The sequence below is a fragment of the Acipenser ruthenus genome, chromosome 3 (genome assembly GCF_902713425.1).
Source record: "Acipenser ruthenus chromosome 3, fAciRut3.2 maternal haplotype, whole genome shotgun sequence".
NCBI classification, from domain to species: domain Eukaryota; kingdom Metazoa; phylum Chordata; class Actinopteri; order Acipenseriformes; family Acipenseridae; genus Acipenser; species Acipenser ruthenus.
Window position 1 is genome coordinate 89,869,884 of NC_081191.1, and position 288,358 is coordinate 90,158,241.

Sequence of the window (288,358 nt, forward strand, 5' to 3'; positions counted from 1 at the left end):
ATCAATTTACCCATCACTACCCTCTATACAAAATTCTACAAGTGAATGGAGCAACTTGAATGGGACATTCTGATAGTTATAGCGAGTGGGGAAATCTCTAGTCCTGGTGCCCAAAGTTCACCAGGTGGTGTAGCAGCAACGACTACAAGTGTGACACTTAACATCAATAGATATATGACATACAGACACATATTGTTTTAAGTAATATTAGGAACTGGTTTATTTAACAATAGTATCTGCTGTTAGAGGCAATGTACCATTTTGAAGGTTGAATGCAGGATGTACACAGATAAAAGTAATGTAATGGTATGGCACTGTTATGCTAAATTGATGTTAGTGAAAACTAGACCATATCTATCAAAGAGCGTAGACAACAGTAGGTTCTGGCATGGCTATGAACACCTTTTATTAAAAGTTGTTTTAGGGTTAGGGTTAGTATCAAAATACTGTCATAAAGGAGAGCAATGGAAAACTAGTGTTGGTGGTGGTGCAAGCACAGCTGAATAGCTGGAAGTAACGCAGCTCTGGGACTGTCCTGGCTTCTAGAACTACTTCATGCTTAACATGCACAATTTATGCTGGTGCACTGTTTTCCTTCAGGGGTGATTTTATTGACTGCTCTAAGAGTAATAATTAAGAGGTGAATATGTAATCAGTGTCTACATGCGTCTGTGCTGTAATTGCAGTTAAACTAAACCTGTAGTCTTCACTATAATAATATACCCACTGCAATTTTAGGGATTTATTTGTTATTTATTTATAATTTTTGTACACATGTAAAAACTGAATTTCTGAGTATTAAAACAAGTAAGAGCAATCGATTCTCTGCAAAACCCTTAATAATTCACATTATTTCCACATACAGTACAATCTTATTATATGTAAGCTTGTAGAAAACAGTATGTTGCCTCACTATACTGTAGGAAAGGAAGATCGTGTCTAACTAACCTGCTTGATTTTCTTGAGGATGCAACATCGACGATGGATAATTGTAAAACATACGACTTGGTTTATTTAGATTTCCAGAAAGCTTTTGACAAAATCCCACATAAAAGATTTGAATCTATTCAGTCTTGAACAAAGAAGACTACACGGTGATCTGATTCAAGCTTTCAAAATCCTAAAAGGTATAGACAATGTCGACCCAGGGGATTTTTTTGACCTGAAAAAAGAAACAAGGACCAGGGGTCACAAATGGAGATTAGATAAAGGGGCATTCAGAACAGAAAATAGGAGGCACTTTTTTACACAGAGAATTGTGAGGGTATGGAACCAACTCCCCAGTAATGTTGTTGAAGCTGACACCCTGGGATCCTTCAAGAAGCTGCTGGATGAGATTCTGGGATCAAAAAGCTACTAACAACCAAATGAGCAAGATGGGGTGAATGGCCTCCTCTCGCTTGTAAACTTTCTTATGTTCTTATGTTCTTAAATACAACTTCCTAGCTGTATTCTATTATTGCATTGGATACACTGTTTTAGGTCATTGTTAGTTACCAGGCGTGTGTATGATGTAACCATCACCTACTGTACGTGATCCTACATGTATTGGAGCCTCATGTTGTCTCAAGTTTCTCCCCAGTATCCGTGTTTTGTCTGAAGGCATCATATCTTAAATACTATACATACGGGCAGCTTTGTGGCGTACTGGTTAGGGCTCTGGACTCTTGACCAGAGGGTTGTGGGTTCAATCCCAGGTGGGGGACACAGCTGCTGTAACCTTAAGCAAGGTACTTTATCTAGATAACTCCAGAAAAAAAACCCACCTCTATAAATGGGTAATTGTATGTAAAAAAATAATGTAATTGTATGTAAAAATAATGTGATATCTTGTAAAAATTGTAAGTTGCCCTGGATAAGGGTATCTGATAATAAATAAATTATATATATATATATATATATATATATATATATATATATATATATATATATATATATATATATATATTATGGTACTTGAAGCATTTACACAAAACAGTATAAACATAAGTGACTGACATTTAGTGCATTTTTATCTGTTATTTATCTGTTAAATCCTGCATTCACTTTCATGTTCTGTTTTAAATATATAGATAGAAATACTGTTTGTGTATTGCACTCTGATTGGCTGAGCTAGAGAGATATAACCCCAAGTATATGCCCTAAGAATGTTTGTAACCACATCACAAAAACAAATAAATCAATATCACTCAACCAGTTTTACTTAAAAAAAAAAAAAAAGTATTTTATAGTAAATGTCAACCTTTTTAAGAGCATTGAAGAATGAAGAATGGGCAAGTCAAAATGTCCCTGAAAATAATATGAGCACCTCAGAGATGCTATAAAAGTAGTAGAGAGAGGAGTACTGAAGGATAAACTGAAAAACCTACTACTACTAGCAGGGTGGTCAAACTTATTTTTATATTTAAACAGAAGAAAATCAAAATGGATATTATTAACCAGGTCTAACCTAACTTTTTTAAAACCATTAAAAAAGACTCAATGTGTAAAAATCTGCTCATTATTTAAAACCAGAAGTCCATCTTGCATTTACTGTGCACCCTGAACTAACTCTGAGTTTCAATAGTTAAATAAAAAAAAAAAATCAATTAAAAAAAAAAGGTGAATGTGTTCTGCATTGTTTTGCTGATATGGTTTTACAATATGTGCCTCTAAAAACACCATCTCTCACTGTAAACCGTCTGTTGAAAGTGGAAGGCACTGATTGAGCAGCTGCCTCAGTGCACTAAGTCCGATTCATCCACAATGTTTTAGAATTCTTTTTACATCCTAGCCTTGTATTTAATGTATTATGCATTATTTTTCACTGTATTTAATGCATTATGCTTTGTGATGATGGGCCACTATGAAAGGCGCTATATAAAATAAAGATTGATTGATTGATTGATTGATCATCACACCTGTGGGCTGTGATTGATTAAAAATAAGATTGATTACTTTTGTCTACCTGAGTGAGATATTAAAAACCATGCGATAAAATAAATCTTTCAAAATGAAGTAGGGGACTTACTGGAAGCTATACCCAATATTTCACAATATCTCAGAATGAAGACTTGAAACTTGCAACATTTGCTCATCTGTGTTTATCGTATCATCTTAGTCGTAAGTAAATTGATTTCTCTTTTTATTCAAGGTATTTCTTTCAAGTTGTATCAGAAAATGAATGTTGAAATGTGTTTGTCTGAAAAACTGTCTGGCCTAGTGATTTAACTACAGTGTAGTTATTAGTTATTTTTTAATCGATCAAAGCCCACAGGTGTGATTAACCAATTAATCATGAAATATATAGTACTTCGAGCAGCTGCAGGACAACAAAAAAGCCAAGTTGCAACAAGACATATTTGACTGACATTTAGTGCAGTCTATATACAGACGTGCTCAAATTTGTTGGTACCCCCTCCACAAAAAACGAAGAATGCACAATTTTCTCTGAAATAACTTGAAACTGACAAAAGTAATTGGCATCCACCATTGTTTATTCCATATTTAATAGAAATCAGACTTTGCTTTTGATTTTTTATTCAACATAATATTGTAAATAATAAAACAAATGAAAATGGCATGGACAAAAATGATGGGACCCTTAACCTAATATTTTGTTGCACAACCTTTAGAGGCAATCACTGCAATCAAATGTTTTCTGTAGCTCTCAATGAGACTTCTGCACCTGTTAACAGGTAGTTTGACCCACTCTTCCTGAGCAAACTGCTCCAGCTGTCTCAGGTTTGATGGGTGCCTTCTCCAGACTGCAAGTTTCAGCTCTTTCCATAGATGTTCGATAGGATTCAGATCAGGACTCATAGAAGGCCACTTCAGAATAGTCCAATGTTTTGTTCTTATCCATTCTTGGGTGCTTTTAGCTGTGTGTTTTGGGTCATTATCCTGTTGGAGGACCCATGACCTGCGACTGAGACAGAGCTTTCTGACACTGGGCAGTACGTTTCACTCCAGAATGCCTTGATAGTCTTGAGATTTAATTGTGCCCTGCACAGATTCAAGGCACCCTGTGCCAGGTGCAGCAAAGCAGCCCCAAAACATAACCGAGCCTCCTCCATGTTTCACTGTAGGTATGGTGTAATTTTCTTTGAAAGCTTCATTTTTTCGTCTGTGAACATAGAGCTGATGTGACTTGCCAAAAAGCTCCAGTTTTGACTCATCTGTCCAAAGGACATTCTCCCAGAAGGATTGTTGCTTGTCAATATGCATTTTAGCAAATTCCAGTCTGGCTTTTTTATGTTTTTCTTTCAAAAGTGGAGTCCTCCTGGGTCTTCTTCCATGGAGCCCACTTTCGCTCAAAAAGCGACGGATGGTGCAATCAGAAACTGACGTACCTTCACCTCGGAGTTCAGCTTGTATCTCTTTGGCAGTTATCCTTGGTTCTTTTTCTACCATTCGCACTATCCTTCTGTTCAATCTGGGGTCGATTTTCCTTTTGCGGCCGCGCCCAGGGAGGTTGGCTACAGTTCCATGGACCTTAAACTTCTTAATAATATTTGCAACTGTTGTCACAGGAACATCAAGCTGCTTGGAGATGGTCTTGTAGCCTTTACCTTTACCATGCTTGTCTATTATTTTCTTTCTGATCTCCTCAGACAACTCTCTCCTTTGCTTTCTCTGGTCCATGTTCAGTGTGGTGCACACAATGATACCAAACAGCACAGTGACTACTTTTCTCCATTTAAATAGGCTGAATGACTGATTACAAGAGTGGAGACATGTGTGATACTAATTAAAGAAACCAATTGGTTTGAAATATCACTATAATCCAATTATTTATTATCTTGTCTAAGGGGTATGTGACAGAAATACAATGAGTTCTGGTGATAAATCTTCCTCCCGACCTGTGAGGGCGCTAAAGAACGGGAGGAGAAGTATCTGGAAGGGCTGGCCTGACAGTTCGTTTCCGGGACCGGGAAGTGGGTCAGCCTGGAAGGACCGTATTGATTTGACAGGTAAACGAGGGGCAGCTGCAAGTAATAAGGCAGCTGCAACCGTTTACCTAGATATCATGCGGGATTACATATAGGGGCCAGGGTAACGCTGTTCTTTTCCTTCGTTTGGGTTAAGCCAAGGACCGAGAAGGACGGTATAGAGTGAAGTGCTGTATTACTCTGTAAAGAGTTGAGTGTGTGTGTGTTTTTGTTTGTTTATTGCTGTAAAATAACTGTCTGTGTTTTTGAAACCACCAGACAGCTAAAGCACATCCGGAGCTGTCGCCTTGGGCCAGCACAAGCCGGATCACCACCTCACAACTGTCACCGAATAAAAAGTGTATTCATTCACCACCAGCACGACTGCACGCACCCGAGACGGGTGAACGTGTTTTTGTTTTCTTTATTCAGGACTGTAACCTGTGTTTTTCATCCCCGCGCTCTACACATCGTTGTGTATTGCCGGGGCTTATTATTTACGGTCGCTAGACCAGGATTTAAAATAAATAAAAACATTTGTCACTGGATTACCGTTGTCTGCCTGTCACTCCTGCACCGCATCACCGCTACACCTGTTCCCCTTACTAACCACTTTGCCACAGGGTACCAACAAATGTGTCCAGGCCATTTTAGAATATCTTTGTAGAATAAGCAATAATTCATCTCTTTTCACAGCTTCTTTGCTTTATTCTATGACATACCAAAGGCATGCAAGTATACATGATAAAATAGCTTTTAATTTCATCACTTTTCAGAAGGAATAAAGCATTATTTCAATGAGCTGTAAGGGTACCAACAAATTTGAGCATGTCTGTATGTTAAATATTGCATTCACTTTCATTTTCTCAGGGGATCTTTAACATCATGTATTCAAAGAAACTACAAAATGCTATTGCAAAAGTCTACCGGAAGCCATAATAGTAGTTTAGTATTTCATGTTAGAATTTGAAATGTCAAAGTCTGGCCATAGCTTTACGTGAAACAGTCCTGAATCTGATGTTTGTTACATCAATTTCTGTGGCTATTGGCAGGTCGGTTTCAGTGGTAAAATGAATGTCTTTACTAAATTTATCAAATGCCTGCCTGTAGAAGGGCTTGACACTAATCAGCACTGTAATTACATAATTACAGTTAAGCCCAGGGGTGTTCAAGTGAAAAAGCGAGCTCCCTACCCTGCTTTAATGTAGTGCTGCTGCCTGCTTCAGGCCCTCATTCCTGTGGTCTCTCTGTTTCACAATTCTCTCACTGGCACACGCTCAAAAATATGTTCAGTCAGGAACACAGCATTGATATAGCCGCCAACATTGTGTCAAAATCAGAGTGCAGTCTACTGCATTCTTCATACTTGAACCCTGAAACACCTATCTCAAATCCCTAACCGATATGCTTTTGTAAGCCAGAGTGTGGACAATTAAGTAAACAATAATACATTTCATCAGTGTATAAATCATGTTTTTATATTGCCTGTGGGAAGGTTTATGGTTGCTGTAGGTAATCTGCCAAGCGGGTGTCTCATCCAAAACCAGAAATAGGTGAGATGTGTGCTCATACAGTTACCTGGATTACATATATTTACGTTATTGTTTATTTTCTTATTGCTAACTTCTTAGGAAAAGGAGACACAATATGCATCATGTGCACATTCTTCACAGGTTTTAAACATGCTCTGCCATCATACAAATATACATCCAAAATAAAACATTACGTAGGATCCTTAAGATTAACTTTTCAGAATTTAAAATCTTTAATACAAATTACAGCAGCATCGTCAATAATTCAAATACCGGTATTTGAGTTGTCACATTGACCAGGATAAAAAGTTTATTTGGCTATTGCATCCCATATCTTTTTAATCTGCTAGCAGCAGGAACTGCGAAACCTATAAAGTACCTGTGTTGCTCACAAACTTAGTTGTCTAGTCTATGCAGTCTAATGGTAGACACACACATGCATGCATGGCATATCCATTGACTGTTTATTGACATGGAACTAAACTTAATTGCATATGAATTAAATACTTCTGTATGACACCCAAAATAAAGTGTTACCAATATTTATAATGAATTATTTGTAATTATGTAGCCTAGGTTGAGTCTAAACTGACTTCTGTTGGCTGTATGACTAAATTACAGATGAGCAGTTTTTATTCAAACACTCCACAGGCCTTGCCAATAAGTGATGGCAGAGAGATATCCCATTCATTACCACTGGGTCATTCTTTTCCTTATTGTGTTGTCCCAGGGATGGGGATGGATTGGGACCAAGTCATCTCGACTGTCTAACATAGCACTCCTCACAGTTTATTGTGGATGTTGCATTTGTTTTAATGGAACGCCCACTTTAGTAGTATATGCAATTTAATTTGTCTTTGTTTTGTGATTCCCCTACACATTATCCTGATGTGTGGTAAGCTCTTGCAACAAGGGGTATGTTTTCACAGGATGAATTTATATCCTACTCTATAAGGGTGTATACTGTAGCTACTCAGAACTAGTTTTACAAGTATCAACTGGTCACGATGGCTCAAGAGATCGGAATGCTGATAAGAGAACTGGCTCAGGACAATGACAACAACAACAACAACGTCTGTAATAGCATAATAATAGCTGGATTCTCAGTCATATTCTGACCAGCCTCCAGAGAATAAAACATACAGCTGTCTGAAAATCAACAGACATAAACTACTTAAATAACCTTTTTGTATGTTTTGTTATCACAATAACATGAAGGTTAATAAGCAGGATAATTGCATCATTATGGAATTTCAAATGGACCCAAAGCACAGCTATGGTACAAACAATAAAAATGCCTACAGAAGCCAATTCAGATAGGCAAGCTGGCAGTATTCACTGATGCCAATAAGCAAGTTTCATCTCTGTTCAAGTTCCAATTTAACCCCTTGTAATATTATAGATTTTCAGTTTCCGTGCTTAATATAGATAAGCAAGGTTTATTGGTGTGAATGAAGTTAAAAAAATAAATAAATAAATAAGATCTTGTGAGATTCACAGTTTATGTGCGTGTATTATACCAAGCAGTCAGGTTGTATTAGAGATTGTTTTTTATTCATGGACAATTCCCCTTGCCCAGATAATCACCAATAACAAAGAGCAGATACATAGAAAAACATATATATGTTTTGTTTGTTCCTTTCACAATTTGTTTATTGTTGTTTAGTTTTTAAAATGAAAAGCTTGTCTAGATGCATATTTATTTGAGGTTCAGTAGAGGACCAGACAATGTTTCAATAGGCAATTCTCATACAGGTAACTGCCCTAGTAAAAAGCACGGCATTCTTGACATAAACACATTCTTGACTGCTGCTCTTGTGGAATATCTGAATAAGGTATGTTGACATATGTACAGTATTGATGTCATAGACAGGACTGCCATGCCGATGCTTTGTTAATAAGTCCAAAGGAGTTGTTTTTCTCTTTCACTTTGGTAAGAGAGTTTTCATTCTGTTTCTGCAACTTTAGTAATGCTATGAAACTACAAAGAGACACATTTTAATGTTAAAATAACTGCCCTTACCTGTTTCTAAAATGTTTCTTGTTTTTTTTTTTTCAATAGTTTTTATACATTTTGTTCCCTAAATTATGTGATTCAGGTCCCTTTTTGTATGATAGAAAGAGATACACAACTTCCCAAGGACTTGAGGATAAGGAAATATCACTTCCTATGCAAGTCATTTCTTGACAAAAACAAAGTAAATGTTAGTAGCCAAAGAAGAATGTCAAGTTATCTGTGAGTTGAGATGCTGCCAGGTCTGTGCCCTTGGATGATAGCTGATGATTTTCTGTGAATGATGGCAAAAGCAACTGTGGACTGTATAACAATTGAAACACCAATAATGTATTTGTCATTTATAAGACTTGCTTTGGCATCTGGGCCATTGGTGATTCAGTATGAAAATGCTGAAAATGTTCAATTACCTTGTGACAGGGATGGCTTTGTGGTGACTTTAGGCCAGAGAGACACACAGACAAGTACTGCCGGTGTACAGGCGCTGCAGCGCCATTTTATTTTCAAATACAAAAATAAAATAAAAGGTTTTAACAAAAAACACTGCTCACATAGCAAATTAAAAAAGATAAACAAAAACAAGTCACGAAAACAAAATAATACGATCAGGCTGGGCAGTAGCCTTCACTGATCCTACTTATTTTTATCTTTGATTTTTTTACCCTCCTGTCTCGCACTTGCTTGCTCCTCTGAACACCCACACCTAGACCACCGAAAGCTGCAGGCTTTTATGCAGGTGACCATCTCCCGATTAGCAACAATTAAACAATTAATTAACTCGGGAGATGGTCACCTTCTGCATGAGGTTTTTTTAATGTGGATTGGGCTTCCCATCCACGCTATAAAACAATAACAAAACATATGGCTACGCCGTCATATATATTTTTAAATAAATACAAAAACTAAACTAAACAGATACAAAATAATACACACTAAACACAGGGGCGGAGGGGTACCCCGGTGCTTCTGCTGCCCTGCTACATACCCCTTTCCATGATTTTCACAGTTTATGAGGTTCTACAATCTTCACAGACCCTTGATTGATTTTTTTAAACAATAGGATAATAATTCCAAATCCATATTTTCATTTTTTGGTGTCGGGTGATTGATTTGGAATAAAGATTAAACATAGATTGACGGATAACATTCAAGGTCCTTTACTGACAATTAGAGACCTGCGATCGATCAATCAGGTTGAAGGAACTCTGTTCAATTATTTAATCTGTTATAGCTGGTGAAGAAAGGAATGCAATTTCTTTTATGTACATGGTGCTTACAAAATAATTCCAGTAAATCTTAACTAATATGTATTGCCATCATGTTGTAGATCTCAGGTTTTTCTGTATGAAATGCACATATTATGGTAAAGGTGAGTTTGATTTTTTTAATAGTAATTTATTTGATTTAGATGATTTTACATGTTATGGAAGTTGATGGATATGTAGTTTCCTGGTTCCTTATCACCCTTTAAATATTACATTTGCAATAAGCCAGTCAGTCAGGATATCTCCTCTCTTAATTGATTCATGAACATTTTTTACCAGTGGCTTGGCGATGAACTCCCTTGTTTCTTGGGTAAATGCCATAGGGACAAGGGGAGTTTTGAGAGCCCCCAGTCCTCTTAGTACTTCGGTTTGACTTGTACTAAATGCGTCTAGGATTGTTTGAGGACTTACTGTGTCAGTAAAGAAAGGCTTGTACCTACAGTTAAACATGGAGGTGGTTTGATCATGATTTGGGGTGTTTTAGCATTTCAGGGACATTCATGTGATTGAAGATTGAATGAATGCAGCCATGTATCAAAACATTCTACAAAGTACAATGATACCATCTGCTAGTAGGCTGATTGGCAACTTCTAGTACGACAACAACCCAAACATACGTCTAAGTGAATAAAACGAAGATAAAAGTTCTGGAATGGCCTTCACACTCACCAGATCTCTATCCCATAGAAATGCCTTGAACTGATCTGAAAAAAGCTGTAGCCAAGCATTGTGTGTCCAATCTGTCTGAGCTGAAGAAAATATGCAAGACAGAATGGGCCCAGGTTTCTCGTACTGGTTAAGAATGATCATAAACTTCTGAAAGCAAAAAGAGGACATACTAAATACTAAATTAGTGGTGCCAATACTTTTGTCATCAACAAATACTTTAAATTAAATAAGTTTGTTTGTTTTTTTGATAAAGATAATTGGTTAAATTACTTAACATTTGTTAAATGTTTTGTTAGATCAAAAAGTGGTTAAAGCTGACTAAGTTCATAATCTGTTACCTTCAATTGTGGTATAATAAGCATAGGGTGCCAATACTTTGGTCTGCGACTGTAGCTGTTCTGCGTAAGCAGAGGATTGTTGACCTCATCTTTTTGACAAGATATGGAAAAACTACAAAGTAATAAAGACAAATACTTTTAAGGAATTCTTAGAATTCACAAGACTGGGAAAGAAGGAAAGCAGTTCAATAATTAACAAGAAAAAACACTGACACCTGTTTTTGTTTTTTTTCTCTATCATGTCTATTTGGTGATGTACTAGTTGTGAATGAAACAGGTCAATATGGCAAACCTGGCTGAACGTTAATTAAAGGTAAAGATGAAAATCATGCTTCACGTTCTGGCACCCTGCAAGCCTAATTTGGGTTTACAGGGTCACAATTTAAACCTGATTGATCTTGGTTTGCTCGTGTTAGACACAAATGTAACAACAGCTGACCGAAACATGGTATTAGAAGTATTTTCTTTTACCAAGGCCCACTGATATAAAGCACTCTCCCAGAACAAACTAAATAAGAATTTTGGTTCCTTTTCAGTTTTGCAGATTTTCTGCTCACTCAGGGGACACCAGAGTTGATTGAAAGGGCATGAAAAACTACTTCTGAGGAGTGAAGTATCATCTTAGGAAACTCAATGGGGAAAATTAATCAATCAATATTTTGAGATTCAAATCCAATACAAAATGACCTTAAATTGCCTTGTCTGTTTTCCTACGTACTAGTAAGAATTTCATGTTGTTTTTGTTCCAAATCCATTCAGTCTGCATTTGGATGTATCGGCCTATCCTTCCTGCTGCATTAAGCTCTAGCAATGCATGAGTAAATGATAAATTAAGTCGGGGGGGGGGGGGGGGGGGGTCTGATATTGGAAGACAATGTGCCAGTTAAAACTGAGCCCCATTATTTACTTGTTAAAATAAATGGGGGGAAAAAACATTAAACAGCATGTCAGTGACATTCATCACCTGCAGCAGCATTAAATGCAACGTTAGCACCAAAAGACGATCACCATGACCTACATTCACTGTATACAAAAATGTTATGTTTGACATTCAGACAGATGCCCCCATATTGAATGAGCGTTTCTCTAGATACATGTAAAACTAACACAATTGCCAGACACCCCCATCATTTATTTATGTTAGGTGCTAAATTATATTTACCCCCCCATACACAATTCTTTGTCAGTCTTACTTCACAGGACACAAGATTAAATTGGCTTAGAGCTACAGATTGTCACTATTTTAGAGGTGAGGTCACAGCCCTGCTTCTTTTCCCCAAGTCCAGCAGTCTCTTTCTTCCTCCTTCCTTCTGCCCTTTCAGGAGTTGGTGGTTCCTATAACGTGGCCTTGGTTGACCTCTGTCAGTTGTCAGAAGTCTCACTTTAGAAGGAGGGTGAATGCTTACTCATGCTGTTGCCCCACTTATTAAACTGATACTATATCCTAGTTTTATTTAGCACCACTGTCTGTGGCATGTAAAGGGAGAATGTGGGTAGTGGCAATGCAATTATCCTCTTTTGGGAATGATTATACCTGCTGAGGAATATAGTGGAGATAGGCACACATACATGCTGTATTTCATATAGCTAGAAAGCCACTTTGAATGCATCATAATCTTGGTATATTAAGACTGTCTGTCTTTAGCACAGCCAACAATACCCTAAAACGAGACAGCCAGTGAGCTCCCGATAAAAAAACCTACCAAAAGATGGGACCAACCCTCCATTCAATAAATGCTATAGTGGCTCCTTATACACCCGGTGGAATTTGAAACGCACCCCCCCCCAAATGGACCTCCAAAGAACAGAGATATGTCCCTCCACCTCACAGAATATTTCCCCCAAAATACACACACATTTTAACAATGATATTGAAGCTGATTTGCACCTTGAAATGACAAGGGTCAGAGCGGAAAAGCAGAGAAAAAGCCTCCTTCTTGGGAGGAATTCTCTGGGAACCCAGGTCTCTGTTCCTCCCAGTACTGCACTGATAAGACTTCAGAAATGTTACATCATACATAAAAGGTTCATAGCTGAAGAAAACCAGTGCGCCAAACATTTGATGACATGTGAAGGAATGTTATGGTTGCCAGCTGCGAAAGCTGTGTCCATAAAAGATGGCTTGCAGGACTGAGAAGCAGGGAAATTGTCCTTCTTTCAAAAACAGAGGTGGATGAAGTTTGGATGAACAGACAAATAAGAATAGGGACACAAATTAAAACCTGTTTGACCAAATACATCACACATCTCTTTCACCAAAAAATCACTTTCACTGAATTTTAAATGGATGCAATATATTTTCTGATTATCATTGACTTCTGCCAATGCAAGGATGCTACTGAAAATGGAAATGATCATCATCAGTCCTGTTGTCCAACCCTGGAAAGCGTGTAGGTTGAACAAGGAAATGTTTGGTAATAGAAAGCCAAGCAAGGCTGCAGAGTAGGCACATAATTGAAAGTGGAGACAATGCATTTATTTATTGTAATATTGACTGTGGACTGGTTATGACAAGACCATTCGTCCCCCCAGATATGGCATCGATGGGATATAATTCGAAAAGGGAAACTGATTTGTCAACTTTATGGGCCAGGAATCTGTAAAAAAACAGCACCCCAGGAAATAGGCCTAAAGCCAGAAGAGCAGCATCTGTGAACAGTTGACTCCAGCACATATTTGGATTTTGCAATATCAAAAATAATGTCCTGGAACATATTCAGTTGCACATGAAACATCTACCTAACTCAGAAAACTACTCCCCCGTCAGCCAAAGTTAAGGATCAACCCCCCTCATTAATGCCACATTTTGGTCGTTCCTTGACTGACCTCATTTGTGAAAATTCACTGTACTTTAAAGTCATTTTCAGACCATACTGGCCCTGTTCTTATGTTGGGGGTGGACATTCCTCTTGATCCATTGCTGTGCTGCTGTGCTATGGTACTAAATTCCAGAATGAGATTCTGCCAAGGTAAATCATTTTAGATTTCTCTAGTTTGTTACGGACAGTTTTGTGGATATGTTTGCATAAGAAGTAATCACTGCATATCTGGGGTGGAGATCTGATAGGGTGGGTATGGGGGTTACCACAGGGTAGCTAAATTGCTTCTAAAAGCATTTTAACTAACAGTTCAGAAAGTCAAGTGAAAGGGAGAAATTAGTTGAAGGCCAGCCTGTACATTCAGATTGAAAAGTGGTGTCATTCTGTTGAGAAAATGTTGACTTAGCAACAGTATACTGATGTATCTACAAGGTCCATGTCTGATATAAACACGCACAGTGATTATTCAGTGTATGTCAATCTTTCTGTTATTTCTCTTTTTAAAAAGTTGAACTTTTTAAACTGTGCTCTCGTGTTCTTTTGCTGTTATATAATGTAACATGTCAAGGCTGTACCCCCTGTAGTGTTTACAGGCATGCATATGGACAGCGTGGCTGCATCTAGTTCTCAATGGGGCACTAGGCTGTCAGGCTCAGATGGTGTAGGAATATGTCAACTGGCAAGGGAGTGCATTACACAGTAATAGCAAAAATGATCAGAACTTTCAGTAATGTTATTTGACAGCTTCTTCCCAAACGTTGCTTCCCGAAGGAGGCAGGACAAGAAAAACTGTTTCAGGTAAGGTACAATTGTTAGTAATGAAAACTGAATGACAGTACAAAACTGCACAAATCTCTTTAACACAGCACTGCCAGAAGGGGCATCTATCTGTGCCCTTTTCTGATCTGCATGTGCTTGCCGAAGCTCCAAAGTTAACTGCAAGATGAAGCCCCTCCTGTTGCAGTTTTTCCCGGTACATTCCTTGTACAAAACATACGCATTGATGGCTGCCAGGTCCAAAATATTATAAAATACAGCTACAGGCCACCAATGAGATCCGTCTTTGACTGAATACTGTCGTGCCATCTGGTCCAGCACATCCACACCGAACTTTGTGGCATTGTAGTATTGAACTGTCTCAGGCTTTTTTTGCCATCGGTTCCAATCGCCACCGTTTTGTGCATAGAGCTGAGAATAATCTCTGTTTTTTTCTTCTGCACTTGTAAATGCTGATGGTGGCACAGTCACTGTGCCTGAACAGTGTAGTCAAGTGTAAGGGTGCTTGCAAGCCTGGAGCTGAAGGGGTAGTTCGCAACTCACCTTATTTACAGTTCCTACCAGGGTGAGGTTTTTTTCTTCAATTCTCTGGCCAAATGCAGTGATGTAAAAAAATGTTCCTGTTACAATTCTGCTGGCAGTACTGTAGACTGTCCTCACTGTCGCTTTCAGAGTGGCTCATTTCTAGAACCTACGAATGGTCGCTGTCATCTCTGTGTCACTGATGACCCCTGCATCAGAGTCATCTTCATCCATAGTGTGTAGCATTTGTAGAACATGCTCTCTGGTCATTCTCAGTCTCCTGTTCCCAAACGAGATAATTGGTGTCAATTGGGAACAGCCACATACTATAAAAAGAGAGCTTCCAGCTCCATTAGATGAGAGATCACCAGGGAACTGTTTTAAGAGAAGTGCTGTTGAAACAAAGAAAGGTGTTGTGTAAAGTATTTGTAAAAGTGTTTGTCACTGGCCGTCCAGTCTGATAGGGACTGTTTCAAGTGCAGTTAGGCTCTACGTTTGAGCTAAGCTTTTGTGTTGTGTTGTATTTTGTTTTGTTTTTGAACGAAAGTGCTTCATTGTGCAATTCTTGTGTCTGGGTCTATGTTCTAAAGGGCAAACAAGCCGAATATGGAGAGGCTACATTACAATATAGTTAGGAAAAGTCATGAACGGGCATGCGCATTACATTCCGGAATGCAGTAATTTAAATTTTAAAACCCAAAACGGTCTAATTGACCAGCTTGGCACTTTTAGTGTTAAGGAAATCTTAATTTATTTAGCCCAACGACCTTGTATTAAAAGTTGTCACCATCTTTAAAAATGTACAATTTCATTTTTCCATTGCTTTTATAGGAAGGTCAACAGTTCTCAACTTTTGAAAAGATGTACAGACGTGCTCAAATTTGTTGGTACCCCTCCACAAAAAACAAAGAATGCACAATTTTCTCTGAAATAACTTGAAACTGACAAAAGTAATTGGCATCCACCATTGTTTATTCCATATTTAATAGAAATCAGACTTTGCTTTTGATTTTTTATTCAACATAATATTGTAAATAAGAAAACAAATAAGCAATAATTCATCTCTTTTCACAGCTTCTTTGCTTTATTCTATGACATACCAAAGGCATGCAAGTATACATGATAAAATAGCTTTTAATTTCATCACTTTTCAGGAGGAATGAAGCATTATTTCAATGAGCTGTAAGGGTACCAACAAATTTGAGCACGTCTGTATATCAAAAATTGCTCCATAAACCCATTATGCAAGGATGGGATTCAGAACTGCAGGTGTCATTGAACAATGGCCTTGAATTGTGATAAAGGGTTTTTATTAACAAATCAACAAAAAATATATATGATACAGTAAAATATAGACTTAACATTTCTGACTTTGGGAGCATTGTGTGGCGTCTTGACATCACTCAACTAACACAGAGCGATAGGCCCGGCGGCAGTTTGACCTCCAGGCAAGTCAAACTCAAAAGCATAGCAGGGACTTTATTGAGGTTTATATTTCCAGAATTGATTATTACTGGTAGATTATTATTATTATTATTATTATTATTATTATTATTATTATTATTATTATTATTATTTTTTTATTATTATTTAGCAGACACCTTTATCCAAGGCAACTTACAGAGACTAGGGTGTGTGAACTATGCATCAGCTGCAGAGTCACTTACAATTACGTCTCACCCGAAAGACAGAGCACAAGGAGGTTAAGTGACTTGCTCAGGGTCACACAATGAGTCATTGGCTGAGGTGGGATTTGAACCAGGGGCCTCCTGGTTACTGAACCGGGGACCTCTTGTGTCCTTGTTAAACAGTAGTTTGTTGAGGAGTTACCAGGCTGTCCGGGAGCTCTGTTAACATTTGTTGACGGGTTAAAGACCTTGGGAGTACAGCTTGAATTAATGCTTCACTGACATTTTTTGTTTCTGAAAACTACAGGTTCCATTGTGTTAAACGTTTTAGTGGAGTGCTCAGTGTTGACGTATTGCTTGTGAAAGGTGATGTGTTGGCAGGCCCATAGATGGAAGCCCTAAGTTTCTACCCAGCCCAGATTGAGCTTTGTCTGTTGGTACAAAGCTAGGGAGTTCCCAGTTGCTCCACAAATATGCCTCAACCCTGTCAGCTCACCTTAGGGAGTGAAAAGGATTAATATTCAGTGCTTTGTTAATCTTCCAGGCTTAGGAGGGCTGCACAGGACTGTTTTGGCAGCCATACATAACTGCGTCGGCATTCTTTTTTTTAATACAGCCTTGAAGTTGTGGAATGTTCTTTGTGCTCTTTCCCATGTTATTGTTTCTCACAAGGTTTAATGCTGTGCTTCAATGCCACAGATGGCACAGCCTTGTGGCTAAAGGTGGTTGTCTAATTGTAATTAATTTGGAAAGATTATCATGTCAACATGTGTTGTACATCTCCTCCCTCTCCTCCCTTCAAACTGTTCTGAGAGATTTGTAATATAAGTTTTTATTAAACGCTGTTGTTATTGATCTCACATTTAAAACCAATAATGTCCAACTTCAACATAGTCATATGTGCCATGCAATAGAAATTGATTGTTTTTGCTGTTGTTTACTAAAGGCCTTTTCACACCAAGCGCGTCATGTCAAAGTGTTAGCGTCCAGCGTAACTTTCTTTTTTTAGAATACTGTACATGTTAAGCCGAGGAGATGCTACATGTTGCCAGAAAACTGTAGAAAGTGAGATTTTTCTTTTTGTAGAAAAAGAAACTTTGTCGCAAACAACTTTACCAAGGAGAGTTGATTTTATCTAAGCAACATTACATCATAGTCAACCAATAGTCATGTGACTGGCTATCTCATCTGTGAAATGCTGAGAAAAAATGGTGTCCAAGCCAGTGTGGGATGTTGTCAGGGAAAGTCTCATGATTGATTATTGCGGATTGTATGATATATATTTAAGGATGTAAAGGTTATAGTTAACTAGTACATACTTTGCTGGTCTCCATTAACAATAAAATGAAATATAAAGCAATTTATGTTTTAGCTGTAAATGCACAGCAGTTCAAATAATTGAAAATAAACCTGATGAGGCAATAGTCAATGTCCCATATGCATAAAACACCCTGGGATGCTTTATGAGATTCTGGGATCAATACAATACTAACAACCAAAAGAGTAAGATGGGACAAATGGCCTCCTCTCGTATGTAAACTTTCTTATATTCTTAAAACCTACCATCTCCTTTATAGTGCCAGTAATAGTGTTTAACATGATACTATTTTATCGGTTGATGCATAAACGACATTTACCGTCAAAAAACATTGCTCATCACTAGAGACCAATTTTCTCATTAACATATTATTTGTCTGATTCATGAATCTATACTGTGCTGTTAATTGATCCTTACCAGCATCATAATTAACACGTGCGTCTGACCAGGTGGAGAATGAGATGCATCTTAACTGTATCATTTCCAAGCATAATTTCTGTGTTTAGGAACATGTATTTAAGCCTATAGCAATAATAATAATAATAATAATAATAATAATAATAATAATAATAATAATAATAATAATAATAATAATAATAAAACTATTTGTTTAGTAATCCAATAATTAGGTAATTAAAGTATTTTGTTATTTGTAACACATACATTGTCACCTCGTCTGAACAGGATATGCCACTTACTTGTTGAAGACCTTAAAAAACAGGTTTGTAGCCTATTCATTGTCTAAGTTGAGAAAATGGTTCAAATTCCACCTCAGCCACTGACTCATTGTGTGACCCTGAGTAAGTCACTTAACCTCCTTGTGCTGTGTCTTTCGGGTGAGACGTAGTTGTAAGTGACTCTGCAGATGATGCATAGTTCACACACCCTAGTCTTTGTAAGTCGCCTTGGATAAAGGCGTCTGCTAAATAAACAAATAATAATAATAATGAAGAGCAGAACTGCTATTACAAACAAGGCTGTTCCGGATATAATGAAAGTTACAAACTCACTGCATGATTTGGATTTGATGTTTGCGATAAAAAAAACAACTATTTTTCGTTCCTATATTGATCACTGTACGTGTGCAGATAGCTAGTACTACACTTTACATAATTTTCATAGGATTCCATCTACCGACAGAGGCAGCTCAAGACATTTTAAAGTAAATTACATTTTATAAGTTCCCCAACACGTACGTGTGTTTACTATTTACAGCTATGACCAAAAATGTTGCATCACCCTATAGAATGAACTATAAATACATATTCATGTCAAACAGGATTAGTTCAAGAAGTTGTATTTTAGTAACTAAAAAATGATTTCCATTACATGAGAGTAGGTGTTAAAACTTCATGCTGATACTGGACTCAGCTCTCGCCAAGATAAGCACCAACTAAGACATGGCTTATTTTATTGTAAACTAATGTGATCCATCTGCGTTTCCTTCCATCTGAATATGTAGATATCCTTCTGCCTGGTGTAGATGGCTAATGCTGGTGGCAATCTCAGGTGGAAAATAAGCCGTTGTCCAACATCTGGCAGCATTTTCCAGTCTGTAGCAGCTTCCATTTGTCCTAGACGAGTTTTGGTTTTAATACCTTTTCTTGGAGGTTGTTCCTCGTTGACTACCAGCTTCCGTTGAGCTGGGGCTGCTTTGTGCCATGTAGGAGGAGCTGAACTGAGACCAAGGCCTCCTCTTCCATGCTGTACTCGCCCCATGATATCACTGATACGGAGGGCAGCCTTTGCATCTTACACAGCTTCCTTTGCTGCCCACTTTCTTCCAATTTTCAACACAGGTGCTGCCTCCCTCACACATTCGTCATGTGACTCTACCAATGTCATTTCCAATCGAACCTTGGCGCACTTAAACTTCTTGGTTAGAGCTGAGACTGGCAGCTGCAGTATCCCTTTACCTTGCAGTCCCACTCTGCTGAGGCAGCATGGAACTCCTAACCATTTCCTGATGTATTAACTGATTAATGCTTCCAGCTTCTCTGCTGTTGTCAAGGAAACCTCATACACAGTGAGTGGCCACAGAGGTCTTGGCAGTAGACCAAACTGAAAGCACCAGAGTTTAAGTTTGCCCGGTAAAGCGCTACTGTCTATGCTCTTCAACCCTTGCACTGCTTGTTATCTCACTTCTCCCATCCGAACTGTCCTTTAGGTCCCCATCATACCATCTCCCAAGGCTTTGTATAGAAAATATATATTTACCTGATTAAATAAACTTTTAGTCATGCAGATCGGTACTGCTGATTCAATCTAGCCAAATCCCGCTAAGAAACTGTTAGGTTCCTTTCCCATAGCCAATGGTGGTCTATGACCATAATTTAAATTAACCACCGTTTAAAAAAAAAAAGTGTGTTAATACACAACAGCACCACACAGCCACACAGAGGACATTAAAAAAAAAAATTGGCAGCTTTATTTTTTCAGAATAAAAGTATGCCAAACTATGTACTTGCCCCCTCCCTGTCAGAAAAGTGCAGGGGCCATGGCCCCCTTGGCCCCCCTGGTGGCAGCAGCCCTGGTTTAGAGGATAGCCACGGGATCAACTCATCTTCCTCACCAAAGCCCTATCTGGATCAGGAGACTGTGAGTGTTTAGTTGTCTTGGTGGTTGAAGAGAAAGAAACACACCATATATTAAAGAGAAAATAAACCGACCTCCTCAGTGTTGAATTGACATTTTCTTTCATTATTATTTCCCTCTCCACGCTACACTGATATGTGTCCTCACCTAGTCAAACATTGACCTGATCTGCAAACTCAACAGCATTCAGTTTAAAGTTGTGGCATCCTGATCAAGTTGTATCTGCAGAAATAAACTTCAATATACCATAAAAGAATTTGCTTTTTGAAAACCGCAGCTGTTTTTAGCAATTTAAAATAAAAAAATAAATACTGGGGCGTTAATTTGAAGTAATACGGTATATATTTTTTAGCAGACAAGGAAGACTTATCGCATGCTAAGCCAATCGTAGATGGTCAAGTATATGAGCTTGCCACACGCACTGAATGTATGCCTGCCACAGGGCTCCCCTGGGTCCTAAACCCTGCTAGGTACAGACAGGGATTGCAGTAACCACAGACCTTACATGCCTTTTGCAGAAATTTAAGATTTGCTGACATGAAGGTGTTTAACAGTAGAGTTTTCAGCAAAATATTTGAGAAAATCTGTCCCGGGAGTTGTCCATGAAAGTCCCGGCAAATGGGAGAGTCCCGGCAAATAATGGGAGAGTTGACAGGTCTGTAAAAAAGTTCAGTACTTAGTGCTTAGTGCTGAAAGATATACAAATTTAATTCTGTACTTTAAGGAAACGTTGTGCTCAGTGATAGCGCTTCAGATTGATTGATGCCTTTGGTGTGAAAGCAATTTGATGGCGTCAAAATACCTCAGACGCTGACACTGTGACGCGATGGTGCTTGGTGTGAAAAGACCTTACAGACAAGTGAATGTGTCATATGATAGTCACCCGGCAGCTAGGGAACTGACCAATGAGGAACAGGTTGAGCGGCTTCAGTAAACAATGGCGAAAGAAAAGATAATTCTTGCAGTATCAAAATACCCAGAGCCGTACAATAAAGGACACAAACATTATAAAGACATGGCAATGAGGGAGAACATCTGGCAGTCCATTTCCAGGGAACTGGATATAGCTGGTGTATGATTTGTTTACCTTTACTGAAATAAGTATTCTGAAAATCTATTATGTATTCTACATTTTTATCAGCTGTATAACAGGACTATCATCTGATACGTGTGATTTTTTCCAGCTGATGATATAGTCAGAGGACAGTTGCCTATCACATCATGCACGCCTGTCACCACTGGTGTGAAAGGTAGTGTCGCAGCGAAAGTACCTTTTTATCACAGGACAAATCGCATCGTGTCCGGTATGTGGAGACCTTAACACTGGACAATTTCTTTGACATTTTTGTCTGTTGAGTCTTGAGTGCTTGTTCAAACCACTCTTCATTAACGATCTGGTTTACCAATGAACATAAGATCATAAGTTAAAGAACATCCTACTCATTGAGTAGCATACAGATGTGGTACCAAAAAACCCAACGTAAAAAAACACTTGTTACAACAACAGACATGTTTCTCTGTTAGTCATCATCTTTTAAATCTTAATAACACAAATTTCAAATTATCAATTTTGATACTTGGCTTCATATAATGTATTATTTCCCTATCGCACCCAATATAAATGAAATTAAGGTGAATTTAGTGGGAAATCGTTCTTACATTTAACATTTTTTTCTTCTGAATAATACTGTACAATTGTAGACATCCTTTGCCCTGTGGAAGGGCGTAAATATGCGATTCCTTATTCTTTCTGTGGCCTTTTTATAGAATTTCATAGAAAAATATGGGATGCTGTCAACAGGTACACACATTTATTTGGTAGCCTAATGAATGGGGACATTCTAAGCTCTCTGTGTGGAAACAAAACTACCAGCATGGATTGTAGGCAAAGACTTGATTCATCGGCAATATCGTGCGGGACCACAGCTTGGCAACAGACCTTTTTTTTTTTTTTTGCCAAGAGGATGCCCTACTGACCTCTAAATCATATATTACACAATAATGAGAGTCACTGCACATTACTCAGATCCACTATTCCATTATTGCACAATAAATAAACTGCAAAAAAAGCAAAAATGCTGACTTCTTGCATGGAATCCTTGCAACTCAATCCACACACTGGACAAATCCGATGTGAAAACCAACCAAAAATCAGCACAAGATTTGTGTAAATCTTAAGTAATAACTATGGTTTTAACTATGGTAATTACTCATGGTTGCCATGGACACTCAAGGCCTACTCAGTAAGGTTTAGTGCACTGCAGTGGTAATTCAATCCAACAGTAATACATATATATACAGTGTATATATATATATATATATATATATATAGTTTTAATACTGGAATCAGGTTGAAGAAAGCATTGCAGTGTGATAATAAAATAGATTTTACCTTGATGTGTTCGTCTGTAATATTTGAACTCCCATGTTAATTTCCCTTATTTTCGTAACACACACCGCAACAATACCATCTACAAATTTGAATGAAAATCAAGAATGCAAATGCTGTGGTCGACATTTTGTTAATACCAGAAATGCCAGAACCTATTATCAAATGGACTATGGGTATACTGATGCTACATTTATGTTACATGGCTAGATGTGCCTGATCTGTTTTTCATTATAAAGCATTCCACATTCCAGATGTACCATTCTGGAGGGGCTGCCCGTATGTGCATGACATATTATGAGCTATGAAGTAGACAGATGCTTTTCTTATGCATGTTTACGCTCGTCTTCCGGCACAGTGGAAGGTAATAACATGGTACACACTGTAAATAGAGTACACTCATTTGTTAATGTGTGTCTGTGTGCTGTGTGTGTCTGCGTTCCCCTGTCCTGTCCAGCAGCCACTAGGATTGAACCTGCATCAGATTATCACTTAGTGTGAATCAACGTACAATTTATTACTGCCTCTGCTCAAGTGTAACAAAACAGTATGTTCACAAATAGAGCACAAATAGAGCACCAGAGATTATAAAATACATGGTTTATCAATAGTTTTTATGAATGTAGCGACTAGTTGAACTATTCGACTATTTTTATTTCAACAGTTTGACCTTGTCAAATTAGTAGTCTTTCTGCCTCTACATTAAACCTGTCTCGGACATAAGAGCGCCTGGTCAAAGGATGTTCCTGCACTTAATATTTACCAGTGTCCTCTTTCACAGGATAAGGGACTGCTGTTGTTATCTCCATATAGATGTTCTGAAATAATGAAAAACTGAAACTACTATCAACTAACGGAAGCCAGAAAATATGAATCCACGTGACAAAATTGGAGGATGGAATAACTGGACTAGACAGCTCAAAGGCATATTAAAACTGAAGCAGTCCGGTTGCAGGAAGGGCAATTAATGATACAAAAGAAAAATAGGCAGACACAGAAAGAGAAACAACAATATGGATTCATAAGAATTAATAAAGAGCCTGTACCTGTCACTATTTATGCTTGTTCATCTGTCTTCTGCATTTTATATTTTCTCTGTCATTTGACCCTGTTCCAGCTGGTTCCCCAATGCCCTGTTTTTGTCTAAAAATATAAATGATTTATTATAGGGTTTTAGGATGGCAAGTATCTGTGTATAAGGGTATATATGCATGAGTTGAGGTGAACTGTACGTGCTACAAGTGGCTATACTCAAATGCATACAACTACTCATAATACCAATGTTTTATTGTATATGTATATATTCATTGTAAAACTCAATTAAAATAAACTTAACACAATTAGACAAACAATTTAACAGTCTGGACAAACACTTGCCACTGATAACAATAAAAAGTGTCTCACCCTCCAAATAAAGTTTTGTCATGAACATTTTCCTGTGTGTTTGCACATGATCAGTAATACCATGTATGTCTGCCACAAGACACAATGACACTTTGACAATGTCTGTACATTCTACTAATCAGATGCCTTACATGTTGTTGTGTAAGATGGGCCCATTCTTGGATAACGGCATCCTGGAATATACTGGGTTGCTGTGAACATGCTGATATTGCCCTCTAACATGTCCCAAGCATGCTTAATAGGGTTCAGGTCAGAAGATCCATCCTCTTGATTGCTTCCTGTTCAAGATAAGCAGTGATGTTCCTTGCTTGATGTTGGGTGCGCATTGACATCAACCAAAATGAATTTTGGCATGAGTGCACCAGAATAAGATCTCATTATTTGATGAAGGATGTCATCTCAGTACCTAACAGCAAGCTGTGAGGATGCCGTTCTGAATGACATGAAGGTCCTTCCTTCCCTGTATGCTGATCCCAGCTCACACCATGACAGATCCCCCTCCATATATATTGTGTTCTACAACATACAACGGCAATAAATGTTCACCACGTTGTCTTCAGACTCTAACCCATCTCAAATGTTCCTGGGTGTGTTGGGGTGTCACTGGACCTTATCCGTTTGCAAACAGTTATATAAAAATTCTAACTCCTGTTACATCTTGAAGGTAATTTCTCAATTGGGTGGTATTTCAGAAGGTCTCAGACATGACTCCATTTGAATATGATGCTCTTCTCTTGCCAGTGGCAATGGTTTGGTATGATGCCACATGCAAACTTTGGGACAAATTCAGTGACGTTGTGTTGTATCATTTTGTCCTCATTTCTTAACCAACGTCTGCTTTTCTCTCTGAACCATTATATGTAATAGTATTGTAATGACCCTGGGTCTCCTGTAATCATATTCTGGAAAGTTCTGTGACCCAGAGTCAAAGGTTCAACCACAGCAGGTGTTCAGGGACATCAGAGACGAGAGAATTGCCACTAATCAGGAGCTCAGCTTGGAGAGGTTGTCACAAATCAGGGGTAAATTGTTACAACAATGTTGCAAGGTATCAAAAGCGGGAAACCAGGGGCCAAGAGTGGGAAGCCGTGCATGCTTAGGATTGGTGGCTGGTGCACCGGGGGCATGGCCTGGACGGGGGATAAGTAACAGAGTGAGAGCAGTGGCAAGGAGCTCTGGAGACTAAAAGAGAGCTGCAGAACTGAGAGAGAGAATTGGAAAGAACAGCCAAGGAGAGCCAGAGAAAAGCAAGACTAAGGAACAAAGAAGGAAATAAGACTGTACTTAGTTGGGCATAGCACAGCCAAAACAGTGTGTTGGACTGAGTACTTTCTTATATTTTATTATTTTGTTACAGTCTGAGTAGCACTACACTGCTCAGCCACTGTAGCTGTACCACTGGCTGGGAAAACAACACGCTTCATGTCAAGTGTAGAATCCCGGCTTAATAAACCGCTGCATTCGAGAACCTGAAATACCTGTGTGAGCCTGCCTTCTTTTCCCGCAAACGCTACAGTAGTATACTTAAAAAATGTGGTCAAAACTTTTTTGGGAGGGTATTGCACTTTGTATTGCATCATAGTTTAATAATTACTTTATAAACCTTTTTGTAATGCATCATTTTCTGCAGGTAAAACTATATATTTACTAGGGGTGTGCGTGTGCAGATTCTCATATTTTCCGAGGACTATTCCCTTTAAGAGATATTTTCATTGTCAGTTTACGGCATCGATACGGCAGTACGGCAGTGTGATAGGGGGTTGTGCGGGTGAGTCCCTGCAGGATCATGCATGCGCCAGATAGCCAGCACAGATCTCCCCTGTCACAGGCAGTAAAAAATGTCAGCGCAACGGGTGAAACCAAAATTTGCTTCCAATTGATTTTTAAATCTCTTGTTGCAGAAGTGTATTACCATTGATTGATACTGCAATGCAGAAATGCAATGAGACAAGGAGACACCATGTAATGCACATAAGGTTGTTCCTAAGTGAGATAATTGGCATAAGAAGGGTGCAATTACACATTTTTAGCAGTTCATGTTACATGATAATACAGTCAATGCAATATGGAAACGTAACCATATGAACATGACAAGGTACAGTAGTCTCCAGCTAAAAGAAAACCCCTCTCGGGAAGCAAGCAAGGTGTTCTCTTAGCCGAAGTGTTCTTTAAGATGGAGTTGACCACCAGACACAATATGAATAAATAAATAAATAAATAAACATGTATTACTTGTCATGACACACGTGCATCAACATATGAAATGAATAGAATAAGAGAAAAGCAATAGGCAAGTGTATGTTAATAAACTATAATAATAAACTAACTGTCAGACTAAATTGACATAGCACCCCTACACACATATAAAAATGCAGCAGCAGCTCTAGATTAATTATGAATACCTGGTACAGGAGCAATATTCAAGACATGCACAAAATCATTTAGCAGAATGGTGAAGCAACTCACCAGAATGGGAAACACCAAATTGATTGGCGGCTTGTGTCTGTTCAGGTTTTTTCAGGAGCTTGAACACTTTCCAACTTTTTGTAGCAAGAGAAACAGCGGCATGTTTCATCGTTTGTTTACATGCCATTTTGTAGTGATGAGGTGCACTCGAGGAAATCAGAATACAAAACAAGGCAATGATATGACGGAATAAACCAATCAGTGTGCCTCAAGACACTCTCGCAATGACAAGTCACATTTGAAAATATTGAATAATCCATTTGCATTTAAGTTTGATGATGATGAGTTATCAGGTTACAAAACAGTACTCTATCAGTTGTGAACTAATCACCAGCAGTGTCAAAAAGGTGTTATTTTAAACAAAGTTCCTGTTCCTTTAGCCGTAGCATTTACAAAGGGAAAAATCAGTTTCACCACAAGGGTGTTCTCTTAGGTGAAGTGTTCTTTTAGGAGGTGTTCCTATACACGGAGACAACTGTATAAGCATTATTCCACAACTTAATAAGCAATGATTTTTATACTGTTAGAGCAGATAAACGCAACATACATATTTAAATACTTAAATAAAGCGCCTGTTTATGATGCACAATTGTAGGTGTTTATGGCATAAACCCTTGGCGTAAAACATATCTCCAAGGGCCAACTGTTGCGTCTAATACATGGGCTGAAAGAAATTATAGCAATTCCTTGTGTATTACCAAAATAAGTTGTGAAAGAATTTTGAAAATGTGTTTCAGATGTACTGTACAAGGAAGATCCAGTGATGCTGTATGTGTACTTAAAACGTGAACTTGTTGACATATGGTAGCACTTAGGGCCTCATTCATTATTTATTTATTTTTATTTTTTTTAAGTTTTCCGTTGTTGTGGCTTTTACACATGTGTACTGTTTAATGTGTTGTTTGTGTACTATCATTATTCGTTTTTTTAACATATGTTTATATGGGGGGGGGGGGGGGCGGTAAATGCACTGGATTAATTAGATTAAAAAAATGTGAATCAAACAATGATGTCCTCTGGTTTGTCAACAAATGTTAGGATACCAAGTAGATAAACCAACCCTTGGTGTTCACTGTGGAGGAGTAAAATATGACCCTATAGGCTTGGGGTAAAGGTTAGGGATAAAGTTTGGCAATTTTAATGATCAACTATGAACCTAAAGCCGATTATATTTCTACTAGAGAGGATAACATAATTCACTACATGTTCACTGCAGCTTGCAGTCATTAGTCACTTACATCCAGCAGTTTGATCTGTGTCCTTATGCTGACGCAGGCTCTTGAGATTTATATCTTAGTGTATAGTGTCCCAAACAGCACAGCTCCCCCGCATGCTGATTGATATATTCCTTCACAAGGGAACTGACCAGGTTTATGAGTAGGTCAAGGGTTACAGAACCTGATACCTCTTTTCCACTGCACAACCAATCCGCACCAGGTCCGTGCCGAGCCATACCAGCGTGGCTTAGTTTTTCCACTGCAGAGCCTGAGCCATGCAACTGACATCATACTCAATGAACATGTCGAGTCACCTGTAGATGATGCAGTATTAAGAAGCGCTGTATTTGAGTTGTGAATGGTGGATCCAGAGGTTATGGTTGTGTTAAATAACCACCTTTATTGTAATACAAAATCTTACAGAAAATTTCCAAAAACATTGAACCCCAACAATGGTTGAAAAAAATAAGTAGAGTAAAAATAGTTAGAGCACAGTCTCATCCTTCTGAGCATCCCAGTGCCACCTCCTAAAAAAAACCCAATACAATAATAAATCTATGCGACATGTTCATCCCAGTGAACAAAACATTTTAGGCAGAGAGGCATCGTTTACTCCCCCCCACCTCGGACAAGATTGGATGTGAGGTGGTGGTGGTTGGGGAGGAGGTGGTAATTCAAAGGACAGCAGGACTGAGTTTGCAAAGTTGGTTTATATACCTTATAGGTTGATGGGAATTTGCCGGTAATTGGCTTGTAGATTGACCAATGAATATACAAGGCACTTGTATTAATGATACTATAGATTTCTTGCCTGAAAACCTTGCAAGCTTTATAGTCTTTGTTTTTGTTCTTCATATATTAGTGGCTGTCCAAAATTATCAACATTTTCTGAAAGTAAATCAACATTTTCTGAAAGTAAATCAACATTTGCTGGAATTAAATCAGTCAAAATGGACTATTTTCACATTCACTATGGTCTGTAATTACATTTTGAAAACAGGGCCTGCTTCTGGTGTCGGTATTTTTGGATGTGACAGTGGAAAAGGGACATCAGTTTCATTTCGAGGCATGAATAGTTTAGTACCTGACATCAAGCACTTAAAGAGATACAACTGCTTTAGAGAATGACAAGATTATTATCTCACAGGTGTTACAGAGAGTTTGTAAGTAAGCGTTTGTTGTGACCTAATGTACATCCCTCTATAAGTATCATTTTTTTTTATGTTGCTGGAACATTGAGCAATCCATCTCTAAAATTTCTAAATGCACTTTCTGATGGCATGCTGACGTAATTGTAATACATTATAGTCTTTGCATGATAACTACAGACAGCTTTGATTAGCATTGTACATTTTTCCTATATTTGACCATACAAGGGATTTCTATTTCCCTCTGCTTTTAATAACACTCACCAGGGCTCGGGTTAAACCTTGAGGGTTGGCAGCCGTCTGTAAAGAAGTGTTCACAAGCCTGGCTCATGGGATACCGTATCTTATTTTAAGGACCTTGAGCCCCTCCCCTGCATCAGCAAAACACAAGAATGGCTTAAAAGCTTGCGAATGGTGGATCCAGAGGTTATGGTTGAGTTTTTCTACTACAGTTTAAACACACCATGGTAGGAGGGACCATTTTCAGTCGCATTTGTTTTTGTTCCTATTTTAAGTGATTTAGCACTTTCTCAAATTGCATCTTTACTGCATCACCAGGGTGTATGTATAGACTGATTGTTTCTAGTTGTTATGCCAATTAACACTTATTTTGAGAGTTTTGTTAATCAGTTTGCACATTTTAAGCTTTAATTAAGCTTAACAATGGCCTTTGACTGAACACTTACTTAAGACACTGTCATATATGAAAAAAACACATTATGTACAGAAATTGGAGATTGAAGTATCATCCAGAGATTGAATAAGAAATAACTTTACTTTTTTAAGGAGGATAAAACATTGACATGTGTCATGGAGAGGATTAAGAGTTAGGAATCTTTTGGCGAGCTCAAAAGAATCTCCTAGCCCGGTAAATATGGCCAGATAGAAAACTTATTCTTACAAAATATTGAAACAACTGATCCCAAGACCCCTCAGAATAACTGCAAATAAGGCAAATGTTACAAAATAAATAAATACATAAATAAAAGTGATATTTCAAGCTACTTACTCTAAGAAAATATGCACATTTTTTATACAACCTTACAAAGATATATAATGAGATAAATAATGAGAAGAAAGCTTATAGATTAGGCCTTTATTGTCAAAGTGTCATAAGTATTGAATCTGCAGTTTACACAATTTTAAGGCCCATTTAATTTTTGAACCTTAAATGCCTTTTAGAAAAGGTTGAATCAGTTCAACCCTTGTCTGATTTAAACTAACATTTATCTTGAGAGGCTTCTGCAAGGAATCAGGCCAGCTGCAGATTAACGCAGACACTCCACGGGCAATCAAGCTGGAAGGGAGCCCTCAGTCAACACAGCAGCATAAGCTGTCAAAGTCCATATGTATGTTCAGAAGGCTGCCCTGTACTATAAATAACTTAAAACAAAACAAAACGAAAAACGCTTCACACGGCTCAAGCCCTGCTTTAAAAAAGTTAACTCTTTCAGCGGACTGAGTGATTATTTCATACAAACAATGAGTTAAAAATCTGTAGTTCAACAGTGATAATGGCATTGCTGTAGTGTATTTCTCAGTAATAATGGAACCCCCTCATTCAAATACTCGGGAGTCGGTGTACTATTATTACCTCATAACATGTCACAACAATGCCATTATCCCTTAAGTACTCCCCGAACAATTATAGTCCCTTTCATTTTAAAGTTATTTTATATTGTGTTTTTTTGCTTGTTTGTTTTTTGCCGATACTATAGTATACTACAGTGGGAAAAAAAATAAATTCTAGATGTTGTCATCCCATTTTGAAATGCCCCCACTCAAGCCAGAGAATGCTTCAGTGGAAGTTCTGAATTTTCCATTTTATAATACAAGAAACAGTTAAGGTGGGAAACTAAAATGGGGATTAATTCAGCACAGCCAGCAGTAAAAGCACCAGTGAAGCTGAGTATGAAAACAATGATAAGCACCTACTTTCATGAGCAGTATGGGAAAAAGCAAAACCAGACAAAGACATCCCACACTGTTCAGTCAGACTTATATCATATGTAAGGCTAGACAGTGTGGAGTAGTGGTTAGGGCTCTGGACTCTTGACTGGAGGGTCATGGGTTCAATCCCCACTGGGGGACACTGCTGTTGTACCCTTGAGCAAGGTACTTTACCTAGATTGCTTTAGTAAAAACCCAACTGTATAAATGGGTAATTGTATGTAAAAATAATGTGATATCTGTATAATGTGAAATAATGTATAATGTGATATCTTGTAACAATTGTAAGTCGCCCTGGATAAGGGCGTCTGCTAAGAAATAAATAATAATAATAATAATAATAGACAAAGCTCAGCCGATGCTGTTCTGGCAGTGTTTCATTTCGGGTCGGATAGCTTTACAAAGACCTTGAGTTTGGGCTGGCATTTAAAGTGTATTAGTCAATGACTTCACTCCCTTATTAAATAAAATGCTAGTCTTAAACAAGGTTAAAGGTGCAGTTAATTTGTACAAGCAATTGCAGCCATAGTTGCAAGTACACCCAAAGTCCCAGTTTTTTTAAAGCAAGATGGACTGGGATTGCCAAAATTAAAAAAAATGTCAGCACCCTCCCTTGTATTCTTTTGATTATCGTTTGGTTCTTAATTTTTTAATGATAATACAGCATATGCAAATATTGTCAAATACAGTACAACACTACAACTTCTGCATCCTGGTACCTTTGATGTAGGAAGCAGCAGCAACCTTTACTGTATAGTGCTGTCTTTCATTTATCTGCATACTTCAACTGAAGTAAAGAATACAAGCAAAACAACAAAACATCTTCAATAGAAGAAACGTGGGTCCAGTGATAGCATTCCTAGTGCTAATAAAGGTTAATACCATAATTTTAAAACCTTGCTTTGCACTTGGTTAAGTCACTTACTTGCAACTGAAATCAGCACAGACCGTTTCAAGTTAGACTGCCGTACCATGTGATACTGAAGTAAAACCACATTTCTGGAAATATAAATACCAGTCTGGTCTATGCTTAACTTTACCTATGGTGTGAATGAAAACATGAAAGATACAGAGAGTAAGTACAATGTATTAAAATCTAAGATTCTTCTGCTTCCAACAGGTAAAACAAGGCGAAGAAAACAAAGTGAGTCTGTGAAATAGCATACTAATGCAACAAATAACAATGAGAATTCTTAACACACATTAGTGTACATCCTTAAGCTTTAATAGAGAAGCAAAAATACTGTAAATAAATTAGATAGAAAACATGGCAAGCATATCTTTTTTGATTTGTACAACAAAGCAATGCAACATAAATGTATCTGCATTTCAATATATACAGAATAAAAATAAAGTTGTTATTTCTTTATCTTATTAGACCAAACACTCTAGCTTCAGTATAATTTCTTTTTCTTGCAAAAAAAAATAAAATGTACAGGATTTGATCACAAATGTCCCGCCAGGTTCAGAATTTCTTTCATGCCAGACTACAACGATGACAATATTTCATACCCAGCCACATAATCTGTTAATTGTGTTTATAATTAGCACAATGGTACAGTGTTTATTGTAAGAGGACAGAAAATGATTACAAACAAGTACATTTTACTTAAAAATATGTTTGAAAGTAAGGATTCATGTAGGATGCTTCCTTAAACAAAATTGCTGAAATGTTGATTTTATTCTATAAAAAACTTTTTGTTTTTAAATGTTTTTTTTTTGCACAGAAACATTCAAACAATTACACTCACTTTGTGTCTGTAGTGCTTTTTTTATAAGTTGCATTTCAACAGTGTACCACTAATACTTCTGTAGAAATAAAAAAAAAGCACTTGGTGTTGATGTGTAAAAGTAAGGTGACCATATGGCTCCATGTTCAGTGGGACAGTTTGGGATAGTTCAGGCTTTTCAACTCACAACCCAATGCATTCTGGTAAGCATAGTCCTGCTTCTCTTAAAGGTAAGAATGGTACCTGAGACAGGTAAAACGTACCAGAATGCATTGGGTTGACAGGTAAAACGTACCAGAATGCATTGGGTTGACAGGTAAAACGTACCAGAATGCATTGGGTTGTGAGTTTAAAAGCCTGAATTATCCCAAACAGTCCCGCTGAACACTGAGCCATATGGTCACCTTATGTAAAAGGGACTCAAAGCTAATACTACTTAGAGCTGGCAAGGAAAACCATTAACCCTTAAATCCCAACCCTTGACTGAGCAAGACGTTTTGTGAATAATTATCCAAATAACCACCACACACAGGACATTGGAAACACTCACACTAAATCTTTGGTGTCTTTGTTTTTAAAACAAACCTCTTGTGTGTGCTGTAAAAGTTAATTTAGCTCACATTTAAGTGCAGCTCCCCTCTTCTCTAATACCTGTTAAATAACGATTAGGCAGATCAAATGTCGGTATAGTGCAAATCGTAAACGTTCAGAACGTTTATAAAAATACAAACAACAACAACAAAAATATATATCATAAAAATAATTATATAGAGAAGTGTTTGGCTCCAGCAGCTGGTCAAACATGTTTCTTTCAAGTATCTCTCAACAAAGCATAAACATGAAAACATTTACATCGAAAAAAAGTCTTCCTCTTTTTGAAAAGGTAAACAGTTCAAAAAACGTCGACAGGTTGCATAGTTTTGAAAATGTAGGCACCTTATCAAAACATTTTATTGCAGTGCAGTGCGGACCATAAATGCTGCAACATAAATATTTTCTTCTCTCTCTATCTCTCTCTCTCTTTCTCTCTCTCTCCCTCTTGTTTGTAACAAAAATATATTATTTTTTTTTATTATTTTATTTTATTTATTTTTTTTTACTTTTTTTTAACTGAAAGTGCCACAGGCTGGTCCAAGTGACTGGTAACCAGCACACTATGAATTTAACTCCATGCTGTGTCTGTCAAGGTTTGTGGGTCTGTTGGAGGAAAGGGAGGAATGTCTTTCCCCCAGCTACCATGTCCTTTACATGTTCAGGGCAGTCTGCTTGTCTTTAAGAGCAGCCACATTCCTCTACTATCATGTTCTGCATGTCCTTTTTAATAATGTTCTGCCCGTCGTCGTAGTACAACATGGACATGGCCCGTAGTTTAGTGGGCACGCAGCAGGACTTGATGTTGTTAAAGGGGCTGATACCCCGCATCCTGTAATGGTTGATGACAGTCGAGTGAAAGGAGAGAGAGGTGCCAGAGGACCCCGCTATGTGGCTTGGGCAGTCCCCTTCACAATAGTTGGCGTGGTAGCTCGTGGGGGCTATAATCCAGTCGTTCCAGCCGATGTCCTTGAAGCTGACTTGAAACTGTTTCTTGCAGCAGGTGCTGATCTTTCCATCGCATTCCAGGCCCCTTTTTCGCCGCCGGTGGGGCTGCTCATCAGACTGTCGTATCACCAGCATGAGGAAGGGCCGGTGGGACTGCTCCCGCTCATCCTTTTCTACGAGGATAGGGGTGGCGCCGGCCTCCTGACACTGCTCACAGGCTATCCGCAGATCCAGGGAGTTGTGTCCCTTTTCCAGCAGTGCCTGGACACTGCTGGAGACTGGCAGGGTGTGCCAGCCACTCCTCCGCGTGTCCACAGCTTTCTCTGAGACGACCAGCTCTTCTTCCCCTTTTGCCGTGCCTTGCTTTTTCTGGTACAGCCGTATGGTCACTTTGGCGCGGCTTCTGTTGGTCTTGGAGAGCTTGAGAAAGAGCCAGACGTTGGCCTGCTCTATGAGTGAAAGGTCGCTGCCCTCCTTGGAGATCTGAAAGTGCACCAAGCCTGACGAGGCACCTGGAATAGAGATAAGAGTAAGAGAATGAGCTACACTTCAGCATTTTAGAAATCCAACTGTTAACATATTAGCAGTTCAGGCCATAAGTGAAGGGACATAGTGCTGCCAACAATAAAGCATTAAAAGTGCTGCAAAAGTCCTAGCTGTGAGGGCACGATGGCTTTTAGGAAAGTATGTTTTTTATATCTCCAGTTGTGATTAGTACAGAAAGATTTACTAAATGGATGCTTTCACTATAGACCAGTTCAGTTTTTACAGCTATGTTGGTGGAAAAAGTATGTCAGTCATGTGTTACTATTGCTAAACATTAGAAACGATCCAAAGCTGATTAACAAGTCTTGATTCCACTTTTCAAACTGACTGACTTAGCCAAAGCAGTATATTAATAAAATAAGTAATTTCATGTGTTTTAATTGGTAACTAACATTTATTATACAAAATGTGTTTTTTAAAAAAGCACATCCTTCCCCTTTTTCTGCCAGGAAGAATGTTTCAACTCTACTGGCAATTGTTGTCCACAGTCACCATGGTGGTTTTAATCTAACCAAGTATGCTTTTAACCTCTGGCCAACCAGCATGACCCAAGATACTCATTAAGGCAGAATTAAGCCAGTTCCCAGCAGAGATCAAACCCACAACATCCCAATTCTAATACACCTTTTCCACAATCCATTGTCCTGTTGTATCAAATGAAACACTTTACAATTGGGGGAAAGAAAAAATTATATACATAAATATGTAAATAAACATATATATGTAAATAAACATATATATATATATATATATATATATATATATATATATATATATATATATATACACACACACACACACACATACATACATATATAATAATAATAATAATAATAATAATAATAATAATAATAATAATAATAATAATAATAATAATAATAATAATAATACAAATTTCTAGGGAGTTGTTGGTCCCAAACGTGAACAAAGGTCTTTAATAAGAATGATAGCAGTAGACCAAGTAGTTAACGTATTTGCACTGGCCTGGGGCAAACTTACCGTCGACCTCTCCATAAGTGATATATCTAAGAGATAGTGTAACCATACACAGTTATAGGCTATTCCAGGTTCTATCCAGCCCCAGCCCCGTAAGCAAGAGCCGTCTTGTTTGTAAATTAAGCGCAGCTTGAGAATCATCTCCAAGCAGGAGCAGACCAGGACACAGAAGCACCTCTACATTGTGAAGTTTAGAGAGAGCTGTCACTACAAAATTCCAAAAACTTTGGATAAGTGGACATTCCCAAGACATGTGGAGGTAAGTGTCGACTGCCCCTAGAGTGCACCCGTGGCACAGATTATCAGTAGAGATTTTCATTTGAAATCGACGATATGTGGTGGCATAAAATCTACGTACAAATTTAAAATGAATCAACTGGTGTGTTAAGTTTTTAGAAGATGTGAAGATATTTTCCCAAATTCTATCCCAGACACCCAGCTTGTCGAGTTCCCTGTCCCAAACAGGAGTTACAGCGAGAGAACTGATATTGTGAGTTACAAAGTTACTATAAAGGGAGGATACAAGGCCTCTTGTGGCAGGTGTTGAGCTAAGTAATTGACCTAAAGAATGAGTGGACAATGCCACAATTCATGGGAGTCCATAGGCACGAAGGGCTGAGCGAAGCCTAAGATATATAAAAAAAAAGAGGACCCAGGGAGTGAGTCTCCTTAAGATCTTGGAACATGCATGAAACACTTTTTTCATAGTTTTGTGGTACGCTGAACAATTTGGCACACTTGAAAAAGCAGTTGAGACATTTGCCTTCATGGAATAAGTGATCCGCAAAAGAGGAGGTTTAGCCAACTTGATACCTCCAATTTGTCTAAAAAAATAAATATGATTTGCCATATTTTGTAAATTGGAATTTTGCATAGTATGGTTGAGTTAGATGCCCTGATTAGTTGCTTTTTTAACTCAGACAGTGCAAAGGGTATCCCAGGTATTATGCACAGTTCTTTTTTTTAGTAACTGATATTGACTTCCTGTTGATTTGCTTGATATTTGTGGTACCGATATAGTGGTTTGTCTGACAGGTCTTATGATTGTGTATAAGTGGGAGTCCAGGTGTAATTCTAACATCACCCTGTTTTCATTAAATGTATTTTCCTGTTTGTATTTAAAAATAAGATTCTCCAACCATTTATTAGTACAACTTTTCTAGTGCATTGACATTGCAATCCCCTCTTCCAATATCCTCGGAGTCAGTGCTTTATAATTACTCCCTTTCAAAACACAAGTGTTCCACTGAGTAGCTCCTACAGAGAACGTAACAGATTAATTCCTGACAGACTGTGGGACCAATGCCACGCATATGCCAAAGGGCATGGCACTTGTCACATAACACCCTGAGTCAGGCACTTGTATTTTACTGCAAAGACCCAAAACTAATGCAAAGACCATAATCTTGCCTTCTCACGTCACTCAAGCCAACAGCATAAGGAGTTGAGGAATGGGTTGGGAAAGGAAAGGCCGTGGGTGTTGGGGAGACAGAAACAAGCAGTGTAAAAGCCAGAGCATTGTTATTAAACAGTGTAACCAATTCAAAGAAAGGATTGGAATTTTTTTTTTTTTTAGCTCCTCTTAATATGTTTTAATACTTTGATCCCACTAGAAAGCTGATTCAATGCAAGGAATGCTGCTCAGTGTAGGACAAGCTTGGTTGAAATAATTAATTAGCTTAGATACTGTACTAATGTAGCCATATTCAAAAGCACCTATACCCTGATTTGAAGCCTTGCTATACCAGTTAAAGTAGTGGAGGAATCAAAATCAGTACATAATAGGAGGCAGAAACTGGGAACGCTTTCAGTTAATTCACCTCTGAAGGGCTGGGTAAGAATCTGGCTTACATCGCTGGTGAAATTAGTTTTGTCATCTCAAGTTGATCCTGAGTTTACAGCCACATCACAAAGCCATGCAAAGCTGCAAAGTTAAAACATACTTTAGATGTTGTGCTTGAGAGGCACAGGACTGAATGGCAGGTATCACAGTCATGACTGAAAAGTGCTTACAGGCCTCCGAGGGGAAGATCTCCTGGCACCTGCCTGACTGTGCCATTACACCAATAACTCAGAGAACAGAAATGTTAGGAGTGTGTTACCAGTGTGTTGTTTTAAATGTCCCCAGGCCCTTGTAGAGAAGGCATGTGAAACTGTAGACTCACAGAATCTATGATTTCAGAATTACACGTCTCTCTCACTATAATTTTCCTCAGATTAGTATCTGAAGACTCAGTGGAACTGCTTTCAATAAAGTTTTTTTTTTTGTTTTGTTTTTACATTTCAAGTTAAACCTTTTAATCTTTTAATCAGAGGGAAGTTGTGGGCATCTAAGTTCAGACTGATTATCAGAATGTTACAAAAGTTGTTTTTGGCTCTTCTCACTTGTAGAACATCAGGGTATGTCATAACAATGTTACCAAGAGATTCAGCAGTGTATTTATAATTGTATATACTATGCCAGCATGGCACTGTACACTGTACAACTCAGTAACACTATATCCAACAACATTTATACAAAGATACCATTTTTCATAAATATCACTTCAGGTACCTCAGCTCTAGACATTGTCATGTAGATGAAGCTCGTTATATCTGTATAATCTGTTTATTTATAAAGGGGGCATTAAAACCCTCTTTATCGATTTCCAGGGATGCCCAGGAAGGCAACAGGTGGTATGTTTAAACAAGTACGGAGCCCTAATACAGATGAGCTCTCTCAGAGGAGTCGAGACAAGCAGCATGAAATGCGATTTCTGACCACGTTCAAAGTATGTCCGTCTGTATGTATGTATGTCACCTATGGTATTGTATGATATAAAGCATATTTTAATATTTGTTGCTTACATTTTTTTATATATAAAGGGAAGTTTATTCCAGACAGATTTGATACTGGTGGGAAATGTTTAAGGACATTGCTCCAGTTGGGATATATAGGGGGTTTGGTTTCCACAGTCTATGTTATAAGATATATGTGTATAACTTTCATAAGAGCTTGTATAAAGGACACAAATTATGGCATAAACAGTTGTCTCAGGCTGTAGGTATACACATTGGACAGAGACGCTCAGAAATTAGTCTGTGTAAATCTTTGAAGAGCGTTGTGTTTAATTACTTCTTTATAAATACATCTAAATACATAACAGAGTAATTGGTTGAGTCTCCCCACCATTATGTGCACTACATATTCATTGTGGAACCCATTCAAAGAGTCCCATATTGCACTTCATAATGGTGGGGAGGCTTAAACAATTACAGATGGGTGTATATTTCTCTGAATGAAGTAATTAAACACAGCATTGTCTGACAAATTACACGGACCACTTTGGTGTGCCATTTTCAGTTGTGCACAGTGATTCAGAAACCTCCAGGATGGAATGACAGAATCATGTTTTAATTTAACTCACCTTTACAGTTGCTAACATACAGTAAGCTACATGCCTTTAGGTTTTACAGCAATGGGTTTTGGTTCACAATCAATTGTTTGCAGCCAAGTGTCAGCTATTTCTGTTTTTATCAAGCCTCAACTGCTCTGTTGTGACTGCATTTTTAAGAGTCTCTCTCTCTCTCTCTCTCTCTCTCTCTCTCTCTCTCTCTCTCTCTCTCTCTCTCTCTCTCTCTGTATGTTGCCCTCTAGCGATACTCGTTGGTAATGTTAAGGAAAAGTTTCAGTAAGGCCTTTGAAAACGCTTTTTTAAGTCTATCTGCCGACTTTCCATGGTTCTTTCGCATCTCAAAACGAAGATACACTGAACTTGTTCACACAATGGGCCAGAATAGTCAGATACAGAACCAAACATCTATACACGAGGGACAATAATGTTCTTCTATTTCCTTTTTTTAATACTACCTACTCCGTGGATTTAAATCTGTACTGAACACTGGCTCATTAGGGTGTCATTTAGGAGCTCGTGTAAATCTGACCCCGCTGTGAATGACAGATCTGGTGTAAAATAAGGACTGTGAAAAAACAGTGTACGGAGATACCTAGACGCTGCACTGCACACATTTTTAATGCATCTTAAAAAAGAAAAAGAAAAAATGCACTACGCCTTCCTCATGTATGGCCTCTTGGCTGTAGCCCACATAGCTACACGTCAAAGTTTAAACTGTATGGGATGAAAGACAAGGTTAAAGAGGACTCGCCAATCTGGAACACTGCTCCCTGGTTAATTCTAGTCATTACGCGATCTTTTTTTTTTTTTTTTTTTTTTGTTAATGTCAGTTGTTAAAACGGAAACAGCAGCAAAACTGTCAAGAATGGGCTACCCCACAATGTTACGGGTGTGCAGCTTCTGCAGTTAAGTCCCTGGTCTGATTTTGCAGCAATTTAAATCAGTACTCGTGGAGAGAAAACTTTGGATATAATTGGCATGACCAAGAATTTAGGGAAAGATCAGGGTTTTCATAGATTTAGCTACTGTACGTCTACTATCTAGGATCACTATTGAGGAGTGAAAGGGGTTTTACTGGTCAAATACTGAACAACAGCGTTCCATTTTTGCTGGAATCTTTTCATAAAAGTCGGCAGATTGTTTGTTTCGTCAAAAGACCACAAGTAAGTACCAATGTGTGTTAGCACGAAACATAAAAATCATGGGATTAAATGTAGCCGGGTTGGTTCCCTGCTCCAAACGTAATTGTATCTGTTGGTGCTATGTGTGGATATGCGCAGGACAGATCGCAAATGAATTGCTGACTTGTGTTACCAAAATAGAACGTGTTTCATCGACGGTAACACGATTTAACATGTCAAGACCTGCATTTGTTAATCAATAATTGGCAAAACCCCACTGGCTGCAGAAAAGGGCATGCTATTGTAAACTCTGCTTAGCCAAGCGATTACCGTAAAACACACTTCAGTATAGAAACTGATGGTCTGTGTACAACTGCATAGCACGTACTTCCGACTATTGTAGCCTATGGCTACAGGTGACAGCCAAGTACAGTACCACAAAAGCAAAGATCTAATAACATGGACGCATGTTTGAAGTAGGGACAGTACAATACAATCTGTTCATGCACTATAGTCAAGCCTTTTAGTGCACAGTTTTGTACAACAAATCACAATGGTAAAATGAGCAGACTAGGCTGTCTTGTCAAAAGTAAAATATATTAATATTAGCCTTTCCTTATACAGTGCCAAGCGCCACTGTAGCACAGGTATTTATTTACAGTCGGTCTGTACTACCACTGGTGCACTAGTAGGCTTTACTTTTTAACTGAATCATAGTTTTGTTCCACAGTGCACTTCAACAAGGTTCAGTATAGATAAAGAAAAGCTCCTTACCTCTCCAGCAGCTTATAGCTTTTGTCTAGGAAAACTTACTTCAGAAGAAAACTTTTCAGTACAGCCTATTAGAGTGCACTGCAGCAAACAGAATCTTATTCCCTATAGAGTTGTAATGAGGACTATGCTGTCGATAACCACTGCACATGTACCTTGACACAGCATGAGGCATAGTTTTTAAGTGCAGCTCTTTGTGTTAAAAAAAAACAAAAAACTAATTACCTACATTGTGGCTTATGCACTTATGAATGTAATTAATATTCACAGTGTTTTATTCACCTATTGAGATACAAAGCTAGAGTCCTAACTTTTGTAGTCATAGCCTGTGCACAGTAAAATGTGCTTCACTCCTAAAATTAAAGTATAGCTTTATTTTATTATTATTTTATTTTTGTATTCAGTAGGTTACAGACATGCCTTTCTGAACAGTACATTGTTATTTGAATGGCACAATCAGTGTGCAGAAGCAGAAGGTACAGCACTGACTTCTGAACTTTGTTGACAGCCTGTGCACTGTAAAATTCACAACTCTGGGAGGCAGTCTATGCTTGTAGCACAGCACACAATAAGGGGCTGAGTGTCCGGTTTTCCCTAGAGGTAGGGAGCACCCAGCTGCCTGCGAGCCTAGCAGTCAGTTACCAGTACAATTCACAACATAGCAGCGGACTTAAGTTATTAGCAAAGTTTTCAGCACAGATTGAACAGAATGCCCTGATGGCTTTTAAGCTGACATAGGTAATAAGATACCTTGCAGCCTAGTTTTCTTATAAACTTGAAGACTTCAGGTCTTACCTTTTAAGTTCTGTGCACTATTACTAGACTTACTTTCAAGCCCCCTCCTCCATTAACACACACAAAGAAGTTGTAAGTGTTTACAAACCTGTCAAACTGGCAGAATCTGCTCAATTGAAAAATACCCCCCCCCCCCCCCCCCCTCTCCCCGATCTCACACCCCTCCACTCCAAACATGGGCTACTAACCTGCCTCAGCAAAAGTGATGATTTCAGACATTTGCTCAGCCAACTCATTCATCTCTGTCCGGCTGTGGCTGTCATCCTCAATCTCAACATTGCCATCCTCCCCAACTCTGCCCACATGCAGCTTTTTGATGGCATTCAGAAGGGCTGCCCTGGGCACGGGTTGGGTGATGTTGGGTCTCTGTTTCAAATGCAGCATGGTCAAGATGTGCTGCTTGACTGCCTCCACCATGTCTGCCTGCTGGGAAGTGGCCGGCATATCCTTTTGCATTCTGGAGAGGGCACAAGAGGGGCAGTCGGTGAGAGATGTGTGCCCATCCAGGGAGTCAGGGGTCGGTGAGCTCCTTGCCAGCATTCCAAAGAAGAGCACCAGAATTCCACTCAGCAGAGGCAAGGACATCCTGGATGGGTAGAGTTGGTCTTAAAATGTAGTTTTCCCTTTTTGTTGGTATTAAAATAAACTAAGCAAACCACAAAGAATAATCCCTTTTTAAAATTAAAAAAAAATACTTTCTGCTATCTTCTATCTGTTAGCAAAAAAGTTTGAGTGAGTTTGTCAGCTGGAGAGGTCCGTGAGAGTGTAGAAGTGCTGAAGGGATGTGCAGAGTGCTGGAGAGGTCTCAGTGGCTAACAGTAAGAGCTGAATGGAGGGAGCAGAGAGGGAGGTTTTGTGATTAAGTGGGCAGGGCTTTCTCATTTTATCTCTCTCTCTGCCCACTCCCTCCCTCCCTCTCTCTCTGTCTCTTTACTCCTTTTTCTTCTTTTACCCCCATCCGCCTCTGTTTTCACTCTTTCTTTTTTTCCTATTCCTGTTTCCTATTATATTTTGTCCATCTGTCAATTATTTTCCATTACTTTATAGCACCTGGCTTTCTGTATTTATCTCTGCAGTGTCTTCATTTCTGTTTTCTTTCCATATGTAACATGCCAAAGTTTCAAGTAATTGGACATTTTTTCTTTAGGTGCCTCAACCACATCAGTTAATAAAACTGATTCGGTTTTTGTTGTAAAGTATAATTTATTTGTCAAATTAAACTGGTCAATAAAATGGAGCTGAAGCTAAAGCTGTTCACAACAGAGGGGAAAAAAACTTAATAGCACATATTTGATATTCTGTCATATATGTAGACACCCCATAGATTTTATTCATGAGTCATTTAATGACCAGTCTAGAAGAGTTTTATGAACATCAAATGTCTTATTCATCTACACAAAAAAGTCTTTGTATATAGACTTGTATATAGCTTTATTTTTCCTCATTTTATTTTTTAATTATTCTTATTGTCTCTATAACTTCTCCCCTCCTTCATCTTGTTCTCTTTCTTCTGTCACCACAGCTACTTTTATATTTTTCACCCCTTACCTTTGTTTCACTCCTCCACCCCTGCCTTATTCCCTTCTTTCATTTTTCTCTCATTCCCCACTCTCCCTCTGTCTCTATAGTAAAACACCCCTTTGGAAAGGTAATTCATTCCAGTCCTCTATAACCATCGCATATTAAATATATTTCTTGAATGATGCTGGCATTGTGTTGTGTGTGCGCATGATTATATCTCTGACATTCTCTAGTGTTTTGGGGAAAAGGATATTATTTTCAAAAAATATATATATATTTTCTGCCAACTCTCTCGGCATCACAGCTGGTGTTTCAGATTAGAACAGACAGGTGGCTTCACAGTACAAGACTTGGCCCATTCAGGATGGAAAAGTTGCGAATTCGCATCCCAACCCAGTGCATCAGCCTGGGATCCATTCAGTGCAGGTGCAGTCAGTATGGCGGAGGCTGGATTTAAAGTGGTCACCCTTGGGTACCAGACTTACAGTACTTGCTAACCACTTCTCAATTGCGGAGGTGTTCCACAACGCCTACATACTAATCCACCACCTGCGTCACTTGGGTTTGCTCAGCAGCTGTGGCCATGAGGCCTCCAGGGACACTTCTTTTATATAGTCTACATAGTAGCTGGGATGTACTTTCTGTTGAAAGTGTAAGCAAGGGGTACTTTTGAACCACTTTAAAAGATAACAAATTGACTGGTATTAAATCAGTGGATGGTTCCATACCAATCAATGAGCATACAATCCCAAATGTTTGGGTGATGAGGTGGAAAAAAAGGACTGTATAGAACTATTTCTATTGACCATACAAGCCATATTCACCTTCATTTTAAAACACAGAAGGAGCATTTTGTATTGTACACACTTTTCTTGAAAATGATATCCGTAACTAAAATTTAAATTCATATTCCTGATGTCAGGGTATTCGTATGCTATATAGTCAGTTTTCTGTTGCTTGAGTTAAATTTTACTACATTTGCTTCAACACTGTGAAAAGTAGGTTTGCTCCTTTGGAATTTATCAGAACTGAAAAACCTTAAAAACAAGTTTAGAGCTGGGGGAGGGGGCTGTCTTTATCATATTATTACTTGTAAATCATCATGGTTACTTTACCTGACAGTAGCAAAAGATGTAATTGTCAAAGCCTGTATCAGCTATTGCGTGCTTCTGCCACTAAGGGGCACAATAGGGTTAAGGTAGATCTGGAATTCTCAGGAAGCTAGATGGGATCTCTGCATGGTCTTGCTCTAACCTATCTAGCAGAGTTTGTTCAAAGATACACGCCAGACTGAAGCCAGCTTTCTGCTGAGGCTGATGTCCTTGTGGTCCCTCCTAGTCGTACTAATACATTTGGAGCTGGGGCGTTTAGTCATACAGCCCCTTTGTTTTGGAATTCTCTCCCCAGGGATATCAGTGGCATCTCCTCCATTTCCATGTTCAAATCGAAGACTCAGACCTTGCTATTTGATAAGGCTTGTGTTCTATGATGATGTAAAGCTCCCCAAGAAAAGCAAATGTATAGGGGGCGCTATATACATTTAAGTTTGATTAATTGATTGATTGATCAGAAACAGCTCGAAGTGAGGCTGTATTCAGCAACTGATCACCCAATCCCACCCTGAAGGGGAATATTACATATTCTTTGTATCAGAGGATTTCATTTGTTAAAATATAAAAGCTGTTACCAGGAGCATTAATACAACTAACTGGAAAATCCAATAAAACTGAATAGAATGGTTTGTAGCAACACTAATGATTGCATCCTACTGAATTTTCTATTTAATTTTTTTTTTTTGGTAAGAGGTGTTACTGAGATCTACTCTGATTCAGGTCAGCTTGATTTTTTCAGCACTATTCTGTTGGTATTCTTTACATATTTCCCCAAATATACCCTCCTGTACACAAAACATTGAATCTTACAGAAAATGTGTATAGGGTCATTCCCTAAGACATTTATTACATTGATAACGCACTGATGGAAAATCCAAGATTGTTATGGTAATGAGTCCAACATAATACACAGAGGTTTAATCACCATGATTCTTGGGCTTGCTGTCAATACTGATGACTTATCCAAAGTAACAAAAGTTACATTACCATATATAGCTAGAACTGAACAAATGTTAACACATTTAAATAGAAACTCTATTATTAGTCTCCCTTCCCTGTTTATATTTTTAGCAAGGCAATTTAATAGAAGGGTCTTTTTTGTAATTGTCACAAGTGCTTTTAAAGAGTGCTTAGGAAGCAGCACGACTAAAATGTATTTTACACGCTACGTATGACTGTGTGAGGATGAAGTCTGCGTATTAGACCCAATTGTAAAACACATACATTGAGGATAAACTATAGCATACCAGGTCAAGTAGTTTTAAAACATGAAAGAAATGGACAAAATGGTTGCCTTTTTTACCACAGAATTGAATTGTGAATTAAAACACATACTTTACTTCAGCAGTGTGGAGTAGTGGTTAGGGCTTTGGACTCTTGACTGGAGGGTTGTGGGTTCAATCCCAGGTGGAGGACACTGCTGCTGTACCCTTGAGCAAGGTACTTTACCTAGATTTCTCCAGTAAAAAACACAACTGTATAAATGGGTAATTGTATGTAAAAATAATGTGATATCTTGTAACAATTGTAAGTTGCCCTGGATAAGGGCGTCTGCGAAGAAGTAAATAATAATAATAATAATAATGGACACTGATTGTGGAACTGTTCTTATTACAGCACTACTATAAGCACAATATGAAAGCATTTAGGTCCTGAAGCAACGTCACACTCCAGACGAGACAGATGACCAACCCGTATATAAGGTTTGGGTGACTCATCATATTAAATTATGGAATAAAACATTGATAGGAATGGGAAAGAGGGTGGGGTGACTCATGTCTGTTTAGTATGTTTTCTTTTTATGCTGTCTTTTATCTGTCTGTCTGTCTGTTTGACCCACCCATTTACCTTGTCTGTTTGTCCTTCCTCTCTGTCACTGATTCACTTCCCCTCCCATATAAGTTTACCATATTACACATGCATAGTAGTTTGCCATTTTTTCATACTTTTCCAATGCTTTTACTATAGATTTATTATGGCGCAGTATGCTTTACCTTACTTGGCCATGCAAGCCTATGCTTTGCTAGGCTTCTCTATAATTTAACTATGTTTTACTGCATTGTACTAGGCTTTTACTAATTTAAACTGCAGTCCATTTTTACTATCAGCTCCTGTTTGTGTTAAAATTCTGAATTACTTTTTATGTTACTGACACACAGACTTATGTAAAAGTTGAAAAAACTTCCTGAGTTAGGGTTGTCACCTGTCCATGTTTGACCAGGCCAGTCCGTTAATTGGCATCTATGTCCTGGTGGCAGGAATTAAGAAGCACGGACGCCCTAATGTCCGGTTCTAAGTGAAATGCATAAGAAACACCAACCTTTTTTTAATATTTTCTTTTACATGTATTGGTTGCTAAAAGGATTTCCACTATCTTATTAGAAATGTACTTCTTAGTACTGATCTGTACATTCTACTTTGTACCCAGCATTTGTACTGAGCTAATGTGTGATTCAGAACTTGCGGGATTTTAGGTGTTAGGATCCTTCAGTTCACCTTAAATGTCACCTCCTTGCCAAATTTGACCCCATTGTAGTCGTAAACACTGGGACAGCCTTGGAGGTTGGAACAACATAAGAAGGTAATGTTTTGTAAATGGTTAGAAAAGGAAGGAGCCTGGAAGGGGGGGTCCATATCTTTGCACAACCACTATACCGTTTCCATACACAATACCCTTTTGCTAGTAGTGGTTAGCTGGTTTTCACTTTTCCAATAGTTAATGCACATCGCTCATTGTTATCTTCATAATAGGTCACTAGTCCAAACCCTCGGCTTAGTAAAGATGATTTGCTTACATTCTGTCTACTGTAATAGACAGTGTATTTAGCTCTACATGTGGGTACACATATTAGGAACCAAGCAACAAGCCCTGGATGTTTATAAAGGAAATGAAGAAGAAGTGAATACTTTTACTGTATGTTGCTTGCCTTCGCACAGACTGCTTCAGGGTTAGTAACTGATTAGGTATTGAAACTACCTCTAGGGGTAAGATTAGTTCAGTTGAGAGTTAGGTGAAATCACTCCCCAATATGCCTCTGGTGAGAAGGTGACCAGTAAACTAGAGTAAAAACTGTATAACTGACTCCTGTAACCCCCCCCCAGGTACGTTTGAAGCTACCTCTGCTATCTATTTCAATCCTGTTTAGCACTCCAATAATGCTGCTGCGCTGTTTTAGAGCAGTGTTGGAATGTGAAATATAGAGGGATCTGAATTCTCAGAATTGTTTCACTTTATCCTTCTTCTGTCCTATCCAGCTGCTGTAGAGAAAGTAAAAGTGAGCAGAATGACCACTATCAGAATGACTCCAATACTGGCAGAATCACCATTGGAAAATTAATTGCCGATTTATTCATTTACTTCCCTTTATGCTAAAACTACTTTTACAAGGACCTTTGTTTTAAAAAGGACAACCTTCAGTTCGATGACTTTCAGCACCCAAGTTTTGTTGTTAAACACAATATTCCCTTGAACTTATGTTACAGGGCTGTTTATTGTAATAGAGCAATTGCAAATAGAGTTTATTGCAAATAGAGTCTTTGGAATAGAATGCCTATCAGTGGATTCCATGGAGAAGAGCCCATGAGGAGTGATTATTTTATTAAGCATATTGAAAACAAATAAATATACTGTACTTGTTTAAATTAGATTTATATTTTCCTTTACACCATAGCTGTCTCGGGTCAACATATAAATGGGATGCTGCACTAGACTCAACACCCTGACATAAAGGAAGATTTATTGTACAGGAAATAAAGTCAGAATCTCTATTAAAATGAACCAAAGTAACTACTTATATTTAAAATGTAGTTGCAAGTATACAGTATGTAAGCACTTACAAAGATCTATGCAATGCACTTACAACTGAGACAGGAAACCTGGTCAAAACTGGCCAAACCCCACAACAATATCCAGCTCATTTCTGACATTAATGGTTCGAAAAAACTAATATTAAAACAATCACTAATCTTAGTTTATGTGATAACATCAGATGTGTGTATGAAATGTGCCCATTAAAATCAAAAGTAAAATGCAAAGTTAATAAATACAATCAACACTTAAATCAAACATCAAGGCACTTACGTCTTATTGTGATCAGATTGGGATTTGCAGTCTTTTGAGATGTTGCAAGAAATGGAGTGTCATTGATGGTACATTTGATGGTACATTTTTGCAGGAGTTTGCGTCACATAACACCCCTGAGTAAGTACACTGTAACTCGCGTGAATATACAGTATATAACACATTTCAGGTGTGATTTGACATTGCTGTTTCTGAAATTGAAGAAACAGCGCAGACAAAAAACTGTTTCTGAAATCCTGTCTGAAATTTATTTTTTTATACAGTACAGTGTTTTCTCTTATATCAACATTTTTGTTGTGCCCTTGACAATACCAAAATCTAAAAAGCTATTCAGAAAATTGAGATTTATTTCTAAAATGAACCTAGAAAATGACATCATTTGCACACCAAACAGGTGATGATCACAGGACTCAAACTGAATCAGATGACATTTTAGTGTAGATCACTGCCTGAAATGTGGAAGATTTCCAGTTTCTTGCGTGAGAGATGCCACCCTCTTTACTTTTAGATGAGTCATTACTAGAGCGATTTCCCTTTATAGCTTAAAAAAGAAATCACTGCCAGGCTTCTAATTAGAAGTGGAGTTGCCTTTTGCAAAGCTCTATTTCAAGGAAGAGGCACACACAAGATCAAAAATGACACTTAGCTGGAAGCAACTTCAACAACCTACTATAACATTACATTGCAGCATGCTGTCTTCATTTACTTCAGTTTTACATCAGTGGATGTATGTAACTGTGGCCTTTCTCCATCTACAATGCAATTCCACAAGTTTGTGTCTCAAAAGGTTTGGTATAAATTCTGTAAGTTTCTGAATCACCACTGAAATCTCTTTTGTGGTCTACAGCCATTTGTATGTTTAATGTTTTTTTTTTCTTTTCCTGGGAGGGATTAGGAAAAAGCTGGAGCTTGAGGTTCAATTTTTCTTTATTTTGGGCCTCATGGAAATCTTTTCTATTTCTCAACAGTGCAAAGACAGTACAAACAGTGAGCGCCTCCATTTTACAAGCCTGCCTGGGAAGGATCTTCTTATTCTTGTCAATTGTATTAACTTGTGTGGAGACTGTCAAAGGTTTGAGTACTGTGGTGTCCTGAAGAGAAATGGCCAAACTGCGGGCTAGGTGAACAAAACAACATAAGGACAGTTAGCTGATTGAACCCAGAATCCCATCTAGATGGCATGAAGCAGCAGCTTCAAAGTAAAACAGTGCTTCATTGCATCTCAGATGCTCTAACTCTCCCTTTCTCTATATTGTCTGGAGTCTCTCAACATCAGTCCTTGATCCCAAGCACAGGTCATTACATCAAAATATCATTACATTAAGTGTATGCATGCACTGGCTCCTGCATTAGATTTTCATTGATCAGGCTTGACTTCATGGGATTTGAACTCACAAAAGCCAACATGACCACTCTTTGTCTCTCTGTCTCAGTCACTGTTTTTCTCATGATTCAAGTGTTTTCATATATATATATATATATATATATATATATATATATATATATATATATATATATATATATATATACAGACGTGCTCAAATTTGTTGGTACCCCTCCACAAAAAATGAAGAATGCACAATTTTCTCTGAAATAACTTGAAACTGACAAAAGTAATTGGCATCCACCATTGTTTATTCCATATTTAATAGAAATCAGACTTTGCTTTTGATTTTTTATCCAACATAATATTGTAAATAAGAAAACAAATGAAAATGGCATGGACAAAAATGATGGGACCGCTAACCTAATATTTTGTTGCACAACCTTTAGAGGCAATCACTGCAATCAAACGTTTTCTGTAGCTCTCAATGAGACTTCTGCACCTGTTAACAGGTAGTTTGGCCCACTCTTCCTGAGCAAACTGCTCCAGCTGTCTCAGGTTTGATGGGTGCCTTCTCCAGACTGCAAGTTTCAGCTCTTTCCATAGATGTTCGATAGGATTCAGATCAGGACTCATAGAAGGCCACTTCAGAATAGTCCAATGTTTTGTTCTTATCCATTCTTGGGTGCTTTTAGCTGTGTGTTTTGGGTCATTATCCTGTTGGAGGACCCATGACCTGCGACTGAGACAGAGCTTTCTGACACTGGGCAGTACGTTTCGCTCCAGAATGCCTTGATAGTCTTGAGATTTCATTGTGCCCTGCACAGATTCAAGGCACCCTGTGCCAGGCGCAGCAAAGCAGCCCCAAAACATAACCGAGCCTCCTCCATGTTTCACTGTAGGTATGGTGTTCTTTTCTTTGAAAGCTTCATTTTTTCGTCTGTGAACATAGAGCTGATGTGACTTGCCAAAAAGCTCCAGTTTTGACTCATCTGTCCAAAGGACATTCTCCCAGAAGGATTGTGGCTTGTCAATATGCATTTTAGCAAATTCCAGTCTGGCTTTTTTATGTTTTTCTTTCAAAAGTTGAGTCCTCCTGGGTCTTCTTCCATGGAGCCCACTTGCGATCAGAAACTGATGTACCTTCACCTTGGAGTTCAGCTTGTATCTCTTTGGCAGTTATCCTTGGTACTTTTTCTACCATTCGCACTATCCTTCTGTTCAATCTGGGGTCGATTTTCCTCTTGCGGCCGCGCCCAGAGGTTGGCTACAGTTCCATGGACCTTAAACTTCTTAATAATATTTGCAACTGTTGTCACAGGAACATCAAGCTGCTTGGAGATGGTCTTGTAGCCTTTACCTTTACCATGCTTGTCTATTATTTTCTTTCTGATCTCCTCAGACAACTCTCTCCTTTGCTTTCTCTAGTCCATGTTCAGTGTGGTGCACACAATGATACCAAACAGCACAGTGACTACTTTTCTCCATTTAAATAGGCTGAATGGCTGATTACAAGATTGGAGATATGTGCGATACTAATTAAAGAAACCAATTAGTTTGAAATATCACTATAATCCAATTATTTAGTATCTTTTCTAAGGGGTACCAACAAATGTGTCCAGGCCATTTTAGAATATCTTTGTAGAATAAGCAATAATTCATCTCTTTTCACAGCTTCTTTGCTTTATTCTATGACATACCAAAGGCATGCAAATATACATGATAAAATAGCTTTTAATTTCATCACTTTTCAGGAGGAATGAAGCATTATTTCAATGAGCTGTAAGGGTACCAACAAATTTGAGCACGTCTGTATATATATATATATATATATATATATATATATATATATATATATATATATATATATACAGTGCCTTGCAAAAGTATTCAGACCCCTGACCAGTTCTCTCATATTACTGAATTACAAATGGTACATTGAAATTTCATTCTGTTTGATATTTTATTTTAAAACACTGAAACTCAAAATCAATTATTGCAAGGTGACATTGGTTTTATGTTGGGAAATATTTTTAAGAAAAATAAAAAACTGAAATATCTTGCTTGCATAAGTATTCAACCCCCACACATTAATATTTGGTAGAGCCACCTTTTGCTGCAATAACAGCTTTAAGTCTTTTGGAGTAAGCATGTACCAGCTTTGCACACAGTGTCGGAGTGATTTTGGCCCATTCTTCTTGGCAGATTTGCCCCAGGTTGTTCAGGTTGGTTGGCGGACGCTTGTGGACCGCAATTTTCAAATAGTGCCACAGATTCTCAATGGGATTGAGATCAGGACTTTGACTGGGCCACTGTAGGACATTCACCTTTTTGTTCTTGAGGCTCTCCAATGTTGCTTTGGCCTTGTGCTTGGGATCATTGTCCTGCTGAAAGGTGAATTTCCTCCCAAGCTTCAGTTTTTTAGCGGACTGAAGCAGGTTCTCTTGCAGTATTTCCCTGTATTTTGCTCCATCCATTCTTCCTTCAATTTTAACAAGATGCCCAGTCCCTGCTGATGAGAAGCATCCCCACAGCATGATGCTTCCACCACCATACTTCACTGTAGGGATGGTGTGTCTTGAGGCGTGGGCAGTGTTAGGTTTGCGCCACACATAGCGCTTTGAGTTTTGGCCAAAAAGCTCTATCTTGGTCTCATCTGACCACAAAACCTTTTCCCACATCGCAGCTGGGTCACTCTCATGCTTTCTGGCAAACTCCAGACATGCTTTCAGATGGTACTTTTTGAGTAACGGCTTCTTTCTTGCCACCCTCCCATACAGGCCAGTGTTATGCAGAGCTCTTGATATGGTTGACTGGTGCACCATTACTCCACTCCCAGCCTCTGAACTCTGTAGCTCCTTCAAAGTGATTGTTGGCCTCTCTGTGGCTTCTCTCACAAGTCTCCTTCTTGTTTGAGCGCTGAGTTTTGAGGGATGGCCTTTTCTTGGCAGTGCCTGGGTGGTGTGATGTAGCTTCCACTTCCTGATTATTGATCCAACTGTGCTCACTGGGAAATCCAAACACTTGGATATTATTTTGTACCCTTTCCCTAATCTATGCATTTGTATTACTTTATCTCTAACTTCTGTAGAATGCTCTTTGGTCTTCATTTTCCTTCAGATTCACCGCCTGACCAATGATCCTGCAACAGTGGGGTTTTTATCCAGAAAATGTGACAGCAACTTTAATGGTTCACAGGTGGACAACAGATCAAAGCAGGCTGCTTAGCTTCAGTGACTTCACTAATGTGGTGGTCAGATGTAAAAATGACAAACTTTGGGATGCATAGCCACATCTCATAGCACTTGATCAATGTGCCTCATTAAACTCCAACATTTATGTTTTTAAAACAGTATTCAACCACCAGACACGAATCAAGCTATAGTCCCTCAGTGATATTTTGTAGGACGCTAATGATATTCTGTTACCCCCTTGAGAACCCATACTTTTAACTAATATAGAGCAGTGCTGATCTGATAACAAATTGTGGTGGAACAGTAATATTTAACACAGTGCAAACAAAAGAACACACAAAGAGATTGGTAGCTGTGCAGTGACATTTCAATGACTCTTTTCAGGATCAAGAGAACTCCTCAGGAAATGAGCAGTTTGAAGCACGTTTTTTTTCTAACAGCTCTTCTCTCCGAACAGATAACTCTTTTGGGGTCTCTCCAATGAATAAAATGACAGGATATCGTATTAATTCAAGATGTCCTCCTTGAAATGAATGCTGGTGTGTTTCCTTCCAACCCAGTTGGACCTGGAAAAGACAGTGTTAAGCCAAACTTGATCTTGGATTTAAGCCAGTGACACATTTTTCTTCTCAGTCCTGACAGCCAATATATACAGACTACTGGCACATTCGATCACAGCTTCCCAGTGGTGTGGAAGGTAGATGGTGTCAGTGGGTAATCTGGCAAGGTGAAGGGAAGTTGTCCTGGGCAGGAGTCCTCTCGTAAGGAACACTGACAGTAAATTTATGGAAAATGGCATACTTGATACAGTATAGGGATTTACTGTAAGTTTTGCAGATAAAACATATAAAGGGTTGGTTAATTACTCAGACAACTGGAACTGGAACGTGCTCTAAAGGGTTGAACTCCTTTCTCCGATAAAATCAAATTGTCAATCAAATAATCCCTGAAGCTTCAGAATGGGAAATCCATGATTTAGCCCTGTTAAAAAAATGACATTTCAGTCTTTGCTGAGTGATTCAGTAGTTATGTCGATGATACTCAGAGACATGCTTGCCATTTTCTTCATCAGGAACATGTTAAACTCATCATAAAACCATATATACTTTGTGGTCATTCTATTTTCAATATAACTAAGCCTTTCTTAAAGATGCACCATTAATTAATGGCACTGACAAACAGTTATTGTGATGTCTGAAATGTACCTTTAGAACTGTAAGACTGAGTAGGAATAAAAACAGAGACTTTATTGTATACTGTATAATAGTTTAATTGCCATTATTTTGTTGTGGGGGCAGAACCACACAAACCAAAAAATCTGTCAAGCTGTTGACAGATGGCCGCTGGGACTGACGGACTGCTTTAACATTGCTGGGTGCTTTCATCTGCCTGTACGTTGTCTGAGTAGCAGCCAATATAAATAGACCCAGAAGTATGTAATTTGCACTCCATAAAGAAAAATATAAAAGGAAGCATTTCATATACTTCTTGCTCTGAAAAAATGCATATGTATCGGAAACAGTGTGGCTTGACAGTTTTTCCTTTGAACTAACCCCATATGGAAATATAACCTATTTAGAAATGCAAAGAGGGAAGACAGACTTCTAGCTTCACAGTTCCCATACAGAATTGCAGTTATTCTGGAAATACTCAATTCTGCTTCTTGATGGTTATTTTAGTCGAAAATTGGTAAGGGAATCCTCTTCTCCTGTGACCAGCCCTTTATTAAAGTGATCATGAACCAGCAATCTCAGTAATTAGGCCAAATCTCTAAATTGATTGAGTACAAGAGTTATCCAACCATTAAGAGCTGTCATCAGAGTCTGTAGGTCACTATTGGATTGTACTTGGAAGAAAGCATGTCATGGCCAGAGCAGATTTAGCATGGCTGATGTCATTGTAACATAGTAGTTATTAAAGAACAGTACTGGTATGGGTACGAGAAACATGTATGTTCACCTTAAAAATAAACCCAAACCAATTGAGACTCTGAACGTGCATTATATCCTATTAGAAACTTTAGAACTACAGTACTAATGAAAAATAATAATCACTTAACAGATAATACAGTATCTCCATGCCATGAAATTGGTACATGTGCGTTACACTGAACAGTAATTGACAGCAGGCAAATGGCAGACCCAAATTTTGTGATGATGCTTTTATTTTAATTCACATAGGTTTGAGCATTGAAAGGTCTTGAGCTTGCCAGTAGTGTGATATTGATGACGTTTCCAATGGACCATTATCTGTAAACAGTATGAGTCTAGCACCCAGCTCCCATTATATGATACCAGTTATTAGTAAATGTAACTGTAAAATGTATGTTTTTAAAATAGAGGCATGTCAGTATTTACATTTAGAATGAAACCAAAGTATGTTTTTAGTCCACTGTTAAAGGCAAATAGGTGACACATTTGTTCACTGGTTACAAATGTAATAAAATGTATTGGAATATATTGGAATAAACAGTGTTACATATTCTGTTGATCTGTACAGGATTTAGGAACATATTTATTTAGCTCAATTACCCCTGCACATACAGTACTTTAAAATATGTCTGTAAAATATAACTACAGCTATATATTAAACACTGGTGATATCTGTAAGTCATAAGACCCTGACACAACTGTATTTTCTAGATGTGGAATTCAGTAAAGGTTTACGATTATTTTTCTCAGCATACTACAAGCATATTTTAAATACTTAGTATGAAGTACCTGTCTCCACTCTACTAGGAACATCATGAAAAGAAAGCCAGCACTGATGTTAAAGTAAGAAATTGCATTTCCGTTGAACCTAAAGGCCCCAATGTTAACAACAAAATGTTTGTTTCGCCCTTTAGGATCAATGGCCTGCAGCCATACCATTTTTTGTATTCTAATCAAATCAGACGCTAACCGGGGTTCTTAGATCTCCAAGGGTTAACAGGTGTTGCAGAAAGTCAATTGGTGACTTTGTATGGAACACTGGTATTAGTGGATACCATGCTGTTGGAAACTGAACACACTAAGGGTGGTCATAAGCGACTAATAAGTGAAGATGTCGGCTGAAAAGGGTTGTGAAAGACGGCATTCAGCATACACATTAAAACAAAAACTGAATGCAGAGATAGACCATTCAAGCTGTGTCAACCAAAATTCAAACGTGTATTGTATGTTTTATGACTAAGGATGGACAGCATAATAAACTCCTGTTAAGCAATATTCTTTTGTATGATGGGATAGAAATAAGACTCATATTGCATAGCAGTTTGATCCATTCCTGGTTTTACTAGGAGTTAAATAAGACACACTCGAGCTTGTTACTTATACACTGCGGCTAATCAAGCTTGTATTAAAACATGACATAGATTAAACTGTTATGCAATAGGAGTCTTATTTCCATACATGGTGGGCTGTATGTACTAATATTACTTACGTCTTTGTAAATACTGTGAATTCGTAGCCTATGTCTTTCGTAGAATTTTTGCATGCAATGTACTAAACAGCACTAAACAACTACCGTAATATCACCGCAAGTTTATGAACAGCATAAATTACTGCTCATTATACAGTAGAGATCAGAATATGCATCTCATTATAAATAGATTCGCAACGCCAAAAGTCAAGATTTAGAACTTCCATCTGGCAAAGATAAATGGGTGGTATAGTGAACAGAAAGAAGTAGTTGGCAAATAGAATAGGATCGAGCTACGGCTTCTGCAGCTGATGCATCAATGGCACTGGCCAAATAGAAAAGGAAAACAAATTTCCACAAAGACGAAATTCACCTGTTAGTGAAATGGAAAAGAAAAATCAGGAAACATTAAAAAACATTAAGAAAAAAAAAACATGGAAAGAAATAACTAACAAATTAAATTCATTGGGACCAGTGCCAGCGCTAGGATTTACTGGGCCCTGGTGCAAGACTGTGAAGTAGACCCCCGCACCCCAAGAAAACCTTTTGAAAATAAATACATCGGCAGCAAAATCTGAATCTTCAACAAAACATATTCTAACAAGGCAGTAATCAATCAAGCAACAGTATATCCAAACATTTTAATAAATCAATTATGTAGCAAGATGAATCAATTTGATTAATAACTCGATTTAGTTAATATTGAAACATATTAATATCTTCAAATTAGTCACAAATGTATTAATCATAGGCATCTATTGGATTTTTAAATTAATTTTATCAAGTACAAAAGTTAGTATGAAAACACATATACTCCAAGCTCGTTACAACTCATAAGCGAAAACATAATTTTATGAACACGCTTAACAAATTAATATCCCAAAAGCATGTTAATTTAAGAATAATGCAGAAAACTTTTGTTTGCGTCTATGTATATTTGGGTTGTGTAAAGGAAAAAAGTACAGTACATATAGTAGGCTACACAAGTAAATACTTTTTGGCTTATTTCAGCTGTCTATGCGCTACATTGATCGTGGACGGCAGCCCACACATACTCGTTGACGAGGGGGAGGGGGGCGGCGTTAGGGGTTTGCGGGATCTCTTCAGGTGGGGGGATGTATATGACTGACGTGTATTTCGTGCACATCTCGTTGACGACTACTAAAGCCATCATTTAATTTTTTATTTTATTTTTTAATTCACTGACAACGGCCCAAAATCCATCGACCAGTCCACTTCAGATCGTCCAGATGGCCAGTCCGGGCCTGGCTGTTAAGAGTACATTTTTTTGTTTTATTTTCACTTGTTCTCCGTCTTCCTGCTCTGGCTCTGGAACCATCTTTTTACGATCGCCTCAATTTCCTCATCCGTTATTCTAGACGTCAGGCTGTTCCTCCTAACAGCACCTATGGTAATGCAAAAATAGAATAAATATAAAAAATATATATAAAGTAACAAAATTCACCTCAGGGCAGTGTTGGGGAAGCTAATTTGAAAGAGTAAATAGTTACGCCCCCCCCCCCCCCCCCCCCAATAATGACTTGCTAAACTGGAAAATATTTAACTACATTTAAAGCTACTTGCTTGCTACTTGCAAAGCTACTTTTACGTTCTTATAAAAGTATTAAACAACAGAGGATATCAACTGTTAATCACAGTATTTTCTCAATAGTCTGTTGTGCAGTATTTAATAACATTTAGTAGGGAAACTCTTGTTGATGCCATATAAAAATAACAATTCAAAATGGGAAACAAATTATTTAGCTTTGAAAAGAAAAATGTCCTTGCCAGTGCTGGAGAGGAAGTTCACAGACTAACAGTCACCTTCTTGAGCATTGGCAATGATTGCTTTTAAAATGGATTTCTAACTGGATTAAAAAAAACTGTACTTAATTATTTTGTTTATACCCGTAGCTGTATAAGACTGAATGCATTATCATGGGAGCTCTTGTTACCTTACTAAAAAAAAATTAAAAACACTTAGCAAAAACGACATCCTTTAATGTTTTTCAAAGCTCTCTTTCCATTTACACCAGTCCAGTTCATTTGTTGAGCCAGGGTGTTGTTGATGGTCTTGCTGAGCAATCTCCAGACAGTTTCCTTCACATTTGTTCCCCCAATCATCCCAAGATAAGAAATCTATAAAATTAGGTGTGACAAGAGAGAACCGTAATAGTTAATAGTTAGGCAAACTGTGAGCCTTTAGACTTCACTGTAGTCTGTGTGAGACGTAAGTGAAACAAAACAGTTAAGTGTTTTTATTGTGATAACTTTTACTACTGACATTCTAAAGGTAGTTATACATAGATGCACTTTCATTCAATCAAAAAAAAAAAAAAAAAACTAAAAACGAAACTTCAAAACTACTATGCAGTGACACTTACTTTTGTGTGATAGACGATCTTGTCTGATACAAAAGACAATCTGAGGGGCAAAATACAGATTTTCTGTCAATCATGAATCATGATCGATACAAAATATTGGTCGTATATAGAAGACAAAGGGCACAGAGGCTTATCGTACTTTAAACAGAAAACCTTAAACCTTACACGGAGCGAGAGAGAAAAAAAGAAAGAAACGCATAAGGACACACAACATTGATCCAAAATCATTTTTTTCCATTATTTTTTAATTATTATTATTTCTTAACCATTCAATCACAAAAACAACGAAACTAAATAACCGAAATCGACAGTGAGACTTTTGTGACGGAAGACAATAAGACAATCTGAGGGGCAAAATATAGATATTTTCTGTCAGTCTGATCAACATCCTATAAAGGGTGCACATCTATTTTAGCAAAGTTACCAGGTTTTATAAGAATCAAAACCTGTGTAAACCCGCACTACTGCTTTAACTGAATTATTATTCCGTTATATGTTAAAATTACAACATGCGGTGCATACAATATTTTCTCTTATCTCCCTACACAAATACATAATAATATTACAGTTCACAGTATAGGTTAAAAATAAAATTCAAAGAGACTTCATTCGATCCTCGATAAGCGACAAGTGACAAGTTACCAAGTTATTAGACGGTTAAAGCAAGAGATTTTTCTCGTGGGTGAGGCGCGAAGCGCTAGTAAGTGAGGTCAAATAACAATAACATATATCTCGTGAATGTTTTGAGTAATTTTACTTTATTTTATTTATTCATATTCATATATATATATATATATATGAATATATATTGCGTTTATGGCTTTTATGCTCTATGATACTGCATTTTGCATATAACGGATTTCATGCAATTTTGGTGCATTTCCTTCCTTCTTAAAAGGCAATAGAGTGAGATCATACATAGAAAAGCGACATGCTTTCTGCCCATATACATTTTCCCACCCTGAAAAGCAAGTTTGATTGGTTTAACTAAATATAACTTGTGCTTACTATAGCCAACCAAATGAACGCATAGAACAGGCATGTGGTGTTTTGTTTTCCCTTTTTTTTTCCCTAGTTGGGTAATCATCCGCAGCAAATGTATTTGTTGGTTATGTGAGCAAAGTTTTTTGTTGATAAACAATTGGAATTTAAGTAAGAAGTTGAAAAGTGTCACTGCAAAATGCAAAATGAAAATATAGTGTTTCTACAGTTATTAAGTAATTTATTTCCAAAAGGTTTCAATTATTTGATCTTGAGTCAGTTCGGTCAGGATCTGGTCGGATACACTGGGCTGATTCTGGCGAGCGGCATCGGGCCAGAATCCCTGAGCCAGCACAGAGACAGAATTACTGCATCTTATTCTGAAAATAAAAAAAAAGTATTCTCAATTCAAATACCTTTTAATATGCGTACTAGAATAAAAAAAAACAATATCACAAAATATTCTCTTCTCCAGATAGTGCTGAGAGTATGTGTGCTGATTACACGACAGTACCGACAATGACGCAGTGCTGGCCCGATTACTGATCGCCAACACCGATGAAGAGCCGACAGCGCCGATGAAATGCCAAGTCTGGCCCGATGCTGCTGGCTATCTGGGAAGTCTCAGAACAATTTGGTGTTTTCCGTTCTGATAAGTTGCTTCACCATTCAGTTAAATAATTTTGTGCATGTCTTGAATGTTGCTCCTGCACACGTATTCATAGTTGCTGCTGCATTTTTTATCGTGTGTAGGGGTGCTGTGTTAATTTAGTTTGACAGGTATTTTATTAACGTCTGATTCACGTTTTTTTTACAACTTTTTGTAGTAAGAGAAACAGCAGTGTTTGTTTACATGCCATTTTGTAGTGATGCGGTGCACTCATGGAAATCAGAATACAAAACAACGTAATGATATGACGACGGTTCTGGAAAAATTTAATAAACCAATCAGTGTGCGTCAAGACACTCTCGCGGTGACAAGTCACATTTGAAAAGATTGAATAAACCGTTTGAATTTGAGTTTGATGATGCGTTATCAAGATACAAAAGTACTGTATCCATTGTGAACGAATCGCTAGTAATGTCAAATAGGTGTTCTTTTAAAGGGTACATAAGGACCTTTTTATTTTATTGTTTTACATGTTCCCATGTGTTGCTACAACTGTTTAAGTAAGGTGTGTGTATTGTTTTAATTATTATTATTATTATTATTATTTTACATCTTGACCACTTTTTTCACTTTTAAATTACAGTGCTCTCTGGCTGTTTCTATTATAGCTCCAAGATGGCCTCATGTATTCTCAGAACTACATTTCCCATCATCCTCTTGCTCACTGGTAAATCCGTCTCAGTTACATATGTGAGCAGGAGGAAGATGGGAAATGTAGTTCGAGTGGTCCATGCAGGTCCATGTGAAGCCATCTTGGAGGCAGTGGAATGCAGTGGTCAAAATGTACAAAAACAAAAAATTGTAAGCAATACACACACCTTACCTAGACAGTTGTAGCAACACATGGGAACATATAACACAATAAAATAAAAGGTCATTATATACCCTTTAAGCAAAGTTCCTGTTCCTTTAGGTGGAGCATTTACAAAGGGAAAAATCAGTTTCACCAAGGGTGTTCTCTTAGGCAAAATGTTCTCTTAGGAGGTGTTCCTATACACAGAGACTACTGTATTTGTAATTGTACCTTTGTATGTTCAAATGATGCAGGTCAGAGTATGTTATAAATACACACATATTTATTAGCACCAATCCCTGTTATTAAGTTGTTTTTTTAACTGATTTATGAGTAGGTTAGGTATAAGATAATGAATACATGCTAAGCTTTTAAGAACCTGCCAGCCCTGTTTAAGTAGTACTTCAACATGTACATCAGGTTATACAGTACATGTTACTTTATACATAATTATCACAGTTGTAAATAGTGAGAGAAGCACAGCCAATGTACAAAAAGGCTTTGGCCTTTTAATACTGCTATACTCTGTATATAGTATTGTAACACGGGGCAGCAGTGTGGAGTAGTGGTTAGGGCTCTGGACTCTTGACCGGAGGGTTGTGGGTTCAATCCCCAGTGGGGGACACTGCTGTTGTACCCTTGAGCAAGGTACTTTACCTAGATTGCTCCAGTAAAAACCCAACTGTATAAATGGGTAATTGTATGTAAAAAAAATGTGATATCTGTATAATGTGAAATAATGTATAATGTGATATCTTGTAACAATTGTAAGTCGCCCTGGATAAGGGCGTCTGCTAAGAAATAAATAAATAAATAACATGAGTGTTTTAGATGTGTGGTATCCTCTGAGGAGAGATTGGAGAGACACAGAGGTTGGCATGGACACGGTACTCAGGTGTGCATATTTATTTACAAACAAAAACAACCACGTGCCAATAGCAGTGATGGCAAACCAAAACACGGGGTAAAACACAGCTAATAAAACAAAAGCTGGCCAAAACACCTGCTGAGCGCTGCTCCCACTATAAGGGAGGTCCTGCTTCAGGAACCTTCTCCCTGACACACAATCAGTTAGATTGGGGTGGGATTAAAATCCCCTAAACTAATCCCTATTCTTAAATACCAAGGATCCTGGTATATACACTGGGATCTTCAGTTGTGCTCACGGTCCTGGTTAGACACACTGTGGTCCTTTTTAAAGTATGTCGCCAGGGTTAATTGATAATCAGCTGCTCAATAACACCTGGCCACTCTTTATTTAAAAGGATGCTAACCCTATAGAATTAACTAATGTTGCTTCATAATGTCGAATGAAACCTGCTGAATAATGTACGTTAACAAATTGAATTACACACCGCTTCGTAGTTTTCCATATACTTAAGTGTAGCTACCAGTAACTTAAATGCAGTAGGCTGTGCATGTTATGAGAAGCTCATCTTTTAATGGTGAACCATGTTTAATCTGAATGAATCTCCAGGCATGAAATTAATCCAAAAATCTTTAGATATGTGTTAAATACTGAGGTCTAAAACTATTGCATCCATTGGCTCTTTCCTATTCTTCAAAATTAAATATATTGCTTAAATTGTCAGATTTTTTTTAAAAGTTCTGGTTAATAGCAAATTTACTTTTGCATAGTAGCTTCGAGCATAACTGATCCCAAAGGAGCAAACAATTTGAGCCAAGCCACAAAGCCTGATTTTTACCTTTCTGCAGAGATTGAGAAGAGGTCCAGAAGTTTATCGAGGTCAAAGGCTTATCAAGGGATTCTTGTTCTTTTGCTGATTAGATTGTGGAAGCTTAAATATCAAGAAAAGGTTGATTGTTGAGGTTTCAGTTTAAGAGGTAGTGGAGTATAATTGCAATGCATGGTCTTTGAAAGTCTGGTTCATTGACCTGGGGGTCATACACTACTTCCTCTCTGTCAATCCCAATAGCACTGATAGAGGCCAAAAACCCACTGCTTTAGTTTAGTACAAGAAGCTTGCTACCACATTATCGGTGGTAATATAACTTTTGCCATGTGGTAGGAAGGAATTCTGATCTAGCCAAGGCCAATGGCCCTTGAGGATGGACATATGTTTTGCCCTTTGTCAAGTAAACAGAAACATAAGTTTTCATAGTTCTGTTTAAATGTAAAAGTAGTAAAGACAGCTAACATAAAAATGTAACATCCTTAGAAGAAACAAATATGGACTCTTAATGCTCTCCAATACACTTTATGATGTAAAACTATGTGCGATAATGTGATTTTAGTTTTTGACAAATGTTTTGACCAGAAGTCTTTTATTTTTTTATTTAAATCTAGAAAAAAAATAATATTGCACGATGCCACACAAACAGTTTAGTCAGTAGTTTTGTCACTAGAAGTATTATTTTATTTATATGATTTTGTTTGAACCAAAATATTATTTATTGTCTTTTGTTTTTACAGATGTATTTTGTGGTCTATGAAATTGATTTAAACAGTGGCAAATCTAAATGCTGCAATGAGAGAACTGACATTTTAGAGCCTTTCTTTGAATGAAAATCAAACCTCTAACTGCATTTCTGACTGTAAAAATATGTAAAATGCCAGAGAGGTCCTGTTTAAAGGATGGTGGTTTACATCCGTCAATGTTAAAAACAATTGAATAGACCCCTTTGTCTTTCATTGAACTGCATTCCTTTCCTCCATATTTGGAACCATATGCCAGAAGTAGAGTACAGTGGCTCTACCAAGACTAGCTGGTCTGAAAACTTACAAATATTTCCATTGATCAAAAGTTAAATACCATGTAGCATTTCCAGAACTTTATTTTTATCTGCAGTGTAATTAAATCCCACATTCTTGAAGACCTGAAGGCTCTGCATTCTCCATTTACATTTTTCTATTATTTAAAATATTGTATTACCATTTTAATCCCTTATAAAACTATAAAGGCCTTATACCTTATGTAACTAAACTATAAAAGGGTTTTAAATTCAGCCGCTGGCAATCACTAAAGTATTAACACTTGATCCATGTTCTGTGAAATAAGCTTTAATTTGGAATTATTCTCTCATACACTCAGGCTATTATATAATGAACTGTAACTGAACAAAATACAAGTAACATAAAGTACAATGACTGAATCTTAAAGTGGTACAGAACACCCTACAAAGTTTACAAAAAACACATTACGTTATCTTTGCTGTAATGTGGAGGAAGGAAACGAGCAAGGTGACATCAGAATGATTTTATATACAAAAGAAAGGTCAGACACATAATCACAGGTACAGAAGAAGCTAGTTAGTTTGATCATGACAGATTCTATATTAAATCATACAGTCAGATTGTTACTGATTGGTAAACAAAGGCAACTGAGGGAGAACACGTTTTAATGCACTTTATGAGTACCTAAACACAAAAACCAGTATCTGCACATCCCTGAAATCAACATTCCTTGCCATCAATTGCTCACTCTACAAATTTACAGTAACTGCATCATTTGTGCTAATAAACTCTAGCTTAACTTCTAAAAGATGTGAGCACCATTTTAGCTGTTGGTGTTATTGCCACCATCCCTTCCAAAACAGACATCCACCACACTATTATTTTATTCCAACAGTTTTCTAACAAACATACAGGGCACAGTCCTGAAGTGATTGCGAGTACGGCAAAGCATAGGATTGAATGAAGCATGTTGTGAGAATCAATGTTCCTTAGCTAACTAAGGGCTAGAACTTTGTACTGTATTGTAATTATTTTGTTGGCCAACATTTCAACAGGGAAATCTGTAATTGTATGCCTTCAGCATTTAAATCCTTTTGATCCCAGGATAGCATGGAACATTTGGTGGAAGATTCTCTAAGAAGCACAGGCTATACAGCTTGACACTTATAAACCATATGGAGCTTAAAGTGATTACTGGTAAAGTAATGTACCTATGAGCAACTATTATTTTCAAATTAGAGCCAAGAGATATTTACACCAGCTCAGCTAGTGATTACTAGTGACCCAGGGGCCAAGTCTCTGGCTGCTTTGCATTTAATTACAGTATGTAAGATGTAATACCTCTTTTCCACTGTACAACCGAGCTATGCCAGGGATGTATCGAGCCCTCATGGTGCGGCTCAGAGGAGCCTGGGTTGTTTTTCCACTGCAGAGCCAAGTCGTGCTACTGACGTCACACGCAACGAAAGACAGTTGTTATTAATTATTGTTATTAATTAACTCAGTTTGCCAAAAGATGCGCAAACAAATGTGGTTAAAAATTTAATAGACCAACAGTACAGCTGTATCTTGTATCCTATATTTTGTAAATATATTTAGGAATGTCTTTATAATCCACAAATGTTACTGATAGTATCGACTTTCTAAAGTTCAATTAGTTCTGTTGAAGGGGAAAAAAGGTTTTAAAAATATGATTTGCCAAAGATAGTTGTTGTTTTTTTTTTCTAGTTGTTTTTTGTTTGGGTGCTTAAAAAAATATATATATCTGTGCGAGCGCAACGAGAGCCGTAGTTGTATGTATGGTGCAGCTGTACAGTATTTGTTTGACTATATTTTTGTAAATAAGTTTAGAATTGTTTTGTTTTCATTTTTTTCTTTATATTAATATAATAAAGGTCAAGGATGAAAAATTTTGAATTTTGTGTTTTTGAGTGTGTGAGTTAAGTGTACCCTAGCCGCGGTTTATGTCCATTTGCTTCAAATCGTCACAAATTCGGGCATAAACTTCCGCATTTCTTTTTTTTAAATGTTTGAATCACAAATTGTCTTTTTTTACTCCATTTTCTCACCAATTTGAAATGCCCAATTTATTTATTTATTTATTTATTTTTAAGCCTGGCTCACCGCTGCAACCACTGTACTGACTCGAGAGAGACAAAGATTTCCTTCGAAATGTGTGCTGTCAGTTGTCCACTTCTTTTCACTCTGCAGGCCCGACATGCAGCTACCTTCAGAGCTACAGCGTCAGAGAACAAAGCAGCTCTAGGCTGCTTTCAGGCAGGCCCACAGGCGCCCACCAGTCTACAGGGGTCGCTGGTGTGCGGTGAGCCGAGGACACCCTGGCCGACCTAAGCCCTCCCCACCCCGGACGGTGCTCGGCCAATTGTGCGCCACCCCCTGGGAACCCCTGTCCACGGCCGGTAGTGGAATAGCCTGGATGTGAACCAACTATAGGGTGCATCCTGCACTCCACGCGGAGTGCCTTTACTGGGTGTGCCACTCGGGAGCCCTAAACTTTCTCATTTCTGACGCATGACTCCAGATCTTCCTGAACACTTATATCTATCTACAGAGAAACTAGAGCCTGCACTTCCTCAGCATCCCAAGGTTGTACTTTTCTCTCATCACACTTGCTGCCCGCCATGTTTGTTGTTTTTCTGTTTGGAGCATACTGACTAATGCAATAATGACGAATATCATTAACCCCGCCCCTGGCTCGGCTTGGCTCGCAGCCGGATTCAGATGTCTTGTGAGGCCGGAGTTTCACGGTTTGGTTCTCGCTCGGCTCGACAAATAGCCTGTGGAGAACCACCCGTACCCGTACCGTACCGAGCCCTCACGGGTTGGATGTGCCAGTGGAGAAGGGGTATAAGATGTCACAGTACAAAAGTACCAATAATGTCATTTTTATAAGCCTGTGCCCAAATATACAACGGGTTGGATTGCAATATCTATTAACCAATGACCCAATAAATACCACATAAATAGCCCTGTTGCTCATTAATATCTTCTTGCATTAATTAAAAGAAATGTAACAGCTTATGTTAAACACATAACACACACACACACACACATAAAACATTGAAGTAAGACTTGAATGATGTAATTTCTAAATACTCATTATTTACTTGTTTGTTCTAAATTCGCCTGTTCACGCCCAGCCTGCACACTGTTACACATAATGCACACCTCCTGGAAACTGCCCCAACAAAACACACTGTAGTCTGTATTATATCAATGTTCCTGAAATTCTCCTAAAATATGTACTGTCAAAAAAGTGGATGTGATACTGTTGAGAATTACGGCTGACCTGCTCTAACACACATTAAGATATATTAAATTCATATTAAACCCTAACCCTTACATTAGTTAATCAAAAATAAGTCCAGCTTTTAAAGTGGCACAAATATGAGTGTACATGTATTACGAATTGGTGTGTACATCATAAAATGTCTAATACATGAATTCATAATGAAAAACGTTTCTTACATTTGAATTACTGAAGTTTATGGTATGTAAAGTGTTAGCAGCTGTGCTTTTAGACTTTTAATTTAATATTAAATGTATGATGATTTTTGTGTTTTCATTTTGTGTCTAGAGGATATGCATAGCAGGCTTGGAGTTAAAGGTAGGCTGCTGCCATTTAACAATATCAGTGGAAAACATTGATTAAGCATTTCAATGACATTAACAAAGATACACAAATATGATAAAGAAAAGGTTATTTCAAATTTGAATGACTATCGTGTTGAACCTTAGCCGCCTGCATGAAATGTCTTTTGGCTTTGATATCCAAATTCTGACTCTTTCTGGTGGGGCATTGTTTTATGACTTGAAAATCTGTAGTAGTTTTTGAGCATTTTGGCCCTGTAAAAATGTTAAGAGCGCGTACTGTTCTTGTACACTTCCTTTTTGGATGTAATGTTTGAGCACAATCATTTGTGAGCACTCATTGGTGTGAATTGCTGTTTCGAGCAAAACCCCTTCTAGTTTGAGAATTGATTTACCAAAATACCAGGCCTTGCCCAGCTAATTCTCAAAATGGCTCCAATTCCCAAATTCCTTTAAAAAAAAATGGCAGGACATCCCTGGTAACAAGATGTTGCACCTCAGTGTTACACCAATCTCTTCTAATAATGAATATAATGTATACAGTGGAATCACTTCGTTATGATGCCAGAGGGGCTGACTAAAAGGGCTGTGAACAGAACGGTCTTTAAGGTGAGCTGGTCTTAATATCGGCTGATCAAAACAAGGGAGTCTAGGGTTATAAATCAATCAAGTATGTTACATTACCTGAACCTGGAATGTTTTTAGACAGTTGCCTCACAAATGGAACATGCAGATGGAACAGGCACAGTAAATGTGTAAATAGGAAGTGATGTTATGCAGTATTGTAGGCAAATCATTATTGTGAAAACTCCATCATTCCTACCAACAGAGGTGAGTGGTGTTTGTAGCCATGGACTTCTTTTCAAACCCCAGGCCAGAGTGGGGTAGAAGAAAGACATGCTGACTCTGTTCCACATGACAATCCTCCCATGGCAAGCTGTCAGACATGAATGAAGGCTCTCTGGAGATTCCACAGACTGACACAAGCTCCAGGGAGCTGTATGGAAAGTATTTATGCAGACTATAAGTTTACATTAGACGCATTGATTATGCACTGGAGATCTGATAGGAAAGAGAAAAATTGATTCATAATACTATGATATTATTCTAACATCATGGAAGGCTCAACAGAGACCCTCTGTTAACCCAGGCTAACACAGAGTCTAAGAGTGGAACTGCTGTACAATAAATATACACACAGTATATAATCATTTTTTTTTATAATTCAAAGCAGAGTACTTTTTAATGTAAATATATATATATATATATATATATATATATATATATATATATATACACACACACACACACACACACACACACACACACACACACACACTCAGGCATCCTCTCATCGAATCATTCCACCGCTAGGTCCCTAACAGGACTTTATACTTTAAACTGTGATGACAACCAGAAAAATATGTTAATTTGTTAATTAGGCTCAATATACAATATATTATTGATTTAAAAAAAAGGATTCACCTTTACCAAAGAGGTTCAGTCATTCACAGTTTACCAAGTCAATCACTGCAGAATTTCTTCCCAGGAAAAAAAAGTGCACTGATTAGCTGCTATTTCAACCAATGGAATTGTCTTGTTAGTCGTGTCACACTAACATGATTCTTACATTTATAAGCCATTTTTAAGCACAATAACACAAACGGTATACAGTTTTACTGAAACATCCCACTTATCAGGTGTTTCATTGCACTGGGCTTCACACTGAACCTAAGGTTAGGGGTTTCACTGAATCCCATCTGCCTTTTAACATATGCTGTGCAGTGTAACGAATAAAGATTACCCTGTGATCTCTAAAGACACCTCCACATATACTAGTTGTTCTAGAGTAAGTTCTTAAAGGATCCTCAGCATAGTTTTCATCTTTGGCTTTGATCTTGCTCTGCAGTGGCTCCTGCCCTTAAATTCGGTCTCCTACATACAGTTGGAGGAATGGTTGCCTGTGTAACGCTATTCAATAAATGTATAGATCCAAAGACTCACTAGCTGACACTTTAATTATAATCTTCCAACGTTACATTTGAACCGTTTTCTTATTTGGTCATCAAATTATGCAAGTTAAATCCATGTTTGCTGTAACATGAAAATAAATATTATTCATGTTGCCTTGAATATGATAATTGCTTGTTTCACAGTCTAAAAATATGTATTTCAAAATATTTCACGATTAAATATAATATTTATTAAAGCAGAAAAAAATAGCATTGTCACATTCAAAATGTATCATTTTCTCTAGAGTTATTATACAACAAATGTTCCTAAATATTGAAATGCTTACCTGAAAAACAGTAAATGCTAAATTGCAAAAGCTCTTGTTCACAGCCTGCTTCTGAATGACTGATTCCAATGAGGTCAGATACACAAACAGTAACTGACTCTTTTTTTCTAATCCAATACCTTAAATCCACGGCACATGCCACATTGTGGCTATAAAAACGGGATGTTGTTGGAGACAACCATTTAACTTTCATGTTGTTATGACCAGTTGGTCTCCAGCAGCCTCTTGATCTGTGGGCCAGTTTAAGTCTGCCTCAGACTAATCATTTCAACACGGAAGCACGTTGCCTTCTCTCTTGCAGGATTACCACAAATCAACACCAACAACATTGCTGGGCAACCGATTCCACACATCCGTCTCTCTCTCTCTCTCTATGTGTGTGTAGCCAAACAGTCCAGTAAAAACAGCTGACCATTGTATAATAACTAAACAAAAAAGAGGTGTTTAACTAAAACAGTGAAACTGTTGAGCTCAGAGCAAACAAAAAGTAATGCTCTGAAATACAATTCCTTGTTAAGAGATACAGTGTTTGGATTGTTTATCTTCTTTTTAATAACTTAAAGTTTGATGTTTTAATTATCAAATGAAAAAAACGTATTGAATAGGTACTGGCCGATTTTGTATTACATATTATTTTTTCCCACTTGTTTTTTCAGAATTGGATATTCTTTACCTGATAGGGATCATGGATGTAATTTGTGGGATACAAATTAAATGTAATAGCTTGTCATCACCGACCCTATAGTTAATTCATGAAACAACCAATAATCAAAATTAATCTGAAAAAAAAACTATGAAGGTTCTCTTGAAGAAATTCTTATCCCCACTTCTTTTGTACTGGGTCTATAATATAGTCTATATTTACAGTTGTAAATCATAAATTACAGGCCATGCTACAGTTAGTAAGGGGGGTGAAGAGTGTCTAATCCAGTCAACCTGCTTAGAGTTAACAAATAGGCCCATAGGTAATTCTGGTCAGTAATCCAACCCCCACAACTACCACTTCACACATACAGACACACAAACACACCACTACTGAGAGCTCAGGATTATCTTTGAAACAAGGTGTGCGTGATAATGGCTGCGTTCATCCTCTCCAAAAAAAGAGATGTTTAAACTGAAGCCTGTCCTCTTGTGTACTGATATAGAACTTATCTAACTGGAGGATTAAATAAAGCATCTCATCTCTACAAAACAGGAAAACAAAACCTAAAGCATTACCATGCTACAGAATTATATTGTTAAATTAATTACGGTATCATAGCTTTTTGCACAGACACTTGATTTTACAGCAGTATTTCTGCTGTTCTGCTGTTCCACTTAGTTGAAATGTACTGAAATACATAACACTGTCCTTGAGAAATATATATATATATATATATATATATATATATATATATATATATATATATATATAAAATATATTCATTCATGTGATATTAGTTTAGAGGCCACTAGCATCTGGTAATGTAATTTTAGTTATTGCTTCCTCTTCTACGGCTGATTGTATCATAATTTTGCATGCCCCAAAACATGCAAAGTTTTATGACGTTTTTCCAAATACAATCATGGAACTATACAGTAGTAATTCACAGGGAAATACCAACAAGAACAAAACAGTCTGCTTGAAATACCAATATTTGGTTTGGTGGAGTTATTTAAAACCAGTATGACTCACCATATTTATAAACGTCACTGTTGAAACAGGATATGAGATAACGCGAACTGATACAAATTTACCATGTTCACCTTTTCTGGGTTGCTTATTTTGTTAGACAATTATTCCAACATCACCTACTCTAATGTCACGCAGAGCTTGGGCTTTGTGGAACTGTTACAGCTTCTAAATGGTTCTCTGGGACTCATTTCTTTTCTTCAGCCAGGGGGCATTGGAAAGGTGAATCCTCACAGAATATCCAGATCTTTAAGTAACTAGTCCCTAGGCACAGATTGTCAGACATGAGGACTATGGTAGTTAAACAATAGCTGAGATCTCAACTGGGGATTGTGCCCATTGTTTCATACTAGGAAACTTTCTTTTGAAGGGGATTTTTGTTTGGTGGTGTTGTTGTCATCCTCACGTTTTGGGGAGCTTTGAAGACTATATTAAACTCTGTGGTCCTCACCAAAGGCTTTAGGCAATGGGCATTATATTTAAATTATACTTCAGCTGAGCCTCGTTGAGTCTTTAAGTGGTCTTCAGTTTTTACATGTTGCTGCTCTTGAGAACCAAAGTAAACAGTCACACAAATCACTGGCTACACCCTGTGTTTCACATTGTATTTTGAAGTGCTGTGTACACCAAGTTAAAGAAGGACTTCATATTATGCACAGTATTTGATTTTAATTTAATTTCGATCTTCCAAGTGTAATCAACATCATTTTTGTGGATTTTGTGCTGGTTACAGCTGGACCACAGCGATGCGTACTGTCCAGGACTAATTGTAGTTATCGTGTCAAACTCAGTTTCCTTTACCCATTTTTCATAATTGTGGTATTATTGCTGATTTTGTCAGGGATGCATAAATTGAATGTGCTTTATAATAAATAATGCAGATCTATTTGATCACTACCAGAGTCAACCTGTAAGCAATTTGTGGAAGGAATTGAATGGGTAGTAAAAGATGTCTGGTTTACTGTGTAAATGTCCAGAGATTTACACTCCAGTAGTACAACTGTAAATTGTAGTCCTACATGACAGAAAGCTCGGAGTGAACCTGGTTTATAGCAAATGTGCTTTTGCTTTTATTAGCCCCAGATGGATGAAACAAATAATCACTTCCTTAAAAAACGTCCTTGGTGGATAGTTGAAAGAAATACTTACTGGAAGGAGGAACCAAGCCAAGTTTTTTTTTTTTCATTTTTAATATCAGTTACCCATTTTTTTAAAATAATTAACATTTAATTAGTTGTGTTACTTTTTGTATTATACACTGTGCCATTGTTTTGTTGTAATGTAACGGATGAATATATTTGCTGTCACTTGGTATCCTCACAAAAGCAAGATGCTGCATCCTGATTAACAACATCTAAAAAAGACAGCAGTACTAAACAGACACCTAAATGTTTCTGTTTTTTAAAGTGTATCCTAGACACCAAAGACACAGTTTAAGGGTATTATTAACTATTGAATATCCCCTTTACTACTGACACAATACTGAAATGTGTATTGGCGTTTGAGTCAAGGACACCAGTGCCATTCCTAATTTAAATGAAATAAAAAATGCATTTTCATTTAGATAATTAACAACAGTTTGAAGGCACTATTTTGTAGACTTTCAGTGGGTCTTGGTGCTGCAAGAATCAGGAACCAATTAAATCTCCCAAACTAAATGTGATCCTTCCCCGGCATGTTTAGGAATGTGCCCCTTGTGTGCTTTGTAAGTAGAAGGTGATCTTTAGGAAGTGCCATTAAGATGAAGTTTCAAATCTGGTCTCTTCTACGGAAATGTGGGGATGGACTCTCTAATCAAGAGATACAGGAATTCATTCACATTTTTAATTACGTCCTCAGCACTTTAAATATGGGCAGCCTGTGAAAGGAGAGCCGGAGAGAGTCAAAGCAATCAATTTCCTCCTGATGATGTGACTGTAATGCTTTGAAGCTACTTCTGAAATGTAGAGCTTCTGAGATGTAACAGACTGGTCAGACCCAGTATACATAGGTAAAAGAATATCAAAGAATAGTAAAGAATAGCTAAAGAATGGTGAAGGCATGGCTAAAGCGCCAGTAATTAGGGCCAACCATACAGAAGCATGCATGGTAAACCAGACATTGCAACCATGGTAAAGCTCAGAACATGCATAGTATAAGCGTGGGTAAACCTGAGAATTTACAGTGCAAATTTACAGTTCAAATTTACCATGGTAACTTTTCTAATGGTAGCACAGAGGCTGTTTTCCCCTGACTTTATCCCATTAAAAAAGCAAGTCAACAAAGGATTATGAGTGGATGCCCAGGTGCTGAGAATCTGAGGTGCAGTCACAGTCATCCCCCACCTTCACCTCAGGTTTGCTTTATTTCATTTGACCGAGTAAATTGGGCACGTGCTGATTTTTTTTAGTGTTGCTGCCAACTGTGGCCTAGTGTATAACACAGGTGCCTTTTGTTTAAAAGACCCTGATCCACAGCCGGGTTATAAATGAGTACTCAGGGGGGCCTGCGGGCCCTCGGGGGAGGCAGATCTACAAGGTTATTAAAAAAGAACAAATTTTGGGAACAGCGTTGTTCATTCCTCTGAGACAGGAGATAGGCATGACCAATAGCATACAGCAGTGTGCAAATACCAATCACAAATTATAAATAAGAGTGCCTGTTTCAGTATAAATAAACAATTAATATAATCATTACTCACACGTGTATACACACAGTTCAAGACAATGAAATGTACCTTTCTAAAGTGTCTTTCATGAGTTGAGCATTCTTAACATCCAGTCTGTCTGCCTTTCACTTCCAATTGTCCAGCGATACCAGTATATGGTACAATTTTGATAAGCAAGAACTGCCTGCCCCTAAATGACTGATTCCAATGAGGTCAGATACACAAACAGTAACTGACTCTTTTTGGAGACAACCATTTCCCTTACTGGTATAAAAACTCCGTAGCCACTCAGAAGACTGTTATCATACACCTGATTGGCCATTTAGTTATAATTTAAATATAATTTTAAGTGTAGATGTTAAAAAAAGATAAAAGACAAACATGTTAAAAATCATATATAAAAACTAAATAAAAATGTACCTCTCTGACATTTCATCTGTGACCTTCAGCAGGGAAATTGTTCAATCAATCTACCACCAGAAGGCACAATGTGTTAGCTTCATATTAGGGGCCCTGTTTGAGGAGGTGTAGAGGAATGTCAGCCTTTTTTTTTTTTTCTTAATATGAAATATGTTTTGAAGCCTGTATTATGTTTCTGTATTTGTTTTTTACACTCATCTTCAGACAAAAGCTGGTGGCCAGTAAAATACAAGCGAGGAAGAGCAGAAAGATAACATGAATACTAGGTCTAAAGTTACATTGTAAATTCTGATGGAAATGTTTCTCATAAACCAATACATGACCCACCAAACACAGAGCAGCATCTTCAACGTGAAGTAAACACTGACATCTACTGGCAAAGCAGTGAATTACATTGTGTGCACACTATTGCTGCCCCTTCTGCCTCATACTTGTGTACATTATAAAAGCAGTGCGTGGTCTAACCTATTCTGGGTTCACAAGTACCCAGTTGGAACTACTGCAACAAAAAGCCAGGAAGCAGACTGAAACAATGACTTCAGGCAACCAAAACAGAAAAGAAGGCATCAAGAAACTATGCACAACAATCCTAAATAAATGATGCTAGTGGTACTTGTCAGTGAATGTAAATATTAAAGCTGAATGTTAATAAAATAAATACACTAGATACTAAAGGACAGCAATAATACAGTATATGGGTCATGTGTATAAAGCAATTGTATACCAATGTATGAATATGCCTCTTGCGTCATTGACAATTTCAAAGGCAAGCAAACTCACCTCACTGTTAATGATGTGAATGTAGTCTCAAATTACACATGTGATTTGGTCTAAGCCCAAAAGCTGCCCTTGTGAAAAATGAATGGAAGTCACAAGGAGGAATTAGGTCATAGTTACATAGTTAAAACAACACATGTAAAACAGTACAACAGTGTCTATACTGTATGTAATAGTTTCAGCAATGACTGAGGTGATACATATATCACAAACAATAATCCATCCCATTTTAGACATTGTCTGGAGGGCTGTTGTTCATTTATTACAGTTGCACTTAGTGCCTATGTTTCAAAAGTTGTGCTCACTTTTCAGAGGTTATGAAAAGCTTTTCCACCTGAAGATCACCACTGTATTTCTCAGGGAGTATGGATGAATTAGTGACCCTCCCCCTCCTCTGCTCAGTAAGGGCCTTTGTTTCTCTGGCTGGTCTTAACCTTGACTACAGTACACTCTATTGCACTGTCATGCACCTTTACGTCATCGCTGTGAGAGAGATGCAGGCCATCTGTTTACTGTTACTGTTGTTTCTATTGATTTGTCACAGGAAAACCTGGAATGGCTCAAACTGTACAGTATTGTTCAATATTGATAAAGCTGTGCTTTAATGGTATTTACTGTTAAACTGTTTCTCAGATTGCTAACCATTTATCACACTCATTTTATCTATCCTTACAATCAGGATTTCCTTCAACATACATAAGAGTACAATAAATATTTAGAAAACAATTTAGTAGTGTCAGCCAATCAGCTTCCTGCTATAGCACGCCTCTATCAGACAGTAGAAGCTGGCTGTTATGCCGGTGCATAACCTGTGTTTCAAATCAATTTGTGGATGTTTTTGTTTTGTTTTTTTCACTTTGCAGGTTTTGAAGCCTGTGTCCACTGTCAACTCAACTGTTTCATATGTAGGGCAGTATTGCTTCTGGTCTAAAAGCTGTCTGTGTTTGCAATGTGGATTTAAATGGCAACATTCTATGTTGACTGCCCCATTAAAAGAAACAAAATCAATTCTAGTCACGAATAAAGGTTTCTTAACAGTGTCATCCCTCAAACACAACCTATTTTCCTTATTTTCTCTAAATATTGAGCATCAGACTTTGTTCAGCAATCAATTTTGACTGAATTTTTAGTTAGACAAACGTTTTGATTGTATTGAAACCCCATAGTCTTGCACTGTTGTAACCAGATTTTTAAGAATTGTATTTTTTTTCACAGGGGAATAGCTTTGGAAGTGACCTCAAACCCAGTGCATTCTGGGATTTGTAGTAAAGTCCAAGGAAACCATCTTAAACTACAAACTACTGAATCGGCATTACAGGTTTTTTTTATTATTATTATTATTATATTTTTTCATTGTCCTGGGAAAGGGGCAAACTAGTTGCAGTTCAGGCTATCAGAAATTACAAATACTTCACAGATTAATAATATTAAACCAAGACCCCCCTTAAAGAAACCAGACAGAAGCACAGTATAGATCACCTGCTATCATTCATTGCTTGTAGCATGTAACACACTATCTGCAAAAGAACACAATCTCAGATGCTAATAGGAATAATTAACAAAATCATAAAATTGAACTTTGTGACACATCAAACTTAACTGGTCCTTTATACAGAATGCTAGGTGAGAAGAGGAGAAGGCCCAGGTGAAATGTCAATGTTGGGTGCAGAGTGTGCTGCTCTGTATTTCTCAAAGGGACTTCCTTAAAAGTGATGTGCAAGACCTGCAAATTCATTCTTAATGGATGTTTTCTGTGCAGAAGGAGGGCCTGCATGTCAGTCTAGTTTCACCCCGACACTGCCTATTTAAAGCCTCTTTCGAGGGCTCCAACGAGTTTGACAGTTTTAATAATTCACAGCCTAAGTCTGAGGACCTCAGAGAGCTTTCAAACTGCCAGAATGAGTGCCTGGGCAGACAGGTTATGTGATGCATGAATTATCAGGAAGTGGTTTGAGACTGCCCGAACCCTTATCACTTGTAAAGTTTTACTTTCATTCAGTTGCATGTTATAAACTACACAGGCCTGTGGTAAATTAAAAGAAGGAGGATCGATGCATTTACTGTACTGTGTTAAAGTAACAATACAATTCCATAGCCTTCCACTGGCTGCAGATTGATGCTCATGTGCTCTGCTAAAACCATGTAGTTACATTATTATTTCCTATTTGCACATGTTACTAGGAAACATCAGCTACAGAAACACTATTGAATGTTTAGGACTGATGTCGTGGTTGGCACGTCCCCAACGAAAATATTATATTTAACTTGAAAAAAAAAAAAACATGACTGGCAACTGGAGCATCTGGAAGTGTTCCAATGATTTATACATTTGAAGTAAAAATGAGTCTGTAAATGTAGCATTCCGTAACTATTCCTTTTCAGCTGGTGTAATGAAATCTCCATATTTTAAATCTTGTCAAACAGAACCTTCATTGTTAAGGACCCTCGGAATCTATAGGCTTTAGCACTCGCTTCCCCTTTATCAAGAGAGTAATACATAAAGTCTCAGTATATATGACTGAGTGACTGAAAAAAAAAAGTTAATTTAACTTGATTACAAGGTTGACTGCTATCGCACTGTATTACTGTAAAATTAACAAACTGGGCTATACTGACTCATGAAGAATATTTTAGCTGTTAAGCAAAAAAAAATCTAATTCCTACCATATGAATTTACAATTATATTACAAAGTCCAATCACAAATCTGTATCTCACCAGTTATTTAAAGCGTAAGCATTTACATTTTATTTCACATCCCTCTTACTACTTTCTGGTGTGTGCCATCATTCAGAGTGTGTTCAGGGTTCTGTTGACCTTGTATTGAGTGGTTTTGCTAAATCTGCCTTTATCTGGCTTTGAGCTTGTCTAGAGAATTGTGCTGGGAGTGGACAGTCTTCCAAAAATCAATTTGCAACTTTTAAAAGTCCACCTGCTCTACACCCACACCCACACCCACACAATATATATATATATATATATATATATATATATATATATATATATATATATATATTGTGTATAACTGCTATGAAGACAGAATAACTAAAACAGAGGTCAGAGAACCATTGGCAAACTCAGATCACGACATGGTCTCTTTTGAAGGGCTTTTTAAACCCCCAAAAGTAATGACTAAAGCTAAGGTTTACACTTTTAAAAAGGCAAACTATGAAGGAATGAAACAGAGACTAACAGAAGCAGATTGGAGTAAAACAGAGAAAACATCCACAGAAAAGTATGGCTATTTTTAAAAAATGTAGTACTAGAGGTGCAAAACAATTACATCCCAAAAGTAGACTAATCAAAATCTGAAACAAAATGGACAAACTGGTTTAATAAATCAATAAAAAAATATTCAGTGAAAAAAGGCACTTTACAGAGCATTTAAAAGGGACCAAGAACAAAGTACACAGAAAGAGTACTTGGAACTGCAAACGCAAGTCAAAAAGGAAGTTAGAAAGAGAGATAGAAATGAACATTGCCAAGGGGTCTAAAACCAATTCATAAAATTTTTTTCCAATATTATAACAACAAAAGAACATTCAAAGAGGAAGTAAAATGTTTAAGCAATACAAATGGCAACATCATAGATGAAGAGAAAAAAATAGCAAATATATTCAATGATTACTTTTCACAAGTTTTTACAAAGGAGGATACGGACAACATGCCCCACATGTCGACCTGTTCCTGTCCAGTTTTAAATAACTTTAGCATAACAGAGGCAGACGTGTTAAAGGGACTAGGAGCTCTTAAAATAAACAAATCCCCTGGACCGGCTGAGATCCTCCCAATAGTACTGAAAGAAATGAAAGAAGTTATTTGCAAACCCCTAACCAAGATCATGCAACAGTCTCTTGACACAGGGGTTCAACAGACTGGAGAATTGCAAACGTCATACCGATCCACAAAAAGGAAGACAAAACCGAACCAGGTAACTACAGGCCAATAAATTCTATTATATGTAAACTTATGGCTTAGAATAATGTAAAACTACAAGCTGTTACATCTGTGACCCTGAAGACAAGTTATTATAAAACTGCTATCTAAAGAAGATTTAAATAGGTTGTTGTGTAAGTTAAATTAAAGTGTGGCACTGAAATAGTAGCTTTGACAATGCTGACCCTCCTGCGCTATGTAACATTGGGATTTGGTAATACAGTACATTTATTTTGGTAAAGCCAGTTACCAACAGGAAAATGTATTTGATAATATCCATTAATGACTTTTTTAAAGCTTTCAAGCTCCAACCTATTAATAAATTGCACATTTTTAAATTATTTTGAAAGCCCGTGTTTTAAAGGAATGATGACCAGGGATTTCAAATGAATGACCTTACCTTAGTCCTGTTGTGCTGAAGATTTGGTTTTTACCTGAATTGTGGATATGCAGAAGTCAGACTATGCTATATAATCACACTTCTACTAACACCCAGTACATTGGATTATTTGAGAGTTCTGTTCAGGCTTTAGACTAAAACATGTGCAGTGAGTTGATCACTTTTTTTCTTCTTCTTGTTTAATTGATCTGTTTATATATAATACCACAACCATGCAATTGAAATTGATATTTAGATGCAGGAGGAAAAAAACTAAGTATTCATTCTGGATTAATTCTTCATTAGAGTTATGCAGTACCATTTATAGTTATGCAACTTACTGGATACAGATGTATATTAATCAGATGGTAAGGATTGTAGAATAGTTTCAAACATGGAGCGTAAAATGTGCATAACAATAAGAAAGTTACCAAGAGAATAGTTCACATGCTCTGTATTAGTGCATGCGTTTTTCCTGTGTGGATTGAAGTTTGGTCTTCTGGGAAATCAATATAAAGGAACCATAGCAAATCCTTAATGGGTTATTGTAAAATCTGTGGTAAACCATGGTAAAGTAGAAAAATGCAAAGTTACATTGCAAATTTATCAACACTTTTAGGTATAAAACAAGACCGTTCCTAACCTTTTTTCTGAACTGCTGATTCATGCTTTGTAATCATCTGAAATAGAAAGTACTGTAATGCTCTTCTTGGTGTCTGGTATCTCATATGATGGTATGGATCCACAAAATGTTTCTGACAAAATCAAATATTAATACACACTGCCAAGTCGAAAATATTGGGACAGCAGCCTTGCAACAGAATGACTGGGGATTGTATTACCCCTTTTAACTCAACCAGACCCCTTACTTACTAAATGTCATGGTATCCCTGCATAGATAATTGCTGTGGTTGACTAACTGGGTAGGATATTTGTTCTTAATAATCCCCAAAGTTTGTGCAGTGCTGACTTCCAGGACTGGCACAGCATTCAGTGTGATTCGTATCTTGGCACTCACCACTGAAGATACTATATTTTGAGGTAAAGAAGGACAAACATCCCACCCAGTTATTCTGCACCCATAGCAAAAGGAGAAGATCCAGAGTGCCTCTGCACTGGTGGGGCATCTTGCTTAATAAAAGCTGTTGTTTATTATTGAAGAAGGGGTGATTGTCTACTCAGGGATTCCAAGGTGTTTAGTAAACAAGGGGTCTGAGTGGGGTACATGGGCAAACAACTTCCCACCCTTAGGCACCCTGTGTACACGCTCAGCAAGTCACAATGCAGTATCTTTCTGTATTGTGACTGGAAGTCATTTCATAAGGTTTGCAGGTGTCACGTCAAGTACAATGTGAAAGCTAAAAGTACAGTATAATGCTGCAATTTGACATCTCAATTCGATGTCAGGTAGGTCTCTCAGGGAAGAAATCATTTCCACTCAGTGTCAAAGCAAAACAAAAAAATCTGTTGTGCTTCAGTGGTATATAAAAATAGATTCAAGCCAAGTACACACATATTTTGGCTAATGGCTCATATCTCGTTAAACTTGTCACTGCAGAAGCCCAACATTTAAAATCTTGCTACTAATAGGAGACCACTAATGTTGTCTACAAGCTCTGTTTTATTTATTTATTTTTTAACAGTATTCCTAATGCTGCCATCAAACAGGCATACAGACTCTAAAGACAATTGCATTTTTGAATTGTTTTATTTTGTGTGTGTTCATTAATATAGGTCACATCAAAGTATAGGCATTATGCTAATAAAATGTAACATTCTATAATTAAAAATGAAATGTTGTTAAAATCCAGAGCTGCAATTGATTAATGTTACCAGAGGCTTTGCCATTAATAGCCACCAGATGGCGACAGTATCCTGTGGAAACTATTGAGTTTATACTTGTGACACTGTGACATATAAGTAACTTGAGGTTTAAATAAAGGAAACACAAAACTATTTTATCTTCAGAAAACAACAAACACACTTGTTAACACATAAGTAACTGGGTTTTAAATTAAGGACTTGCAAGTGTACTAAAAGGAATTGGACAAACATATAGAAACACTATAGTACACTGTATCAAGCTGGAGAATGTTAAGTGCTGCAAGGCTTAATTATTAGTTTATTACAGCTCTCCACCACTAGAGGGTAGTGTTTGCGCAAATGATAAAAGGTTAGGTTACAGATGTAACCGTGGTTCCCTGAAAGAGAAGATGACCAACAACAATACTTTTGGGACATGCCTGCCACAGGTCAGGTATTTACTGAGCATTTTATGTCAGAGCTGCCGATAGGCTCCTCTGGGGAGTGATGTCCTTGGTACCGCCTACCGAGGAAACAAATAGTCACTCCACGGAGCTCACTTCCTCTTTTGCATCGAACCCGCGAAATTGACCGATGCGACCTTCCAGGTTGGTGGTTGTCATCTCTTGCAGGGAACCAGGGTTACATCTGTAACCTGACATTCCCTTTCAATTCGAAAATGACCACCAACAATACTTTTGGGAAAAGAATACCAAAGCCATCGCAAAGGAGAGTGAGCTTAGACAGCAGACAAGGGATGACTCGAACCCACAAAACCACAGTTAGCGGTGCGAGTGTGCAACCTCAAAGACCCTTGTGCCTAATGAAGGCTTAGAGGGATCTACCATGTTAAGTCGGTAGAACCTGATGAAAGTATGTGGTGTAGCCCAGTTAGCAGCAGTACATACAGACGTACTCAAATTTGTTGGTGCCCCTCCACAAAAAACGAAGAATGCACAATTTTCTCTGAAATAACTTGAAACTGACAAAAGTAATTGGCATCCACCATTGTTTATTCCATATTTAATAGAAATCAGACTTTGCTTTTGATTTTTTATTCAACATAATATTGTAAATAAGAAAACAAATGAAAATGGCATGGACAAAAATGATGGGACCGCTAACCTAATATTTTGTTGCACAACCTTTAGAGGCAATCACTGCAATCAAACGTTTTCTGTAGCTCTCAATGAGACTTCTGCACCTGTTAACAGGTAGTTTGGCCCACTCTTCCTGAGCAAACTGCTCCAGCTGTCTCAGGTTTGATGGGTGCCTTCTCCAGACTGCAAGTTTCAGCTCTTTCCATAGATGTTCGATAAGATTCAGATCAGGACTCATAGAAAGCAACTTCAGAATAGTCCAATGTTTTGTTCTTATCCATTCTTGGGTGCTTTTAGCTGTGTGTTTTGGGTCATTATCCTGTTGGAGGACCCATGACCTGCGACTGAGACAGAGCTTTCTGACACTGGGCAGTACGTTTCGCTCCAGAATGCCTTGATAGTCTTGAGATTTCATTGTGCCCTGCACAGATTCAAGGCACCCTGTGCAAGGTGCAGCAAAGCAGCCCCAAAACATAACCGAGCCTCCTCCATGTTTCACTGTAGGTATGGTGTTCTTTTCTTTGAAAGCTTCATTTTTTCGTCTGTGAACATAGAGCTGATGTGACTTGCCAAAAAGCTCCAGTTTTGACTCATCTGTCCAAAGGACATTCTCCCAGAAGGATTGTTGCTTGTCAATATGCATTTTAGTAAATTCCAGTCTGGCTTTTTTATGTTTTTCTTTCAAAAGTGGAGTCCTCCTGGGTCTTCTTCCATGGAGCCCACTTTCGCTCAAAAAGCGACGGATGGTGCGATCAGAAACTGACGTACCTTCACCTTGGAGTTCAGCTTGTATCTCTTTGGCAGTTATCCTTGGTTCTTTTTCTACCATTCGCACTATCCTTCTGTTCACTCTGGGGTCGATTTTCCTCTTGCGGCCGCGCCCAGGGAGGTTGGCTACAGTTCCATGGACCTTAAACTTCTTAATAATATTTGCAACTGTTGTCACAGGAACATCAGGCTGCTTGGAGATGGTCTTGTACCTTTACCATGCTTGTCTATTATTTTCTTTCTGATCTCCTCAGACAACTATCTCCTTTGTTTTCAATGGGCCATGTTCAGTGTGGTGCACACAATGATACCAAACAGCACAGTGACTACTTTTCTCCATTTAAATAGGCTGAATGACTGATTACAAGATTGGAGACATGTGTGATACTAATTAAAGAAACTAATTAGTTTGAAATATCACTATAATCCAATTATTTATTATCTTTTCTAAGGGGTACCAACAAATGTGTCCAGGCCATTTTAGAATATCTTTGTAGAATAAGCAATAATTCATCTCTTTTCACAGCTTCTTTGCTTTATTCTATGACATACCAAAGGCATGCAAGTATACATGATAAAATAGCTTTTAATTTCATCACTTTTCAAGAGGAATGAAGCATTATTTCAATGAGCTGTAAGGGTACCAACAAATTTGAGCACGTCTGTATGTCAGTCAATGAGGCTCCTCTAAAGAGAGCCCATGACATAGCCATTCCACTGGTAGCGGCCATCCACACTGGTGGGGTTAGGCCAGCATTAGTATATGTAATCAAAACTGTGTCCACAATCCAGTGAGACAGTCATTGCTTTGAGAGGGTGTGACGGATGCGAGTGGTGTAATGAATAAATAAACAGTCCCGAAACAGTATTTCTCCCAAATGACTGTGTTTATTAAAATAAACCTCCCCTTTACCAGCGATGGTATCGGGGGAAACACAGCTGGCTGACAGGCCAAACAAAAACACAAAAAACAAACAGAAAGTGTCCACAATGAAATCCCGAGTGTCCTGTGCACGAAAGTGCTCTGTAATCCACACGGGGTGTGCTGATGTTAGTGAAGGGAAGGTAGTGCTCTGTGGTCTGGAACTGGCTCCGTGACTGCAGTCCCTTGCTCCTACTCCGCCTCTGAAAACACAAAACAAACAACATGTAATCCAAAAACACAGAGCTCCAGCTGGTGGCTCAGTTTCTCAGCGCAAGAGTAGGTATTGATGTAACTGCTTCCCCTTTGTACCTACCAAACTCCTCCCTGCAATCAACGTGTCGCCATGGTTTCTCCAATGGAGGGCTGCCCCGCGGCTGATCGCAATGGATTCGTCCTGAGTACTTGCAACTACGCGCCCCTCCTAATCTGGTTACCTTCTGGTTTCCATCTACCATCAAGGTGGCACATCTAGGAGGCAGCGTACCCTCACCTTTACACAGCGCCCTTTCTGGTTGGGAGGGAGATTTACAGCATTGATTCTTTCTCTCTCTATCACAGAGGGCCTGACCCATGGTCCGTACACCATGAGAGACGAATAGCTGGTCAGACTGACTCAGCGCTCTCGCCCTGTCAACATAACTTCTAAATGCCCAAACCGAGCAGAGGTAGTTTAATCTCCGATCCTCCTCTGAAGAAAAAGGAGGGGGAATGGAAAGTCTGTAGTTCCACTGACTGGTTTAAGTGGAAAGCCGTAACCACCTTAGCGAGGAAAGCAGGATTCGTACGTAACGATAACTTGTTTCCTTTGTCACAAACGCGCATACAGGAACTGTGTATTGACAGAGCCTGCAGCTCACTGACCTGTTTAGCGGAGGTGATAGTCACACAACCCATGGTAGATATGTGAAAAGTCGGATTTGCGAACATGTATAGAAAAAGCATTTACACATCCAAAAATAGGTTCATGAACAAAAACAACACGCAAACTGCTTTAAACATGGGGACATTTTTTTTAAAAGTAAATGAGATTAATTAGGCTACAATACACAGTGTTGCTATGTGGTTTGCTATAAGCCATCTCCACGCTAAGCTTTTTAAAAAAAAAAAAAAAATACAAAACAAATGGTAAATGTACAGTAACCTGCATCTGATGGCTTATTTCTTAACTCCACAAGTCCCTTAATATCTCTGTCACGGTACTTTGTGCTCTTTCTTGATATTGCCAACAGCCAATAAGCAGCTTGTTTTGAATATTGCTTCAGCTGTTTTAAACAAAAGGCTGGTAAGCATTGCGTTTATGAAGCTTGCTTTGTTTAATTCAAATGCATTTCAAAGCTACAAAGCGTGTACTCCATCATATAAACACACTGCACAAAAAAAAGCTTTCTCGACTGGTGTATTGAAACGTCACTGCTACACACAGCTGACTGCCACATGCACACAGCCCACCTCTCTTAAAGGGGAACGCACCAAAAGGCTGATTGCTATAACGCTTTCTTTCTGTTTCCATCGCGGAAGCTGCATTTGATGCCAATGCCATTACTCTCGTAGCCTACTTTTAATATTTATTTATTTATTTAGCGAGGCGGTTAATTGATTAAGTTGGTTATGTGATGGTCGGATATGCGACATTCCGTTGTATGTGTATAAAAAGGCCAGTAGCAAAATAATTTTATTGGAAATAATATTAAAGACAGAATAACACACATGTAAGATGTTTGCAAGTTGGATGGCTGGATATATGGTTACATTTCATATGTATTAGTTACTGTTTTAAGTTATATGCCAATATGTTTAAACTTAAGTTATAAAAGAATATGAACAGTATCCTAATTATTCTTGATAAGTAGGAAGTTTGGGTTAAATACAACTGTTATATATAAATAATATATAGTTTATAATGAAGTAAATAAAGTATATAATGAAAATGAATAACCACTATATTATTCAGAATGTTGAACAAATCTGTTCTATTCGCATTAGGTATCTGAATATGTCATTATGGTTATGTGCGTAACTATTTCAGTGCTTATGTTGAACATATTAATTCTGTTAGTTAATTGAGATATGACGTGAATGCACAGTGTACAGCTCAATTAAAAATAACTTTTTTTGTATTTCAGAAAACAAATGAAAGCAGTTCTGAGAAGAAAACCCATTTTGAAAATGATTTTTTTTAACATAGTTGTCACAAATTGAACCACTAAAGTATAAGTGAATAGTTAATGCAAGATACAATATACGATACTAAGGCACCATGGCTTGACCTGGCCAAGGAGAATCATAAGGGAGGATCAATCAGAAGGCACTAAAAACACCAGTGGCATAGTTGTACTATTGTTCACTGAAAATAGAATCTGAATATTTATGAAGTGTTAAGGATAATGTGATTAGCATATTCTTTACATTGAGGGTACCCAATGTAAAGCCTTTTATTTTTTTGTGTCAGATGTTAATATTACCTGTGGGCAGCAGTGTGGAGTAGTGGTTAGGGCTTTGGACTTTTGATCGGAGGGTCGTGGGTTCAATCCCTGGTAGGGGACACTGCTGCTGTACCCTTGAGCAAGGTACTTTACCTAGATTGCTCCAGTAATAACCCAACTGTATAAATGGGTAATTGTATGTAAAAATAATGTGATATATGTGAAATAATGTATAATGTGATATGTTGTAACAATTGTAAGTCGCCCTGGATAAGGGCGTCTGCTAAGAAATAAATAATAATAATAATAATAATTACCTGTTATCTTAGAACATACAAACTGAAACAGTCATAAAAATAGAAAAGAAGTTCAGATGATGGTAAAACATTTTAAGGCATGACTGGGTTACTACTGCATCACATTAAAGAACTTTAAAAGGTTGTCATTGCAGGCTACTTCTTCCCCCGCACAAGATTAGGATTTGTGTGATTCACATGCAGGGCAGTGGATCTGCCAGTATTGGAAAATATTACTGTGCCTTGGCCTTAAGATAGGAATACATTAACATCACTGCACATATTGTTGGTAACTCTGATCAAACACTTTGGCAATCAGTACACTTGCAATTATAAAAAAAATATATATCCTAAAGCAACATTTGAATTTGATGGTGACTAAAGCCGTTTAAGAGGCCAGAATCCTGCATGTGGAGTTGATAAACAAAACAACATTGTAAATCAGCTTCAAGACAGACGTGTACTAATGGTTTAAAATGAACCATTGCAGAGAGCGAGAAAGAAAACGAAATGCAGTGGAAAGGAAACGAAAGTGTTAAGAAAAAAAATGTTATGGTGGTGAAAAAAGGGTGATTAGGTCGTAAAATTGACCTTTCCAGATTAGAGAAGGCCGTTCGTGTTACTTGTATCAACATTTTTACAACTATGTAGTATAATGTTGTCAGCTTTTAGAGAAGTTAATTTTTCACAAATGTTTAAAGCACTTCCACACCCCACAGTGTTCATTTGTAGTTATAGTTTTGTAAAGCTCGCATTTAGCTCATTCTGGTACACTTTTACTTCCTGTTTGAGGCTCACTCCTGTTGTCAACCAGAGAAGGCAAGATCCATGGAAATCGAAATTGAACACAGGAAGTCATTTGTACCAGGAATAAGGAAGTGTATTTTCTTTATTTATTTCTAACTGAAGCATTCATATGCCAAACCATACACAGTACATTACGTAATATGCAACCTATCTCTAACACATTGTCGTAGTCAAAAAGGAGCTTAAAACCAGATTCCTAGGTTTAACATAATCTCTGGTCAAATTGCATATAAGATTTTTCATTTTAACATATGAGTGTTGCAGTTTATGTCATTATTTGCATTTCTAATCATGACTGCATTTGCAATACCAGTAAACGGTGTCTAGGGTGATATTAGTCAACTTGACGAGCATGTTCTGTTGGGGACTGTGCTTAACAGAAAAAGGACTGAGCCAATTCAACAATCGCCAACTGCAAAAATAAAAACAGGGATCAAATATAGTTCTTTTTTTATTAAAATTGTACAAACATTTCCCTCAGTTATAAAAGAGCTAAGCAGTTCTGACAGCAAATGCACATTGTTCTATGCACACAATGCTACAGAGCCTTCTGTCTGAACCAAGGCTTGGACCTTTGAATCCCTGCTGTAAAATTCATCAAATGTTGGCCAGTGAATCTTGTTTTTATGTAAGTTCTAAATCTAGATAACATATAATGTATTTACAGATACAAAAATGATTACTTGCAATTACGGTTTTACAAAAAGCTCTAAAAAAAGAAAAGAAAAATAATTCAAAGTTGTGTATTTTACAAGTCTGCAAGATGCACCACAATGCCTCCCAAAAACTGATGAGTTTTCAAACAATAAAAAATGGGTTTTCAAACAATGAAATGCTACAGGTTACAAGAAATGTCAAACAGTATTAATACTTAACAATGGAATTCGGCAGTGTTCCTGTTAAGCTCTTTGTAACATGAACACAAATAAGGCACATACCTTAAACACTTAGGGCTCAGTAAATCCTGTTTATATTATATGAATAACGGTTGAAATTTCATTGAAAGCTCCTTTAAGCTTGAAATGTGTAACTCAACTTGCACATATGTAACCACATTTAAATAGGAAACCCTTGATAAACATGCTTTATGAACACAGCCCTTTATTTTTCTTCAGGGGACAACAAATACTGGTGCATCTTTGACATACATAGCTGTACCTAGGCTTTACACTTTACACTACTGAAAAAAGAAAACACAAAATAAAAAGCAGTACCTTCTTTTTACAGAGACAAATATTGAAACAAAAAGGGTTGTTTTTTTTTAAAGAAAACTTCACTGCCAAAATTGTACATTAGTACTTTTCATACAGTACCCCCACAAAACTGGACACATGGTCTACACAACATATTTAATGAACAAATCAAGTTTTTAGCTCCCACGTAAAGTGATATAAAGGAGGTATTCTCTAATCCGAGGTTGGATGGTTCACACTAACCCTGGTTAATGAACCCTGATGTACAGTATGCCTCACATCAAGACTGAATCATACTTGTGAGAACATATAACTCCTCATTCTAGGAGACTTTTAGTCTTCCTAACAAGAAAATAAAACCCTCAGTTCACTAAAACAGTTATACACCACAGCATTTTCTCTTGTCCAATCACAATGCACTCAATAGAATTCTAGGGACTCAAATACTCTCTGTATAACTTCAAGAGAAAGCACGCTGGCATGTTCCAAATGTTCATGTACTGTAAAACTAACAAAAAAGCAAAAAAGTATGAAAACAATATATGCATATTCTGAATATGCAATATACAAACAAAAAAGTTATATACACACAGTGTAAACACACATAGAAAAATGCAGATATGCATCATGTGGGCTACTAAATATCCATCCACAATTGAGACATAACCATTACCAGTTCCTAATCAGGACGGTGGATGTAAGCGTATGCAGAAGAACACGTACTGCGGCAATTAAGACATACAGACGTGCTCAAATTTGTTGGTACCCCTCCACAAAAAACGAAGAATGCACAATTTTCTCTGAAATAACTTGAAACTGACAAAAGTAATTGGCATCCACCATTGTTTATTCCATATTTAATAGAAATCAGACTTTGCTTTTGATTTTTTATTCAACATAATATTGTAAATAAGAAAACAAATGAAAATGGCATGGACAAAAATGATGGGACCGCTAACCTAATATTTTGTTGCACAACCTTTAGAGGCAATCACTGCAATCAAACGTTTTCTGTAGCTCTCAATGCGACTTCTGCACCTGATAACAGGTAGTTTGGCCCACTCTTCCTGAGCAAACTGCTCCAGCTGTCTCAGGTTTGATGGGTGCCTTCTCCAGACTGCAAGTTTCAGCTCTTTCCATAGATGTTCGATAAGATTCAGATCAGGACTCATAGAAGGCCACTTCAGAATAGTCCAATGTTTTGTTCTTATCCATTCTTGGGTGCTTTTAGCTGTGTGTTTTGGGTCATTATCCTGTTGGAGGACCCATGACCTGCGACTGAGACAGAGCTTTCTGACACTGGGCAGTACGTTTCGCTCCAGAATGCCTTGATAGTCTTGAGATTTCATTGTGCCCTGCACAGATTCAAGGCACCCTGTGCCAGGCGCAGCAAAGCAGCCCCAAAACATAACCGAGCCTCCTCTATGTTTCACTGTAGGTATGGTGTTCTTTTCTTTGAAAGCTTCATTTTTTCGTCTGTGAACATAGAGCTGATGTGACTTGCCAAAAAGCTCCAGTTTTGACTCCAGTTTTCCAAAGGACATTCTCCCAGAAGGATTGTTGCTTGTCAATATGCATTTTAGCAAATTCCAGTCTGGCTTTTTTATGTTTTTCTTTCAAAAGTGGAGTCCTCCTGGGTCTTCTTCCATGGAGCCCACTTTCGCTCTAAAAGCGACGGATGGTGCGATCAGAAACTGACGTACCTTCACCTTGGAGTTCAGCTTGTATCTCTTTGGCAGTTATCCTTGGTTCTTTTTCTACCATTCGCACTATCCTTCTGTTCAATCTGGGGTCGATTTTCCTCTTGCGGCCACGCCCAGGGAGGTTGGCTACAGTTCCATGGACCTTAAACTTCTTAATAATATTTGCAACTGTTGTCACAGGAACATCAAGCTGCTTGGAGATGGTCTTGTAGCCTTTACCTTTACCATGCTTGTCTATTATTTTCTTTCTGATCTCCTCAGACAACTCTCTCCTTTGCTTTCTCTGGTCCATGTTCAGTGTGGTGCACACAATGATACCAAACAGCACAGTGACTACTTTTCTCCATTTAAATAGGCTGAATGACTGATTACAAGATTGGAGACATGTGTGATACTAATTAAAGAAACTAATTAGTTTGAAATATCACTATAATCCAGTTATTTATTATCTTTTCTAAGGGGTACCAACAAATGTGTCCAGGCCATTTTAGAATATCTTTGTAGAATAAGCAATAATTCATCTCTTTTCACAGCTTCTTAGCTTTATTCTATGACATACCAAAGGCATGCAAGTATACATGATAAAATAGCTTTTAATTTCATCACTTTTCAGGAGGAATGAAGCATTATTTCAATGAGCTGTAAGGGTACCAACAAATTTGAGCATGTCTGTAAGCTTTTGAAGAATGAAGTATACACGTCAGCAAACAAGAATGAAAAAACACACCCTTTGGGTCCAGTTGTATGTGATTTTTAAACCCGTTTTAACCTGTAGTGCCGACAACTTCTATGCAGATGTCCACTTAATTGCTCTTCAGTCACAACATCACCAGATGGATCACCTTACTAACCAATGAAGACAGTGTTTACATTTGACCTTACAACATGCAGTATATCTACATTTTACAGCAAAAACGGTGACAATACACAGAATACTGTTTCAATTACATCAATGGAAGACAATATCTTCCTAATATAATAATGAAAAATACAAAATATAAGGGCTTAAAAAAAAAGTCTTCATTCCAGAAAAGGAATATACTTTAAAAGCATCCCTTTCCAAGGATGAGATGGCTACAGCACGTCTTACTTTGATTTTGTTTTGTTAAACTTTGTCTATTAAAAGTCCCTTTTCCTGTAGTTCAATATATCAGTCATGAATGTCTATTGCATGATGGCAAGAAATTTGCTTTCTTCTGCAAGGGAGGTCAGCAAAGAACTCATGTCCCCAACAGCCATATTGGTGAGGCCGCCAGGCACGCTGTGGAATGGCATTGAAGCTCGAGGAGTGGTGAGGCGGGAAGAGTTCCTGGAGAGGTTCTGAAAGATACTTGGACTCAAGACCCCGGAAATTAAGCTAGCATGGTCCCCATCATCCAGGATGGCATCAAAATCCAACTGAACATTGTCCAGGCTATTGCTGTTGTTTTCCTCTGTGCTGGTGACCTGGTTGGCCCCTGGAGACAGAAGCTCGGAGGGGTCGTTATTGTTGGTGGTAGCACCCAGCATACAATTGTTCTCCTGGTCAGAGAATGAGGCAGGCTTTACGGCTGCCGGTTTGAAGCCCATGTTTTGGTCAAACACCTGTCCTGGGTAATTCTGCATCCCAGAGCAGGAGGTCTGTTGTAGCTGGTCCTGCATTTCCAACTTCACACTAGTAACCTGAAATGTTGGGTTCCCATTCCTCATTTGACCCTGCTGTGCCATGTTGTTCCTCTGCTGCTGCCTATTGGAATTATACATAACACTGTTTTGCTGAGTAACAGGCGCTAACTGAGAATAGCCCTGCAGCACTTGGCCTTGGGCAGACTGAGAGTGAGAGGGGTATTGTCCCATAGCAATTGGGTTCCCTCTGTTCAATCCTTGAAAGGGTAAACCCTCATTCATTTGCTGGACCATTGGCTGGGTCTGCATGTAATTACGCTGGATAGAATGTGCCCGCTGCTGTAGTTCACCAGTCATGTTGGCAACTTGGCATCCTGCTGCCACAGAGGCCTGCATGATGTTGTGTTGGTTGTCATTTATCATCTGTATGCCATTGCTTCTGATCTCCTGGCTCTGTGCATCCCCGTTGTAAGAATTATCAATCCTCCCAAAATTATGTCTGTATTGCTGTTGCCCTTTGTTCATCTGTACGCCAAAAGCACTGCCAGCATTGTTTGTATTACCCAAAGCATCCTGGACATTATATGTGTCCATCTCAATGTTTTGCTGGTAGTCATTTTGTTGGTTGGCATAGATCTCTTGGTTGTCCCTAGGTATGTTCTGCTGCTGCTGTTGTTGTTGTTGCTGTACCACCATGTTGTTAAACAGCCCAAAGGTCCGGTTGGGCTGGCTGGCTGGTGGTCGCTGTCCATACTTCTGCTTGGGAGGCGACTTGTCAGTACTCCCTGAGCTGACCTCATTCCACTGGATAGGCATGTCGTCCTTGTTTGTTTCATGCTCAGGGCTATGGTACTGCTGGCCTACTGCTGGTGCCTGCAACTGATCATACCTATCAGGTATGCCTGCTGTGATGTTCTGGGGGCCTTCACTTCTTGGTATGGCGTTCAGGTTGTCGTAGAGTGCCTGGTTCTGGGAGTTAAGGTACTGCACCACATCATCGGGCAGGATGTCCTCATCGCTAAGGAGACCCTCTGCTTCCATTGCCATTGCTTCCATGGCAATATTCTCGCTGATGCTGGGGGGGCAAGGTGAATACATGGAGCGACGCAGGTTGCCATCAGAGCGGTTGTAGTTCTGGAGACTCAAGTTTCTCCTTTCTGTGAACGGAGGCATGGGGAGAGGGTTCACATTGTTGAGGCTGTTGAACCGCTGGACTCTGGGAAGGTTAAATGGGTCAGATACTGTCCTTACAGGATCACTGGCTCTCCGTATACTGTTCCCTAGTGCTTCATGAGGCAAAAGACCCCTCCTACCATATCCATTAGCCGTGCCATCACTGCATCTCCGCGGCACGTTCACAGGAGGCAAAGGAGAAAGCCCGGTTTCCTTGCAGTCGCCCATCATCGCCATTCTGGTTTTTAGGCTCATGTGTTCCATGTTTGGCAGTGGTGTTGGTGGCGGTCCCCCAGTAGCAGCAGCATATTTGGCCTTGAGCCTGTAATGCTGGGCAGGTGTGAGGTTCAGCAAGCCTCCGCCATTCCCACCGCCACTCTGGCTGGCTTCGCTGGAGCGTCTAGAAGCATCTGTGGAGATGGGGTCGTACGCTGAGTCTGTCACGCTGATGTTGTGGTGCCGCCCCTCGGCCTGCGAGGCCTGGCTGGACCTGCGGCTGGAGAAGCAGGGAGAGATTCCTGAAGAGCGCCGGCTGCTCAGGTAGGCTGAGCTTACGGTGCTGGTCGTGCTGTCCCGTCGGTCGTTCAACAGGTTCAATACTGTGATGTCAGTGATGGAGAGCTCATTCCTATTGGGAAGGATGGTCATGGATCCACCGCCAGTATTGTAGGAGCCGGTCCGTGAGCCTGCAATTAGACAGATATCGACAAAGCTGTCAGAAAACAGTCAGATTAAAGAAAAATGTAATAGAAGGGAGAAGCTGGTAATAACTATCCATTAACCTTATTTTGAAACTTATGCAAAATGTTCTGAGAGGGATAAAACAATAGTATAAAACTTGAAAGAAGGGGCAACTAAATTATTGTTTTATACATTTAACATTTTATTTTGCTTTTTATATTTGCCTTGTGCCTATTTCTTAGGGCCCATTGTATATTATCCAAGTTGAGATGTCTCATATGGAACCATTATGTATCCAATATATAAACAATATATCCAATATATGTATCCAATATATAAACATATTAATTAAATATTATATTTCTGTGACCTGGTTATTATCACAATGCCGTAAACGGTATTGAATACTGGATTTTAGTTCTGGAAGTTTTGGTTATTTTAAAAGTTTAAACATTATCAATCAATCAATCAATCAATCTTTATTTTATATAGCGCCTTGTGGACCACCATCACAAAGCGCTTTACAAGATGCAGTAACAACAAGAAAATCCATAACGCTTTAGATACAGAGAAATGCATAATACATGCTATACAATTAAAAAAAAAAAAAAAATGCATAATACATTAAATACAGTGGAAAGTGCATAATACATGATAGTAGCATAATACATGAGATAGCAAACTGGATACTGTATTTGGTCAACAGACGATGACAAAATTATTAACTGGAGACAAGAATGTCAGTATCTTTCAGTAGTATGAATGTTGGTACAGAAGGCATAGGTCTAATTATATGTTGACATAAAAGTACAGTATATAATGTTACATGTTATCTTTAATATAATGCATGCTTAGAACCAGGCTGTATATATGAATCACAGTATTCAAGGAGATACTGTTTAGTCATGTCAACTAACCCAATAGATCAAACTGAAACTAGTTGCTTACTGATGACAATACAGGGCTTTTCATACTAAGTTTGCTGACTTTTGTTTTCAAGGCTACAGTACAAGAATAAAATTGAGTATTTACCCAGTAGAAGTGAATGTAGTTACAAACAGTATTTAACAATGCACATACATGTACGTGATAAAGGAAAACGTCAAGTAGTACAGACTAAATACAGTTATAAGCTGTCTTGATCCACACAGTTGGTTAATAAAGAGTTTGGAAATGATCAGAGGTGGATGAGGTTGATTAAAGATGTGAATCATGATCACATGGAAAGTTGGGGGAAACTAAAATAAGGGTGATGCGGCTCAGAGAAGATTGTGAGTCTATTCATGTTGTTGGTGCTGCTACCTAACAATGGGGGAATGTGAGGCAGTGAATGTGAGATTCCCTGACTGGTGTCATACATAAAAAGTGAAACAGTGCATAACACACACAGACAGGATTCTGTGCATTAAGGTTTATTGATCCTTTGTGTGACATGCTCTGAAATATTATTTTTCCTCCATGCTCAAACATAAAACATTTTTTTGTGTTTCATGTATCTATACATACAGTATTCAATAAACATTTAGGTTATGACCTTTATACAATTTCAGGTGTCAAATAAACACATTTAATTTAGCAATCTTTTCTACATTACCGTACTTTAGCCATTCAAGCTAAGCTACATTTTGATGGTTGAATATTTTAATAACAGGAAGTTTTGTAAGTTAATAGCACAATGTTAAGTAACTATTTACACAGTGGGTTTTTTGAAGTTCTAATACAAGCCTGGGTTTAATGGAGAGATCAGAAACTTGATTTTTCTTGCAAAAGTTCCCATCCAAGCAGTGCCTGCTGTTTCTCGCTAGCTTGTGTGATGCTGAGGTATTTTCTACAAACAGGATCTTACCATTTCCTAAAACGGGAGGCAGGGATGGGCCTTTTGGAGGTGGAACGGGGCTCAGCCTTGGTAGGGCTCCATTGACTTGTTTCAGCCTCTCCATTTTGACCTGCTCCATCCATCTCATCCCTGCCACATTCCTCCGGGCCTGCAGGCCGAGTGCTGCGGTTGCTGTGGACACTGTAGAATCCATGATGGGGGCCTCCTCAATGGCACTGAGGTCTCCCATGCTGCCTCCACCATTCAGAGCAAGCTGGATTCCACTGCTGGAATTGTTGCTGCTGGGGGGCTGTTCACTGCTGCATGAAGACTGACCGTCAGGGCTTGGCTGAGACGCCTGAAAAGAAACCATACATTCTTAGTGCTGACCAGAAGCGAACTATTCAATATCTCCTTCAAGTTTGTTTAGCAGAAATGGAAAGCTTTCTTTAGGAAATGGTTCATAGTGAAGGTCTAAATTAAATCACTTTCTCTCGTGTGTGTTTCCTTTGAAACCAACAGTAGGTCCTGGCAGAGGAAGTACTCCAGAGGGGAAGTAATTGTGGAAAAACAGGTTGCTGCTATGTATTTATAGAGCAATCGCATTTGAACTGGTAAAACGTAGACAGGCTATGCTTGTGTGAAGCATTTTAGGATGAATAAAAAGTATTTTTATTTTTACAAGACCGATGTCAACAAAGCTTTCCTGTATCCATAAGGCCTGAATAAATTCTCTCTGGAGGAATAAGTCACTAACTCCAAACAAATTATTAGTACAAATTAGCCATAGGTGCTGTGAAAGAAGTAGTTTTGGAAGACGACTTTATTTATGGCTTACAGTAATAGATTGTCCATAACTTAAGCACCATAAAACCTGAGTAAAACCAAAGGAACTTTTTAGTATGGTAGACAAACAAAAAATTCTTGTGTAGAAATGTTGGTCTGCCAGCCTACGGAGTTCCTTAGTTTTACTGTCACAGACACATGATTTGAGCCAGAATGAAGTTAAATAAGGTTGAATATGGAGCTTGGACAGTGTGATGTATATGGTATACAGTGTGACTGACTGCTGTGTAACCAAGCAACCTGTTCATATGACCAACAAGGTGTGTGATGGGCATCTGAGTTATCATGTTAGACAAATGAAATCATGGGAAAGATGCAGGAAATTAAAAATCTCCTCACCTTATTACCCACTGTCCTTAGGAAGTTAGAACAAGATATGCAAGAGCATTGGACAGAAGAGACATTCAGTTAATAGAGGAAAAAGGCCAAGAAAAAATAACCAGCAAACTCATATTTGTTGTAAAGTGCAGTGGGCCATTTTAAAGTGTATTAGGCCACTCACAACCCTGCAGGAACATGCATCTAATAATATAATATACTTATACTGTATTCACACAACGTTTGATCTTATTTAAGCTGATATTCACAAAACATAATGGTTTTAAAGAAAAACTTGTTCAGTCTACATGTGTTCCTGTCTAGTGTTTACATAAACCTGTGGTTTTAACTAATTAACGGTGGATCCATGCACCATGTATACGCATCTTCAGAGAGTTTTAGGGCATTTATGGTTAAGTTTGTTACGCTATCAGATCTTACAAATAATTTATTCAATCAAAAACATCTCAATGAGTGTTATAAACAGCAACCTTACAGTGTTAACAATATTGCAATTATATTAGTCAAATACTGCTGTCAAACACAAATGACGACTTTAATTTTATCAGCTGTGAAAAACTAAGGACTCACATGTGGAATCTCAGAAATGTATTTACTGACTGTTGACTGCAACTAAAATATGGAATCTAATCTGAGCTATTTGGGGAATATAAAAGTACAAATAGACTGGTTTACACACCATAGGTTTCTCTGTCTTTATTGCCTTAACCTGCAGACATTCGTCCTGCTTTGAGGTAGTGTGGTTGTAATCCCTTTGGTCTCTGAAGCCCCCTTGAGGGTGCTGTCCTGGGGATCTGGACTGGGAGTTGCTGCCAGGGTCTCTGGGAGGAGGTCGTGGATGGATGTCTCCACGCTGCTTCTTTGTCACGTGAGCCTCAGGGCCGTGGACTGTCTTGACGTGCTTTCGGAGGGAACTTGGGTCAGTGTAACGCTTTGTGCAGCCGGGGATCTTACAAATGTAAGGTTTCTGTCAAGGAAAATCAGAGTGGTGTAAGATGAAAGACTCCCTACAACAGTTTAGCTAGCAGACATTGCAATACCAGGAGCAAGCACTGACAGACATTGACTGGCATTGGACCTCTTTGAGGAGCACTGGAACACAAGAGTACTTTTTTTTTATTAAACCCATCCAAATCGAATGATCTCACTAAGATTGAAGTCTCTCAGAAAAGTCGCCATTGTCTTGCTAACTGTGGCCTGCTATTGACATTAATGGGAACTGCAGAAAACCTATCATGCCAAAGAAAAGTATTTGCAACTGACTTAAATAAGTACATGAATACATACCGCAGATAGCGAGATTGGATAAAAAATCTCATGACATTTGACTAGGCCAGTAATAAATCTGTCCATATTAGTACTGTAACAAAACACAGCCCATGAGAAAAAATAAACCTATGATCCTGCTGAGCTGGGAAAGCTGTTCTCAAAGCCTGGGCTGTCCACGTTTAGAAATATCAGCCAAGGAAATGTAACCCAAAGGAATCAATAGAAGTCTCTTTCCCTTTTTAAACTTTGTTCTTAATTTATTGGCACTCAATTGGGAAAACATACAAAGTTAAAACTGAGTTTGGTACAATGGGGAAGTGGCAGACAGCCCACTACAATCACTGCAGAAACATGGCAGTACCATATCTCCTAGTAAACGCTGCTTACATTACAAGGTAAACCATTAAACATTAACCTTGATAAACATGATCTGCATTATCATGTGGTGCTCCTTCTTTATAACATTAAACAATAATGCAGGAAGAAGAACATTTTAGTCTTTTTAGTCAGGATAAAATATGCATTTTGGTTCCATCTAGGCTTTTAACTACAATATCTTTCAGTTTGTTACAGTAGGGTGTTAATATTTTCTTAACATAAAAATAACAAACAAACGCATAACTCTCACATAAGAACATAAGAACATAAGAACATCTTGCTCGTTTGGTTGTTAGTAGCTTATTGATCCCAGAATCTCATCAAGCAGCTTCTTGAAGGATCCCAGGGTGTCAGCTTCAACAACATTACTGGGGAGTTGGTTCCAGACCCTCACAATTCTCTGTGTAAAAAAGTGCCTCCTATTTTCTGTTCTGAATGCCCCTTTATCTTATCTCCATTTGTGACCCCTGGTCCTTGCTTCTTTTTTCAGGTTGTAAAAGTCCCCTGGGTCGACATTGTCAATATCTTTTAGAATTTTGAATGCTTGAATCAGATCACCACGTAGTCTTTTTTGTTCAATAGATTCAGTGGTAGTGGTTAGGGCTCTGGACTCTTGACCGGAGGGTTGTGGGTTCAATCCCCAGTGGGGGACACTGCTGTTGTACCCTTGAGCAAGGTACTTTACCTAGATTGCTCCAGTAAAAACCCAACTGTATAAATGGGTAATTGTATGTAAAAATAATGTGATATCTGTATAATGTGAAATAATGTATAATGTGATATCTTGTAACAATTGTAAGTCGCCCTGGATAAGGGCGTCTGCTAAGAAATAAATAATAATAATAATAATAATTCAATTCTTTTAGCCTGTCTGCATACGACATGCCTTTTAAACCCGGGATAATTCTGGTTGCTCTTCTTTGCACTCTTTCTAGAGCAGCAATATCCTTTTTGTAACAAGGTTACCAGAACTGAACACAATATTCTAGATGGGGTCTTACTAATGCATTGTAAAGTTTTAACATTACTTCCCTTAATTTAAATTCAGCACTTTTCACAATATATCCGAGTATCTTGTTGGCCTTTTTTATAGCTTCCCCACATTGTCTAGATGAAGACATTTCTGAGTCAACATAAACTCCTAGGTCTTTTTCATAGATTCCTTCTTCAATTTCAGTATCTCCCATATGATATTTATAATGCAAATTTTTATTGCCTGCATGCAGTACCTTACACTTTTCTATATTAAATTTGATTTGCCATGTGTCTGCCCAGTTCTGAATGCTGTCTAGATCATTTTGAATGATCTTTGCTGCTGCAACAGTGTTTGCCACTCCTCCTATTTTTGTGTCAATGTACAAATAATGCCTTATTTTTAAGTAACATTATTATAATAATTTGAAAATAATAATAATAATACTAACACTAATACTACAACTACTACGACTACTACTATTACTAATAATAATAATAAAATGTACAATCTTGTTAAAACAACCTCTCTATTAGAAAACTATATAAAATGTAAGCAATTTGTTTTGAAAACCATTGGATGCTTAATATAACTTGTACATTTATTTCCAGTTGACAAAACACATATTTGCGAGTTGTCTAGTAGTTGCGGAGAATGGGGTAATAACCAATGAGAAAGCAGCAGCATTCTTGAAATGCCTGGTCATGCGGTGCGTGTGGTGCTACCTCGTTTGAGTGGGTTCTGTTCTGGTGCTTGGCTCGGTCCGAAGCGTTGGAGAAGGCCTTGTTGCAGCTTTCATGTTCGCAGACGTATGGTTTCTCTCCAGTGTGAGACCGCAAGTGGGTTTTCAAGTTTTCAAGTCTGGAGTAGGCCTTAATACAACCTTCAAACTGCAAGAAAACACATGTGTTGTTTGAAACGGGTATTGTTTTTATTGTAGCAAAAGGTACTTCATTTCCCTGAACAAATAAATCAATGTATTTTTATGTAATGTACAGTATAACTAAATTCACCACAAAGATTTCAAAATATTTTTTTTTAGTTTGAAGGATTAAGTCGTGACTGTGCTTCTTTGTATCCAGGCTTTTTATATAGCTAAACTGAAGAAATGAAATTTGAAAGGTGCGGTAATTATCAAAGAACTAGGAGGAACTATTTTCAATGAGATGCCTGGGCACAAGCCTATTAAGAGGTAATTGGCTATGTGCATATCTTGACTACTTTAAAATGATGCACTTGCATTTGTGGTATTTTCTTGTGTTTCATGTGACTAGAATTTTTTATTCTTAAACATTCAGTGACTAAGATACTGAACAACCAAGCATTGTTTGGTGTCTCAAACCATCTATCTGAGGTTTCCTATAAAATGAAATACTTCTACTAAAAGTACATTTATCACACACTACAGACCTGCTTCATACAGGTTGTTCAAAAGGTAAGCTTTAATTAAACAGTAATTTTGTTCACCATGGCCAGTTATGCAAGATACCATGAATGATTTTATGAATGATTTTTAAAATCCATTTAAAAAATCATTCATTCAGTTTAAACATACTGTAATAAAATATGAACAAACAAGGTTATGAAACACTGCATGCAGTAAAAAGGAAACAAAAAAAGCTACAAAAATCAATATTGCAACTGATGGGCTTTCATCAACAAATACTTGTGAAGGAAGATTTTTTTTTTGCTGTCTCCACAGGTACTTTTTGAAGGACTATCAGTTTTAAAAATTGATTTTTTTTACACCTTGTATTGTTCTTTAGCGGCTCTCTTTTGTTATGTATTGGGTGAGTGCTCTTCACTCACTATACTGTTGTGCTCGATACATACACTCTTGTGTGGTGACAACTGCTTGACATTTTAAATAGAACGGCTGTGATTGTCTGTGTACTGATATGTTGCAATCAAGTCCATTTGTACGTGACTTGTAGGAATTGCATCAGCCTGGTGTCCCTAAGGACACCCTCGCAAATAAAGTGTCTTAGCCTGGTATGTGAGACTTTTAATTAAATAAAGATGAAACGGTGATTTGCAAGCCTACCGTGCACTTGTGTGGTTTCTCCCCTGTGTGTCTCCTCATGTGAACCACCAGCATGTACTGAGCCTTAAAAGGCTTTTGCTCCCTAGAGCAATCCAGCCAGCGACAGACAAACTCTTTCTTCTCCCCATGGATGTGGTCATTGTTAATATGCTGGAAACAAAAAAAAAACACACACACCATTTTGTAAGTATAACTTACCTTTTTTTTCCTAATTGTTTTTTTAAAAGGCAGGCCACTGTCAGACGCCACAACTTATTTCCAAAGGGTTCTTGCTTATACTAAGATTTATGTCTCTATTGGGACAGAGGCACAAGGAGGTTAAGCGACTTCCCCATTACATGTATAATAAGGCACTGTTTCAACTTTGATAGAAGGCTAAGATGCTCTGTATATTTATGGCTCCAGCATTAACTTTTAAAAGGGGCCTTGTCATGTATTACATCTGTAGTCAATAACTTTAAATTATTATTTCCCACATTAAATGGCCCTAGGGTATAACATGTATTAATAATACTTAGATATCAAAGGGCTATCAAGTACATTTTAATTAAGATCCACTATAATGAACATATACAGTCAGCACTCACACATCCAACCTTATAAAATTTTGACTTTAGTGACGGTTAAACGAGTGTGACGCATATCTGATTATTTCATTTTGGCCCGTTCCACCCCTTTTTTTCAGGGAACACAAAAAAGATACAATGTCAGAAATACATAGCTGAAAGGACTGTGTTTTAAAATAAGTAGGCTTCCATTTAGATGTACTGTAGTTGGTTTACAGTACTATATTTTCATCAAAATGTTACCCATGCACAGAACTGCGTAAAAGATAAAAGGCAATGCAATTTAGCAAAAGATTAAAAAAACAACAACACCAGTTTCCAGAATTAAAACAGCATTCAAAGTCACTATTCTAAATTGTAGAATAGAGCTCGATAAGGCCCTAATGTCGCATTTCACTTGCAAATGAAAATGCAAAAAAGCAACTAAAAATCACAGATCTAAAACTGTTTCATGATTAACTTTTACATAACCGCAGCTTGTCTTGCTCGCTATGTTTTTGCTGCATTTTCATCATGTGAAATTGGAGGAAGCGCTTTGTAACTGCACAATAAAGACAGACTGATGTAAACATGTAATCAAATCTACCAGTATAAACATCAGTGTTTTCTCCTCGCTTGTTTTTGAACCCTCCACACCTTTACTGAGAAAAGCTTTTGAACACTTTTTACATTTCCCATATCCATCTTCGAGAGGTGGAACAATAAGAAACAATGCCAAGCAGGCAAATGTTTCAGCTAATGCCTTAATCAGTGCAGTGAGTCCAACTGTGTGAAGAGTTAAGGTCTGATTACACTGGGCGCGGTAGTGGAAAGCGGTAAACCATGCGGCAAAAAAAATAGAATCTATTGTTTTGAATGGGTGCAATTACACTGAGTGCGGAACGGAAAAGCGGCACGGCGGACAACTGCGAGGGATAAAAACCAGAGCGATTTTTTGAAAATATACCGCGCGGCAAATCTCCATCTAGACCAATCAACTGAAGTGCTGTTGTATGATGTTATCTGCACTATGTACAGTGAGAGACGGCGAACAAAAGACTGATTTGGAGGTGCAAAAATGCCCTCAACTGTGTGATATGTCTCGTCCAGATTATAAGGAAACGCTAAAGCAAGCAAGAGACCTGGGACACCATAGCGGCCAAACTAGACATGTCAAGTAAAAATATTTGCATTTGAAGAGCAACAGAAAACATACACTATATAGCACACTGTATGCCATAGACCTCCAAGCAAAACACTTCAAAGTTGAAAAGAAAGAGGTCTCAATAATGACGGGTTCTTGTAGCATTTCAAGGAGGTTTTTCATACAGGTTTACAGTGTAATCAGACCTTTAGAGGGAGTTTCCCCCTCCCCCAGGAAGCCAGTAGTTAATTGGCTCCCAGTGCTTTTTGAATATGTACATGCCTGGAAGTGGGGTTACAATTCAGTGGGAAGGGTTTATGGTGGTTATTTAATCTGAGGTCAGTACAAGACCTACAAAGGGTTTGTAAACATATAGCTAAATTGTCTGTGTGAAGACAGACTTTCAAACTTATTCTGTTTTCACAACAGGTTCTGGTTATTTACAGAGGGGAAATCAAAGAGAATAGACAGTATATTTTTCAAGTACTGGGTAGATGCACCATAGTCTCAATGTTAACATTCTATAGGATTTCAAAGAAAACTTGTCCCATTACATTTTGTATTCACCCCTGCAAGAGGACTGGTGACAGATATACAACTACAGCAGTTTCTATTGGGAGATTTAAAAGGACAATGTTGTTTAGGCAAAGCATTTCAAATGCCACAGCTTATAAAGGCAGTGTACAGCTCTTCTAAATCAGCGACTAAAGACTTTGAGGGGCCATTTGTTGTAAAAGTTTTACAGAGTCCAACCACTGACTGATATGGGTTAAACACTGACTGGTATGAAAACAAAAATACACAGAGACAGAGAATCCTCTGGGGATAAGTCAACATCTGGCCCTTTTACAAAGAAAATACTGTACTTCTCTCAGAAGTGCCTTCTGAGGCAATTTAAACACAGAGAGACAGACATAATATCCTGAAGAGGGGGAAACCTGCATTACTGCATTCCTGACTGAGGAGAAAGGGATCTGCCCCAAGGACACAAGGGAAAAAGTGAAAAACTCATCTAGGACTCAACTTCTCTGCAATCATTTATAACACAAACCAATTCTGTCAGTCTCTTTCATTTTGCATTCAATGTGTAGCACAGGAAGTTGTCATTCATAACTAATTCAATGCTGTCATAAATACTGGCTCTTGAGGGACTGTCACAAAGACGGCCGGAGAGGGTGGCGTCAGACCAGAAGCAGGAAATAAACAGACAGAGAGGGGTGGTTTGGTGAAGCTGAGCGAATGCTTTCGCTCAGCATTTAATAAACAGCACTGAAAATAAAAGGTTGGAACAGACAAAACACAAGACATGGCACTTGCGCCAAAATAAATAGATAAACAAAACGTACTAAACACTTAAACAGACAGACGAACAAACACGGTGAGTGAAAACTCTAACTATTCACTTTTATATATTCACAATTACCTCTGTCTCCAATCCCGTTCTCCACTCACCGAACACCCAACCCCGAGTGAAAGAAAATGTGTCTATATATACTGTTGTGCTGGGATTCAATTACTAATTAATTATTCACTTGAATCCCAGCACGTGAATTAATTCTGTGCAACCCCGTGCTTACATATTACATTTAACCAGCACGTGAAGTGATTTGTGCCCTCCTCGTGCCTAAATACAAATCTACACTTTTTAAATCACACGTGAAACACAGACCCGTTTATATCCCGTGTACCAATCTATACACCAACATTAACACACGCACGCAACATACAACACATAATATACACACAGGGGCGGGCACACTGCCACAGGAACACACAATGTTTACTTGTGAAAATGAAATAAAAGGGCATAAAGGAAGAGGTGGAATGGAAACTGGCTCATGCTACAGCTGAAGAACATTCGGGGCTCTCAATCAGTAGTACCCGAAACCTCTAGTCAGTTTGAAACCATCAGAGTTCTAACTAAGAGGGTATGATTATTAAATTGAAACTATCATTTAAAATGTAGTGTTTTATTACATGCAACACCAGCACTGGCTACTACAGGTTTGAAACACAATAGGGAATGATATAGAACACTATGTTTTCTAAATAAAATACTAGACAACATTATCAAAAGTGAACTAAAACAAAGCACCCTAGTAGTATAATCTACAGGTATGCCATATCAGATCAAACAGTTTGTAAATATGACGTAATACTATGGAAATGTTGCTATATGTTGAATACAATACAGCAGTGCTAAGGTTAATTTCTAGAAATCTCACAGCACCCGTCTAGCTTGATACGGCCTTTATGCCCTGCTTCCATGTGCTTGTCCAAAAGTGAACGAACTGTAACCAAAATAAACCGTTCTTTAAAAAATCCACTTTCAAAATGTAAGAAAGCACAACTGGACTTTCTAAGACTCAGACTTTTATCAAAACGTTTGTTTTGTCTGTATAGACAATGGATCAAGACTCTCAACACCAACACAGCAAAACAGCTTCAATCTTTACGTATTAACATTACTAAACAGACATGACGCTCATTCTAAACTACCATACTCTCTAGCTGTCAAAGCGAACATGCTAAAAGTTTGAGGCTATAACAACCGTTTGTAACCATATGCGACAGCCAACCTCTATTGTTGCCCTTCTCTTTTCCTATAGGAGCTGCCCGATCTTGGGTCGAAAGTTCTTTGCAATACAAAAGCGTTTTATTTGGGAATCCCCTCATATCCTACCATGCCCTAGCATGTTCAAATTCCTCACAGACTGTGTGTATACAAGGGATAAACCTAACGACTGGGGGTGTCAACTGATATAAATGACTGTGGAAGAAAGCTTGATGCATGGTTTAAGCTCTGAAAGTGGAATGTCCACTATTGTTTGTGATTATGGATCACGTCATGATCTAATAGCAATTTTTATATAATCAATAATTTCCATGCTGAGCAGACAGGTCTTTTCCCTAAGAATCGACAAACAGGTACTGATAGTGCAGGGGATGGTTATTAATCTTCACCTTGCCAGCTTATGTGCCAACAACTGTAAAAGCACCACCAAGATGGATTTAGCAGCTACATTACATGATGGCTGGAAAAGGCTTATTGTTACACACACACAATCACGTGTTACCACGATTATCAGGACTTCCCATAGGGAGACATAAAAAATAAAAGCACACATGTTTACTTTTTCCTTCTTTTTTGAAAGTTAATTTGAAAGGAGCCCTGGATATGCATTGTAGTTTAAGTATTAAGCAATTTCACAAATCTGTGGGACCCAAGCTACCACTTAGCTTTATCAATTACAGGCTAATAAATCATATGTCTTTTGAGATGGCCAAAGTGCTTTGTACAACCCCCCCCCCCCCCACCACCCAACAAAAAATGGCATCTGTAATTCAGCAAAGCCTTTGCATCTTGAAATAAGATACAGACAGATAACAGACATAATCCTTCTACTGATCAAAAAAGAATCTGCATTTTACCAATTAAAGCACCCCTGCCAAAAGCAAAAAATGGGGCAGCTCTCAGACTCTGCTGAAGTTTATCTCAGCAGAACACAAGGGAGGAATACAGCTAGAGCTTTGTCTCATTTAAATCTGACTACGTTATCTCCCTCCAAGAACGGCAGCATCTTAGCTGCAATGGGGGTGATGCGCTGATATGGCATGAAGACCTATTATCAGCAGTACCTATGGCCTCTGCAGTGTTTGAACCAATACTGTGCATCAATAACACCCTTTTTTTTTAAATGTTTTAACTTGAAACCAAACCCCTTTTTAAGTGGTTCTGCGACTCCTTTTATGAAAAAAAGAACTTAAGAAAAAAAGCCAAGAATCCAAAATAAAAAAGCAGGCATGGAAAACCACATTAGCTCGGCTCACTGACTGTACACAGATGATAAGCAAGTTAAATCAGGCTGATATGATTGTTATCTTATCGCCTGCACCAAAGCGTTTATGAAGATGATAAAAATCACATCACGGTCAGAGAAACCTGTATTTTGAACAGAAGCACAGCAGATTTGAGAGGGAGGGGGGCATTATTAAATGATAGCTTGAGCAACATATAAGTATTTAATTTTTACGCTTTAATATAAATATGTAAGATATTTTTTATTTTTTTTTGCTTGGCATTCAAATTAAATAAATAAAACCTATACAAATGAAAAGGCCACCATTAAGAATGCTAAGATAAATAAACATTACAATAATATCTCCAGCAGAGCTTTAATTAATCTTTCAGATTCACTTTTCCACATTCTTTTGGGCCCGAAGAAAACCACAAACAGCATGCTTAAAATGTTTTTTTTTTCCTGCCAGAAGCAGTCTTTTATATGGTATTTTAGAAAAGCAGGCAATGAATTTAAAGCAGGACCTCAAGTTGAGCCACCGTGGACTTTTTTCTTTTTTTTTTTAATTCTTTAAAAAAAAAAAAATTAAGACGAGTACAAAGGGACCCATTGTTTAAACTCCTGATATATGGAGATTTCCAACATCAAATACCTTTGCAGTAAACCACTCTTGCTCCAAATATATTATTTATCCCATTTTTGGGGACCATAAAGATAAAGCCGTCTTCAAATCAGCTGTGTCAAATTAAGAGAAAGGGGCTCCAGAGGCAAAAAACTTTAGAAGCATTGTTATCAGCTTCAGCTGTAAAAGAGATTGTGGAACTTCTTTTAAAACTGTGCTCTGCTATCAACTGTACTTGTTGTAAGAAATAAAAAAAAAACCTATCTGGCATAGCAACAGACCTAATTCTCCTCTCAATGTATAAGCCTTGGCTAATGTAAAACACATGGAGGCTCTGTGCACTGAAGTTCAAACTACAGTGGAATTCCGACTGAGCAGCGGCTCAATGAGTGAACCAGAACAAGGGCAGAAGTTGTCAAGATTTTAAACCTTTCAGCAGCAAAGCCCTTCAAATGCAGTCAGCAACCTATTCCATGGCAAGGATATCAATTATAGATAGGGGTTACTTTAGCTAGCAGCTGGTACTGTCAGACACTAGATAGACAACCATGAAGAGCAGTGAATCTTTCTATTAAACATAAGGAAAAAAGAAGGGGGGAGCAAGGATATGCAGCATTATAAGGATGGACTGGATGAAAGCTGTATATATTACTATCTGTAATGTAATTGCAATTTAATTCAGTTTTGATTGTTTCTTTTTATTTCATTAAACTTTATTTATTTTAAAGCATTTCAAATATAAAATGGCAGAACAGAAGGCTGCTGGCAAATAATTACAAATATCAATGCTAGTTGCCAAAAAGCATGTCCACTTAAATGAACAGCTGTCTACAGCTGCATAACAGTAAATAGCAGGGCTGCACAGGAGTTACCATTGAATGTCTGATTTCAAACTTGTCAAAATTCCTCATTAACGTTTCCTCATTAACGTTTCCTATGATCAAGAGCAGAGAATGGGTTAATTGCTTTTATTATCTGCACTTTATGTCCACTGCTCTTAGCTCTGGTGAGTCCTGGTTATTTTCCCAGAAACAAAGTAAAGTCTCTCTAATAAAGCTTTGAGCTAGGAGTCGCAACTCCCTGGGTGCAGGGGTTTCGCTGTCGCTCGTCACTCTCGTAATTTGCAAATGTTTTTTGAAAGTGACGACAAAAAAAAAGTGGAATCGTCACTAGTGACGATCGTTTCTGTTTGTACTATTTAAAAAAATCAATTTTTTTAGTCACACACAACGTCTCGTTCTTTAAAAGAAGGGATCGCTAAACCATAGAGTCACTGCTGCTGATCAGATCAGCGCCTCGGCCTCATCGATTCATTGACTCTGCAACGTTCTCATCCCGTGGTAAGCGACGTAAATGCAGTCAGCCATTCAGCGCCTTAGTTTCATGTTGCGTGTCAGTTACCATGGTAACCCAGACCGCTTTATGAGGCTGTACTCGGTGCTGCTGTAGCTTTCAGCCTCGCATTATTCTTTGCAACCTGACAGCTTCTGCCGCTGCGCTTTCACGATTAGAGAGTTCTGCTCAAACCTTTGCACCCGCAGTGTTAGCGCCATTGCGCCAATGTCCCACTGAAATTCTCTTAACGCGCTCGTGTGTCCCCCTTCAATGACCAGAAGCAATCAATACCAATACGCAGTAAATGAATGTATGTTGTATTACCATGACATGTCTGACGACAGGCTAATCTTTTTTACTTGTTTGTTTACACTTGCGTTTTCATAATTAAACTCCCGTGCTTTTATTCTCCAGTCCAGTATAATGCGCTCACACCCGCCCTGGTTACACAGGCAGCTTCACAGTAAAGCCTGGACAACAACATCAGGCTTGTTAACAACATGGCCCGGCGCAAATACAACCTCGTATCCCTGTTACACCCGACCATTACTTCTGGAAGAATAAGTAATAAGCTTCGGCAGTGACTGTTGAAATATAGGTTATTATAGTTGTGATTAAAAATACTGTCTGCAGAAGGTTTGTGAAACGGAAACGCATCATTACCTAAAAAAAGAAAAAAAGTAGCCTACGGTAACGTTATAAAATATGTGAAATGTGTCTTTTCTATGACCAAAAATGCTAAAATTCAGGGCCAAATTTATTCCGTATGAGTTAAGCACCAACTGTCTATTGACCATTTCGCCAGTAGGGGTATGTGGTTTTATACGGCACTGTATATATATGCCTACAATACATCTTGCATTGAGTAAACACCACTGGAATCGGAATAAAGGAAATTCTTATGTAATACAGTTCACGTGCAGCATGGTTTTGGTAAGTATAATTTTCTAAACTATATAATTATGTGCAGTATTAAAATAAGTTAAAAACATACCAAATCCACAAAACCAACGAAATACATAGTGTATATTTGACATTTTATTTGTAGTGTTCTGTGTAACACGGGCCATCGTTTGACCTGAAGCAGATATACGCGTTTATCATATTATCAACAACACCAACGTGTAAAAATAACGCAACAATTGTTTTGAAACTGTCCAAAATATTTACTTGGTGGCTAAGAATGAAAAATGTCAAGATAAAAATGTCATTTTGTATATGGAAATTGTCAAAATAAAAGGGGAAGCTGGAAGAATTTACCAGTCAGGACAACTGCATTTAAATACTACTACTATTAAACTGTATCTGTTGGTAATGTGGTTTCTTCTAGCAGTTTTCAAACTGGGGTACTCGAGAAAAATTCTGAAATGGCAGACAACGCATTTTGTTTAGTACCACTTGCCAATCTATTGCAAACTTTTGTCACGTAATCAGAGTTTAATCGCTAACACCGGACTGAAGCGCTGTGACAGCGTTCAGTGCACACATGGCTAATTTACATATTAAATATGTACATTTTAAATAAGCCCTGTTGTTTAAATGTAATATAAACAGTTGGGCGGTTACTGCAGTTTGTCTGGGATACAAAAAAAGACATTTTAAAAAACTAACCCTAGTCTTTAACTCATTTTATTTCCTGTGTGCGTTCATGCCTGCAAGTCGATATTTTATTATTTTCAATGACCCGATTAAAGTTTATTGTAACTTAAGTACTACATTTCAAAATACAGAATGTATGGCCAATCAGAAACCAAAGTATTGTCATGCGGTCTAGTTTGACAAGCCGTTATGTCTGGTGAGAGTAGTTTTAGCTTTCAATCCAGTGAAAAAATGTGGATTGTTTGCTCAATACTAGTACATTACTAGCAAATGGCGATCAAGGCGAAATACCATCAAAGATTAAAAACGCCAAAAATGTCTTGCGACTGAAGCTCTCTCCAACTTCCCTGCCATTATCAGTGATTTGTGTGGTAACAAGCAGGGACATCTATGACATTGATACGGTAAGCGTTTTATTGTTGTTTTTTTAATTAGCATCAGTACTGTACGTTTTAGTCACCAATAATTAAAAAATGCCAGTAATATGTTTTCGTATTGAGGCCAGCTGTAGAGATGCGTAGATAGTGAACTTTACCTTCTTTTCTATAACTTTATCATCAATATAAATACATGATTGCTGTAAACTTGTGCGCGCGAATTAAAAAACAAAACTGTTAGCCAATACTGTAAAATGTCGCAGAAGAAAATCCACTCGTTTTTTCAGCGTGGCCACAGCAGAGTGAAACAGAACAAACAGAACAACAAGTTGTAGAAAATGAAGACTTGGATTCGGAACACCAGAAAAAAGAACAAATAAAGCTCACACGTGTCAGATAACAAAAAAGAAAACAAGCAGCAAAGTTTCAGCCTTATTGGAAAACTCTGTTTCCATGGGTTGTATATAATATTCTAACACTGTTTTTTTCTTCTTTTTATTGTAAAAAGACATACATGGTATAAGCAATTCATAATGCATTCTGTGTCTGTATGTAGCTTTTCAGGGCAAATAAATCTGGTTCTTGAATTTTAATGTTCTAAAACTTTACAGCTCGACATTACCAATTTATTTAAACTGTAGAGCATTATTAAAACGGTTTAAATTAAATAATTGTTTTGGTCAATACAGTGATTTAAGGTATAAAATAAAAACAGGATTCATAACACCCTTGAAGACTTGAGCTGTGCGCCAGTAGTGACTACTGAATATCTGGAGTGACTAATGTTTTTAGAAAGGATTAGTCACTAGTGACTACAAAAATCTAGAACCCAGGGGAAACCCTGCCTGGGTGTCAGAGTGCCTACCCTCTCGTGAAAAAAGGTCACATAGTTTTCTGAATGTCGATAACTTACATGGACTAACTGTTCCTGTGTGTCAAACTCTCGGGAACAGCCTTCCCAATGACAGTTTGTCTCGTATACCACCTCAGGCTCTTGCTTGCTTTCATCCTTGTCTCCCTCTTCCTTTACCAAGGTCATTCCTTCAGGCTGTTCCTAACAGAAGAAATGGAGTGGGGTGGAAAAAAGGAAAAGGGATTTATTTAGACAGTTAGCATTAAAAAGGTGGCCTAAAAGTTGAAAGTACTCTCCTGGTTCCCAATACAGTGCTTCTATCCCTTAATGTTTAAATATAGCTCTCACACCAGAATCAAACTCTTAACACTGAAGTTTGACCTCAGAATGAAACATTACCTCTGGCAATGCAATGTAAAACAGAGTGGTTGTTTGGAATCGTGTTTACATTTCTGTACAACTGCAGCTGACCTCCTTAATTGCCTACAGTGACGGGATGTCTAGATGGTGTATACGACAGTATAAGACTATTGCGAAATGTCAATTAGATTTAATAGGTGTTTCAGACCCCCCTTTCTAAAATGGGGTGCATGAATTGCAGAAAAGGAAATGTAAAGCAAATCCTTATTCTACATTAAACCTGATATATGTTCTGTTGTATGCTATGTATGTTAAGAATCCCCGTCTGTAGGTTGTTTCATTACTGAAGGTATATTTCACTGTCAACTTAAAATGTTTAAGGGGCCAAAAGCGTATGACATTTAGTGAGGAAATCTGACCTCCTTACAGCTGTACATAATAACATATTTTCACATTTCTCAGGCACAGTGGTACGATTTGTGTTTGAAGTGACCGATTCCATTTTATTCCATTGTTGAATGAGGAACAGGTCTGGTGCAGAACAGCATTACAAACGTAAATATTTCCCCTGGTACACAGCCACAGTGTGCGTGATCGCTAAGGCTGCTAAATCAAATCCCTCCTGCCTGTCCTTTTCAAAGTAAGATGTTCACAGCCTTTCCAAAACATGTTTTACATTATGCTGCCACACTGCTTCACTTTAAAGGTCCTAAAAGCATGACTTGGAGGTATTTACTGAGTGGAAAGATTCATTCACAAGAATGTGGCTGCAGATTCCTTAACAATCTATAAACACACACACTTACACATTATACAAGCTATATGAAAACTGCCACACTGCCTGCTGGTTTTCTACTGTTATTAAATCACCATATTTATCTTTTTCAGTGCAAAGCAAAGCCAAAACAAAGGAGGGCAAAATAGTTTGCATTACATTGTGTAATTGGTCCCATAGCTCTGTGTTTGATGCAATGTGTGTACCTCAGGTCTTTGGGAGTACATATCAATAAATATTCTATAGATTTAGTGTGTCGGCTCTGGGCGAAAAAAGGGGGAGACAGGGGCTGATTAATTGAATTCTGGATGCCATACCTGCATGCTTCCTGCACCTGGGCTGGAAAGATCTTCATCTGGTTTGATCTTGGAGCGCTTGTTATGCATTGGGTCTCCCGTACTGCTCACTGCTGACTCACTGGTGGGCTTGTTCTGCTCAAAGAAAGACTTTGTTAGGCAATTCAGGGTGGGTGGAAAGGATAAGGCTTTCCTTTTCAGTTTAACAAGATTGTGTTGTTCTGTAACCAAGCAGGTTTTAGATACTCTAAGGCGCTGTGTTTATAAGGTAAAGTGGCAAAATATTTAAAATAAAAACAGAACTATCTGGGGGTGGCCATTGTACTGTAAACGAGAGTAAAAAAAGAAGATTGAAAAGTAGCACAGGAATAAGAAAGACTGGTATAACAGAATCCAGATGAGGATTAGGATTAGTACTAACACCATTTTCTTGCAACATTTTTTCTGTACACATATTTAAAGTATTTTTAAAACAATGAGTAGTTTGTGTCTGTTGTACTGCTAACTGAACCATAAGGAGCTGAAACGGAATTGCTTGGAAATGTCTTGGAATGAATCTTAATGGGTTTTAAAGAAAGATGTTCTATTGTTTACAATGTTAAAAGCTGGCTATTAACTCTGAAACCTTAAGGCCTCCATTGGAAATGAATGGACACGGCCAATGAAGTGACTGATGCCAAAACTGTCACCACAAATAAAAAGCTTTGAAATAAAAAGCATTTATTAGGTTCCAAATATGTAATTTAAAACATGTCATGGACACTAAGCAATATGTGTTTAACATCCTGTGCTGTGAACCAGATTAATACTTCTGGAGGTTACTCGATTCCTGTTTCCCATTGACTCCCGTGATTAATTGCATCACATAACTGTGCCATACTGTGTTAACAAGCTGTTTGGAAGATGTTGTTACTTCTCACCTGTGTGGACTCGGAAGGCCCTGTGCTGACTTGTGCTGAGCTCAGGACATTTGGGATACCGGGGATGGGCCTTTGGGTGGCAAAAGTCGGAGCAGGATGGATGAGGGGAGGGCTGTGTCCGAAGGCAGAGCCTATGCTTGGCTGACGACTCATTAACTGCTGATGCATCTGCTGGAGGGCCACTGGGGTAGGAGGGTAGGCAAAGCTCAGAGCAGGGCTAGAACAGGAGTGAACAATAACTAAGATCAGGACGGCTTCCTTCTCATTAGCAGAACGACATTCTCACGGATTAGTTTTTTTTCTGCTGATCTTTTTATTAGTTTATACACAGCAATGTGTGAGAGACAACATTTGTTTATATGGAAGAGACTTTGGATAAATATTATACCAACAGTACAGCTAATCCCTTTTACAATGGTTAAACGTTAAGTAAATATTCTAAACTTTTTTAACATCCCTTGTGGTGTCATATTTCTTTTTAAAATTTAAAACCGAAGGTTTTACCCCTTTAAGAAAATGATCATTCAAACGCATGCTTGATTTCTACAGTTCATAAGGAACTAAGACACAGAGAAAAGTTACAATAATGATAAACAGGTTTAAAGGTTATCAGTTTACAAATAAAAATCAAATTTAAATAATTCAACACTATCAAAATTAGCTTGAAAATAGGCATATCTATTTTAGATGTGAAAACACACAACTACCGATACAACAGTTGAAAACATCAAAAAAGGCAGCATTCACAGTTCATCAAAAACAAAAGTTGAATATGGCCGTACAAGTGAGTTTTACAAGTAGTTCTATATATTTCTTCCAGTGTATGAAGCAATTTATTTAAACCTGACGCAGGCTAAGTTGTTCCATATGTCTCCAGATCTTATTACCAGAGGATAGAAAATCAATTGGTTAAATGTGTTTTGGGCTCTATGCTTGTCATATCACTCATTTGTTTGTAAAGATTGCAAACTCAGTCCATCCAGGGTGTCACCTATAGAATTTCCATCAGGACTGTTTAGTTAAAGTAAATTGATGGATTAACCCCCATCTCTCCCCTCCCCTCTGCAACTGCCTCGATCAGTGATCAATGAGTTTTAATAGATGACATATTCCAAAGGGAAGACAAGTCTCCTGCCTCCAATTAAATTACATTAAATGTCTATTAAAGCACATTATATATGCTAATACCTGTCATCACTCCATTACTCCACTGTGTATTCCTCGACTATTGTGAGAGTAGAAGAGAAGTGCAGCTTGCAGTCAATCGGCACTGCCAAGCTACAGTAATGGAGCCAAGTTTTTTTGTTTTTTTTTTGTATTTAACTAGAGTACTCTTAACTGAACTTACACATTGGTCTCTTTGTACAGCAGTCTGAGGTACTGATGAATAATTAGGTGACATAATCCATTCAAATCACTGCTTAATTCTGAATGTGTTTTTAATAAAACCAATAGTTTTAAGATGACTCTATTTGCTTATAACATTTAGGATATAATATATCCATTTAGGATATAACATAAGACCTTGTCTAGAATATTGTGTTCAGTTCTGGTCACCTTGCTATATAAAGGATATTGCTGCCTTTTTTTTTTATTTAGTAGTCGGCAATTGATTTTTACCCAATTTTTCTCCCAATATGAAATAGCCAATTGTATTATTTTAGGCTCAGCTCACCGCTACCACCCCCACGCTGACTCGGGAGCGGCGAAGACAAACACACGCTGTCCTCCGAAACGTGTGCCATCAGCCGACTGCTTTTTCTCACTCTGCAGGCCCACCATGCAGCCACCTCAGAGCTACAGCGTTGGAGGACCATGCGGCTCACTGGCAAGCCCGTAGGTGCCAATCCAGTCTACAGGGGTCGCTGGTGCAGGGTGAGCCGAGGACACTCTGGCCGACATAAGCCCTCCCCACCCAGGGTCGCTCGGCCAATTGTGCACTGCCCCTTGGGAGCTCTCGTCTACGGTCTGCAATGGAATAGCCTGGACTCGAACCGACGACCTCCAGGCTAAAGGGCACATCCTGCACTCCATGCGGAGCGCCTTTACCGGATGAGCTAAACATTTTTTTAAAAAATGAAACAAAAGGAAAAAAAGAACACAATTGTATATACATTTTAATAACTGACTTTTTATGTCCCTGTTTTTATATTTTCCAAATAAAGCTTATCTGCAGACTTTGACCTTAAATAGTTCCCTTTTTAATACCCTACATTGTATTTGTTTTTGGCATCTGCATTAACTAAGCATACAATATTCTGTTTATATTTTTCCCCATTTTCTTTTTCTTTCAGAAACAAATCTTGCCAAATGCTACGCTGTTTAAAAGTTGAATTCATGTTGCATGTCTCAGCTAATAACATACAGGCAAGCCTGATTTTAAGAATCAACATACAAACATGAAGCTAATTTATGTGTGTGCTTTGCATCACATATAACTGTTTTCACTGGGTTTGTGAACTATTTGATCAGTGCTTGGTATTATATTTTGATAATGAACTAAGTTGACAGAAATTGCTTTGCAGTCTACATGCTGAATTAAAGACAGATTTTTCTTTTAAGCAGACAGACTGCTAATGTAAACGCTAAAAGAAGCATGCAAAGCAGTCCGTTAATACAGCCTGCTAGTTTGCTGCCTGCACTCCTCTCAGTCGCCATGAATTATTACGCAGCAGTCCAGTTTAGGTAGCTGCTGCCGATGATTGATAGGACATTAATCAGAAGATGCATATCAGACTCGAAAATGTGTTCACACGCTTTCCCCTAATAGCAGATTTCATGTTCACTGAGCTCTATGCCAGTTTGTTCAATTTATTCTTCAACGTACAGGTCATTCATCACAAAACACAATGAGCCAATACTTCCTTTTTTTCTCTTTCTTCTTATTCCTCTTCCATTGCACTTCTACTCTGTTGAATTACATTCTAGACACATATGCGCAGCTATCTGCCTCGTGTATTACTATGTAAGGTTTACATGCTTATCCTGGTGTGCAATAAAGGTAATGCGTTTCAAGCCATGATGCTAAAAGCTGCACTTAAATATAGAAGTCTTAAATCCTCTTGATTTTCAAAGCCATGGCTTATCAAATGCATTCTTTACAGTTCAGATCATTAAAATGGGATCCTTTATGAACCAATGTTATGAAAACCAGCATCTTGTACAGTCATGTGTGTTTTTTGGGTTTTTTTTTTAATCAAACAGTGGCAGTATTTAGATTCACCACCTATCCAATCGAAAAGACCAGTATGTGTATCAAATTGTTTTAGTGCTTTTCCCCCCTTTTCTTTAATTAATTCAAACCAGGATTTAAAAATACACAAACACGGCATCAATAATTATAAGGGTCTAACTCATTTTAAAATGCCAGCTCAATCAAAAACGTCTATTGTGGGTTTAGTCTTTCTCTGACTATGTTTGGAATCTTTGGTTACCACTGTGGGTCTTACCACAAAACCAGCTGTGATCTAAAATACATAGAAAAGCCTTGCAGACAGATTTGCTTTCCTTAAACATTTTAAATGGAAACTAAACCAATACAGTGTTTGTCTTAACATTTAAACTAAATTTCCCCCATCCTGTGGGACAGCTCATAGATTCAAGCTGTTTCTTGTTCTGTTTGGTGCTCGACAAGGCAGACATTACTTTAAACACCAGACTTTCATTTGCATGAATATGTTAGAGTGTATTCATGCACACAAAATTACGCAAAGTAACCTAACCATAACCTATACTGGATTCTGAAGTGACATTTATCAGGGTTGACACAAAAATGGCAGAAAACTAAACCTTTCACTCAGTCTGTGTGACTGCTGCATATGGAACAACTCAGTTTTTATTAAAAATCTATCTTTTTTGGAGATATACAATTTCAGCTGAGTCAACATAATGTGGCTGACATTAGAATACTTTTAATTACACTCACTTATTCACTTAAAACTTAAAAAAAACATGTTGATTTTACAAAGAACCAAAGTATGAGACTTCAAAGAATATCTTTGAATGACTTGAGGGATTAAACTTAAAGGTATTTAACATATTGTGAGAAACACGGTGTAATTCAACAGGATTGCATATACAGGACTGTATATGAATTAAAAAGTAAAAACTAACACTATTGTACTAATGTCTTACACAGGAACTTTTTAATATTCATTTTTATTACAAATATATTATTTAAAGCATAGTATATCTATGCAGAGGTACTGCTTGGGGGAAAAAAACAGCAACACAGGAAGGAAGTTGCCTGTCCAAACATTTTTTTTTTTTTTAATTACAGTGAACTCATAGGTGACCCCTGCAAAATATACCTAAAAAACTAAAACATGGCATCTAACTGTACTACACCGGTAATGATTTTTCACAGTCTAATATTCTGGAGTTGAACATTTTATTAAACAACGCAAGCCATACATTTATTGTGAAGAGCATGAAAAGATGTCACATTATAGTGTTGCTTTTCATAACCAGTATATGGGATGTCAATTCACTGTAATGGCTGCCTGCATCCCAGATCACTGTAAAAGCTTGCTAAGAAGGAGGAAAGTGTTAACAAGAAATGATTGCAGCACTGCACTCTCACCTCACTGCACCTGCAGATAAGTGGCCATATGAGCCACTTGTTGAGGAGCTGCTTCTGGAATTATTCAGGATGGTAACCAGGGAGTTTGGAGATGTCCTTATCATGGTCTGTAGGTCAAAGCTGTGGTCGGAGAGAGGGGAAATAGGCAGGGCTCTCTTGCGGCTGGGGCGAGCTGACAGCCTGGGACTAGGAAACCTGGAACCTATTAAACCACAAAGGTACAGTATTACACAAAAGCACTGTGTTCTTCATTGAAGTTACAGTGGCTCATGTTTACAATAAAGCAAATTTGTAGAAATATCTTTAAATGACAGTGAAATAACCACTAAGAGGCCCAAAATAAATTGTATTCTGTACATGGCCTATCTGTCAAAATATGAATTTGAACCTTGTCCCACATCTCTTTTCACTCAGTGTGTCTTTTAATTGCTGATTTTGTTTTCTCTTCAAGCTGATGTAGTGCCCTCTGTTTTATTTCTTTTGCAAAAATAAATACTGAGACTATATGCTTGAAATGTTCAGAACTTGACATGAGGGTGCATTATTAAGCTGCAGAGCTACCGGAAAGGGAATCAACTCGGGCTCAGTTTTCTTGCCAGAGAAACAATCCCTCTTGGAGTTAGTACAATTTTTTTCCTTTGTTCTTTACTCTCTGCCTCATTCATTCATCACAGCGAGCAAAAAACTAGTCAATCGTTGGCCAATTTTACACTGTTTTCCAGGCTGTATGGAGTGCCCATAGGAATGATTTCAGTGCAGCTTCTATTGTTCAGTAAGTACTCAGAAACACAATGGAAGCCCATGAGGGTAGTTTTCGTGATGTTTATTTCAGCATTCTAGAGGTGGGCTGATGATACTGCTAAATATAACCAGTCCAGCACTGAGATATAAGATAGTGGATTAGCTCAGTGCTTAAGAGTGCCAGATTCCAAAGTATAAAATGGACCTACCAATTTCTATTAGCAGATCAAAATCAAGAAAGTCTAAGAAGGTTGGGAGATGTCTACAGCTACTGCCAATCATTTTGCATCACCTAGAATTTTAGGATTGAGACTTAAAAAATAAAATAAAAAACTATATGAACATAATTTAGATATTTTATTTAACATCACGTTATCAAAGAAACTACAAAATGATATCGCAAAAGTCTACCGGAAGCCATAATAGTGATACAGTATTTCATGTTAGATTTAGAATTTTTTTCAGTTTTTCATAAGTATATGGAAAACTACTAAGCAGTATGTAATTCAATATATTAACGTAACATTATTCAGCAGGTTTCATTCGACATCATGAACCAAAATGAGATTATTATATAGGGTGATGCAAAACTTTTGGCTGTAACTACAGGTATAAAAAAGGACAAAAAAAGTTTTTTTGAACTCCAGGAGCATACAGCCACACGGCAACAACTAACTATACACTGTCATATTGCAGGCACATGGAATCTGCATGCAGGTGTTAGAGCTCATTAGTGCATATTGTTGCAACATCTACACTATAAACAGCAGGTATAGGTCAGGTGTCATTCTGTGGCAACCTATGACAATATTTTGTACGTCTTCTCCAAAGGACAAAGGGTAAGAGAGTGACTCTATGACAAGTGCCTTACTTTCCATATGTGATCTACTGGCTACAATTGTGGGAAATTAGGAAGAAAAATGTATCTTCCCGTGGCTTACCTCAGGGGAGCTGTGTTTATTAATGTGCGTGCAAAATGATAAATGGCTAAACAAAAAGAAAAAGGCTTCTATGTATTACCCCTCTCATTTCTAGGTGATTTATGAATGTGAAGGCTGCTTAGACATTCACATCATTAATTCACTATGAGCGGAGAGACAGTGTTAGTACAGACCAGCGCTACCAATAAGACGAAACCTCAATCACAGAAATGAACAAAATGAAAATAAACACAGGGAAAGCAGCCTCCTGAGCACAAAGTCAGACCCGTTTTCTGTAGCTGGAGGTTAGTGCACCTTTACTGCATTATCACCTTTCTAATGCAAAAGTAGTACATAAAAATTAGAAGCGTGCACACTTTTAACATATGTATCACTGAGACATTTCATCATTTTCCACAATGGTTTCTATTTAAATGTGATATTTTTATCAAATAAAACTTAAGAGAAATAATAATTTACATTTACTTAAAATGTATGTTCTAAGTTTAAAAAATGTAAAGAAATAAATAGAAAAAACTGTGCCAGATGTATCTGAAATGATGATATGGCAAGTGACATTGGTAGATTTCAACAGCATTTTAAAACCATGGCAAAAAAATGCAAAGAAATTCTTTAGTATTGTGTAGTTATTTTGGTGTACAGCTATTAATAATGGATTCAAACAAGTATATTATTCACTGTTTGTAAGATTACAGGATTCTTAGCTATCCAAGGGAGTAACATCATTAAACTAGACAATCCTGTAAGTGTATATTATTGGCATCAAATTAGATTCTTTTTTTTTTTTTTTAAAGGAAATCAATAGACTTCACTTGGTAATTGATTTGCAAAAAAAAAAAATCCAACAGTATGAATGCTTAAAACTATTGTCAGGGGCATAATTATCTAATTTACATTAATTAGGGAGGCTAGACTGAAATGCGTGTTCTTATGAATGCATTGCTCTATAAATTATAGCTCAAGGAAGCTATCAGAATGCATCAAAACAACAACTCTTTATACTGGTAATCTTGAAATGTTTCCTGTTTGAATTTGTTGTACTCTTTTTAAGTACAGATGTGTGCCAGCCTTTAAAAAAAAGGCTCTTTTAATAAATTATAATTTTCAAAGTCCTTTCATGAACACACATTCTTAAAACATGCTATGACTTATTACCAGCCATGATCAGAGACGTTTTATATTTTAAAAAAAGCCAACATCTCCATTTCAATTTTCACTAATTGTTTTGTTTCAGTCTATTAATCTAAAACTCTGACACAGAAGAAAGGATTTCTACACTGATGAATGATGGGACATCCCAATTCCCACTTAATAGCAATTAATTTTCTGATACCCATGCAAGTTTAGATAGTTTTAATTAGTTTGTACAGTAAAAGGGTAACTTCACCCCCTATTTATATAAAAGCAGCTACTGCCTGACTAAATACATTCTCATCAAATACAGGGAGGTGAGGCGGCTTGACCTTCCCAGGATTCACTGTGCGTTTAATTTTCTATTTACACTTTAAAATAACTCATTAGCATATTACTGCTACACATTTTCCTACCTAACATATTAACATAAGTACCTCATTTAAAAGCTGCTGGTGCATGAATTTTTAACTGGAGCTAAATAGTGTTGTTAATTGTGCAGTCTGGTGCAGGGAATGTTTTAGTAGGCAGAACAAAACCAAGTACATCAAATTATAATCATGCTAAAAACACACACAATTTTCTTTTTAAAATGCTGTATTGTAAGTGAAGTTGCCATTAGCTTAATATCTCTACAGAGGTTTAAAAAAAAACAAAAAAAAAACATACTATGATTTATATTTCACTTTTATTTGCTCCCCAAAATGGTTGTAAAAAGGAAACAGTACTTTGTCCATAAAACTGAATCTACTATTAGTAATTCTTAAAAATGGGTTAACATATCACACTTTAAGTACTGTTTGAGATGTGTGTAAATGATTTATATACTGTACATGTTTTCCATATATAAAAAGCAACTATAAACAAACAACTATCAAGGTTTGAAATATATTACAGATTCATATTAAAAGACATTATCCTTTTATGTCAAAATATAAATCATTTGCAACATAATAGTATTGAAAGGGGTTTTTTTTATTGTGTAAGATTTTATTAAATCAAGATTCCAGTTTTTTTTATTTCCCATAATGCACAACACCCTATTTGCCAGTGAAAAGGCAAAGGCTCATTTTTAAAGCAATTAAAAATATATAATGCTTGCAAAAAATGTATTTACATCTTGCATGTTGCTTGTTTGATATTATGTACATCTTGCTTTATTCCTTTAAAAAAGTATTTGATTTTGAATGGCTTCAAAAACAGGGATAAATGATTGAAAATAAGGGCCTTTTCTTCGCATTTTAATATTGCAATAGGGCCCGTTTACATTACAAAACTCCTTACATTTTGTAACATTTATCGTGAACAAAAAACACCAGTACTGTTACAACATTTTCTCAAGAGTTTTCTAACATTGTAAATTGTATTTATCATTCACATAAACATGTGCATTCCAGAATAAGATGTTTGTTAATTTTTACTCGGATTTAATAAATAAGGAGTAGGGTGAGTGGTGTTAAAGTCTGTAACTGGCCTGGGCAAAGGATTTGATTAGTGCTGTAAAAAGCTTGTTTAACTCACATTCCATGGCTTGCAGGTACTCCATATGGAGAGCAGTGGCCCCCACCCCTGCTGTGGTTGCTACTGAAGGAATGATGTCAGCATATGGACTCCTGTGACCTGCCAGCAGGGCCATTTGATGGTAATATTCAGCTGGGCTAATGCCTGCATGTGGTACTAAAATAAATAAAGAAACAAAAATAAGTAAACAAATAACTTCAACATTTGTGCTTTATATCTTTCCTTTGGAACTCCACACCTGGGCCTGATCTTCAGAAATAAGATTATCCATATATGGAGCACCTCTTGTTACATTTTCTTACCCACCGTCAATAGCATTTTTGCATTGTTCTTAAAGCCACTCTGGATGCTGCAAATGAATCCCATGGTGTTATCATTTTAAACAGCAATGCTGCAAAACCCATCTCATACTTGGTTCTGCTTATATCCTTAGAAAGCTACTTAAAAGAAATAAATCCAAAATCCAAAGCCTTACAGATCTACATACATTTTTCGTAAGCAACATCTACACACATTTGTTTTTTTTCTTAGTCATAGACTATAAAGCACTTGAACTGCTTCAGTGTTTTCCTATAACCTAAAAAGAAAGATTTGGCAATATATCTGTTATGCAAATGCTGTCACCAGCGGTGTAAAATTCACACAGTTTTATATGCAAATGGCAAATCAATTTAGCCCATAAAATGTCATGGACAATTCGCATAAAAGTGTGAAAAGCTTTTTCTAAAGACTAGTCTATATATGCAAAATGTGCATCCATGATTCATTTTGCATATGTAAGAAATTATATCTAAATGAATTTGATTTGGGTATGATGTCTTTCTGCTGCTCTACTGCGCTTTGGATTTAACTTAAGCAAGTCCTACTGTAGAAATTTCTCATATTTAGGCCGAGATCAAATACAAATTATAACTATGCTGTAGAGATCACAGCATTATTGAAACAATAGCACCATTACACTCATTGTAATTGAGTTTAGTGACTGCTAATACAAACACAGACATGTAGGTGTCCAATAGTATTTTGATTCTACTCCATATGCACACAAGGGTGTTTATCCGAGTTTGTTTATTTAAATACGAGGTGTCTGATTGATAACTTCCTGTGAGAAAAATTACTTTGCCTGAAAACTGAAGTGGTAGTTGAAGAAAGAATAGGTTAACATTGACTGTTGTTCTTTTTCATTGAACTTGTACAATCCAATTTTTTCTGATGCTTTGCAGCTGTTGTAACCTCTAACACTAACATTACCAAACCAGTACTTTGCTCCAGACATTTAGTGTGTCCCATTCCGGCTTTATTTACATACGATGTCTGACTCAGTCTGCCAGAATATTAGAGTTTGCTGTTGTACCGCAGGACCATCTCAGGCTTAGACACTGTTTATAAAAATCTGTTGCAAAGGGCACAGGCAGCTCAGTGCTAAAGTAATACGCTGCAGTGGTGTGAGAAGTCTAACTTGGCCTCCCCCATGTCATCCAACTCACCTCTTACAAATGCTAAACCCCTAGGGATATTTTACACCTTTAACCAACTTGCAGTAATCTCTTTGAATATAATTCAGTAAGCATAATGAATTACACTGTTTCATGACAGATACAGGAAGTGTGAATGTGTTGTGTTACAAGAGTATTTATTTAATATGGTTACAAAAGATATGAGTGATCAGTGTACATTTCCTGTGGTATGCCTGTTAGAACATTCTGTTTATTATACATTGGCATGTCTTGGCTGATTCTCTTTCTCTCTTCTGAAGACATTACACACAAACATTCAGTTTATTATATATCTACTGTACTCCTGCTGACTGATGAAAGGAAAACCCAAAGACTAACTTGTCTCAACACACACCAGCAGATATTGTGCAGTCCACAGTAGTTGCTGGAAAAGCATGGGACAAGTTCTATCAAATCAAAGTGGAGTCTTGGCTATTGAAAGAGCCTGCCATTTATCTTTGCAAATGGCTTTAGTTTACTTAGTGATGAAGCTTTATATAAAAAAAAATATATCTTCAAGTCAACAACCACCACCATCCATCATCCAGGGAATGAAACATGCTTACAGACATCTAAGGTAGTGCTAAATGTAAACTTAAAGAATGAATGAAGAGTTCAAAGTAAGGGGAAACATGGGAAGCAGTAATTTGGCTATGCACCATTTTGTATGAGTTTCTTAATGCATAAGCAGACAACAAAATGTCCCCTCTAACATCCGCTTCCTGGGAAGATCCAACAACACTGTTACCCAGAACCCTTTGTTCTGCAGCAAACAACCTTTAACACTAGAACGGCCACAGAAGTCATTTTTTGACGGTTTGAGGTTTTCAAATTTAAATTACTCTGCGTGTCTGAAAGTTATGCTGTTGTCCGATTATGACTTTTCCTAAATACATGTAATAAATACCCTGACGGCGTTTGAAAGGCAGGATCACGAAAATAAAGAAGTTATAATCCCGCCAACCTAGAACCGCCAAAGCAGTATTTTTTTTTTTTATATGTTGTTTTTTCTACTGGACCTGGCAGCCATCAATTCCTTTGTTTTGTACCGGGGAAAATATCAGGAGAGATTTCATCTTGAAGCTAGCCACAGCACAAGGCAATACTACTAAGTAATAAGAAATACTTAGCTCAGATGCTTTCACTCTTAGTGAAAAAGGAAAAAGAGAATTTGCAAATGGCTGCAATGTGCTTTTGTCAGGGCAACTCACATTGCGTCATGCACTCTCGCGAGAGTTTGTTGGCATAATGCTTTTCAGTTCTTGGGTTCTTAAAGGGGAATAACCCATTAGTGATGGTTAATATTTCGTACTTGAAAGAGAACTGCAAAGAAGCAGGCTGCTACAGCTCAACCTGGATTCAGTGCTGCACCGAGTGACACACGCAAGAGAAAACATGTTACTTTCGTTTTAAATTTAAAAAGAATTTTGTTTTTATAGTTTTTCTATGTAAATGTACCTATTTACACCTGTTTACACACTAGCTTCTTTTGAAATATTTATTTTATTATAGTTTTTCATTTTTTGAAGTAGTGCTTTATATGTGGTAAGTTATAAAATAATCCCTTTTATGTTTAATTGTTCATTTAAATGATGTGTTTCGGCTGTGCAGATGTTTGATATGATGTGCTTCAAGTTTACCCACTCTACCCATCATTGCTGCGAGATTCTCACCAAGAAACACAGCACAGTGGATTGTGTTCAGTTTGTAACTGTTTTTTGATACTGCTACTGTGATACACTGAGGTTAATCTGACAAAAGTGGTGGCTTTAACCCAGGTTGCAGCTATTTGCAATGTTTGTTTATATCGCTTTTCACTCACACTGCAAGTCAATCAATGCCTGTCCTTGAACTACCGTAGATACCGTAGATACTTGATGATTTATTTACCGATTTTTCTATCGTTGCATAGAGGCGTTTAATCTTTGTCCTAAGAAAGTGAAAGTGTGTGTGTGTGTGTGGGGGGGGGGGGGCAGAATAAACAGAAGACAAAATGGACCCAGTGCACATGAGCAAAAGTGTTTTTTACAAACCAAACAATTGTGTGTGTTGATTCAGCTCTTAACACAGATTTTCTGTAAAGGCTGGATAAAAGTGCATGGACCTCACTGAAAGTGACTGCAAAAAGACACTTCAAAACAATAGTTTCAGCAGTAAGCGGGCATGGGCGAAAGGGAATACAAAGAATGAAGAAGTGCACTGAAGCAGAGTGCATTAGGTCATAGCTTTCTTCTGGTCACAGTGGTATCTTTCCAGACACACTTAAAATACTTCCTGAGTGTTCTGACATGAGTGTCTGGGTTAACTAATAACAACAGAGGCGCTGTGCTATATAAGGAGACGCTGCAGTTTTGCTGAAGATGCACAACGGGATTCTTAGTGTTCAGCGAGTGCTTATTGATGAAACCCCAAGCTCAAATGATTTAGTGGTTAGCATTGGTGACCAGATTGATCAGGTGGCGGTGATCTAAAAAGGAACATTGTGTGAGAAGTACCTGTCCTGCCTTTCTCCCTGCACAAAAGAAGGAAAAGAGCCAACTTTGGGTGTTTAGTCACTCAGACTTCCGTCTCTCTTGTTAAAAAGTAGAAATGGATGTTTACAGAAGTACAGAACACAAACTTGCCACCAGCTTGGTGTGGTTTAGGAAGGAATAACAAGCACGTTATTGCTTCTCCAGGCCCATTATCTAAGTTGCCTAGTAATACTGGTACTAACATTGGTACATTCCTAAAGTAATAATGTCTACCTAATTAATTCAAACACTTTAAACAACCCACAAGCCTTGTGAATTGGGCCTCCTTTAGAATGGTTTTGCCCCAGCTCGATACTCAGTTGAATAGTGGATGCCGGTTTCAACTCTGATTATAATCAAAGTTAATAATTATCATTTGGGAGCTATGGCAAAAAAACGACAACATAAGTCAGGTAATATAGATTCCGCCATTTGAAAAACACACAGGTTGACTGTATATACTGTATATATCCTCACTAATGAATTGATGGATCTAGTCTATACAATTGAATATATTCACATTTTTGTTTAGTTACAAAAACATACCTCTTTAAAAAAATGCAGTGTTGTTTAATAAGATTTATAGTAACTATTATAATTTGCAATCTGTGGGATAATTTTCTTAACCCTTGCAGTATGCTGAGCTGACTACAATATCAGTACTCTAGGGTCGGCAGCTTGCCTGTCTGATACAGCTCCTACAGAGAAAAAAAAACGTCCTTAGGGACCACAGTTAAAGCTAAGCCTCTTTTTTCTTCATGTGAAAAGACAGGTGTTGCCAGCAATGTAATCCATTTGAGATTCAGAGCGGAAACTGTGGTTGAGAACCTAAACCACTTGCTTCTGTTTTGGAACTAAATGACTAAACCAACAAAACATCTACCAGAGAAAGATCTTTAAAGATCTATATGACTATAATTCCATCACAGACCAGAAAATGATCTGCTGCAGAACTGTACATATATATCTTTTTAATTATTGTAGTAATGGGTCTGATTGAATTTAACCAATTGCCACCAACTTATGTGACTTATTTATTTATTTTTTGTTAAATGTAATTAAATGTATATTATTTATTTATGTAGTTTTTCCTATCTAAAAATGATGGCAATGACTATACAGCTTGAAAACCTATCCTTAAGACTGTTAAACTAAATTATAGGAAAATAAAGTTCTCAGAGTAGTAGATGGGAGGAAAATTGTACTGTGAAAGCCTGTTGATCAGGTTAAACTCACCATCGGTGGGGCTGAGTCCCCTGGCAGCTGAGATCATGGACAGGGAGGGGCTGCTGTGCAGGGACCTTATGTAATCCATGTAGGGGTTAATGTAGGGGTGAGGAGGGTTGTAGGGAGACTCGGCTGCTGCTGAAGGGTTCCTGTGAGGGGAAATCCTGATCAGGGAGATGTCGGAGAATGCGGGACTGCTTGCGATACCAGGAGGCCTGGAACAAATAGAACACAGCACAGCATGTCACATTTGTGTTTCACGCACAATGCATTGTCATTTGCTTCAGGTACGTTTGTGGTAATCAGAGAATATATCGTACAAGAAGTCTATATAAGTTATAATGGCAAATATGTTAGAAAACTGTCGTGGAATCATTTGATCTGTGTGTGTGAGATATTGCAAGTGGTAGGTAATTAATCCATAACTTTGAATATTTATTTTATTTGCAATAAGATTAGCCATACATTACAACAAGAAGTCTTCATTAAAGTCTGAATGACAGAGTGGAATGCTACTGTATATGTTATTGTTGGTGTGTAACAATAATGCCCCTCTTTAAGTCTTTCCTGCTCAAATTCAATAATATATGCAACTATTATGATACAGATATAAAATACTGGTAGTTGTTGCTCAGGCAACAGCAGTTGGCTATAACAGAGTTAAGGCTGCAACCTGAAGATAAACAGGTCTATCCTGACAAGCCTCTGTCATCGGCCCCTTATGATATGCCGTGAATACCTGCACTCAAAGCAGGCGTGCTGCAGAGGTCTCAGGAAAGTGCTGTGCATGGCTTCACAAGTTATTATGCAGTGCAGATCAGAAAGTGGGGGAAATATATATATATATATATATATATATATATATATATATATATATATATATATATATATATATATATATATATATATATATTGTATTATTTATTTTTAATAAACAGTTAGAAAGAAGAATTCCTCCAACAGCCTTGGCTTGTTTTCAAAATGCCAGATGATCACTTGCAAAGCCAGTGAGTCACAAAACACCCCATAACTGCATGAAAACCAATCAGCCAAAGCACTACTAGTAACTATCTCCTACCATGTAGATGAGCAATACTGGTGTGACAGTGATTGGATCCGTTATGTTCTAGCTGTAGCACAAGATGACCCCAACTAAATGCCTTTTGTCCTTTGTTTTTCCAATTAATTTAGCATGTAACAAAGGCACCAGGAGCAGCTGTGAAAGCAGTGGAGAGAGCATGCCAGTGCTGCTGGTAGGATGAGGGGGGTTTGATGCCTTGATCATCTGGCTTTCTGTTTGGAGTTAGTTAAAATAATAGACTAATCTGATGGGAGAGAAATTTCTGCCCAGTTATCAGCTTCCAGCAAATAGTTCTAGCTGTATCTGACTTAAGACTCACATCAAAGTTATTCACCGGAGTGTATGGGGGTCATGAAACGCTGGATAACAACTTTCTATTTTTGTTTTCTTATCTATAACTTTACCCAGTCATTTTTGTTTTTTTTAACAACCTATTTGTCTCCTCTGAGCATAAGGAAAGTATTTTCTGTTACAACACATGGCAATTCTGGTTTAGCACCAAGGCTATCCAGGGCTGTTTATAGCTCCTTTAAGAAAACTGTTGTTTATTTGAAAAATTTAGTGGGTTGTTAGTGGGTTTTGCTAAAGTACAATGTCCTTCCTACGAGATTTAGAGCCAACACTACAACAGTTTAGTTTGTTTGTACCTAATCAAAATACAAAAAAGTAAAATATTTTAAAATCATTCGCCTGGATGTTAATGTATTCAAATCCTAAGCATTTACAATTTGTTTCGACTTTAATTAAACCTGTAAATAAAATGATTTGCCCTTAAACATACATTAACAGAAACTGCAATTCTATTCATGGTGACCACAATTTAAAGTGCAGTAACACTCCATTATCAACAAAAAATGCATATTAGTAGGTATTTTGTTAAAACAAAGTTCTCATCACTCTCAGTAAGATGAGAAGCTGTGTAATGAAGGAGACGTTGCACCATTTTTTTAATTACTTAGCAGCCAATTAATTTCAAACTCAATGGGGGAATTTTCATTTCAAACATTTAAAAAGTTTGCAAGACAAAGATACATACTTCTTTCTGTTAGTTAACTATAGTTTTAGAGAAGACTGGGATTTTGACCAAATGAAGCCAGTGAAAAGGAGACAGCGGCCCTTTTAGAAGTGTTCCTATTCGTTTGGATCAAAGGGAACTAAACCAGTAAAATGAAGATAGGCTTGCAGCGCGCTCATTCTGTGTTCATTTATTGGTTGCTGTAAGCTGCTGCTATTTGGCTCACAACATTTGGATTCTATTAGCCACAGATCATGAATAGGGCTTGTAGAATGGGATCTTTATAGATGTATTTTTACTGGTTACAGACCAGTTTTTTATTAAAGCTTCAAGCAGACCCTTCACCATAAATATCTGGAGGGTGATGTCACTGGTTGCTAAACTAAAGAGACTTGCCCTCAAGACACACAGTTATCAGTCTAAATAGAGACTACATTCAGTTCAGTAATGAGCGCATTGCTTAACTTCAAGGTCAATCAACCAGAGACACAACCCTTAAAATAAGGGTTAAATGACTGAAATGCAAGACATTGGCATTTGACAGCTCCGAGGACCATGTGTGTTTCATTAAGTCTTATTTCAATATTGGTTTACAAGGCTCTGGAGTGTTAGAGCTTAAAACTGCTAACAATGTGCTTCCAGATGATGTATGGCTTATTTTAATTTCTTGTTAAAACATGCTAAAGTGCTGGTTTAGAAATGCATTGACTGTATTTAGAAATCAGGGGCACTTAATGCATGGCCTGAAACTATAAGCAAAATTGTACAAAAAAAAGTCACAGATACAGTAGTCGAATTGTGCAAAGGAGGAATGCTGACAAACCTCACGTTCAAATCCTTTGATTACAGTGCCACTGCTGCTGCGCCAGTATCTTTTAAATAACTCAATGCAAAAAGTTCTGTTCAGCTTCTGTCGTGCAGCTGCTATAATCTTGTTTAAAGAAGCAAAGAAGTAGCAGTGTCATCAATAAACTCCCCTGTTGCACGTATCTGTTGTAATGGCAAAGTTTAAAAAAAGTGCAATTTCTTTTTTGGCTTAAGCCATGCTGCATACCATGACATTATAAAATGTAATCTTTTAACCCTTCGTCAGCAACAGGGGGTGCAAATCCACCCCAGCGAGTTGCAAACTGCTGCAAACCAGCTTTTAATGAAAAGACAGTATCTGTGTTTTATAGTGAGTCTGGGTAATGCATCTTCATACTGAGGCTTGCATTACTGAAAATTCTTTGTTGTTGACAAGTTCTTTGTTTCGTTATTTATTTTTATTTTTTAGTTACTTGATAAGTTACCATATGCAATAAAAAAATATTTTTTGTAGTTTTCTTTTTCTGTATACAATGGTGAACAAGTGGCACTTACTGCTAAATATGCAGAGTATGAAGTGTTTATAACAAAATGATTTATGAAAAATCACTCCAGAACTTCAAAACTGTTCAGCTTTTTTCTTTAATTTATAAGTTAAAGTTTGCTGCTGACGAGTGCAGAATGTCACTTACATATGTGCTACAAAATAAAGTTTGTATTTTCAATATTAGTCATAATCTTTCTCACTTCATGAAACATTAATATTGCTGGACTAACACTGAAAGGAATGAGTATTTTTACTAGTATCTATGTTGGTGCTTTTAAAGTAAAAAGCTGTTTCTCTTTTTATTTTCCTCAGTGATTGCTACTGTCCATACAAGCAGTCTAATCAATCCAAGTCCTTAGATAACTTTTTTATCTCTTTTTTTTTTCAATTTCTATGATGATGTCATTTATTTATTTGTTGCAGCCTACTTAATGCAAACCAAATAAAATACAAAAAGAAACTTTTTTTTAACCTTTTCTATTCTGCTTTGGTTATTTCAAGTATTTTCAGGAGTATGGTTGAACAGTTGTTAAGTAGAATACTATATCTAGCATTGTGACCTCTTCTGCCAAAACGGTAATAGATATTCTAGGCAACCTTGGCTCTTCCAGTCCATTTCATTGCAGGATTTTGTTCCAATCAGTTCCTCGATTATTGAATTGACTCTGCTGAAGATCAATTAAATAATTGAGTACCTGGTTGGAACTGAACTAAAAAAAGAGACGCCTGCCTTCCCCTGTACTGGGTGTGTGTGTTGTTCAATACACTCATAAATTAACACCTATCCCCTCCACAAATAGTGTCACTGAGTTTTATATATTTTATACAAGACTGCATTAATAGCTACTGGTGTAGTTGAGTATATTTCCATGAAAAAGTCTATTGTTACTCAGTTTAAAATTTGGTGTTGAGAGGAAATTTATCACCTGAAGCAAGAAAAAGCCGAACTAAATACAGTAAAAAAAAAATATCTGTGTGACAGAAGAGGTCTTTGCTTAGCTTAAAGTGATCCTCGACTGCAGAATGCATTAAGTGAATGAATTAATGAACTGCCTCAGTAGCTATCACAGGTCTTTTTGAAATGATGGGTAAGAGGTTAGATCCCTGGACAGGGGGTTAAACTCAGAGCAGACACAGAGCTCAAAGAACCAACACTAAAAGCTGTTGACAAGACTGGGGAAAAAATGCTTTGGGAGAACAGTCTTTAAGCTCTTTCTTGAGATAATGGACCTGGCCGACTAGCACAGTGAGACTCAGCATGCCGTCACAGCCATTACTAAGCCCTTATGCCACCAAGTGGCACAAGGAGGAAAAAACTAAAAACAAATGAAAGTATAATTTGACATAAAAAAGGAATACTGCATCTCTAAGTTTTCCTGCTATTCTCTTTGTCATGAAAATAAAATAAAAATGCTAGCCGCCACCTGAGGCAGCAACAAGATATAGCCTACTTTACTATTGCTATTTCATCCATCTTGTTAGTCTAATAAAATGTCACAGTTCATACAGTACCTTGATATTTCATCATAAATCAGCATTGCAACAAAGCCTCTGTATAATACGTCAAGTGTCTAACCATAGAGACTAAGGCTGTACCATGAAAAGAAACAGTCTTTATATTTTATGTTAGACCATTAAAAATACATGCTATAGAACAGTATGAAGTTTGTATTGAATATTAAATGATGCTCCATTACATGGTTATAGCTCTTCGCACACAACTAAAATGGGCAGTTTTTTTAATGACCCAATTTTTAAAATAGCTATCTGCGTCTTAGCTTAAAATATTGCACAGAATAATACAGAATATACTTTTCTTATTTCAAAGTCTGTAAACTAATTTCTGTAATAATTAAAACAGCTAGGAGTAGCAATGTTTTCTTTTTATCTTACTTATCGAAGTCTGCACACATAAAACATGCTTATTTTCATATTTACTTTTCACTTAAATGTTTAATCTTCTGTTACGCGAACACGGCACATTTCAAACTAAACATACAAGTAAAATTCCCCCAGTTTCCCTTGAACTGAAGAAGCGGAGAAAGCACTTCAAACTGCTTGTCCTGGCCAAAGAATAAAATCCTTCTGAATTGCTTTTCCTCCAGATTTTCACATGCTTCTTCAGTTCACAGGAATTTCCCCTGTTCACTCTCTGTATTAGACAATGAAGTCGGTTTCCTTCACATCTTTTGCTTTTGTAAAGCAACTGTCAGGAACTGTGCTAAGTGCCCTGGAACATGTTTAAAACATTCCAGCAATGGTCAGGAGCTCTGCTAAGTGCCCTGGAACATGTTTAAAACATTTCATTGGGTTGCCATGTATTTCTAGACCAAGGTAAGCAGTGAGGAAGGCAGGCCTCAGAAAGCACAGTGTTTTGAAGCAGCTATGTAACATACCCGCACATACAATGCCTTACATATTATATAACTGGCAGAAGTTTGCAGTAGTTTAGCTGTTTAGAAAGAATGGCAATATCCCAGAGACTACTGCAGGTTAGCAATATTTTTCACAGCAAAAAAGCCTGTCAAGTTGAACAAGTTTATGCTGCCGGTATCAGGCTAATGTATACCGAGTAGGGTCTCAACGTAACAAACTGCTTGCTGTGCAGGGTGGAAGGGTTATTACCCCACTTTGCTCATTACTTCACATGCTGCTGGCCCTCCCTCACACTTGCCAACTGCAAGCTTTTGAAGTTCTGGACTCACATGTCACTGTGTTAATGTGTGGACACTGCACTTCCAGGACGAGCTGCAGGTCTCTTATACACCCACACTTCAGTGGTCCTCTCCTCACACTTCATGCTGCTTAGCCATCTAATCAAATAAACGTTTGTTTAACACTTGTCCGCATTTCTCGAGTGTGTCGTGAGAATAAGAGGTATTCTCTCCACGTGTCACAGGTCCTTATCGCATTGACTAATGTGCTGTGCGACCATTACGAAGCCCGGCTCAGAAATGACTCCTGGGATGAATGATTGTGTCAGCTTGTGTGCTGATTGGTTTTAGATGATGACTGATTAGAAGAGAGTGAGGGTTCATAACTACGTAGGCAAACAAGTGCACCACGACTTCATGCTGACTTCTGTACTGTCCGTATTCTGCATGAAGAGACTGCAGTATTTGGTTGCTACCCATCCAGTATCACATGTCTTAATAACAATTCACCTACTGAACTTCACAGGCTTCTACTGCTGGTTGCCCCTGTTTCTTCTCCAGCAGATTCTCTGAGAGTAGCAAAGTGTTTTCCTATGACAATTTTTGAGTCTGCCCTAGCCAGAGAATAAACTTTGAAATCTACATACATGAACAACAAATGGGCTGTTTATTTGCTTCATACCTATTTACTTTTCAGTTTTACTACAGTGTCAAACCATTTCTACATACGTTTAACATAAGTAACAGATTCTGGAAATATTTGGAGATGGCTGTTTGTCCGTTCATCCACCCGCCTGATCATGGTTATAAAGGAAACCTTAATTTATAATAATGATTATTTGCACGTCCCATAACTGTTAGAATCTGCAGTTCTCAGTGGAAAACACCTCAAGCCTGACAGTTCACAGGAAAAACAGTGTTTGAAGGATTTGCGTCAGTGGTATTGGTACACAATAGGATGATCAATCGTGCCTGTGTATTTAGGATTTATTAGATACTGTGCGCACCCATTCATAGCAAGGTTTAGCTAGGCTACTACCTTCAGCACTGCAGAATACTCGCTGAGCTGTACTCACATGCCTTACCAAAGACTATTTTTTTTGTCATTTGTGTTTGTAATAAGGGAATCTTGAGGGTTGCATTATTAATGTTTTGCAGTTAAAGTGAAATATGTCTGAAGCACACACTCTTAACTGCTAAATGGTGAGGGGTTCATTTTGCACCAGTAAAATGTTTTTCCAGCTATCCAAAGCCATAAGCCAAGAGTACATATTCCTTAAGTAAAATAAACAGGACTAGTACATCTTCAAAGCAAGAAGAGGGATATTACTTGTAATCCATTTTAATATACTGCAGGATGTTTGAAATTCCTGGACCCCAAAACAGGTTTGTAAAATCGAGGAGCTTGGGCTTCTATCAGTATTGAAAAGGTAAAGACAGGGCAGACTCTTTAAGGTCACTTTTAGTAGAAAAAAACACTCATCTTAAAAAAGACTTCTTTGCTATGCTAACCACTACTATAGTCACAACCATATGGTTTTTGTTTTTCCTGGACACAGGTTAAATGCTAAAAGCATTTTTTTTTTTTACAGAAAAATAAGATGTGTCTGAAGATACTGCTGCTGTCAGTTGCAGATAAGATCCACTCCCCCAGACAAACAAAACCCTACTAACTTATCTTGATTGCCCATCCCATTTATCATAGGGCAACACAGGATTTTTCAATCTTGTAATGCTTTGCAATACATAATGTTGTCAGTGTTTAGAATTATAAACCCCATTTTATCTATAGATTCCAATGCTGGTTCAATATAATATTACATATTGAAATACTATATATATATATATATATATATATATATATATATATATATATACACACACACACACACACACACAAGCGCATGGGAAGTACTGATATGTTTAGAGTAGAACTGAAAACAAAACACAGCAATTATGTTTTGTTTCCTTGAAAATTTTATGATAAAATATTAATATCTCTTTTTACAGTATAACAATTGTAGGTACCAGTTTACAACTAAATGTACTTTTTCTAATACCAATAGTGCTGGTGTGTAGTAAGAGGCTTTCATATGGTAATAATTATATAGTTCAATTTTAATTTTAATTAAAAAACAACATTGAATTGCACACACCTTGCAAAGGTTAAAACCAGAGACTAGGGCACAACTTCAAATGCAGTGTTTTTCCTCCATCATCGTTTGCATTGGGATGCGAAGACAAGGTTAATGTGACTCCTGAGAGTAATGTTCTAAAAGTACATCTCGTTTAGTATTTAGGGACCTCTGTAATTATATGCATTTTGCCGCAAACATTAAATCTTTCTTCTAGTTATACTTCGTACTTTTGTATATTTCAGTACATTTTTAATATGCACTGTACTTTCAAAATCGTATTGCTTTATCCAGCTCCTTAAAAAAAAGTGTGAAAAAGACTGCGTTTTAAAGAATACCAGTTTTGTATTAAGAATGAGAAAAACATATATTTTCGTTCTCCATAAATCCTGAAATTGCTTGGATAAGATACTTTTCTTCACACATTACTAAGAGCAGGCTCCAACTTTTTAGTGAAAATCGAAGAGGCTTTGTGTCAAATACACCTAAATCCTGCCTCTCCATATCACAAACCCTGCTAGAAAATTACTGTGTAGATGATAAGGCACTGAGATAGAGAAGAAAAAGTGACTCTACTCAATTTATACTGCAAAATTGGTATGACTGAATATTTTTCATTCAGGTGACTGATAATATCAGTAAAGCTGCATTGCAGATAAATAAAGGGAAGCTTCTGTCAAGAATAAACACCATTAATCATGAGGTCTCGCCTTGTGAGTAGCTGTCCTCTGCATTCGCAAGAGGGGAAAAAAAAACTCCTGACTCCTGACAAGTGACCTGTGCTCTTTTACTTCTTCAGCAAATGGAGGGTTCTCCAGATGCAAAATGAAAACAGCAACCATGTCTTGTTCCCAAGCAACTCTCTAATGAGTACTTTGGCTTGTTTATTAAAGATTTAAAAAATGTATTTTAGCGTGTAGGGTGGCATACATGGTATAACTCATGATGTTTAAGCGAATGATCTGAAAAATAATGCTATCTTCAAATTAGCCAAACAGTTTCTTTTGAACAACTATCACTTCCTACTGATACCCCAGGGAGCACCAGGGTAAAACAGTTTACTTTTGTTTTTCCTGAGACATCTTTAAAGGCTGAACACACTCCACTGATCTTCGACCTACTGTTGTGTGTGTTTATGCTTGCGATTTTTTTTTTTTTTTTTTTGTGCCTGTAGGGCATCCTGGAAATTAAATAAACAGGTCTTTCTGAGGGAATCCTTTATATTTATTGTATTAATTTATAATGGTTCAAACACATAGTTCTCTGTCCGCCTTTGTACATGAGGCCCTTCTGTGGTTTTTTTTTACTTAAGAAGAGAAGCAGATATGTTCCACATGGTTTTACAGCATTAATTAGTTACCTTGCTTCAGTTCCAGCTCCATACAAGTCTCCTTTATGAGCTAGACCTGACTCGTTCTAGTGTTAAAACTAACTAGTTTCATGGCCTTTTTGTTTTAGACCAGTGTGTTTCCATTTTGAGAGGTGGGTTCATCTATGTCAAGCTTTTGAACAACATTTTTTTTTTTTTAATTCGCTCAATCTACAGGATCATTTTTTTTTTCCTCTAAATAATAGTAGACCAATTAATTCAAAATGTTAGGCCCAATTTAAAAACAAAATCAACAATATGAATTAAGACAGTTGGTTCCTTTTGGCAGTATCAAATTGCATTGTTTATCTTTAAATGTTGAGACAGAAACATTTGTATTAGCTGCAGGTTTATGAAGCTGCTGGTGATAATCAAAATGCATATAAAAAATGAACAAGGTATGTATGAATATCAGTATGTGAAACTCCACAGTGGTAAAAAAAAAGGGAAGATGTACTTTCAAAGCACAGACATAAAAACATTTACATTTGGGTAGCTTATCAACTGAGCTCCCTTATTAAGGCATTACACCACCGCCATGCAGTACATGCCAGTTTCAAGAGCAACACATTTTCTTTTTAATGCTTCTTCATTAAGTTAGAATGAAGCAGTGCCCTATGCGCTAATGGGGTTAACAATGTAGTTGGCTCCCTCGTGTTAAAGGCAGTTGGTGAGTGGACTGCCCCTGCCTGGGCTACCTGCGACTTTGAGTTAAGGACTAATCATGCAGGCAGGAGCAAATCGGCTGGATGAATTAGGAGGCTTGTGGCCCTGAGGAATGGAATTCATGCAGAAAAGCAATTGTCAGAGCGAGGCCAGGGAGCCGCGTGGGAAGAAAGCTAAATAAACAGCTTAACAAAGAAAACAAAAGCCCTCAAATACGGGCACTTCTAATGCTTGAATACACTGGATGAATATAACCCAAAAAGAAAACCTCATCAAAGGAGACCTTTAACAAGCATACATGTGTGTGTGTGTGCGTGCGTGCGTGCGTGCGTGCGTGTGTGTGTGTGTGTGCGTGCGTGTGTGTTTACCGCTTATAGGAGCTGATAAAATTTGTGAATATTTCCTTTGAGTCTGTCGAGTGTTCAAGCATCCAAAGCTTTCCATCTGGAAAGAGGTGTCAAGATTAAACTGTCTTCATGCTAAATGTGCACTACATCAAATGCTTAGTTTAGGCTCTGACAAGTGTTTATGTAAATAATATTGGAGCTTATACCCCCCAAAACTCACACTTAAAGACTTTGAATAATGCTTTTATTTAATTTTTAATTGAGCCTGCATAAAGCAGCAGTGGCTTTGGTCGTTTTTTGCCAAGAAAACTATTTCTTGGCATAGCAACTGGGATTGGTGCACTGGTACTTATTTTCTTTACATTAAATAAAATGTGATATGATTCTAAGCAATTTAAATCTGTATAAATGCAAACTTGCTGCGCATGCAATCAGCACAGGTCTGCTTTAGTTAAGGTCGTTGTTGTAGGCATGTTGCATTCAGCATTAAGTATGAATGCCTGCACGACTCATTCAATAAAGTTCATTTTAATACTTAAAGGTCAAATCTAATAGTAGCAGCTGTGTAAACACAACTTGGGGAATTGAATCAACACATGGTTTTACAGGATGAATTTTGCTTTGGAAATCCAGATCTCAGGAATTCTGCTGAAGGTATATATATATGATGAATACAGTTTTTATTCTTTAATACAAAGACAAAGGTTTATTAAATTAGGATAAAGCAATACAACAGATTTGACCTTCTTTTACGCCCTTCTCCCTTACTACTAAACGAGTCGAAAAGATGCTTCTTTATTCTGGCTTACTGCCTGGAAAGGCTCTCACGTTACCACAAATGAACGTGCCCTTCCATGTCTGCTCTGAGATGTTGAATGACGTTAGAACTTTTTTTTTTTTTTTAATTCCTCGTTTTAGGATTAGATCCTTTTTTAGGCACAATAAGATTTCATTGAGAAAAAAAAAGATCCTAATCTTTGTGAATTCATAGAAAAAAATAACATTTAGTTTTGTTTACAGCTATAAAAACTGTTCAGTATTGCTTAGTACATTTTTATATATATATGTAAAAAATGTTTAGTATATTATATATATATATATATATATATATATATATATATATATATATATATATATATATATATATTTATATATATATATATATATATAATTTAGTACAATATAAATGCTTATCTAATTTACAAAGGTGAATGTTGATGGCAAGATTCCTTCTTTAAAAATAACCGATGATGACTGAAGAATTAGACATAAACTAATGTGGGAAATGATCATTAACTTTCTCTTAGATTCTTCTGTTTGTTTCGGTTGTTACTTGGACACCGTTAATAAATGCTACAACACACTGGTGCTTTGAGGAAAGCAAAAGTTTCAAATTAAATCAGACTTCCAGTCACTGAGCCTCAGACAATGGACTGGACCGAAAGACATCTCTTCAAAGCATTTTTTTTTTTTTTTTAAGAAATAAAATGGAATATGGAGCAACAATGCTGTGTCTCAGCCATAAGGGAAGATTTCAGGTAACTAACTAACATCCCTTTTTTATTAAAACACAGCACTGGCACTGTACGCATTGAAGATTGGAGACTTTTCCAGGCCCAGAGTAAGTGCATTGTATTTGGAGGGCACAGTCCAGTACCTCACAAGACCACTGCAACAGGTTTGACAGCAGCCTCTATAGAGTTGGCTTGTATCTGGTTCACTGAACGTGAATACCTCCAGTCAATATCTGCTCACTCAACTAGTACTGCTGACTACAGCACAAAGAACAGAGGAATTTCAGCCAAGGAGCAACGGCACAGCCCTTCAAACACACAATACATTTAGAGGCCGTCTTTTTTGCCACTGATGACAGAGCTAGATATTTCAATCAGTACTTGTACCATTTTCCTTGCAAGTTTTCCAAACCGATCATTACCTTAAAAGGGATTTGTTTTGTTTTTTGTTTGTTTTGTTTCGTTAAATTTTTTGGCAATTAATCTTCAGTAATGCCATGTTTTTCTAAACATAGTTAACATGTCTCTCTTGATGATATGGAGGATTAATTATTATTATTATTATTATTATTATTATTAGTAGTAGTAGTAGTAGCAGTGGTAGTAGTCGTAGTTGTAGTAGTGTAGTAGTAGTAGTAGTATTACAGCAAGACCTGTGTACATCTAAGTATGTGATTTACTTTTTTTTTTTAAAGATTGCAAAACCATAAACCAGTGCTAAAACAACGAAACAACAATACTTTTTTTTTTCCTGTTATGTAAAACGCCACACTAAAATATATATTCATAGGTTACAGATTATTATTGGGCTGTAATTGCAGTTCTTCTAATGCCTAATAGGGCATGCTTGGAAAAACAAAGGACAGTTCATTTGTGATTTCCTCCCCTCATTCAGAAGCAAATTAAGTGTCAAACAGCTAATACAGGACATATTTCATTTTATGAGCTTTTAATTTAATTCTGCCTCATATCGTTGATACCCTAATGTATGATGCTTTATCTAAAGAGGAGGGTAATAAATAAACATGTTTCAATTAGATTTTTAAATAATAGGATATGACTTCATGTTATGCTATATGGTACTTATATATATATATATATATATATATCAATATTACTTGAGCGCACAATCACAAGTTTCTCTGAACATAAATGCCCACTTCTGCTTTAATGTGTACCAGAGACTGTAGCACAGATTTATTACATAGCTCCAGGCAAATCAGAACCGTAATTACAACTCAGTAATGAGGAACTCAGGAAAGTATTGCAATATTATTAGATGTGTACTTTGGCACATATTTAAGAGTGTTAATAACGATTAATTCTGTTCACTAAGGAGAACGTGTCTTAAAACAATTTCATTTTTTTCCCCTCTCAGTACATATGTAATCATACTGGCATTAACAAATTGTTGCAAATATGCAGACTGCCATCTAAATATCCAGCTCAGTATTATTATCTGTGATTTTCTCCTTTTTATTGTCTGGATGTGACAAGTGATTATAAGACATGATTATAAGACATGATTAAACACCTTGTCTTTCAACAAGGGATTCATATTGCCCCACGTAACATAAAATACTGCTTAGGAGCGTAGAAAAAAAAGGAATTACAAAATACAAATGATCTATCCCCTTCCTCTATCTTTTGGCAATTTTACAAACCACATTGAGAAGTCATTAAAACATAAAGCTTCTGTGCCCTCTTTTTTGTTTTAATATATAAGTATGCTCACTTTTCTAAATATTTGTGGGGCTGCCTTTGCAAATATGTGTATATGTACCCAGTGGCAAATAAAACATGTGTAATATACACAAAATTCAGTACCAGCAGTTTACAGATGTATTGGTATATGCAAGTATTTATATCTCCTGTGTTACTTCTGAAGCAGTTCAATGCCCCTCACAGCAGACTGGAATTCTTAAGCACCTAATTGACTTGAAGAGGTTGTGTCCCAGGGGTCACATTTATTTAGATCATGTATTTATTGGCTTATAATTTCATTTGATTTTTATGCTTTAATTGAAATCTTTTGATTCCTTTCTGATGTGCATCTTCAATTTATTCCATATGAACTACTGTACGCACAAAAGGTGACGTGTCTCGGAATCTAATTGCAAAGTATGATAAAGTTATGTCAGTATAAGCTCATATGATAATTACATATAAATAAGGTGAAATATACCGACATGTCAAAAGTAAATTAAAACTAACTGTTAAAATGCTAGTATATACTGTCTTTTGTTGCTTTATAAAATATTTGGTATCGATTTAATCTTCTTCAAATGAAAACTGTATTTGTTATTGGAATTCCTTATGGAAGACAGTCTATTTTCCGCATGAAATGTAAAACTGCTGGAATATTTAGCAAAACGTGCTTCTAAACCAGAATCTTATGTGGAAATAGGCACAAATAAGTGAAAAGCACTTATTTGAGAAAATATAACAGCAGTTACAAAGCTTGCAATGTTTACATTCAGTAGTAGACACATCGTGAAATAAAATATTCACGTAACTTTAATAAATGGTTAACCAATTAAAAAACTTTCAACACCTACACTCGAATCAGATGCACAGTGGATGTTTGTTTAATGTTTCTATACCCCATGTTCCCAAGCATGTTTCCTCTTTTATCTCCTTGTAAGCTAAATGCTAAATTATATTTGCCATTTTGTTACGGTGACATTGCCATCAATCACCCGTTGCTTCTAAATGCAGAGGAGGGGGACTGGGAAATGTAGCATAAAAAATTCATTACTGTTAGTAACAGTCGCTAAGAAAAGATATGACACCGCACAATGAAATATAATGATGAAGAATATCAAACATAGTATCACCCGTTGCTTCTTTCCCTGAGTTTTTCTCTCCACAGCTCAGACAGCCGGACAGTGTAATACAGCTAGAATACTTTTTTCTCTCCTTTTCTCAGCCTGTTATTAGTAGCCCATTTCTGGAGGAGCTACTCAAAGCACACCCCAGAAACTCATCAATGCAGAAGCACACATTGGTGCTGTAGCAGAGACATCAAGCAGCTGAGGCTTTTTAGAAAAGTGATTTTAGGTGCAGAAGGCACTTTTTAATCATGCAGGCTTCCCTTCACATCCACACACTATTCCCTTCTGTGCAGACCAGGCCTGTGCTATAAAGGGACTACAGCGTCTGCCCTTGAGCTCTCTTCCGGCCACAGTTGTGATCATTTTAAATATCTGAATTGCTATCATTGACTGATATTACACCTACTCTGCTTTACTTATTAAGCACTGCCTAATGAAAGCACTGCCTTTGCTCTAAATGTCTTCACCCCCACCCCCTCCCTCCACCCCACCCCACATCTGAGTGAATATCAAAGGGCTTTTGAGTTTTTAAAAAAAAGGATAAAATACAGCCTCTTGCCAAATAAAAACACTGGTTGCAAAATAATACTTACACATGCAGCGGGGGAACAGGGGACGGCTCATACACGTAACGGCCCTCGTGATGCCTGGCGTCGATCGGAACAGGAGGGTGGAAGGCTGGGAAAAGATGTGGTGGGGCTGGAAACGAGGAGAAGAAAAAAGTAAGATTCACACAGATCCTTCTTTCTGCATGTCAATCCAAACTAAACAGGTTTTCTGAAAAAAAAAATAAGCCTATTTCTACTATGGCTATGACAATTGACAATTTTAAATGCCCACGGGCCTACCAATGCTCAGAGTGTTTAGCATGCCTGTCATCACTCCATATTTCCTGGTGCCACAAGCACCAAACTCATTTTTAAAAGGCCTCAGTGGAGGAATAAATCTAAAATACACACTGTTGGTACAATTTAAATATAGCTGAGAAATTTCAGTTGGTTAAGAACTGAAGGCCATTGTTCACCATTTCAATTGAAGAATCTCATAAAAGTGAATGTTGGCTTACTGTAATTTATTTATTGTTTTCCAAATTTATATAGACAAACGTACAGGAAGAAACTGAATTCCAGATGTCAAGCTATGCTGATAAGGCAGTAACAGATTCAGAATTACTTTGTCTAAATCTGGACGCCTAATTTCTTTAATTACTCTGACAGTAACACCCAATTCACTGAGCAGTTCAAAGTGACATTCAAAATCAATTGGACTAAAAGCTCTCAAGGCAGTGCGTTACTTTTGCTGCTCTGATTTTAAGCCAAACTTTAAAGATGATGCTCAAATTTGAGGCAGAGTAATACCAGTTTCTACAAAAGTAATTATTAACAATGAAAAAGATTAAAAAAAAACCCTACTTACAGAATGATTATGTTAAATGTGGATAAGCTAAGGAACATTTTGTTTAGAAGAAGGCCACAAATGAATAACAAACAGCTTATATATACACAATACTCTTAACCCTGTTTGAACTAAGGAGTGGTGCATCTAATTACAATATTATTTATCTACATGTAAATAGTTTTTAGTAGGACGTTACACTTTTAGAATCATAATCCACTCTTACTAAACAGTTTGTATTCTAGTTAGAGCATTATGATTTTTTAGATATAAATATGTTTCTCACATGACCAAGGCTCAGTACCAAACTAATGGAACTCATAATAAGAAAGTACTGATGATCACAAAAAGTTCACAGTCCAATATGCTTAAAAGCAGCATTAAAAAAAAAAACGATCTGTACTGTAGATAAATTATTTTCAGATTTTATTATATCTGATACTGTGTTCCATGCTGACATTAGAGGGACAGACATTATCACTCACATCATCTCTAAGTACTTACAGATTTTTAAACGTGATATATTTATTAAATATTTATTTACATGGTTATTGTCGACAAGTATAGGATCATATTAACCACTGCAGCCAAAGGGCCGACTGGGAAAACTTTTATGGTTGCACTGTTATTGTTATGCAAATATTATCTCCCTGGACGATTATTTTTCATTCACATTTTATAGGGATTTGAATTACTGGTTTGCGGGTGGGTCACATTTTCAAATAAAAGGACCACTTAAAAATAGCTTGAGGCTCCAATGAAGATCAATTTTAAATGCAACGCCCACCTTGTGGTTATATTTCTGCTGTCAATAACTTAAGAAGCTGTATAGAGTATAAAGATATAAAATGACAATCTAATATACCGGCACATCACATTTAGAGCCTGGGTCTAAGTCTGTCACAGTCTTACCTCAGAATGGTTTGATTGGGTGTTTGAGTATATGCCTAAATATCCACATAACTTTTCAAAAGGCAAGAAACCCTTTATGCTTCGGAAAATGTAAAACATAACTAGCATAATATTATTATGAAAAGTCTTGAGTGAAAACTTAAATTAGGGTTACCATGTGGCTCCAGATTAACCGGACGCTGTGAGACAGAACAGGATTTCAAACTTGCACCTAAATTGAAATAAATGAAGGTGTAAATGAACCATCCTTAGCTACAATTAAGAATGGTGCTTAAATACCCGCATGCGCGTCAAATAATTGTATTATACTAAGAATGAATTGCAGCCAGTCGCTATTTTTTTCTGTTTGTTAAAATTCAATCACCCATATTATTCTACAAATACAATCAAAGCATCATCATCTCGTTGCTCTATCGATAGATTAGCTATTCGTTCATTAAGATCTGATCAGAAGCAGCTGATCAGTGTGAATTGTTTGCTGCGCCCAAGCAATTCCACCACAGCAGGATTAATCTCAGCAAAGGTGGAGCTCATTTATACGTGAATTACTTTCAGTTTAGGGGGAGTTTTGAAATCCCGGTCTGTCTCAAAGCGTCCGGTTTATCTGGAGCCATATGGTAACCCTACTTAAATGCCTGCTGTAAAGCATTATCTGTAACAACTGTAGAAATACAAGATATGTATTTAACTTTTTTATGTAAATTCCACTGGTTTAATCTGTACTTATAGGTGCAGTTTATAATGAACTTAAAAGAGATTTGAGAATGCTTAATAATGCATTTCTTACATCATGCAGAGCAGAGTGCATTTAAGTGTTTCTCAATTGTTGCAAGCTGTAGGGCATGCGTGCAGTAGTTTTCCAAGCAGTGCAATGGACTTCATCACTAGCAAATAAGACTGCAAGGGACAAGTTTGCACATACCTGCATTTCCCCACTCTCAGCATAACTACACATCTCACAGTTTATTATTTACACATGAACAATACATCTGCTGGACATCATAACTCAAGAATCTGTGTAATAAGTTACCAGTGTAATGCCGTCTCTCGCTGTAACCTCTGACAAAATGCTGCATGATGACTTTTCCAAAGTCAGACTAAAACTGCTGAAGCAGAACAATGTGCCACTAAACCTGGCTACCTACTATTTATCATACAATTTCCTGACTGATGGTTCCACAAACCAGCTGCTAAGTGCTGTGTACTCTACTGTCAGCAAACTAACATGCTAAATGGGAGACAGGGAGAGTAATGTGCACCAGCAATGGAATCAATTGGACTGAAAGAATTAACATTATATATAGAAAAAAAAAACTCTGGTTCATACACTTTATACTGGACTGTATAGCACATTAGCACCTTTTTTCTGGCCTCTAAATTATTTTTAAGAGAAGCTTCTCACTGCTGTAACTTTATGTTTAACAATATCTCACATACAAAGCCCTTCTGGCTTATTCAACTGTAAAATCTGCCTGCCACTACCTAACATACTTCTAAGATTACCATAAAGAGTGCTCAGTTTGTTTTATCCATTTTATAACACACAATATCAACTGTCTACTTGTAATGCAAGCTCATTCACGTAGAGCCACATCACACAGATGTGTTTTTACTAGGGGTTTTAATCTTGACATGTTCTATTGATCGATTACTCATCATATGACTCACATATGATCGATTAATCACCCCTGTTTGCTAGTGATATGAAATTGTATTGAAAGACAATTACAAGTAATACAAATTATTAATATAATGATATTTACTTCAAATGTTTCATAATTCCAGATTTCCGTGTTCCATAATTCCATGTTTAATATACATATAGTTACATGTAATTTGACAGTTAGAAAATATTTGCGACTAAGATGGTACGATGAAAATGTCCTTTAGAATCCTATAGTGGTACTATAGGACTCTGTATAAAACTGAAAAGGTTTAAAAGGAATCCAATATGATTCCTTTAAAAAAGTATCCTCCTGTAGTACTCAAAGGGGTCTTTCTGTGCAATAATAATAGGACTCTGGAAAAGGACTGAAAAGGTAAGACAGGACTCAGATAATATTAATATTAATTTATGTTTCTGTAGTACTCAGTTCTATAGGACTGTATCAAACTGAACATTTCAAAAATAAACTATAAACCCATTTCTTTAATTACTATAAATACTGCAAAGCAGCCCCCTAGTACAAGAAAAAGGAACATTTTGTTCAATATTTTCCAGAGTTCTGCCAAGTACAACGATGTATAATAACATTACATTTAAGTAGAACTGTTGTTGTTTGAATTTATTCTCTTTTGAAATAGCTATCCTACAACTGATTTGTTTTAAATGTATTAGTTTTACTTTATTAAATAAATAATAGTACATGAATACTATTAGCAAATGCTGTGAAAGGAAAGCACTGATAACCAAACGTTGGAAGCTGCAGTCTTTTTTTCTTCATTCTGAGATATTGTGAAATATTGGGTAGGCCTATATCTTCCAGTTGCCCTTTTGCCAAGGTCTTTAGAAGTACCAAAGATATTCTGTATTACCAAGATACTCAACTCTGCTGATTCTCAGTGGGGACTTCCGTCATGCTGCGCACAAAGATATGGGATATAAAGAGAGCTGGTGGGAAGTTTTTCTATTGAGAGTCAATGGAGCGGTGTCAGATTGAGCTGCTTTGAGCTGATTTTTAGCGATGTTTAAAAATATTTTTTCAAAAGTCTATTTTACTGCTGCCCAGAGTGTCTTGACAAAAAACATAGCCCGTAATATCAGAGTTGGCAAATTCGCAGAAAGCAGAGATTAGAGCAGAGGTTACTGCAAATGCAATTCTAAAATGTGGATTTATTGGTATTAGAAGTCCATTTTTATTTATTTTTAGTTTTTTTACCATTTATTCTAATTTCACTTTGATTGTGTACTACTGTAACTTCTCTGTAAATATAAAAAACAATAAATTAATAAAACAAAGACCCTTATTAATTGATTACCCTTTTGCAATTGTATTTAATTAAACTGTATTGGAGACGTTTTTTATATAATCCAATAAAAGAATTGTGATCTCCGGAAACAAGTTTATTTTTATTATCAATTACGTTATGTTATCATTCACCAGTCTTTTCTTCTTTAAAATGGGAAAATCAGCCCAATTTGAGCCCTCTCCAGAGACAATCAATAGAAAAAAAGCCCTGGAGCTCTCTTTATATCCCATGATCCCTTGCACAGAAGTAAAGGTGGAGTTGAGTATTTTGGTAATATAAAATATCTTTGGAAGTACCCTCTGCCATTTTTCAAGATTTATTTTTCGAGCGCCATATTTTTATACCGCACTCAGGTAGACAAGATTAATCAATCAGCTATTTTTTAATCGATCTAAGCCCACAGGCGTGATTCATTGATTAATCATTAATTCATTAAAGCCCTTATTCAATTTGAGATTGCCACAGAAATGTCCACCATCCTTCCAACCAGTACTGGGACAGTACTGAGACACTGCCGACCATTGCTGGCTGTATAGTAGTGTATGAGTGATATTTTTTCTTATTTAAGCAGCAGCTCTGATGATTATATATGAGATATTTACAAAAGTACAGCAAAGTAATATTCTTTTGTCTAAAACCTTGCCAAAAGAATACAGTCTATTTTCAAATAGCTTATTTAACATTTGTACCACTTTTTACCATTTATTAATTAAACTTAAAACATCCCCACTGCCTCTCAAGCAATCCTGATTCAGTGTTCGACCCAATCTAACATTATCACATTGCTTACTGTCAATGAACCTGGATCAAATTTAATAAAAACATATGTCTACACTCAAAAGTCATATAATTAAATGTCATTACACTTTGTTTAAGAAACCTGATGAACCTGAGAGGAAATGTGGTGTAGCTTTACACTATATTTGCCTTTAAACATTAGATAAACAACATTTAGGCAGAAGGGGAATGCAGTCATTAAAAAATAAAAATAATAATAAACAAAAAACCTGAGGAGCACTTTTACTACCTTAACAGCAAATTCTGCTCTTGTAATAAAGATCTGCTACAGGGTTCTGGTCTGAGAAATGCTATCTACAGTATTTGTTTAAATTTCAAGGAAACTGCTCACCAGCCAAGGGTGGCTCAGTGGAGGCATAAACCTAAACTGATGATAGCTATTTGAGTGTCTGATGGGCTAGTATAGCCCGCATTGCTATAGATATTATGGGGATCCAACTTTAGCTGTATGGTTCCTCAGATTATACAACTCAAGTGAAGGCTAAATGAATAGCACTACAAACCCTTTATACATAAATAGAAAGCACAGGGGCCAGAACTTGGGACTGGAAAACTGAAATGCATCTGGACAGCAGTAATTGTCATTCAATTACCAAGAAATTATCTGAATGACATCCGCTGCTCTCAGTTTTATTATTTACATAGTTTCCTGACTGCTCTTCCCTGAGGTAAGCAGTGGCCAGGCTGTGTCCAGAGAAGCCGATAAGAACAGCTTATTTGAACAGCTCTGAAGTTTACTTTAGCTTCTTGTTTAAATACCCTCTGCTGCCTATTTTAAACAAACAGCTCACTTCATTAGAAAGGCAAACAGTTTAGCAGCAGCATACTACCACTTGAGGAGAATTAAACAAAGCTGAAAGAAAAAGGCTGCATTCGCTGTAAAGCATGGCAGTGATGTGGAACAGCACTTCTAAATACTTTTTTTTTTTCCCCTTAAATGCTTCACACATCCGGAATGTAAATATAGAACTGGCCCCCTTGGAAATCTACAAACCTCAGAGCAAAGGGCTCTGCACACACAATCAAGGCATTAAACACTGAGAAATATATCATGTAAATATATACACATGTACTGTACACTACAGTGAAATAGTACAGTGTAAGAGGGAAAATGATTGTCTTGAGTGACACCCATGATCCTATGTTCATACAATGAAACAAAAAATATATATTTAAAGTGGGCAGTTACAAAATGAGATGCAGGCAACAAATTCCTATGAACCACCAGATTCTGGTCTATTATCACGCTGGTTTTGGCAGTGGGCACATTAAGACTTTCAAAAGGCATTTGATTTTTCTTTCTTCTTTTTGACTTGACTGCTATCTTTAAGTTCAAAAGCGTAGTGTCTGGAGCTTGAGGATTTACTCTATCCACCTTCCATTTTTATCACCCAGTTTATAAAATAAAAAATTACGGATTTCTAATTGAAATAAAATAGATGCTGACAAAACATTGGCGCAGTTTTGTGGGCTACGGCAGAGGAGGATAAAACTATCTGATGAAAAGTAATAAGTGGACGGCGGGAGACAGGGGAGGTACTGGAGAATTTAAGCACTGCATAGTAAAGTATCCACTCTTGACAGCACCTCCACCCCATTCCAATCTTGACATACAATAACTGTGGGTTACATGGGCTTCAAAGCACAACTGGGGAGAAAAAACAGTCTAGTCAGTTGTGGTTTTTAACTTCATGAGGGAAGAATTGTCAAGGCTCAAGGCACAAATTTACAAGCCCATGCCTGATTTACCCAAGAGAGGGTTGCTGGAGGAGGAAGGTGAGGGTGTGGTAAGTCACTGACATGTATTCAGTTATATATAAAGTTTGTATTTTTCCTTTTGGGTGGACAGTATGCTCTTAGTTGGATGATCTGCACAAATTACTGATGATTCATTCGGCAATAATCTGAAATGCCATTTTGGTTGCCCTGTAATGACATATGTTTCTCTCTTTTTTTTGTCCATCCCCTCTACAGAAACTGCAGACTAACTTCTACACATTTAAATCCCTGAACACACTTCACACTTGGATAGGCAATGTTTTAAGGCTGTCGTTAAGAGTTAGTCTCAAAGTTCTTTACTCCAAATCTTCCTCATTTACAATGTCTTTTCAGAAAGAAAAAAAAACAACAAAGTTAGCAAACTAGAAATAAACAACTCTAACATTTAATGTAGGGGCTTGTGAACAGTGTCCAATTACTTCTTACTCATTTTAGAATTGTGCTGCAGCTTTTTTTCCTTTGAGAACAGAAATTGCGCTTATGGCGATTTGTAGCTTTCAGATCTAGCCCAAATGTCTAAAAGCGAACTGACTTTTACCACAAGCCTTTGCCATTCATTTTCCTGTTTATATATATATATATATATATATATATATATATATATATGGGTCAATTATGGATGATTATAAAGAACCCTAATGAAAGGTAATTAAAGATAAACTGAGACCAGGCTCATTAGTTTTAATTAAACAAACACTAAGTTTAACAAAATGTGGTTTAAAAGGAGTTATCCTGCGTGGTAATAAAAACAAAAGGATAATTTCATCACTTTTATTGGAAACTGTAATGATTTATAAGAGGAAAGGAAGTTAAATGCAGGAAACTCTGTGGTACTGCTGTCAGTCGTTTTGAATATAACACGCCTTTCACAAAAGCCTGGGAGAGTCAGAATTAGAAGGGGCCTGTACAAATCATCACTCACAATAAAGATATATTAAGAACCTGATCCATATTCAATTATTGTATGCAAATTGATCAAAAAAAATTATGTGAAATGTGCATTTAGTATGTACCAGATCTTAAAGAACATTTAAAACCCTGATCATTTCCTTAAACGGTGTACAAAAATAAATAAATAAATAAATAAACAAATAAATAAATAAATAAATAAATAAATAAATAAATAAACCAGAAAAGCCTGTTTACTGGGTTTCATTGTTTCTAAAGCTGCTATATCTTTATTATGAGATGCACAAAGCCTTTCAAATCCTATAGATACAGAGTGATCTGTTTTCAATTAGCCACTGTAAATGATTAATTAAGTTTTTGAACCACTGGCTTGGCTTTCATATAATGCCAAGGAACCTATAACACTGAATGCTAGTAAGTTAAAGATCTCCCCATGTTCCAATAAAATACTTTTAAAGAAAACTGCCATCAAGATATTGACCTGGTAGGTATTTTCTCATCTATGTGACGGATGACAGAGCTGGGGAAAAGAAATAGTACATTTGAACTGCAATGCCTTAACATTGGCTTTTACAACCATCAGCACGATTCTTGTTCACTCCTTCACACTGTATACAACACAGAAACGGGATGGCAATGTCTTAGAGGGGGAAAGGTCGAGTATAAAGCCATTTATTTTATCCACTTGGTTACTTTTCCACATTTTATTGTGTTACAACATGGAATCAAAATGGATTTAATTAGGAGTTTTTGCCACTGATCAACACAAAAAAGTCCATAATGTCAAAGTGAAAAATAAAATTAATTTTAAATTAATTACAAATATAAAACAGAAAATAATTGATTGCATTAGTATTCACCCCCTTTGCTAAGACACACCTAAATAAGCTCTGGTGCAACCAATTGTCTTTAGAAGTCACATAATTAGTTGAATGGAGTCCACCTGTGTGCAATTAAGGCGTTTCACATGATTTCAGGTTAAATACACCTGTCTCTGGGAGGTCCCACAGTTGGTTAGTACATTTCCTAACAAAAACTACATCATGAAAACATTCAAAGCAAATCCGGAATAAGGTTCTTCAAAAGCACCAATCAGGGGTAGGATATAAGAACATTTCCAAGGTATTGAATATCCCCCCGGAGCACAGTAAAGTCCATTATTAAGAAATGGAGAGAATATAGCACAACTGTGAATCTGTCTAGAATAGGCCATCCTCAAAAACTGAGTATCCGGGCGAGAAGGGCACTAGTCAGGGAGGCCACCAAGAGGCCTATGGCAACTCTAAAGGAGTTACAGTCTTCCACGGCTGAGCTACGGAACACTGCATACGGCAACAACAGCCCCGGTGCTTCACAAAACTGGCCTTTATGGGAGAGTGGCAAAAAGAAAGCCATTGTTGAAAAAAACTCACATCAAATCTCGGCTAGAGTTTGCCAGAAGGCATGTGGGAGACTCTGAGACCAAGTGGAAGAAGATTCTATGGTCTGATGAGCTTTTTGGCCTCAACGCTAAGCGCTATGTTTGGCGCAAGCCTAACACCGCACATCATCCTGAGAACACCGTCCCTACCGTGAAGCATGGTGGTGGCAGCATCATGCTATGGGGATGCTTCTCTGCGTCAGGGCCTGGAAAGCTGGTGAAGATAGAGGACAAAATGGATGCAGCAAAATACAGAGAAATCCTGGAGGAAAACCTGCTGAAGTCTGCAAGAGACCTGGGACTTGGGAGAAGATTCATCTTCCAGCAGGACAATGACCCCAAACATACAGCCAAAGCCACAATGGAGTGGCTTAAAAACAAAAAGGTCAATCTCCTGGAGTGGCCCAGTCAAAGCCCGGACCTCAATCCAATTGAGAATATGTGGAAAGAGTTGAAAATTGCTGTTCACCAAAGGTCCCCATCCAACTTGACGGAGCTTGAGCAATTTTGCAAAGAAGAATGGGCAAAAATTGCAGTGTCCAGATGTGCAAAGCTGGTAGAGACTTATCCAAATAGACTCATGGCTGTAATTGCTGCCAAAGGTGCCTCTACCAAATATTGACTCAAGTGGGTGAATACTTATGCAATCAATTATTTTCTGTTTTGTATTTGTAATTAATTTAGAACAATTTGTAGATTTTATTTTTCACTTTGACATTATGGACTTTTTTGTGTTGATCAGTGGCAAAAACTCCTAATTAAATCCATTTTGATTCCATGTTGTAACACAATAAAATGTGGAAAAGTCCAAGGGGAGTGAATACTTTTGAGAGCCACTGTATGCTAATATAACCAAACATGCAAATACAGCCTGACAAGCTCCTCTTGGATAGGAGTTCAGTACCTACAGTGAGCCATGTCATAAAGCAGGATAGGCAGGTTGAGAAAAGCTGTGTAATGCATCATTAATGGAACTCATTACCAGAAAAAACTTTTCAGATTTACTCAAGGCCTGCTTTCGCTGTTTGGTTGGAACAAATGATGCTACTATGTTACGGCTGCCAAATTTCATTACAGCTCTTTTCTTAAAGCATATGATCTCACAGTTTAAACATCTTCATTTGCAGTGGTGTTTAGATTCAAGTGATGAATGGCAATCTGGTGTATATTTAAGTGTAATTTTGAAAGAAATTCAAGTTTGGTCTTCCTGTGTAGCATGCCGCTACAGAACCCTAGCTGTTTCTCATACATATTGAACGTCTCCTGTTATTCATATTTAGAATCTGTGCCATCTAGTGCACAAGAATATTAAGTATATATATTAATCCTCTATTTATAATTATTTATGTAGCTTTAATGGTACAGTTGACCACCTGAATGACTTGAATAAAAAAAAATATATGGATAGAAAATATATGTTAAAACATCAATGCTTGAATCCCGCTAATAGGGATTGTTTCATATTGGTTGGATTAAGAAACTGATTTTAAAATTCTTTACGTTTATCTTTATGTTTTAAAAACAGCATTCATTACATAGTGGGGCATTTAGGTTTGTGCTCATGTGCCCTTGGATTTATTGCAATCCCAAATTGTTTGTTAAGAATGTCATAATTATCTTTAAATTACATTATCTGTAGACATTCTAGTAGTCTCAGTAAGCTAAGGTGATTAGGGTAAGACAATTTCAGGAAATTAAATTTTCCAAACTGAACTTTCTTTTCAAGTTTCTTTTTCATGTTTTATAACTTCAAGTTAAAGAGAAGCGTGCACACTGAGGAAAAACTACAGGATACCTTGCCCCCTGACTTTAACGTCCAACACTGTCATTCATCACTGTGCTACACACTGTCTGGCTCTGAATTTCCTTTACTTGTAAATCAATACAATCCTCTTTCCTGTCCCTTGTCTGAAATTTAGAGTACGGTTTATAGCTCAGAAAATGGCTGAGGAAGTCCATGCCACCGAAAAGTCGCAGGAGACAAGGGGTACAGGTAATGCCTGCTTGAAATGGGAAAATAATTCACTCCCAGGTAAAAATGTGACTCAAACACATGTAACAGTTTTCCTGGAATTGCAACAATTGATTAACAAGTAAATAAAGACATATATATTTTAGCCTTTGTGCCAGGCAGATCAGTGCTTGAAAAATCTACATGGCTTAAAGTTGTACGTGATTTGAAAACACATCATTTTCCAATGAATTAGGCAGTGATGTTGAAAAGGGGGGGGGGGGGGGTAAGTTATTTCTTCTGGCAGTCCAGTCATCCTGATTACAAATATAAGCTCAGCATCTGCAAGAAATTTATAAAGTGGACTCGCTTTTAACAAATTTCTACCAAGCAATTTGCACACAGTTAGCTCTTTGTTTAATCGAAAAATATGCACGGCCCCTGATTGTATGTTCCTGCCCCCCCCCCCCCCCAATGGCTGGGAGTGAAGGTTATTTCATTTGGTCTTTGGGGATCAGCAATCTATCTAATACATTTTCTGAATTATTTCAGATTGAGCTGAGCTGAACATGAGAACAAAGCTCTGCTTCCAGAACAGAGAGGCTGACAACTCCCAACTGGGAAGATTTACTCAGAGATTTAATAGCAGAAACACTGGAGAAAATTGCAAGCCTTTCTTGTTTGTAAAATTAAACATATATTGCTACATATAAACTTGAAATAATTGTGTGATGGTTAAGCTGCTCCTGAATAACATAGTAATACAACTATAGCAATGTTAAAAAAAAAAGTCAAGCTTTAAAAAAACAATCCTGGGGCACCGTGTATTTACACTTCACAAAGATGCTGATTTGTTTTTTAACACCATTTGTGCCCCCAGGCCAATTTAATCGGCACATTTCCTGCTTGTCAAGTGCTCAGGCCATAATTCATCAACCAATTTCTCTAACTGGCTCTGAGAAACCCAAATTGAAACCAGTGGACAAACCTTCCAGGGGTGACCTATTCCTTCACCTAAAATGCTCCAACACACCTATTCTCATAAGTATAATACAGGGCACTTTTTACTCAGTTGTTACTTGCATGATATAAAGTGAAAACAGTTATCACTTGTACTGGTAGGTTTTTTTTTCCCTCATATATCAATGATAAAAATAGGACTCCATTCCACAGCACTTTAGCCATTCGATTTTTCTAAGAGCCTAATAAGTCATACCCTAGTTAAATTACACAAAATGTAGAGGTCAAAGGCTCTGGTGTGTGCCTAATTAGCTTACAGAAGCATAGAAAGACTGAATTTGTATGCAGTGTCTAATTTTTAACTGCAAGGTTTGTTTAGTAGCTGGAGTAATCATAATGTAAACCAGATTATTTTAAATATTATTGATGCATATGTTGAGGTTTCCAGGTTCAAAATTCAGTTGTTTCCCAAAATGACCTAATGGTATCACACTGCCTGTCTTAGAATTATTATTCATACTGTATGAGAACTTCCATGCTGAGATGCAGCAGGGGTAGTGCATGAGTCTTTCCATACCAGTGGCCTTTCTCTCTGACTGTGTTAGACAGCCCATAGATATACTGAGACCTGATGATATACTTCCCTTAGATTTCAACCTGTGAAGCGTTATAGTCTGCTAGGAGTTAAGATACTTGAGAGTAAAATCAATTGTACATTTTTCCCACGTAGCTGAAACAAACCTAGTGATGCAGGTGTGAATCATACTGCCGCTTTATGCTGGCTAAACATATTTAGCAAGTCATTTACAAGCAAAATAAATAGGTTGTTTCAGATCCAATACATATCACCTTCTACAGTTGCACTACAAACTCGCTGAAGCTTTAAGTGCTTTCTTGATAATTATCTTCCCATCTCTCCTCATTGTGTTCTATATGCTGAAGCTGGTTATCTTTTCAACCCCCCGGACGTCCAAATTGCATTTGCAAGCACTGTAACCTAATAGAGGAAAGGTGCCCTTTGTTGTTATACCAAAAAAAAAACTCATTAGCCTACAATTCTAGTCTTTTGGGCTATTCTTTTTATCCAAACATTGACAGATCCAAGAGTCGCTGGCATATGAATTGTCAAAAGGGAATTTCCTGCAAGGTGCACTTGATACATTTTCTTTAGAAACTGCTTCAAATAAATTACCATTCAAAAAATCTAATTCATCTTTATCTATGTGTGTGTGTTCCACAGAGGAAAATTAAGATTGAAGAAATGTTGGCAATACACATAACATAAGATTAACTGTTGTTATTCTGTTTCATCCATGCACTGTAAGATCACTTAAATTGACTCCAATTGCTTCCAATAACAAATACAAACAGAAGCAAAGGTAACTCCATAAATACCAAAAATGCTACCATCAGCACACATTTTCACAGAGACATCGACTGGAAAAAAATAATAATAATAAATAAAAAAGTCTTGTGTTATAGTTCACCCAGGTGGTACCAAGGTCCCTGGCTGGGCAAACAGACAAAACCATCCCATGTAAACCTTAAAGAGGATTAATCCTTAAGGACCACTGTAATGAGACCTTAAAAGGCTCAACAGCAGCAGTCTGTGATTGAGGAAGCGGCAGTCTGCTCCCAGAAGTCTCCTCTAGCTGAGCTACATCAAAGCGAGCTGGGAGCAGATAGCAGGATTCTGCAGGAATCCCTTATCTCAGTGCTAGCGGATGCTTCTCTGATTGTCTTGAACTGCCACCTGTCCCAGGCATCTTTGAAGGCAATGCTAAGCCTGTGATGGATCTGACCTCCTTGAGCTCAGACTCTTTTATGTCTTTCTTCATTTTCTGGTCTGTTACATTTTCCCTCTCTTGTGCCGCACGCTCAGGGAGCTGTGATACAGCAAGATGCTTTACACTCACAATGGAAGACAACCCATACTCCAAAGAACATTTAATTATGAACATTCTTCAGCTGCTTCTTGTGTTCTAATAAATCCAGGAGTGGTGGATGGCAGGGGTGCTAATCCTGTAGTAATCCGGGGGAATTCGGATCACACCAGAAGCAGCAAATCAAATTTAACAAAAGCTTGCATGAAATAAGCAAATCTATTCAAAAGAATGCCTCATAATTGAATAGACCAAATAATAATACTAAAAAATAGCAATTTTGTAAACCCCTTCTATCCACTGCCTCTTTATTTTTAATTAGACGCCACACATTTTTAGCAACGAAAGGCTGTAGTATACCTTAAATATGAATCTTTAATGATGTGAAAGTAAAATGTTTTAAATTTAAATAAAACAATCACTCACACACCTACAAACCATCTTATTTCGATAGCCCATCCTTTAATAAGGAATATGAATTTGCCTGATGCTTTCATACATGGTGATTGAAAAGTAAAGTCTAATTTTGCATCTGTGAGTAAAATATTTTCTGGTTTTAAAAAAAGGGAGAAGATGGAAAAAAGTCTTTCCAACAGCCTGCAGCATGCCCCTGGCATTTAGAATTAATGCAGCTTTCTTTTCTTTTTTTTAGACAAACTTAAGGTAGCCCTAATTATCTAAAACAATTCCACCAAGATCAACTTTTATTGGTGAAAATGTTTTTGAAGTGCAGATGTATCATTAAAAAATATAGCTTGCCACTGCTGTTTAAATTTGAGTTAAATGTGGCTGTGAGACAGAGGCTAAGTTAAAGTAACGCTGACATGAAATTAGGTGGAGGGACTCACCTTACATGTTGTTTTTCAATTTTAAATACATTTTAAAGGCTCTCCCAAATACATAACAGCTGTCATGAATCCCTTTCATACATTTTCAATAAACATGAGAAAATGCTTCTGGATGAAAAAAGTAATTGACAAAAACAATCGTACCACCAGGGTTACATTTGGTTGTATTTTATCGTTTGGTAGAATAAGTCCTTTGATGAAAAGCACAAGTCTTTGAAGTACTGGTCTGGTACAGGGTGTCAAAAACATAGTACTTTACACCTTTCAAAAGTTGTTAAATCACACAACTTTGACTCTTCAACGACAAGAAGAGAAGCACAAATTGCTCTGCACGATTCATGCTTTTGGCTTTTATTAGGCCAGTTCCTGGCACCGAGATACTCAAGCTTGTTTTCTGAGTGGGCCTAATTAAATTCCTTTTACCCTAAACACCAACCCTCGCAGCTCTGCAAGGGAACACGTCTCCCAGCAAATCATTTATTTCACCCAGCTGTTAAGAATCTGTTAGAGTTGGAAAACCACAACTGAAGGCATTTGGTAGGATAAACAGAAAGCACACGTTTTCCAAAATTCTGGTTCTAGGATTAAACACGCTTCAATCTGCCCTCCTTCAAGAACAGAAATCCTACAATGATCTAACCTTTTACAAACAAAAAGCGGGACAATCTATCATAATGTCTTGATTTTGCAACATAGATGCCTGTCATATAAAACAATACATTTGTATTTCAATATTACGCTGACTGAAGAAGGGCTGTGTTTATCTTTTGATGATTTGATTTTCTATAAAAGTTTATGGATACACACTGATCCGCAGGGCTTATTTTGGAAAGGGAATTTCACAACAGTCAAATATTTGCAAGTGATAATTACCACGTTAGGTTATGAGATGAAGAGCCAGGAGCTGAACATAAGCTGAAAAAGTTAAAAACCCAACTGTATAAATGGGTAATTGTATGTAAAAATAATGTGATATCTGTATAATGTGAAATAATGTATAATGTGATATCTTGTAACAATTGTAAGTCGCCCTGGATAAGGGCGTCTGTTAATAAATAAATAATAATAATAACTCACAGGGGGACTAGTATGCCTTTTTGCATGATTAGGTCTCCCCTCTTTGTTGCCCTGCTATTGTTGTATTCACCAACTGGTCTGCAACAGTTAAACAGCAATTGGTGGTGGTTTCTAATGATAATGAGATGAAAACTTCAAGTATATGTCATTGGGGGCCATTATACCAAAGCCCACTAATGCCCAATAATGACAGTTGAGACCACCTGACTCATGTTGCCTGTGATCGGAGTTGTACTTGTGCACTACAGAAATATAGAAAGAATACAATTTTGGGAGAAAAGTGGTAGTTAATTGATGTAATAAGCTGTTTATAAAACACTGGACTTTCCATTAATTTATACAAATTATTAATTTGTGCTTTGTGTGCGCTAATGATGTGATTAACTAAAAAAAAGAAAAAAAACATACCAGGGGCACTAAAACGGTAAAGGCATGGGATTTTTCATAGTTGTTAAAAAAGAGTCTTTTGCCTGCTGTATTTAACTCCACTTATTACAGTAGGTTTACAGCTTGCAAACTGTTTTTTTAAAGCACTTGTCTAAGCTAACAATGTTTGATAGTTGCTGAAGTTTTGAAAACATGTTCCTCTACAATTACCTCTAACCGAAGCAAGAGCCAAACAAATTATTTCACCATTGATAGTAGTTTAAACACAGCTGCCTTTGTCTATATAAATGATATACAAACAATAGTTTTAAAAGATCCAACTCTTACATGCCCAAATGTTAGTCAGCTGAAGGAAACCGGCAGAGCAATGAAATATTTCATTCAGCAAGTTTAGTGATGAAGAAAAGACCCGCAGATTATAATGGCTAATCAAAATAGCCGACTGGTAACAACATGCACCCAGCTACCTCCAGACCCTAATTTCTTCCTACACCTCCACCTGACCTCTCCGCTCCGCCTGCACTAGAAGACTGGCTGTACCTCCGCTACGCTCCCCTGCCTCCAGAGCCCGCTCCTTCTCCACCCTCGCCCCACAGTGGTGGAAAGACCTTCCTACGGATGTCAGGACTGCCCAGTCCCTGACCACCTTCCGGCGCCTCCTTAAGACAACACCTGTAGAACTCAACTCTCCCTCTGGACCATATAGGTTAATGCACTTTAACTTGCACTTATCTGCTCCCTATTTTACTGTATTTAATCCTGTCTGTAGTATGTTGTATTTTCACCTGCACTCATAGCTAACCCTGATGTAGCTATCAACACTGTTATCTCTTATGCTCTTGAACTGCCCCGATATCAAATCGTACTGTGTTTTGTATTTGCTCTTATTAGGACTGAAGTCACTGTATTTTGTATCTTGCTCTTAATTGTACTGTAATTCTTGATTTGTATGTTTTGTAAACAACTGTAAGTCACCCTGGGTAAGGGCGTCTGCTAATAAATAAATAATAATAATAATAATAATAATAATAATAATAATAATAATAATAATAACAACATGTAGTATAAGCACCAAACAGGCTACTTGAAAAGACATAAATATCTGATTTGAAATCCAAGATCCAAATCTAGACACTACAGTAACAGGTGATTCATAGTATTGGTATTTTTGCTTGCAAATTATTATATATTTTTTTATATTTTCTTTTGTAGATCTGTGTTCATCAGGGCTTTTAGTTTTTATACCATCAAATCAAAATAAAAAAAATAACGTAGATGCTTTATTTCTTGTACTATCAGAGCACAGTTACCAACATTCCCCTGCGAATACAAAATAAACCATTGTATCTGACGTTCGTTCACTGTTTATGCCATTTTTTTATGGGAGGGAGTTTTATCTTGGCTAAAATGTAAAATAAGAAAATCTATTTATACCATACTAACATGTAACACTTGACACAATGTTAATAAAATACTAAGTAGTGTAGTTTTTGTTCACCAAAAATTTGCCTTCACACTTCCAAGCTTTTTCGCAAATTAATTTGGTTACATTTTAAACAATGCCAGGGGTAAAAAATGTAAAATAAAATGTACATGTTTTTTTTAATTCAAGGGGTATATAAACACACACACACACACACACACACACATATATACAATAAAATAAAACAGTATTGTAAGGGCTAGCATGCTGTCTCTAAAGAAGTGCTACATCACAAAGACGACAGCCAGGTGCTAATGGCTCCAGGTGTTGGCATATTAGCTACAGTAAACACTGACAGCAGAGAATAAAGAATTGCCCCAGTCACAGCTCTAATAGTGTTCTTTGCAAGCGCTGCAGTATGGCAGGGTTCACACCTGTGACAGATTTAGGAGGTGAAGCAAAGGGTTGCGAGGTCAAAGTGGCATTTGCTAGTGTAAAGGTCACGCTCATTGTGCCGCAGGTTTTCAGTATCTGGCACCACTGCTGCATCAAGGCAGTGTGGGGATTTAAAAGTGCTGTCAATGCAAGTTTTGTTTTACAAAGCAATTAAATTCAGTGTCTCTTCTCTTCACATAGTTCTAATGTACTCAATGTATTTAATACACATATTATATAAAAAGGGGGTTTGTATTGTCAGAATTTGGATCCACATAGATTTTTTGAGCAAACAGTGCCCAAGAAAAATGGTGTCTGACTGTGGGTTTAATTGGCAATTTAATTTAATTGTCTTTGGAGAGTTCTACATTTCTTTTTAAATGAGTAAACATTATTGAGCCGTGACTTATAAAACACTGAGATAAAACAAAACTAAACTATTGTTTTAAACACTTTCTGCAATTCATTTGGATATAACTTTTCTGTTTAAAAAAAAAATTATAGCTCATTTTGTCTTTTTTGATTTTTCCAAATGTAATGTTTCTTCAGCTATTACACTAACTGCACTACCTCTAGCAGATCCAATCACTTTTTTGGCGCTGCTGGGAGAGGAGAGGGAATTAGCCACTGCCTGAACTAATAACCAATATCTAGTCCTAATAAGCAGCTGGCAGCATGTGGGTCAGTGAAGGATCTTCATTCATTTACCAGGTTTGCCCATAAAAGGCAACTGCTGACCCCATTACTAAGGAGAGAAAGCCTCTGTCATAATTCAGCCTGAAACGATGGAGCACCAGGGTCCAAACGTGTAACTTTTTGATGCAAAAAAAACCCCATATGTGCACAAGCGTGTGCAGCTACAAGCCTGAATCTTACCTGTGCTGCTTATTGTTTCCCTGCCAAATCACATTTGCTGATTAGCAAAAGATTAAAAATAAAACTCTAACTCATGTCTGAGGTTAGAGATTTTCTTGCGCCAATTACGACTTTGAAGACAAAAATCATTGCACGCTTCCACTGCATTCACTTCACGATAGACATTGCCATGGCCAAAAGGCCAAGAGTTGAAAATTCAGAGCCGAGAGGTTCTGTACTGAATTCCATTTCACCCACTGACTTGCTATATGACCCTTGGGCAAGTCACTTCACCTCATTGTGCCTCTGTACCACTGAGCTGTAAAACTGGATACCCTACAGTAAATTAGATGTGGCAGCTTGGTTGGGTTATATTGGGAAGATAATTGACAATAATGCTCTGGTTCCAAGATTGCTTCTTAAGGTTGGCGTAACAATTTCATTTAGTAACTACTCGATAAAGGGACCCTGAATCAAGGCCACTAGAACAAATGTTCAACCCCTGCAAAAAAAAAAAAAAATGAAAGGATTTTTGTTGTTGTTACTATCTAGTGCTGGTCTTCATTTATTTGCAAGATTAAAAACTCCATCAGCAAGATAATTAAGGTAAAACTAAACAAGTACTCATTTTATACAAAGGCAAGAAACAATAGCTTCCTTTCCTTTCCTGTTTCTCTTTCACCAGTCATACTGCTTCTAGGGAGAAAAAAAATAATTGTAGAGCACTTTGATGTGAACCCTGATGGGGGAACATTCCCATTTGCTGCCAGACAGCTAATGAAGGACTTAAATGAGCTGGGTTTTTTTTTGTTCATACTAACTTTGCCGAAAAACTGTTCACTAATCAGCTGTCTTCAGAAATCATTCATCTGGCTAATGACCCTTTACCTTCAAATTGTAAACATTCTGTATAACCTACAACCCCCCTGGGTTCCAGCCCTCCATATTTACAGTAGGCCTCTCCTCCACGGACAGTAATTCAAAACTCATTGTTCTGTTTGGTGTGAGAACTGCCGGCAGCCAGATTTTCCCAGCTTGTGCAATTGAAGAAATATTATACTTTTGTATATTAGTCGAATTACAGGACCAACAGATGTTTTTCTTAAATCAAATTAAGGTCAGGAGAGTGGAAATAGTGGGATATTTTTGCAAATAAATTAGTAAATCCTGCAATTAATTAAGCATATCATTAGCAAGATTTGCAGGTATCACCATCCAATTATACTGTTCTTTCTTTCTTTCTTTCTTTCTTTCTTTCTTTCTTTCTTTCTTTCTTTCTTTCTTTCTTTCATCTCTCCAGGTAAGTCATATGAGGAGAAGCATATCAGTTACAGGATTCAATAAAAGTATAAAGATAATTCAGTCAGCCATCAAATTCAAAAATCAAGTTAAAGACAAGTGACAAGTGGTTAAAGGAAGTCCATTATCACTCTCTTTAAAAACTGAAAAAAACAAACCGTGTGTCTTGTTCCAAGAGGAAGGTAGTTCCAAGAACTTGAAGCCAAAAACGCAACAAACATTCAGCCATAATTAGATCTAACTTCAGGATTGTGTAGAGGGCTTAAGCATACACCCCGTTTTATATCACTGCCGAGAAAAAATAAACTTGATAACTTGAGGCCTGTCAACTCCTTTTTCAATACCTTATTTTTGCCAATTCGGCCAATTCATCTTCTTTTTTTGATGCAATGTTGAGCATTCCAGAGGCATCTCTATTATGCAACTACATTATGCTGTGATTCAAAGTAAGCCTGGGGAAGCTACAGTATTCATGTTTTTATACATTTGCTTGTTTGGATGTAATTTTTTCTGTGGAATCTTGTGAGGCCTGCTAAACTTCAAGTAGCTAAGTCTGTAACCCTTAGTCTGAGCTGCATGTCACTTCTTGTGTCACTAGGCTATAACATATATTTAAAACATTTGTATATTAGGGCTGGAACAAATATTGAAATATTGTTTGTAATGTATTCAGAGACAAAAATGAGCTTGTTCATATTTGGTGCATTAGGTACTGCAGAAATGTACGGAAAAGTTTAAGGTAATTTGATGTAGTACTGGGTTAAATGAGATCAACTACTTACGGTAATGGTGATCCATATAACCATTTCTTGGGTCCATTGCGAATAGCGTCCCGCGGTAAGGGACCGAGTGTTCGGCCAGGTGGGAATGGGATCCATGGATCTCCTTTTTCACCAGAGAGGCTCTCTCCTCAGCGGATGTTGAGGGCTCCTCACTGATTTTTCCAAGACCTTGTCCTCCTGAGTGCGGCTGCATTGAGATTGCGTTTCTTCTTTCTCTCTGATAAGGCTGTCCAGGACTTTCATCCTCTGAAAGACAGTAAGTAAAATCATTTTAAATCTCCAAGAACACAGCCTAAAAATCAGGCTTCTATTCCACTACAAAAACAAATGTAAAATACCTTATATTACTGCAGTCACAGAACTCATTAAGGCTGTTACAATAGGTTAGGGCACAACATGTAATCACTGTGTGTAATTGTAATGTTAATGTGTGATCAGTGAATTGTAATGTCTTTATATGCTCTGGACCCTCATCAACTGTTTTGATGAAGTGTATCCATATTCATTAGTGTTCCACTTTGGTCAATAATTCCTTGTGTAATCTTAGCATGCAACACACTTCCTACACAGATGGTGATTCTTAGAAAATATCAATCACATTTTTTTTCTTTTTTTGTCCATGACTAAATATTTTACACTATATTTTGTCATTTTGAGTTTGAGATGGCAATAACAGTCTTTTAGAGCAAACTGATATCAGTAGGTCTCTGTTAGAAGAAGGGAGTCCAAGTCCAAATGAAAAACCTGATGGTCTTTGAACCTTTTCAAGCAAACGAGTAGAAAGCAAAACACTTTTAAGGGCTGTCCACATTGCAGGGGTTTGAAACTATTCATGCAATTATTCTGAGTTCTCCAGAGCATTAACCACGGCACAACACAGGGGCAAGCAAGCTGTCCCGTCTTGTTCTGTTCAATAAGTTTTTAGTAAATGCAGGCAAGGTCTGAAACCAGGCCAAATTACTGACAGAAAGGCGCTGCCTGCCATGGCAACAAGTGTGACTCCATAGCAAATATGTAAGCAAACAACTCAGTCATCAGCAGCATCTGCCAGTGAACTCAAACAGACAAACAGAAGACAACTGTTATTGCACTGGATTTGGGCAAAAGCCAGCTACAGGGTCAGGAGACATAGTCAATTCACAAAAAAAAACTTCAGACAGGATTCAGCACTGCTATTGTTTTACAGCACTTCAGTGGGTAGGCATGAAAGGCATGCTTTCTTACCCTAAAACATGTTTTTAAACTGACTGATTTAGGGAATCTGAGGTGAATTCCCAACTGCACTGTTCATTCCTACTTAATATGCATATTCATAACTGCAATATTTAAAAAATGTGTAATGCACCACCAACACAGGCTTTAGAAAATGAGTGCCCCATCTAAGTTTTTACTTGACATGATTTTTTGGTTCAAGAACACAGCCTTGTATAATTCTCAACCCACGTAACCCTTGATTAACATGTGAACAATCAGCACTACCACAACATGAAACACCCTAACAATTCTTTGATATTGAATGTGCAAAAGAAAATAAAAATACTTTATTTTTTTTTTAAAAGCTTTTTCATCCAGGTGCATACATTATTTCCAGAGCAGACCATGCTTTTAAAATGAAACGCATGTTAAAGACAGTATATCTTATGCCCAAACTTCATTATCTATGCAGAGCTCTTCTAATCTGCTAACAGAAGATAATCCTTGGTGCTAAACCCAAACCACTGTTTTGCTCATAAAAAAGAGACTCTAGATTCTTCAGTAATACTTACAGCTAACTCCAATAGACCCACCGACTCAGCCCCTGAAAGTTGTGCTTGAGTTTTACCAAGCCATGTGGTCTCTCATGTGAGCAAGCAGTGTGTTTCTTTCTTAGGACCCTGGCCCCTCTGCCTTACCCTTCCTCTTCTCCTCCCTCTCTTGCTCTCTCTCTCCCTCTCCCTCACCCATTCAAATATTCACAAGTGGCTGGAACCCTGCTAAGTTTGCCGAGCTCATTCATATTCTTCCCCACGTTCCTTTCAGCGAACTTACTCTGTATTCAGGCAGCTCATTCTAGCTGAGGGGGTCAAGCGGCTAATCATTAAATCAAACTCATGTCACACCATCACAATCAGCCTTTACAGAGAGGAGGGTTTATTATTTCAGTTTATGCAAAATAAATGGTTTTACAAATACTCCCCAAGCAGGGTCAACAGCAGCTTGAATTGCAAAGCAAACTTATCTGGACTATCGACTAAACCAAGAGTGCTCTTTTATTGACTTTAGCAAGTGCTCATCCTAAGGCACTGCCACAGGTAGGATTTCTAGGGGGGCTAATCTAGCTGTTCTTCTCTGAATTAGTGACTGTAGAGATGCTGCACAAAGCTCTTTTCAGTGTGGTTTGTAGCTCTTCAAAACTCCAGTCCCCGGATCATTCCTACTGGGCAAACTCACACCACTGTCTAACAGCAGGAGGGGCGGTGGGAGGGGGCTAAATTGAATAGTTGGGTTTATGAAATCATTTCAGAACAAAGTGTCATTGATAAGTCAATAATAAATCTATATATACACAACTGTCTATTTTTTTAAATACACGGTTGACAGTAACTAATTTGCCCTCACTCCCAACCCCCAACCCCAACAAGCCTCTGTTTTCCATGGCTGCGCTGGACAGGCTCAGTTCATAGGTCTATTCACCCTCACACAAAGACTCTAGCTAAGACCCCTATGGACCAACTGAAACATGCTCAAAAACTGGGCTCTCTATAGTGATTGAATTTCTTAACATCTTTTCAAAAAGCAGTAAATGCCTTGAGGCTAAAGGAAGAAGCAGGCTAATGGTGAATTGGGAGTACTGAACACATTTCAGAGCCCTTTCCTCCTTGCTTTTGAGGTTGAAAGCAAGCTCTTGCCTTTCAAGTTTCAAAGTCCTTTTTTTCCTCCTGCAGTGTCACAGAAGGATTTGAAAAGAAGGTAATTGTGCTCTCAGTCTCCCTGATCAGAGCTTACGTCCTAGTTCTGGTATTTCAGAATCTTTCTTGCAGTATAATAGTGCTCCATGCTTTAACCAGTGCACTCTTCCAATTGCTCATTAGATGAGTCGTAAATGAGGATCATGTCAGGGGCACAGATGTAAAGCAAGATTTCGGTAAAATCAGTTTACCTAGCAAACAATTCTTCAGGAAGAAAAAACACTATAGAAAATGTAAAAGAGATACTGCAAAACTACTGTACCTCAAGGGCATAAAATGAAATGTATGTAGTACCTTTATTGCTGCTCCACGTGCACTTAAGCATCCAACTTATTCAGACATATAACACAAACAAAACCTTTGATACATGAAAAACAGTCTCCTAAACTCAATAATCTTCAATCACAGAGACCCGTGTTTTAAATTTAATGGAAAGGTGTCTCTAAAATCCTATTTCAGAGTCACAATGCACTGACAAAATGGGTCCCAGATATGGTGTATTATATTAGATGTTTTAATTGGGGTACAGTAATCCTGGATGACCGACACCAAATTGCTTAAATGGAAATTTTGATTTATGAAACTGTTTAAACTTGTTGCTAAATAACTGATGTATTAAAACATTGTGAATGAGGCATTATGTATCACATGAGCAAAATGGCTCTTCTTTCCATGAGTAAATCTCATTCACATGTGTTCAATCACTTGGTAAAAACTGCTCACACAAAAAACATGAAACAAATTCTACATGGAAGCCATCGCAGAGCAAAGTATATTATGGTTTATAATGGGTTGCAGAAAACACTGGACATACATTTTCAGCATGTACTGTATGCAATATAAGAACTATGAACAAAATTCATTTTTAAAGCCTGATATAGGTCACTGAAGCACGTTTTGTTCATACTGCAACAACTTTTTACTTTTTTTATGTATTTTTGAAGGGGTGAAAAGTGATAAGCAACAACAGGGGTGTAGTTAGGTTGGAATGGGCCCCAGTGCAGAATTTTAAAATGGGCCCCCCTCCCCTCCCACATTCACCTAAAAGTTGTTTTGTTATTCCAAAACTAGATGTCTCCTCAACGGTCAGTAGTAGATTTTTTATTTGACATCCTCATAAAATTCTGCATTTTTTATAGCTAACTTAGAAAGAGTTATTATTATAATTGTGTATTTCTTTTTGGGCGCTCACAGCTTACATATATAAAATAAAAATCATTCCACATCAAAAAACATTATCATTGGAAACAGCTACTTAATGCCTTATTGTGGATATACTGGGTTTTAATTTCTCATTAACGGTTGAGAAACTACAAGGGCTGTAACACAAAGTGGTCATATGCACGCCCATATATAGTCATTTTAATACAGCACTATAGGGTTAAAACCAGAGTTACTAGTGGTAGGGTACTTGGCGGTGTGCTAGCTAGTGTAAAGGTGCTGGACAGTCCTTTAACTCGTTTGTCATTATTCGTTAGGCCTGCTGTTTTATTTTATTTTGAGTATCTTGAACAGAAATATTTAAAAATGTTCACATATTATTTGTCCCTTTTGAAGTGCTCGTGGGCCCCAAAGGCTAGTGGGCCCTGGAGCAGCTGCACCACCTGCATTTGTGATAGCTACACCCCTGCGCAACAATATTTTACTGTAAACTCTTCCACTTTTTCATGTATATAAATAATCCTTATCTTGAAATATGTATGTATGAAGCTTTCATTGTTTGCCCTTTCTGCTATATACATCTTAGTTATTATTGAACTTGTACTGAGTTGTAATTCAGCAAACATGACCTGCCTATGAAAGACAAGCTTAAGCACACACAGGTTTTATAAACATACAAGAAACAGACACAGTAGAGCTTGTTTGCTCAGACCCACTTGAGAAGTGCGAGGGTCAACCTTGACAATCTTTTAATAACGTGTGAGAACTGCACTTCTCACCAAACGTTTAAGCATCTGTTTAGTCATGTATTAAAGAGATTAAAACATGCTTGTGAAAAAGTAACATGTTGATCAGGACACAGGGTGCATATACTGTATAGTAGGAGTCAAAAAAGGCATTTTATCATTTTCAGCCTGTTAGGCATCTTGTTAAACATTCTGCTGTACTGTTTGTTCAAACACACATTTCAGAGAAACTATTATTTCAAAAGCATTTACAAGTCAAACTCTAGACAACTAGCAGCATTTGCTCATTTGAAATTGAAATATAATGGGGGTTATTTTCAAAGGAGATCCGCTGAAGGATCGCATTATTTAGACTTTTTTTTCTGCACCCGTTTTACACAGAGAATTGTGAGGGTCTGGAACCAACTCCCCGATAATGTTGTTGAAGCTGACACCCTGGGATCCTTCAAGAAGCTGCTTGATGAGATTCTGGGATCAATAAGCTACTAACAACCAAACGAGCAAGATGGGCTGAATTGGCCTCCTCTTGTTTGTAAACTTTCTTATGTTCTTATGTTTTATATTCTTATATGCTTTTAAATAAAATGACCAAACCATCCACCTAATATAAACATGGTATTTGAGTAGAATTGTACACAGTTGTTTTTCATTTAAGTAGTTTATAATTGAGTGTTTAAAGTGGATGAATACAATACATACAATGCATTCCTTAAAGTAAGTTAGCTTTCATTTCTCTTCAGGGACCGTCTTCAGTTTAATAATAGAGGTTTCAGTATTTCGATGCATATGCTCTTCTTGCAGTACCATTTGGTTTCAGCACTGTTCCTTTTTTTAGTGCATATTTATGATTTTGGAATGTTTTGATATTATGCTTGTTGCAATATTGACTTAATTAAACATTACTTAGCCCACTTTAGTACTTCTAAAATAAATAAATAAATAAATCGGATGGTTGATTGTTTTATTTAAAAGCATATGTCTGCAATGCGTTTATTTATTTATTTATTTATTTATTTATTACTTTTTACATTTTTATTTCCAAAGTATAGTTTGAGACATTTGGGGCTACCCTGGAAAATAATTCAAACTAGTCTCACTTTGACACGAAGGGGTGATCAGATCTTGTTCTGGTATTTGTTCTTATTCAGGTCGGCTTTGGGCAAAGCAAATTGTCTGCATAAAAAATAAGATTTCGGCTTTCTGAAAATGTCAATGAACAGTCCTCAAGGGCGATGGGTTGACCCGATCCTGATGTGGTCGTATTTCAGCTTGGGATCATAACATAAAAATGAAGTACACAGAAGGTTTACATGATTTATTTCAGGATGTATTAGACTAGAGCTCGTCTTCATCTGTGTAGAGAGAAAAAACTACGCGTCCTGAAATAAATGAGAAATGATTCATTTAAACCTTTTGTGTACATCCAAAAAAAAGTATTCATTAATTTCATTTTTGTACACTGCAGTTATATCTCCTTTCAAACCTATAACTCCCAGAATTTGTTCAGATCATGTTTGTTTGTTTTATGTTGTCCTAATTAAACAAGTGATTGGTAAGGCTGAATGATAATAAGATTTTGCCCTCGTGTTTGCATTTGCGATTTTCGAATGTGTTTACATAGCATTTGCTGACATAATTAATCCCAAATTATTGTTTTGGCGGATAAAACTGTTTAAATGCTCATTACTTATTCATTTAGAACAGCAGGAAATTCTGCATGGAATGTGATCCGCCGCCGGATAAAACGGAAGATCACGTTAGAAAATAGAACGGATTAACAGGTGGAAAAATTCTGCCGATTTTGCCATTTCCACCAAAAATGAAACCCCTTTTGAAAATCGGCTCAATGTGTTTATGCCAACATGAACTGTCATAGTTGAGTCATTTTTCCTCCCAAACCGTTTTAAATAACAGCATCCAATATGTAAGTTTAAACATAAAAAATAGCATAGAGGGTTAAACAAAATAAGTAATGCCACCACCCCCTACACACATACAGCACACACAATTCAAATGTGAATACTGTAAAGCAGGAGAGTTTTAAGAAGCTTCTATTAGGCTGTTAGTCACCACTTACTTTGAGCAGGCTAATTAGACACTTCAAAGAAACTACAATACACTCCCAGGAGGGTAAAAAATTATTTTCAACCCATTTAATAGCACATTTACGCCTATCTGTGGGTAGCAGGCTAATTTAACTTTTGACATTTGATATCTGAAAATGAGAGGGATCAGCGATTTAACTGGAACAGGATTAAGAACCTCCCCAAAAAACAAGGCTTTCAAGCTGGCGAAATTCATTAATTCGCCTCATGCTAAGCAGTTTATCAATGACTAAAAATGTTACTGCCTACAATGGATAATATATTCAAAATGTTCAGTCAAAAAACTCACTAATTAGGAGCTTCTTATGTCAAATGAAACATTTCAATTGTTTTTTTGTTTTTTGTTTTTTGTTTTTTCTTTGCTCAGTTTTATTTCTTCTTTTTGAGCATTTTCACTGTTTTGGACACACGTCAACTGTGCTTGTAAACACTCTGTATAGGATATTTTAATTTATATTTCCTCTTTGTTTTTAGTCACCAATCAAATTGCAAGGGTGTTCACAGAATTTAAGGTGAGTGTTCCATACAATTGTAATTACTTTTTAATCTATCAATTATACAATTGAAAGCGTTTGAAGTTTTTAAGAGCTGAGAAAAAGGAATGATTTTTTAAAAAGCAGCCAAATACATGACATACATATACCCATATAGCATAGATTGTACTTTTTTTAAAGTATGACATTATTTATATTTATAATGTATTATTTGTATAAATCTTGTAGTATAAAGCCCACTAAAGTAGTGTTGTTTTAATCTACAGACTACATCCTTTGAGAAGAACTTAATTGTTGATCTGTTACAAAAACAACAAATCCCCTTTAACACTCAGGGCCTCATGCACTAAACAGCGGTAACCTGTTTACCACGCAGTAAGCCCGTTACTGCGTGCTTTGTACACCTGCTATATTCACTAACCAGCAGCAAATGACTTTGCACACGAAATGAATCGCGTGGAAAAAGATACAGCGAGCGAGTCATTTACATACAATTAATAATGGTAATCAGTGGAAATGTATTTGAATTCCCTCCCCTAATACAGCGGGGGAGGGACTTGATATAAAAACCATATTTACTTAAAGGTGCTAACTTTCCTAAGTGTCTCAACGTGTGTTAAGTTTACCACTTATTGAAACCAGGCGGTGTCTGTCTAAATCACAATATAAATAGAGCAGACCACAAGTAGTGCTGTGTGGGAAATATGATAAACACATATATCTGGCATTGTATTCCATTTTTTTCCAGGATAAACATTTGCCTGTGTTCCACAGAACACTACAAATAAAATATCAAATATAGGCTACATAGGATGTATTTCGTTGGTTTTGCGGATTAAGGGCAATATTTTAACATACGGTGTTGTAATACTGTACATAATTATATGATTCTGAAAATTAAACTTACCAAAAGATGACTGCACGTGAACTGTATTACATAATCATTTCCTTTATTCCGATTCCAAAAGTGTTGCTCAATGCAAGATGCAATGTAGGAATAGACAGTGCTGTATAAAATCCCATGATTTACACTGAATTATTTCGGCCCTGAAAACAATAGCATTTTGTCATGGAAAGGACAACAGTGAGTACTGCACACATTGTGACTAGCCTGTGCAGCACGTCGAAATCGCTGGATAAGCAGCTGGAAGGTTAAAGTTTCTTTAAAGAAAAAAAAAGAAATAAACCACACACTTGCAATCCCTTTAAAAGAAACACATTTATATTGAGCCAACGTTTCGATACCAGAGTACCTTCAAAATAAACCAGAGGGGGTTAAGGGTGAACAAACACATATTTATTTTCAGTTAATTATTTTCTGTTTCTCTGCTTTGACCGTCTCAAAGCAAGACATTCCCGGTGTTAGGCAGAATTCTGTGTCCCCGCATGATTCCATGCCTGTGCAGATGCAGTTTTTCAAAGCTGGACGTGGATGCGCAATATTCCTGTGCCTGAGTCCCATTGTGTTCTCAAGGAATGACAATGAGTTCTGCAGCAGTTTGCAACAAATATTGAAAACAAGACCAAACTAATTCTGTCGCAAAATCAAACAGCACATTTAACACCACTGATTTTCTACAGTACACTCAGCCTCCTGTGTTGCTCAATACACAAAACCCTTGATTAAAAGTAACCTTATAAATCTGTATTTTTCTTTTAAAACACATTTTAATTTTATTACATGTAAATAGTGTTCAGAAACATCAAGCGTTCACGTATAGCGATCTTGATCTACGCAGGCGTCAAATCTAAGGGGATGCAGAATTCTATGGGGATACAGAAATCTGCGTAACACGGCCGCCTCCCCTCATCCTACAGAGACCCATTGAAGATGTAGCTGGTGCCGGCTGCTGCCTCCTTGGTCGCTGTCATTCTGACAAAGTGAAAGCCGGACTACCTGTCCTTTGGAGTGCCCATATACTAAAGTAAAGGGTGTGTAACGCGTGCAGCATTTCGCATGCTATGATGATTGGCAAATTAATCATTTAGCTCGCCTTATTCGTGCATATTACTGTATTAGTGAATAGAGCGGGCATGCCTTCATTGTTGCACGCAGTATGGGTTTCTCTTATCACGCAGTATTTCAGGTAATTTACCACCGTTTAGTGCATGAGGCCCTCAGTGTAGACTGACAAGGTTATTATCAGTTCTCCTTCTTGATCTTTCCTTGCCACCTACCTATTCCACTGGATCACTTGAAATGGTATTAAACTATTTGAACAACATATAATTCAATCATAAACTGAGCAATGCATATTGCTTTTGGGCATTGTAATTATTATGTCAATTCACTACACATGACAACTGTGTGTGTTGTAGGTAGTACAAGATCTAGCATGCTAGCCTTATTATATATAATTATAGCTTGTGAAGGTAAAGAGAAAAGCAAGACTCTTCTGTAGATTTCTATCAAGAAATTGCTTGTGCTTAGAAAGCCATAAACCCCCTACTGGAAGATGAACCCTGGCCTAACAGGTCACTCCCTATTCAACTGAGAAAAATCTCAAGAATTCCCTCTGGTCACTTACAAAACTCTTAATCATAAGAACATAAGAATAAGAACATAAGAAAGTTTACAAACGAGAGGAGGCCATTCAGCCCATCTTGCTCATTTGGTTGTTAGTAGCTTATTGATCCCAGAATCTCATCCAGCAGCTTCTTGAAGGATCCCAGGGTTTCAGCTTCAACAACATTACTGGGGAGCTGGTTCCAGACCCTCACAATTCTCTGTGTAAAAAAGTGCCTCCTATTTTCTGTTCTGAATGCCCCTTTATCTAATCTCCATTTGTGACCCCTGGTCCTTGTTTCTTTTTTCAGGTCAAAGAAGTCCCCTGGGTCGACATTGTCTTATACCTTTTAGGATTTTGAATGTTTGAATCAGATTTACTACCCAGAGACCTGCACCTTGCTAACCAGCTCGTATCATCCATTACAAAATAGTGTGATAAGGTGTCCCACAAATTCTTCAAATAATAACTGGAAGATATGACTTTCATCAACCAGTTAAAAGTATATCAACATTGGTATCTGCAGTTCCATTTTTGTGATTTTTTTTTTTTTCTAACTCTTTTTTGCTTTTTCTTCCACTTTGGTAATTCATTCATATTCACTCACAACTCCGTGCCTGCTACTGTTTGTTTTATGCCCTGTACTGTAGTAGGTCACTACACTTTTTCTAAGAGGTTTTAATGTGAATGAAGTGTCACACATTTGAAACTACATGAGGCTAATTTCTTTCACTTTACAGGAGTTAAAACACAAACTATTTACACATGGGAGGAATGTGATATATGTACAGTGCATTGTTTCCTTATGAATATGTATTAGGAGTTATACACACATTTTGTTAAATGGGAATCATTCAGTAAAGTCAAGCTGCCTTGTGCCACTCGCTAGAATCCAGCGCTGGATAAAATAAGTATATATGCAACAGAGAGTATTCACACTCAGGATTTGTTCACCATAATATTTTTAAACTTGTATTTGTGCAACATCAAGATTAAAAAGTGAATGAATTAAATCAACGTTTCAGTGCCGTGCAACTTCGTCAGGATTTACATGTGAATCATGTAAATCCTGCATATCATGTTACCATATCAAATCTGGCTGCACACATATCTTAGAAAAAACTAAACTTCAGCATGCATTACCAGCAATAATTAACATGTCCAATTAATTAAGATCCAAATCTAGTTATCAGATCTTTCATCATCCTGGTCTATCTTTCACAGCCTGGTTTAAGATATTTACAGGCAGCAGTGTGGAATAGTGGTTAGGGCTCTGGACTCTTGACCAGAGGGTCATGGGTTCAATCCCACTGTATAAATGGGTAATTGTATGTAAAAAAAAATAATGTGATATCTTGTAACAATTGTAAGTCGCCCTGGATAAGGGCGTCTGCTAAGAAATAAATAATAATAATATTTATAAGAGAGATCCTGGTAACTGTGCTAAAGTCATACAACAACAGTAACTATAGCCTGTGCATGCATCTTTACATTTCAAGAAACTTTGGTTTCTAATACTAAATAAAACTCCTGCATAAACTAAAATATGATTATGTAAAATTAGGTGAAGGCTACGGTGAGATTTGAGCTTTTAAATATTGGTGGTGCGTGAGATAACTTAATGAATAAGCTAATGTAGGTGTTCAAGCAGGGAGGATTTCAGAGAATTACAGGGTGTATTAAAGATAGCATTGTGAGTAACTCCCACTGCCAAGAAACCCACCTTTCATAGTATCTGTAGATGCACATGCACACTGTAATTTACAGATGTTACCATGTAAGCCATAAAGAAAAACATAACCTCAGGCAACAATTTCGTCTTGTAAAATGATGGTAAAAAAATAAATAAGAAAGAAATGTCAACACTCTTCAAAATTAAAGCCACACGTATAACATGTCTATTTGTGTTGTAACTTGAAATGCAATTTAGAAAAGAATGTATATGCTAGTAAATACAACTGACATGTGCCTCATATGCACTCAAAAGCTGTTGCAAAAATACAAAGGCCTAGTTTTGTGAAGAGTCTGTTGAAATTAATATTAATATCTACTGTGGTCCAGGTGTAAAAGGTGTGTTTTACCAGAAGCAAACTAAAGAGCAAAAAGGATGATGAGTTGTGTAAGCACTAAAAAAAACTGGACTGTATATGTGAAACCAAGCAGGTTTATACAAGCCAAGACTTAAGAGCAACTGTCTTTAAGAGGAAATGCTGCTGCAAAATAATTGGCTTAATTGTAGCAGGTCACGTCCATCACTTCCTGTCTCATTGACTAGATAAGAGGAATTCATGTTAACAAGATCAAGAAAAATGAATGGATGCAGAATCCGCTGTTATGGAAACTACTAGTGTTCAGGGAGACAGCTCTCCCACCTGCCAGCAGCAGCCAAATGGTAATAAAAAATGGGAACATCTATTTTGTGTATAATTTGTAAACTTAAATTTAAAATGGTCACCCGGAATGTACATTTATTTAGAACACTTCACATATAAAATGCTGATTTACAATTATCTGGCGTGTGGGTATAACTCGAACGGCACTGATTTAAAAATAAAAAATAAATAATTAAATCCCACTAGTCATTTACCCTAATTCCGGGGGATATTTTGCCACAGCTTATTATATACAACTCTTTTAATGTGCATTTTGCAATCTGTTTATGGTTAAAAAGAAAAAATACCTTTTTTTGGATGAAATGTAGGCTATGTAGATTTTGTTAGAATTTACTTTTGTATGTATTTTAGTATGTACGATTGCAGGCTATAAATAAATACGTTTGAAGTTCCATTTGTGTTTGTAGTTGTTCGCTATTATACATGTATACCATGTATGTAACACTTCATTATATATTTATTTATTTATCTCTGTATATATTTATTTATCTCTGTATCGTCGGTGTCATATATACTCCTTTGTTAAATAAACCCCTCCTTTTCCAAGTGCAAATTAACCCCTGATGAATTATAACAATTAACACAGACTTCCTTTTAAATTCCCATGCAAACAAAATAAACAGTCGCAAGAAGCACTGCTCGTTAAGATATTAACATTATTTCGTAAATCAACATAATTTCAGAAATCACATTTGCACAATTATTTCATAACGAAATGTACATAAAGACTGCTTGAAAATGCCAAAATCAATGCCACATACCAATTTGTTGATTAACACTGGAGTTATCATTTACGACCTTTTGAAAATCCTGCCCAATGTGTCTTGGAACAAACCTTAAGGGAGTACGTGGTCATGGCAAATATATTAAATGATTACTTTTCACAAGTTTTTACAAAGGAGGATACGGACAACATGCCCCATATGTGGTCTTGTTCCTATCCAGTTTTAAATAACTTTAGCATAAAAGAGGCAGAAGTGTTAAAGGGACTAGGGCCGGATGAGATCCTCCCAATAGTACCCAAAAAATGAAAGACGTTTTTTACAAACCGCTAACCAAGATCATGCAACAGTCTCTTGACACGGGTTGTACCGACAGACTGGAGAATTACAAACGTAATACCAATCCACAAAAAGGGAGATAAAACCGAACCAGGTAACTACAGACCAATAAGCCTGACTTGTATTATATGTAAACTTATGGAATACTATAATAAGATACAAAATGGAAAAGTAGTTGGTAACAGTATCCTGGGAGACGGCCAGCTGGTTTTAGGAAAGGGAGATCACGTCTAACTAACCTGCTTGATTTTTTTGAGGATGCAACATCGACAATGGATAATTGCAGAGCACATGACATGGTTTATTTAGATTTCCAGAAAGCTTCTGACAAAGTCCTGCATAAAAGATTAATTCTCAAACTGAATGCAGTAGGGATTCAAGGAAATGCATGCATATGGATTAGGGAGTGGTTAACATGTAGAAAACAGAAAGTACTGATTAGAGGAGAAACCTCAAAATGGAGCGAGGTAACGAGAGGAGTACCACAGGGATCAGTATTAGGTCCTCTGTTTTTCCTAATCTACATTAATGACTTAGATTCTGGTAAAGTAAGCAAACTTGTTACATTTGCAGGTGACAGAAAAACAAGGACCAGGGGTCACAAGTGGAGATTAGATAAAGGGGCATCCAGAACAGGGGATCAATAAGCTACTGACAACCAAATGAGCAAGATGGGCCGAATGGCCTCCTCTCATTTGTAAACTTTCTTATGTTCTTATGGCAGCCACTCTAATTACAACTTAAGTACTGTGGTGACAAACCACCTGGTATTATATGCCACAGGACGGAGGGTTGACACCTAGTATTTTCTGAGGTAGTTATTTTAAATATTAAACATTACAAGGCACTGGATAAAAAGGTAAGTATCACATTTAACAATATAGTGCAAATTGAATTGGTGCTTCAAAGCCATAGTTTAAAGATGGTTAGAAACAGTTTCGCATTTTCGAGGGCTTAGAACCAGAGGGGCATAAGTGACATTTTCACAATTTCACAGGAGAGCAAAAAGAAGATTTTGATTGTTTGTGTTCAACTGCCAATTATCAGTACATGCACAGGCTCAATATAATTTTGAAGTAAATTAAAGAGTTTAAAATATTTTTTAATTTGAAACTTCAAGAAGTAAGAATAGCACTAGAAATCTTGCTTAAAAGTTAGATTTTCCATAATAACACACTGAAATGAATACCCATTGTAGATAAGTGTAGTTTTCTTCACTAGTTCTATCGCAGACTTGTTTTTCTTCAGTTTAATAACAATTAATAAATCAATATGTATCTTTAAAATATAAATGTTCACATATACAGTCATATTTTACAAATTATACTTAAAAAATACTACTTTAAAATATAATTTACAAGATTTTCTACAGTTGACATGGTCTGGTTCTTATTCTGTAGTGAATGCACAAATATCCACAAAAGTTAGATATTGTTTTACACAAACCTTTATTTTACAGTTTTTTTCAGCCATTTTGACTCATCTGCTGTCACTCAGCCATCCCATAATGCAACTCTCAGTGCTAGTTACACCCTCCTGGCACGAAGTTTACCTAGATTTTGCAGTTGTGTCTTTATTACTTTCTCACTTTATTCAATGCAGTTTGTGATTTCATTTAGGTCCTTTTGGCACTAGATAGATCTCATCAAGAGCTTTAATTTGATATATAATATGCCATTTTGACACAAATGTCATTTCCACCCCTCTGGTTCTGAGCCCTCGTTTTGTTATTTTAACTGGGAAATTGCAGAAATACAGTAAATGTTTTTTACCTTGCCAAGCAGTTGGTACAGGAAAAGATGCTACTAATGCGGCAGCTGCTAGTCTTTAAAAATTAAGAACACAGGTGAAGGAAACTTAGTTGTCTAAATACAGAAACTCTTTATCAAAGTCATGCATTTACCAAAACACATCACAAATGAGGCCAACAAGGGCAGACGCTTCATTCAGGCCAGGAATGGGATTTATTTGTGTGGTACTGGACAGGAGTGCAGCATCTACTGTTTCAGCTGCTTGGTTGTATGTGCTGCAGCCTACCCTCTTGTCTACAGAACCAATTTATACAAAAACAATTAAACAGAAAAGAAGGACAAGTTTGGTGTTTGTTTACCATCATGCAACAACAGACTTTAGCCAACTGCTGTTTATCTCTGGTGCAGGTCAACTGGTGAATAAACCAACACCAACATAACAAAGCATGGCCCACAGTTATGCAAAGAAGATAAAGGACCTCTGTTAGCGGAGTTAGAATTTACTGATCTTTGCTTGATAGACAGCCTTAAAAGTATTATTATTTATTTCTTAGCAGACGCCCTTAACTCTGCATAAACCTGAAACAACTATGTTTATTGGCATTATTCCAGTCCTTACTGCTGAGGAAAATGGAAAACCCAATGTACCATACTTGTGTAAACTATCACACACAGATGTGTTGCTGTAATGGCACCCTTCACATGTGTATTGCATCTCCATGTTGACCCCCCACCCCCACCCCCAAACCATTACATGCTTTTCCAAAAGGTTTTAAATGAGTACTGTAGATAAGATCATTTTATTTTAAATGTTCAAAAAATGTTAATATACATCAATCTCAAGTAGTATCTCTTCCTGTTACAAACACTCCCAGCTTCTGATCAACTAAAACATGGTCACAATTAAGTCCAGCTTTCAAGTGGGGAGGAAGAAAGTTGGGAAAGTTTCTTCTTATCAGTGATATTGGCCTTCTAAACACACCAATTTGCCTGTATCTGTAATTGCTTCCTAGATTTCTTATTAGGGGTCATTTGCATGATCTCACTTATCTATAAGATATTCATGCAGGTCCATAAACAAAGTTATCAGTCCAGTTCAGTGCTGGGCCAGTCCACAAAATGAAGTTTACTCAAGAGGGAATTAGCTCCAAACAAGCCCCAGGCATTCTTCCTTGACAGTGAATGGTAAAACATAGGAAGTAACTCTAATGGTGATTTACAGCTCTGTTCTATGTCACACATTTTTATGAAAGGAGTTTTTTTTTTTTTTCACAGCACTATTACTTCCCATTGAAGGTGAAATCAAACTGAACGCTGGGTGTGGCTCATGCAATCTTTACGGTGTGTGCATGGGGCCCAGGCCAGATAAAGAGTGCCCCCTTTTATTGTATTTCTTTTTTGTAGTCTTAAGACTTGTCGCCTCCTGCTGTGAAACGGACAACAGTGTAAATGAAGAACCCAATTCCAGTAATGGAGGTGGTTAGTGGGGGGAGAAGGTTCAGGGATGGGGGGAGGGGACCATTATGTTCTTAAGCAGACGTAAAACATACCTTGTTAAACAAACCACTGACTGACTGAGGAATTTAGTTTTGTAAATAGTCCTTGTAAATTCCAGGTATTGCAGCACTTGTCACAGAGTCTTCAAACAACCCAAGCTGGACTATGTAAGACTGCATAAGGTTAGTAACTACAAATTTTTAAAATACACCATGGACCAGATTTAGCAAAGTCATTACACCAATGCACATTGTAAAAGTCAAAGTGGTTAATCTTACAAAACAAGCATGATGAAATTTAAATTTCATTTAATTGCACAGGCCATGATCAGTCTGGCCTCATGTTTTGTTTTCTGATGAAAGCCCTGCAGCTGGTATTAACCCGTGTTTTAGTGTTGGCTTCATGTGAGTTATCTACATTATCTATCTTATTTAAAATATCAGTAAAAAAAGATTAAATAAGATTTGAAAGTCTTGTATTCTTATGCAGGCCAAATTGATTAGAAATCCATATTAATATCCAATTAAAAGTTAATTTAAATACACACAGATGTAAAACGAAAACCATTTCAAATATAAAGCGCCTTTGTAGAGAATAGAAAAGTCAGTAGACTTACTTTTTTCCTCCTCTTTTCAAAGGTATTGCTTCAGGAAGGCCTTTTGTTTATTTTATTTAACTCTCCTTTTTCTGTTCAATAAAATGTAATTCTTTACTTTCTAGAGACTTATTTCTGCTGCCATGTTAACTCAAAAATCTAAAGTTTCTTGCCACAGAACTCCGAACAGCACTGTTTGGAACATTAATGACATTCACACTCTGCCTTTTCCCCTTCTAGACTGAAGCTATTTTAACAGCAGAGACTAATGGATCTGAAGTGTAAAATGCTTTGAGACTTCTGTTCCTAATCAATCACCAGAAATCAGTTACATCATTAGGGCCTTTGATCACAGATCCCCTTTCAAGCGCAGAATGGGCACTACTGGGGTGACCCACGCACACAGAGTGAAGTGAGGAAACACCCTTGAGACAATTCACAGTGAAATATGAGTGAGATTCTAAACCCCGCTCAGGAAAACCATCCTGCCCTAGAAGAACAGAAACCACATTCCTCCACATCTAAACACACAGACAAAATAAATTGTGGTAATCCTTTTAGGACTCTGCCTCTAGTGTTAATCTTTATAAAGAAAATGAATAACTAATATGCCAAAGAGGGCTTAAGGAAGGCATTTTAGCATCAATTTATTTAGTATGGCCAAGGTTTTTTTTTAAACGGCATCCGGAGCTGTCGATTCAGTGAATAATGAGCTATTTATTTTTAATAGATTTTTATTTTTTTGTATTTATTTGTAACGCAATACAAATATGCTAACTGGGACTCTGTAACCAGTTTCACAGGCAAGGCAGACCTGTGAAGAGTTACAGGATTGCAAAGAGTATCAGTCTCCCTTTGGCTATTTTATCAATGCCACTTGTCTCATTGTCTCAGATTAAATTGTGAATGTATTCAGATTTGAGACTAGCATTAAACATCATCGGATTAAAAGTTCAATCAAATAAACACTTTCATTGGTTGTGGTGTGGTGGTGAAAAGCGTTTTATTCCGAAATTAAAAATAAATTATAATTATAAAGATATTGCAGTACATTTTTTATTTTATTTTAAAGTGTACACTTAAAGATAATAAGTGCTCTTTGAATAAGGTCAGTATTTTATCATGCTTAGAGACAATACTGGATGCAGAGGTCACCCCGCAGCGCTAATAAAATAGAAAACCTTACAGGTACTTCAGTGTCAAGCCCTACAGAGTACTCCTAGCATTTCAAGTAAATGGCCTCTTATCAAACCTAAAGTCTGGATGCTAGACTGTAAATCCTTTTCTTAACCCCTGAACGTCACATCTTCTGCAAAGAGACACAATTCTTTTTTTTTTGACATTTATTGAATGCCTTGTAAATAGATCACCAAATGCAAAGAACACTTACATACAAGTAATGAAAAGGAATAACTGGATCGGAGATCAGCTTTTTTCCAAGCATTGTACACTGTAGCAGAATTCCTACGTATGATTGTAAGATTTAGTGCCTAATTGTATTGAGATGCACAAGAAGAAACTATAACACGGCCCCGACAGCAGGTGCTGTATTTTACATGCTTATGCTTTTAGAAATACTTGACCTTAAGTTTGTTTCACAAATCACATAGTTTTATGTTTTTCTCCAGATGCTATTATTCGCCTATTAGGGTAGGTGGAAAAATGCGTCCGTTGACTGCAATTTCTTTCCTTTAAAAGAATCTAATCAGGCTCCAGAACTGAAGTCCCAGAAAAAAATTAGTTCATTACAGCTTCCATCAAGTGATCAATGATTTCATTAATAAGACAGATCACAAAACTGTCATATCACTGACACAGCTGTGAAAGATGATCACAGCCTTCTGCTCCATTTTCACAATCTGGGATTCAACGTGGCAGCTCAAGTCCCATTCAATATTTGCCGAGACAGGGGAAGAAAAGTGAAAATCCATTTTCAAACCAATTTTCAATTAGGATCCACAAGCTGTTATCACAGGTGTCGCAGAATAGGGTCCGTAAGTGGAAATGTCGTCTATCCGTTTTAAAATGAAACCTTATCTGTGGGAGCCACAAAGATGGCCGGGGACATCCTATCTGTAAATTACTTTTCATCCTGTGTTAACTGAACTTTATTTCTGTCATATGAGATTGCAGTTAATAATTTAAATGCCTGCCTAAAAGAAGCACAGCATGTTTTTTTGGACACAAGCGTTTTCGTTTAAATGTGCTTGCCATGTAAACAACATATACAATTTTTGGAGCAATGTCAATTTTTAAGGCCTACTTGCCCTCAAATATGAAATAAAAGGCTTTGCACTCATGCATTCTAAAGATCATCTCCCCCCTTAGCATTCACCCTGTGATTTTTCAGTTGCAAATTCTCCTGTACCGACATGTCATTAATTCAGCACCCAAGTAGTTGAGGCGTTTCTCTCACATTTTTCAGTCTCCTTTTTTTTTTTTTAGCAAATTATCCCATGACGGCGGATTTATTCAGTCAAAGACCGCAGACTTTCAGAGGCAACAAAAGAATCAAGAGAGTTTCTGGTCCACCTGCCTGGCGAATGATGAGGTAGGGAAAAGCCTCCCCCAGAGAAACCAATCAAACCATTGTGTGGCACAGTCAGACCTTTTCAACTGTCAAGCCAGGAGAGCAGGAAAAGAGATGAAAGAACTCAGGATGAAGCTACCATTTACTGAGCCATGTGGGAATGCTCTCGTAAGACTTAGTAATTGCAATGGAACTCAGCTTTTTATAACTTACTGAGAGAAGGGGGGAAAAACAGCATCAGTTTCAGAGAGAACTCGAAAATCCACTTTGGTAATTTCTACTGACGTCCACGACTGTTTAGTGAAAACTGGTGTCTTTTATTAATTTTTAATTTTTTTTTTTTTTATTAAACGTCGAGAAAAGTTTTGGCTAATGCCTACATCATTGATTGAAGTTGATTTCTTTAGGATTTACCTTTTCTTCAGTTATCTACTGATGACTACACCCTCACCAAATAAAAACCCTCTACAGGAAATGTAATCCAAAATGACTTATACAGTGTAATTTAAAATACATTATAATTGTAATTCTGAGCATAAAATAAATTTCAACATTAAAAAGTAACCTGAAGAATTGAATGTGAAAATTGATGTCAATGCATAATGCTGTTCATACATGTGTAATATAGTACCACAGAACCTGCCATATATCTGATTGAAACATTGTAGCTGCTTTATTAATGTCGGGGCATTATAAATTAACAATGTCAGGCACGTCAGTGTGTCTAAAACACCAAAGTACAGTACTGCATGTATACTATAAAAAGAAAATCTGCAAAAAAAGTGCAGTAATTCAGCATTTGGCAATTTACAAAACAGCATTCCAAAAACAGTTATACGGCTTGTGTTTAATTGTCAATACACAATAAGTGTTTGAATAGACTTTACTGGGAGAATGCAAAAGGTATAGCGCAGCTGTTTAGTCTTCCTTACAAGTGTCACTCACATTTCTCTCTCATTCTCACTTCCTGTATCCCCCTTCATAAAGGTCAATCCCAAGCAATATGCGGGAACAATAATTCAAACCTGTGATTTAAAGGTGTAGACACACATTTAAAACATAGTGTAACTAATACAAATGACTTATTTTCTGTTGTACACAATTCCTACCGTAATTTCTCAGTCCATCCCAAAATAATCTTACAGTTTAGGGTTTTTTTGCAACTAAAGTATGTGTCAATCCAAAGAAAATGGATTAAAAAAAAAACTGGTTCTGAAGGTCGGCAATGTTGTGAAAAAAATATTGTTCACGTTTTTTAACGTAAACTCTGTTTTACGTGAACTCAGTGACAGCATATAAAAGGTGAAACTACATTCCCAAACGCAGTGCCTGTGGGTCTGCATTAATACCCCTCTCGTGTTTTCTAGTCTGGTTTTTATATGCAACTCAATCTACTCTGTCCTGCTAAGAGCTGAATTTAATGTTTTAGACACATAACACAATGTGCATTGATCTGTACTGTTCAGTTGGTAGCAGCTTGTGTAAATGTCACATGCCAGAGGTCCATCGGTTAATAGAAAGTATCGTATCTTACAGGATCCATATGATAGGATCTACTGTTATATCTAGAAAGTTTTCTTAAAACAGCTGTTTTGCAAATGTTTACATCAAATTCCTATACATCAAACTGCATGCAACACGACTAGTGTGTTAACCTTTTGGTTTCCAATTACTATAAGGAATGTCTCGCGAACAAGTCCTTTGTTTTAAGCCATAACAAAGAAAGCGTAACTGGATCTTGCAATTAATAAGAAAATGCACCGTTGTAGCCTGAGCCACAGTCAGGGAAATGTAAAAGTGATTTCTCAAAGTGCTGGGCTATTACTGACAGTAAATTCAATACAAAACTTGTTAGCAGACAGATTTTATAGCCAGTATATTCAATACAAAGGTGTTAGTTAGGGGGACTCAGAGCCAGCAAATTCAATACTTGAGGTGTTAGTCCAGGGATCTTAGAGCAAGCTTATTCAGCAAAGAGAGACGGTTGTAGTGCTATGGAGTGGAATCAAAGCAGCAAAAAAAGTAGTCAATAGATTAATTAACAAAATAATTTTAAATATTTCCATCAACAACAAAAAAAAAACATACAATTTCTCTTTAAAAGAAAGACAGCCAGTGTCAAATGAAATACAAATACATGTCGTATTCTCAACTGGAATGGGATTTATTTCTTATTCTGTAAGTAACTGGAAACCCTAAGCATTCTTCTATTCGAGACCTGACACAAACCATCATCTCTCTATATATGGCAGAGTATTTGTTTTTCTCTTCAATAAGTTCTAACTGAATTTGGCAAGGAAAAGAGAATAGGGGAAATACCGTCTGTTTAAGTGCTTGTATAATTTCCTTCTATTTCAAATCTTATCAGCACTTTTGGATACGGTTACGGGACATTCCTTAATCTGCAGTTCATGGAGCCCCTTTTTTCCAATCAGATGACTGAAACACAGGCCACATTACTCCAGGGTCAATCACCCCTTCTCACCTCTGACCTAATCAACATGACCAGCCATTTCTTGAGGCCTCTAAAGGGTATCACAGCTGCTTCAGAGCAAGGCAGTCTGCAATTAGATTGCACAAAGAGCAATGATCCTCAAGTCAGCTCTTCAGACGTCGCTTATTAAAATAATGTTTAGATACTTTTCCCCCCCCAGTTTCTTCAGCATAGACATACATAGTCTACAGAAACACGTCTCTCCCTTCCACCCCAACAACCCCAGGAATACAAAGAGAAATTGACCCTTCCTGAAATCTAAATGCATCTTTCATTTTTAATCCTTGGTTTGTCCAATTCCCAACGGGAGCTTAACTTAGAGAGCCAAGTTCTCTTTTATAAAGCAACCATCTTGCACTAATTTCCTAGCTCAAGCAGCACCTCCAGTAATAATATATTCTGCCTAAAAATAATACTACTAAAAGCTCTCTGTTTTGACTACATTGCATTATGTCCCGCTTCACAAGGACCCTATTAGAAGGAATGCCTGTAGACCTCTATCTAATTAGCTTTAATTGAGTTAGCTTTCTCATTTGGGTTCAAGTTACTTTCTGACTAGGCTATACGTTTGGTTTATATCATGGTAAAAATATTTTCTTAGGCACTTCCTGAGAAGTGGCAGTCATGATCACTGGCATCTGGCAACAATTACCTTTTGTTCCTAGCGGTGGGGGAAGGGTTAAAGGAGGAGTGTTGTATTTCACTTGATAAGAACTCAGCATGTTTTGCAGAGCTGAAAGGGGAACCCAAAACTAAAAGAAAGAAAAAATCAGGATCCCAGCTTGCCATAGACTTAGCAAACCTATAGAAACAAATCTTTAACGAATACAAGAGAAGCCCTATTTGTACTATTTGTGTATTCAACAAATCACAAATAACCTCAAATAATATATACCATCAGCTTCTTTTTTTCATTTAAATGACAGTAACTTTCCTTGTTTGTCTTTAGCAGCCTTGTTTAAATTGTTATACTTTCTTTTCATTGTACATTTTTAAGCTTATTTAAATTGTCTAAACTACACTTCCATAAACATGTATAGAAATGCTGAGCACAGCTAGACGTCTTGGTTTTTCATAGGCAATGACAGAAAGGGGGAGGGAGAGGGGCTGGGGGACTTTAAACAAAATGCTCTGACTTGACTATAATGTATATTGTTAGGTAATTGATTTATTCTTTAGCCTGTCCCCTCCAGTTCCTAGCAGCCAGGCAACATGTGATGAAATAAATACATATTAAATACATTATGAAAGTGTGTAAACCCCTGCATTTCCAATTTGACCAAGTAGCATTTGTGCCAGGGCCTTGGCATTACTTGGGGTTCTGTCAGCCTCTAAATAAACACAAGATGCAAGATAGTCTGCAATGTCTATGTGCTTTTTTATACCTACCCTCACACAATAAAATCTGTTTAATAAAACAATTTGCCAAGCCACAATTGCATGTAATAATCACCTTCAAGCTCACATTTCAGATACATTTCCAAGCCCCCACAAACTTCCTGTAATAACATTACAACCTCACCTATGGAGTGCAAAATGACCTACAAAGTCATTAACCCTATCTACACACTGATAGCTTTTGATGTTTTCAAGTAAGGACTCCTAATGACAACATTTTGGCAACTTACAAATCACCCCACAATTACGACTGCAGACGTCCCCAGTGCTGTGCTGCCCTCAAAGAAGCATTTGATGTTTTTTGCAAACTGAACAGCTGCTTTGTAAAGCAGGGACCAGGCTGGTTGCTGTGTGACTGTTGCCTTTTCCACTGTAGAACAGAGCCATGCCGGGGCTGTACCGAGCCCTCACAGTGCGGTTCAGGGGGGCCTGGGTTGTTTTTCCACTGCAAAGCCGAACTGTGCTACTGACGTCACACGCAACGAAAGACAGTTATTATTAATTATTGTTATTAATTAACTTAGTTTGACAAAAGATGTGCAAACAAGTGGTGTTCAAAAATGAATAGACCAATGGTACAGCTGTATCTTGTATCGCTATATTTTGTAAATACACAGTGCTCCCTCGCTATAAGGTTCTTGGTTATAATGCGCCTCGGATATAACGCTCCTACAGCATGCCCCCCAATTCCCTACTCTAGTGATTCATACAATATTTCTACAGTAAATACAGTACCGGTGTTGTTCAAACTATAAACAACTTCTCAGTCTAACTTCCGTTTCTGTCTCTCTCTTTTGATACAGTATCTGAACTGAAGAAAAGCATTGCTGGCACTTTCTAACACAGACATCTTATTCAGCATTTGTTTTATAACTAAATAAATATTAGGCCTATTATCTTTCCTAATGTATTTACTTTTTTGCTGCGAGAGGAGTTGAGACTTTCTCCGGGATAACCTGTAGCCCCGCTCCGGCAGCCGAACCTGGGGCAAGCCTATTCCCTCTTCCCCTCTCCTGACCCAATAGCCTTCTCACACTTCATTTGCTTGTCTGTCGCTTCGAACTGAACTCCCGACCGCCATTTAGCCAGGCTATTTATAGTTTAAAAACTGCTAATTAAAATGATCCACGAGTGGGAATGTTACCTTCCTTTTTATGGCGTTGATTACATAAGAACGTAAGAACATAAGAAAGTTTACAAACGAGAGGCGTCCATTCGGCCCACCCTGCTCGTTTGGTTGTACATGGTGCTTTATGCATGATTAATTCACGGAAAGTTACATTTTTGCTTCACTATATGTGGATTATAGAGAGGGAGCTTTGTTTTGTATTTCAGTCAGATGTGTGTTGTTATGTGTCCCGCGGCGCCCCCCCCCCCCTCCCTCCCTCGTTTATATCGCTCTTCGGTTATAACGCTCATATTGCATGTCCCCCGAGACCCGCGTTATAGCGAGGGAGCACTGTATTTAGGAATTTCTTTATAATCCACAAATCTTACTGATTATATCGACTTAATAAAGTTCAATTAGTTCTGTTGAAGGGGAAAAAAGAAGATTTAAAAAATATGCTTTGCCAAAGATAACCCGTTTAAGGATAGCTGTTGTTTTTTTTAGTTGTTTTTTGTTTGGGTGCTTAAAAAAAGAAGCTGCACGAGCGCAAGGAGAGCCGTAGTTGTATGTGTGGTACAGACGTGTTTTGTGAATTTTTTTTTTTATTTTCCGCATTTTTGTTTCTTTATATTAATATAATAAAGGTCAAAGATGAGAAATTTGGTAGAATTTTGTGTTTTTGAGTGTGTGAGTAAAGTGTACCGTACCCGCGGTTTATGTCCATTTGCTTCAAATCGTCAGAAATAAATGTTCTCATTTCTGACGCATGACTCCAGATCTTCCTGAACACTTCTATCTGCCCACAGAGAAACTAGAGCTTGCACTTCCTCAGCGTCCCAAGGCTGTACTTTTCTCTCATCACACTCGCTGCACCTCCATGTTTGTTGTTTGTCTTTCGGTGTATTGACTGATGCAACGTAATGACGAAAACCCTTAACCCCGCCCCTTGCCCGACTTGGCTCCGAGCCAGATTCAGATGTCTTGTGAGGCCGGAGTTTCATGGTTTGGTTCTCGCTCAGCTTGACAAACAGCCAGTGGAGAACGACCCGTACCCGTACCGTACCGAGCCCTCACGGGTCGGATAAGCCAGTGGAGAAGGGGTATTTTGTGAGCTATGGTCTAGAGAACCTGTGTGATGTGACACCATGGGCAAGTTTAATTTTACTGTGCCTGAGGCATACCCATTTAACACTGCGAACAAGCACGATACTCACAGAAAGGAGATGTAAAATGATTAAGAAATAATACCCGACGACTGATAAAAAAAAAAGAAAGAAATACACAGACAGACAGAAAGTGGAAAGAATAATTGAATACATTTCTGAATTGATACAACAGTTACATATCACTTTTTATAACATAGTAAGCATTTCGCATTGAGTTTGAGATCTATTTCTGCAGCCTAACCAACCCCATCAACTCAGACAGACAGACAGACAGACAGACAGAAAGAAAGAAATATGCGTTCATAATGTGACAGCGAGGATCAGTTTAAAAATGTGACCACCCTCTGCTTCATCTATTCTTTAAATGTAAATAAAAAACAAAAAACAAAGATCCAGGTGCATTCACACATGAGAGGGCAACAAGAGACACAAAAAGGGGCGAGAGAGAGAGAGAGAGAGAAGAAATGACGACTGGTTTTGGCTGTTTGTAAATCCCTTCAGTTACTCACCATTGGAAGTTGTGCTGGAGGCAACTGCTTTCTCGCTAACATCTGTTCGAGTGGAGCCCTTCACAATGGAGTTTTGAACTTTCTTCTTCTCAGCTGCGGTGGTGGTATGGGACTGGGCTTCCATGATGGCTTCTCATTACTTAAACTCTCCTTGCGTTGACTCCTACAAGAACAGAGAAAACCATTTCAACTACCCTGCGAGATTATTTTCTTAAACGTCACCTGAGTTTGCCCGTACAATCTGTGTTAGTTTAGCTTATCAGATAGTTGGGGTGGGTCGATCAATTTTATCTAACATTTACTGGTGAACAGAAAAACAGATAAAACAGTGATATGTTAACATAAGTTCACAGGAAAATTCAAATACAATTTTCCCAATTTTTTCTGATTTTTAATATAAGCATAACATACAAGTCAGTTAAAGCCAGTTAAAACAATCAGTAACCACGCTCCACATTTCAAAAAATTATAATAATAAAATAAAACAAGCATCTAACGAATAATAGGAAACTGACCTTCCTTAAAATATTTAATTGTGTTTATTTTCCATTTGATAAAACAGCATGATTAGCAAACAACACAATTAACCCTCCATATCTAAGCTGTAAAAATTACAAGCCCAGTTTGTAAAATGTCCATACATACTATCATTTTTTGGGGGGATAACTTTAGATGTAAGTTTGCAATTATATTAATGAATATAAGCATTTCACCCTCTTTACCCAAAAACATAAATCTGCTTTGAATAGTAGAGTATTTCTCTTCCCTTTGAAGAGCATCCTACTTGAATTTCAACACAATAACAACATCTGCAAGTAGTCCTTGTAAAAGCACCCTAATTATACCATAGCCCAAACAAAGCAATATAAAACAAACAAAACAGTTTAAAAATCTCCCCTTTAATCATTTGCACATGAAATCAACAGTATTAATCAATTGAATCACTTGGACAACCCTAATTGTTCAATCAAATATTATACTTTACAACATTTGTTCAAGTTCAACTAGCGGGCACACATGCTGAACATTTGCAAAATAATATTTGTGCAGCAAATCATAAAATAGTCAAAGTTATCCTCTTTCACATAAGGATCGGCAAATTTAGAGAAGCCTGTTGTCATCCAGTCAGTTGGCACATGATAATGATAGACAACAAAATGTACACTTGATATACTGTAAGAAAAAAACCATATAAAATGACTCATGGCACTGCACATATAGAAATGTGCAGCAAGATTCATGAAGGACAGAAGGCAAGTGCTCATCACAAAACCAATACCAGTTACACCCAACCTTCCTATACTTCACTATACACCATTCATCAGAGTTCTTCCAGGTAAAAGAGAGGGGATAAACATTCCTCTCTCAAAGCAAATGTTCACAGTTCCTCTGCATTCAACCGTGGCTGACCCTTTTGTGTTTTTCCAACAGGCCTGAAATACAGAGCACAATTAAATCCAGGCCCGTTCCAACTTAATCCTTCTCAAACCAGCAATCAGCAGGTGTGTCTTTTCTCCTAAAACCATGAATGTGGACTTGGGACAACCTCCTCTTAGTAAAGAAACACACTGTAGCATGCCACTAACGAGTAACAGAATTAGGAGATTTCCTGATCTCTGAGCTAAAGTGTGGTGTCGTTAACACTGTCATTGAAATTACACGAAGAACATTCAAAATACTGAACTATGAAAACTGGTGTGTCAAACAGCTGATTTTGAAAGGACACCCTCTGAAAGTATTTTTAATGGCCGCTTGCTGCACTGAACAGGGACCATGTGAAATCCTTTAATGTGTAAGGTTTTCTAAAAAAAATCCTTAACGCTGGAGAAATTAATGCTTTGCTACAAAAGCAAGCTTATATTATTATGTTGTTGTATTAAAACATCAAGAAAATAAACGACGGATAATTACGACACCATGTCTTTCTACAAAACCCATCCTTCTACCACTTCTATCGTGTGATCTATCCTTTTTATTCTGCTGCCACATACTATTTTTTCATATCGGTTTCCTTTCTTTAATCTCACCCCCTCCTATTATATTATTCTACGGGACTGAAGTTGTATTCATTTCATTAGCCAATGCATTGCATCCACTGGGAAGAGCTGTCTGGAACAACAGTGTCACAGCATTCATCATCATTACATCAGCAGCGGGGAAGTTCATACTGATGGTTATCAACACCGAGGGCACTCTGATCACTGTGCAAGCAAACATAGCATGTTTAATTTTTAAGAAATGACTCTGGGTATTCAGGGGGTTCATCTGTGCCACTTTGATCCGCACCACTGGGAGCGTTCTTCAGGGATACAATAAAACCTCAAACAGTGTGAAGTGTGAACAGCCGCCGCGTGGGGGGAGGCAGGAGAGAACAAGCAGGAAATCACAGGAGTTTCTCAAGCAGAAAGGACTCTTTATCAATCTTATCAAAACTGCTTACACCCCATCTTGGGAATTTAAAAATAAAACAACAAATTCTGTCATTTAGAAACACATTTATTTTAGAAAACCTGTGCTGAGGTGCTTGGGGGGTGGGGGGGTGGAGGGGTGGGGGGGGTCTCATTCCCAAGCTTCCGGTACTTACTGCCTTCTATTGCAGAGCAGCAATATAAACCCAGGTGCAGATTCTTGGCTTCTGCTCACCTGCAGTGATAAACCCTTCATGTTCCTTTTTTTTTTTTTTTTTTTTAATAAAACCCTTGATTGGGCTCAGCAACCTTTCCGACTCTAGGCTGAACTGCATGCTGTGTATGAAAGAGCTAATTCGCTTGGGACACTTCTCTCCTCTTAGCTGTATGGGTGCTATTCATCAGCCAAACTCTCACTGATTCTGAATTTCATATCTAACACATTTTTAACTTCCCAACACAGTTCATTACAAGGGCCAGAGTGGGCAGATAACAATCTAGAGGACGATATTTTTTAGTTTTATGGTGGGTTTCTGCAAGTCCCTTTTTGACAACTGGCCTCCATTATAAAAAATAACATAAATAATCGTATGTTTTAGTTTAGTTGTGCCATCTGACATTCTTCAATATTGATCCAATTCGATTCCTTAAAACACAGTTAGAGAAACAGACCAAATGACTGATATTTTGTGTCTACATATTTACAAATAAAACACTAACTATCCTATTTTATAGTTTCACTTACCTAAATGTTGACAATATTTAGTCAACATTGACAGATTTTAATCTCAACAGGTCTTTCCTGGTTAAATACAGGTTAAATAAAATAAAATTACAACTTATTTCCTAAATCCTTAAGTAAAACAATGAAATCAAGAAGAGTACACTTCTTTACCGTGGGTGAGATGGACTAGTGAGGTAGAAAATAATTTGATACAGAAAGATGTCAACAAAATTGTTTAATACACAATCTAGTCGATGGCTACCGAATTCAAATAATTTTTAAGCAGAGAGGAAAATCCTTCTTTATCTTTTTCAAGGGCAACTCTGCATTTTGGCTTCAGAAAGCAGTTAGCAGCTTCCAGTATTTCTAATAAGATTATCCTTGTGTGCAACTCCATGTCCCAGACCTTTCCACTTAAGATGCTTTAGTGAGCTGGTATGGGACCGAATGAATTTCGTGACAGAATGAGTTGTGAGCATCTTACATATGTGGGTAATGACAAACAGACATGTAATCTTAATGCTTACAAAATTATTTGCTCTTGCTAGCACATAGATAACAGCAAAGCTAAAATAACACATGAATACTTCTTTCATGTTGTTAAGTCTCTGTATTTCACATTTAACATCTGAATGAGGATTTGGATATTTTTCTTTAATGATCTTCTGTTGGTTCAGATATCTGCAGGACTTCTTTTGGTTTAACTAAATAAATGTGCAGAGGTTTTATCTTCATTACACAATGTATTTAACCTATTCAACCAATCTGGACTAGAACATGTATCTAAATGCCTGTAAGAGCCATGTTTCAACAGCAGCCATCACAGTCTAATTTCTGCATTTCAAGGATCAGTTTCACATAATAAGTCAAACTTACATTTGGAACAGCTTATTTCCTTCGGATACACCAAGTGTGTGTTTGGTTTTGTAATTCAATAGCAACAACCACACTTGTTCAGCCTGCAATTCAAACAAGACTATCAAACAGATTAAGGGATAAAGAGGAAGGCTTCTGGGATTTCTCTGTTTTAACCCAGTTTTTACATTAAAGCTTTGTCAGTGTGATCAAGTCTGATGAACTAAGAGTTTACTGCTGTACACCACAGTAAATCTGCATCACAGTGTGGTAAATCATAGCTGAATCCCTGTGAAAGCATGGTAAAGCACACGTAAGCATGGGGCACCATAGCAAATGCATAGCAAAAGCATAGCAAAAGCATGGCATAAGCAGGGTAACCTTGCAAATTTACCTGTATAAACTTTTTATATGGAAACCTATGTTAGAAAAATACCATTGGTATACCAAAGTGTATTTCCCTGTAGAAACCATAGCAGACCACAGCATCACTGGCAATGGCAACAGAATTGACTTTTTATTACTGTGGTATCAATCCACAAACGGCTCACAGCATTGTAACAGTCCTGGTATTACATACCTTCCATTGCCTCTTAGAAATCTGCTTTGCAGACACTCTTAATGCATTAGGGATGCTGAACCAAGCAACTGCAATTGTCCTGGGGAGGGGAGGGGGTGTCTTTCCATCAATTCATTTCATTTGTTGCTATTTAAATAACTATTGTCTCTAAACCAAAGTTAGCTTCCTGTAAATTATTGTCAAAATGACACCTTATGGTAAGATTACTTCTAGTTTTCAAAACTGGGTGATGCTGCTTTCAAAACGGTGTGCTTATTTAATGTGCTTGATAAGTACTCTGGATAAACAGAGGTTGTGCAGTATAAAACAAAAAACACCTTACAATGCAGAATATCACCTTTATTCTAGTTTCCACCCTTGGTCAAGTGTATTAAAACATTCCAGAGCTTTTACTCACAAAACAAAAATATCTTTCACACATTTTTTAAGTAAACTTAAAAAAAAAAAAATACAAAAATACATCACTTTTTTTTTTTTTTTAAATCAGCGAATTGTGCAAGTATGGAACGTGGGGATGTTAAAAGGGTTTTATGAACTGCAAACTTGATTGAATTAATTAAAAGCCCTTACCAAAACATTCCCTAGTTTCATGAATGGGGTCCTATATGTGTACAATACTGTGTGCATACAAAAAAAATGAAATCATACTGTAGACATGCAACTATGTCAACACTAAAGCTGATATCTATATTACAATTAAAACCGCTTTGTAATCACGATTGTTTATAGCTGCATGAATCACCACAAGTCATTTCTTACAGGGGGTCTTACTGCACAATCAGTGGTTAATGGTTAATGCCTGTTGTGCCAACATTTTATACCAGTGCATCAGACTAAGCTTGTGCTGGTCAAGGTATCTACAGCTACACTTTTGGTTCCTCTTTGAACAGTTTGCCATTTTGTCATTTAAATGAACTTTTTAAACTCACAGGGAAGATTGATTAATGATAGCTACATCTGCCTCTGATAAGTGAAATGGCTACAGGCAACAATCATGTGGAATAGCAAACAAAAAGGCAATCAGCTAGGCAAAACAGCACTATTATCAGCCCCATTAGACCCTAAGTGAGAAATTATTCTGCATTCACACAGACCTATTTATCAAGTGTAAGTGATGCCTCCCTTAAGTATAACATTTATTTAAAGACTCTCTTGGAGATTTCTAAATAGAATCATTGCAGGCTTATCAATTCCCTAATTAGCAGTTCTTGCCTAGATAAAAAACAAGAAGAGAGAGTAATCACACTAGAAAAATCTTATTTTAATCCTGTACTGCTATAGTGAATTCATGGGGCGGGAACCAGGGCTGCGAGAGGGAGTGTTTTGCAACTTGGGATTCGAGACTCGGACTCTAGAGCAGGAAAGAGAGAGAGAGGACGGGCCGGACTCCAACCAAGAGAGCCTTCCCTATGGAGTCGAGGCTAGCCCTAATGGCCCACAGGCCCCTGAAAAGACAAAATCCTCTGACTTCTCGGGGAGTCGTAATAGGCTTGGCCTCGCGACTGGGTCCCAATTAGTGACCGGGGTCGACCCTCAGAGGACGGAACGGCTCATACGAAGCCTTGACATAAGGAAGAAAGAATCTGAAAGAACACAAATAATTGTTAGTTATAGGACTCGAGCACTAAGATTAAGAGGGCCACGTCCCAGGAGGGTAAAGGAAAAAGTAAGACAGAGCCTTCTTTCGTGAGGCAAGATATATAGCGCATGAGCTGCGAAAGAATAGTGTGGCCGGTGGTACCCTCTGACCACACGAAGAACCTGCAGTTACTAGAACTCTAGGTCAGGGAAGTGAGACTCACTATCTCCCCAAAAGATGGACCACCGTCTCCCCGCTGAACCCACACCTGTGAAGACAAACAAAGACTGCGTGCCAATGTATAACATAAAAAGCAAGAAGAGACAAACAGTGACACACAACTCCAGTCATTCTCCTAATAGTGGAACTCCTTAACTCAAAATCAAGACAGATTTCCAGTCTCATACCACGTCTCTCACCCTGTATTAATGTTTTTAGTATTTGAGAGGGTGAGCGGACAGGACGAGCTCTGGAGGAGGGTTTCTTGCTTCTGAATTTTTTTTTTTGTTGTTGTTTTTTTACGTGAGAACCCAGGTTTTTGCAGTTGAACCAAGAGCGAAAAAGCGCGACATGAATGTTCTGCCTTGGGAATAATGCGAATTGCAAAACTGAAGTGGTCGAGGGGAGATAAAGGGTTGCGTTTAGAGATTGATTTTGATACTTGGAAGTTGTTAATGAGCTGACAAATGCGTTCCAGGATTGTCGAGTGGGAGACTGGTTTCGGATTTTACAGTGTCCCGGGTGATTCCGAGGAATTCTAGTCGGGCTGATGGTTTATCTTAAGAGTGGGACGGCGGGCGGTGCAGAGCGTATGTGAGTCTGTGACCGTGGGGCGGTGCAGAGCGTATGTGAGTCTGTGACCGTGGGGCGGTGCAGAGCGTATGTGAGTCTGTGACCGTGGGGTGGTGCAGAGCTGTATTCAGCTGTATGTGTGTCTGTGACCGAAGGGCGGTGCAGAGCTGTATGTGTGTCTGTGACCGTGGGGCGGTGCAGAGCGTATGTGTGTCTGTGACCATGGGGCGGTGCAGAGCTGTATGTGTGTCTGTGACCGTGGGGTGGTGCAGAGCTGTATTCAGCTGTATGTGTGTCTGTGACCATGGGGCGGTGCAGAGCTGTATGTGTGTCTGTGACCGCGGGGCGTGTGTGGAACAGCTATCGTCTATTACTTGCCTTCGGATCAGCGGGGAGAGGCATGACGTTGGATGGCGAAGCAGATGCTATAACCAGGTTGTACTCTGGAATGTTGATAGATGGGGGCGGGGCCGGAACTGCCTGAGCTGGGGTGAGCAATGGAGCCACTGAAACAAGATGAAATGAAGGAGGGGCGGAGACTGGCACATTAGAGGCTGAAGGAGGAACTGCAATGGTGCTGGAGCGATTGTCAAAGCCATCTAAACGAGCGAGCAGGGGCGGGGCGGCAAGAAAAAATAAATAAATACATAAATAAATAAAAATAAATATATCTTTAGTTCCGTAGCAGTGAAAACTGGAAGTGTACAGGATGGGAAAGTCCAGTAAAATAGCAGTGTTAAGCCTGTTTCCAAAATTAAACTTGAGAGAAACAACTCAGCCATTTCTTAGTACTTGCAAGCAGTCTCAATCAAAATTGTACTGGAAAATGTTCCTTTTCAGAAAAATAAAATGAAATGAGCTTGGAAAATAAGCCTTAATGTTACACAAATATCAAAAGAAACCATATGTGGTCACTGGACTTGATTTCTGACTACAGGAGCTTGCTGTGGACCATTGAGGGCAGTTGTATGTGGGAACGTCAGCTGTGGGGACTGGAAGTGCTGAACCCGAAGACAGCGGCCATGATTGAAGTGATGAATCCTGGCTTTTAGTAATGGAGATTGCTGCAGTGTTGGAAGCAACCAGTTTGTCAATATCGTTGAGCCGTGTACTAACTGAAGCAATTGAGAAGGTGATGGAGTGAATGAGGGACTTCACTTCATGTCCTCGAAAATGTTGTTATGAAGCTTAAGGATGGAATCTGTTTGGCTGTGCTACGCTGGAAAGGAGGGGACGACCTGACTGGAGAGGAGGGACTCTGGCGAGCAAGTTGCAGAAGCAACATGGGTGTAGCAGATAAAAAGGTACAATTATTATTGAACAACGCCATACACTCGCTTCTAGCTGGGATGTTGATATTGTTGTCGTGCAGGGTTTTTAAGAGTTTGGCAAGTGGCCAATCCTTATAAAATAGCTGTTGCTGAGACTGAGCCTGCTGGCGGGGGCGTTTTGATCTCTGTAGTGCCGGGGCAGCAGGTCTGGTTGTTGGGTAGAGGTCTGCATTAGAAGTAGATGGTACTGAGCTTCCATCGGAGAAATGATGAGATAGAGAAATGAATGCGATATTTTGAGGAGATCCGGCAGGGAGGGAGAACGGGTCGCAGCGTATGCAAAAAAGCTAAACGCAAAAGAAAGAGCTGTGACTGTGATTAAATAGGGAGTCAGTAATGACAGACAGGTGAAATTAGTCAATGATGGTAGGCTGGTGACATTAGGAAATAATGAAGATCTGGTTCACGCCCCCCAAATTTTCACAAGTTAACAATGAAGAAAAACAAGCTATAAAAACTATTACCCTGTACTGAAGCTAACATGATATCCTTTTAACAACAGTGTAGGAAGGTGCTACAAAAGAAACACCAGAAAGCAGCACCAGCCCTCCAATCTCCTTTAAACAAAGGAAGGCCTCTGTTTGTTTAAAGTTCAAATAGCTGTTTGCAGCAGCTAAAGCTAAAGGAAGAAACACATCTCTGAATGTTTTATACAGATGACAAAGAAACATTACAACATATGTATGGTTCTTACTTTTATGTACATTTGCACTAATAACTGGACAAAGTCCTGTACGACACACTGCAGTGAGCACATGACATAAATTCATGGAGCTCAAGAAAAAATGTAAATCCTTCATGCTGTAAACAAAAGGGATATATTCCCTTTGCAAATCCCAGATGTCATGAATTCCAAAGATAATGGCCATGTCCATAATGATGGACTTCAGTTGCCTTACATGTGTAATGCACAAAAGTATCCTGCTCGTTAGCAAGGAGCTACACTTGGCAAACTCTTTCAAGTGGTCTACACTGCTGCCAGCTAAATATCTCATTAGAGTTCATCCGGTCAGACTTTATAAGAAGACCTGTCTATTGTTAAATTTATTATTTTTGAATATGTCTGTCTGAGTCTACTTTTTAAGTTTATGCTCGCTGTCTTTTTTTTCCCCCCTATAGCATTCAGAATGTTTGCGATAAACTAAAAATGGGAGTTTTTGTGAACAAAAACAAAGCATCACTGGTAGCATAATCTGAGGGGCATGTCATTATCAGATTGAATGGCTGTAATCATGAATATGGAAATGAGATAAAGAACTGTATCAGTGATATCCAGAAGTTAAAAAGAATGTGGCAGTGATAAGGTTAATTTCTACTGCACAACACCTATCATGGAACTTTATTGAAAGAATCATAGAATACAACTGAGTACCAACTATAAAGTCCATAAGTCAAAGTATGTGGTCTGTATCACTGATAAGGTTCAATCAATGCATCAGTAAAATGGGAATGGAGTAAGAAAATCAAAGAATGCAGCTGTGTACCAAACACAAGGAAAATAACTCAGAGCATACTGTCTCAATGCAGAAGTAACTTCACAAGTCACATGACCTCAATATGGTAGCCATACTGGGTCAGAGGCCAATGCCATGTAACCATGAAGTCACTACCTGAAGCCAGAAAGATCTTTTTTTACTTGTATTCAAAGGCAAAAAAAATAAATAAATAAAATGTCTGCCAGAAATGACATCCTTTGTTTTGTAGTCAATTAACTAAGGTGAATTAGGCCTTTACAACATTTTTCTTAGTTCTGGGATATGTTTCTACTTATACAGTGTTACATATACTGTAATGGCTTTAACGTTTTGCAGGTAAATGAATTGTCAAATACTTGTCTGAACATGAAAATCCCACACTCATCCCAGCACTAATATCTCGAAGTGTTATGCCCAGCTTCCATTTGCCTTGTTTCCACTTGGTTTCTACTTGAAAGCCATTTGAAATCTGTCATGTTCGTTTCCATTGGCAGAAGAATGATTTCAGCACGGATTGAACTGGGACTCAGACAGTACGAGATTTGTGTATGCACTGAGAGAATTCGTTTTGCCCAGTCGCGGAGGTGGAGGAAGTGACACAACTTGTGTCCAAATGCAAATGACATTACATGACATTAGCATTAGTAGGTGTGGCAGATTTACAAACTCAAACAAGCCCCCCTTATGGGAATGGTTAATTATACAACACATTTGAGTATTACCGTGTAAATATAAATCATACATTAATGAATCAGACATTTTGTGGAAAAAACACAGACAGGAATACACTGCATTTCACCAGAACTTGTTGTTTATTTATATTTAAATGTATGGCAAAATACTTTTTTTTTCCCCCAAAACTCTGGCGTTCAGTATGTCTTATTGTTTTATATACAGTGCATACATATTCAACCATTAGAACTGAAGTTCATTTAAACAAAGAAGTGTTAATCCAATTCTATTATCTATGCCTCAGGTTAATTGACAAACATAAGAACATCTGCTGCCACTGCACTGTAGTAACACGGATAATAAGTGCACCAATTCATACAGACACAGTTAAAGATGAATGAAAGAAACAGCATGCTTAGAGCTTCATGCTAAATACTTTCCCCCTTTTTGTTCTGACAGGATGAAACAGGCTCGCTTAGACTAGAGCATAGTAATCTGGAACCATTCACTTCTTTCCATTAAAGATCCAGAATGACCCGTCTCAACATGGCAGTACCTGTATCATCGCTTACTCCAAGGAGACAGCCTGGTTCCACTGGGATGCTTCTGGCAGCGACAGAGAAAACTGAACCATTAAACATCTACATCTGTTAAAACAGTAATGAGATACAGGGAGTTTATCGGCTGTGCATGTCTACAGCATGTACTGGTGAAGCAGATACTTCCAGCAAAATAACATGTGCATATGTAATCATTTATTAATTGACAGCAATGCAATATGTACATCCCTGTTCAGCGCAGATCAACCCACTAGAACAAGCTAAGCATTGGTACAGATAGGCACTAAACTGCTGCCCATACCACCATTGCACAGTCTACTTTTTTCCTTATAGGTATTTTACATGCAAACTTAAGTAAAACATCACTAATAACTAGCCTGGTTATTAACTACAGTCCCTCTGAAATTATATGAGATATTTCAAAAAGAATTGTATCTGTTTAAATATATTTTTCTAAATAAATACAAAATTGTAATGTCTTGACATATTTGTGAATGTAATCCCTCTAATTCATACCAAACTCAGGGGTCTTTTTTAATTATCCAAACTCTACATTAATCTTAGTGTTTTTTTTTCCCTACAGGGGTGAAATATTGGCCCACTTAATAACATTACTAAATACAAAACATATGCATTGGAAATGTATTGTTTGTATATTTTACAGTAAAGGTATTAAGGTCTACCACTATTTAGATCATTTAAATAAACCTCACTGACTCACTCGGATTGATTTTACTATTTAAAAGAAACAGTCGTCAATATTTTCTATTATCAGGTAAACCATTCATATTTACATAAATCTAATTTTAATAACTATCACTACTAAGAGAGGATTTAATACTGTTATGCTACCAGCTACTTGGAATTGAATGAAAATGCTTCCCAGCCACTAGAAACTCGTTTAATTTGTGCAGTGGTAATAGCCAAAAAAGTTTTACCCCTTTCTCAGCCATATTTATAATCGAAATAATTTTCACTTCAGTGCTTGCTGGATTAAACAGACTAATGTTAAAGCAATCTGGTACAGTATACTCCTTAAAATGAAAATGTTATGGTTGACATGTCTTGGCTTTGAAAAATAACACAACACTCTAATGCTAGTAACTACCAGTGCATCCTGGCACAAATATATACTGCAGTAAAGCATACACAATTTGAAAGAGTTTGTCAGACACTGCCAAACATCCGCACATAATGTTTATGTGACAGGCAGAACTACTGCAATAGTATACTTTCTTTTACCTCAGTGTATTACTGCAATGGCAGGTATCCACCATTCAGAAGTACATTACATCACAACACTTAAAAAACAGAGCTACATTTAAAAACCCAGAGGAGTGCGATTTATTTTGGTGTTTTGCGTAACAACGCTTCACTCTTCGAGATGTCCTTTGTTACACTTCTGCTTAGACTGGGGTTGTTTTGCTTTATATGCAGACTAAGATTTTTCCTGATGTCTGTTTTTTTAACTACACGTCATCTACAGTTTTAAAAAAAAGAACTGGCAGTTTTAGGTAGCACTGCGGTCGCAGATAAAGCCATATGACCTTTGGTATAATAGTGATCAAATTAAGCAATAATGAACAAGATGCTGTGCAGTTGTGGTCTAATAAGGCCCAGCAGGATTGTATTTGGGCAAAGTTCGAGAGAAAAATTGGTCTGAATGCAATTGCTGAATGTTATGGTAAAATCTGCAATTCCTTTTGTTTCGGTAAAGCTTTCTTTTAAATGTTTTAAAAATCAAATGTATACATTTGAGCTCAGTATAATTTTCATTCTATTAGGACTATAGCAGGTCATTTTCTGTGTGCTATTTCAGGTGATGTATATTTGTTTTTAAGGCATTATTTGCTGAATCATTTGTCTACTTAAGTTTCTTAGAAATTAGTATCATCTTATCAGTATCTTTAAAAAGTAGCCTACTCAAAAAAAAAAAATCTAAGCAAGCTAACTGATGTTTTAGTCAATGTCTGTGAGTTTTAGAATTTTTAGAATTACATAATGCAATTAAGGTATTGTAACATATTAGCAAGGACCTTGCTCTTATTGTATTACTTGTATTGTAACACTTGAAATGTATTTGCTTACGATTGTAAGTCGCCCTGGATAAGGGCGTCTGCTAAGAAATAAATAATAATAATAATAATACTCAAATTGCAGTAGAAAATGTAAATAAAAGAATACACACATATCATATAGGAAACAGCATAGCTTCCTCTTTGGTTTGCAAATTGTTTTGAAAATAGAGAAAAATTGCAGTTTCACTTGGCACATTGCTTGACTTAGGAAGTATACTTTCTGTCAATGACTTGTCCATAGACACTAAACAAAAACCTCCTTAAATGGTCTCCATATGGTTGTAGAAGCACAGACTATGACCTTTCTAAACCTATGCCAAACAATAATAACCCCACGTGGCTTAGAGATGACATTCACTAATAAACAGAGCTGAACAATCTAGTGTAGTCTTCACAACAAAAGCAATATACTATGGAGAACCTAGTGAGGTGTGTTAATAATTCGATTCTGAATGCAAACACCCATTGTAAAAAATACAAATACGCTGGGTAATAAGACAACATAAAAAACACAAAAAATAAGTGTATTGAGTTTATGAGGGCTTGGTTTAGAAAGTGGGGGAATGGAAACACATTTCCTGAACAGTTTGTTTTAAAAAGATGCTGGCTTTTAAACAGGTCTTACAACAATTAGTGTTAACTTCTGGAACAAAGAGGGCAGCAACTATAATGGTTCTAAGGGCATGTACAGCTAAACTCTATGTTTCTCAGCTGGATATACAGAGGTCATTCTACTCCAGAGTGGGGCAGAATACAGGGATCTAGCATTATCTTCTGTTAGGAGCCAGCTTGCACATCATAGAACTGTACAGGTAAACTAACATAATTCGAATAGACAGGAATTTAAAAACCACAAACCCACAGTTTATAAATAATTCTGAAAGCTAACAGCTTTCTGAAGATTTTAAATAACAATATTTAACTAGGGATTTGTGAGTCAACTGGGTTTCTCTGCATTTGCATCAATACAAAATGTAAAATTATGTTTTTTTTGTTTTTTTTTTGACGGCCATTGCATTAAGATTTCAAAAGGCTTGCCAGTTTTATATTACACACAGGAATCGCAACTTGTCTCAGGTACAATTTATATGTATAGTGCATACCATTTCAAAATAGGAAGACACCGGCACAATGTACACCAGACAAAAAATCCTTCTAAATCCCATCAGAAAGGAATTTTCAACAGAATCCGGAGCTTACAATGAGCTAGAAGGTAGGGAGGAGACTTACCTCTAAACCAGCCAAGCGGAAATAAGAATAGGAATTCTACAAGTCGGCCAAGTACAAACACTTTCAGAGCTGTAATGGTGTGAAGAAGTGCTGGGCAGTGCAGCCTGAAGGCAGCTCTAATACACTGATGACTAATGGCCATGCCTTGCAGACAATGAGTTTGGAGCTTGGAACCTAACAGAAACCATGCAGCACCTTGACAAATGGCCTTTCACAATTCCATTCATTGAGTAACCTTTAAGCACAAAATTTGCTCAAGTTCTCTTAGGAATTGCATGACATATGCTACTGGCCAGTGATATTGCTATTTTGCCATGTCTAATTACAACTTGCTTATGAGGTTTATAGTACCAGCAAGAAGCCAGCATAAGGCATGCTTTAAGCTAACTCCTAAGGATGGCCACTCTCTTTAACAGTTGGGTTCCTTTAACTGAGGCTTTGTATCACAGAGGGATAACAATTCACACCACAGACTCCCTGCTAAGTATTGTTAAAACATACAGTCACCCCACGTAGTATTTTAAAGGGCACTTTGCATTTACAAAGTCAGATTTGACTTTAAATTACATTGCTGAGAAGTTCTTTCAGACCTGTGCTTAAAGTTGCTCATGAAAAGTAAAGTCTCAGGTATTATTTTCTTTCAAGGAAGGCCATTATATTTCTCATGCTAAATAATCTTGCCCTGTTTTTCAAACATAAAAAAGAAAATAAATTTTTTTAGGACCAAAAACTAAACATGAACCTTTAAATAGCGAGAAATCAGCTACAGCAAATGACTAAAGAAAGTGTCAGGCAGGAGAGAGTTTCAGATGGTTTGAGTCAAAGAAATAAAACAGCAGTTCTACAATTAACATTTGTGGGTTGGCTCCTTCACTGTACCGACCCCCAGATCTCATGTGGGCCAGTTATTCCAGACAACCATTGAAAAGTTGCCTTTAGCAGCTACTAAAATTGCAGAAGGGGGTCTTACAACAGGAAGCCCAGTGAGCTTGTAAAAATGTTACTGGAGCCAGGAACACATAGCATATTTAATCTGCAAGCAGAGAGAGAGAGAGTCTACAGCGATTTCAGCAAGATCTGAGGCATGCCCTCCAGGTTTTGCTGGGATCTGGGATTAGGGGACTGATAAGAAGCCATGGTGTCCACAGACATGTTACTCTTCTGCAGTTAAACACAAATGTGCTCAGACACTTGACTGCTGTTCGGTGCTACTGCTGAACTTTCATGAAAGATGTGGAGCTCCAATTTTTTGCTGTCAATATATCAAAGTTAAAAATCATCAAAGTGTAAAATTTCATTTTAAGTCCTTCGTAGACTACAGCTCTATTTTAGAGAACTGTGAAATAAAAGCGACTGAAAAAAACCCAATGATGGACTTGATTCTGCTCTCCCATTATTATATGATTTTTAACTGTTTCCTGTGGTAAATGATGTTACACGTCACACTTCTGCAAAACAGACTTATTTTTGTGCAACTAAAATGTTCAAAATAACACAGCACTAGTGTAAACAAAAAATAAATTAAAGACAAGTTATATACACTCCTTTGGGTACAGATGCGCAATACAGATAACCTACAGCAGCTGCATGTATTGTTTTGCTGCTTTTATTCAGATAAGGTCTAACACAGTTGTATGATTGATATACATGACCACAGAGTACCAAGAAAGATGTGCAACAATGGCTTCAGTTACCACATGAAATCTCAAGATAGCGTGCACACAATTGTATTTATTCTAAGTGAAAGATTACATTTAGTATACCTTCTCTTGGTCATCATGCTGCTGCTCCTTCTGTATGAATGTGAATAGTACACCTAATATCCTTGAAAATTACAACAAAAAAGGTGAGCTCTCTGAAGACTACAGTTGCCAGCGAAAACACCTCATTCAAAGTATCCTTTAGCCAGGGATTTACAACAACTGCATAACGAAGAAAAGGATGACTTTTAAGATAATCTACTATAGTCTAAATGCATTAACATTCCATTAGAAAGCTTTTCCTGAGGATATGAGGAGCCATCAATTCACCCTCCCCACTTGGTACACAAGTGTTCTGAATATTTGAGTCCTGAAGCGATCATTGACTTACTTTAAAGGTGTGTTATTCCACATACACATGAAATGACACAAATATTGTACAGTGTTAATGAAGATGGCAGGTACTTTTTGATAGCCTAATGCTACAGTCATGTTTTGTTTTTTATTATGTAGTATTTGAAACAATATAGAAAAAAAACCAACACACCTCTGGTATAATTTACTAGACAGGTTTTTAGCTACGTTTTTAGTTCATTTTTGTTAATGTGGACATATAAACAATTAATATTAAAATAAAACGAACAGAGGCAGAAAATGAGTTTCACATCTATCATTTTATGCAATGATGAAGCCAACCATAAATATTTCACTCATACAAGTATAATCAAAACATCATCACATGAATATGTCTACTAAACATTTGTAAGACAAACTGCACAGACTAACACATTCCTGAGTTCCTGAAAAAAAAAGTTATTCTTTTGATTGGCAGTGTTTTTAATTATGATTATATATATATATATATATATATATATATATATATATATATATATATATATATATATATATATATATATATATAGTTAATCATTCTCTGTCAATCGACATATTATTTGAATATAGTGCTGTGTTTTATGCAGGAAAGGTATTTTGTAAGCAGAATAAAAGCACTAAATCTCTAAATTTCAAATAGTTTACTTTTAAACAAATTTAACTTTATTTAATATCAGAAATTAAGGGAAGGTCTCATTAAAATCAAAAAGTTAAAAAACACACACACACAAGTGTAGGATCAAAAACTGTAAAGAACGAATTTTGCTTTATATTCAATTCATTTAAAAAAATGCTGACGAAATACAAATATAGAATAAAAATATCAGACATAAAAATAATTTTCTGGTTAAAACGTATTGTGATGGTTTAAAAAATATGGTGGTTGCACTGTGTCTTGAAGAAAAATATACAGAATAAATAGGATATGACGAGTTCTGGAAAATAATATCTAAGCAGGGTGCCCCTTTATTTAACATTTATTCATACAAGTCGTGGCTTTAGAAACTGAAGTGTGCACGTTGAATTTGTCCGTAAAGTAAACCAATACTCCAGAGAAGTGCTGGACCGATTTGTCCTGGGAGGAAAAAGATTCCTTTGGGTTTATGTTGTGCTTTGTCACATAAAGAAACAATGGAATCCCACTCACCAAGAGTTATGAAAGTAAAATAATGAAATTGAAAACTGACATACTGTATGCAAAACAACAATGTTGGGGAGAACTGTAGGAACTATAACATTACTATGAATTTAAATTACTGTAAGGAAAATAACGGGATTTTATAATTTAAGGAATACAATCAGTGAACTTTACAGTGTGTACATGCGTGCGTGTGTGTATGTATGTGTATATATATATATATATATATATATATATATATATATATATATATATATATAATTCAATTTGTAATTAATCCAATTACATCTAATTTCAAATTTTTACTTAAAATAAGAAAAGTACTTTGCTCGTAAAAGGCGCACCTTCCATCCATTCACTTATCGTCAAGTTTGGGAAAACGGAATGGAAATACTTTTAAAACTGTGGCCCTGTTTGCTAATTATTCGAAGGATGACGGCGTATATATGTTTATTCCTAATTAAAAAAAATTAAAAAATGTTTTAAAGATGCATAGTGCATTATACGTTTAGCTGGACGAAACTTGGTACTATGTTGTAAATTAATTAAAACATCTCTGCTTTGACTAACAATATAGCCGTAAGTTGATGTGGCGTATACTACTGCTTCCAAGGAACCAGATGGAAAGCTATTAATCGATAATAACAGAACCAACTTCGAGAAAGTTGAGGGACTCCGTAAAGGTGAAGGATGAAAGGAGATGAACACATCCCAAGTGAAAATTAAAAGCATACCCACAATCATCTTATGTGCGCGCGCGCGCCGTTAAAAATGTAGGCGCATGCATCTGACAGCACAGCAAACTTTCAAACCACGTCTGAACAAGAGTAGAACCCTCACGAATATTTAATAGGAGTGATGCTAAAACACCTGTATCAAAAGTACAGTAAACAGAAATGTTGTTACATGGCAGATCAAAGTCAGAAGTTAAACACATCTTCTCATATTTGAAAGTAATTAAGACGCATCAAAATCAGCTTATGGGAAACCACATAGATAGAGTTCTATGGAAGGATAAACCAAAATCCCAACAAAATGTCAAAATGTTAAAATGCTTGCGTGTTAAAAATGTTTTAAATGTTTAAAAAGACTTTTTGGAAAATGTTTTTTTTTTTAATTAAATTGAGAAAGAAGGCGCAATTCTTGCAAAAAAATATATAATATTCACCATTCAGGTAATAAATCTATTTTAGGCATGCGTTTAGTTCACTTTCATCTTGTTTCTCTTGGTTATCAATTCCTGTACTTTTGCATATTCTGTACAGTTTCACTAATTTGTAATCTGATACCTCTGACTGACTCTGCAACAGACATTCATTTAAAAAAAAAAAAACTTTCATAAACTGCCACTACCATGCTGTTCTCGAACGATGTACAAAAACCATTAGTAACTTTACAGTTTCATCTCGTACTTACGTGTTTGAAAGTTCCCTCTCCCAGATAATTTTCCTGCTTTTTTGTTTGTTTGTTTAAAGTTATTTCGTTTTTCTTTGATTGAAGATGTTTTCGCGGAGCCAAAATGTTGCGCTCTCCCCAAATTCCACTTCAAAAACTAATCAAAACCGCTCAACAAGAAAACTTTTCTTTCTCCTTCACCTAAACTTCAAACTTTACAGATTTAGTCACAGCGCTAGCCTGACTGCATACTAGCATTACAGCTGGGACAATGACAGAAAGAAGGATATATATATATATATTTTCTTCTGGTTTGAGTAATACTGTATTTAGTGTAAATTTGGTTAAGATGAAGTAACGAGTGTAGCTCCAGCTGCTCTCCTTTCCATGACTCCTCCCTTCGGTCGGTCTCTCTCTCTCTCACTCACTCACACACACACACACACACACTCTGCTTCTCCTCATCCCGCCGCCTCGCTGCCTGCAATCACAGCACAGCCTCAGATACTCTGGGATCACTCCGCGTTGGGATGTAACGCTCAGTTCACCCAGCAGTTCGGAGGAGTGGTGTTACAAACTTATTTGCAAGTTGTAAAACAAAACTTAAGCTAATAACATCCTTAATAATACTATTGTACTCTAATATATACTATTATACTCTAATGTTGTTGAAGATGACACCCTGGGATCCTTCAAGAAGCTGCTTGATGAGATTCTGGGAGCAATAAGCTACTAACAACCAAACGAGCAAGATGGGACGAATGGCCTCCTCTCGTTTGTAAACTTAATTATGTTCTTATGTTCTTAAGATTTGTGTTGCATTGTTTTTACTATCCAGACACTTTAACTGACTCAATTTGGTACCATACATTTTGTGTTGCCCATAATAAGTCATAGGCGATTATTGATGTTTCAGAACATTATGTATGGTGAACTAGTATACCATTGGTAAACTTTTTATCATTGGAAACGCATGTCATTCCCACTGCAGACAACAATAATTCTCATATTCAAATATTTTTCATTCTTTTCTGTAGGCGTAACAGTAGTCAACTTAGAGGTAACAGGAGAATTTAAAAAAAACTCACATTTATCAGTTATCCAAGGAATGTAAGTCCAACAGAACAGTATGCCGTTACTACTCCCAGTAATCCCTAAGGGAGGATGACCATGCCTCTGTGGAAAAGTGTATTTAATTTGGGAATAAAAAAAATATATAATTTAAATCTGCTGCTGTTTCCTATATTCACAAAAGCTCCACTTAAATGCATAGCTTAATATTCCATTACAAGTCCCTATCTAAATTAATGGGGTTCTTTTTTCAATTAAAAAAATAATTTTGTTCAATTATTATTATTTATTTCTTAACAGACACCCTTATCCGGGGCGACTTACAACTGTTACAAGATATCACGTTATACATTATTTCACATTATACAGATATCACATTATATGCTTACATACAATTACCCATTTATACAATTGGGTTTTTACTGGAGCAATCTAGGTAAAGTACCTTGCTCAAGGGTACAACAGCACTGTCCCTCACCAGGGATTGAACCCACTACCCTCTGGTCAAGAGTCCAGAGCCCTAACCACTACTCCACACTGAGAGAGGGATCTTAATACAGCCAGACCACTGTTTAGATAATTTAAAAACTGCATTCTGTGTACCACAATAAAGTAAAGCAACCCCCCACAGTGCATGTGAGAGTTTTTCAGCTTGTGAAAATAATGTCAGAAAGGGTTTGTGACATGGTGGTTGTGTGGTGACGTCAGGCCAGATGCAGGAAGAAAACTGACACTAGGTAAGTACTGCAGTTAATGACGCGGCGTGCGCCGTTTATTTTAAATAACAAAAATAAAAGGTTTAAACAGAAAACACTGTGCTCACAGAGCAAAATAAATATTTAAACAAAACAAAATCACGAACACAAAACAATACAGGCCAGGCTGGGCAAATGCTGTCACTGTTCCTGTACATTTAATTACACTAGTTTTAAGCTCCTCTCTCGCTCCCGTTCCTCCTCCGAACACCCACCACCAGTGCAGAGAGCTGCAGGCTTTTATTCAGGTGACCATCTCCCGATTAGCAACAATTACAGAAGCAATTAAACTCGGGAGATGGTCACCTTCTGCATGAGGTTTTTAATTACTGTGGATGGGGCTTCCCATCCACGCTACTAAACAAAACAATAACAAACACTCGGCTACGCTGTCAATACATTTTTGAATAAATACAAATAAACAATAACAAAACCCGCGGTGCTTCACCGTCATACAAATACACTTACAATAATAAATAAATCATAATACACAAATACAAAATAACACAGGGGCGGAGGGGGAGACCCCGTTCTAAAAATAAATAAACAAATAACTGTACAGGGCTCCTCGCCCTGTTACACATCCCCCCCCCCCCTTGTGCAAAGCACACATGGTCCAACGGCCACCTTCCCCAGTCCTGGAAGAGGGGAAAGCAAGGTGTTTCTGGGGCCGGCCATGGTGGAATGTCCATCACTCCCCACTTCTTCATGGCTAGCAGCTCCCTCTTCCGGGTTGCCAGTGACTGTTTCTCCTGCCGTGAAAGTGCGGCTGGGGGAGCTGGTCTCCTGACCTCCCCCCACCCTTCTTCATGGCCGGCAGCTCCCCTTTGTGGGGCTCCGGCCACAGTACTTCCTGCTGCATGCCAGGACTGGCAGCGACCCCAGGCGGAGCAGAGTCGGCAGTGACCCCAGGCGAAGCAAAGCCAGCAGCGACCCAAGGCGAAGCATAGCCGGCAGCGACCCCAAGCGAAGCAGAGCCCTCAGCGACCCCAGGCGAAGCAGGACACTCAGCGACCCTAGGAGAAATAAATGACACAGCTATCCCAGGTGAAGCAGAGCCCTCAGCAAACCCAGGCGAAGCAGAGCCCTCAGCGACCCCAGGTGAAGCAGAGCCCTCAGCGACCCCAGGTGAAGCAGAGCCCTCAGTGACCCCAGGCGAAGCAGAGCCCTCAGCGACCCCAGGCGAAGCAGGACACTCAGCGACCCTAGGAGAAATAAATGACACAGCGACCCCAGGCGAAGCAGAGCCCTCAGCGACCCCAGGCGAAACAGAGCCCTCAGCGACCCCAGGTGAAGTAGAGCCCTCAGCGACCCCAGGTGAAGCAGAGCCCTCAGCGACCCCAGGCGAAGCAGAGCCCTCAGCGACCCCAGGCGAAGCAGAGCCCTCAGCGACCCCAGGCGAAGCAGAGCCCTCAGCGATCCCAGGCGAAGCAGAGCCCTCAGCGACCCCAGGCGAAGCAGAGCCCTCAGTGACCCCAGGCAAAGCAGAGCCCTCAGCGACCCCAGGTGAAGCAGAGCCCTCAGCGACCCCAGGTGAAGCAGAGCCCTCAGCGACCCCAGGCGAAGCAGAGCCCTCAGCGACCCCAGGCGAAGCAGGACCCTCAGTGACCCCAGGCGAAGCAGAGCCCTCAGCGACCCCAGGCGAAGCAGGACACTCAGCGACCCTAGGAGAAATAAATGACACAGCGACCCCAGGCGAAGCAGAGCCCTCAGCGACCCCAGGCGAAACAGAGCCCTCAGCGACCCCAGGTGAAGCAGAGCCCTCAGCGACCCCAGGTGAAGCAGAGCCCTCAGCGACCCCAGGCGAAGCAGAGCCCTCAGCGACCCCAGGCGAAGCAGAGCCCTCAGCGACCCCAGGCGAAGCAGAGCCCTCAGCGATCCCAGGCGAAGCAGAGCCCTCAGCGACCCCAGGCGAAGCAGAGCCCTCAGTGACCCCAGGCAAAGCAGAGCCCTCAGCGACCCCAGGTGAAGCAGAGCCCTCAGCGACCCCAGGTGAAGCAGAGCCCTCAGCGACCCCAGGCGAAGCAGAGCCCTCAGCGACCCCAGGCGAAGACCCTCCGTGACCCCAGAAGAAATAAATGACACAGCTATCCCAAGTGAAGCGGAACCTTCAGCAACCCCAGGCTAAGCGGAGCAGCAGGCAGCCCCAGGTGGTGCTGGGGTTGGCCCTCTTCTCAGCCACTGCGACCCGGCGGTTTTCCCCCTTGCTCTGCTCAGCAGCCTATGCAAGGGCGGCTGTGGACCGCCAGCCTCCTGTCCCGGTCCGTCTTGTCCTGAAGGGAGAGGCAGTTCCTGCTCCCCTCCCTCGGGCGGTGGTGGAGGCAGAGGCAGCACCTGCTGCTCTGCTCCTGGCGAAGGCGGCAGGGGCTCCTCCCCTTCTGGCTGCGAAGGCGGCAGGGGCTCCTCCCCTTCTGGTTGCGAAGGCAACAGGGGCTCCTCCCACGGTGGTGGAGGTTGGAGCGGCAAGTCGTCCTCCCATGGTGGTGGAGGCGGAATCAGCAGATACACTCCCTCTGCTGGCAGAGGTGAGAGCGACACGCAGTCCTCCCACTGAGGTGGAGGCGGAACCAGCAGGTACTCTCCCTCTGCTGGTGGGACTGGGAGTAGCAGGTTGCCTCTCTGGTAGGAGGGGGCAGTTGAGTGGGGAATGCCCCCGCTCTCCGCAGATGGGGCACCAGCAGGACGCCTCTACAGTGCAGAGGAAGGCCTCCCAGCTGATCTGCTCTGGTGGCTGTGGACGCACCGACTCCCCCCTCTTGGACTGTGGACGCACCGACTCCCCCTCTTGGGCTGTGGATGCACCGACTTCCCCCTCTTGGGCTGTGGACCTTCAGGCTCCTCCCACTCAGGCGCAGGACGTTCAGGCTCCTCCCACTCCTTTCCCTGGTATTGGGTGGGGCAGATGGCCACTGGGTGCCCAAACTCTCCACAACCAGGGCACCACTCATCTACTACATAAATCGAGCCGATTTCCCCCGGGGGCAGCTGTTGCTGCTGCCTCTTGCAGCTCTTCCTCCTTCCAATCCTCCTTTCTCCTCTACAAGTATGTCACAAAGACGGCCGGAGTGGGTGGTGTCAGACCAGAGCCAGGAAATAAACAACGGAGACTTGGGGTTTTGGTAAAGCTGAGCGCGTGATCGCGCTCAGCATTTAATAATTAACAAACAGAACAGAAAATAAAAGGGTTGAACACAAAACAGGACACGGCACTTGCGCCAAAATAAACAGACAAACAAAACGGACTACACAGACAAAACACGGTGAGCAGATTTAACTACTATTATTTTAACAATTACTACCTCCGTCTCCAATCCCGTTCTCCACTCACCGAACACCCAACCCCGACTGAATGAAACGTGCATCTATTTATGCAGTTGTACCGAGACTCGACTGCTAATCAATCATTCAATTGGAGTCGCGGTACAACTGCACGTGAATCAATAAAGTGCAATTCCCCGTGCTCACATATTACATTTTACTTGCACGTGAAGTGCTGTGCCATCCTCGTGCCTAAATACAAATATACATTTTAAACACTCGTGTTACACAGACCCGTTTATATCCCGTGTACCAATGACTATACACCAACATTTAACACACCCAACATACAACATATAACACAGAAAATACACACAGGGGCGGGCACTTTGTCACAAAGTAATAATAAAAAAAACGAAAAAAACGAGGTATCCTGCTCTGACCTGAGTCCCGGAGGCGCTGTGATCCCACGCAGGACACCACATGTGACAGGGGTGGTCTTGAGGTGACGTCAGGCCAGATGCAGGAAGAAAACTGACACCGGTAGGTACTGCAGTTAAAGACGTGGCGTGCGCCGTTTATTTTAAATAACAAAAATAAAATAAAAGGTTTAAACAGAAAACACTGTGCTCACAGAGCAAAATAAATATTTAAACAAAATCACAAACACAAAACAGTACAGGTCAGGCTGGGCAAAAGCTGTCACTGTTCCTGTACATTTAATTACACTAGTTTTAATCTCCTCTCTCGCTCCTCTCTCGCTTCTCGCTCCTCTCTCGCTCCCGTTCCTCCTCCGAACACCCACCACCAGTGCAGAGAGCTGCAGGCTTTTATTCAGGTGACCATCTCCCGATTAGCAACAATTACACAACTAATTAAACTCAGGAGATGGTCACCTTCCGCACAAGGTTTTTAATTACTGTGGATGGGGCTTCCCATCCACGCTACTAAACAAAACAATAACAAACACTCGGCTATGCTGTCAATACATTTTTAAATAAATACAAATAGGGCTGTGTATAAAATATTGTCCTTTAGCAAAACCGAAGCAACAAAGACAAGTTTCTGACAGCAACAACAACTTAACAAGCAATAATATTAAATTAACAAGACAAACTTTCCCGTGTAAACATTTTGAAATATATCTTTATAATCCCGGAATAATCCTAATAATCCTAATAGTTATTCAGAACAAACAGAAAGGAACATCATACAGATATTTTTTGGTTGTTGTTATAGGACATCTTTGCTTAATTTAAAAACACTTTTTATTTACAACTCCATGTCCAACAGAGTAGGGCAATGGGATATATTTTTAGAATGGGCCTTCTAAAGAAGGTGATATTCTTTTAAATCGTAATTCGCTTGCCTTATATTTTAGTTTGCGGTGACACATTGTTCTGCTGCTTTCAGGATGTCCCTGTGACAACATCCTTGCATCTCAGTGGACTAATCCTAAATTAATATTGTTATTCTTAAATAAACGAATAAATAAATAAATAAATAAATAAATGTCACTGGATGTTTGCTATCAAAAGAAGGTGATGGAGTTAAAGGTTATGACATCTGACCTAAACAAACATGCCTCCAGACCCCTGGCTCAAGTCAGATTTTCTGAGACTTCCAATTAATGCAGCATAAATTACTTTTACATTCCTGAATAAATGGTAAAACTTTTAAGAAACTTTTTAAAGAAAGTTTAAACAAGCAGTTTTTTGAAGACACTGATAAAGACTTTATATCAAAGTGTTTGTCTAGTAATTTTTTTAGTTTGACATTAGAATCTAGGATTTAGTGTTTTTCGAGGTACCCGAATATACTAGTATTATTATAGTGCTTATTTTCTGTAGTTAATTACGATTTTATGATTCATTGTTTGTGCACGGGAATTGCAAAATGGGTGGTTTATTTTAAACTGAATGCCCATATAAGTACATGTTCATGTTTCTCACAGTACTTATGATTTACAACAACAGCGTTCAAGAATTCATCGCTATCACGATTACCTTGATTTTTTTTATAATGTTATCCTCATGTTTACCTTTTCACTGCTCTTTTTTTTACTTTCTATACTGTGAATAAAGTTTGTTCGGGGGAATCCAAAAAAATCTATAGTCATGTGCTGAAAAATAGTTGTTTTTTTTTTATCCCAAACCAACTTTGGAATGTTGAAATGAATGTCATCATAGTGGGGATAAAATTCAGGCACTTTTTGGTTGAATCTACTTCTGACAAAGAATACAATGACTTTGATTTAAGTTTTCTTTAAAAATGTATGAATACAGACGTGCTCAAATTTGTTGGTACCCTTACAGCTCATTGAAATAATGCTTCATTCCTCCTGAAAAGTGATGAAATTAAAAGCTATTTTATCATGTATACTTGCATGCCTTTGGTATGTCATAGAATAAAGCAAAGAAGCTGTGAAAAGAGATGAATTATTGCTTATTCTACAAAGATATTCTAAAATGGCCTGGACACATTTGTTGGTACCCCTTAGAAAAGATAATAAATAATTGGATTATAGTGATATTTCAAACTAATTAGTTTCTTTAATTAGTATCACACATGTCTCCAATCTTGTAATCAGTCATTCAGCCTATTTAAATGGAGAAAAGTAGTCACTGTGCTGTTTGGTATCATTGTGTGCACCACACTGAACATGGACTAGAGAAAGCAAAGGAGCGAGTTGTCTGAGGAGATCAGAAAGAAAATAATAGACAAGCATGGTAAAGGTAAAGGCTACAAGACCATCTCCAAGCAGCTTGATGTTCCTGTGACAACAGTTGCAAATATTATTAAGAAGATTAAGGTCCATGGAACTGTAGCCAACCTCCCTGGGCGCGGCCGCAAGAGGAAAATCGACCCCAGATTGAACAGAAGGATAGTGCGAATGGTAGAAAAAGAACCAAGGATAACTGCCAAAGAGATACAAGCTGAACTCCGAGGTGAAGGTACGTCAGTTTCTGATTTCACCATCCGTCGCTTTTTGAGCGAAAGTGGGCTCCATGGAAGAAGACCCAGGAGGACTCCACTTTTGAAAGAAAAACATAAAAAAGCTTTCAAAGAAAAGAACACCATACCTACAGTGAAACATGGAGGAGGCTCGGTAATGTTTTGGGGCTGCTTTGCTGCGCCTGGCACAAGGTGCCTTGAATCTGTGCAGGGCACAATGAAATCTCAAGACTATCAAGGCATTCTGGAGTGAAACGTACTGCCCAGTGTCAGAAAGCTCTGTCTCAGTCGCAGGTCATGGGTCCTCCAACAGGATAATGACCCAAAACACACAGCTAAAAGCACCCAAGAATGGATAAGAACAAAACATTGGACTATTCTGAAGTGGCCTTCTATGAGTCCTGATCTGAATCCTATCGAACATCTATGGAAAGAGCTGAAACTTGCAGTCTGGAGAAGGCACCCATCCAACCTGAGACAGCTGGAGCAGTTTGCTCAGGAAGAGTGGGCCAAACTACCTGTTAACAGGTGCAGAAGTCTCATTGAGAGCTACAGAAAACATTTGATTGTAGTGATTGCCTCTAAAGGTTGTGCAACAAAATATTAGGTTAAGGGTCCCATCATTTTTGTCCATGCCATTTTCATTTGTTTTATTATTTACAATATTATGTTGAATAAAAAATCAAAGCAAAGTCTGATTTCTATTAAATATGGAATAAACAATGGTGGATGCCAATTACTTTTGTCAGTTTCAAGTTATTTCAGAGAAAATTGTGCATTCTTCATTTTTTGTGGAGGGGTACCAACAAATTTGAGCACGTCTGTATGTTTCTAGATCCTGTCCAGCCAGCTATCAAAACTTTCATGTTTACTATTCCATAGTTGATGAGAATCAGTAATCCTACTTTTACTGCTATTTAACATTTAACACTTTAGGAGCTACATATTGTAAATCTTATTAACGAGAACAGCCTTTTCCTGTTCCCACTTTTCTAATGTTCTTATGTTCTTATGTTTTAAAATTGCCCACCAAATTCCTACCGTACGCTTTTTTTCAATCCTGGAGAGAACACAACATAACATCAACTAAAATGTGTGGAAATTGTCTTTGCAGCAAGGAAAAAGAAAGAGCAAAATAACGTGTCAGTTTGGCAACGTGCCTATGAGATCATCTTCATTCATTAGGCAAATCTGGTGTCCTACAGCAGTCCAAAGTGTTTATACTAGCTCATTGCAGTGGACTCATAATCACTTGGCTATTTAGGGGGTTAGTTTGAATCCAGTGTAAATAATGCAAAGTATATTCACCATTTCTATTTAGGCAATTTCTTTGATAATGTCCCATAGGATTTTGTGTGGTTTCCAGATGACATCATAATATAGCCTAACTGCTAGTATCCCTTATCAGAAAGGATTAAAAAAGAATGAAATGGAAGGTTTCGTAGACTTGTGTGGTATGAATATATTATCTAATGCTATCCAATGGGAAACCATGTTAATTCCACTTAATAAGACCTTTCATAGCCTACTTATGCCCACGGCATTTACTGTATGAGGGCTTTCTCTCATGAAATGAATTCTGTATGCTGCAGTAAGTCATTATGTGTGTCAATGTGTGGTGATAAGTGAGTGTGTGTGTGTGTGTGTGTGTGTGTGTGTGTGTGTGTGTGTTTGATCTGTGTTAGCAAAAGTATAATATTTTTAAATACTCAATGAAATCCAAAAATATTGAGCCTTATAAAGGTTTGTTTTTGCATGGTATTTTTGTAGTTTTACCATGCTTTTCCAATTGGTTATAATATGCTTTACCATACCTCACTGGTCTTGATAATGCTTACCTATGCTTTAGCATGCTTTCACTATGCTTTATTACACTTTGCTATATATTTATGATCGTAAACTTTTATAAGGGTTAATCGTCTATCTTCCATCCATTTTTTTGACAATATGTACAAGCAGCAATGAAATGTCATCAGTTTGCAAACACCTCGCCATTAGTCACGGTGGTTTAAACATAAACTAATATTACTACATATTAAACCTTTCTACCTTAGAAATTCCAGGTGACTGATATTTCTATGATACAGCTCACTCATTAAAGTATACAAGTTTATGTTTTTCACATGGATTAGGTTGTCACTCTATATAGTTTGGTTTATAAAGGATGCCCAGAGAGGCTTAAACATTTGGACCATATCTGCTCAATGTTTTTCAATTTGTTGACCCGCCTAAAAGAAAGCTGTTCATAGGCTAGAATACTACCCAGATGCAACTGCCATTTATGCAGAGAGTGGGTGTCAGTAGACTTCTACCTATCCACTAAAAGTTTTCTCCCAGTCAAAAGTTTGGATCCACTTTTGTGTTTGTAAACCACCGACCAAAATGAACCCACAAAAATCTCCACCTCTGCCTGACACTTCAACAATTTGGGAAATCCTTTAGGTCTAATCTATATAGCCTGGAGGAAGTCCAATAAAATCTATTTCAAATCTTAAACTAAGTCTGACACCCAATTCTTAATATGTGTGTGTGTGTGTGTGTGTTGTAAATCGAACCCTGACGTTGAGATTGATAGTGCAAATTCTAACGACGATTATCGATCGAGTTAAAATGCTTAAAAAAAAAGAAAAAAAAACTTCCCTCACAATAACAGTGTAAAGGAACAATAAGTCATCTTTTTATAGAGCATGGAATAAAAAAAAAAACTCACTCAAACAAATCCCGATATTTTAAGACACGTTTGATAAATACATTGGCATTTAAATATAGCACTCTCCAATTTTCATATTCCTGCAGATTTGCCTTGTTTTGTGTAAAATCTGACAAATTAAGACAAAAATCAATCCCACTGTTCAAAGGAGAAAAAAACAACATTAACATTATGGTCTATTCACATGGAAATCATTCGATCTCTCTCTTTTTTTTATTTGCTGTTGGTTATAATTTATGAATTACGTGGCCCAGCTTCTGCTATCGAAAGCAGCAGTCCCTTCCAGTGCCGCGGCTGCAGAGATGCATTTCACTTTTTGCTGTCATATTTTATATCATAATCAAAACTTTACATGACTGCATAGCCACTTAGATTTGCATTATCTTCAGTGGACACAACTATATCGTAATTTTTCCAAACAGTCCATTAGAGGTAGCCCACCCTTTCCTGCAACGGAAATTTCCACAGCGACAACTCTGGTTGATAATTTTATTTTGCGTCTCCATACTTGATTATGTAGACTCTCTTTCATGCATGTATGTGGATTTATTATTAATTGACTTACTGCCCACATCGCAACCAAGATATGTTGAATATCTCTTTCATACATTTATAGGCCTAATCAATTCCTAATTCCGTACAATAACTACTAATCTGCTGCTCCCACATACTATTCGCTATCAGAAGTACTTATAATGTTTAACACCCTAATATCTAAAATGTCGACTGTGATTGGCTCTTGATTTAAATTATGTTTTATTATAGACACATTCAAAAACCAATAGTGTAAGTCTTAGCTCGGCCCTGATTGGTTTAGGTTTTGAAATCTTCGCGTAAAGGAAATAAAACGAAAAAAAAACACCCTTCTGTATGACGTACATTTAAGGGCCTACACTGACAGAAAGCTTATGCTGTCTACTTTTAATTTATTACACAAACATGAATCAAAATCGACAAGAACTCAACAACCGTGAGTTTGAAAAAGTGTAAAAAAATAATATCAATGTATAATGATGCCTTTAACTCACACTCTCTTTGCCTATACCCATACCAGACAAAACTCACAATGAAAGAAAGAAAATATCTAAATTTTTAGCAACATGTTTTTATTTTAAACAACACAATTGCCTGATATTTTGGGTAATTGTGTGTGGGGGTGGAGGGGGGGGGGGGGGTGTTTAAAAATTAGGTTTTATAAATATACATATATATAATGTTTCGCTGCTCATTATTTGAAATATATATTTTTTTACTAAGCTTTGTGTCTTCTGTATAAAAAGAGTTTTCCCTTCCTGCTGGCATTTACTGTTTGTTGCTTGGCAACCAAAAGCAGTGCCGGGTTTAAAATGGTGCCATGGTGCCGGACCCGCACTCGGAAGGTGCCCATAACGAGGCAATACAAATGTGCATTATAAATACCATACGAGAGATACTGAAATTGAAGAAGGAATCTTCATTGACTCAGAAATGTCTTCATATGGGGAAGCTATAAAGAAAGGCCAGCAAGATGCTCGGCTATATAGTGAAACGTGTTGAATTTAAATCAAGGGAAGTAATGTTAAAACTTTACAATGCATTAGTAAGACCTCATCTAGAATATTGTATTCAGTTCTGGTCACCTCGCTACAAAAAAGGATATTGGTTCTCTAGAAAGAGTGCAAAGAAGAGTGGCCAGAATTAAAAGGCATGTCATATGCAGGCAGGCTTAAAGAATTGAATCTATTGAGTCTTGAACAAAGAAGATGGCAATCTAATTCAAGCATTACAAATTCTGAAAGGTATTGACAATGTCGACCCAGGGGACTTTTTCGACCTGAAAAAAGAAACAAGGACCAGGGGTCACAAATGGAGATGAGATAAAGGGGCATTCAAAACAGAAAATAGGAGGTACTTTTTTTACACAGAGAATTGTGGGAGTCTGGAACCAACTCCCCAGTAATGTTGTTGAAGCTGACACCCTGGAATCCTTCAAGAAGCTGCTTGATGTGATTCTGGGATCAATAAGCTACTAACAACCAAACGAGCAAGATGGGCCGAATGGCCTCCTCCCATTTGTAAACTTTCTTATGTTCTTATGATATTTTGTTGGTAATACAAAGAGTGACATGCAGTGCTACAGGACTATTATTTCTTATAGATTGAGAGGTGGAGTGGGAAAAAGCAAGCATATGTGACAGTGACTTGCACATTTTTGTTTTATTCAGTTATCTTTTTTTATATTATAAAAAAAATCAAAATAAAAGATGATGCAGTCAGTGAGTGTTCAACAGCTTCAAGTGGTCCTTGCATTTCAAGTGAAGTCACAGGTGGGGCAGTGTATTTAGGGCTATGGGTTAGGACTATAGTTGTATTAATGTACACCAGAAGACAGCACTTCAAAATGTTAAGTGGTTTTCTGGTATTCAACTGCTTAACAAAGAGAACAAAATAAACTATAAAGTCTAAATCAGATAGCTTTCAGACACAACATCTAGCTACAGTACATATTTTGCTATCAAAGTAGACAGAAGGCCTGACTAATCAACTTTCACGTTTAAAGCTTGAATGCAGAACAGGCAGAACAATTACAGAATCCATTTAGCAGCTAGTAAATGTTTCAAGTGTTCGATACAGAGCTACCCGAAGTTCTCTGTTCATTCCACTGTGAAAGTGTATGCTAGTTTGTCCAACCCCTGTATATGTATTTTATATACCCTTAGCCAAGCTCCTTTTCCAAAGTACAAAAGTACAATTTACACAATTTGTGTGAAAATTAAATAATAGTGATAACTGTCAAAAACATGTAAAGGCAGCTGAGAAAGTCTTTTGACACAGTTATCATCTGAGATAATTCATCTACAACTATACCAAATATATTTGTATCTGTTTGTTATCCAATGATATGTGTTTCTTAATCATTATTGATCACCATTTCTACATTCATAGATCTTTGGCATGTTTCATAAAATCACCAGAATTATTTAACCTTTGGGAGTAGTCTCTGAGCAATATGGAGTTTCCATATTCAGCCCAGTAAAAAAAAAATGTCCACTAGAGGTTTGTAACAGTGTATTCTCTTACCTCTGAAACAAGCTTGTTAAAGATCGGCAATACAAAATTGATCTTACTAACTCGTGTGTAATTTCACATGTTACTTTAGGTAAGGTAGTTCAAAATCATAAATCATAATTAAGAACAGATTTCAAGGGATAAAAACAGACACATATATGCCAATTCAGAGGGTATAAAAGTTTTTCCTCAAACTACTGTAACAAAAATTTACAAAACAGTGTGATACACTGCTTAGTTCAGTGTGAGAAACTCAACTTCCCAAACTCTGCTAAAACATTGATAACAATAATATATGCTAAGGTAACCAGGTGATTTTCAAAAAACCTAGTAAATATTAGATTGGCTACGTTGTGTTTTAGAAAAGTATTTTTGAAAATATTTACAAGATCCAGGTATTGCCAAAGGTTATACTTTGCTCACAGTCAGTGCACACAACATGTTTCTAGGTCTTAAACTTAAAAGCTTAAAATTAGGGATGCAACAATTAATCGATGCATCGATTATTGATCATCTGCCCTTAAATTTCCCGATCTTCGATTAGATTATTGGTGAATCGATGCATTAAAAACTTGTGTGTGAGAGTGCGCTTCTTTTCGTGCTAGTACGGTAGATTAGCGTGTTGCTAGGATACACACTTTAGGCCTCTACATTCGTGTTGGACAAGTGAAATCAGACGTAGGCCTATTGTATTCACGTTTTCTTAATTTAAAAATTAAGGCAATACGTTTTTTTTGTTGTTGTTTTAAATCTATTAAACCTACCGATTACCTTCTTTTGTTTCAAAGCATGTTGTGTTTGGATTATATGGCAATATTATATAAAAAGAAGTGAATTTAGTAAAATAGTTAAATTAGTCAGGATTTGTGAGCTTAATTGAAATGTTTTGCTTTGCTTTTGGACATAAAATGCTATCAGTAATGAACAGCCATAGTTCAGATAGAAATTACCTCTGTTACAATATGGTATTTTTCTTATTATTACAATGTTAAAGGGACATCTGATGCAGACGCATGTATATTCTTTTCAGTTTTTAGAAACTCAAGTCCTTTGTATTTTTATTTTTATATATATAATCAGAATTGTTCTAATTTTAATATAAAATTGTAATTTTTTTTTTTTTTAACTTATCCCAAACATTGATAAATGCCTATACAATAATCGAATAAGAAATTAGGGTGCCGATTGCACCACTACCTAAAACGTATGTAAGTGAGGAGCATGATGTAAGCAATCAGGAGTTTCCCAGCCTTTCCACAAATACACACGAGAGAACCTGGTGTTATTTGGGTTGTGGCAGTCAGGGGACATTTTATTTGGCACATTGTCATGGTTCCAAGATTTGTAGATAATTTATATTTTATTCATACGGTAACATTTGGTTACCGTCAATTTTAGATTTACATATTTCAAATAATTACTGAATGGATGAAAGGCGTGTAAACTCATTAAATAAAATTCCCAAATAAATAGCTAATATAAACAAGTAATTGCAATGCATAATTACTGTTCTAACTGGACTTAATTTAGAAAATAAATAAATAAATAAATAAATAAATAAATAAACATGCATTAAACAATAACTCCAGTAATTGATCTATACTACAAAAAAAGTGGAACAAATTAAAAATATCACAGTGCCAGTACTAACCATTATTAAAATAATGCCAATTACAATCTAGCTGATGTACTAGCTGTCCAGCTGATTTTCAACTACATTCTGCTGTAAAGTTGCTCCTGATTAAACTGGGGATTCAAGTGAAAGCTTGTTTAAGTGGGACAATCTTTAAAGACTGCTATGGCTTCAGCTCCCTGCTGCCCCCTGCTGCCTGATTAGGTCACTAATACCCATATTCTCCACAATAATCACACTTCCTATAATTACATGTGTTTCATATTTGCTTTTCCTATTACATTACATTTAACTTGTTATTCCACGTGCCTTGTCGATATTCAGCGTGTTTAATAAGGGCATGTCGAAAATCAAAGTCAACTTCAGTAGTACTTTAATGTATTCCATTCATAAGTAGGGTTAGTAGACATCCCCGGGAAACTAAGATTGTCCCAGTTTTCAGCCTTCATATTTTGACCCAGTGAGAAACAATAAAATTGTTAAATTGTCTCGGTTTTGCTGTTTTGTATTCACAGTTTTTTAGAAGCACAAATCTGTAGCAGTGTGCTCAGCAAGTTGACAACACAGTAATATATTGTAACACTGAGCAAAAATAAGGAGCAGACAACTGCAGCAAGATCTTGTTCGCTAAGCAGCACACTTAATTAAACAAGATCAGCACACAACAACACAGCCCAAAGAAACATAAAGGACAAACAAACAGGACAGTCAACAAATCCTTTTGCAGTGAAAATGCCTGGGTTGTTACACAGCTCCCCCCTTAGTTCATCATCCTTGAGGGACTGACAAAGTCTAGAAAATGACCCGGGAGTTTGCGCTGTCGTCTGGGCCGCTGTCTCCTTGATGGTCCGGGGGTCTCAGCTACTGCAGGTGGTGTACTGCTGTCAGGGGCAAGTGGTGGGGGACTCCCCGGCAAGGGGGATTCAGGAACGGGGCTGAGGAAGGGGGTCGTTGGGCAAAGGAGCGTCATGGGCAGGGGAAGGTGGATGTATGGTATGGAGGGGTCAGGTACCACCGGGTCAGGCCTTGACGAATCCTGTCCTCTGTAGGGGGCAAGTCGATCCCTGTGGAGAACCACCCGGCATCCTCTGGACCCGGTACACCACCTCTCCGATGCATTCCAGGACCCAGCATGGTCCAAGCCAGTGGATGTTGAGCTTCGAGCAACGGCCCCGCTTACTCTTGGGACTGTAGACCCAGACAAGCTCTCCACTCTCCAAGTGCTGCCCCCAGGCCCGGATGTCATAATTGCGCTTCTACCATGAGCCCGCAGTCTCCAACTGGTTCCGGGCAAAGGAACAATAGGTGTGTCCTGCAGCCGGCCGAACACCATCCTTCTGGTGACTTCTGGTGGTGTTGGCTAGTTGAACGGCCAAGGTGCAATTGAACCGCTCAACCAGGCCATCACTTTGCGGTTGAAGAGGGGTGGTCCTGGTTTTGTGGATCCTCAAGCACATCTCCGCGAAGACCCGGGACTCGAAGTTCCGTCCCTGGTCGGAGTGGAGCTCCTGATGGACCCCGAACCGGCTAAAGAATCCCTCCAGCAGTGCTTCAGCGATGGTCTCCGCCTCCTGATTTGGCAAGGTGTACACTTCTGGTCACTTGGTAAAGTAGTCCATCACTACCAAGACAAACCGATTCCGCTTCTCGGATCGCGGAAACGACTCCAAGACGTCAACTCCGACTCACTCCATGGGTCCTCCAACTGGAAACTGCTGGAGGGAGCTGTGCGACCGGTCCGTGGGTCCTTTACGAGTGGTGCAGTCATCACAGCACCGACAGAAATCCTCCACATCTCGCCGGTACTGTCCCCAGTAGAAGCTCTATCGAAGCTGTCGCAGGGTCTTTATTACGTCAAAGTGGCTGGTGGAGTGCCATGGTGTGCCTTCAGCACCTCTGTCCTCAAGGTGCATGTGACCACCACCTGCCACCTCATTTCCCTGGTTGCTGGATCTCTCCACTGTCTCTGTAGGACCACATCCCTCACACTCAGGCTGGTCCATTGTGCCCACAGCCCTCTTGTGGCGGCCAACTCCAGGGCCACCTCTTCCCATAGGGGCCTGCGCTGTTCCGCTAGCCACTGCATCACCGGTCTCATTTTGCAGTCCTCCTCCTGGCTCTGCCTCCAGCCGGCCACATCCACCAGCACCCGCTCCCTGTACTGCACCTCGCCGATCTGTTTCGCCTCCAGATAAAAAATTAGGAGCAGGCTACCGCAGCAAGATCTTGTTTGCTAAGCAGGACACTTTATTCAGCAAACCACAACACAGCCCACAGCAACGTGCAAGCTGCCCCTTTATACCTTTATACAGAAAAACCCTGTGAAAACATGTAACATTTAGACATAACCAGACATACAATGTAGAAATAACAAGACACAACAACATGATTGGACAACATTCACAAGCTCACTGGGGTCACGACTCGATCACACTCCCCCCCCCCCCCCCCACCCCACCCCACCCCACCCCACCCCACCCCACAGGTGCACCTGCTCACATGCACAGGCACTCAGGACATAGACAAAACAAGGAGCAACGACACAAAACGAAACAACACATAACAACACAGATCGCTACAGTATTAGACAAAAATAAAGCTAAGAAATGTATGGATTATTTGTTTAATAATTCTGATTATGTGTTCAATAATTAATATTCTGTTTAACTTCCTGGACCATGGCTACTTTTTATGATTGATATATACTATTTTAACTGCATCAGAGTTGCTGCAGCTTAAATGAATTGAAGAAAAACAAATGTCCTGATTTTTCGCTCTGGATATCTGGTAACCCTATTTATAAGATATGTGAGTCCAGTATCTTCAGTAATTGATGGTTGGCTTGAACATTTCAGGAAATAATCCATAGCTCTGTGGGATAACCATATATAATTGATATTACTTGATAAGCACAGAAGAAGGTACAATCTGAAACGTTTCTTTTAAGTTTTGATTGAGCATTTTGAAGTTATGGATGATTTGTTACATTCAAACTTGTCTCAAACCTACCAGGCCCTAAGGCGAGAGGATATCAGACAAAAGACTATTGGTAGTTACAACAGCAGAGATGAGGGAGGCGGTGGCTTGCGAAGCACCACTAAAGAAGGCATAAGTCACAACTTGACTTTCTATAATATTTTGATTCAGTGTTAGAAGTTATGGAGGAGCTACCATGACTGCAAGGAAAAAGTAATCTTTGGTTACCATCAATTTCAAATTTAAAATGAACTTTTAAACCCATGTCGAGTAATTAATTATCAAGTAAATAAAAGGCATGTAAACTCATTAAATAAAATTGTCAAATAAAAAGCATTTCTAAACAAGTAATTACAGTAAATAATGCGTTTTTGTTATAATGATTTTTTAAAATATGTACTAGCTGTCCAGCTGATCTTCAACTCCATTCTGCTACCACATGCATTATGTATATTTCACATGCTTAATAAGGGCAAGTGGAAAACCAAAGTTAACTTCACCGGCACTTGAATATTCTCCATTTATGATAGGTGAGTATCTTCAGTATACTTTATTCTGTCAAGAATAGTCGGTTGACGCTACTGTTGGACTGAAAGTGAAAATTACCTACAATTGGGATATATTTGATGACATACAAACAAATAGGGATATAACAAAGGTGGTGTATCAGTCAACATGCCAGTGGATTGCAAAGACAATTAGCATGCACAAAATGTAATCTATGGAATTGCTAATAAAGTATGCAAGACAGCACAGCTTGTTTGACACTAAAAAGTTTTTCATGCAGGGGGAAGTTGCCTGAAATGTTTTCATTAGCCTAAAATTTTCAGATGTTTCCTAAAATATGTACCTGCTCTTTCGATTCTTATGAGCTTACCCCTGTGGCACCTCAGATTTAACAATGGCTATTTATTAGAAACCTAGGGGAATTGAAATAGGTTGTCTCTTCATGGGAAAGACATTTCCAAATTGGAAAGCCCTTAGTTCTAAACATACCATACTACTGTTTTTTTTTTAACAGAAGAAATGTCAAGGTCAGAGGGCTGAGTACGTTCCCAGACCTTCAGACCCAAAGGACAAGAATGCTGGGAGCAGCCGATCCAAAAAATCTGCAAAGAACAAGAAATCTAGTGGAAAGAAGAAATCTGGAAAAAAAAGTACAGAGTGGCCCCAACAGTAAAGCATTTCAAAACAATGTAACGTAATTAGTATAATAATCAGTGGTGAAAGAATCTGTTGAAGTATTCTTATGTTATACATCTGGTTTTGCAGACCCTAATTCTGGAGTACCTCTCCTTTGGTAAAATTAGGTAGTCCAACTTTAGAGCTAATTGTAGTCTGTGAAACCAACCAATAGTGTCCTATTACTATTTGTTTGGCAAAATTACAGCTGAAGCAACTCGAGTTCAATAAAACTAAGGGGGAAAAAATCAGCTTCTGTCTTTGTGAAAGGGTTTTAACACACTGGTATATGAAAAAACAAAACAACGACAAAAAAAACTATGTGGCTGATGTATGGATACGTGCAAAGTGATTTGAGACTGCAAAACACCCATATTGCTGCCAAAAAATGATTTTAGCTGGCGTAAAGTGGGACTTCAGCAGCAACTAAAAATGTGACTAATTGAAGAATGTTTTTCACCTGGCGTTCTGTACCCGCTATCAAATTAGCACTTTGCCATCATGAATACATTTAAATGATATTGAAATGCATTCAAATGAAAAAAAAAAAATGGAACCAGGTGTGGATCTGGAATACTAAGCTGGGGCAATTTCTGACCCTCCAGAAACTTTGCACCACTGCTGACAAGGTGCAAACCATTGTAGACACGAGTAGCTAAGAGCTGTATAAAACCACACACCTTCAGAGACCTTTCATTGGCCTCAAGATGGCTGATGTGGTACACTTCCTGATGCGGCGACACTTGGCTCTTGTTGAGGACACAGGAAAAACTTCAGAGGAGAAGGGCAAGACGGAGAAGACCCTGCATATTCAAACCCAGGGTCACTGTTTGGGATGGACTGTCCTCTCCACTTACGTCTCCAGCGGTGTCAGCTGTGATGTGGATGGCAGCCTTTCTGCTGTTCCTGCTGCATTGCAAGTTTCGCTTTTGTTCGACACCACAGGTACCGCCACCTTTTCATCACCTGGTTTACTGTCCTCCTGATAACACCGACAGCATTGACTTTCTCCACTGTAGAGGACCATATGGCCTCTTTGGTAGCATAACTGATGTTGGCTGAGGCTTTTCCAAATAACTAAATTTCATGTTGAGTGACCTTGGCCGTAAAGACTCTCAGCTCTTCCTCGGAAAACATTTTTGTTTTCCGCGTGCCAAGAGGACTTTGTTGCCCTGCCTCTGACATATTTTTTTGTTTGGTTTGATTTTCGTGCTCCACAAATCTCATACAGCGCCTACTGCTCTCTGCACTCCTAACTCACCTCACCTCTGGGCTGCAAGTGTGGCTGCTAAATAGCCCAATGCACAGTCAGCGCTCATTGCGACCCTCATTATCATGATTGCAGCTCATTATATGTGTGTGTTGAGTAATTTACATTGCACTTAAGCTTACATAGGCCGCAGTGCAAAATAATTGCTTAGCCGTAAGGCAATTTTGATTTTGCAGTCGCAATTGTTTGCACTGCGCCTATCCTTACATCAGCCCCTATGTGCCTATTTAAATCTTTAACGCATTACCAGTCATTGATCAGAGTATCATGCTTTCATAATGTGGTTCTACCAGCATGAAATGGTAACAACTTACAAACAGGCATAGCTTTGGGATCTCATGCAAAACTGTTTTTAAACTGTCATTAAACTGCCCCCCCCCCCCGATTCTACATTTTACTTAAACTTGATTTTAAATATTCTGTAAAAATACTGTATCCCAATTGAATGACGTGACGTCCCAATTAAACGACACACATAGCATTGGGAAGAACCATCTTCCAGAGTTCTGTCCCATTTAAGCAGAAATTCAGGTTATCAGTGTCCCGGTTAAGTGGCGCCAACTGTAATGCTTATTGATAGCACATCTATTTTCTTTTAAAGTTGGTGCAAAAGAATAACTCAGAAAACAGAATTAAAATGGAATTGTAACATTGAAACATTTAATTCACTACAGCCATTTTTTTTTTCGAATTTAAAAACTACAAGTTGTATAGCCTAAATTAAACACCACAGCAGTCTGAAAATGTACAATTTATATTTTTATTAAATGAGTTACTTAGGTTTATCTTACAGAATGTAAGCAGCCACTTACCAAGAAATGTTACAAATCAAAAAAAGTCTACAATTGCAGTAAGGATGAGCAACGACCACCAAGCATTTTATATTATCCATTAGACAAGTATCTATGCGCAGCAGTAAATGCACCAAGCATGAAGTAAGAAGTTAGAAATAACCTTTTGCTTAATTAAAACTAAAAAAACTTTATATCAATGAATAGTTTAAACCTACATTCCCGTGTAGTGACAAGGATCTTGCCAACAGGTTTCAGTAAAGATTTTTTTAGAAGGAAATATAAAAGCTATAAATGATATTTTACATATAAAAGAGTGTTCAGGATTTTTACATTTCAGTTAGTCTTTGCCTCTTATGTGGCAGGGATCTGTGGTAGGCCAAACTCATCCACCAGGACACCCTCCTGCAAAATACAAAAATGCAAAGTTAGTTAATGAAATGTAATCTACCAATGACATGATTTACATTCACTGAATCAGATGGTTAACAGATGACAGCAGCATCACTCAAAGCACTGTCCTGACAAACAGATTGCAGGCTTGGAAGTACAAGCTGGCACAAATCAAGCTTCCCCACACTGCTCTGCACATCCATCTTACAGGGGTTGGGGGATAGTTTACCTCCTATGACTATCCTAAACTTACATGATTGTGTAAATGCTAACAAAAATATGATCCTGAAAACCATCTTATATAGACAACTGTCTGCTAGAAGCACTCTTAGCATTAGTCAGGAAGCAAAAGCCCTGCCACAACATTGAAATTGTACCCTGTTTGTTTTTGTGTCGCTGGGAACCCCCTCAGGAATGGCAGGTACAGATGATGCATCGTCCAAGTATGAAGTGTCCTCATCGAGTAACAACTCATCGCCCAGGGCATCCAGTTCTGAATAAAAGAAAACTAAATATTAACCATGGTCACATCACTTGACAATTTGTTTAATTTTATTTTATGTATAAATGTATTTGATGTGGAAATAAAAAAAATAAAAAAAACTGCGGGGGGGAGGGGGGGGGCAACAACCCACAACAAAAACAAAAATAAATGCAATTAGCCCCAGCAGGGGATAAAATCCCTGGCACCGGGAATATAGTGGAGGTTCATGTATGAATGTCACACTTTATATTCTTCCATATATCTGGAAAACCACATATCCAATTGTGATGGCATATCCAACTTGGCATTAACATTATTTAGCATTCATTCTACACAGCATTAGAATCTAGGGATAGGTAGAATGTCTAAAGTCAGTCCCAGACCTACAAATGCAATTTTTTTTTTTTTCATTTTTTATCTATGGCAAGTAATTTTAACATTCAATCATGCATTTCTGATATCAACAATTCAATTTTTCACATCAATAATTTTGTCCCATTTATTATATCAAATAGAATTCTTGATATTAAAAATAGTACCTTTTAAGTTGATATCAGAAATCCAATTTTTGATATCAACAATTCTATTTCTGACATCAAAATAAAAAGGTCTGTTTGACATCAAGAATTTTATTTTTGATATAAAAAAATAATATTGAGAACTGTCGATATAAAAAATGATATTACTGATATCAACAAAACATTACTGCCATCAGTAAAATCATTGTTTTTAACAGAAATTGAGGATTAAATGTTAAAACGGCTTGCCATGTTCATCAGTCGATCCAGCAGCAGGATTATAATTTTTTTTTCTTTTTTTTTTTTTTTTTTTTTTTTTTTAACTCTAAACGTAGGCTGAGCCTGTAGTGCCGACCTGCTTCCAGATCATCCTCATCGATTTCTGGTGTTCCGTAACTGCGGCTCAGGGCCTCCTGGACTTCATTTGCGTCCTCCATCATGTCTTCAAGCTGGTCTTGCAGATCCTTTGAGAATAAAGCAATTATTAAAAGGGTACCCTCAAATCTATCAATTTGATGATAATCCCAAGAACTACAAAGCCTAACTCATTTATTAGATTATACACAATGTATTTAGGCTAAAAAAAAAAAAAAAAAAAAAAAAATGATACCACAAAAGCATAGCATTTAATAATTGTTGCATATTCAAACATCTTTTTTTTCTTCTTTTTTTTAAATTTTTTTTACCAATTATATTTTTGAATATATCTTTAAAATTCAAAGACAGAGCGACTGGGTGAACCGTACTGTTCCAAATTACGGCATGTTGCAAATCAGGATAATAAATAGGGGCTTGGCTACACACTGTGACTGTGTGTGTGTGTGTGTGTGTGTGTGTGTGTGTAAAGACAAACAGATTGAACTGTACTGTACATATATCCAGTTTCTCCATCAGTGACATATGGTACTTCGAAGGAATGCAGTTTAACCTAACAGATAAGCTGGGTGAAGTGTCATAATTCACCTTCTTCAAGAGTAATGCACTTTATTATGACATCGCTTAGAGAAGCAAGACCAGAACTCATTGTTACTTCCACAGCAGAAGTCTCATTAGACAACTGCCCATGCCGAGATCACAAAAGACAAACTGCAAATTATAATTCTAAGAAAACTAAGAGTAGGAAAGGGGATTTGGGATATCCTGAGCCACGCAATTTTAGGTCTGAAACAAGTTTTGCTAAAAACTCCTGACAAAACTGCACTTGCATATAACTGTTGTGTAAAAAAAAAAAATACCCAATCCTACTGTCTCTCTATTTACTACCTAAAAAGTATATTATACTAAAACAGAGATTAAGGGGAAATGAAAACACAAGGGAATAAGATTTTAGGAAGGCGATATTGCTACAAGTTACCTCAATTTGATCAATCTTCACTTGCTTGTAAGCTTTCTTCATTTCCTTGGCACCAATTTTCATAGCATCCACCTAAAAAGAACAATGTATTGGTGAGTTAATGTAGGAGCAATCCCATGCACACTGAATGATACAAAAAAGCCTTTGTAATTCTTACTGTTGTCTTTGTGTCCTTAAGAGACTGGATTGTATAGTTGGCCTGTTCCATGTTGAATGACTGCTGCGTTAAGTTGTCTCTCTGCTGCTCGTACCTTATAATAGAAAAATATCAATTCATTTCAAAAATCAATCTGGGTCCTTAATTTTAAGTGACGTGGTGTGCAGGTTGAGTCATAGTCAAGGGAACACAGGTTTGCATCCTGACTGTGTGAAGTTATTATTATTATTATTATTATTTATTTCTTAGCTGACGCCCTTATCCAGGGCGACTTACAATTGTTACAAGGTATCACATTATTTTTACATACAATTACCCATTTATACAGTTGGGTTTTTACTGGAGCAATCTAGGTAAAGTACCTTGCTCAAGGGTACAGCAGCAGTGTCCCCACTAGGGATTGAACCCACAACCCTCCGGTCAAGAGCCCAGAGCCCTAACCACTACTCCACAATGCTGCCGGTTGCTGGTCTTCGCTGCAGCTTCAACAGGGAGCATTGCTCTGGCTCTGGTGCTCCCACTGGGTAGGGAGGCAAAATCAACAGGAACCATTTCTCCTCGTCGCTGCTACGACAGACCCTACTGGCCAGGCACCCGGTGAGCTCCAGTGGACACCAGCAGGGTTGGCCTTTGTGCTCCAGATGTTGGTTTTCACAAATTCCCCTTTTAATAACTTAAGCGGTGGAGGTATGTAATTCTGCCACTGTTTAGATCAATTGAATATACATCCCTGAGCAGCTAGAAATAACATACATATTTCTGGGTTATTTTAACTAATAGTGTTGTGTATTTCACACACCGAAGATTAGCTGTTTACAGTAGAGTACACTCTAGTGTGTACAGGATTCCATTGGTTAGACCCTCCCCATTAGGAAACAACAAGTACTTACATTCTTTTTTGCTTCAGGACCCTCAAAGCTTTCTGTTTAACCATGTTCTGTTAAGTAGTAAAAATACATTTCAGTGGTTTATTAAAGAGGCATAGAGTGCCAGTCGAAAATATTTTGACAGATGCTTTTGTAGAGCATAACATTACTTTGGGGTTTCAAAAACCATGTTTAAAAATCAACAACATATGTACAGTACAGTATTTCTAACAAAATATGAATTGATTTTATTATTCTCTAGTCCAGCGGTGCATACATATTGAAATATTATAGGGGTATGTATATCCTAATAATTACTTGGATAAAAAGAAAATCTTAGAATAAAGCTGTGTAGCAAAAAAGAATAAGGAATATAAAAAAATAGCACCAATCTTGGATTACTTTACCTAATGTAACATTGGGTAGTGCAAGATTATTGCTAATCAGTGTCTGGAAAAACAAGTTGAAAATATACTGTCTCTACCCGAGAAACTTAAAATTCACATGACCTTAATGTCAGTCATATTAGGTCAGATGTTACTGTCACCAACACATGCAGTGTTTATATGACGTCTGTAGCTCAAATGGTCTCTGAGATATGAGGCTTTGGCAGTGCGGCAGCATCCGTGTGAAATTACTGTCAAAAAGAATGGTTCACTTTCCTTGTACAATACTTTTACTAGATAGTAGTTCAAGTCGTGGAGATGGGGCGGGGGTTGACAAGTACATATAAACTCCTCACAGATTATCAAATTCACCTTCTCAAACACTGCAAGTTTAGTTTTATCTTTTAATGATTCAAAACAATAACTGACAATCAGAAATATTAATTGTTTTTTGGTGTAAAATCTTAATCAAGAAGTCATTGACTTGAAAAAGAAAAAACAATGAAAGTGGTAACAGTGGTAAATAAAGATTCAACTCTAACTTCAAACACTGGAATAATCTTATTAAACATTATAATGGCAAGAAGTAGGAGCCATCCTGTAACCTAGCCATATTTTTAAATAAAATACAAAAATCACTCAAATGAAACAACACTCTAGTGGGGACAACTTTTCCAAAAGCACACAAATTCTTACTTTTGAAGGCCCCTCCCTCATTTTCTTCATTTGATCCTTATACTTAACAAGCTCTGTGTCAAGTCTGGAAATCTTCTTATCAATAGACTCTGCTCTTCCATCCACCTAATAACAAGACAAAAAAAGACAAAAAAATAAGCTTGTTGAACTGGGTATGAAGACATACATCATATATAGGAACACATAAAACTCAATTGTATTCCTTAAAATAAGTACTAAAAGCATGATACAGAATCTACAATGCTTTATATTCAGGTATGTCTGAGACCCACATGACAGTAACAAATCTATACACTCTTCATATGTATTTAGGCTGTGGTAAGATATATTCTGTAATGAAGCTAGTTTGTGCCCCATCAGTAAATTGCCTGTCCGCTTTTTAATTTGGGGATTTGGAGATATGGAGGTTAAAAACAAACAGCGGTTTGTTCTCCAACAGTAAACAGAAGCAATAGGCCTGTTTACATGAGATCCAGGAAGTGATGTAATCAACCTGGGTGATATTCATGCAGCTTGGGTTGGGCTCTGTTACTCTGACCTGGAGTAATAATACAAGTGTTTCAGTGAAGGGCGGAGGAGGGAAAATCTAGCACTATGTGTTTGAATGACTGATGGGTTTTTAAATGGGTTCGTCTGACTTAAACATGGAAGGTGCAACAACAACCACATTGAGAGATCTTGACTTTGACCTCCTATAAAACAGGGCTGTCTTGGAAGATTTTATCAATACTACAGGTGCCTCCAAATCTTTTAACACAATTCTTGCAAATTATATTTAGAAATCACCCTTCAGATAAAGTTGTGCTGATCAGATTTTATTTTTTTTGGCACTGTAGAGTTAATAATTTTGTATCTTACAGTAGACTAACACCTTTGTGAATGAGACCCAATGTGCCTTAAACAGGTCAGAGAAGCAGTACTTGCATTCATATACTGTACTTCCTGTCTCTCTTCAAGTATGAATGCTTATTATCAGAATTACCAGAATTACAGGTAAACTGCACCCACATCACAAGTGGGAGGGATACATGTAACTGATGGCTGACGTCATTAAAATGAAATACACTCAAATGAAACATTGTGAATCCTAACAAAAGTAATTGCAAGGTGGTGTGACTTTTTTTCCACTTTTAATATAAAATAACATATCAATTCATATATAAACATTTTTTTTTTTTAAAAAACAATAAACAAAAAAAACAAACAAATAAAAAACCCACCCCAACAGTGCTAGCTGTTCATTGTTATCACAGAGATAATGATATATATACATATATATATACACACATATATATATATATATATATATATATATATATATATATATATTATATTTTAGCTCAAAGAGCCAGCTGCCCAACGTTTCGATATGTTGTACATATCTTTCTCAAGGGAGCCTGTGTTTGAATCCAAACATTGGAGGTATTTATAGGTTTTTGACGGCATGACAACTACTTGTTATTGTTTACATTCAAATTCATGATTTATTCTTACATGATGTAATGGTGTTCTATATATTGTGACATCATTTTTACTTCTATCTTTGAATCTGTATTAATTCTAATTAACACTACTTTATATAAACTTATATTTTTATTATATCATGCAATGCTGGCTCCGAGGATCAGTCTAGATTTGGCCTCCCCAGCGCATCAGCATGCACAACTTTTGAATGAATTTTGTTTATTTATTTAAATGTTATATATTTATTGAAGTTAATTAGTTCATTCTTTTCTGTTGAGTCCCGCTGGCATAATCGTGTTCAGTCTATTTATCCATTTACTTTCTTTTATTCTTCTATATGTCGCATTGTCTAATTTGAGCTGTTCTAATACTACAAACTTTACATCATTTATGTCATGTCCCTGACTGGTGAAGTGCTGTACTATTGGTTCATTCATTTTTTTTTATTTCTAATTAATGAAAGGTGGTTCTGAATTCTTTTATATAAAGTAGTTCCAGTCTCTCCAACATATTTGATTTCATCACATTTTTCACAGGCTATTCCATAAACAACATTGCTATTTTTACAGTAGGTATTAGTTTTTAGTGGATATGTGGTGTTCTTATGTTTAATTATATTTTTACGTTTGTCTATGTATTTACACACTTTACATCTACTAGTGCATATGTTCGTAGAACCTATTTTGTCAATTATTCTTTTATGTTTACTGTGAACTAAAATATCACCTAAATTAGCTTCTCTTTTGAATGCTACAACTGGGGCCTTAAGAAATACTTTTTTTAATTGTTCTATACACACTGTATATTGTAACATTAATGTCCCGAGTCTGAGTGTTAAACTAGTGACTTGAATGCGCTTAGTCATAGTATCCATACAATACAAAAATGTAATGTGTCTTTTGTTTGTGTTATGTTCACGAAAGAAAATCTTCCTGTTAATAACAGTTAACAGGAAGAAGCCTGCGATACAGACTACCACGGAGACAGTTAAACACATTAAATAAAATGCAATATGTTTGTTTATTTCAATACTATACAACAAGGCACATACATATGATCAAATCAAACAAAAAAAGTGTCACAGTCATAAGACACGGGGCAGGGACGATAAAGTGGCCATATGTTAATGAGTGCCAACCAGAAACAAAACAGATCTAAGCACAAAGAATGCATTTTATTGTACTTACGTTCCCGATACAGTCCGTCAGATTCGGTGGAGGACCTTTCGGTTTTCCCCGTCCAAAAAGCCGGTTCATTTTTTCACAGGAAACTTCTGACAATGAATAAAAAATAGAAAAAATTATAAAGAAACAATAAACAGACACTACTCCTCTAAACAAGGAAATATTTCAACTGGAAAAACAAACCGGAAACTCTGTCTGACGTCGCAAAAAATGAAGCCTCCGTGTAATCCTCCAACACGTGTTGGGGATAAGCATCACATGATTAAAAAAAAAAAAAAAAAAGTTTTCCTCGTATTTTCTAGCCAGCGGCCTTTCAGACATATTTAACTCATGCTGACGAGTTGTTAGAAATGGTTCAAAATATAGAAACTGAATTAAACCAGCATTAAAAAATATATATTACAACGTTTTTTTTTTTTTTTATCCAGTGTCAACACTGTTTGTGTTATGTTCAGCACTGAACTAAGAGATGGTAATTTGCTGTCAGTTTATAAAATGCTGGCTTTCATCTGTTGCAAGGAAAAAACAAGTTATTTTATCTTTTTACTTGAAATTCCTATTCATTGCTTTCAACAGCCCTAATAACACCTGCAGTAAACAATATATGCACCTTTGCAGTTGTTCATTTGGTAAAGTGTTATATACTTTACCCTGAAACATGGGATATAAATTTGTATTTATTTATTTTTAATAAAATATGTTATTGTTTTTTAAATGTAATCTTTATACAGAAACTAAATTCCTCTGTTCATTATTATACAAAAAACATTTCTATAATGCATTTTTACATTATATCTGCCTTGTAAATACTGTAAGGCCTTATCTCACTGATTAAATAATGTTGACATTCCCTTATTAAGTGTTACTGACAGCTACAAGTAAATGTCACTACTCTCGATCCTTTTATGAATTCAATGTTTAATGTGTCAATTATAACTGATCGTTTGTTTAGTATCTGGTCACTATATAGCAAATTTAAAGCATTACAAATTTACTCAACAGAAACAATTGACTTAGTGAGGAATAGGCCTGTAGAAAGTATTTCGCAGCTAATTGAGCTTGAAAACAATATTTGTAAGTTCAACCACCAGGTGTTAAAAAGAAGAATCTATCTAACTATATTACAAGTCTGTGCCAGATAGTTATAGCAGAATGAAACGCTTTAAGAACTGCTCACATTTTGCTGGGGTTCTGCTGTTCAGTTTAAAGCATAGACGTTTCAAAACAGTTAGTTAACAAAAGGAGATCTGGTAGACCAAGAAACAGAAGACAAAGAGAACAGCACCAGATGTGAGTGTCATGAGGGACGGATGTTCGAGGAAGGTTCATCATCGAGTTTCAGGAAGAAAGCAGTTTATCTCTAAAAATAAATAAACAAACAAGATGAAGAAACATGGCAGGTGTTGAATACAAAACAATTAAGGCATATATGTTTATATGGGCAGCAGTGTGGAGTAGTGGTTAGTGCTCTGGACTCTTGACCGGCGGGTCGTGGGTTTAGTCCCAGGTGGGGGACGCTGCTGCTGTACCCTTGAGCAAGGTACTTTACCTAGATTGCTCCAGTAAAAACCCAACTGTATAAATGGGTAATTGTATGTAAAAATAATGTGATATCTTGTAACAATTGTAAGTCGCTCTGGATAAGGGCGTCTGCTAAGAAATAAATAATAATAATAATGTTTGAAACACAGTTCCTGCCTAATTATGAAAGAAATCCATTGAAACAATGGCAAACAGACTTAAAACAAAGAAGGATGAAAAAAATCTATAAAACTAAGCCAATAAAAAGTTAATTGTATTTGTTCTTGATTTATTTCGTTGACATATTTAAAGTTATAGAAAATGCAATAACAAGTATGAATCATTATAATTTAGGAATTCAATATTTTGTATATTGGGTTCTATATGCCAGTTAAAACAATATAAGGTTTCCTATTTCCGAACAATTGCTGGTCGTTCCGAACTAGAAAGTCATTGACTGCCTACATTCTTAAATTAATTTAACTTCTGTAAACATTTATATTCTTACTAAATTATAATAGTAAGAAACTAGTAAATGTGTGTGTGAATATTAATATTTTTACATTCTCCTATACTGTACATGGAATAACAAATCGCAACAGGGAACAGGGAATTATCTGGTGTTAATTAAAAATACTAAATACTAAATTGTATAGTCTGAAGAACTACAGTATATTCAGATATTATCGCATAGGACCGTTTTTTTGAGTCAGAAATAATATATATATATATATAGTTTATTTTAGGTCGAGAAGCGTCGGCTTTCATGTAGTCTGTATGACTTCCTACTGTAAAACTGGTAGATGATAAAGATTCATTCTACATTGAATTACGTACAGTGGATATGTATTTTCAATACAGTATTCTTGTATTATTACAGAATGGATACCTCTGCCTTTTTTCATTAGCTTGGCCGGAACATTTCTGCTGTGTTTACAGCCAGTAAGTGGCGTGGCTGTGTAGTGCCTATGGGATTACATTTCCTGTGGATCATTTTATCAAGATGAGGGGATTTTTGTAACCAGCAGTACTAGAAAACCTGGAAACACTGTCTGCTGCGCAGCAAGTGATACTATCAGGGTGCTTTTTGGGACTGGTATTTTATTTATACGTTTTTTTTTTTCTGGAATAGATGTGAGTTTTTAGTGATATTTTGTGATTTGTTGTATTTTTTTATTTTTTTATTTTTTTAAATCATTTAGTTGTTTTCACCAAGACATTAAGGTATGTTGCTGATTTTTTTTTCATTATTCAGACCATGATTCATTCAGGTTTCAGCGCAGTCCCAGCTGCGAGTACTAAACAGTAAGTTAAATACCAGGAAACATTACTGTCCTTGGCTAATAGGTCCTTAAATAGAATATCTTGCAAACTATATTGTTCCCATATATATATATATATATATATATATATATATATATATATATATATATATATATATATATATATATATATATATATATATATATAGTATTGCAAAAAATGTAAAGACACAGTCCCATTGATTTAGAACCTAGCGTGTGTACTACTAGTTGTACATAGTTAGGAGGACATTCATCTGTGCAATATATTACTGTATATTACTGTATTATTATTTCTTTATTTAGTTATAAATGTTTTAGCAGGACAAAGGATAGGGTTGGAGGGATGGGTGCTCGGCCCATTTGTTTCAGTGTGACAGGTAAATTCGTGTATACAGATCAGCATTGAGTGGCATTTTGGTATCTGAAAAAAAAAAGCTTATCCAATTGTGATTAAACTTTGTATTAACATTAATTAGCATGAGTTATTGGGAGTTTCAAATGGTGGGGGTATATGGTGATGCAAATCAGTCATTTTAATATACTTTACCATAATACTAACATTTGATTTGCTTACCTAATGACATCCTGTGACGGAGTGTCCCGCCCCTATTTATTATTATTTGTATTTGTTTGCGGCGCGGATAAAAGCGCCGTGTCTTTTGGTATTGTTTTTTATATTTATAATTTAAAAAATACAAATAACAATATATTTTTTTTAATTATAAATATAAAAAGTAGATGGCAAGGCTTTGAATAAGTTTTTTGCAAATACTATTGCTTCCCAAGTAATAGATGTGCTTTCCTCAAGTACCAGAATCTCAGATGCGAGTTACAAAAGTTATGCAGAACTAACAAATTACAAATTACACTCTAAGCGCCTCTACAAGAGAAGATGTCCTGCAAAGGACTGAGACTCCATACCCAAATAAGTTAACTAGAATGACTGATACATCAACATTAAACTCTACAGCTGCACCAGAAAGCAAAACTACTTTATTCACAACCCATCATACTGAAGCAGCCACAAGAAAAGCTCTTTCAGCCTCAGAAAGTTTTGACAGAGTTCACTGTTCACTGAAAATAAAAGGACGTTGTGTGCAGAACTCAGTAAATCAGGTGCTTCCATCAACTAACATTAGTAAGTCAGAAGATCACAACTTGCGTTTGTTGCAAAAGGGAACAGCTGCATGTAGCACATCTATTTTATCCACCTTACCTTCAAAAAAAGAGTTTTCCCTAAATAACTCATCACATCCTAATACATTTAAAGTACCAACAAAGTGTATTTTTTTTTTTACCTAGCTACTGCTAAACCAAAACACATAGAGGGAAGTGCAAATAGCCACACAGGTTATGCAATCTCTATTTCAGAAAACCAAGAAATAGGAAATTCAGAGCAAACAGGAAATACTAAAGATAAGGCAAAGATAAAAATAAATGCTAGTGGTAGGATATCTAAAAACAATGAAATGAAACCCGGGCTCACTACAGAAAACAATGAAGCTGAAGAGCTGGTTACACCAAGCTGGCAACAAGTTCCAACAACAACCAGTTTTAACAGTCGCGACTCAAATGATCAGATACTGTATAAAGATGGTAAACAGGCATCTTTCATGAGTAAGCAGAACACTGAAAATACTCTTGCGGCCGACAAAAGGGTAGATTCAAGCACATCCACTCCTGGTGACAGAAGGCCAACATTAAAAGCAGCCCAGGGAGCTTCACATAATGAAACTTTTTGTAGCGCTCATCATGGATTGTATGCACACACCCAAGAGCCCCCATGCCTGTTTCTGATCACTTTCGAGAGGTGGCTGAAGACAGGGAAACCTTGCAAAGCAGCTCCACAGTTGTTGGTGACTATTCAAGCAATATGGCTACCAGCACCAGTTTAAAAACATTTGATAACAATCTTTTCAAGTTCATTAAAGGTATTGGAATCACTTTGAGCATAACTAAACCATTTACAGCTATTGCACACAATGAAAGTACTACCAGCCGTGCACAGAATTCCCCAAGGCCTGTATCGGATCACACAGAAACTGGTAGTGTGTCACCTTCGCCAGTGTTTAACAACAGAGGGATCACTTCTAAAGATGGTGAGGCACTATATAAAATACACAAGGACCATATGAGTTTGTCAAAAGATAATAAAAGTGCAATCACAACAATACAGAACATATCCAACTGTCAACACACTGGGATAGAACCCCAATCACAACAATACAGGACATATCCAAATTTCAACACACTGGGATAGAACCCCAATCACAACAATACAGGACATATCCAAATTTCAACACACTGGGATAGAACCCCAATCACAACAATACAGAAAATATCCAACTGTCAACACACTGGGATAGAACCCCAATCACAACAATACAGAACATATCCAACTGTCAACACACTGGGATAGAACCCCAATCACAACAATACAGAACATATCCAACTATCAACACACTGGGATAGAACCCCAATCACAACAATACAGAACATATCCAACTGTCAACACACTGGGATAGAACCCCATTCACAACAATACAGAACATATCCAACTGTCAACACACTGGGATAGAACCCCAATCACAACAATACAGGACATATCCAAATTTCAACACACTGGGATAGAACCCCAATCACAACAATACAGAAAATATCCAACTGTCAACACACTGGGATAGAACCCCAATCACAACAATACAGGACATATCCAAATTTCAACACACTGGGATAGAACCCCAGTCACAACTGTACCTGTGATAACAGAAGGCAGCTTTCTACTTTCAGAAGAGTCAGCAACTAAACGAAGTCACAAAGGGAACAACGAATTCCAGGCTGGTAATGATGAACTGAACTATGGAGGAGAATCCACCATGAAGCCTACCTGGACAACTCTTGATCAAAGAGACTTTACAGCTGAATTAGAGGAGAAAACCATCACAGAATCTAACAGTGAGTCACTGCTAGCTACACCATCTTCTCCCACTGGTGCTTTTTCTGAGCCTTGCTCTTTTCAACCAGAAACTGTGACAGCTTCTCCTATGACTGATGGAAGCACAATTACTCATGTTCCCACATCAGTGCCAGGTAAGAGGCTTTTATATGTATCGGTATTATCATTTACAGTGAAAATAAGCAAACAAAAACAATGTGCATATGTAACAGGACGAGGAGCCCTGTACGTGTGTGTTTGTTTATTTATTTTTAGAACGGGGTTTCCCCCTCCGCCCCTGTGTAATTTATTGTTTTGTATTATGATTTATTTATTATGTATATATGAGGCGTAGCCACGTTGTCTTATTATTGTTTTGACGGCATAGCCGTGTGTTTTCTTATTTTGTTTGGTAGCATGGATGGGTAACCCCATCCACAGGAATTAAAAAACCTCGTGCAGAAGGTGGCCATCTCCCGAATTAATTAAGTGATTAATTTGTTGCTAAATCGGGAGCTGGTCACCTGCATATAAATTTGCAGTGCTCTCTGTTCCAGGTGTGGGTGTTAGGAGAGCGGAGAGAGCGAGAGGTGCGAGAGAGAAACAAAACTTAAAAAAATAGAAATACAGGATCAGTGAAGGCTACTGCCCAGCCTGACCTGGGTTTTGTTTATTGTTTTTGTGTTCGTGATTTTGTTTTGTTTAACTGTTTTATTTTGCTCTGTGAGCACAGTCTTTTTGTTTAAATATTTAATTTATTTTTGTATTTAAATAAACGGCGTGCAGCGTCTTCTTTTTGAACTGCAGTACTTGCCTGGTGTCAGAGTGTTTCCCATCCCACTGCTGACACCACGTGTGACAGGGTGGCCGAGTCGTGATAATTTTACAAAGCTTCTTTTATTTTCTCACTAAACTTCATGCAGTCCTTACAGGTCAGATCAGCCTGAGAGGAGGGAGGAATCGATTTGAAGGGCTGGTAGAAGTGGAGTACGGGGGGCACCAGGGAGGAATTTGTGCCAAACGATGGGACAACAGGAATGCAGCAGTAGTTTGTCGACAGTTGGGATTCTCTGGAATGGCTTGGGCTACCAGGTACTACAGAAATAACAAATCATATTATAAATGCTGTACTGGTATTTACTATTTACTGTCTTGGAAAGATCAGGAACCACCACAGCAGTAAAGCACAATAAACCTCACAGAGTCAAACATTGTCCTTTTTGGTTTGTGGCTTAAATAGTGCTTCTTAGATAATAGAACGTGTTTTTTATTATTGATATATAGCTAATAAAAATAATGATTACCAATTAGCAGGATTAAACTGCGGGAAGGGGATTTACCGGTGAGCATCTTATATGTGAAGTGCAGTGGAGATGAAACCTCTCTGGATGGCTGTGAGGTCAAGAGGGGAGTAGAATGTGGGACAACTGAGAGAGCTGGAGTCCACTGTCAAGGTGAGCTATTGCGTCTGACAGCTGCACTGTACCCTAAGCTAAGCAGTTCAAATGAAAGTTACAAAAGAATACCTATTGACAGTACATTTTAATTGATGAATTCATACCGATAGAGGTTCTGCTGTTTGTGTCTACACTACCTAAGGATTCTCGTAAGAGGAGTTTGTCAACCCGTCGCCGCCACATCTACTACTGCTAATGAGTTATTTAAGCTGCAAACACTAATTCTCAGTGTAGTGGAAACTCTGCAGGCAAAATCTAACGGCATCCTTCGCTTTGACCTGTGACCTAAGATGGCCACCGTATTGGGGTCATGTGACTTTTGGTGTCTGGATGATAAAGTACTAATGCTTCAAGATATTGCCTTCATGCTCATTACACAGATGTATTTTGTGATTCTCTAATTCAATTTTGATCATGGATGTTGTAAGAAAAATATAGCGAAATAATCAGTGATTACGATGGAGAGTACTGTGCGCGTTTTGGCTGCCGCTTCTCTGCCAGGTCTGTCTTTATGCTATTTTAAGTTCCTATGGTTTAATCTAAACCCTCTTTGTTTTTTTGGAAGTGGAAGGCTGCTGTTCTTGTAACTAGCCGCTGCTGTCTGCCACTGCTGCTGCTCGTCTGCTGCCGCTTGCTCTGCTACTGCTTCCTGTTGCTGTAGTTTCGTCTGCCTGCTTGCTGCTGTTACCACGTTCTACCTGTGGGATCGGTCTCCCGAGTGGTTGCTGTGTCTCGCTTGTCTTGTGCGCTGGCTTGCTGGATGGGTGTTTGCAAATGGCCTGCCTGTGGCTGCAGTGGGTAGTGCTCTCGCAGCTGTTGCTACGTGTGTGTGGGCTTGCCGTCTGTGTTGGTGCTCGCCGGTGCTATGCTGTGAGGATTCCTTGTTTTTGCTACGTCGTCCTTTGTCCACGGATTGTTCCTGGAACTCAGCCCTTTGACCTGGATATCTCTACAATGACTATAAGGTACTCTTCATCACAATTACTGCATTTTAAATAAAACGTTTTACTCGCTAAATGTGCCTACAATAACTGTCGTGAGCTTGGGCTTTTGTATAGACCCAGACATATACACCACAGCTCTGGATGCCGTTTCATCTCTGCCTCCCTGAACACTGTTTATAAGCCTGTGTTTCAAGGACAGACTGTATCCTCTCAGACTGGAATTAATTTTAAGAATTTACGTTGCCTTTCAAGACTTGAACACTCTCCGTGCCACAATTATTCTATCTCAGTGAGATCGGCGAAATTTGCCCTGTTTAATACTCGCTCACTAAATAATAAGGCATTATTTTTAAATTATTTTATCAATGATAAGGAACTGGACTTTTTGTGCTTGACTGAAACCTGGCACAAACAAAATGACAGTCTCCTGTTTAATCAAATTGTACCTCCTGGATTTGGGTTGTTTGAAAAATGCCGCTCTGCTGGCCATGGCGGTGGGCTGATTTTAGTGTATAACCTCTTGCTCTTATTGTATTACTTGTATTGTAACACTTAATGTATTTGCTTACGATTGTAAGTCGCCCTGGATAAGGGCGTCTGCTAAGAAATAAATAATAATAATAATAATAATATTCAGTTTGTGTCCTATTATCACTCCTGAGTATACATCATTTGAATGCCTGGTTTTAAAAGTTTCTGCTCCCCAGCCTTTGGTTGTTATTACTGTCTGTAGACCTAAACAAAATGCTGCCTTTTTAGGTGAATTCTCTGATCTGCTATCTTTGCTGTGTTTTAAGTTTGACAAGAATTTAATCATAGGTGACTTCAATATTCACATTGACTCTGATCATTGCAATCAGGCAAGGGAATTTTGAGCTCTTTTGGATTGTTTTGGTCTTACATTGTTCATGCTCCGACACATAGCAAAGCTTCACATGTTGGATTTAGTTATCACTAACTGCTGCCCTCATGCTTCTCATCTGACTAATCTAGACTTGGGCATGTCTGACCACATGGCTATTTTATTTGATTTGGAACTTCCTGTCTCTCACTTTATCCCTTCCCGCACTGTAAAATTTTGTAACTGGTGTTCAGTTGACCATGCTAGGTTTTCTGATTCTGTTCTTTCTTCACACTCTGTTTTTTCTGTCTCTGACACATTGGAGGAAAAGGTTGAGCTTTGCAATAGCTCCCTAGTAAGTACCCTTGACACCCTGACCCCAGTCAAGTCTAGGTCTGTCTCCTGTACTTGCCGTGCTCCATGGTATACCGTCCAACTACGCTCTATTAAGGCTTGTTGTCGTAAAATTGAGCGTAGGTGGCGGGACTCTAACTGTATATCTGCACTCATGGAAGAAGTCATTGGTTGAATATAGGGATGCTAGATCTAGCTATTTTTCAAATATTATTGAGAATAATCAAGATAATCCTAGATACCTGTTTTCCACCATTGATCGGCACTACATTGCCAGCTTCACGTCAGTTACGCAACAGTTTTTTAGAATGTTTTAAATCTAAGATTGATAACATTCATCAACACATCCTCACCTCTTCTCATGCTGCTCCTGCACAGTGTCTTAGTTTTCCTCGTTTTGTTGGGTCTTCTCTCTCTTGCTTCACACTGCTTACTTCTGCATCCCTTACAGATCTTGTCCTTTGAATGAAACCCACCTCCTGCTGACTGGATCATATTCCCTTTGTTCTTTTTCATTCCTCTCTTGTGATTCTTAACCCCCTGGTGTTAAACATTATAAATGATTCCCTGAGTTCTGGCGTGTTGCCGGCAGCTTTTAAAACTGCAGCAGTCACGCCAGTGCCAAAAGTGGATAACTTTAATAATTATCAGCCCATTTCAAATGTGCCCTATCTTGCTAAAATATTACAACGTGCTGTCACTTTGCAATTAAATTGCCACCTTACTGCAAATAATCTCTACGAACCTTTGCAATCCGGTTTTTGACAACTACACAGCACTGAAACTGCTCTTGTTAAAGTTACTAACGATTTTCTTATGGCAGCGGATTCAGGTGCACTATCAATCTTAATTCTTCTGGATCTTAGTGCTGCATTTGACTCTGTAAATCATGATATTCTACTTGACAGGTTAGAGAGTTTGTTTGGCATCTCTGGCACTGCTCTTAAATGGTTTAAATCTTATCTTACTGGGCGTCAACACTTTGTCTCTCTTGGCGGTTTTAGTTCTGAGGTTGAGTTGGTAACATCTGCTGTCCTACAAGGCTCAATTCTGACCCCCCTGCTATTTAGTATTTATATGTTTCCCCTTGGTCACATACTAAGATTACATGGCCTGAATTATCATTTGTATGCAGATGTTACTCAAATCTATGTCCACACTGCCTCTGTGCTTGCTGACTGCATTTTTGATATAAAGAATTGGATGTCACAACATATTCTGCATCAAAATTGTGATAAGACTGAGGTTATGCTGTTAGGTACTTCCCAACAGTTACGTAAAACCAATGCTGTAGTTGATGGTACCATGCTTGAGTTTAGATGCAAAATGAAAAATTTCAGAGTGATTTTGGATTAACTTTTGAACCTCATGTGCAGAATACTGTTAAGGCATCATTTTTCCACCTTAGAAACATTGCTAGGCTGTGACCTATGCTCTCTGCATCTGTAGCTGAAAAACTGGTTCATGCTTTTGTTTTCTAACGGATAGATTATCGTAACACCCTGCTCGCAGGCGTGTCTAAAAGCACATTTACCAAATTACTATATGTTCAGAACTCAGCAGCTAGAATCTTGACTAGGTCACACGCAGGTGATCACATCACTTCTGCTTTGGAGTCCTTGCACTGGTTGCCTGTCAGGTTCGAGTTGATTTTACAATTCTTCTTCTTACCTTTAAGGCTCTGCATGGTTTGGCTCCACAGTACTTATCTGATCTTTTATCTGTTTACACTCCCTCACACAACCTTCGCTCAACTGATTCTGGACTGTTGTGTGCTCCTCCTGCTCATCTACGCTCCATGGGTGACAGGGCCTTTTGTTGTTATGCCCCAAAAATCTGGAACACCATTCCTAAACAAATCAGGGATTTTAAATCTGGCTTAAAGACTTGCTTTTTTAGAAAGGCATTTTTGTGAATGTGTTTCTTTGTAGTTTGATTTGTGATTGATTTGTGTTTTTCTTGTAAAGCGTTTTGAGATGATTGCTTTTAAAGGCACTATATAAAATACATTTTATTATTATATTATTATAAAAACAGTTTTTTCTGTTTTCTTTTTTTTTTCAAAGTTGCCATCACCACAGTGTCGAACGTTTGTATGTCAGAAACAGTTTGAGGTGACTTCATATTTCCAGCATCATATAAACCCTTCATGCTAAATGTGTTGTTGACCTCTGACCTATAAAGGCTGCCATATTGAACCAATTTGACTGCATAGACAGTACACTTTAGGTTAATGTCTTAAGACAGCTGTATTCTTTGATTTTCTTACTGAAGTTCCATTACTGTTTTGCCCAGTAAACATTAACCCTTTCACTGCCGCATTGCTTTAACCTCTGGCCATTTCAATGATACAGATCACATGCTATGATGTAGGGTCTATATAGTTGGTACACAGTTGTATTCTATGATTCTCTCTAAAGTTCCATTGCAGGTGGTGTCCAGTGAACGATTGCTGTTACCTCTCGATATGTCAATGACACAGATTTAAGACACAGATCTGACACAGATCTTTATTTTACTTAAAGACTTGACTAAGTAATGTCACTCATGTATTATGCACATGTGTGTCTGTGCATTTGCTGAAAAGTTCCTTGCATATTACTTGAATATGAATCATGATTAGTTGTTTAGGCCATCCTTTATTACTAGTTATCAGAATCAGGGGGTATAAGTGGGAGCCTGTCTTCCCTATAAAAGATTCCCATAGTAAAAGCATAGCAAAGTGTAATGAAGCATAGTGAAAGCATAGTAACTAAGGAATGGCTTAACCAAGTTTCCTCACAGTTTGATGAGCAGTTCTCAGGAAATTAACATGTGTAATGCACACAATGGCTCCTCCACTATATCCATGTCCCCAGGGGCATTTGTTCCTTACATGAAATAATATCATAATGCCAAGTGAAACAGTAAGATATTACCTGAAGGAAGAGCAATCAAACTTTATTAAATTTAGTATTGTGCCAGATTTCATTTTTTAAAAATGAAAAAAATGTTTCTTTCAAAACTGATCATATGAGGTCCTTTTGAATTTAAAAAAATCCTGTTTTAGTCTCGTATAAATGTGTTAGGAAAGCGTTACTGTAAGTGCAGGGTCCTTTAGCTCCATTTTGATTGGAGAAGAAAGCCATGAACTGAATACATCAATAAGAATGAGTTCTTCTGATAATGCCTGATTCCCAGTTTTAATGATGTGTCTTTGCGCCGATAGGAGACTGTGACCCTGCTACATGCAACTGTGATGCAAATGATGAAGTGTGGAGGTCTGATGGCGTTTCACAGGACAGACAAGCTACGCTGTAGAGGACAAAGTAAAATCCCACAAGTATTAATTTGTATACATGCAGGCCAGAATTATATGCCCATAATTCAGTACTACCTCACGCACCTTCCAAGGAATACTTTCCTGTATAAAATATTATAATTATTACAGAGAAGTGTTGACTGAGGGTGCAGCATCAGACCACCAGAATATATTTCACACTGGCATCAAAACATAGCAATTGCCAAAATTGCAAACTTCTGGGATGTTTTATGGTATATTCTTTATTTTTGGGAAATAATGGAGTCTCTTTAATTTATCACTTAGTAAAGGCACCAGGTAAGTGGCGATATGGGCTTACACGCCTTAGAACTAATTAAACAAATTTGTCAGCCACTGTAAATTCAAAATCAGAGCTATAAGTGTGGGTGAAATATGAATGACCATGGCATACTGTATATAAACAATATTACATAATGTAGAGTAAGAATTAGCTATAAAATGTTCAATCAAAATTTGAGAAGTGATTTCCCAGATATATGCAAAAGAAAATTGTAAAGTGTGACATACATACTGGGACATACATTACAAAATAATTGGAGGGAAAAGGTTTCCATTAGGCAGAATAGGCACCATAAATATTGACACTATATTTGTAAATAACACCATAAATAAGGGTTTATATGGTTTCGTATAATAAATGTGAAACTATTTATGAATCCAGACGCCCCTTTTCTTTAGTATCACTAACTGGTGCATAATAGAATAGAACTTTCGGGCTCCACCTCCATTTGATTTGTCTTAGAACACATTTCAATGAAATGTTTGTGAAACTTTAACAGGAATTAAAAAGTTTGGTGTTTTTATTTGAAAATCCATTGAACTTTAAAATGGTCAGGAACACAATGTGGCCGTAAGTACTTCCCCATGTCTCCCCCAGAGCAGAGAGAGGCCAGGCTCTTTTACAATGCCAAGTTTCCCAGCTGTTGCCAATTTTTTGACTCTGAACGAAACGTGGCGCCCAGGGAAAAAAGAAGGAAGTATGTGGGGCCTGGCAAGCCGTGCTTTGTGATCAGTCACTAAATACCCTTCCTGCAGTCTGCTTTTGAAGCTAAGTGATTACATTGCTCTCTGCAGATGTCCTGATTACAAGTCTGGAGAAAACCCCAAAAATCATCATTAAAATTCCTTCCTCTGCTCCTGCAGCAGAAGTCTTTGCCTAAAGCATGTTGCATTGTACTGCATAGACTGTTTTATACTTTCACCTTTGCAGGCTGATACACAAGTTGAAATAAACATTAAACATTTTGGTTTGGACAAAAAGTTAGAAACACTTGCCATAATGGTCCATCATAGTCATCGGTCAGGATTGCACTGATTCGAACTGGTAGGGTAACCATGCGGGTCAAAGTTAACTGAGACAGTTTGTAACGCAATGGAATATTCTTCCTCAGAGTATCAGGAAGTAACTACTAAAAATCTATCTGTAAGAATTAGCTTTCAGACAGACGAAGTTATTTTGGATAAATATAATTTATTAGGTTGTTGTGGAACTGGTAACCTGTGTCACCTCTTGCACACAGATGAGCATAAAAGAATACACTTTTTATCTCACAGTAAAACAACAAAACAGCAATCAAACTAACAGTAGTAGTGTGCTACTGCCCATGTGCTCCACTATCCAGTGGCCAGCCTCCTCTTCCCTTGGAAGCAGGAACTGTTGGCTTTCATACACACCCTGGTAGTCACATGACTAGCAGGGCCCAAACAGAAACATAGTTAAAAAAACAAACAAAAAAAACATACTCTCTCTTTTCACATAGAAGTGAATAGTGCATACTCAAATAATAATTACATCAGAAGAAAAACAACATAAATGAGTCATTTTCCTTTTGTTTTAAATTGGTCATGTGACCCCACATGCCCTATTCCTTTTTACTGTAACAAAAACAGAACAGGGATTGTATGTGTGTATGTGTCAGGCAGAAACTAATTGCAGAGACAGATACCCTGTCACAGTGGCCACCAGCGGGGTGGGGGGTGAGGGGGGGGGGGGCACACAGGCCATGGCCCGACCACTTTTAAGCAGGTAAATGAGAAAAAAAAAACCTCTCCGTTCAGCCCCATTCAGGAACCCCCCCCCCACAACACCACGCAAGATACATTTTAAAACAAATCTTCCCACCCTGGGAAACTAAAATAATTTAATATATTTCTACCCCATTAGCAGATATTCTCCACAAAATGTTGCATGTCTACAACAAAATTAATAATAATATATTTTTTACCTGGCTACATTACTCCCCTGGAAAAAATTAGCATCATGATTATTGGAGTCGCTGAAAGATTTTTCTATGGTACAACTGTGTTATGTCATTTTCACTGACTGTGTGTAATTCAACAAGAGCAGTGTGCTAGGCTACAGATATAGTGTGGAAATAAATCAATTACTGATTTTTTTTTAACTTCAGCAACAGCCAAGCTACCCAAAACAAGCCTCGATACGGCACCTGCACATGACAGCGAAGCAGCAACTACACACCAATATGCAACTGAAGAAACTGAATCAGAACCAGTCTCGACAACTTCCACAATTCCCGCTGTAGTGTGTTCCTCCGAATGTTGTCTAGATCTTACCAGGCCTTACCAACCAGTCGACCCCACTATATTGGAAACAACAAAGAGGGTACAAGCAACGGGAGCGTCACAGCAAACAAAAACGGTGCAGTCTTAATGGTTTAAAGACTACAACTGGCTAACACTCAGTGCAGTAAGGGAAAAACTTTTTTGTACATATTGTAGGCTCTGCACAAAGGGCTTAAACGTTAACAAAAACATGGAGAGGGCATTCACAGTTGATGGTTTCCAAAATTGGAAAAATTCTGTCGAATCCTTTAGATAACATGAAAAAACTAAATCTCACAGGAGGCTACAACACAATTCCAAATGCAGATGTCAAAACCAAGCATCACAACACAGCTAGATTCTCAAGTAAGGGCCCAACAGAAGTATCACCGTGAAATGTCATTGAAACAACTGACTTCCTGTTACCTCATGTATCAAGGAGTAGCAGTAGAAGGGCATGGTGTCCACAGTGGAAATCTGTTTCAGCTTTTGCAACTACTTGCTGAAGACTGTCCAGATCTCTGTTGTTGGCTAAATGACAAAAAATACATGTCCTACAACAGTAACAATGAACTAATACAACTCATATCACTTGATATCTCATGAAGACTCCTAAAAAAGATGCATGAGGCAGGGTTTTATTCAATACTTGCTGACGAGACCCGTGATATAGCCAACAAAGAACAGCCGGTCACATTATTTTGCTGGGTAAAATACAAACAGACAGTTTGTTCGGAAAGTTTGTCCTTTAACCTGCTATCTGGGTGTGTTTTCACTTCCATTCTATTGTATTCCAAATAACCATGTTAAGTGTTGTAGTGAGTAACCTCTCTAAGATATTATTTACATTTCCCATTTAAAATATTTGTCGTTATATTATATAAACTCTTCACTAGGTAAGTTACTTATTTCTGCCCTGACATAACGCGTCTTTATTAGACTGGCTTCAAAACGGTAAAATTAAACATTGGTAATGAAAAAAAAATAAATAAATAAATAAATACAATGTAATAAATTCAACATAAAGCAACACAACATACTATTTCAAAGCAGGAATTGTTAAAATAAACTTAAACCAGAATTTACCATCTAATAATGTAATCCAGCCATACCACCTGAAATATGGCGAGTGCTAGTAGGCTACTATGTGGAAAAGAATCTATGGCCACCTAACTTCAAGTGGAGCTGTGCAGCCTTTGCCCTGTCACACTATCTTTTTACTCAGGCCTTTTCTGACTAATGAGATATGTGATACTGATAATAATGCAAACATAATTTTAAATGACCAATTAGTAGTAAAAGTATTTGAAGTAGGACAAAACTGATTTTATTTTTGAATGGCTGTTTTTTTTTTTTACAGAGAACAGAGTATCAGTGCTTGAATCTTGTGCAGCACTCAAAGAGGAAGGCTTTGCTGAATCAGGACGCTATGCCATTGATCCTGACAGAGTCAGACAAGGAGTCTTCCAGTTTGAGGTTTATTGTGACATGACCTCAAACCCCACGACCAGTAAAAAGTTTCAGAAAATGGGTTCAGGAAAGCTGCCTAGGGGGAGTTAGCCTAGCAGAAAGATAATTTAACCATGTTTAGGTTTTTGCAAAAGACTCACAATTTGTATAACCCCATCATACATATTTTTTTACACTGCTCACTGCTATATTTCCAGCATCCCTTGGTTTTGTTTAACAGTATGTTTGGATAAATGGGTAATTGTATGTAAACATAATGTGATATAATTGTGACAATTGTAGTCGCCCTAAAAAATAAATAATAATAATAATAACAGTATGTATTTGAGCCTCATTTGTCTGTTTCCTCTGATGCAGGTATCACAGTGGTGAGTCATGACACTGAAAGCCGCATGCATGTCGCCCCTTGTGAAGAACAGGTCTGTTACGGCAGAGAGCTGAAATATGAAGCACATCTGATTCAAATAAATGCGCTTACTAGAGTTTCTAAATCCCGCCAACAGTATGTCAAGGTGAGTTCTTTAAATCCATTAAACTCTATCATACCGTCATGAGGTAGTGTGAGTGGCACTCGCGGGGGATGGGTGCTGAGCTGCCCACTTCTCCTACTTTCTCAATGCAGATTACTGTGTGTGTGTGTGCATGCCTGGATAGAGTTACATTCTGGCTCCACCTGGCGGCCAACTCCCCTTCCAGCCAAGTTCTATATCTGTTGAATTTTACTACAAAAGTGGTTTGTGAGTTGGCACCAATCTGTTCAGAACGATCTATTCCATAAAGACTGCTCTGTTTCACCGTACTGTTCCTATAACCCAGGTCCTATATTTTAGACCCCCACGTGCACGAATATCAGATCAGTGGCAAACGTGGTTCTTTCAGTCCACTCCAGTCCAGGACCAGGGTCATCATTATTTAATTGCACACCTACGTTCTATCAACACCCAAGTTCTATTGACTGTTCAATCCAACACTTATGGACATGGTTGGAAAAAGGTTCCTGGACTGGTATGTATTAAGTAAATAACCACTGGGTAAGTAAGAGGTTCTACAGTAAAAGCATTTTAAGTGGATGCAGTGGTAAACCATTTTAACCTAGTGTGACCATATGGTCACATGTAGCACTCTCTCATATGACAGCCATTATGTCGGCGAGTATTGCGAATAATTGTCCAATTTTGTATTCAGCACTTAGTATTGACATCATTATTTGAGATTCCATTGTTTGAGTCTGGTGGCCCAACCACATAGGTCATGCACAGCAGCAAACGTCCTCAGTTGCTGCTTGGTCGCCAAAAATGGCAGTACGATTTTGTTAAGTCTGAAAAATTGTTGTCATTATATGGAGAATGTATTCGTGTAACGTTTTTATTTGCTTCACCTCTTGCACACAGATGAGCATAAAGGAAGACACTTTGTAACTCACAGTAAAACAACAAAACAGCAATCAAACTATCAATACCAGTAGTAGTCTAGGAGGTTAACAGTGCAGGTGACCCTTGATATACTTGAGGCTGAAGGGGAGGATGCACAAGAACTCTATATAGAACCACCTGACCTGTTTAGGAAGAGATTTCTTTCTCACTTCAAGAATGTGCAACACCTCGACTTTGACAAATCATTATTAGTTGGGCGACCAGCTACATCGCGTGGGAGCACTACCCACTCACGGGTGTCCGTCGAGATTCGATTTGACAGACAGGACCACCTCGTCATTCCCACTGAAGAACGCAGCAAGTGCTGAGTTGGACGGTGCCTTGACAGGTTCTTTCCATTCCATACTCAATAGAGAGATATGGAAAATTATTTTGATTACATATTTGCCTAGTGGGACCAGGCTATATTAAGAACTTATTTTTTCAAACTCATGTTTAGATAAATGTTTTTGATTGTTTCAAAGTACAACATAAAGGATTTTTTTTTTTTAAATGCAGTCGGGTTAATTAGGGTATCGATCGCTCATCAAATTAATTGAAATGTTGACAAACAGAAACAGAGTAGCTCAAGAGATGTTTTATTTTTTTTATTTTTTCTCTCACAGCTTGACTGTCGACACATTTGTTTCATTCAGTCCGGTTGGGGGTGGTGGGTCTCCTGGAATGGACAAAAGATGTTTCACTGGGGAGGGGCTGAGATCAACAGCAGTAGCTGTGCCTGTGGAATGACAGGTATTTGTATATTTGGTGTATAATTCACAATTTTGACATTTTTCATATAAAAAAGCATAACAATTATAGTGACATCACTACATATAATCCTTCTTTAACCTGTCTCCCCTTCATCTACACTGATTGAAGTGGATTTAACAGGTTACATCAATAAGGGATCATTGCTTTCACCTGGATTCACCTTGTCAGTCTATTTCATGGAAACAGCAGGTGTTCCTAATGTTTTGTACACTAAGTGTGTGTGTATACAGTACTGTGCAAAAGTTTTAGGCAGGTGTGAAAAAATGCTGTAAAGTAAGAATGCTTTCAAAAATAGACATGTTAATAGATTATATTTATCAATTAACTAAATGCAAAGTGAGCGAACAGAAGAAAAATCTACATCAAATCAATATTTGACCACCCTTTGCCTTCAAAACAGCATCAATTCTTCTAGGTACACTTGCACACAGTTTTTGAAGGAACTCGGCAGGTAGGTTGGCCCAAACATCTTGGAGAACTAACCACAGTTCTTCTGTGGATTTAGGCAGCCTCAGTTGCTTTTCTCTCTTCATGTAATCCCAGACAGACTCGATGATGTTGAGATCAGGGCTCTGTGGGGGCCATACCATCACTTCCAGGACTCCTTGTTCTTCTTTACGCTGAAGATAGTTCTTAATGACTTTCGCTGTATGTTTGGGGTCGTTGTCATGCTGCAGAATAAATTTGGGGCCAATCAGATGCCTCCCTAATGGTATTGCATGATGGATAAGTATCTGCCTGTACTTCTCAGCATTGAGGAGACCATTAATTCTGACCAAATCCCCAACTCCATTTGCAGAAATGCAGCCCCAAACTTGCAAGGAATCTCCACCATGCTTCACTGTTGCCTGCAGACACTCATTCGTGTATCCGCTCTCCAGCCCTTCGGCGAACAAACTGCCTTCTGCTACAGCCAAATATTTCAAATTTTGACTCATCAATCCAGAGCACCTGCTGCCATTTTTCTGCACCCCAGTTCCCGTGTTTTCGTGCATAGTTGAGTCGCTTGGCCTTGTTTCCACGTCGGAGGTATGGCTTTTTGGCCGCAAGTCTTCCATGAAGGCCACTTCTGACCAGACTTCTCCGGACAGTAGATGGGTGTACCAGGGTCCCACTGTTTTCTGCCAATTCTGAGCTGATGGCACTGCTGGACATCTTCCGATTGCGAAGGGAAGTAAGCATGATGTGTCTTTCATCTGCTGCAGTAAGTTTCCTTGGCCGACCACTGCGTCTACGGTCCTCAACGTTGCCCGTTTCTTTGTGCTTCTTCAAAAGAGCTTGGACAGCACATCTGGAAACCCCTGTCTGCCTTGAAATTTCTATACCTTGCTGATGCAGTATAACTACCTTGTGTCTTGTTGCTGTGCTCAGTCTTGCCATGGTGTATGACTTTTGACAGTAAACTGTCTTCAGCAACCTCACCTTGTTAGCTGAGTTTGGCTGTTCCTCACCCAGTTTTATTCCTCCTACACAGCTGTTTCTGTTTCAGTTAATGATAGTGTTTCAACCTACATATTGAATTGATGATCATTAGCACCTGTTTGGTATAATTGTTTAATCATACACCTGACTATATGCCTACAAAATCCCTGACTTTGTGCAAGTGTACCTAGAAGAATTGATGCTGTTTTGAAGGCAAAGGGTGGTCACACCAAATATGGATTTGATTTAGATTTTTTTTCTGTTCACTCACTTTGCATTTAGTTAATTGATAAATATAATCTATTAACATGTCTATTTTTGAAAGCATTCTTACTTTACAGCATTTTTTCACACCTGCCTAAAACTTTTGCACAGTACTGTATATATATATATAACATTGACATCCCTTGGAGCCTTCTTTACTCTTCTGAGCAATCAGCACTGTAGCAAGTTGTAGATTTTTTTTTTTCTTGTTCAGGCACATGCTCTGGTCCAGCGAGGCTCTGTAACTGTGACAGCAACGATCACATTTGGAGAACAGATGAAGGCTATCTGTGGGTTAAATCATTGTTGCCAGTGACGTCTGTGTACTTTGGTGACACACAAGATGCTTCTTTAGAAATGGCCTTTCACACCATTGGAAAAGACCTGCAAAGGAAAAGGTAAGATTGTGAGGAGCTTGGAGTTACGAGCCTACTGTCAGATACCCTAAGCTCTGTAACTGGAAACCACTTTGAAAGAACCTAAAGCATCATTTAGATGGGTTCTACTGTGAATATGCCTTTTAATATATGCAGAGGTTTATCTCTTCAATCCAAAATCCTCTCTCTGACCAAGTTTATTTGAGGACTTCTGACTTCAACACTTTGCCCCCAGCAAAAAACTGAATAACATTGCCTTTATATTTCAAAATGATTGTAGCTAACACAATAATTCCATACATCTTACCTGATGTGCACTTCTGTTTGATATATAGGTCTGAAAGAAACATGCTGCAGTAAATACATGTATTTCTGTTTTAAAAACATGTTGGGCCCTATGTGTCATAGAATCATAATGTTTGCTATGATTTTGTTCATTTCAAATAGTTTTTCATATTTTCTTTCTTTCAGAGCTTTTTTTTTTTTGTATGGATACGGCAATACCTTTCGTACAACTCGAAATTGTTTATATACATTGCAATAACAAAAGCTCAATAGATCTGACCCGCATGCTCGTTATAAACAGAATAAAACTATAAATGGCACTATCAAAAGCTACACACAGCACAGGTAGATTACCATGTCACACCTGATTGTGAATATCACTATCTCTACCACCTCTGCCATGTTGAAATTTATTTGAAAAATTAAAGTGATGCTGAAGAGAGAACAATGGATGCAAGATAGAAGATTATCTGGGGGGCCTGCAAGAGACTTGTGGTGGCATCCCAGACTCTTGTCTTAGACACTGCAGAGTTTCCTGGAACCTCTGAAATAAAAAGTGAAATTTAGACCATTTTGACTTTATAATTTTGTATGTGTGTGTGTGTGTGTGGGAGAGGGGGAAGGCAACACTTTAAAACAGCTTATACATTTACTTTTAAGGCATAATAGTCAAGTAAAAATCTTTTCTATAATACAGATATATTCTGCTGTGTTTTAGCATTGCAGGGCAGTTAATCTCAGAAAATATTTAAAAACAACGTGCCATTGATATGCACTAGTATTTGTTTTACCTTACGAGCTTCCTAATAAAGGAGGTATACCTTTTAGCGATGGCCCTGCCATTAGTCAAATGCCACTGCTATTCAGTTTACTGTGGGTGCTACACAGTACTAAACGTGGCAGTCCCTAGTACTGTATATGACTACACTTATTTTACTAAACTATGAAATATTATTACGATTACCCAGCTCAATGCAGATTCAAATACTGTTACAATTACACTTGACTGAGTAAGCACCAAACCAAGGATAAATCTTGGCAACACTTTTTTTTTCTTTTTTTAAAAACAGAACATTGCAGCCCAGTTTATTCCATTAAGATACCTTTCTAATGGAAATGCAAACAATAGAAAAACATTTTATTAATGAATCCATGATCCAGTAAAACATTATTTTACTGAAATTCAGATAACATGGGGTAATCTTTTGTATCCACCTTTTCAGTCATTAACAGTATGGAGGCTTCAGAAAAGGATAGACTGACACTAAACCTAACAAAGTACAAATACCCTTATTGAAAAGGTGAGATTTTTCATATTACAAGTTACATTTCAAGCTTTTTTTAACATTGCTTTTAAAACACAGATTGAAGTTAACAGCGCATGTACAAATGAAGAACGTAACAGGAATCAAGCAAGACAATTATGTTAAATAGAGGCATTTTATTTGAAAACTATTGCAGCACATCAATTTTATTTTGTTTGCATAAACTGAGTGAAATCATAAATATTGTCTTACACAACTGAGTAGATAAATCCAGTAGAATATTTTAACAATATATTTTAATAGCACTTACCTTGGGCTATGTATTGGTTTAAATAATATTTATTCTTGGGTGATGGTTACTAGTTGGTGTTAGATTTGGACTAACCAAATATTACTTCTGTCTGATGACTAGACACTCAAGCACAACCCCTTCAGTTTTCCTCAACTGTAATTTTGTGCATGGTTGCAATAATTGACAAATCTTTTTTTTCGGTCTATTGTGCATCTTCATTCACATTCAAGGGATTTGTTAACTGGATTTACACATGCATTGACAAGATGACAGAGAATACGAACATTGCGAGTTGGACTTATCAGTGCAAAAATTCCGGATATGCAAAATCGGCATAACCAAAATAATGTGATATCTTAAAAATGCTGCAACTAGAGTAACCCAATCAATTGCTGAAAGACACACAATCATATATGCCAGTCGTATCCAGCAACACCATGTGTCTGAGATACAAAATCTGTGTTACAGTACAAAATTGTGTTTAGATTTCAAAACAAGTTGATATTTAGCTCTGCTGAATGTCATGACTGGATTTTCCCTTGCAAACGTTTATAAATGTTCACTGTAATTTAGCAATGTTACTGCTTTTCCCTCCCAATTAATACTGTGCCTGTGTATGGGTTATACAGACTTCTGCTTTCAATCAATTCATTTTTACTTGTGCTGATATTCCCTCACACAGAGACGTTTCCCATCCCAATAACACCATAATCACACAGAAGACCAAGAACCCTATTTGGTGAATGTTTTACACAGTGATTAGAGTGTAAATTACTACTCAAGATAAACTCCATTAGAAACAATGTGCTTTACAATTGTGTTATTACTTAAAGCTAACCTGTATTTAGAAAACACTTAAACTTGCTTTTTTTTGTTCTCTCCCCTGGATATATCTGTGATATTTTATTAAATCAGCAAGAAGTCTTACGTGAATTTGACGTGCTAATGTGCATATCAACTTTACTTATGCAGTATTTGTACCCTTAAATGTATGTAATCTAATTTGTATGCATCAACTTTAAATACATATGTATGCAATCATAATTACAATCGCAAGTCCTGGTAAAATGGCTAATTTAGTGCTTCATACCTTACAAACCATTTCATACAGTTGCTTGGTATCTGGCTGCATTCCAGAGGCTTTCAAGATCGCTGCACAGTAGTCAATGGGGTTTATTTTGGTTTATTCCAGAAACTGAAGTGTTTATTGGATGTTGACTGAATTTACTGTGCAGTCTATTGTTCAATTCCCCTTACATATCAGTTTTTGCGCAGCCTACTTAAACCAAAAGTTTATTCAGTAATGTTTCAAAACCAGACATTGAAATGAATTTCTGCAGGGGAAACAACAAAAAAAACAGGACTCTAGCTAGTATCTCACTCAACACTGGAATGAACATCTGCAACCATATAGGGCCTAATAGTTAACTATTTGGTCATGGATCTCTGAGTAAAAGAACAAGATTTTTAAATGTGGAACTATGATCTTCTGTATATATATATTTTTTTCTTAACAAACATAAGTGACTTAGCTTTCTCAAGCTAGTGTGCTTCATTTTTATATTCGTTTTTCTTTAGCGCAACAACTTCCAAGTTTTCAATCCTGGACATCAAAGTAGTCAATCACAGGCTCCTCTTTAACAGCCTTTTGCATGACGCTGCAATTGCCAGAACTAAAAAACACAGAAAAAAATAACACATATAAAAATTAGGAACACAGAAATGTTCTTCTGGATTAGACTAGCACTAATGCTTAACTTCCATATACTTTCCCAAAAGCATCCAGGTTTTAAATTAGGATATGTGGATCTGTAACCATAATGAATGGGTATGAAAATGTAGAAATGGAAATCTGTATCAAAATAGTTACCCAATGAAACAAGGCATTTTTGGAAAGCAAATCTGCTAGTTTTAGAAAGGAATAAAAAGGGGAGCTTTTCACTATTCCCTATTGTTTGGTACAGAGGTTGGGTTATTGTATCAATTCAATTTACTCTGCACCTACTCAGATTGACTTCCGCTATGCTACCTGACCTGTTTAATTTGTAAAGACTTGTTTAATTTGTAAACCTCAGCTTCGACAATTATTCATAATTGTACCTTTGATTTAAACTGTTTATTAGTAGAAGCTTTAGTTTTCTATGTTTTATGAAATAAACTTAAGAGTTTCATCTAATGGTTTGTAATCCGACGTGAGGTATGCTTACTTTGCAATGTGCTGCCTGTGGTGGGCGATGGGTGGTGGAGGTCTTTTGGCAGTTTCACGTTCTATTAGTGTTGTCAGAGTAGTATTAGGGCATGTCGTTTTCCCTCTGCAAAGCAAAATGTACTGTTGTAGAGGTTTACATTATATTTTGATGCACTCTCCTGACCAGTCGGACTCTTAAGGAAACTGCACTTCTAATTGTAATAAATAAACTATTCTCATACAGAAAGTACAAACATTTGATTGACTGGTAACTACCCTGTGCCAACATAGATAATCCCATTATAGTTTACCCTTTTGCTTTTATTATTGCTTGTGTACACACACTTTAATTGCACACATCTGGCAGCCTGCCCCTCCAAAAAAAAAAAAAAAGCTGTTACCTTACTGCTGTAATGATAATATTGCGCTTTGGTTCGCTGTCATAGCTCTCACTCTCAATCCCGTAGACCTCAGCTAACTCATGAATGATCTTGCGGTGATCTCTGTTCATTGGAGGGAAGCAATGACTCCGCTTTGATTGTTTTCCCTGGAAAGACATTAAATGGATATGGTCAAGATATCACATTGAATGCTGAAAAAACGAAACACTTTTCAAGACATGCCAGACATGTTTCGTCTATGAGAAACAACATTCTACGTACAACCTGGACACAACATTCACCTTATCACCTGTCATGCAGTCTTTATTACTATAGCGCTCTCTTGTTATTTCACTATCTGACTAACACATTCAAGAAAGAAGTATTAGGGGCAGTGAATTAGTGAAGGATCGTTATACAGTGTAGTACATTTACAATTTTGTCACCATAGCATAACTGAGTTGAGTTAACCAACTTTTTTAATGATGGAATTGTGAAAAAGCAAGGCAACTGAAGACTTGTTTTCCAACCTTAAAAAGGCTCTTCTACTCCCGGGTGCTGGTTGTCTTTTAGAGGTGCACATGTGTAACGTTTGCTAAAGTTGTACTCAAATGTAATATATTTTATTATATTATATATATGAAATTTCTACTAATTACAATGTTTAATTTCTGTACTTACCTTATTTGCCAACTCCACAAGATTCTTCATCACTTCTTCCACTTCACTTACAAACTTTAATTCCTTCCTGCGTTCAAATTACACAATTACAAGATCATAAATGTTGTGAAAAAGGGCACGGCTGTTCGATCTGTTTTAATTTATATGTAGTACATTTTGAACATGTTCACTGCAATCATGGGCTCTCTCGTGCTATACACATACATTTTATTTATATATATATATATATATATAACAAAATAAAAATCACACTAAAATGCAATACAAGTAAATGGAGTAGCTTCTCACCTTGCGTCTTCCTTCAGACTGTCGCTGAATTTGGAGGTCGAGCCGCGGGTGTTGAAGGGATCAGAACTAAGGTCTATATTTAGAGCCTCGGCCAACCGCCTGAGATAAAAATAAATAAATAAAAAGCCTTAAACATGAAGTAAAATAGAAATGTGAAAAAGATTGTATCATAAATATACCCCGAGGTTAGAAACAACTGTGTACCATCTGTACATGCCACAGTTTAAAGCAATACAACAGGGAAAGGGTTCATATTTTCTGGACAACACTGGTAATGGAACTTAAGTAAGAAAGAGTCCAGCTGTGTACCAAACATGAATACAATAACTCAAAATACACGGTCTCTATGCAAAGCTGTAACATCAAACGTCACCTCAATACGGCAGCCATATTTGGAGGGTGAAGGGTTTTTGTATAAATGTCTCCATACACCCGACGCAATGCGACAAGTAAATGTGTCATACAACAAAAAAATAAAATTATTTTTGTATCAAAATATTTTTGATACAAGACGTTCATACTGCCTGCGATGCGACAGGTGACATAAAAGCAATGCGAAACAAATAGGATTGGTTTGCGATTTTGTCGTGCAGCAGCTAGGGAACTGACCAATGAGGAACAGCTTCCCTTGCGTGGCTTCAATAAACAATGGCAGAAGAAAAAATAATTCTTGCAGTATCAAAAATACCCAGAGCTGTACAATAAAGGACACAAAAATTATAAAGACATGGCAATAAGGCAGAACATCTGGCAGTCCATTTCCAGGGAACTGGATGTAGCTGGTGTGTATGATTTGTTAACCTTTACTGAAATAAGTATTCTGAAAAGCTATTATGTATTCTACATTTTTATTATCAGAGGAGAGTGCCTACCACATCGTATCAGAGTAAAAACGTACAAAATATATTTATGCGTTTTTTATTCGTATTTAATCGTAATGTTGATACTTTTCTTGCTTTTGTTATTTATCATCTCTGGATGCTTTACATTACATTGATCTGTGTGTGATTAAATACACAACCTTTACAGTAAAAAAATAAAACGTAAAATATGGTTTAATTAATACATATATATATATTTATTATCATAATGAAATCGTAGGTATGCATGTGTATATTATTATTTGTAATATATATTAAAAAAAACCTAATCTGAATGCATTTTAACTCATTGTCTCATACAGACACATTGATAGTTGTTTTGACGTGTATTAATAACGTTATTTAATATATTTTTACGGCGGGGGGGAATTTGCCATGACATTGCCACTGGTATGAAAGGTAGTGTCACAGCAAAAATACCATTTTATCGCCGGACAAATCGCATCGCGTCCGGTGTGTAGAGACCTTAACACTGCAAATATGGAGTCGCTACCTAGTACCTCAAATGGCTTTGACTTTGTGAAGTCAGGGTTAGTTTTTCTTGAACAACCTCCACAACTTAACTTGACCTACAAAATCACAGAATACATCTGTGTACGTCATATGACCCCAAAATTGCAGCCATCATGAGTGATAGGTTAAAGCGCAGTTTTACAACTCGAAATTTAAAGTTGCCAGCTTTAATGGTTTATGAGATATATGCAGTAGTAAATGTGCTGATAGCAGCAGGTTGAGAAACTCCTACAAGCTCCACTTACAGGGATGCTTAAAAGACATTACTGCAAGTCTTTCTCAATGTCTTCAATGTTGAAAATGAGTTTGGGTTCACATAATACCTCTGGGTAGGTGGAATCCACCACCAACTTATAAAGTGTGAATGATCTCTTTGTTTAATACTGCAGTTACAGACACTGAGACTCAGTTCAACCTACCTGTTTCTTTCTAGTGCAGCACATTCCTCATCACACTGCAACCTACAATGTAAAATGAGAGCAACACGATTAAATGTGACACTACAGAAAGGTTTTGTATAACTTTCAAAATCAAAACAGCTCATTTGAGCTACCTGGCTTGCTTCATTTCCTTCTTTGTAATTAGTTGACCGATTTCCACAGAGTCTCCCAGCTGCATATCAGAAAGTCGGCTGGCTATGGCTATAGCAGCTATTCTAGATATAGAAGACAACAGAGGTATATCAGGAAATATATAAATTACAAGTAGCAACCATTAATATCAACAGTAGATGTTTACTTCCAGAATATCACAATAGATTATTACAGAATTTAAAAACAAGTTATATTTAACATCATAGAAGACAAATATATTTTGGTTAATAAATCTATGTGTCTCATGCTTGTTTAAAATCGATAGTGCTCCTCTTTTATAAGCACCACAAGATAAGAGGCTGTGCAATTTGTGTTCCTCCTTATAACAAGACACAAGTGCTAGTGTAATGGCATTATGGGGCAAATGGGAGCCAAGACCACATCGTCTTATAACCAGTTCTGTGATATGAAGGCCAGTCTTATAACCAGGAGCACTGTACTACTTTGCTAACCTTTGATAATTGGTTGAAGCCTCAGAGCAAACCACGCTCTCCTTCTTGCGCCCACAGTCACACTGTAACACTACCTGAAAAAAAAAAAAAAAAAAAAAAAGTTAGCCAGGCATGAATGTTTGTGGTAAAAATAAAAATAAAAAAAAGTCACAGAAATGCACATATGGCAGTGGTAGAGAGATCAAATTCACTGCTAGTTTTTGCCCAAGGTATTTATTTAATGCAATTTATTCCATTGCCTGGATCTGGCATAGGCCAGAAATAGATGCAAATTAGATCATGTGATATGACACAGGAGCACTAAAGCTCACATCTTCTGTTTTACCATGTACAGGATCTTTTGGTTCCTGCAGTTGAAAAGTCACAATATAACAATACATTTATCAAGAACCAGGAATTAAACACATGGTAAAACAACAAAAGCCTGGCAACCAGTCATTCAAAATGACTTTAAATGGTTTGTGTGTGCAGATTAGCACATCTGCCAAGTGAACTGTGCTCAAGAAGTGTTATTTTTCTGTAGTGTGCAACTTACCACACCCTGAGCGAATAAAAAAAAAAGTCCATGATTTTCTTTACCATTAAAACAATAAAAATAAAAAAATAAAACACACACACACACACACACACCTTTGCTGTACATGGAGCCCTGGGACAGGGGGACCCCTGGTGGCAGGGTGCTGAACAGGCATGACCACATTCCTGTTTCATGGCACAACAGGGTTGTTTACACTGCTCCTCTGTCATACAATCCCCTCTGTGACAGATCCTTCGACACTTGTGCATACCACACAGCAGCTGTTTATTACAAGGCAGGCCACAGGATATATCTGCCAAGTGACAGGGAATATTGTTTCTTTGCTGTAAAAAGTTAAAAAATATAATTAGGTTTTACTATATCTTGGCACACGGGAAAGTCAATTTAACATGTATACATTTTTATTCTAGACATTGTAGCACAGTCTTTCACTTACTTCATGTTTTCCCATACACCACTTCTGAGTGAGGTAGGTACAAGGTGGGCACTTCTCCTCGCTGTGGCAGTTGTGAAAAACTATTAAAAAAAAAACAATACTACATTTAAACAAAAAGCCTGACCAAATGTCAGTAAAAAGTAACTTTAACATGTTGCATTCAAATATACCAAAACAGTAAAAAAACAAATACATGTTTTTTTCAATATGCATCTAATAATGGATGTGTAGATGACAAAAGATACGCTTCCTTTTTGATAATTGAATAAATATTTAAAATCAACTACCATAGGCTATATTTGCAAAAATGGAAATGTCTATCACCGCATTTTCCATGTGCTTTGAATCCTATGTAGGTGCATTTTGCTCATTCTTCCATTTTTCAATGCGAGTGCCATCTTAACCTCTAAATGAACACAAATGCACACGTGTGCCTACACATGGAAAGAGGAATGTGGCAATAGGAGGCGGTGTGGTCCCAGTGGTTAAAGAAAAGGGCTTGTAACCAGGAGGTCCCCGGTTCAAATCCCAGCTCAGCCACTGACCCTGAGCAAGTAAGTCACTTAACCTCCTTGTGCTCCGTCTTTCGGGCGAGATGTTTATTTTTTTTATTTTTTCAGGCCTTTTGCTTTTTATATAATGTATGAAATTTTTGTTTTTTTTCTGTCACAGTATGTACAGTAACTAAATAGCACTTGCACAGTTCAATTGTACCTTCTTTCCTTTGCTGTCTTCCACAACAAAATCCTCATGGTCATGGGCATATTCTTGTGGGGGTTTTGTGTGTTTAGGCATATTTTTACATTTCGCCACAATTTGCAATTCTGTTTTTTAATTCCATGAGAGTGTAGATACTCCCTATTGACGTACTGTAATATAGCTTTAAATCTTGCGAGTAAGAACATCTCGTTTTAAATCTCGCAAGTGTGTTACAATCCTCCAATAGAAATGTAGGAAATTGCTGCCACTCAGTAGTTGGGGTGGGTTTAAAGTAGTCAGAACGAATCAATGCAAGATCTTTTTAGTAGGTATTTAATTAATTATTTTCACTGGGAAAGGGGTCAAGTTAATGTGAATATACAGCAATTTCATTTTTGTTTTGTATCGGGGGTGTTTTAGCTGTGTATCGGTTGAAACCAAAAATCAGAACCTCTAAATCTATCTTGCATCAATTTAAAGATGCTTATATTTGCCTGAGAAAATTACTATGTTTGTATATTACATTTGACAATTTGGGACTTTGTTTTATACCACTATATCAGAGAATGACCCAAAAAGGAACTTATTAACACAACAACAAAAATCATATTAAAAACACATGATGAAGTGGAATTATTAATAACTATAAATGCAAGCTTTGTGAACAAAGAGAGCATCACCAGGAGCATAATCTCAGGGGAATATCATACTCTATCAAAGGGTGAAATGGAAGTGTGAAAAAGATCTGTCCAGAGTCTAAAACAAGGTCAATGTTCACTGGACACTACCTGTAACTTTATTGAGAGAAACATTAAAAGATGTGCAAGGTCAACTACGTTACCACAAACATAACACATCAAAACACAGTCCTGACCTGGATGATCACACTCGTGCTTCCTGGTACATGGATTTTTACATTCAGGTGGTCTTGTACCGCAGGGAACGGGTGGATAGATCACTGTTTCACCACAGTGACATGTCAGTTCATCAAAACCTACATGAAATTATACAAACAAGAAACTATAGAAAAGCAGACTATATACAGTATGTAATATATATATATATATATATATATATATATATATATATATATATATATATATATATAAAATATACAGTACTGTGCAAAAGTTTTAGGCAGGTGTGAAAAAATGCTGTAAAGTAAGAATGCTTTAAAAAATAGACATGTTAATAGTTTATATTTATCAATTAACAAAATGCAAAGTGAGTGAACAGAAGAAAAATCAACATCAAATCAATTTGGTGTGACCACCCTTTGCCTTCAAAACAGCATCAGGTACACTTGCACACAGTTTTTGAAGGAACTCGGCAGGTAGGTTGGCCCAAACATCTTGGAGAACTAACCACAGTTCTTCTGTGGATTTAGGCAGCCTCAGTTGCTTTTCTCTCTTCATGTAATCCCAGACAGACTCGATGATGTTGAGATCAGGGCTCTGTGGGGGCCATACCATCACTTCCAGGACTCCTTGTTCTTCTTTACGCTGAAGATAGTTCTTAATGACTTTCGCTGTATGTTTGGGGTCGTTGTCATGCTGCAGAATAAATTTGGGGCCAATCAGATGCCTCCCTGATGGTATTGCATGATGGATAAGTATCTGCCTGTACTTCTCAGCATTGAGGAGACCATTAATTCTGACCAAATCCCCAACTCCATTTGCAGAAATGCAGCCCCAAACTTGCAAGGAACCTCCACCATGCTTCACTGTTGCCTGCAGACACTCATTCGTGTACCGCTCTCCAGCCCTTCGGCGAACAAACTGCCTTCTTCTACAGCCAAATATTTCACATTTTGACTCATCAGTCCAGAGCACCTGCTGCCATTTTTCTGCACCCCAGTTCCTGTGTTTTCGTGCATAGTTGAGTCGCTTGGCCTTGTTTCCACGTCGGAGGTATGGCTTTTTGGCCGCAAGTCTTCCATGAAGGCCACTTCTGACCAGACTTCTCCGGACAGTAGATGGGTGTACCAGGGTCCCACTGTTTTCTGCCAATTCTGAGCTGATGGCACTGCTGGACATCTTCCGATTGCGAAGGGAAGTAAGCATGATGTGTCTTTCATCTGCTGCAGTAAGTTTCCTTGGCCGACCACTGTGTCTACGGTCCTCAACGTTGCCCGTTTCTTTGTGCTTCTTCAAAAGAGCTTGGACAGCACATCTGGAAACCCCTGTCTGCCTTGAAATTTCTGCCTGGGAGAGACCTTGCTGATGCAGTATAACTACCTTGTGTCTTGTTGCTGTGCTCAATCTTGCCATGGTGTATGACTTGACAGTAAACTATCTTCAGCAACCTCACCTTGTTAGCTGAATTTGGCTGTTCCTCACCCAGTTTTATTCCTCCTACACAGCTGTTTCTGTTTCAGTTAATGATTGTGTTTCAACCTACATATTGAATTGATGATCATTAGCACCTGTTTGGTATAATTGTTTAACCCTTTGCGGTCCATTGTCAGACCTGGTCCGACATTGCAATTATTCTTATCCGGTTCATTGTCGGACCCTCTCCGACAACATAAAAAAAAACGCAAAAAAAAGGGTTTCTAGTCGTTTTTTCTCCGGAAAAAGCCGAGAAAACCATTCAATGGCCGAGTGGGAGCGACAGGAGCCGAGACAAGCCGATAAAAAAAAAAGGCGTATCTCATGAATAGTCATACATGCCCCTGGCATTACATAGGGGCGGTCGTAAGGAAACAAGGTGGCTGTAGTGTATCAGCGCACAGAGACTATCACGGACATTTGCAGAGCTTTTTTGAGATGTTATAGTAATAAAATAATGACTTGGATTGCATTATTGAGGAGTTTGGTGATAAAACGAGTGATCAGGAGATGATTGATCGGTATGTACGACTATTATTATTATTATTTATTTCTTAGCATACCTGAAAGCTATAGCAAACGAAAGGGTGGGGCGGGGCTGGAGATGCCTAGTGAGTGCTTTGTTGATATGCAGGGCATTTTAAACCTGTTTGACTGTGGAAAAAAAATACTTTTAAACAGCGCGTCTAAAATTAACTGCGCGTGTGAAAATAAATTGGACCTGACGCGCACTTAATAAATGGACTGCAAAGGGTTAATCATACACCTGACTATATGCCTACAAAATCCCTGACTTTGTGCAAGTGTACCTAGAAGAATTGATGCTGTTTTGAAGGCAAAGGGTGGTCACACCAAATATGGATTTGATTTAGATTTTTCTTCTATTCACTCACTTTGCATTTAGTTAATTGATAAATATAATCTATTAACATGTCTATTTTTGAAAGCATTCTTACTTTACAGCATTTTTTCACACCTACCTAAAACTTTTGCACAGTACTGTATATATATATATATATTTTTAAATTGATACACAGTGTGAAAACTACAACTGCAATCTATTTAAACCTCATCAGAATACAGTTTCCAAATTCTCCACTACAGTGTCTGAGTGACTAATTACCCCTGAAAACACTGTATTGCTCACGATGAGGAAGATGATAGTGGATTCTTACTGGTTTGCCAACACGGGTGACAGTTCCCACGATGACAAAGCTCTTGACACCTATGTTGTCCACAGTTCAGCTTGTACCCACAGATCATGGAACATTTGTGCTCTTTGTCCTTTGATAAGAAGATTTTCTTGTTACGTAATGCAAAACATGAGTAAAAACTCTCAAAAGCATTATTTCCTCAATTATCATTTTAACAATATATGAAAAAAAAAATCTTAATAAACCGAGGAATGCTTGCAGATTTTTTTATAGCTATGCTCCTAAAAGGAGAGAAGGATAAGCACAACACTAGAATATATCACATCAGATCCTGCAAGATACAATACGCTCTATTAACCGATGTGTCATTTACACAAGCTGCTACCAACTGAACAGTACAGATGGAAACTGATCAATGCACATTTTACATGGGTCTAAAACAGTAAATTCAGATCTTAGCAGGACATAATAGACTCAGTTGCAGATAAAAAAAATAAAGTGTTTGGAAATTCAGTTTCGCTTTTTACATTGCCACTTCACGTAACACAAACTGCCCAGTTTAAGCATGTTCAATAAAAGAAAACAAGGGATTGCCAGATGTTATCCCTCACTGCCGTGTCTTTATGATTTTTGTGTCCTTTATTGTACAGCTCTGGGTATTTTGATACTGCAAGATTTATCTTTTCTTCTGCCATTGTTTACTGAATACGCACAAGGAAAAGTGTTCTTCATTGGTCAGTTCCCTAGCTGCCGTGTGACAATTGCAAAAATAGACACCAAGCCTATCTTTTTTCACATCGCTTCAGTGCCGCCGATCACAGTTTTGTCGTGGTGTGGTGTGTCATACAACGCATTTGCTTGTCGCATTGCGTCCCGTGTGTAAAGGCTTTTACTGCTAAAACATTTTATCACATTCCATATTTATGACCAAAATAATATGCCATGCTACTTACCACACAGCAAAGTTCGTTACACTTGTGGCGGCCACAAGAACGTTTTTTATTGCAACGCTTGTCACACATGAACATAAGGTCAGCTAGCAAGGGGAAATAAATGCAATCAGTTAGTATGTTGATCAAATTACAAAAATGTAAAATCCCCTTACAATTAAAGTGCATTACAATCTCATCCATTTAAAAATGCAAAATAAATAACTAAATGCATTCTACAAAACCTTGAGGTCTGAAAGGGGTATTAAAATGTAGTATATATATATATATTATTTGTTTATTTAGCAGATGCCTTTATCCAAGGCAACTTACTCAGACTAGTGGACCTTGTTTATCTGCAATACTCATTCAGGATCTAGCCCACTAGTTCAATACAGTTTATCTTCCCAAAACAGTACAAAAAATAATTAAAAACGTACCTTCATTTTGGATAACGACACATGGAAGTTCCTAAAAAATAAAATAAGCAATGCATATTAAGAAAATACATTAAAATATATATATACATATACATACAGTGCCTTGCAAAAGTATCCAGACCCCTGACCAATTCTCTCATATTACTGAATTACAAATGGTACATTGAAATTTCGTTCTGTTTGATATTATATTTTAAAACACTGAAACTCAAAAACAATTATTGTTAGGTGACATTGGTTTTATGTTGGAAAATATTTTTAAGAAAAATAAAAAACTGAAATATCTTGCTTGCATAAGTATTCAACCCCTGTGCTGTGGAAGCTCCCAGTTTACACAGATGAAAGAAATTGCCCTAACGAGGACACAATTACCTTACCATTGGCCTCCACCTGTGAACCATTAAAGTTGCTGTCACATTTTCTGGATAAAAACCCCACTGTTGAAGGATCATTGGTCAGGCTGTGAATCTGAAGGAAAATGAAGACCAAAGAGCATTCTACAGAAGTTAGAGATAAAGTAATACAAATGCATAGATTAGGGAAAGGGTACAAAATAATACCCAAGTGTTTGGATATCCCAGTTAGATCAATAATCAGGAAGTGGAAGCTGCATCATACCACCCAGGCACTGCCAAGAAAAGGCTGTCCCGCGAAACTCAGTGCTCAAACAAAAAGGAGACTTGTGAGAGAAGCCACAGAGAGGCCAACAATCACTTTGAAGGAGCTACAGAGTTCAGTGGCTGGGAGTGGAGTAATGGTGCACCAGTCAACCATATCAAGAACTCTGCATAACACTGGCCTGTATGGGAGGGTGGCAAGAAAGAAGCCGTTACTCAAAAAGTACCATCTGAAAGCACGTCTGGAGTTTGCCAGAAAGCATGAGAGTGACCCAGCTGCGATGTGGGAAAAGTTTTTGTGGTCAGATGAGGCCAAGATAGAGCTTTTTGGCCAAAACTCAAAGCGCTATGTGTGGAGCAAACCTAACATTGCCCATGCCTCAAGAAATACCATCCCTACAGTGAAGTATGGTGGTGGCAGCATCATGCTGTGGGGATGCTTCTCATCAGCAGGGACTGGGCATCTTGTTAAAATTGAAGGAAGAATGGATGGAGCAAAATACAGGGAAATACTACAAGAGAACCTGCTTCAGTCCGCTAAAAAACTGAAGCTTGGGAGGAAATTCACCTTTCAGCAGGACAACGATCCCAAGCACAAGGCCAAAGCAACACTGGAGTGGCTCAAGAACAAAAAGGTGAATGTCCTACAGTGGCCCAGTCAAAGTCCTGATCTCAATCCCATTGAGAATCTGGCAGTATTTGAAAATTGCGGTTCACAAGCGTCGTCCAACCAACCTGAACAACCTGGAGCAAATCTGCCAAGAAGAATGGGCCAAAATCACTCCGACACTGTGTGCAAAGCTGGTACATACTTACCGCAAAAGACTTAAAGCTGTTATTGCAGCGAAAGGTGGCTCTACCAAATATTAATGTGTGGGGGTTGAATACTTATATATAGATATTCAAGTTTTTTATTTTTCTTAAAAATATTTCCCAAAATAAAACCAATGTCACCTTACAATAATTGATTTTGAGTTTCAGTGTTTTAAAATAAAATATCAAACAGAACGAAATTTCAATGTACCATTTGTAATTCAGTAATATGAGAGAATTGGTCAGGGGTCTGAATACTTTTGCAAGACACTGTATATATGATAGATAGATAGATAGATAGATAGATAGAATGTGTGTGTGTGTTTTTGCTCAAAGAGCCAACTAATTGTTAGGTTTTGTTCACTTACTTTAGTTTTGAAGCCACATCTGCATTTGATGGTAGAAGTAAGCAAGCACGGACCACATTCCTTTTCATGGCAAAGGTTTTCACATAAATGAATTGAATCTAAAATAGATTTAAAAGAACAATGGTGAAAGACGAACATGCATATTTAACAAGGCACTTAGTTATCAATACCGACCAGTTAACAATGCTGCATGTAACAATATTAGTTCAATAGTGTTCAATTAACTGATGATATGGAGGTTCTACCGACAGTCCATGAGCTCTGCACACAAACATATTTCCAAACTAGAAATGGAACAAATGTAAACAAAAACAAAGCAAACCCTGTAACATGATCCAAGAGGCAAGTCGAATGAGATTGAATGGGTTATAAAACATGAAAAAGATCTTCAGAAGTTAGCAAACAATGTGGCAGTGTAGTTAGATCCTCACAGGGTTGTTTAAAATGTTTGTATTACACATATCAATAATGTTAAACCGCTAGCACTCACCATTTGATCCACATGGTAACGGCTTGGCACAGGTTTTTCCACATGATGGAATGGTATCTGTGCAGCTCTTGCGCTCAGGGTAACCAAGCTCCAAAAGTTTGGAGAGGGGAGTCTGCCCACAAGGGCAGCTGCGTACCACTTTTGGAAGATGAGGACAAGACTGACATGGCTGTGGATGGCATACTTGCAAACAAGTGTGCTTGCCACAGTCAAGCATTCTGGAAGAGTGGCAAAAAAGAAATCAACACGGTATTTTATACACATTTTCCATGCTAAAGAAATAAGTAATACATTTTAAATAAAAAGTATAAATGTAGATAGATTGTTTCTTGTAAACACTGTTATACTAACTAACTGCAGGTGCATCATGTAACTTCAAAATTCAATTTGGGTATAATTTCTTCATAAAAATAAATGGCCAACATTTTTATAGTAAAGGCATGTTAGTTCTGTGGTTTGGAGATGGACATCTATAGAGACCTAGAGCCATGTGAAACAACTTGATTGCATTACTTATGTTAGCACTGACTATACCAGCTGCTATTGAAACTTACTTTCCACACTGTTTTTGACAGGAAAAATGTCCAGACTCATCAAAATGTTCTTTATCTGTTCCACAAGGCACTTCCCGAGAACTAATTCCACAATAGCAAACTGTAGAGAAAAATAATTATTAAACTATGACAAAGCTCCAATTAGTGCTAACGAATTACCCCTTTCCATTTGGAATAACTTAATTCCTTTTAACATCACATACAAATGCAGTCACAAATATACATATCTAAGAGGCACTGCTGTGTGATCTGCTATGAATGATAAAAGCTCTGTAACCACACCTTTAGATGAGCCTGGCACTTTTGTATAGTGGTTAAGGTGCTCACTTCCAGTGTGCATGGTTGCAGGTTCGTGCCCAGCCTCTGCCTGTTACCGTAACTCTGATCTCACAGAAACAGCCGATCGCAGAGGTAAAAGGGGAAATAGTGCAACAGGCAGCGTTGTTTTACAAGGAATAAAGATAACAAAAGCTGTAGCACTCCTTGTTTATGCAAATTAGCTATGCACTTTTGGAATACAGATGCCGGGAGTAAACTTACCGTTAAAAAAAGGTATAATCAGATTTACATTTAGTTATTAGTTGACATCTATTTATTCCACATTTAAAATGGTCTACATTTCAATAAGCTTATATTGTCTTTTTTTTTTTACATTGTCCTTTTTATAACAAATATTTTATGCTTACCTTGGCTGACTTGGAGCTGACAGGGTTGGCATTTTCCGCTGTGGCACACCTGCGCACAGGTATGCTTGTCACAGTTCAGCAGGCTGCTGCACACATCAGTACAACGAATCATAGTTGCCTGTCCACAACGTACAGATTGACTTTGGAGAGGGAAGGTGGGGATAAAACAACATTTACTAAATCTATGCAAGACACTCCAAGTCCTTATGGTTAAAGTAGTATGTTTTGCACAATTGAAACACTTTTAAATTAATATTCTTAATATTTTCTTCACCAAGTAACATTTTACAATTATGAACGAAATAACTTTGCTACATTTTTTTTTTTTTTTTACCTTATTTTTCCACAAACACAGGCTTTGGTTACAAATGCAGGGCAAGATGGGCATGGTCCAGGATGGCACAAGCTGGGGAAAATAACTACAGTTAAAAGAGTGTGAAAATGCCATGCATTATACTAGTCACCGTCTCTACACGTTGCCTCTTTGCGCCACACAGACAACAGGGTTCAGAAGCTTGGCAACTTCCCCTGCTTAGGTCATAAGCAACGTGGCATATCAGTGCATAGAAGTGGACACAAGTTCTGCAGTTTTCCAATATGTGTTTCCATCAAACCTAAATGAATCACACATTGTTTGTTCTGAGGTTGTGAGGATTACTTACATATTACAGGGATGGTTGCAGTCCAGACCAGAACGCTTTTTGCAACACAGCTCTCCACAGCTGTGTGGAATCTCATTTCTGTTCCATTCAGGATTATTAACTTTACCTACAAGTAAAAAATAATATATACAAGTGGAATGTCTCTAGACAACAAACTAACCATATTTGTAAATCATTTAAACTGTGTTTTACCTTGATATTTCATTACAAGAAAATACAATGCGATCGTGCATACTATACATTATAAGTAGGGCTTCTGTTTCTCGATTTTTATTCATTTTGTTTTTGGTTACTTTCCAAAATTTGCAGACTTTTTTTTGTTTTCTGTCACAATTTTAACTTGACAGTACTTGCACATTTCGATTGTACCCTTTTTCCTTTGCTGTCTTCCACAATTAAATCGTTATGGTCACGGACACATTCTCCTGGGTTTTCTGTGTGTTTAGGCATTGGCACTTGCATTTACATTCGGTTTTACATTTCACCACAATTTGTAATTATGTTTTAAATTCCATGAGCGTGTAAACATTATCGAACTGTGATATAGCTTTAAACCTTGCGAGCAAGAACAACCCACTGCTTCAAGTAATTGTAATTTAATTTTATATCTCGCAAGCACGTTACAACCTCCAATAGAAATGTAGGAATGAGCTGTCATTCAGTAGTTGGGGTGGGTTTAAAGTTTAAACGAAAGAGGAACATTGCCCAACTGCACTGGGGAAGTTTTTTTTTGTAGGTTACTGTATTTTATTTATTTTTTCCGGGGAAAAGGGTCAAATCAACAAATTGAGTAACCGTTTCCAGTGTTTTTTCTGTTTATTGGCTATGCACCGATTTCATTGTTTTGTATCAGAGGTGTTAACAGGTTTTATCGGTTTGAACTGAAAACTAAAAGCCCTAAATATAAGTCATGTCTCCATTAGAACGTATTAACAGCAACTACAATTATAATTATAATCTTGTAGATACCTGACAAATGACAAAACATTTTGAAAAATTAATTCTAAAATAAAACGGATTAAATATGTTAACATCAGCTTTTTGTCTGTTTTATAATATTATTTATAATATGTTTGGAAGTGTCTGATGGCTACCTCTAATAATATTGAGAGTATTTTCTCTTGCACTCTTTGCATGAGAGACCCGACTCGCTTTGCTGGCAAGCCTGACGCAACAAAGACACCTATCAATTTCTAAATTCTAGAGAAAATGTATGCTAAAATGCAATGGTCTCATAACGAACAATCTAAAACTATTTCTTCTGCAATAAAATGTATTGCATGCATCACTTACCACAGAAGCAGGTGTAAGAGTTTGGTGCACGAACAGATACATTCTGGCAGGCAGGACACCTCCACCCCTCATTCCCATCTAGAAATTCAAAGACATCATCTTTGCTGTATACACAACATTTTTCAGTATTATATATAATACATGGGACACTGTTCTTTTCTCAACTGTTGGAATAGGAATTCTCAAGCACTGTATTGGTGCATTGCTTGAGTGAATTATAACTTTAAACTGTATCCCAGCAATAAAACTAAGTACATTCTTTAAATAACTCGTGCCAATATGTCGATGTATGACCCTGGCAAGCACATTTCTGGAAGTTAAGGGAGAACTCCAATCGCTTTAACATTGATTGAAAACTTTAAGAGACACCAACCACGAATTTTGCCCCACTTACCCTCTGCCTGTGATGCTGGTGATCTGGCCCACTTTTTAATACAGTTTAGATGAAAGACGTGGTAGCAGCTCTGACAGCTCCAGACTGGTGCCATCACACGAATTACCTCACAACACACCATACATTCATACTTCTCTTCAGTTAGTTGTTCAATTAGACACCCTGCAGGAGGAAAGAAGGGTAAACAGGGTAACATCTGTCCAAAACTGACAAGTTTGCATATAGGCACCAACCATATAAAAATGTAATATCCACAAAAGGGGCCAAATCATATGTATACAAAAAAATCAGCCCTGTGAAGATGCCATATTTTTCCCCCCAGTAGGAACTAGTAGCAACATAAATAAAACAAACTAGGGTTTGCCCCGATTGTGTAACTATTAACTTTTACATTAACAACCTTTGCCTTGGCTAAGTTAACTCAGCCATGATCAAATCCCTGTTCTGTCTCTTTGAAAGTGGAAGTTGGCACCTTACTCAGAAAGGGTATTGCATCATACCCGAGCCATCGCTCTGGCAGTACCAAAAACCAGGCTTCTTATACCCAAAAATCAAAAGGACCTATTTTTTTTTTTTTTTTTACTGATCTTAAATCTCCTTCAAAAAAGTTTACTTACACTTCAGTTTTCAATTTGTTCCCGTGCTATAGAGAAGCTTGTACTATAAATTGAATTCAGAAGATCCTGCTAAAAAGTAGCAAGATAACATCAGTGTGGCAAGAAGCAGTGAGGAAGTTTATGTGCCTACATCTGGCAATATCATAGTCAATATAAGCCAAGAGGACTGCAATAAAAGTAATGTTTATGATTTTCAGGGTTTCTCAGAAGGGCATTGAATAATGTAGTAAACAGTCATCAAGCAATTCAATTTTGTTATAGAAATTAAAGTTGGGGACATTGCCTTAGGTTGAGCTTGATTTATTCCACACCATTATTGCTCAATAATTAATTATTGCATGACTGCGGTTCAAACGCAATCTTCCACAGTGTTAATCTACAATACATGACAGACTCAACAGTGGTGCTGCACCACTTCTTTCAATATTGGTGCTGCCAAACTTCTTTCAATTCTGAAAAAAATCCCATAATTATACCTGTATGTGTTTCTTTGCTCTTGGGAACATCCAGCTGCTTTTTACAGAAAGGTGTTCTGCCTGAACTCAAATGTTTCTTTGGTCCATGATCTTGTAATGGCATCCTTCTTCCTTGCCCTCTCGCCGCGTCACTTCTCCATGAAGATCTACTATCAGGCTCCCGAGTCTTCCCAGAGCTGACCATCTCATTTACCTTGCGATCAGCCTGGGATGAGGCACTTTGAAGTTTTGTACTCCTACTCCGTTCCTGCCTTGTCTGATGTTCATCTTTATTCTGCTGCCAGTGTCTTTGGGATCCCTGGCCTGCTCTCTTATTGCCATAATTGGAGTGCTTCAATGCACTCTCGTTTGATCTTGCTTTAGCAGCTTCCACAGAACCCATTTCCAATGAGTTTTCACTGTCTCCTTCAATCAAATCTTCTCTATTGTCCCTGTATAAAGCTGGCTTTCCCCTCTCACCAGGACCACTTCTCGGCTCGTAAGTAAACTTTCTTGGATTTTTAGGTCTGGCATCTTGAGTGTCTTCAGGCCCAAAGCTGTTTTTAAAGTCTTTCTGCTTCTTGTCCTCTGTCCGCCAGCTAGGCCCATCTTTGTCAGGTTTCTCTGTGAAAGACTCTGAATGGCTGCCACCAAGCTGTCTTGAATGGTCTGTTGGAAAAGTTCTAATGTTTCTGGATCTGTTTTGCCGCTGGTTTTGAAAGCTGTGGTTTCCTCTAGCACTAGGGCCATCTCGACTATCTAAGGGAGCCTCCCAGGTCCTGTAGGTTTGACGATTGTAGCAGCCCCTTTCATGTAAGGGCTCATCATTGCAATAAGATCTGTTATATCGCTGCTGGTGAGGGGCTGCGTATAGACCCCCTCTGTTCCTGTTGAAATCTGGTCTTGTCCGACTTCTTCTAAACTGAAACTGGCTCTGTCGTTCTCCAGGAGCAAAATCTGCAGCACCTGGACTGAGCTCCAGTTCACCTGTCAATTAATTAATTAGATATAATATAAATAATTATAATAAAGTGACTGTGTAAAAAGAGCTAAATAACATAATACATCACTGTTTTTATCCATATAATATCTTAAACGAAATACATTATATTTCAGATTCAAATATTCTGTTGCAGTCCATGTTCTTATTTATTTGATCACTGTCAACAGGAATGGGATTTTTATTCCACATATATTAACTTGCAAAGGTCACTACTGAAATTGTATTTCAACTCCTATGAAACGAAATCAACTGCGCTCAAAAGGAATATGCATTATTACATTTTGCGTAATTTAAACACTCGGCACTGAAAATGGCTACAGACAGTCAGCTGCATATTCAATTATTTCTTAAATATATCCTTGTGATGTAACGTTTGCAAATAGCGACAATTTAACGGGACATGTTATTGATATAAAACAGATACCTGTCCCGTATTACCGTTTTTCTTTTTTTTCTTGTTTGTTTGTTCTTGTTTTTGTTTTTCACATCCATACATCACCAGGCAGCGCTAAGGACTATATACATTGATATGTTTGTCAAAAAAAGTAAACTACAGTATCTTTCTTAAACAGAAAATATAACTTGATTTTCCCCAGTTTAACAGTAAAACTAAGCGCTGTTTCAGAAGTGCTGATAATGTAAAACTACACAGCCAGTGACTGAGTGTACCGACCTGAGGTTAGAGCTTCAGCCATTCAGTCTGGGGCTTGCTGTCGTCCTCCGCGACTCCTCCTCCAGTATGTGTAACCAGAACCACCTTGTCTTTACAATAACAATGTAGATTTTTTTATATGTGTTTACATATATATAAAAAAGTGGTTTATGTGAATTTCACTACATTTCCTCCTACCTTCCTTACCACCATTCAGTGACTACGGAAAACTTTGCGCATGCCCAATGGTAGCTGCAACAACCAAAACTTTATTCAAACTCGGTAATGCTGACGAGACGAGGGAGGGCGTGTTTTTCAAACAATTTAAAAACTGAACTTAAAAGAAAGGTAATTTTAAGCGAGCTAGAAGTGTACACTGTCAAACCTACTTTACAGCATATACTTCAAAATGCGGTTACTGATGAGAGTCAACAACTTGCGCCCCCCCCCCCCCCCCCCCCCCAAAAAAAAAGTAAACTGCAGTGTTTGCTCAAAATGAGGTTTGATTCATTATTTAGTAAACGCCTGTCTAATTTACCAGATACAATTTTATACTGATGAAACGCAACTTAATAAAATATAATATAAAGGTTTGCACAAACAAACTTTTTGCATCACCAATAAAGTTGAGAAAGGTGTAGCATACCTGCCAAGTCTCCCGATTTCGTCAGGAGGCTCCCGATATATGTGATCGCACATCTCCCGGTGAGACTCAAGAAACTCCCGATAATTTAGATTGCCAATTCATTATTACCACTCGCTGTACAGGGTTAACAGTAAAACAATGTATGTATATATCTTTGTTTTTGAATTTTTGAATTTATTGCTTTCACTCACCTTAACTCGAAAGCTACTTGTTTGTACTTACTCTCCTGAGCCTTTCTGAAGTCAAGATATAGTTGCGCTGTACAGATGAGCCCCAAAAAGGGCGAAACATATATGCAGCTACTGTATTTTGACTTTTAAAACGCTGTGAATGTAGAAGCCGTCAGGCAACTTTCATGCGATTTGATTGGCTCTTGTAATGCTTTATTTGCATATCTCCCTACAACCCATTTGTTTTAAAATGTATTGCTTTCGCTCACCTTAACTCGGAAGCTACTTGTTTATATATATATATATATACAGACGTGCTCAAATTTGTTGGTACCCTTACAGCTCATTGAAATAAAGCTTCATTCCTCCTGAAAAGTGATGAAATTAAAAGCTATTTTATCATGTATACTTGCATGCCTTTGGTATGTCATAGAATAAAGCAAAGAAGCTGTGAAAAGAGATGAATTATTGCTTATTCTACAAAGATATTCTAAAATGGCCTAGACACATTTGTTGGTACCCCTTAGAAAAGATAATAAATAATTGGATTATAGTGATATTTCAAACTAATTAGTTCTTTAATTAGTATTACACATGTCTCCAATCTTGTAATCAGTCATTCAGCCTATTTAAATGGAGAAAAGTAGTCACTGTGCTGTTTGGTATCATTGTGTGCACCACACTGAACATGGACCAGAGAAAGCAAAGGAGAGAGTTGTCTGAGGAGATCAGAAAGAAAATAATAGACAAGCATGGTAAAGGTAAAGGCTACAAGACCATCTCCAATCAGCTTCATGTTCCTGTGACAACAGTTGCAAATATTATTAAGAAGTTTAAGGTCCATGGAACTGTAGCCAACCTCCCTGGGCACGGCCGCAAGAGGAAAATCGACCCCAGATTAAACAGAAGGATAGTGCAAATGGTAGAAAAAGAACCAAGGATAACTGCCAAAGAGGTACAAGCTGAACTCCAAGGTGAAGGTACGTCAGTTTCTGATCACACCATCCGTTGCTTTTTGAGCGAAAGTGGGCTCCATGGAAGAAGACCCAGGAGGACTCCACTTTTGAAAGAAAAACATAAAAAAGCCAGACTGGAATTTGCTAAAATGCATATTGACAAGCCACAATCCTTCTGGGAGAATGTCCTTTGGACAGATGAGTCAAAACTGGAGCTTTTTGGCAAGTCACATCAACTCTATGTTCAGAGATGAAAAATTGAAGCTTTCAAAGAAAAGAACACCATACCTACAGTGAAACATGGAGGAGGTTCGGTTATGTTTTGGGGCTGCTTTGCTGCACCTGGCACAGGGTGCCTTGAATCTGTGCAGGGCACAATGAAATCTCAAGACTATCAAGGCATTCTGGAGAGAAACGTATTGCCCAGTGTCAGAAAGCTCTGTCTCAGTCGCAGGTCATGGGTCCTCCAACAGGATAATGACCCAAAACACACAGCTAAAAGCACCCAAGAATGGATAAGAACAAAACATTGGACTATTCTGAAGTGGCCTTCTATGAGTCCTCATCTGAATCCTATCGAACATCTATGGAAAGAGCTGAAACTTGCAGTCTGGAGAAGGCACCCATCAAACCTGAGACAGCTGGAGCAGTTTGCTCAGGAAGAGTGGGCCAAACTACCTGTTAACAGGTGCAGAAGTCTCATTGAGAGCTACAGAAAACGTTTGATTGCAGTGATTGCCTCTAAAGGTTGTGCAACAAAATATTAGGTTAGCGGTCCCATCATTTTTGTCCATGCCATTTTCATTTGTTTTATTATTTACAATATTATGTTGAATAAAAAATCAAAAGCAAAGTCTGATTTCTATTAAATATGGAATAAACAATGGTGGATGCCAATTACTTTTGTCAGTTTCAAGTTATTTCAGAGAAAATTGTGCATTCTTCGTTTTTTGTGGAGGGGTACCAACAAATTTGAGCACGTCTGTGTGTATATATATATATATATATATATATATATATATATATATATATATATATATATATATATATATATATATATAGGCATGCCCAGTGCAAGGGGAAAACGGTCTCCATGCGCAGTATGTAAAGTAGGAAAATCTGTTAAGTACAGTAGCATAAATTGACGTGCACAGATTTTGAAACAGCAGTTTTCAAACCATGTATGTATTTACTTAAACTAAGAGCCACTACTTTCACTTTTGTAACCTCCGTATTGAAAACAAGCCAGGTTGAGCAATGCGGCGTTGAGAAGGTAACCAGCACTTTGGAGCTTGGTAGTGTTCACGGTTTTATCTGTTGCTGTTCCAGTGTACCATGTCACTATGTAACACAGTTTTTGTTCCTGGGTAGTAAGTGTTATTTCCTAATTGCTTATGCCTCAAAAGTATAGAAAATGGCTATTATTCCCCACAAACTTTGCTTTTGTGACCAGGACAGTGATATTTTGAAATTTACCTATTTCCAATGAGAAAACGGGCGAATTTGTGTCTTTTCGTTCACATAAAGTCAGAAAAAAACAACATATGAATCCAAATTAACATGTATTTATACTAAAGTAATACAAAAATGACTACAAAAGATTTAGAAGTGAGTAGTTTTTCGAGATTTACGATTATTCTGTATATCACTTTCACGAATCAGCCCCCAAATGTAGTCTCTCTTCATGTTCTCGTTATACTGTCCTTGGTAGCAGCGTTCAAAGTCCAGTATATCCTGGTGAAAGCGCTCGCCTTGCTCCTCCGAGTACGCTCCCATGTTCTCCTTGAATTTATCAAGATGAGCATCAAGGATATGGACTTTGAGGGACATCCTACAGCCCATTGTGCCGTAGTTCTTCACCAGAGTCTCAACCAGCTCCACATAGTTTTCGGCCTTGTGATTGCCCAGGAAGCCCCGAACCACTGCGACAAAGCTGTTCCAAGCCGCTTTCTCCTTACTAGTGAGCTTCTTGGGGAATTCATTGCACTCCAGGATCTTCTTTATCTGTGGTCCGACAAAGACACCGGCTTTGACCTTTGCCTCAGACAGCTTAAGGAAGAAGTCTTGAAGGTACTTGAAGGCTGCCGACTCCTTATCTAGAGCTCTGACAAATTGTTTCATAAGGCCCAATTTGATGTGCAGTGGTGGCATCAGCACCTTCCGGGGGTCCACCAGTGGCTCCCACTTGACGTTGTTCCTCCCCACAGAGAACTCGGTCCGCTGTGGCCAGTCCCGCCTGTGGTAGTGCGCCTTGGTGTCGCTGCTGTTCCAAAGGCAAAGATAGCAGGGAAACTTGGTAAAACCGCCTTGGAGACCCATCAGAAATGCCACCATTTTGAAGTCTCCTATGACCTCCCAGCCGTACTCATCATACTTCAAGGCATCCAGCAAGGTCTTGATGCTGTTGTAATCCTCTTTGAGGTGCACCGAGT

General features: G+C 37.7%; 5 protein-coding genes and 1 long non-coding RNA gene across 12 annotated transcripts; 1 reads left to right on the forward strand and 5 right to left on the reverse strand.

Moving 5' to 3' along the window:
- Positions 1–31,315: 31,315 nt before the first annotated feature.
- On the reverse strand, positions 31,316–42,694 carry LOC117394899 (inhibin beta A chain-like). The gene is made up of 2 exons (XM_033993603.3): positions 42,043–42,694; positions 31,316–34,742 (listed from the first exon to the last, which is right to left on the reverse strand). The coding sequence occupies exons 1-2, from the start codon at positions 42,437–42,439 to the stop codon at positions 33,964–33,966; spliced, it is 1,176 nt and encodes a 391-aa protein (XP_033849494.2). The 5' UTR covers positions 42,440–42,694; the 3' UTR covers positions 31,316–33,963.
- A 14,554-nt stretch (positions 42,695–57,248) lies between these two features.
- On the reverse strand, positions 57,249–70,207 carry LOC117435497 (uncharacterized). 2 transcript variants are annotated; one of them, XR_004549183.2, is made up of 5 exons: positions 69,920–70,207; positions 68,444–68,617; positions 58,870–58,909; positions 58,441–58,624; positions 57,249–57,891 (listed from the first exon to the last, which is right to left on the reverse strand). It is a non-coding gene; the product is annotated as an uncharacterized LOC117435497 (long non-coding RNA). The 2 variants fall into 2 exon arrangements; XR_009321376.1 differs by lacking the exon at positions 58,870–58,909.
- A 17,703-nt stretch (positions 70,208–87,910) lies between these two features.
- On the reverse strand, positions 87,911–211,560 carry LOC117435530 (transcriptional activator GLI3-like). Of its 3 annotated transcripts, XM_059018740.1 has the most exons (16): positions 211,118–211,560; positions 203,159–203,249; positions 192,187–192,349; positions 165,724–165,969; positions 144,234–144,339; positions 128,681–128,886; positions 123,436–123,591; positions 119,102–119,303; positions 114,520–114,736; positions 113,621–113,734; positions 112,229–112,369; positions 101,894–102,043; positions 100,575–100,739; positions 97,909–98,196; positions 96,075–96,402; positions 87,911–94,233 (listed from the first exon to the last, which is right to left on the reverse strand). In XM_059018740.1, the coding sequence occupies exons 3-16, from the start codon at positions 192,308–192,310 to the stop codon at positions 91,934–91,936; spliced, it is 4,743 nt and encodes a 1,580-aa protein (XP_058874723.1). In that variant the 5' UTR covers positions 192,311–192,349; positions 203,159–203,249; positions 211,118–211,560; the 3' UTR covers positions 87,911–91,933. The 3 variants fall into 3 exon arrangements, with proteins under 3 accessions (XP_058874723.1, XP_058874722.1, XP_058874724.1); XM_059018739.1 differs by lacking the exon at positions 203,159–203,249 and having other exon boundaries at positions 211,118–211,559; XM_059018741.1 differs by lacking the exons at positions 192,187–192,349; positions 203,159–203,249; positions 211,118–211,560 and adding an exon at positions 167,490–167,623.
- A 21,140-nt stretch (positions 211,561–232,700) lies between these two features.
- Positions 232,701–240,455, reverse strand: LOC117435685 (charged multivesicular body protein 5-like). The gene is made up of 8 exons (XM_034059039.3): positions 240,251–240,455; positions 237,600–237,704; positions 236,542–236,588; positions 235,652–235,745; positions 235,495–235,566; positions 234,496–234,604; positions 233,516–233,631; positions 232,701–233,150 (listed from the first exon to the last, which is right to left on the reverse strand). Exons 1-8 carry the CDS (start codon positions 240,317–240,319, stop codon positions 233,100–233,102), a joined length of 663 nt encoding a protein of 220 aa, XP_033914930.1. The 5' UTR covers positions 240,320–240,455; the 3' UTR covers positions 232,701–233,099.
- Positions 240,456–243,875: 3,420 nt separating this feature from the next.
- Positions 243,876–261,959, forward strand: LOC117394766 (neurotrypsin-like). Of its 4 annotated transcripts, none has more exons than XR_009321474.1 (7): positions 243,876–246,162; positions 246,931–247,099; positions 247,319–247,461; positions 252,812–252,911; positions 256,848–257,469; positions 258,996–259,122; positions 261,044–261,959. XR_009321474.1 is itself a non-coding variant. In XM_059018743.1 (5 exons), exons 1-4 carry the CDS (start codon positions 245,949–245,951, stop codon positions 252,901–252,903), a joined length of 618 nt encoding a protein of 205 aa, XP_058874726.1. In that variant the 5' UTR covers positions 243,876–245,948; the 3' UTR covers positions 252,904–252,911; positions 256,848–259,153. The 4 variants fall into 4 exon arrangements, 1 of the variants encoding a protein (XP_058874726.1); XR_009321468.1 differs by having other exon boundaries at positions 243,876–245,171; positions 245,849–246,162; positions 256,848–259,122; XR_009321462.1 differs by having other exon boundaries at positions 256,848–259,122.
- Positions 261,960–262,608: 649 nt separating this feature from the next.
- On the reverse strand, positions 262,609–284,550 carry LOC117394768 (transcriptional repressor NF-X1-like). The gene is made up of 24 exons (XM_033993307.3): positions 284,176–284,550; positions 282,521–283,486; positions 281,428–281,589; positions 281,034–281,111; positions 279,741–279,846; positions 279,413–279,484; positions 279,079–279,218; positions 278,393–278,492; positions 277,839–278,056; positions 277,349–277,446; positions 275,551–275,581; positions 275,135–275,217; positions 274,203–274,311; positions 271,572–271,691; positions 269,999–270,078; positions 269,655–269,885; positions 269,025–269,098; positions 268,533–268,634; positions 268,399–268,440; positions 266,586–266,684; positions 266,298–266,364; positions 265,638–265,783; positions 265,256–265,360; positions 262,609–264,721 (listed from the first exon to the last, which is right to left on the reverse strand). Exons 1-24 carry the CDS (start codon positions 284,195–284,197, stop codon positions 264,646–264,648), a joined length of 3,327 nt encoding a protein of 1,108 aa, XP_033849198.3. The 5' UTR covers positions 284,198–284,550; the 3' UTR covers positions 262,609–264,645.
- Between the last annotated feature and the right edge of the window lie 3,808 nt (positions 284,551–288,358).

What these genes read in the sequence shown, in the direction of transcription:
- LOC117394899 (XM_033993603.3), bottom strand. Translation starts at nt 42,439, where the DNA reads ATGTCCTTGCCTCTGCTGAGTGGAATTCTGGTGCTCTTCTTTGGAATG. An exon ending in CATCACTTTTGCTGAGGCAG is followed by an intron (nt 34,743 to 42,042) that starts GTTAGTAGCCCA and finishes TCTCTATTCCAG; the next exon opens with GTGCCTCGTCAGGCTTGGTG.
- LOC117435530 (XM_059018740.1), bottom strand. Translation starts at nt 192,310, where the DNA reads ATGGAAGCCCAGTCCCATACCACCACCGCAGCTGAGAAGAAGAAAGTT. An exon ending in CAGGTGCAGGAAGCATGCAG is followed by an intron (nt 112,370 to 113,620) that starts GTATGGCATCCA and finishes TTCTTCTGTTAG; the next exon opens with GAACAGCCTGAAGGAATGAC. An exon ending in CACAGGAACAGTTAGTCCAT is followed by an intron (nt 102,044 to 112,228) that starts GTAAGTTATCGA and finishes TTTTGTTTCCAG; the next exon opens with CATATTAACAATGACCACAT.
- LOC117435685 (XM_034059039.3), bottom strand. Translation starts at nt 240,319, where the DNA reads ATGAACCGGCTTTTTGGACGGGGAAAACCGAAAGGTCCTCCACCGAAT. An exon ending in TTAAGGACACAAAGACAACA is followed by an intron (nt 235,567 to 235,651) that starts GTAAGAATTACA and finishes TGTTCTTTTTAG; the next exon opens with GTGGATGCTATGAAAATTGG. An exon ending in TGAAGATTGATCAAATTGAG is followed by an intron (nt 234,605 to 235,494) that starts GTAACTTGTAGC and finishes TTATTCTCAAAG; the next exon opens with GATCTGCAAGACCAGCTTGA.
- LOC117394766 (XM_059018743.1), top strand. Translation starts at nt 245,949, where the DNA reads ATGAAGCCTACCTGGACAACTCTTGATCAAAGAGACTTTACAGCTGAA. An exon ending in GGAATGGCTTGGGCTACCAG is followed by an intron (nt 247,100 to 247,318) that starts GTACTACAGAAA and finishes ATTACCAATTAG; the next exon opens with CAGGATTAAACTGCGGGAAG. An exon ending in AGCTGGAGTCCACTGTCAAG is followed by an intron (nt 247,462 to 252,811) that starts GTGAGCTATTGC and finishes TTGCGCCGATAG; the next exon opens with GAGACTGTGACCCTGCTACA.
- LOC117394768 (XM_033993307.3), bottom strand. Translation starts at nt 284,197, where the DNA reads ATGGCTGAAGCTCTAACCTCAG. An exon ending in GCTTCAACCAATTATCAAAG is followed by an intron (nt 268,635 to 269,024) that starts GTTAGCAAAGTA and finishes TTCTATATCTAG; the next exon opens with AATAGCTGCTATAGCCATAG. An exon ending in CACAGGCAGCACATTGCAAA is followed by an intron (nt 264,722 to 265,255) that starts GTAAGCATACCT and finishes TGTGTTTTTTAG; the next exon opens with TTCTGGCAATTGCAGCGTCA.